Here is a 288,358-nt window from a genome sequence, read left to right as displayed (position 1 = left end):
AACACGAGTACTGTGCTTGCTTCCTGCTTTTAGTTTAGTCAAGGGGAAATACCTAAAGCCACTCTGTTTTAGAGCCTCAAAACTGACTTCTGCTAAGAAGTCCTTCTGCAGATGGTACGGACAAGTCCGGTTTCCTAAAGCCCTCTACTAACTTCAGGTGAGATGACTTATTTGGACTGGGACACATTTTATGAGGATGTTTGTATTAATATTAGTTCCATTCAAATGCAAAAGTCACTTGAGGAATATCCATAAAACTGGTTTTGGCAAAACCAGCACGCAAACAGGACCTCTCTCAACCAACATCTCCTAAGCCCATTAACTTCCCTGTGCCACACCCATCCTTCCACCTTAAACTCATCCCTCTCTTTGCCTAAGGTCCATGTCTCTCCCACCACCTGTTCTCTGGACCCCAACCCTCCTCCCCTCTCAAGGGCCAGCTCCTTAATGATCTACTCACTTCCTTCCTGCATCTTCAGCCATTGTCTACAGACCTCTCCCCTCGCCATCAGCACTGAAACCCATGCAACTCTAACCTACAGTCTAAACAAAACCCGCCACCCACCCCTCACTGCTCCACACCCATAGCTACTCCAGCTCCCTCCCCCTGACAGCCAAAACTGTCAAGAACTGGTCTATACTTGCTGTCTTTGTTTCCACACCTTCCACCTATTCCTCAAAGCCTCGTTATCTGTTTTCATTGAGAGCTCTGATTTCTATGTCATGGGGCTCAATCTAATGGATGCTTTTCAGTCCTTACATTACCTTGACCTTTCCAGAGCACGTGACACTGTTGAATGTTCTTTGTCTTGGAACTGTCTTTGGTGACTGCCTTCTCTTGGTTTTGTCCTCCTACCTGGCTCCAAGTTACTATTTCTCCAACCATCACGTAAAGTTGGTGCGAAGTCTATGTTTCGTTGCTCACACTTTCATCTTCTCATGCTACACACTGTCCCTGGGCCAGACTATGCACTCCTGTGGCTTTAATTAGCACATGCCGATGACCTCCACACATTCATCTCCAGGACCGATCTTTCTCCAGAGGTACAGACATACAGGCCACCCCCAAGGGCACATCTCACCATAAGGACCTCAAACTCAATGTGTGAAAAATGGAACTCATTATCCCCCTTGCCCCACAAACATATTCCTTCTCTTCTGCACCATTTTTTAGCGAATGGCGCCATCCACAGAGTTGCCTATCGAGTCATATGGGTCTGCTCCTGTCCCTTCACCCCACACCCATTAACGGTCAGGAGCCAGTGAGAGAGAATCACATCACCATTTAAGGTACACTGGTGTCCAAACAGAGCTACCTCGTCCCCCTGGCAGTTTTACCCTGGGCAGCCTATTTGGAGAAGAGAGGGCAACAACAATAGGAAAAACTCTTTTTTTCCTTAGCTAGAGAATGTCAAGAGGTAGATTAAAATAAAAAGCCAGAGTGGAGCTTTAGCCCCAACACAGCAGCTCTCTCCTGGCTGCTGCTGCTACGACTCTAAGGTCAAGTGTAGTCAAAGAGAAAACAGCACTGCCACTCTCCTGCTCCAACAACTGGGCGAGAATTAAAAAAAAAAAAAATCATGGTTTAGTTGCAAAAAGAATTCCAGATGCTTAAAAAACTAGAAAAATTGAATGTAAAAATTGTCCAGATATGTCATTGTCAAGGAAATAGAATGCTGAACTGGACATTTTTTATGAACATCTAGACCTGTGCTGTCTGATACATTACAACTGGCCATACATGACTAATTAATTAAAATCAAATAATAAAACTTTAAATTACATTCCTCAGTCACACTAACCACACTGCAAGTGCTCAGTAGCCACACATGGCTCGTGGCTACCACAGGGAACGGTGCCAAATTGGACATTTCCATTATTGCAGACAGTTCTAGTCTAGACAAACACAATTACAGAAATGAGAATGGCAGGTAAAAGAAAGAAAGGTAGGATATGGAGAGAGAGGAAAAGGCCAAGGGTGGATTTGCAGTGGAAAGAGCCGTGTCTTTGGCCTTTATGGTATAAGAGGAGGTCTGACAGATAAGCAGAAGGTCTCAGGGGACATTCAGGGAAAGGTTGGCCCTGAACTGCTGGGACGATGGTGTTCAGAGGAAACTGAGTGAGACTAGCCTCATTATTAGCATTCTCTGGTTCCTTCTCAGATCATACTACCTCCCTCCTCAAAGGCCTGGGCAGCAGTGGTCAGTGCTGGGGTCCAGACACTTGGAAGAGTTGGCATGGTTTTGAGTGCACTAATAATCTGCTAACAAGTATATGTAAAGCAACAGTTTGTACAAGATTTGCATTTTTATGCAGTAGGCACTTCCTATCATAACCAGATGAGTATGGACTTGCATCTGATATTCCCTTTTGAGTGGAGAGAGAGCAGCAGCCAGCATTGAGTCACCCACACCTACATTTCTCTAGAAAGATAATCTCCACGATGGCTGGAGTTCTGTTTAGTTTATGTCTAGTTTTTCCTAGCATTTAGAACAGTGCCTGGCACAGAGTAAGGATTCCATACATGTTTGTGACATGAAAATATGTTGGGCATCATTCATAAGCCTCAAGAAAGTTTGAAAATATCCAGCCTATAAAATAAAATATGTCTTTCTAGTATAACATTTCAGAATCCACGGCCTGTTTCCAAGCTACGCCAGACACATCTTCCCTTTTCTCCACCCCCTCGTTCTAGGCTGCAGAGCCTCTGGCCAATCTCCTTTCCTCCACAAAACCCCTGCACTCCTGTCCCTTTATGCCTCTGCTCATGCGGCCTCCCCCATCTGGGAATCTGTCCTTCCTTCATTCTACCCCCATCTCCCAATACACAAAACCCTACCCATCTTTTTAAGACTGTTCATCTCAATTACAGACATCTTCTCTTTCCTTCCTCAGGAATGTATTTGACACTGGTACCATTTTGTTCTGATGGAGACGAGGTTCTCTGCATGGCTGTCTCCTCCTGCACATGGTAAATCCTTTGCTCATTCCTCCTTTGTTTTCTCGGAGCCCAATTCAGTACTGCAGGACCTGCTGCTCAGTAAATCGTCAAACTGGATTGTTTAGCATTTTGTTTGGCCTTGGTTCATCACACAGTCTTAATACCATATTCTTCAAATACAAAAATGAATTATGATGATGATAGCTAACACTTATTGAGCGCTTACTATATGCACAGAGCTATGTAAATAGTTTATATAATCCTGAGACAGGGAGGGTAACTTGCCCAAAGCCACATGGATTTAGGTGGCGGGAAGGTATTCAAACTCATGCCTAACTCTTCTTTCCCTTGATGCACTGTTTCATCATCTGTAATAAATGTGCACTGCATTTATTTTCACTTTGCAGATATTTTAATTTTGATTCTCTGTATAAACTGTAAATGATTATTACCCACAAATAACTTTCAACCTGTGCCATATGTTTTCCTATTATTATGAACTCAAATTGTTTTGGAAGCATTTTAGTACCTAATATGGGCTACAACCTATTGATATCTGTCATTCTCCATGTCTACCATAACCAACTTTACCATCAAAGGGAAAATTAATGGTTTTCTACAAATAGATGATGCATCAGAATTATTTTTGAATCACACAAAGAATAAACTCCTCCTTTACTACAAAGACATATTCTCATGGGATTTTTATAATTGATGTGACTTAAAAGTTCCCTCACTACCTACACAGGTAATCAGAGAAGGGCATTACGCAGAGCAGGTTACTGTCACAACTAAGGGCAGGCACTCCTCCTTGAGGATGTGGGAATGGAAATGTGTATGATATGTTAGCTGCTCAACATTATCTCCTGCTTATGAAGCCAGGTGAAATATTGATGTTTACACACAAAACACTCTACTGACAACACAACTAAGCAGCATGGTATCAAAATAAACTTTAAGCAACTAATAATTAGAGTCAAAAAATTCAAAGGCAAGATTCAAAAGATTTATAAAGTAGAGAAACCTCTCTTCCAATAGGTAGTAAACTAAATGCATGGCTCTTTCCTGTCCTTCTTTATTCTCTCTGCTATAGACAAGCCCACGAAGAAGGCTTTGTGCATGTCTCAACTTCTCTCCATTGTACGGCATAGTAAGAAGCTTTGCCTTAGTCCTAAAATTGCATTTAACAGATCTATTACTTTGATAGATTGGATTTTAGGAATATTGTTCTCGATGCTAGAATATAGCCTTTATCTGTTTATTGTTTCCAATTATCGGTTGAGATTACACTTTGTGTTGTGGATATATCATATACTAGATTTGCATATGTGTTCAGTTGCTATATGCTTGTTTTTAAAACTCAATCATCAAAATCACATACAATCTGGCTATTTTCCTTACTGCAAATGGCTACTTTGGTTTATATCAATGATGTCTCTGGGGATTTTAAATGTAAGTATAGACTTAACTTTTCATTCAAAAATCACTTTTTTGCCAACCCTGTCCTCACACCTCCAAGACCAGGAAATGTTCCAAGATTTCTAGAAAATATGTTTACTTATTCTTCAAATGTACTTGGAAGGAGATCAAAGCATGGAAAAATAAAAGCAGATGAATGGGATTTGTGGGATAAAAGAGATATACTCAATTCATTTAGTTGTCAGTTCCAAGACAGAAAGAGAGAAAAAAGAAAGGAAGGAAGGAAGGCAGGAAGTCTGGCAGGCAGGCTCAAAACCGTGAGGCAATAATTTTAATGTTTTTCAAACTATGCCTTAATTAATTACATCTATCAAGTTATAGAATTAGCTCTTTTAAAAATATATGTCTATAAATATTGCTTCCTCTTTGGTGGTACAATGAAAAAATTTTCTAAAAGGAATATATTTAATATAGACATTGAGATTTTATAAAGATAAGAACTACCAGAAGTTATAGTTTATATATCCAACTGGATGGTCACTGATTCACTAAAAATACAGGTGATGTTAGGTTGCTTCACCCAAAGGTCTACTGAGAGAATATTTGATCATGATAAAGTACAAATTCCTTCCATGTAGGCATCATGGAGAGTATCTGCAGGCACTAGGAAGTCCTACACGTTAGTATGAAGCTGCCTACTGGTTTTCCTAATTAAAAAACAAAAATTAAGATTATCCATTACTTCAGCCAAAACAGGGAGAATAAAATTGTGTAATAGAAAATTATTTTTATTTAGGTTTAAACAATCTAAAATGTGTATTTTCCTCTCAGAATCCATAAGACAATTTCAAATGGCAATTAAGTACTGCTTAGGAGATGGAGGAGGAGAAAAGTAAACACCAGTAAAATACAATTAGTTCCCATTTCAATGACCAAGTATGTGCAACGTGCTTCATACATGTTATGGCCAATACAGTCAGTGTGTCTTTTATAATTCTAAGGACATCACGGATAACACAAGTGAATATTCTAAAGTAATAACACTCTGCACCTCAGTTTCCTTACCTGTAAAATGGATCAGTAGCAGCAGTTACTTTTATTGCGTGGTTATAAAGACCGAATAAAATTCAGTCTAGCGAAAGCACTTGGTATTTTTTTTATGACGTTCATACAGCAGTGAAGAGTGTGGAGCTCCTTCTCCCTGGCACCAAGGCCCCAGTCTCTCTCCACTGCACCACACACATTCTGAGCACGGGGAATGGAAGCCTAACAGCTCCTGAAGACATTTTAAAACTCCAAAATACTTTCACACAGTTCTAATACATAAAGGCCAAATAGTAAATTTTGAGCTGCCACTTGGAATTCTAATGAAAATATAGAATAGTATTTCTCACCCTAAACCTGAAGTCAGAGCAAACTCTTGCTTCCAACGCGAGGCAGGTATATTGGTAGTATGAGAGATAACCCTGTAATCTGGCATCATTATTAAAAATTAAAATACCCAAATAAAAAATTATTATCATTCCATGGGGGAAGGTGCTAAATTCTATAAAACAATAATTAAATCATCATTTAAAGACTTTCCATGAGCCAGGGATCTCCACGGCATACAGAACAATGGCAGGAAGCCAAACAGAACCAGTATGTGGTGCCTGTCTATGGCGGACCTCATGTCAGAGACCCACTGAAGAGTAATCTCAGCACAGATTCAACTACAAAACAAGCAAAAGAAATTCTTACTCCAAATCCAAGGCAGTTACAGGCAAAATGACTAGAATATCATTAGCAACAAGGTCGAGGGACAGGAGGTAAAATGAAATGGGTGGTCAAAATTTCCTTGTAACTGGACAGGTAAGCATATCTCATTGATTTGAATGCACACATTTGCACTTTTAAATATGGCTGACACCAGGGTGAAGGACAAGAGATGGAGAACTACAGTCAGTTTTGTCTGGCAGCCAGTGACACAGTTGCCACCCCATGCACAGCCAGGTACGTGGCTGCCCTTCCAGGTGGCACAGTTGCAGACCTGCAAGCCCGTGGCATTTCAGCCAGCAAACCATTTAATGGCCATCTGAGGAAAGAATGAGTTGCTGTCTTAAAACTTCCTGCAGACAATTTTGTGTGAGATCAAGAAAGTTCCAGCATCTAAGCATGTAGAGGGTTTGGATGAAATCCAGAGACCAGACCTCACCGAGGACCTATGAGGATAGCAGGGCACAGACAGATGGGAGTTAGAAAGTGATTCAGAGGAGGGTGCCTACAAAAATGTTGCGTGAGGACCTTACCTTTATTTAGCTTTGTTTTTATTTTTTGTGTGTGTGTTTGAGTGGTAAATTATAAATATCTATGCATAAGTAAGTCTAAGATAGCTCTGTCAATAAGTTGAAACTAAAAATCTTAATGGGAAAAATATTGTGAACTTTGAATGTAGTCAAACTGGTAGCATTCTCCTTTCTCAGTGGTGCTACTGGTGGTCTTTCCCTCAGAGGCATCTTAGACTAATGCAATATATTTGATATGAAATGCGAGGGTTTGAATATGTCCCCTTCAAAATACAGGTGTTGCCAGAGGATAGCACAAAGGGGTGGGGCTTTAAAAGGAGATTAGGCCATGAGGGCTGCTCCCTCAGGAATGGGAGTAAGGTCCTTAGAAAGGAGGCTTCAGGAAACATTCAGTCTCTTACCCTTCTGCTCCCTGCCATGTGAGGACACTGTGGACATTCTCCAAAAGATGAAGCCCTCATCAGACAACCCAACCTGATGGCTCCTTGATCTTGGACTTCCCAGCCTCCAGAAATGTGAGAAAATAAATAGCTGTTCTTTATAAATGACCCAGTCTCGGGCATTCCGTGACAGCAGCTGAGATGCCATCTTCGCCTGATCTCATCCCTGAGGCACCTCCTCGTTCTAACTCTTGTCAATCCACTCTCTCCTACTTCTTGATATACTGTCCTTGTAGTTGATTCTCCATTAAGTTTGGTCCCCATAAACCATAAATAAAGGTTAAGAGGACAGGTCTACAGTCACACTATTGAGATTCAAATCCCAGCTTTCTTGGTTACTCGCTGTGTGGCCCTGGGTAAATTACCAAAACCCACCTTTACCTCAGTTTCCTCCTCTGTAGAATGGGAATAATCTATAGAATGGGAACAATCTCATAGGGCTGTTATGAAAATTAAATGCGATAAGACATGTAAAATGCTTTCAATTGTCCCAGACACAGATTAAATGTCCTTTGAAGTGTTGGCAACTATATTTTTTAATCTTGTCTTGTAACTGATCCATGAATGTAAGTTTTTTCTAACATATCTTGAAAACAATTTTTATTCATGAGTCACAAAACTCTTGTTTCCATCCCTCCACTCTCTACCTGCCAATACTGCCCAGGTGGTACTTAGTGAGGATTTGTGTTCCTCCAACACGAGACTCTCTGTTGGTTGTCTTACATGGTGTTTTGTTAAGTTTCCACAAGAACCCTCTGAAGGGGTATTATTAACCTCGTTTTTCAGATGATGAAACAGACTGGAAAGGATTTAGTAACTCGCGTAAGCTCACAAAGCCAGGTGTGGGGAGCTGGGGTTTGTATCCAGGTTTTTGTGACTCCAAAACTTTAATGTTCTTCCTTCCCTTCCACATACCATACATAACAGAGAAAGAAAAGACAAGGCACAGAATCACTGCAGAGTTGCAAGGTCTCTCTTAGGGCAAGCAGGCCTATTTCTCAGCTGCTCTATGAGAGTCGAACTCAGGTCTGAACAACCCTGGCCTGTTCCTAAATATTCCACTCGTTTTTGCCTTCCTAGGGAAAAAATAATTATTTCTAGAGACAAAATCGTAACTCATAAATTTATATTAAATAGATCTAAAAGTGAGTGTGTCCAAAATGCAATCTAAGAGGGAAGTGAGGGTTTGTGTACAACAGACTATCAAAATTTCTTTGTTTTTTGTCTAACAGCATACTGCATGCTCACATATGTGATAAGTACATTAACTACAGCTGGATTTGCTTTAATTGTAGGAATAGATTGATACTTATTAGCTTTAATTGCACATACATGATGATATTCCTCTCACCAAAAGAAAATCTTAATTCAAAGTGTGTCATTTTAGTATTTTCATGTGCCTTCACAAATTACAATGTTTAAGACATCTCTGCAAAAGAAAACCTAATTGAGTAAATGAAAGTTTCTTTTATAAATTATTTTCATTTACGGTTTTATATGGAAAAAAAACAGGAAAGTTGGAAGAACTGAATAACAACAAAATTATACGCCAAAGTGAGGTTCTGCTACAGGGAAACTTGGTTTCCTGGGTTAGGGGGTGAAAGGCAGGCATCCTTCACACAGAAGGGCCTTGGGTCCCTGCGAATAGGAAATGCCCCAGGTAGAACCACTCACACAACCTCAGGTTTCAGTTTCTTCAGGCCTGTGAGAAAGTCCATCTTGTCCTTCATTCATTCAATAATACTGCTGAGCACCTACAACGTGTCCTATGACACACCGGGAACTGGGAAGTACCAAGTGAGGAACAGCCCCAGTGGGGACAAACCGGACGTGCGCATGGCCCGGTGGAGGTCATCAAAAAGAAGAAAACGTGAAGTTACTTACAGATACCATCTGTTTCTCAAGCCTTCCACAGGGCGTGTTTGGCAATGCTGCTCCCCGAACACTTTTACAGATGGGGGAGCGAAGGTGTCAAAGGAAGTGACTTAGACAGCTCTGCTCACCAGGAAAACCAGACCCTCGATTCAGGACTTCTGATTTATGGCAAGGATTTCTTTAAAAAATTGCATGGATATTCTTCACTCAAAATAGCCATTTTTGTAATGCTGCTATGTAGATTAATTAACTTCCAAAATGAAGTTGAAGCTAAATTGATTAAGCCAAGGGGATATAAAACAATGCACACTGAATATATACTGTGACCTAACACAATCGGTGCTCATTATTCAACCAAGAAACAGACGAGATTCCACAGACATCCTGTTACTGGTACATGAATGTACTTTAAAGTAGAAAAGGTTGGCCAAAAAAGCGTCCATAACTACATGAATATACTCTGTCCTCAGGGTAACTCGGGTGGGGGGAAGTAAGTTTTTCATTTAAAATTATTCAAGATTCCTCTTTTAAATTAAAAAAAAAAAAATCCTCAGTGGGGCAACGGACGGCCTGGAATGAGACTAGAAGGTATTGATTATCCAGCTCCAGATGAAAGACTTTTTAAAAACTGCCTTATGTGACGTGATTCCATTAATGATATAAACCACACTATTCTTTAACAAACACTTATTTATGAGCTTTGTTGCGTGCATGGATTTCCCCACTTTTAAAAAATACATTTTAGTGCTGCCCACCAATAACAGGAACTTTTCTAAATATGCTTATCGGATCGAGGAGGACATAAGTATGAGCTTTTAAGGCTGAAAGGTCAGCTTGTCATAGCACGATGCAAGCCCCCGCAGAGCTGCCTGGAGCTTTAGTTTACGAACACAGTGCTAAGGCTACACCTTGAAAACAGTGGATCAAGGTTCAAACTTAGTCCAACCTAAAAAGGTCTTTTTTGAAGATGCCACAGAACCATTTAGGTATAACTTCCAAGATCTCACATCAGACAACAGCCAGGAGTAAAGGATCTACTGGCAGAACCATCTGCCACCAACCCGGGGTGTCGTCATGGGTGTGCCACGAAGTCCTGGCTCCTCAGTGTCTTAACTACACAATTTCTGAATCAGACTAAGTCATCCTTAGGGTCCCTTTTCAGGTCTAAAATTCAAATTTTTACATGTTCCTCCTAATACTTACCCTACCTGTTTCTTACTTTAAACTTCCTTTCCTCTTATCCTGTATTCAGTGGGCATACAGAAACAGTCATTCATCATCATCAAAGCACAGCACATGCTGATATTTACATAAAACTCAAAACACTATTATAAAACTTCTTCAAATTAATGTTTTGGGGCTAGTTACTGTGCTAAGAATGTACAACAATTATTGCATTTGCCCAAGGTCCCAAAGCCAGAAAGTAGTAAGGCTGGGATTCGAATCCAGGACTCTGGGTCTAATGACCACTGACCTTCTGCCTATCTGTGGCTAAATCACAACACGCTCAGATGATGGAGCCACAGCAGGATCACATATGGACAAACTCCACACGTGACCTGCCTACCAGCTAGTACCCCCACCCCAGACACTGTAGCGAGCCACTGTCACCAGCACATATCACACAAGAGAAGGCCACAACATATTCATATATAACAACCATACAAAATAAAAGGATCCAAGCACGTACAGTGGATTTATTTGAATTTTGCATGCAGTGTGGGGAAGCCTGCTTTTTCCTTTCTTTCCAGTTAGAACTCTGATTTCCCACGCTGACCATAATGGTATAGTACCATAAACATTTACATATCATCAGTTTAAACAACCTACAATCTCTACCACATTCATCAAAATGTGAAGGATTACAAAAGACGCCAAGGCGGAACCGCTGTGAAAGCCATAACATTTATTGAAGAGCAGACATATGTTTGCAAATCACAGTGCTGCGTGGGCATACATTACAAGGTTCGGAATGCTGTTCCAATTAGGCTTTTCCTAGGACCTTCTCATGTAGTCCCTTTTAAAAAAATAACGGAAAGGAAAAATAAAGTGTCAATTGCAATTACGTTTACAAAACCAAAATCCAGCTCTCAGTCAGAAGGAATCTGTGCTTGGCTATTTAGATATACACATGTGTATCTAAAAGTTCTGTATGGACATTGTCAAGTTTAGGGAACAGGGCAACAACTGCAACAAACAACAGAATTTCTAACATTTGTCTTAGTCAATATAGCACTTTGCGCCAGAGATATTTAAGACAGCGTTTCATTTTCTTGGAATAATAAGGGAAAATTCATCTATTTAAGGGCATGTTAAAGTAGAGAAGGTTGTACAAAATATATCCACAAAATACATTTCCCATCTTATATATAATGTCTAGAAGTTGACTTATTTCCTTTTGGTCCAGTGGAAGAAATTTTGGCAAAATTGTAAAAAAAAAAAAAAAAAAATTCTGCCCAGCTCTTAACGTAGAATCTAACCTTTTATTTTCCTCTAAAAAGCTATCTTTTAATGGCAACAATAAAAAATAAAACTTCATTTCCAGGAATTTAAACAACTTTAAAGAAAATATTCATATCTATTTTGATAAATAACAAAGAAAAGTTATGTTGTTCATTTTTCTGAACTACCTACTTTTTTTTCGCTTTTGCCTTTTATGGAAATATATAAAATAGTGATTAATGATCATGGATTAGAAAGTTATTTGATTTTATCTCACTGGAGATTAATAATGGGAAGCTGAAGAGGATTTTTAATCAAATAATCTGATCGTGTAAAATACCTGATATAGGAATACGTAATTGATGACTACTGAGAGAGCTAATAAGAGTAAAATTATAACATTCTAAAAGAGAAAGTCTAACTGATTTGCTTTGCTCTGCACAACTTATTTTACTTAATAACGTAGCTATGTGTGCATCTATACAGCTTTAATTCCAAGCAGAGGTTGTCGGCTGATCTCTTCAAAGAATTTCCCTATAGTTGGCACTTGGTCGGAACTGAGAATTGGCAATTTAGAGTCAGGCTCTCACTTACTTCTCTCATATATCCCTGAATACAATATTCTACTCTTTATCTCTCATTGACTTCAAAATTCAGGAATCTTCTATTTGCCTGAACATATTTTGATACCTAATTAAATATGACCTGTAAGAATCTGTATAAATAAAACATTTTGTCCAAGAACTTCACTTCCGTTAACCTTTCTGTTTGTTATTCTTCAACCTCCATGCAAGGGACCTATTTATAATACTCAGGCTCTTAAAAGAGAAAAATTCAGACACGTTCATCTCAGTTTTCAGGCAGGTGCTTCCCAGTCCCTGGCACATCTGGTTTCTCTTCATAGAGAAGAAGTTTGCCGATCCACCATCGTCTGCTTCGTGTCTTGGCTGGATTCATCCCAGAAGAAGCTATTGGGGAAAGGCCCATTTGTACTCGTAATTTGTAAATCACAGTCATAAAATCGGAGGAAAATGGACGTATGCCACTCACTCACACACCAAATTTATAAGTGTGAAGCTATCATAAAAAAATAAAAGAAAGGTAACAAAATACCTTCATAAGTGCCTATGTTATTATTTTCCCAGGCTTGAAAAGTTCTGGCCTTTATGAAGTTGCTCATTGTCTTTTATTAATGAAATCACATCCTTTTCATTCAACCAATCAATATTTACTGAACTCCCACTATAAGCAGGCACTGCAGCCTTTTCCCAGCCTTTCTAAAATAAAGAAAAGGGGCTTTATTCAGTGGGTTGAAGGCAACAATAAGGGCATGTCAATTTATGCTTGCGTTTTCTAGCCAGTGTTAAAGTAATCTAAGAAAGGAAGGCAGAGGGGCAGTCAGCACCTGCTACACGCCAAGCACTGGACACAAGAACCATGTGTGGGGTCTAAGTTGTACAACAATTAAGCCTCTTAAGAACTGTAGGAGCTATTTATTGTTCCCATTTTATGGACAAGGAAAAAGAAGCTTTAACGAGTTTCATAATTGTTCAAGATCATTTCCCCTAGCTATACCACAGCGTGCGTCCTTAACAGATTCACCACAGGGTAATTCTAGAATAAACTACTAGGATAACTCTAGAATTTGAACTACACGAGTAAACCCCAAAGTCAATACTCAATGTTTGTTGTTGTCATTGTTTACTGCACACCACCAAGATGTTGTAAATATCTCTGACCTGAGAAACTGCTTGAGTTCTCTAGATTGAGAAACCACTATCCTTTGTTGCCATAAATTTAGTTTTTTCCCCAAGATTTTTGGTTCAGCTCCCACTTTGTAAGGAAGGAGCCCTTAAAACTCTACCTTCCTTATGCCAAGAAATATTTTATGTGAATAAGATCTTTTTTCACTCCCAAAAGTTTGTTTTAAGATGAAATAAAGAAAATTTTGCCTCGATATTATGATGTAAAAGTCCGTAATTAATTTCTCTTGATGTTCTAGGAAAAACAAATCAAGATAATCTCCTAGTTTTAATAACATATTTGTTTCTTAGTTAATTACTATTCCTTTAAAGTCAAAAATTAAGAATATCATTACTGTTTAGATAAAAGGAAAAACCACTGAAAAATTACTCTTCATAAGAGTAACTATCACCAGATACAATTCATGGTAAGAATAATTCCTTTTTCTTATATTCTATCTTTCTCACTTCATCTTGATTTAATGCAAAGGAATTAATGAGCTTCCTTCAATACTTCTCTGTTTAAAGTTCTTTTCCTCTAGCTTTCACTGAAAGTCTTTAAAATCCATTGGCTTTTTCACTGTTCTAGATTGTGACTCTTAATTTAGGTAGAACATTGCTATCTTCAAATTCCAATAGTAGACATAAATAGAAAATTTAAATGTGACAAAAGAATGGAAGGTAGATATTACTCAAATAGAAAATAAAATTTGAAATGACCAAAGAACCTGTTTTTTATTGCAATAGGTCGCATCATAATGCCCATAATGAAAATAACAGATTTTTCAGAAACGGGGTCCTTTCTAGCAACAGTTCAACAAATGCATGCAAATGTACATCTGTGAAATAAATCTGCCACAGATGCTACACCTGGAAATGAGGTCTCAAACAGGAGGCCATTTGTTATCACAATAAATCACATCTGTAATCTATATAGACTCCTCCACCCCTTAAAAAAATCTAGCTCAGAAATTTTAAAGACTCTAGTTCATTTGAAAAAATGTTGAAAGGTTGATTGGACTATAATCCTTATGAAACTACAAACTATGCATAGGTTAAAAGACAACTTATATGTGATTTGAGAACTTACTTTCCTTACATTAGTATTTAAGAGTGAGACTGAGTTTACTTAGTACCTAAATTAATCTATAAAAGTAGATAAACTATTTAAACCTTAGATGTTTAAAACAGTATTATGTTAAAATTGCCCTTGGAGACCTACTACCCTTCTTAACTATCTATTCCTAGGGACCAGCATGCACCAGAAAAAAGTGAATGTCAATTTCTTTTCCATTGAGAGTTTCCTAGTTTTGTTCATGTTGCAATGCTGATGTGAACTTACATCTTCTATGGACTTCTATGTAGTGAAGGAAGATTCTCAGGGGCTCAGGGGCTCTCAAGAGAGCTTGTTGCATATCTGGATCTTTTTCCATGGCCTCCTTTCAACTAAGTTTTCGGTCTCATCAACATGGCTGCATTTTCTCAGCAGAAAATAAAACTACCAACATTAAAACGCAAGAACAATAAGAATTTTAAAAAATGCCAGATTCATCTTAATTTCCTCCCTGCACACCTCAATCACCTCTCCTTTCTGGCTACAGTTATATAGGGATCCTCACACCTGCTGCCACTCCCCACCTCTGTACCCCACCCCCCAGAGGCCTGAAGTCAGAAGCCCGGGAAGGAGGTGGCATAAAGTTTTGCAACCAGAAGGCACTACAGGCTGGGCCATGGCAGTCTCCACGGAGTGAGCAAAACTAGCGAGCAAGTAAAACAGCTGGCTCTTGCTCAACACACGTCAGAGCAAGGCACTCTTATCAGTCCTAACACTAAACCTCAACCAGATTCAATTTAAAAAGAAAAGTTAGAAGAAATTTTCTTCCCTTGCTGATGTTCCTTAATTCATCAGCTTTATGAGTGTAGCTATTTATGAAGTAATTATGTAAAGCACCTTAAAATAAGAACTCCTTCACCAATTTATATAAAATTACATAAAATATCTTATGAAAACATGGTCCTATATGAAATGAAATAAAATGTATGCTAAGATATAAAAGTAAAGCTACTATCCTCAAGTTAAAAGCTCACTCAGAAATAATACAATTACTAGTTAATTCCAGAAACCTCCTTTTTTGTTATATGATACTTCAAATAAGTTATTGCTTGAATGCCTTAGCCAACATCATCTATTTTCATCAAGAATGGAGGGGAGAATCCGAGATATGCATAAGACTGTATCTCATCATGGTGTCTTCTTAAAAATGAACTCAGTACTTCTTTGTGTGTGATATTTCACTGCCTTGTTTCTAGCTATTATAAATCAGTTACCCAGTTTACTAAGTTGATTATTCCAGAATTTTTCCAAGCAAAAAGTTAGGCTGATGAGTATTTCCAGGGTCATCATCCATTTCCCTTTTTGAAAGAAGGTTCTAAATATGCCCTTTTCCAGTCTTCAGGCACCTCATCAGTCCTCCACGAGTTCTCAAAAATGATATCTAGCGGTTCTGTGATGACTTCGGCCAATTCATTAAGTACTCTAGGATGCCAGCCATTGGGACCTGTGGATTTGAACATATCTGGGTTATTGAAGTTCTCCTTTACCCATTCTTCCCCTATTCTGTCATAGATTCCTGCTCCTATTTTTAAGTCATGTTTGTCCCTTTCTAGATACCAAATAGACTTTTGAAAAACAGCTTTAAGCATCTCTGCTCATTATCCATCCATTTTCTCTTTCAAGTTAGTAAATGAAGAGTGTATTTTATTCTTGTCAAGCCTATATTTTGTTTAAAAAGGTCTACTTCATTTTCCTTTTATGTTCCGTGTAAGAAAAGGAAAGTTTAAAAAAAAGATTGGATAAAATTATACCTTGTAATACTTTGCATTCCTCGCTCACATTACTCCATACTACACTCTAGCAACCTTGGTACTAGAGCAACCAGCAACACACTGTGAGACGTTAAGAAGGCTACCTATCTCATGCTGGAAGGGTATGTATCTATTCAACTTACAGCTGCAAGTGCTAATTCAAAATGCATCTTCCAAAGTAAAAAAGATTCCCGGTCATACTGAAGCATCATCATTTATATGCATAAACAGTACCTTTTTCACACAGGCATTTACAAAGCATAGTTGGACATGAGGTGGAACGAGATTAATAAGGAATTCATACGAAGCAGCAACCGAGTGGAATTCATTTGTTGCATGGTCATCAGCATCGAGGCTTCAGTTCTCTGGTTTATATGACACTAATTATCTCCAAGCTCTGATAGGTGTTGACAGTTTTAACCCCTTCATTGTCACAATGATCCCTCTGAAACTGAAAGGCGGCGGCGGCAGATGACAGTGCACTGCCCATCTGTCACCAACATACTGTGTGCCGAGGGTCCCTTGCAGATCCAGAATGGAAAAAGGAGAGGGAGAAAAGGAGAGTGAAAAGGAAGAAGGAGGATTCCTGAGTCTTTCCTGGGATTTTTGTGCTGCTTGGATTCAACTGTTTGAGTTGTTTGTTTTTTTTAATTGGGAAAAGCTTTTGGAAAAAGTTGAATTGATTTTTTTCATTTTTGTTTTTCTAGCTTCCATCTCTCCAAACTCCACCCAGTTTTATCCGTTGAAGTTTTATAAGTGACAAAAAAATAAAAATCCTATTGCAGACATCATTAAGACTCTTAAAAAAAACAATGCTGCACATTTCTCTAGGGTACAGCAATTTGTTTTAACACAAGCCATTTTCACCCCCGCACAAACAGCCACCTGCTGATGGCAATATGTTAGTTAATATGTCATTATTAATTAGTTTGGGCGACACCATCAGGCAATCGCATCTAAATGGATGGAAAGTATTACTATTCATGTTCATGAAGTTTCTTTCTCTAGAGAACCAAGCGAGTTTCAGGTCTCCTTTTTCTTTTGTTGTTATAGTATTGTACTATTAATTAGTATATTCAGATAGTCACCCAAATAAACCCATATCTTAGCCAATGCCTCTATGAAACATCATCTTCTATTATCAACTTTGGAGAAGTAATGTTCAATTTATCTGGACAAACTAAGTTGCTGGGTTTTGGGGGGCAGCGTGGAGAGGGGAGTGAGGGGAAGCTCTGTAGAGAAGAGAAGTTACCTCTTAATATCAAGAAGGTAAAATTGGTTTTTAATGCTCTACTAAGTGAATAAATGAAAGGCATTAATACCAAAATTTATATTTACTACAGACTGCAAGATAACTAGTTATTTGTACCCAGAAGAAAGTCCCCAAAGAGCCTTAGTATATTATAGCACTGGAATCACTAAGAGGGCAGTACGGCCGGCACTAGGAAAAGAAAAAGGCCAAAAAAGGAGGCAGGTGCAACTCGAGGACGTTCTCATTAAAACAAAAGACTCTTCCATCTGCCCCACGTGAGACAGAGTTCTGCCTAATGCAGAGACATGGTCTCGCCTATCTTCAAAGGTCACTGTGCTCTAGGAACACACAAAAATAAAGCAAATGCCTTTGGACAGGTTATCATCTAGCAAGCACTGACACCTCCACATTAAACTCATCTAAAGATGCGGGCCATGAAGTCATCTCACAAATCCAGCGTCAAGCTAACAGCCTCCGCAACCTCTCGTGCCTCTGGTTCCACAAAAACAAATCACATTCATTAAACAAGCCCAGCCTTGCAATTTGCTGGTTTTCATTCTTTAGGGGAGGGGGTGGGAGGCAGACAAACAGGATTTCCACACTGGGTCATGGAGAGTTTCAAGATGCGAGAGCAGGCGCCGAGAACAGTAATTAGCTGGGCACATGTTGCTTCATGACCACAGGAGACGTCAGCGGTTTCCGTTCCTGACGCTCCTTCTTGCTCTGCTGGCTGATCCCATTGTGACATCCCACAGCCTGGGCCTGATAGATCCCACTCTTCAAGTGGAACAGAAATGAACAGTTTTAAAATTCTGACAAGCTCCAAGGAGATAACGGCTGAAAATAACTCTTACAGGCAAACGTGCATTTCAGAGCTGCTCCCGTACCACACATTTCTCATATTTCATTTTTCCCCTAAATTATCTGGCACATTCCTACAAAGAAAAAAAAAGCTCTTTCTTCACTCCACACCACACACATGAACAGAAAAATCCTCCTCCTTGGTTATATACAGTACTAGGTTGACTTAAAAATCATGAGAAAAATTGCCTCAGATCGGTCCCTTCTCAGAATTCATGAAAGCCAACCTCCGGAAGAATAAATACCAACTTATATTTTTAATTCTTAATATCCAGAAGTTTTTCAATTTTTAAAGACAAGGTTCATTAAAGACAATAATGATAATTGCCAACAGTTTGTGATAATGTGCCAATTATTATGCCCCTATTTCTAGGAAAATATTGCTAGAAGGTCTATACCTGGGTTGGTCTATTACTCCGACTTTGAGACCACTCGCAATCAGAGAGATCTTACATCGGGCCACCCTAAACCTCATTCTTGGGCTGAACTATGACTTGCTCAGTTTCATTTGTTCTAGGATTTTATGTAGCTGGGGGCGCCTCTCGTGTCACAGAGATTTGGCAGTCAAAGTTAGAATTCCAATCTGAGAAACGGGGTGGGGGGGAAGCAGAAAAGTTATTCAATGAATAAAGAAACTATTATCTTGTGGTTAACAATTAAGATTCATGAGATTACTTTTTTTCCTCAGTTGATTACTCTGATTTTTAACTGACTTCAAGTCTGTTACTCTTCTTAGCTTGTGATTTTCCCCTAATTAAAGGCAATCAGAGTTATATGCAGCCTAAACCATTTAGAAGTTATTTCTCTGTTGTGACACTGTCCTAAAGGATGTAGTTCAATTGCAGATGTAGAACCAGTTGACACAAATTGCCCATATTTGGTTCCTGGAATAAAAAAAAAAAAATACAACTGGCAACTATATACTAATAGATTGTGCAATTTCCATACAATCTGGGGGACAACTGTCTAACAGAAAAAAACTAAGGATGATGCTATAGATGTCAACTTCTGTCCTCCTGGATGAGCAAAGGGCACAAAGCTGAACTTCTGGGCACCTGTGACACACACAGGGTTTTGTTTTTTTTGCCTCATGACACACTTAAGCTAAGTTTTTCAACATTCAGCCATATCACCCTGGCTATTATCATGGGACCAAGAAAGGGGGGAGTTTGCTTGGAGAGAGGGACTTAAATACAACCTCATTGTAATTATAAACTTCTCTAAGGGCAAAAATCCCATATTTTACTTTTCATTATATTTAATGTCAATCACTGCTAGTGCTGGTGGATTTGAATCATTAGTGCTATAATTTTTACAAAATTTTCTCACTAAACTAAGATCTATTGGAAAATTTTAGTCTAGAAAGTCAGATGGAGGTCTATTTTCCTTTGCCTATACAGAAAAAAATGATCAATATGTATTCACCAAGCCCACCTGTCTTTTTTTTTTTTTTTTTTTTTTTTTTGAGACAGAGTCTTGCTCTGTTGCCCAGGCTACAGCCAGAGTGCTGTGGTGTCAGCCTAGCTCACAGCAACCTCAAACTCCTGGGCTCAAGCGATCCTCTTGCCTCAGCCTCCCAAGTAGCTGGGACTACAGGCATGAGCCGCCCAGTTAATTTTTTTTATATTTTTAGTAGAGACAGGGTCTCACTCTTGCCAAGGCTAGTCTTGAACTCCTGACCTCAAGCCATCCTTCCACCTCAGCCTCCCAGAGTGTTAGGAGTACAGGCGTGAGCCACCACATCCTGGTCATCTGTGTCTTTATGGTTATCTTTGCTCTAAAGGGTCTCCTCCCCAGCTTTTGCACTGGGGAAGGCCCAGGCCAGCTCCCAGACCCCCAAGGGGTCCCCAAGGGCTAGAGGATGCAATGTTATGCTATACAAATAGCCGGCCTATACACATGTCCTGGCAGGGCCTGTTCCAACTAGGGGAGTCTTCTAGAATAGATTTCCTAGGACTCTATAGACTAGAAAAATGTTTAGACTATTTCAGAATGATCTACATAATGATCTACACAGTGATCTACACATATTTTCTTTTTTGACTTTAGAAACACATACCCAAATGCTGTCCAATTATAAACTGCTCTGTTCAACTATCCTGTCTGTCTTTGTTGTGGTATGTCCTTGGTAAGTGCTGATGTAGTATTCTAGTTTCTGGAACAAATTAAGAGAATTATCATAAACAGCACACTCCAGACCCACACGGGTTCTCAACTTCACTCAGGAATTCTCTGCGTCTTTTCAGGCAAATGGAAAGTGCCCTGTAGAGGCTGGCTGGAAATTTTCCTATCCACTTTTTCTTCAGAAAACTCTCAGGAACAAATTCAAAGGTTAAAAAACAAAAGCCTCTTTGTTTATGCAATCCTCAGGGCATTAACCGATTTTGTAATTTTCCCAACTGAATAGCTATGCAAATCCCCCACTTTCGTAAAAGCACTTTGTTGTACTCATCACTGACTCCTGGGAACATGCTAACCTCCCACACAGTGTGGTCTGCACGCGGTATCCCGTGCTCCCGGAGACTGCGGGTTCAGAGGCCTCCTCACTGCCCGGAACAGAGCCATGTCCTACCTCAGTCGGGAATGTAACTGCTCAGCGTCTGTACTGCACTTTCAATAATTTTATGCTTATCAGCTGGTTATAACAAGAAGCGGTGCTAGGTTACCACTCTTCCAAGAAGTTTAACAGCGCAGTTAGGGAGATAAAGTGGTCGTTGGAGGGGTCAGTGATTTTAAGAACAGAGAGGGAGCTTGGGCATATTTACAGACCGAGTAGAAGGATTCCACGGAGAGAGACTAAATGCCAGAAACAAAGGGATTATCTCGGACCCTAATTATTACTTGAGTCAGGAGTAGATACCCAGGGTAGGGATAGTCTTAGAGGGGAGAGGGGTGATTCCTAGTCGGCAACAGAGGGAAGGAAGACCAGATAGGTAAAGAGGCCCACACATCTGGGGGCGAAGGAGAGAAGGAGGAGGGAGCTGTGTGCAATGGACAACTACTTCTCAGTCATGACTACACAGATGCACCATGAGACGGCCAAGGCCAAAGTTTTAAGGAGAGGGGGTAAAATCCAGAGTAGCCACAGAGAGAACTGATAGGAAATCTGTTTGACAGCTGCGGGAGGGCAGGTTTAGACTGGACTGCATGGACAGGATAGGACAGTGATAAGGGCCTTTAGACTTACTCTCTGATAGAGAGAAACTCTAAAGGTCCCTGTCACTCCAAATACCACCCAAAATGTGATCAAGACACAGGCATATAAATGCATATAAATGCCTGTGTTGGGCAACACAAGCCCAGAACGGAGACAACCATGAATGCTGGAGTGTGCTGGATACCAGTGCTTGTCCTCTAGTGCGGCTCTTTAACAGACAGGTGGTGGGTTTGGGGGTGAAACGCTTCTGTGACGTCTGGCTCTCACCACTCTCCTGGTCCCGGCTGCTCACTTGGGGTTCTCCCTCTCCCTCTCCCTCTGTCTGTCTCTCATCCACTTACTCCAGTAAAATCATCTATTATTATAAACTAATGGTCTTTGAAATCACCATTAACATTAATCTGCTATTACTCTGATTAACACCAATATAATTGCCATTAACAATATGCTTATAGTGCATACTGCGATTATTATTACCTGGCTGTCCCAGCAACAGGAGCAAACAACTGCTTAATACTTACTGAGTGAACTCTGTCTGCAGCAGGCGCTGTGCTAAGGATGCATACTTTTACCTAATTGCCTTTAATTCTTACCACAGCCAATCTCATGGTGTCCTGCACCCCACTTTATAAAGGAAGAATAGGAGGTTTTAAAGTGTAGACCACCTGCCAGGGTCAAACTGCTAATCAGTGGTGGAGCAGTTCTGTCAAACAGCAAAACCCACTTTATCAAAACTACTTCTGCACTCTGCAATCATTTTGGATTGGGAACCTGTAGTGGTTGAATAGTGTGTCCCCCCCAAAATTCACAACCACCCGGAACCTCAGAATGTGGTCTTATTTGGAAATAGTGTCTTTGCAGATGTAATTGGTTAAGGATCTTGAGATGAAATCATCCTGGATTTAGGGTGGGCCCTGAACCCAAGCCCTGGTGTCCCTATAAGAGGAGAAGACAGAGAGACACACAGAGAAGAAGGCCATGTGAAGACGGAAGCAGAGATTGGAGAGGTGCAGCCACAAGCCAAGGAATGCCGGGAGCCACCAGAAGCTGGAAGGGACAAGGAAGGACTCTCCCCTAGAGCCTTTGGAGGGAGCATGGCCTTGCTGACACTTGATTTCAGACTTCTGGTCTTAAGAATTGTGAGAAAACACATTTCTGTTGTTTTAAACCACCCACTTTGTGGTATTTTATAACAGCGGCCCTAGGAAACTAAGACAGAACCTTTTCCAAAAAGTACATAATTTCTCAAATACTCTTAGAAATATTTTAATCACTTCATTGTTTTTTTGGCAGTACATGCACATATGATTTTAGGCAAAAGGTTATTTTATTTTTATTCAGAATATAAAATATGCATAATGTTTACTTAGATATTATATTTAATGTCATAATGAAAAATTTGACTTCTTCCTACTCAATAAATGATGCAAACTGTTTAAATTAATTATGTGTGAAAAAAACATGATTTACAAAAATGTTAAAACCATATACTCTATTTATATGTGTATTCCATGTATATTAAAATGCAGATTGAGATTTAACTATTTACTACAGCATCAAAAACAGAAACTAATCAACATACGGAACTATAGTTTTTATTTTGCTTAGAATGTCCATTCGTCTATTTATTATTTACTTGAATATTTGTGATTTGCTTTAAATTGCAAGACAAGAAAGAAGGTTTCAGTGGCTATTTTCAAGCATTGCTCCACAAACAACACACAACAGTTGCAGATATAATTTATTTCTGATAAATTAAAATTGAATATAATTGCCAATATTTTTGTTTTGATATCTATTATTGAAGAATGAAGAGTTTAATGTGTGATGTAAGCATATTTGAGCTCTATGAGGCTTTTATGTTAAGGGAGAAAATATTTAAATAATTGTCATTGATATATTTAAAGATATGTAATGAAACAGTCACTACTCCCAACCTGGAAAACCTTTTTGAATTTGCTGACAGTTCAGAAAACTCTAGTTGGGAAACACTGCGATATTCTATACCAGCAGTTCTCCAACATTTTGGTCCTAAAAAGCCATTTACATTCTTCAAAAATGTCAAGGATACCAAAGAGCTTTTGTTTATATGGGGATATTTACTACATTTGAAATTGTAATAAATACTTAAAATATGTATTTAATTCATTCAAAAATAACACTAGTAAATGTATTATATGTTAACATAAATAACATATTTCTATGAAAATAAATATATATTTATTAATTATAAATTAAGAAGAGTGGCATTATTTTACATTTTTGCATAACTCTTTTTATCTGGCCCGACAGGCTACTGGACTGCTCACCTCTCCTCCATATTTGATTTGTGGCAATATGGTTTTCAGTTGAAGTATATAAAGAAAATCTGGCCTCATACACATGTGTCATTGGAAAAGGGATGAGTATTTGAATAGTCTTCAGATAAATAATGCTAAATATTCTTTTTGATACATGCCAAAACTTGAAAAGAGGTGTTTTCTTAAAAGTTGCAGTGTGAAATCTGAAACCGTACCAATGAACTTTTTGTACTGTCTACTACATTAAAATCATTGGTCTATCTTCTACTTTTAATGAATTTTTTCCCATACATGATTTTATAACATCATGTATTGGTCATATGGAAAAAAATCAGTTCCTGGGTTGTGCAGCTCTTCCAAATGTTGACACACATATTATTATTCAATATTAAAAAAAATCACATTTTTTAATATCTCCACCCAAAGTAGCCTGACCAAAAAATCTTCAGATACTAGGAAACTGTCAAGCTCACCAGGGCAGATACAAGTTTCCTAAAATTCTAACTTTCATTTGAACATTCAAATTTTATCATTAACAACAAATACTGTCAATTGTTTTTCTTGCAATATTAGGTTCACTTTAATTATTTTTAAGAAATCTGCCATATATCCAAGTCTAAATAACCATGGTTCGTCCCTCAATTGTCCTTCCAAGTGAAAATGGTGTTACACAGAAAAAGCAGCTAGTTCAGCCAGCAACTCAAACAAGAACCTAAGTGGTTTACAAGGAGACAAGCTTCAAACACGCTTTTATTTGCAACACAAGTGCTTTGGGAGTACCTCCCATTTTGTCACACAGAATATTCAAAATCATGTACACAAAGGTTGAGATTTAATAAACTTATGAATTTCTACTGTTCATCAAGCTATTTGAGGGAAAAGGGCTTTTTTTTTTTTTTTTTTTTGGTTTGGGTGTGTGTGTGGGTAAAGAATACAGTAAGTACTAACAGATTGGCATTAGTGTGCTAGCATTTTTATCCACCATTGTATTGTGCTACCAGTATAAATGTCCTCAAGGTGAAAAAGGCAAATAATGTCATGGTATCATTATGAAGCAATTACCCCCTCACAGACCCCCTGAAAGGGTCTTGGGGACCCCCAGGAGTCTGTAGACCACACTTTGAAAACCACTGCTCTATACCACTTCTAGACACAAGAGTCAAAATAGATGTCCAAAAATCAGCATCAACAAGTGTCAGACCTTATGTTTACCATGGAGTACTACTCAGTCATAAAAAAAAATGGTGAACTAATATTAACACCTGTTGTATTAACCTGGACGGAACTGGAGGCCATTCTTCTAAGTGAAGTATCACAAGAATGGAAAAACAAACACCATATGTAATCACCATTAAATTGGAACTAATCGATCAGTACTAATGTGCACATATGGAAATAACATTCATTGGAAATCAAGCAGGTGCGAGGGGGAGAAGGATGGAGGAATGGGTAAATTCACACCTAATGGGTACAATGCAGACTACCTGGAGGATGGGCACACTTACAACTTTGACTCAAACGGTACAAAAGCAATTTATGTAACCAAAACATTTGTAACCCCATATTATTATGAAATTTAAAAAAAAGTATCAGACCAAGTCATCAGTCTGAAATATAATTCTGCCCTTGCAAATGATTGCTCCTACCTAACAACTGCTCCACAATTTACCCTTCTGCCTCTCAACTGGCTCAGCCTCAAGGCACTACAAAGTCTGGAACCTTCTTGCCATGAAGGTGAGATGACCTTTCTCTCCTGTCTGGTGAGAAAGGTTACAAAGATGGCTTGTCTGCCTGGAAATAAATGCTTCTCTGAGGGACTGCTTGCCAGCCTTGACAATAACAAGAGCTTTTGGAGCAACTGGCAGTTCTGAGCACAGCCAACCCGTTGCACAAAACAACCCGCAGTCTCCAGACGTCCAGGCTCAGTTCCCCAAACACTGAAGCACACGGTCTCCACTGGGACTGGACTTCACCTGCCAAATTGGATGGGCAGGGAAGCAACCACCATCACTCTCATCAGCCATTCCGTCCAAGGCATATGTGCATGTTTCGTGGCAGCCAGAGGGAAGGGCTCTCCAGGGAGTCTGTGCTGTTTTCCATTCCTTCACCTTGTCTCCAATTTTGGCAGGGAACAAGAGGGCCATTTTCAGATGTCTCAAGAAAACAACACACTCTGCTGTGGGCTTCAAGTTAGACCACTGGCTAACTGCTTTAAAGGAACTGCTTGTATAACGTCATTTGAATAACCCTTAAGATGCTAACCTTGTCCAAATGAACTTTGAGGAAGTGTAAATCGGTTACCTGAAGCAGCAAACATGTAAATAGGACAGAGCTCAGTCATGCCCTGGAGACCTTACCCATGCACACTTGCTGTTAGGAAGGAATAATTTTTAGGAGAAGATCTGGGAGCAAATCTCAGATCGAAGGGCCTCTAGGCTACAGTCCAAGGTCATTATGTCATAGTGGGCCCAGGGTGGCTGTGTGTGTGTGTGTGTGTGTGTGTGTGAGAGAGAGAGAGAGAGAGAGAGACAGAGAGAGAGAGAGAGAGTGACAAGTTTTGGGATTTGGGATGAGGGGTGGAGAACACTTGGGGCAACCTGAAACCAAAGCAGCCAGCCTCCAGGCATTCCTCAGCCGTCATTCCGTCATTCCCACAAGGAAGACATGAAATCCCCCGGAAGGAGCAAGTCTGGGCAAGTAATCTGCTCAGATTCTGGATTCAAACCCCAGCTCTGCCACATCTTGGGTGAGCGGCTCCGGGTACGTTACCTAACCTAACCTAATCACTTTCTGCTTCTGTTCTCCATTCATAAAATGGGAACAATAGTAGTACCTGTATCTCAGAGGGCTGCTGTGAAGATTAAATGAGCTGATATCTGTAAGATTGTTAGGAACAATATCTGGCACACTGTAAGCCTATGTAACCACCTGGATGTTTTCCCAGTACCTGTCCTATACAAAGACACGGAATTATATATCTTGGTTCCACCACAGAGTGATGTAAATCCACCCCTAAGGAGGCAGAGACACTTAGGCACATCTTCAGAACAAAAATATAATAGATGCGTGGCAGCATTATTAAGTCAGTCATCCACAAATGTTATTAGAATAAATCATGAATAATGTGTATGCTTTAAGCATTGTTTTGCCATTAACTTTAAAAATTTTCATTTAGCTTGGTGAAGCATGCCCTATAGAACATAACTACCATAGCAGTAGTTCTCAGCTTGTTCAAGAAAAATACCTCTTTAATTGTTTTAAAAGTAGACGCTCCCTCCACCACCACCACTGTTGCCCCACTGCCAGGCATACTGGTGTGTGCACACATGTGCACAAACACACACAGACCACACACACACACACACACACACACACACACAGAGTAATCCTACTACTATGCTCTTCTTCCTTTCCTACCGCCCTTTGATTGAGAAAAATTATTGCTTTAAAAGTGTGCAAGAATACCTTCAAATATATTTGTACAAAACAAATTATTTATGTAGTAGCTCCTTGGCAGTAGTTGGTACCCAAATAGGTTCCAGAACTCTTGTATTAATTCCTCAAGGATCTGTGTGCCTTGGATTAGGAGCCACTTCCCCAGAGGAATGTAATCTTCAGAAGTTAAAATTGGATGCTTAAAGAAATTTAATTACATTAAAATAAAAATTAGTTAACTGAGTAAAAGTCAAACCCCAGAATCCCAACTTTAAATACAACACGGAAAGATCGCTCCATGCTTACGTGGTTAGGGTACTACAGGGGGACTTTATAGCAGTATCTCCAAAAGCTAAAAGCCAAAATTTTTGTGTCTTGTATCAGAATAGCTGGATTTCCTCTCTGCATGATCTTCCACAGTTGGTCTTAAAGTATTTCATTGTTTACTCCTTTGGGAATCTGACCCACTGCAGCAAAGACGTTAAACAGCGAAGAACACAGAACATTCCATGTAGTTTCTACAGGAACCATGATTTCAGAGATAAAATAGAAAGGACCCAAATTTCCTGGAACTAATACTGAGCCATGAAAGCAACCCTGAGCAAAAATGCAGAAAGAAGCTCACTGGGTTGGATATTTTTCAGAAAATTTAAACTAGGATAATGAGGATTTTAGAACCTCCCTTCTGCTGATGGGAGCTTCCTCTGCATGCACTGAACACAATCCCCAATACTAACTTTTGTCCTTTAGATACATATTTTAAATATATATATACATGATTAAATCATATTTAAGAACAAGTTCTCCATTTCTTTTCTTCTGTGCTTTTCATTCCCTTTGATATCAAATATAAAATAACCTTTCACATTATTGCATTTTACTATCACTTTAAAGGAGTTGTTTTTATTTTAGGATATAATGTGCAAAATCATGCTATTTAACACAACACTATATTCACAGATCATGCAAGTTAAATAAAGACACCTTGCTGATTTCTTAATATAGATTCTGCTAAGATTAGTTATGCATCTGCCACCTTAACATTCAGATTGGGGGTTGGAAAAAAAAGAGGCTTAGTTAAAAATCACACTTGCATGGTAAGTGCTTAGAATTTCATGGTTCATTTAAGAGCATCACAATCAAGAATTTAATTATGTTTAAAAAGAATAGTATCTTCTTCACAGCCAAAATTAGATCCCCCTTCACTTCTCTCCCCCACCGCACAAAGTGGATCATTTTCCTTCACCTCTATGGACTTGTTTTTTGACCTATGAAATAAAGAGGTCAGCTAGAAGATTTTAAGATATCCTTCAGTTCTGTTATTCTGTGACTTCGTGATTTCTAGGGAATAGACTGACAAGGAGACAGAGAGGGACCGGAGCCAAAGCACTGTGGAAATCCGGCCAATTCACTTCCCAAGCAAAACAGTATTTCCCATGGTACCAAACAACTGTCCCACAGGGCGCTGTCAGGGGACTGGTGACTCAGAATCGAAGGGCAACAAGATGCTGTAGAATGACAGTTCTGCCAAAACCTCATCTAAACATTTGCCTAACAACATGCTTGCTATTCAACACATCACTGGACCTCAAAAAACATATACGCCTCCCAACCAAGGCCTGTTTCCCATGGCATCAGGATGGACTGAGAACTAATGATGGGAGATGAAAATGGGGGTGGGGGCTTATTCTGGAATCAGCAAATCTAACAATAACTTCCAGTAACAAAGTGTTTATGCTTTGCAAGTTACTATAAATGTGCAGTCCTCTACTATGGAATTATTTAGATAATGTTCAGACTGGATCAATTAAATGAAAGTCTAACTGGTGATGAGTCATGTTCCCCCAGCAAACAGAGCCTGAGAAGAAGGCTCCCATGTAGGTGGTTTATTTGGGAATGGGATCCCACAGAGCAAAAGGAAGGGGAGAGTGGAACAAAGGAGGGAAAGTCAACACATGACGCATTTTGACCACTGGGTGATGTGCTGCTGGATTATGCAAGACCTTCCCAGGAGCCTTAGGAAATGCATCTCAGAACTGTGCGTGGAAGAGAACAAAGAGGCAAATATTTATCCAACATCTTTCATTACCCATCTCTTAAGGTTTGCCTCATGGGTGTTAATTTCCCTGCACTTCCTGTTCACTCCCACAGGAGTGCATGACAAAGTCAGAGGAGCTTCTGGACAGGAAGCAGGAAGCACAGGCCCAAACCAATGCGCTGTCCAGTTGCACCCACATGATGCTAGTTGAAGCCTGTGCAGAACTGTTTGCTCAGCAGTGTCTGGAATAAGAATTAAGGATAGTTGATATAAATTGGTACACACAAGTATCAGACCATGTGTATCAGGCAGGATGGGCCAGTTACGCTGCAGTAACAAATGACCCCACAATTTCAAGGGCTTACAACAGCAAAGTTTTTTTTTTTTTTTTTTTTTTCACTCATGTTACAAATCCAAAGTGGGTCAGCTATGGTTCTCTGCCATTTTCTTTACTCCAGGACCAAGTTTTACAAAATAGTCTCTATCAGGAACGTTGCCCATCATTGTGACACAGGGAAGAGATTTAGTTTTGAACCATGCACACTTTTATAAAGCTTCTTTCTGGACAAGATCCACCTCACTTCTACTCAACTTTCATTATCCCAAGCATGTCATAGTTCACAGAGTTGAGACACATAATACTCCTGCAGGGAGGGGCAATGCAAGAAAGGTGATTTAGGGAGCAGAAATATAATCTGTCACACTATGCCCTCATTTTCATGGGGAGAAAGCCAATGGTAGGAGGAACAATTCGCCTTAGGGAAGCCTGTGCAAATCCCTTCATATTAATAGCACCATCTTTTCTTTGAGCACATGGCCACCCAATATTCAGAAATATTAAGTCCCAATCAAAGAAAGCATATCATTTCCAGTAGATCTTTTTCCAATGGAAAACAAAATAAGGCATGGAGGTGAAGCATTAGAAATCATCTAATTCGTATATTATAAATTTATTCATTTGTATAAATGTTGAGATGGGGTTAGTTCTCAGAAATCACAAGTGAGGTTAAGAAATCACTAAGTAAGTTAATGACAGAGCTGGGACTAGGACTTCTCTGTATTTCCCATTCCAGGGTAAAGTTGATAGGAAACATTATAGTCATAATTCTCTATTGTATGCTCTATTGCCATGCAGAGAATAAACAATTAGGCATGCAAATAACACAGGTGATTTCAAATTCTGCCATGTTCTGTAAAGACCATCAGAGAGTGACATGATAGTGAGAGGTGGGTTTCCAGTTTGTAAATGATGGTCTCTCTGAACAGGCAACATGTACAGAAATTATTAAACCACTTATGTAAAATAGCACGTGGCTTTTAATAACAGTTAGTGACCTTATACTCTGAGACATTGTTTCCCTGTCAGGTCTCTGAATGGATTCTACCCTTGGTGCTTTGTCTGCACGTCCCACTCCCCACTAAATCTCTCCCTTCTAATTGCCCATTACCATACTTTTTCTTGTACTTACTGAATGAAATTTTATGAATACTGTTCTTAATTTTAAAATCAAGCAAGTAAACCATTTGATATGCTCATTACCTAAATTAAGTTGCTTTTTAAGTATTTTCTGTGTATCAAGAACCCTTGGAAAGAAAATTCCTCCTCTCTCCCCACCAACTCCAGTTGCCTCCTCTTCCCCTGCCCACATCTGATTCTTGTTGCAGAAAGATTTCTTATCTTCAACTCTGTGTTTGGGCAAAAATACAGGTTCCATGAAACACAAATGTCCTTCCTAAGCTACCCTGGGCAGAACATGTGTGGCAAACAGAATGCTAAGAATGATCCCCCTCCAGTGATTCTTGCCCTTATTTAATCCTCTCCCTTTTGCGTGTGGGTGGAACCTGTGACTATATGATGAGATGGCACTCCCATGATTAGGTTACAATATAGGACAAAAGAGAGATTATTCGGGTGGGCATGATCTAATACCATGAGCCCTTTAAAGGCATGGGAAATACGAAGCTTGAGAAGAATTCCATTCTCCATTGCTGGTTTGAGATGGAGGGAGAGATGGATGCCACATGAAAAGGATTGAGGGCAACCTCAGGACACAGAGAGCGGCCCATGGCTAAGTCAGCAAACGAAACAGGGACCTCACATCTGCAGCTGCAAGGGCCTGGATTCTTCCAACAATCTAAATGAGTTTGGAAGTGGATTCTCCCGCAGAACCTCCAGATAAGAGCCTCAGCCAGCTGATACGTCAATTTTGGTTTATAAGACCATGAGCAGAGAATGCAGTCAAGCTGGAGCTTGCCTGGAATTTTGACCTACAGGACTACAAGATAATAAATGGGTGTCATTTTTAGCTGCAAAGTTTGTGGTAATTTGTTATGCAGCAAGAGAAAACTAATACAACATGTAACTAGATTTATCAACTGAGGTGTGCTGTTAAATAGCTAAATAATGACTCTTTCCCACCTTCAGAATGTGCGCCATCAATCCTCACAAAAAGAAGAGAATTCCCCGAGGGACAGAGGCAGGAGGTCAGTGATGGAAAGGCAGGACCCAACGTGAGGCAGACAAATGGGAAATGCCAGCCTTGCCGAGCAGAGATGCTATGCGCAGGTGAGGCATCCACTGCCCTAGGGGAAGACGCAGAACAACGAAGCTAAACCACAAGGTACCAGCCATAAGTGTTAAGAATCTCAGTACAACCAACTGATTTTCTTTTTAATTCTCAGTACACAGGGCAGAAGGGAGTGGGGAGTTCATGAAATTGTTTAAAAGATATCATGCCTTTATGACATTTTTCTGACTGTAAATTCACATGATGACATGCAGAGAGCTCAGAAGCATTTACATACTGTGGCAGGCAAAACACTGTGTGTTCATCTAATACCATTTTATCCTCCTCTTCCTCAGTGCAAAGGCAGGCTTTAGTTCCAGGCTCCCTTACAAGTAGGTTGGGGCCATTTGATGGAGTTCTTGTCAATGGGATAGAAGCAGAAACAACACGAGTCATTTCTAGGTCTCACTCTTAAAAAACATCCTAAGCCAATCATCTCTTGTTCCTGATGAGACCATGTGTTAAGATAGAGGGAGCTTGGGTCCCTGAGTCACTAAATGGAAGAAAAAGCCTCCACAGATCCACACCAGACTTTGCAGAAGCCAGAAATAAGTATTTGTTATGTTAAAGTGTTGAGTTTGGGGGTGGGGAAGAGGAGCAGATATTTTCTTATTAAAGCATAGCCTAACTTATCCTAAATAACACACATATTTTTTATATATTTCTCATTTGATTTATTTAACAGCTTTATAGGCAGTCTCTTTTGCTTAGATTTTTTTTTATTTATTTAGCCTAACTCCCAAGCATTGCACAGGAATTTGAATATCAAATTTAATTAATGTTACAAGATATTCCTATTCTGACACACCTAGATATTTACATTTGATGATTTCTGTCTTACTTAAAACTACAGTGAGGAGCATACAAATCCTGATTTATACACATATGTGTGTCTATGTTTTAAATATATATATATTTGTACTTGTGTGTGCATGTGTATAAATATATATGTAGATATGTAAATTTATACATAGTTACTAATGGGAATAACGACAAACTGCCTCCTGTAATACCAAATTAAAGTCTACCTTATCCTTAACTTTATTTCCCTCCTGTACTGCCCTATCTCAAAATTAGGTAAAAGGCCTGCCTCTCTGATCTTTTCAGCCTAATTTAAGGAACATCAACCTGGAAAAAAGACAAGTTAGAGTGAAAATTAGCATTTGTTTACCATGGAGAAGGACTCACAGTGAGAAGTTAAAATTATTTTCATGAACATTCAGAAAAGGTGTTAATTATTTATAAACCAGGAGGCAAAAGTAAATAAACTGGACTGTTTAATCCAATCACCAATTTTCCATTTACTTGAAATGAATTTCAAAAGACCTAAGAAGAGACAAAGGGCTAATACTTATTCTTTAATATACAAGATTATAATTAACCTAACGTCTGTTTCAAATTTACTATTATCTATTAAAGGATAAATAATTTTACAACCCTCTAATGTAGCTCTTAAGCTTTAAATCACTGACCATAACTAATAAGGAGCTTAATAGCAAGAATACCCTAAATAGAGCCACAAACCACACTTTCACTGAGCATAAATCATCATCATTTTTAATGCAAAGGCAACAGCAAATCTCTGTAATTACTGGGTGCATTTTGAATCATTTTTATTATTACTGCACTGGCCCCATTAAAAATCCAAAACACTGAACTGCACGGAATATAAAACTGAAATTATGATACACTACAAACTCTAATTGAAATCCATAAATTTTCTACTGGTATTCAGAATTTATTTTGTTGCCAAAGAATTTCAGCTATGCAGAATTAACTTTGAAAGTGTTCGCTTTGTCTAGAGCAGTAAGCGAGAGCATTTTATACTGCCAAATTAGGGAAGTCGATTCTGGCACAAAATGATGTGAATTGTTTCTTATTCACTCAGGATTTTACATTTCTAAAGAAAATAGTAATCTGCAAAAAACAGAATTAAAAAATCAAATAGAATATACCATCCATGAAAGGATATAAAGTAGGACATCACTTCCCATGCCAGTGGGAAACTTACTCTCACCCGTCATAGGTGACTACAACAGACCCTGCAACATCAGCATCAATCTCCTTACTAAAAATGACACAGGTAAGTCACTAAATTTGCAAAAGGGTAACAAGGACACTATGACGACACTCTTATTTGTGTGCATATAAGAAACAAATCCAGGATGAGCCCCCAAGCCAGTCTGGGGACTGGCCATACACTAAACATAACTTTCTGTGTGAGTTTAATGATTAATAACTTAATAACCACCTCTTAAAAATCCTTAATCTTCCTGTAATAAATACTTCAGATAACTGTGTGTCAAGCTGTTTTGCTACGTATATGAATTTATATAAATGTTTCTCTGGGTAAAACTGCTGATTATGTGAGAAAATCTGAGATAGTGTATCCTTTAGAATTTCAGATAAATACTGGAATTCACATGAATAAATGTAAACATATTATTTACTATTTACATCATACAGCTGATCATGCAATGTAATTCATTTTATTAAAATCAATTTTTTTATTTTGGCTCTCATTAACTTGTCTGTTGTCCACAACGGAGAATACAGCCCTCCAAAACCAACAATTTTCTTATAATAATGTTGTGCCACCATAGGGAGTCTTTTATAAATTATATGCATTATAATTTTCTATTCACAGTACACTGGCATCTTAAGGGCCTTAATCTCCTTTGAGTATTTTAATTTTAAGCATACTTTTCCTATTGCCTTTCAAAGAGAGGCTCTTGCTCTCCCTTGAACATTCCTTTCCCACATTACATGTCTGCTTCTATTTTACACCCTCCTGGAATGCCCCCGCGCCCCCTCCCAGCTCATATCTAGACCCCACTAAACTCCCAAATCACTTCATCCTGAAGAATTCATTCTCCCTATTCTGAACTCTTGGTTCGTTTATAACCACCCGGATTTCTCACCTTTGCTCCCTTCAGCTGTCACTTAACTTACTCATTTCGTATTTCACAGATTGATCTTTTCAACTACAAGTTTACCCATAGCGACCATTTCTTAGTGCCATGGCAGTAAAGAAACTTGTGCATAATTCTAAATACTTAACACTCGCATAATTTCAGAACAAGGTATCCTTTCTCAAGTTACATACACCTGCTCGTCCTGTTTCCCGTCACGGCGGATCAAGGTGAAAACGAGAACCCCACGTGGGAACTTCGCGTCCGCAAGCTCTGCCTCGACATCTGTGTGGGGAGGGCGGAAACAGACTGACCCGGGGAAGCCAAGGCGTCGGAGCAGCTCATAGTCCAGACCCCTGTGTTCTCCTAAGCTAGATACACCGCCAGCTCCTTTGGCATGAGGAGAAATGAGAAGATTGCAGTCCACTGCACAGTCAGAGGGGCCAAGGCAGAAGAAATCCTGGAGAAAGCTCTAAAGGTGTGGGAGTATGAATTAAGAAAAAATAGGCCAGGCGCGGTGGCTCACGCCTGTAATCCTAGCACTCTGGGAGGCCGAGGTGGGCGGATCGTTTGAGCTCAGGAGTTCGAGACCAGCCTGAGCAAGAGCGAGACCCCACCTCTACTAAAAATAGAAAGAAATTATATGGACAGCTAAAAATATATATAGAAAAAATTAGCCGGGCATGGTGGTGCATGCCTGTAGTCCCAGCTACTCGGGAGGCTGAGGCAGTAGAATTGCTTGAGCTCAGGAGTTTGAGGTTGCTGTGAGCTAGGCTGACGCCACGGCACTCACTCTAGCCTGGGCAACAGAGTGAGACTCTGTCTCAAAAAAAAAAAAAAAAAAGAAAGAAAAAATAACTTCTCAGATACTGGCAACTTTGGTTTTGGGATTCAGGGACACATTGATCTGGATATCAAATATGAATGACCAAAGCATTGGTATCTACTGCCGGGACGTCTATGTGTGCTGGGTAGACCAGGTTTCAGCATCGCAGACAAGAAGCACAGGACAGGCTATGTTAGGGCCAAACACAGAATCAGCAAAGAGGGGGCCACGTGCAGTTTCCAGCAGAAGAATGATGAGATCATCCTTCCTGGCAAATAAATTCCTATTTCCATCCAAAAGGCCAATAAAGAAGTTTTCAGGGAAATGTAAAAAAAGAAAAAAAAAGTTATGTATACCTAAACATTGTACATTCTAGTAATTATACCCAATTTGGTTCCAAGCAAGTCAAACATACAAACACCAATATAATGATTCTGATAGTAAATTTTTTAAAAAATTAAAATTTTCTCACTTCTATGTAAGTTCAACTAAGTTCTACGACTCTGACCTAGCTCTTGCTAGAACTTTCTCCAGCAACGGGAGCATATCTACCATGATTCTCTCATTTTAAATTGTAAAAACGTTTCTGGATATCAGAATGTGTGTGTGTTTAGGCAAATTAATATAAGCAAGGACAAAACCACTTGTCTTTCAGTAGAGAAAAAGAATTCTGCTGTTAGAAGGAACATGACTTTAAATCCTGATTTTGTCATTCTGTGATCTTGGGCCTGGCATTGGTTCGGTGGTTTAAAAAAAATAAGAGGGGGGAGTGGGGTCAGAAGAACATCAACCAGTGGTTTTCGAGCCACGCTCCGTAGAGCTGCCCAGCCCGCCCCCGGGAGCTGGGGCCTGTTCCCTGCCCCAGGCATTCATTCAGACAAGCTACTTCTAACTCTGTTTGAGGGATGGGGATTTCTCATGAGATTTTGCTTCAAAAAGGATTCTACAAGAAAAAAAGAACCTAGTCCTTCCACCTGTGACTTGGCATGTCACTAGAAATACTCTCATTTTAAACAGCACAAAACTTAGGCTGGAAAGGTAAAAGGCTCACCACCCTCAGGCCCAAAACCAAACCAGCTAATGGCACAGCAGGGATCTGAACTCCATATTCCACTTGCAGTCCTGCCCCTGCATTCTAGGTGCCAAAGGCCATGTCTACCCTATGGCAGGAGGTGACTTGCCCATGTAGCCCTCCGCCTGGGCTAGACCGAGGGTCTACACTGGGGTTTGCAGTGGTTCATTTAAGTGTCAACTTGGCTTGACTGTGGTGCCTAGGTTTTTTTTTTCCAAACACCAGTCTGGATGTTGCTGTGAAGTATTTTTTGATGAGATTAACATTTTTTAATCAGTAGGTTTTGAGTAAAGCTGATTATCCTGCACAATGTCAGTAAGCCTCATCCAGTCAGCTGAAGGCCTAAAGACGGCCTCAGGAGGGTGACTGCAACACGGCCTCAGGAGGGTGACTGCAACACCATCTTTCTTGGATCCCTGGATCTGCAGCTGCCAGTCTGATCTGCAAATTTCAGACCTTCCAGCCCCTACAATCCTGTGAGCCACTTCCGCAATGTAAGAGAGAGAAGGGGGAGAGGTGGGGCTGGGGGGAGAGACAGAGGCACACACACATCCTATTGCTTCTGTTTCTCTAACACAGGGGTCCTCCTGCTGTCAGACTGGAGGTGACTCTCTTCCTGTTATCTTCTGCCACCACTGAAGGTCTTGCAAACCCTGTTGTCTACCTGCCAATCTCAGCCTGAAAGCTTGTTTGGCTCTTTAAATGCTCCCTTTGCCTGATCAAAGGCTGGTCTACCAAGAAGTTGAAGCCCCAGGGCCTACTGCCTGAGTTTTTCCCAGGCCCTTTATCTAATTTTGTATTCTCTTTCTTGAAAGAATCCCCTTGAATTTTATGAGCTTCATGCCCCATAAGCCATGGATCTGCACCTGGGCCCAGTGCATTGGTCTGGGCCCCTACGTCAACTGGCGGCACCACCAGGCACCTTCCTGCCCAAGGCCCAGCCTAATTCCTGGGCAGGCCGGGGCCGCACCGCTGTCATTCTGCCACACAGGGTGCGCGACACAGGAAGTAAAATACTAACACTCCTTCAACTCGCAGCTCAAAAGAACTTTAACTACCCAAAATCCTTGAAATAACTATAATAAAAATCCTCCCTCAATGGTGTGGTACTAAACTGTCTCACAACTGGCTCTCCAGGAGGAAATGCTATGCACACAGACACATTCACAACCATATTGTAAATGTAGTAAACATTGTACTTATATAAAGCCTAAGCAGCACACAAATTTTTAGTACAAAAAGTAAACTCTATAATATCCCTTATTGTAAATCCCATGTATCCATTTGAGTCTCACAGAATGTTTTTTGTTAATTTTGATGAATATAGGAAGCCAACCTACAGGTGCAATAACGAGTAACAGGTTCTGACATGAATGTTGGCTGACATGTTTGTTTGCATTGATGAGCAAAAGGAAAATGGAAGAAAGTGTCCTTCTAGGGAGACTCCATTCAGGGCAACACTCAGTGGGTGCCAGGCCTTGGGGCTGGCGAGATGGGTAAGGCATGGGCCTGCCCTCACATCTTATAGAAATAAGAAGGCTTAAAACTGCAATTATCCTGATAATAATCTAAGATTAAAATTAAGTACTGCAATTTCAGGTAGGATATTTTAAATGCTTACCCAAGTTCAGTTCTACAATTTACATAATCATAACTGATTATTAAAACTTTAGTGTAATTTCACAAGTGGACTGGGCTTTGTTCACATAAACAAGATTAAAGCATTTTTCTAAAACATCAGAACAAAAATTAATTGAGTGTTTTAGAACCTAAAGAACCTCTTTATCTCTAAAATACAAAAAAAATTAAACCATTATTTTTATTTATTTTTTAATACAATAGAACATAAGACAATTTTTATTATATGAATTATATTCTTAACTCTACACGAGGTACAGTACAAAAATCTCTATTCAATGGTATCATGCACAAAATAACAAAACCCTAACAATTGCTTATTATTATAAAGATGAGGGAAAGATTTACCAAGCATCACTTTCTTCAAAAGAACATATTCTTCTTATGCAAAATAGCACTTCTGTTCTTGTAAAAGTCTTTAAACTACTATTTTTAAATCCTCAAAAGTTTAAATGTCCTGGGATAACTGAAACACATATTCTGGTTTTGTCATATAGACTTCTCAAGCAAGAAAAGATCTACAGTAGGGGGAAAAAGGCATATGTTTTATAAACAGAACACTATTTAATGTGCTTTAGTCAAGACAGTAGTTTACAATTTTAAATAAGGCTAATTCTAGATGAAAGTAGGTCAAGTTCAGAGGTTAACTTGGATTAACTTGGATCTGTGTTTCATGATTTTGTAGTTCTCAAAATAACAGATTAAGACATCAAATAATAGAAATTGCAAAGAAGGCTGATTATGCAAAACGCCCAGGGCTCAGAACCTAGAACGTGATTTTTCTCTGTTTGAAAACCATTGGCCTGGCCCGCATCTCACTAATTCCTCACATTATCCTCAACTCCACCCCACGCCACTTTGCGCCCTTGCTCTCTCCCTTTCAGGTGGTGATTCTTAGCCTTTACAGGAACTCCCCTGGCTGCAAGGTTTACCTGTTACGGGTAGTTCTGCTTATTAATTACACAAACCTCAACAACGACCACAAAGACACAAAGCAAAACCACAAGCCAGTTGTGGCTGAGGGAGGAGGCAGGGATTGGGGCAGGATGGCTTGTCTCCAAGATGCCAGGGAAAGGAAGAAGCCGGTTGGCCCCAGAGGGCACCGCGGGCTGCTTCACTTTGTGCTCCTCCGCAGACAGGAAATGAGAACTGACATGCCCCATCACCGGGAAGAAAGCTGTCTGCACCTGTCTCCCTCATGCTGCGGACAGACCACGCTCCTCCAAGGGAATTCCAACAAGGAGAGGGACCGTGCACGTGTACCTGTGCACGTGTACCTGGCGGTAAGTTACCGTACTACCAAAAATCATTCCTCCTCCACTGTTAATGTGTTTCCTGTCCACGTCACCTTCCATTTATACTTCAAATCTGAGGTTAATTATTACTGAACAGAATCTCAAACATAGACAAAAAAAATATTTCCCTTTCTGCAGCAAAACCTCACAATATGTTTGATAGTTCTGTCTGCAGTTTTTTAAGCAGAGCCTAAATATCAGAAAAGTATCTTCACCATATATGGTTAAGATTTATCTGCTTTAAAAAAAAAGACCACCATAAGAAAAAGTGCTGAAGAATCCCAACTGTATATGATATTTTTTTTTTAAACCCCAAAATACGAGAGATTTTATTTGTTGTTTTTTTTTTATTTTATTTTATTTTATTTCATCTTGTTATGGGGGATACAGAATTTCAGGTTACATACGTTGCTCCTGTTCCGCCTTTCCCCCCAAGCCAGAGCTCCAGACGTGTCTGTTCCCCAGGTCGTGCGCATTGCACCCATCATGTAGGTATATGATATTTTAAAATGTCCTCTCAACCTATTTCTAAAACTAAGAAATCTTTCTCACTAACTTTATTCTTTTAAATACACAATACTAATCATAGGTGTCTCAGTTACCATATGCATTGTATAAACTGGGAAAACCCTGAAAGTATTATTTTAATGACAATATTCAAAAATAGCCTTATAATACAAAATATTTGTAAGTGCCCTACTCATTTTTATTGGGTATTTCAAAATGTTCTAAAATTAGTATAGTACCAGCAAAGTAAGTGGTATGAAAAGTATCAATTATAAACTGACTGATTTGGTCTGAAGTGGAGATGAAGTGAGTAGAAAGTAAAAAAAGAAAATCCAAGGAAATCATTACTGATAAGTTTATTAAGCATTTTCAACAAGTGCTGTACTTCCTTTACACAAACCTTCTGGAAAGCTTTCCTATGAGGTTGTCTATAATGAAGCAATGATGGTATCAGATCACCCTGTATATATCCTAACAACACAAAGATATAGCTTATTTGCATATGTATCTCCCAAGACAAAGTTTATACCATTAACAGAATACAGTGTTCAATTCTAGAAGACAAATATACCTAAATTACACTTAAATTGGTATTCATCAAATTGTATTAAGGCAAATGAAAGTATTCTTGAGTAATATTGGAGTATAGACAAGAATAAAAATTACACTTTATTTGATGAGGTTAGAAGAATAATATTTATAATATTTTTAAAACATGACTGCCAACGTAAGAAATTTTTTTTGAATTATGTAAATATAACTACAAAGATGAATATTTCACTAACTGCTATTGCTAACTTGCTTGTGCATAGATCTACCATTTTCATCTTTAACAAGAGCTCACACTGATTACATGATAGATTAGCTAACTTCCTAAGTGCTTACTATGTACCAAGCACTGCACTAAGTACTTTACATACATTTTCTCATTTAATCTTCAGAACAGTCCTAGGCGGCCGGAAACATTATTTATTATCTTTGACTTATGGATAGGGAAACCATGGCAGGGAAAGCTTAAGCAATCTGTCTGAGGTCACACAGATCAAAAGTGATGAAGCCAGGTCCATCTGAATTAGAAGCCTAAGATTTCATCAATGGTACCATTTAGCCCTTGGTTAGTTGGTTATTCTCTCATAAGTGTCATGCAAATACGCTATGGATTTATGTTCAGCCTTTGCTAGCTTACTTAAATCCATTGTAATACTGACTGCCCCTGGATTTGGTAGAAACTGAACTCTTCAAAAGAGATCACTTTCACTAGGCAACACTCTACTTTCATCAGCTGCTGGGCAATGCACCACACTGTCTTAGAGTCCAGCTCAAATTCCAACCACACGTGATGGGGATTGACTTAACTCCTGACAAAGTAACTTCCTAAATCAGGTGGTATAGCATGACTGTCACTCAGTGCTGTGGGTGGAACTGGAACTGCCCAAATTAATACGTTGAAGCCTTAACTCCCAGTACCCCAGAATGTGACTGTATTTGGAGACAGGGCTTTTAAGGAGGTGATTACAGTAAGATGAGGTCGCATGGATGGGTCCCAATACAGTATAACCAGTAACCCTATGAAAAGAGGAGAGTAGAACCCAGACAAAATACAGCCAGAGGGACGACCACGTGAGGACACAGCGAGAAGGCAGCCGTCTGTGAGCCAAGGAGAGAGGCTTCAGAAGAAATCAGACCTGTCAACACTTTGACCTTGGACTCCCAGTCTCCAGAACAGTGAGAAAAGTTCTGTTGTTTAAGCCACCCAGCCCGTGGTGCCTTTGATGGATGAAAATAAGAAAATTAATTGAATACCATTGGAGCAACGTAGCAAAGTGTTTCAAACCACAGTTTCAAAATGGAGGGTAAGGTAGGACACACCAAAGGGGGTACCTGTGGGTAACGAGATTAGGAACTCCCGAGGAGAGAATGGGAAAGAAATGTTAAAATGGTAAAAGTATGAAGGAGCTTCGTAAAATAAATAGGGTTAGGTAACTCTCCAGGTCAAATGTATCTGACAGGTCCCCCACTCCTGGCATAAATTCTAAACTCGTCAGCACCACAGGGAAGCCCCTCCACAACCCAGCCCAAGCCTACGCTTCCTCCTACACCACACGGCCCTGTCCCCATCCCACCAGCACCCAAAGTGGACCACTCCCCAATCTCGTACTTTCTTTACTCCGAGATTTTGCTTGTGCTGTTTCACACACTCATTCACTCAACAAGTATTTACAGCAAAAGTTTCTAAAATGGACAAGATCCCTGTGGAATTCGCAGTCTAGTTCCCTCAGCTCCCAGCCCAGTCCGTCCTGAGGCTCTGCCTAAGGAAATCTTACCTATCCTTCACATTCCAGTTTCTCTGGAAAGATCCTCCAAAGCCCCGCTGAAAATGAACAGTTCCCTCCTCGGCACTCCCATAAAACTCTGTTTCTGTTTCCTTTTGGCATTCATGTCATGCTGAAATGTTATGTTTACTTACTTACCTATGTACTCATGGGTGTTATGGATGGATGGAGTTGTGGGTGTATCTTTCTCTAGATTATAAATTCCATTAGGCCACCTTTGAATTCCTCCCATAACACCTAACAGTGCTTCGCACATTCTTGGTGTTCAATTAATAGTTTCTGAATGTAAATAATAATAGCAATTAATAAGAATTAATATGCTAAGGTGCAATACTGAACAAAAATATGAAACTCACCAAATCTAAGCCTAAAAAAATCTAGTCTTTTTCCCTGCAAAAGACCGTTCCCCTTCCCTCTGCACATGCTCATGCTTTTTAGCTGAATTGCAATGAGCAGTTCATCCCGTCTGAGCTCTGCCCCAGGAAGTCATCTCTAGCAGGCCATTCGAAGAGTGTGGTGTGTAGGTGACACTGACTAAGTGTCAAAAGGCAGCCAGGTGTGGTCTCTGTGGTATATCCAAGGATAACGGCCAGAAGGTTGGACCTGTACCTGCTGCTCATTGGAACTTAAGATGGGTTTAGAGATTGATGCCTCCACCATAAAACCAGCTTGCTCTCCAGAAGGCATGCTGGCTTTCTCAGTTGTGTTTTTCTTCCTGTATGTGAACATATCAACAAACTGATTCTGCTAAAAAAGCAGAATTTGTCAAGCACATTCAGGGACATTGGCAGTACCCAGTGCTGCCCTAACACAGGCTGGCAAAGGCTTCTGTCTTCATCAGACTTTGAGACACACAGGTGTCTGTCGATTTTGCTCACACAGAAATCAACCGCCGCGGCTCACGCCTTAATTAGAATCTGAACGACTCTCTTTAGAAGGTTAACGGCTGTGGTTTAAGTTTGATCTTTCCATAACCTCTAACAAGTCACAAATGGGAAAAGTTAGATTCATAGCCTTTCTAATCTCTAGCTACCAATACTTTGGATGGCAATGAATAAGAGTTTACTAAAAGATCAAATATTATTCCCACAGATATCAATCCTTTATAAGACTTTTTTTCCTCTTGTATTAGTGTGCCACAAACTCCAGGCAGGCCAGATTCATGACATACTTGCCTCCAACACACATCTCTTCAGGGTCAGCACCACCAACCCCTCCTCCCTGAAAATCTGCCTCCCAGGCACATCAGGTGCCTATTCCATGGACCACACAACAGGCCCCCACGATACGTATTGTACTGACCACAGTCCATGCAGACCCAGCCACAGTAAGTTCTGGAGGGCACAGACTGAGTCTATTCTTTCTTAAAAAACAACAAAAATCTCTAGGACATATCCACTCCCTATCCCACATCTATTTTCCACCAACAGAGAAACAGTTGCTAAATCTTAGAAAGCAATGTTTTTAGGCAAAATCCGACAGTGATGAGGACCATGGGCTATGGGGTCAGTACACATGGTTTTCAAAATAATTTTCTAATTGTGTGATTTTGTGTAAGTTACTAAAGCTCTTTAAGTCTCATTTTCCTCATGCATAAAACAAGAATGGCAAAAAGAACGTCTTAGAGGGTTGTCATGAGGATTGCATGAAATAGCATGGTAAATCACTCTTCACAAATTATAATAATGATAAATACAAACCTATCACAATTGTTATGATTTGGCTATTTACTTATATATCTGAAGAGATCACCAGCAGCCACAGGAAGCTTTTCCTAATTTGTGCACGTCACATTAAAAAAGTGAATCTAGGTGGGAATGGAAAATAATATTTTAGATTTGTAAACCCCATGAGGGAAGTGAGAGAGGCATTCAGGCAAGCAGAGCAGTCCCCTCCAGATGTGAAAAGGAAAACCAAACATATCCATAACTAATTAACATACGGTCGAATGAAGAAGAAGTCTAATTATCACAATTAATGAAATCAAAGCACAGTGAAAAGGTTTTCAGAATAAAGCTTCAGTTCACTCTTCCAGGAGCTCTTGCTTTTACAATTTGCCAGCTTTCAAAGAAACACCGTCACTTTTCTGCTTTCCCCACAAATCATTGTTAATATCATTTAGCATGAGCATCCAAACACTGCGATGTTGTGGGAGGGGGATCAAAAATATCACACTTCCTATCAGAGAGCAGGTCTAATGTGGCTAAGCAGGTCAAGAGTGTGATTGCCATAATCTTTTAATAAGCAATCAATTAAGAGCAGAAGATTCAGTTCAACACCATTTTCAAGGTAAGTATATCAATATAAGGAATTATACTGACAGAGAAAAATACACTGGCCCAAATTACTATGCCAAAAATTGGCATAAAATCTCTGTCTTAAAATGAGACTGCAATAAAATTCAAAGTTAATGTCACCCACCTAAGCCCACTCTCTACCACCTCTCTATAATGAAGTAGGTCTCAAAAGAGTAAATTACTTTGCATACCCTCTGGCTCAACTCTAATCTATAATGGATGCAATATGCATATCTTGAATTTTTTCCTACTATACAAGCCTAAGCAAGCCAGAGTTATGGTGGGTTTGTGTGATCCCAGATGGCAACTAATCCCATCCTTTCTTCAGATGCCTAAAATGACAGTGACTAGAGCGCCAACTTTGGATGTAATTAACGACCTATCAAATCATCATCAGTTTCTTTCACATTTAGGTGGAGCTACTTTGCACTTCAACCTGAACCTGTTGGAAGGAAGTCTTAAGACTTGTTCTGTGGTTTTGTTATGTAAAATATTTTCTCTTCATAAAGCTCATCTGTAGCTTTATTACTTTTTGGCCATGAAAATATTGCTACTACTTAATACAGTACTATTTTTGTCAATCAAGAGCTTCCCCAGGGAGTGCTTCATACTATAGCAGCTTTCCATTCTGTGTTGATACATGGTTACTTTAAAGTGGCCATATCTTTACCGCATGATTGACGGCGAGCTTGGAAAGCGTTAGGCGCACCATTTCCGCCAACTCAGCGGAGTTTAGCACCTGATTGACATACTTTATCCAGAAACATACTTTCCAATACCCCCTTTTCTAATCCTTGCTTCAATGACTTTAAAAAAAAAAAAAATCTATTTGACCTTTCAATGAACATTTAAACATAAACCAAGGACTTTTTATAATAATGTATCATATAGGATTTTCCCATTTTATCTTTGTTACACATTGAGCTATTGTTTCTATGAAAAGCCAAAGATTTAAATTAAAATGAATGTCACCTCACATTGCTTTTATAAGGGTTTTCAACTTGACATGGCATCTAGCAAGCAGCCCCTAACTATATACTGCACTAAAAGGTCCGGGGTGGGCTGGGGGCAGGAAGGGAGCAGATTACTGGGGGAGGAGGGAGAAGGAAGTGGAAGAGTGGAGGATGAAGGAGAAGAGTAAAATACCAGAATCTGGGAGGAATTTCCTGAACTACACTGAGGAAAGAAAAGCTTGCCTTTGCTGTGAAAACAGCGAAATCGATAGGGATTCAAGAGAACCCCTTGTCCCCTCACAGTCTCTGACCCCTGGTTCAATAACAAAAGGTCTGTGCAAGCCAGAAAATCAAACCTTTACCCACAACTATGTGGCTGTTGCCTTTGAAGCAATGAGGGTCCGTCCCTACACCCCACTACTATTGCTGCCTCTTGCACTTGTCTAGACAGAGACTGAAACTCCCAAAAAACTATTGGCAGGAAGCCAGTTGTAATGATGTCATGACAATAACTGTGGAAGTGGTTACACAACCAAAGGTAAATGTCAAATATTATTCATGAAAGAAAAAAAACATAATGTGAAAGAATACAATAATAATCTGGAAGGAAGATGATAATAAATTCCTCATCTCACACTTAGGTTGCTTCAGAAGACATCATTTCATTTTTTGCTCCATCTCAGCTATGTAAGAATGGTATAAGATTTTGAAATCTATTAATATAATACATCACAACATTAGGCCCAGTTTAAAAAAAGACCAGATTATTTTTAAGTTGCCAAAGATATTTCATAGAACTAAATATTTATTCCCAATAAAATTTCCTACAAAACTAGGAAAAGAAGAATGCTTTCTTAACATCATGAAGACTATAATAAACTGACAGCCAGTGACAGAATAACAGCAAAATATTTGTAGTATTTCCCTTAAAATTTAGAATATGACAAGAACACCTAATTGTCATTATTATTTAACACCGCTATATAAATTCTAGCCAATGCAATAACACCAGAACAAAAGAAATAAGAGCTATAATTCCTATAAAGTATGAGATAAAATTATTGTGAATATATAATTATGTATAATATTAGAACTTTTCATATACCAAAATATATTTCAGATTAGAAAGTTAAATGTAAAAATCAAACCGGAAACATTAATAGGAGATACAGGTAAATAATAACTGATTTTGGACTAGAGAAGGAATTTATAAGGACAAAGGCAATCATAAAAAGATTGATGAAAGAAAGAAAAGAAAGGAAGGAAGGAAAAGAAAAGAAAGAAAAGAAAAGAAAAGAAAAGAAAGACAAACCTAAAAAGCAAAAGACAAACTGAACAAAGTATTTTCAATGATTACGACAGGCAGAAAAGTCATTGTTCTTGTTATTTAAAGAACTTTTTGCTGTTGTTACATGAATACCTTTCATAATGCTTGTCAGGGCTTAACAAACTTTTTTAAATTATGAAAAAACACGTCTCAACATAATAGCAAGGCCATGAACAGCTTTAAGATATGGTCTTCATATTGACAATAATTTCACAATCATAAAGTTACACAAATTACTATAAATTTCAGACATGTTTTGAGTAACTGCTATGTGTCAGGTATTATCTGAGGCCTTTTATGCACTGCTTCACTGATTCCTCACAATAGCCTTAAGAAGTAATATTATATCCATTTTATAGATGAGGTGCTTCATGTTCACAAAGACTAAATAACTTGTCCAAGTAAACAGTAAAGAAACAACTCACACTCAATTCTGAGTCTATACCCTCTATATTCCTCCATTTTGAAAGAAATCACTAAAAAATTACTAAGGTAGAATATATAAAATTTTTAAATTTCTGGACATCCAAAAACCCCATCAAATTCTAAGGTAAAACACATTCTTATGTTTGGGAGAAATGTTTGCAACCTCTCAGAAATAATGGCAATTTTTCTTAACACATAAAAAGCTCTTGCGATACAACTGGAAGCGATCTAAGACTAGTAGAAAAAATAAGCAAGCACCATGAACAGGCACTACATAATTATAACATAAAAAGCCACAAACATAAAACTATATAACCCGGCAATCTAAGAAATGTAATTCAAAGAATGATGAAATGTCATTTCTCATATGTGACATTTTCAAATAATAAAAAAATTGTAGTAATCATTAATAACATGGGTTAGAATTCAGCCCAATAAGGAAATGCTTAAATTAATTATGGTATTAATCTAAGACAAAATATATCTTAGTATTAAAATCATTTTTCCCAGGGAGGGAGAATAGGGAACGTTCGTTAAAGGTTATGAAGTTGCACTTAGACAGCATGACTAAGTTCTGGGAATCTATCATACAGCATGGTGACTATACTTAATAATATACTGTAAACTTGAAAATTGCTAAGAGATTAAATCCTAAATGTTCTCATCACAAAAACATAAATATGTGATGTGACAGATAAGTTAATTAGGTCAATTTAATCATTTCACAATGTGTGTGTGTGTATATATATATCTATATATATCAAAATATCACATTCAACATTGTAAATATATATACTTTTTATTTGTCAATTATATCTTAATAAAGCTAGGGAAAATAATTTTTTAAATCACACATGCTAACATAGAATAGCACTACCCTTATCCATATAGAGCATGATACCAGTTTTGTGCATCTGTACCAAATAGGTATTATTACACACAAATGATTTTTAAAGAAGTATAGTATAATGTTAGAAATTGTAATACAGGCCATTTTAAATTACTTATTAATCTGCTTCACTGTTCTCCAAATTTTCTCAATTCAGTGTGTTTGCTTTTCAACAGAAATATGTATTTTAAATTTTGTTATAAACATAATGATTTATTCTTTATCATTAAGAATACTTTAAATCTGTAAAGTTCTTTTAGAATTTACAAAGCAACCTCATATGTATTATACCACTTAATTCATACAAAAACTCTGTGAGATAGATATTGGTGCCAATTTATAGAAGAAAATACTTTTCAAACTAAAATTATCACATTTCTTTGTATTTTGCAAGCACAAGTCAAGAGGGAAAGTTTTGCCCCAGTTGTAAGTACTAAGGGAGGCCTTAAAAACAAAACTTTTCCTTATGAACATGTCCTACCCACAATTTTAAACAAATGCCAGTGATAAAACTCTTTTCCCTGAAAAATCTTTTGTTGGCCTAATTTCTAATTGCTGCAGCTACTGTTGAGTTTTAACAGCCTGTATATAAGCTACAAATGAGCATCTTTCATTATTTGTCTCTTAATAAGCATTGTATTTTACACGGGAGTTAATTCAGAGGCTCCTAATCTGCAGCCTTGTTTATAAGAGTCCTTTTGGAGAGTAAGTTTGCAAAGCTGCCATGTCTACCTCATAGTACTACATATTCCTGAGTTAAACAGGCAATTTGAAAAAAGCCATGATAGCACCATGATTTGTAAAAACCAACCAACAAAATTTGAATTACTTCAATTCATTCATTGCTATGTAACCACTTGGAGTTTTTGTTGTGTTGAAACCTTAAAACCATGCAATAGGGTATGAACTGCAAGGTATACTTTAGTAAGTACAAATTCTATTTCATAGATGAAATATTTTTACTAAATTTGAATACTTCAAAATCAAAATGTATTCTTTCATTTAATTTTAATTGCTTTAAAACTAGAGAAGTAGTCAAGAAAATAATAATTACTGTGTATTATTATATGACTTACTTAAAATAATTTTGTTATATAGAGGTGGGGTGTTAAAAATGATATATTCCAGATATCAAATACGATAGGTACTCTTCTAGTCTTATTATGAAGTTATATATTATATTGTAGGGGGAAAGATCTTAAAATTTGTCAAATCTGCTCATTATGATTTTCATAAATAAAGAATATATACCAATCGTTTTTTTGTATCTCACTGACATGTTCCAAATGAAGTAGGTCTCATTTTATTTGTATTTATAACTTCATGGAAATGTAACAGTAAGATTTTAGAGAGCATCAGACCATTTATTTCAATTAGAAGCAGTAATGAAATCTCTTTAAACTATTAGATGTCACTTAGTCTTTATGTAAGACAGATTGTATGCCTAATGCTTTTGGCGTGATCCACAGCTACGGACCCCTTTTAATAGTGATTGTAGTGACTGAAAATGAGGATTCCTTTCCTCCTCCTCCCAAGGCCTCCCCAAGTCCAAGTCAGTGGTTGATCTGAAATAGCATTTTTTCATAAAACTTAGAAAATAACTAATAAAAACCTTTCAACTCCATACTAGTAGTCATTACAACCTTTGCTATAGCCAAGGACTCGATGTTGTTTCCAGCTGTTCACAAACTATGACCCTGAGAAGCTACGTGCTATCATGGTTCCTGGGGGACTTTCCATCACCATGGACAACATTTTTCCAAACCCCTCAGGATATTCCTTGTTTATTTCAAGCACCAACCCTGATCAAGTCCGTGTCATCCTACTCACCTTACTTCAGGAAAATCCATTTCAGAACACAATTCTGGTACACCAGAACCTGGGCACTTAAACATAATCTGAAAAGAACTGCATTTTTGTCCATGTATATTTTTTATTTCTATCTTACTGTTCACAGTATGCCTTTGATGATTACCTAGGTGCAGACAGATGAGGTACATGAGGGCAGCCTTGATATTGCTACCTGTGCCTTTAGCATTTTTTTTTCCCCCACTCAGGAGTGTGCAGGAAAGAATGAGTACAACTCTGATTCCTTCAAGACTTGCTACAGCAGTGCAGAGGGGAAAGCTTTCTAGGACCGGCAAATGAAAAGCCCTAAGAACACCATTACACTATCCGAACCCTGATTCACCCATCGAGTGCTGTACAGTTTACTGGTATTCGTGCACGGTTTACCTCATTCCTCCACTTTCAGGCCACAGGTACCTTTACACTAACACTTACCTGTTGGGAGAGACCACAAGGGGTGCCTTGCTCTTTGCAAATACATGGGAAATTGACTTTTGTGTTTTGAAAAGCCTTTGGGGCGAATTTCCATATTTATAAATACAAATACCCACTAAGAGCATATTTTTAAGGGTTTAAAAGTAGGAAAAGGAGTATAAATATCATAAAATCTAAAAAACCGTTTATAAGTCATACCAAAAAATAAAACCCTCATTATTCTATCAGATTCCATTTTCCATTTCACACTTTACTAAATGTCATTACTCTTAATTGCCTGATTTGATTCCAAATTACTTCAGGTGTTTACCCCAAACCAGATCCACCTGGTAAGAATGCAGGCTTGCCACCACTGAAGACACTCCAAAGAGTGTTCTGCAGGCATCAGAGTTTTTGGAAATCTTTTGAATAGTAGCAACACTGTAATATTCCAAGTGACTATTTTCAAGATTACAATCTAACTTCAAATATCTAAATTCTGAAATGTTTATTTTTTAAAATCGTTTCCATCATTTGTATCCTCTTCTACATAGAAATGCCTGGGCATTACTTGTTTAATACTAAAAGTCTACCACTGATTTATTACCAAACACCCCTATTGCAAGGAATGAGATCTGGGCCAGCAGGCTCTTCTATACACAGCTGACACATGACCACTATGATGGAGGCTGAGATAGCCAAGCCATAGGAGCTAACACAAGTGAGTACTTATCATGAGCCAGGCTATTCATCTGGCAAATGCTTTTTTTTCCTCAACACCTATTAGTAAAGACCTCCAAAAGCAGTTTGCTCTCAACTAGCAGGGCCAGCAACATACCTTCACTGTCCTGCCTTAGGGGTAATCAGCTCTCCAGCCCTAGGTCATAATTGATTCAGCAGGAGGAGCCTTGATCACTTTTTCTTCTACAAAACATCACCGTTTTCTACTACGTTGATGACATTACGCTGCTTGGACCTAGAGATCAAGATGAAGCAACTAGTCCAGACTTATTAATGAGACACTTGTATATCAGCAAGTGGGAAATAGATCCAACAAAAGGCAGGGGCTTTCTACCTCAGTGAAATTTTCAGGTTCCAGTGGTTTGCTCTTGCTTCTTGCTTACAGACCTAGGACTGTGAACTCTGCAATCTGGTGCTGAGCCTGCGCTCTTAACCACTGCACTATCGTGCCAGCAGGAAGGAGTGCTACGAATGCACCGTACTATTCTTCCCCGAATGAATTCCACGGGCTGCCACAACTCCCCGAAACCACACTTTCTTAGTTTGGGAGATGGGTGCCGACTCTGCTCTCAGCACCTTGCTATTGAGGGCAGGTATCGAGCATACAAAGAGTAGGTGACTGCTTAGTGTATGACTTGAGGAATGCCTGCGATACCTACCAATATCTGGTATTTCACAAAGATCGATTTATTTTATATATGGGGCCAGCCTTCAAGCCCGGCCTGGACTTGCACGACCCTAAGGAGCACCTCCCTAAATTCTGTGCCCTGGATGCCTCACTTGCCTCACCCCAGTCTTCATTTTACATGTTCTGCAGGAGTTGCATTTTAATTCCCAGTTCTTTTTCGAGAGCACTTAAGGACTAAACATATTTTGATTTTAAATTTCATCATTAATTACCTTCCTCAAGTTTTAACCAAAGTTGATCTTTTTAAAAAAACAAATTTGAAATAAACACAAGTGCAACATTCTTCAACCCTTGACGTTTGTATAAATAACATTCCACTTTGACATGGTTGCAACTATTACCCTCAGGCACTGGGTTGGGCCTTCCACCTAAAAGCAGGGACCAAGTCTGTTTCATTCCCTGCAATCTCAATCCTGCGGCCTGGCACATGGCAGGTGTTCAGTATTTGTGAAACAGAAGGATGGTCAGTTGGGTAGATGAGGGACGGACAGAAGTAGGGATGGGCGGGTGGCTGAGGGTCCACTTATGGAAGCCCCACAGGCAGTAACCTGCAAGGAGCTTAAAAAGCAGCAGCCCGGCCACCAGCCCAGCCCTTGTCTCCTCCCTCACCCTCCTCTTTCCACCGTGTTCCCATCCGGGACTGAAAACAGAAGCCTAGAAGGATCTAGGCTGAGGATACTTGAGGACATTGATTGAGCTGGAGCAAACTGAAGTTTGCCAGCTTCCAATCTGTCCCTGGTAATGTCACAAAGGCAGGAGTTCTTGAAAGGAGGACTATTTATTATCACTTTAGCTTTTGCCAAGACCCAAGGCAAAACTCCAAAGGACACAAACACATCTTTGCCAATCTCTCTCTTTCCTTTCTAAATACTTTTCCCTGGCCCCAGACACAAAAGCCTTCCTGCGACCTCTGTCTTTCCAAATTCCTTCATCTCAGGCCATCTCTCCAGAAGAGCCACAAATAGCCTCATTACCATGAGAGTCTTGTTACTTAATTAAACTCACACTAAGGTGTGAATGAAGATTATCACTCCTGCAGCAATATTAAATACTATTATACTAACTCTAACAATTTTAATTGGCAGACGTGGCAAGGAGCAACTTTTCAGTGAAAAAGTCTAGAAGCCTCCCTAGCCCCCAATACTGACTGTAGGTCCTACTTTTTTCTTTGGCAAGTCTGCTAGAAAATAAAATACCTTTGCAGCCCCATACACTTCACACCTGCTACAACCCCACAAGCATTGTCAGACTTCATGGGACTCAACAAAACACCACGCATAACCTTTAACCTGCAGCATAAATAGATGAATGGTACCTTAGATGCTTAGACTGAGGCATAGTCATAAACATCAGATCATAATAGCTACCATTTGTATATTAACACAACATTCTCCTCAAACCTCTAATCAATCCTTCCACCTCCCCCATCACTGGTACCACCTGGTCTTTGGTGTGACCCCTGGAAATTTCCTGATCTCCTGATCCCGCCCCCTGTACACTCTGCCATGGGGCAAGCGCTGGCCCTTCCCTCCCAGCACCCTGGGCACTGTCCCCTTCCACCTCCTGGGGGACCTTGATCTCTTGGGTTGTCCCTCCCCACCTCCCTTTCTCTAGCTCCAGCCACCAACACAGACACACTCCAGTTTCTCTCATCCTTCAACACAAATAAACCCACAAAACCCTTCCATTGACTCGGTCTCCCCTCTTCCTCTAGCTGCAGCCTGAGTCCTATCTTCTTAAACTTCCTTTAAAAGTTGGGCATGCTCTCCCTGGACCCACTCTCGCTGCTCCCTTCCCCTAAACCTGCTATGGCAAAGGTCCTGCACGGCGTGGCTGCCACCCCCATGGGTGTGACTCTGTTCCTGTCCTGCTTGGCCATTATCTGACCTCACTCCTCCTTGAAACATCCCGGCTTCCAGTGGCTTCCAGATCACCACTCCTCCCTCTCTGCTCACCCTTTTCACCTCCTCAGAGCTTCGTCTCTGAAACTGGTGTGTCCCCCAGGGTTCTCTCCTTAGTCCCTTCCCCTCTACGGCTCATTCACACTCACAGCTGACGCCCCTCGAATCCGTACCTTTCATCCCAGGACCTCTCCCCTGCTCCACAGCTCTGCTTCCCACTGCCAGCCTAGCGGTGACGTCTGGCAATTCCACAGGCATCTGACTCTATGTTTAAACCTGAAGGCAACAGCTTTATCCCCCAAACTTGTTGTCCTTCTGGGTCTCCGATGTCAGGTGACAGCATCACAATCCTAAACCAGAAGTTTGCATGTCGTCTCCATCTCTCTCCCCTCCCACCCTGTCATCCAAACAACCATCGAGTTCAACTCCATCTCCTTGCTCCTTTCCCAGTGTCATGCACAGTCCAGGCCACTAGCATCTCTTTCCTGACACTGCAACAACCTCCTAATTGTTTGCCCTGCCTCTGCTCAGGATCCGTCAATAGCTCCCTTCTGCTCTTGAGCTACACTCCAAACTCCTTAACATGATTTCAAGGCCACCCAGAACCAGCCACTGCCTGTCTCTCCATCTCTTGCCGCTTCCTCCAAGCACTGAGTGCTTCAGCCAGACAGAATTCCTTTGCATCCCTCTTGCCCGCTAAACTTCCTTTTCTGGCCCTTGCACACTCTGTTCTCTCTGCCTCAAACACTCTTCCCCTTAAGACTCTGCTCCTCTTCAGGATAAATCCTCTCAACCTTCAGTTCTCAGATCTCATACCAGCTCTGGAAAGCGTGCCATGGTTCCAGTTCCCTGCAAACTAGGGTGAATGCACCATTACTTCCCTGCTAGACTCTAAGTTCCCTGAGGGCAGAGCTTCTGCATCCTGCCAACCACAGTAACCTGGACCCCCGCAGAAGGCATGGCATAGAGCATCTTGGTAAGAAATTATATTATCCCCATTTCACAAAGGTGGAAATCCCAGCAGTTTGAAAAGCTACACACAGGACAGAAGAGGGACTCTTCCAACATCATCTGATTTCATGCTGTTTCCAAGCTCCCGGTTTTCCAAAGCTATAGACCTTTTTTGGAAAACAAAGAGGAACTCATTTTTGACTTACATTTTAATTCACTTATCTCTCTAAACCAGAAAACCTTAACTGTTATTAGAATAAATCCTACAATCCTTTCAGGTGATTCTTGGGAAAATGCCTCAACTTACTTTCCTCTGTAAAAGACTCACTATTCCTGCCTTGATCACCTTTGGCATAATCCACTTTTAAGCCATGTAATATCCTCCCCAAAGTACAAAATCACAGGCATCAATGATGCAAATGATTGCAGAGGAGCTTGTCCTGCTCCACCCAGCAAAATTCCAAATGCACATAATGAATACTGCACATTCTGATTATGACAGAGCCAGGAATCTGGAGAAATCAGAGCGTGCATCACATTTTAAAGAAAAAGTCCTAGCACTGTTCATGAATAAATGAGCTGCATCAGAAAACAAATTCTTACATAATTTAAAATCCAAAACTTAAGAGGCAATGCACATATAAGCAGCAAATTCAGAATGACCAGCGTGATCTGGTACCACACACTTGTATGCTCAGTTTCCTATACATTAATTGTATTTTCACTCCTATTTCAGTGTGTGTTATTCTTTTTCACCACAAAGTTTTTTTTGGTCCCCAGCTGGAGCAACCATGAAGGAGGTCATGAAAACACTTCTGCTCCCATTTTATTCTTCCATCAGTTCAAAGAGAATTAAATATGTATAGCAAGTAAGTAGGATCATATCTTTATAATCAAATATTATTGTTATGGGATCTATATAAAAGTAAAATTGACTACAATAATTCTTCACATGGAGAGTAAGTAGTATTGCAATCCAAGTTGATATTTTCTCATATAAATTGTACTTATGCAAAGGCACTACCATAATCACTCACTGATCTAGGCAGGAGCACACAGTTCAAAGCCTACACTCAGATATTTCATGCCCTTAAAATCCTTTTCCAGCTTCTATGTTTGATATTCAGCCTTGTACTTTTTGCTTTTCAAGAATCAAACAAAATCTGTCACTTCATGCACACCCCTCTTACCTCCAGTGCAGTGTCCCCGCCCTCCCAGCCCCTAACACAGCACTTTTCCTGAAGACCAAGGAAGCCCTAGTAAGTTACCTTGCTCTCTGCATCCGTTTCTGGCCAGGACTTAAGCTGCGCTCTCACCATGTGCGCAGGTACTCACATTCTCTCACCCAAACCCACCTTACTTCCTGGGATGTTAATAACAAACATCTAACTGGCTTTCATCTCCTTTGACCTGCTGTGTCCAGGACCAAGTCTCTATGCTGACAGCCGAGCGCCTCTATCCACACAAGACAGACCTGCGACTTAACCGCCTGGGAAGGTGGTGTTCTCCTCTCCTTTCTGGCTTTGGGCACACATCCGTAGCACAGTCAGAGTGGGTAACCAGAACATGAGTTTAATTTGAGGCAAACTGTCTTTCTAACCTGCCCTCTTTATATCCTCCTTATAAAATGAATCTATATGCTCAGGCAGGTTATCTGAATTGCCTATCTTACCTGCGAGATGACAGATGCATAATGGTAAAGCCCTTATTTCCATCAATCCTAGATATTGTCATCTACTTTTTACAAAGCTTTCCCTCGAACTTCCTTAAATCCAAGCATTATGATCATTACTTGAGACTATAAAACGATACTATGAGGGCCCAAGTTGCTCATACAACATTTAGATTATCCATGTTTCTGGTTCAGGTATTGTGTTTACGGCCAGCTGAGTAGCTTTGCCATCATCATCTTCCTGGGCTTCTCTAAGTCTTGATTTTCAAACTGAGATGCTCATAGTCCTGTGTAGCTCCAGCCATCCTGAGGGTCACCTGTGCTGTCTGTTTCTCTGTCATGCCAGGACCCTCTACTCCACAGCTGCAGAAACCCACACTGAACAGACTCAGAGCTAGAGGCAGAGCTCTGGTGGGAACTAACACCTGCTGCTACTTAATTAAGCAAAGCCCACTCCACCTTTCAGAACTTCCAGGTCCCTCCCTCAGGCTCCCTCTGCAGAGAAGTCCTACCTAGGTCACTTCCACGTGCTCTGTCCTCCTCTCCCAAATGCGGGTCCACTCAGACTTTCTAGAAGTCACAGCTGTACCTACTTCATCTCGTCTGGATTATTAATAAACCAAACTGGTGACAGCACGGACCCCCGAAGCACACCGAGGTGGCCCTATTATTTCCAATGTCCCTGACACCTTATCACCTCCGGTATACTTAAGTTTGGGGACTTGTCTCAAGTGCACAGACCCGTGTTTCCTTAACTTTCTCCCCAAGAATGTCCATGTTAACGGTACAAGATTCAGTTTCACGGAATTGAGAGCGAGAGGGCATGAATTCCCACTCTTTAACGAGTTTCTTGCGAGTTTCTCAAAACTCAAAAAGGAAAAGAAAGAGAAAAAAAAAAAAAGGTCAAAAAAAGTGTAGGCATTAACCAATTTTCCGGTACCCTGCAGACCCAAACACTACTACAGAAGGCATTAGGAACTTTCCTTTGCTATCAGAAGAAGCACCGCGAGTTCAATTCCTAACAGGTGAGCACGCAGACTATGCAGAGGGTTGGTCCTAGTTTAGCCTTAACGGCTGGGTGTGGGATCTTGTCTTAACCACCAGGAAGAAAGGAAGAAAGACCTAATAAAGAAAGAAAATAGAAAAGAGTCCCAGACACCCAAAGCATCCTGGCCTCCCCGTTGTCACGTGGAACGGGCTAACAAGCCTTGGCAGAAGCGGCTGAGCCGCGTCCCCTCCCGCCGCGCGCCCCCGGCCGCCCAGGCGGCGCCCCCTTACCTTGCGGGAGTACGGGGGCTTGCTCAGGTGGATGCCGTCCCGGACGAGCTTATCCCTTATCATGATCTTCAGCTTCAGTTTGGGGTAGCTCACCAGCTCTCTGCTGCGGGGGGCGGTGGTCTGGCCGCGGGGGTCCCCACGGGTGCCGTGGGCCGGGCCGCCGCACGGCTCCCCCCGGCGGCCAGTGGGGACGGCTTCCGCGAGCGGCCCGGGGGGCGCTGGCTGCGGCTGCGGCTCCAGCGTGAAGTAGAGGCCGGCGGCGGCGGCGTCCTGCTCCCGCAGCCGGCGCACGGCTTCTAGGATGCGGCGGCGGTGCGCGGGCGCCAGCACCCCGATGGCGTCCAGGTCCGGGTCCCCGATCTGCTTGCACACCTCCAGGTCATCGTAGCCGTTATCCACGAAGGACTCCGCGTACTGCGGGAGCTGCAGCGCTTTGAGCCACTCGTAAACTATGTTGGTGCACATGGTGGGACTGGGCACCCCGCCGGCGCACACCCTCCCGGCGCCCAAACGGCACGGCCGGCACCAGTTCCTGGAACTTTTAATCCTCTCCTCCAAGAGGAAAGAGAAATCGCAGCAAAGTTTTCCTTTCAAAGGAAAGGCTCGGGCCGGAGACCGAGAGCCATCCAGAGCAGGCAGAGGAAGGGAGAAGTGAGCAAGCAGCAGAGTGAATTCCCCAAGCAGCCGCGGAGCTCGCAGGCACTGGCGGCTGGGCGAGCCGCTCCGCTCGGCTCCGCGCCGCCCCTGGATGCGCCGCCGCCGCGGGGAGGGGCGCGGGGCGGGCGCGGGAGGGGGCGGAGGCGGGCGGGGCCCGGGCACCCCCCTCGGACCCGCGCGGGGTCAGCGCCGCGCCGCGCCGCCCCGGAGTTTCCCCAGCCCGAACCGTCCCGGGGCCGCGCGCCGCATGTCGCTATCCGGCCGCTGCCGCTGGCGTCTGCACACGCGTCCCTCGCCGGAGAGGCGACTCCTCCGCTCAGACCCGCGGCAGCCGGGCGCGCCTCGTCTTCGCGAGTGCAGTCACTGTCGTCCTCCTAGAGGGGAGCCTGTAAGCTGCCGGGCCCACCGGCAGGCCTGGATCGCTTTTCACATTTCTTTTAAATCCTACTCCTCTAGCCCATGGAAGTCACTGCGCTCACTTCTTCCCGAGCCTGCGCGCCCAAGGGCCGCCCAAGGGCACATCCCCGCCGCCCCGCCGCGCTGGGCGAGGCTTCGAGGCAGAGTGTCCCTTCTGCCTTCCCGATCCGCCTTGAATCCCCCTTCCTCGGATCCCCTGCGCAGCCCAGAGTCCGGCGGTCTGGCTTCTTCCGTGGGCGCCCGCTCAGTGCCCGGAGCCGCGGCGCTTTGCCCCGGCGGGTGGGCGCGAGGTGGGGACCGCCCGCGTCCAGCTGGCGTGCGCGTGGCCCCTCCTCGCTGCAGCGGGGCTCGCGGGGCGTCGGGAGAGGCTGCTATTCTGCTTGGCTCGCCCTTCCTAGACTCCTGGGTCTGCGAAAGTTTGCGATGGGTTGTAGTTTCTCCTCGGTCGGCGCGTCCCGCCGGGTCCCCCACCCTGCTTTCTGCCCGGCCCCGAACTCCTGCCTGCACTATGCTTTCTCTCCTGGCTCCCCACCCTTGTATTCTGCCCGCGCGCCCTGGGCGGCTGTGCCCCCGGGGACACTGCGAGGCGTTCAGTCCTGGAGCCCGGGAATCAGAGCAGACCCTCTCTCCTCCCGCCCCGGGATCGCCTGGGAATCGATACAGCTCCAAGCAGCTCCCGTTAGAGGGGACGCTCGGACATCTCCGCCCATCAGCACTTTCACTCTAGGGAGTAAGAAAATCAACCGAGTTTCCCCATTGGGCCAAACCGCCTGGGAATGGGGACCCGAGCGGCAGGTGGAACAGACAGAACGCCTCGACCGCATTTCCCTGTGTCTGTCCTCATGGGGAAGGAAAGGACCATGGGGACGGGCATACTGTCTCCTCTTTTCTCAGAGGAGCGATTCAGCTTCGTACCTGAGATGTTTCAGGACCTGACCTGACCCTTTTTCTGAAGAAGTCCTCGGGGGAGTGCCAGCCTCTTGCCTGACCTTGGTAGGTGGCCATTCGGTGATTTCAGAGTCCTTTCCCAACCTACGCGTTGGGCCTTTGGGCGGGGAGGTGAGGGGGCGTCTTTCCCTAAATCAAAAGAGCTTAACCCCCTCTTGGGATCCGAACCCCTTAAAGAATTGATCGGTTTGGTCCTTTTGCCCAGGATAATACCCGACGTAGACGCACACAAAATATTCCCTGTAGTTGCAGGGGATTCTGGTTTTCCCAAGACCTGGGACTCAGGAATGTCGAATTAAGAACAGCTGCTAAAAACGACCGTATGCTTGGGGAGGAAGGGAAGAGACCTATGCGAAGACCAGTGGGGCTGTGTGTGGCCCCAGCCCTGCGTCACCCAGGCCGCCCCTTCCGGAGCCCGAGTGCGGGTCGCAGACCCTGCTAGGTGGCGACGCGTCTGGGCGCTGGGTCGCTGGAAGCGCCCAACCCACCCCTCCCCGCGCCGTCGCCGCCTCTACCTCGCCAAAGCAGGCTCGCAGTGCCCCCTCGCGTCCGCGCGGGCGTTGTCCACGTCCCCAAGCTGTATTCAGAGGAAGGAAGTGATGGCGTTGCATTAGTTCCATACTCTCTTTAAAGTACAAATGTTTACGTCACGTTCATCTTTATATCCCAGCACTCTCTCATAAGGACCTTGGATTTTTAAAGGGAAAATATTCCAGCAGTTTGAATGATGCTAAGAAGCAGAAGTTATCAGCAAATATTTATTGGGAAATTACTCTATGCCAGGCGTCTATACATATATCGGTACATATATGGTAAGTAGCAGGATTATCCAATATCCTACAGGTGAAGAAATTGAGGCATCGAAACTAATTTGCCCAAGATGACTGCTCACGATGGAGCTCGGGGTTATAACGCTGGGGGTAAATCCGGCACCAGCCTTCTCACTACTAACCAACTAACCTGACCCTCCCCACTGCTAACCAATTAACCCCACCCTCCCCACTACTAACAAACTAACCCCACCCTTCCCACTACTAACCAACTAATCTCGCAAGCTTCAGCTCATGTAACATGCAGGAAAAATTAGGGCTGGTTCTGAGAGACCAGTCTTTAAAAAAAAAAAAAAAAAAAAAAAAAAAAAACTGGAAAACTTAAAACTTCAGACTTGTATTGTCCTGTTTTTTTCTTTCCCAAGTTGTGTGAAAAGCCCGATAGTACTACTTAGCAGTTCTTTGCTGCCTTACATACAGCCTTTTCCCCTCTGGGAACTTAGACACTCATCTTGTCTCAATCTTCAGTGAAGGCTGTGAGTATTTTGATTTCCATTTTATAATCAGGGCAGCTGGTTTGGGGGAAGATGATGACTTGCCCAGGGTCAAACAGTAAATCAGGACAGAGACAAGAGCACACCTGCCTTGTCAAAGAGCCTCCCTGACTGGCAGCAGCACTATCCAATTAGGAAATAAAGCACCCTGGTCCTCTCTTTGGAAGGGAAGCCTTTTATAAATTAATCATTTGTTAATAACTCATAAATACTACATAAAACCTACTCACTTTTGACCTCTAGAAGAAACCTGCTATCTGGAGACTTCACTAGTTCTGAGCTAAAGAGACTTTTTTTTTTTTTCTCCAGGTTTCCCTTCTACTTCTCTTATACGCTTCTCCTACACTTGCTCAATTCTTCTTTGTGTAAACCCTTGAGGCTTGTACCTTTCTACTATTTGCCTTAGCATAGGGAACCTCTTTATAGATTTCATTCTAGAGGCTACTACATGTAATCTCAAATGCAGAAGTTGTGCAGTCTAAATGTGTCTACGTCCTATAGAGGCCCTTGGCTATAGTCCAAAGTAAAACTGGCAAGAACAATGATTGGCTAATTTTACAATTTGGAACTGTACCTTTTAGAGCTAGAAAAAAGACCCTGTGAGATCATCTCCAGCATTCAAACACATGGAAGAAGTCCAGGCTCAGAAAGATCAAGTTTCTTACCTAAGGTCACACAGCTAATTTGTGATGGAACTGGGACAAGAACCCAGATCTGTGGCCTTACGTTGCTCTTTGCAATACTGCATTACCTCATTTTTGCTGTAAGCACCTGACTACTGTCAAAATCATTCATTTACTCATCAAATGTTTATTAAGTAGGCACTTCAGTGCCAGACACTAAAGCAAAAAGAGAAGAGTTTTTCTTCCTTAATTGGAACTGGAGAGATTTCAGCGTTTTAAATATGTAGAGAATAAACATAGTTTTTTATATGATAGTTCACAAATTGTGAAGATTACAAAGGTACAAAGGGGGTGATTTCGTCTATTTTTAGTATTAGTGAAATTCTGTGAATCATAACATTAGCCAAAATTTGAAATCAAACTACATTTGACATCCAGAGAAAAATGTACTTAAACAAAACAGTGGCTATTATGCTCCTAGTCACAGCCTTAGACCACCACATTAATTTATTCAGCATACATTGTCAAATAACTATGATTCTACAAGTTAATTTTGAGTGGTTTTGCTTTATTAGAGTTTTTTTCTTTACATAAAAAATTTTGAAAATGTTTATCATGCTGATTATTTAATATATTTGGGGCCAGACTTTATTTTGCCCCAGTGAAAACCATTGCCCTTTGCCTAATGAAAATTAACAAGAAAATAGGTTGTGCACAAAGTTTCTTTTTAGGCAGCATTTTAGAACTGTTTTGCAATGGTAATCATTATGGCAAAATGCCTGTTGATACTCTGTGTCATTAATTAATGATAATTATATTCAGGTCTTAAATCCTAAATATCAAAAAACAGCTCTTCTACTTTGCTCAGTAACTCAATTTAAGGATCTAGAGTGCAAAATAATTTGTTATGAGATTTTCTTGGTGCCCCATTAGGTTTCATATACAATTTTATTTAGAAGATAAATGTTCGCACCTAGCATGTGTTAAAAATTAAATTCCATTAACATCTATTAAATGTCAGTCCCCAGGGTGTCTAGCCTTGTAAAAGTCAAAGATATATAATATTAATCTTAAAATGCAAAATATGTCTTGCCTGGGCTTCAACTATGAGCTAAAAAGCATCTAGAAGTAATGGATGCCATGGGGAGAAATGAGAATAATGGGCTTGAGTGATGTAACAGGCAATCTTTCTCCAGTGGCTGGGAGTGAGGCGTTGGGTTGGCAACTTAATTGAGGGCAGGCTGGGTGGGGGTGTCTGTTAATATGTCTGAGCTGTATACATTAGACTTGTGTGTGACAACACACATATGAAAGAAGGAAAGACAAGGAACAGTAGGGAGTAGCAGCAGGATTCCATTAGATTATTCATTGCTGTTATAACAGGCCTTTCTTTCTTCAAAGAAGGAACAATGGGGAAAAATGCATGTTCAAGAAGTCATAGACTTAGAGGTCACTAACAGAAAGACAGCCAAGCTAGAGACTGTATTAGTGATAGAGAAATAAAATTAAATCCATTTTAAACACTTCTTATTCTCTCGTCCCTGGTAATCCCCCCAAAATTTTATATTTTAAAATGCACTCGAGAAGGAAAGGATGAATCCAGTGTCTCTGAAGGCAAAAGTGACAGATGCAGTGTTTTGTTAGACAACGACCGGCAGCTCTTGGGAATACCTTCTTCTTTTCTGTTCTAACTCAGCAGGTTAGCTTAGCACCTAACATTAGGTTATATAACCTTATTGTATTGATAGATGCTATTTCAGACAAGTGCAAGTTATTTATATAAGTACTACAAGGAAATCATTCAATTTTTGACCAGTTATCCAAATTCAATAAACAACAGTTGTTCCCATCTGATGTTCTCTTCCCATACAGGAGTTAGGACAGTGATTCCGTGGGATCTACTTCCTAAGACCTACTTGGCTTCTGATGACTGAGAGGTCGTTGGTCCCTCTTCAGGGAAAGTAATTTTATGTATTTGTTTTAAAATCTTTAGTTCTTCTTATCTGGTTTAAACTTGCTATTGAAATAGATACTTTATTACTCTTGACCCCTTAACTTATAAGAAACCTGCTCATAATTAGAGCTCTTATGGACACGTGAGATCTTGCCCCCTTTCCAGCTTTGGAACAGGCAGGATGGAGTACATCCCAGTTTTGAAACTATCCCTGACCTTGGAGGCCACTTTTTACATATGTATGAAATGTTAGATCCTATTTACAGACATATAAAGACAAGACCTAGGTGGTGCATAGGATCCTTACATCAGCAAAGCCCAGTTCCTAAAAGTATGGTTGGCAAATCCAGAAATAGGACATGTTTTGAATATATCTTCAAAACTTTTGAGCTTAACACTTTGAGCAAAGCCAAATTTCAGACTCTTCCTTGGGATCATTCAGCTGTCTTGTCTGAGTCAGCCCAGCCCACAGCTTGGACCAGGGACAGGGTCTTCGCATCATGCTCTCAGCCAGCATGCCGTGGCCTCAGAGAACTTTCTGTGGTCACGGGCAAGGAAAGAGGGTTTTCAGGGAGCTTCCTAGAAAAATAATATAGATGGCATATCCCTTATACTTTACAACAGGATGAATTCCAGATGTATCAGAAATTTAAAGACTAAGATGAAACGGTATACTTAATTAAAAGAAAACATGGATATGTTCCTCTATAATCTGGGATTGGGGAAATCTTTCCTAATTCTGAAGGCAGCAGTGCTTAAAAAAAATGTTGATATTTTTGATCACATAAATCTGATAAACCTTTGCATGGAAAAAAAAAAGCTCTATTAGCAAAATAAAAAGACAAAGGATACTTTGACCTTGTGGGAAAAAAGTTTAGAGCCTATAGAGCAATCAAAGTTTGATATAGCTGATACCGAGAAAGCACCTAAAAATAAAGAAGGAAAAAGCCAACAGGCCTCTGGAAAAATGAGTTCCCAGGAAAAAAAAACAAATGGATCTTCCTTTGAAATGATTCTCTACTCCCCTCAAAGTAAGAAAAATGCACATTCAAACTAATAATGTTAATATACTGAGAGACCTTCTCTTCCCTATCAGATGAGCAAAAATCCTTAAGTTGAGCAACAAATTCTGTTGGCAAGGCTGAAGAGAAACAAGAATTCTCATAGACAGAGGGTAAAAATAAAGACAAAATGGTGTAACCTCTTTGTTGGTCTGACTTAGGAAAGTAGAGTCCACATTATTTAATTTAATAGAAACAAAATTGTTAACCAGGTATCCAAGAATCTAAAGGGCAAAATAAACCCTGAGGTATCCCGCATGTAGTAACTTCAAGAAGTAGCTATTATCCTTAAAGACTGGGGGGACAAAAGAAGAAGGTTGGGATTGTAAGAATTAGAAACTGGGAGAAGCACCCCTGCTGAGCTGGGACCCATAATTCTGAGAAGGGAGTCCTGCCTGCTTGGTGAGCAGAAAGACCCCCATCAGACCTGGAGGAAGGAACACCAGCTGGGCCTATAGGAACCTCAGGAGGACCTTGCAGAGCAAAGACTCAGACTTCTGAGGAGGGACTGCTGACTGGCTGGTGTGGATACCTCAGAGTGAGTTCTAGAAGTGTGGAAAACTGGGAACTGTAACCTACTCCTACTTAGAAAACTGTGACCAGCCATGGTGATGCTGACAGAAAGAGGAAACAAAGCAGAAAGCAGCTAGTCCCTGGATCCTTCTTTTTCTGGCCCTTCCGTCTACTTCTCGCATGCTTTTGGCAATACTTAACAGGGTAAAGCAGAAATGTGTGCACAGTCCTAGCCCGAGCTTGAAGTAGAGGGTAAAACAGTAAATACAGAAATGAGAAAAAATAACTGAATACAGAACAATGCCTATGGAGGGGCTTTGGCAATATACAACAAATTTCAAGTGCATTTTCCCTTGAACTTGTACAATCCCACGTCTAGAACTCTATCCCGAAGATCACTAGCAAAAATTTAAAAGGTAAAAGTATGCACAAGACTATTCATCACAGCACTCTTTGTAATAACTAAATTTTGGAGCCAACCCACACGTCCATTAATAAGGGAGTGATGGAATAAGCTGTGGTACATCACCACAATGAAGTACTTGACAACTGTTAAAAGGATTGAAGACTATTTCTGTACACTGGAATGAAGTGATCTTCAGGGTATGTCACTACAGTTGGCCCTTGAACAACATGAGCTTGAACCTCATGGATCTATTTATACATGGATTCTCTTCCACCTCTGAGACAGCAGGACCAACCCTCCTTTTCTCCTCCTCCTCTGCCTATCAGCTTGAAGATGACAAGGATAAAGACCTTTATGATGATCCACTTCTACTTAATGAATAGTAAATATATTTTCCTTATGCTTTTCTTAATAATATTTCCTTTTTTCTAGATTACTTTACTATAACAATATAGTATATATTGCATATATAAAAATGTGTTAACTGACTGTTTATGTTATTAGTAAGGCTTCTGGTGAACAGTAGGCTATTGGTAGTTAAATTTCTGGAAATTCAAAAGACTTGCTCAGATTTTTGACTGCAACGTGGGGTTGGCACCTCTTACTCCCATGTTGTTCAAGGGTCAACTGTATGTGGGGGGGAAGCAAGGTGGAGAAAAGTACGTATTAGTATGCTACTCTTTATATAAAATGGAGGAGGTATGAATGTATATCTGTTAATATAAAACAATGGAAGGAGAAACATACAATTTGAGAAATGATTACCTAAAGAAGGATGGATGGAATACAGTAGAGGGGATGAGGATAGGACCTAGACATCTTTGGTTTTTTTTTTTTTTTTTTTTTTTCTCTCCTTTTTTATTTTTTTCAATTTAATTTTACAGAATCAAAGAGTCTAACAGTATATCTTGTTAGATACAGTATGTCCTCATAATGTATACATTATTTCTTGTACAATGATATGAAATAATATGGGAAATATTCATGATAAATTATTAAGTGAACAGTGCAAGTTAAAAACAATAGTTTCATATTTTTTTCCCCACCCCCCCTTTCCCGAGTCAGCACCTTCAAGTGTTACCACTCCCCAAACGGTGCGCAATGCACTCATTGTGTAGGCATACCCCCATCCCCTCCCCCACCCCCCACCTCAGTCTGATATCCAATTGGTGTCGTTCCCAGATTTGTATTTAGGTGATGATCAGGGAAACCAATTTTCTGGTGAGTACATGTGATGCTTGTTTTTCCATTCTTGGGATACTTCACTTAATATAATGGGTTCCAACTCTCTCCAGGAGAACCATAGAGATGTCGTATCTTCATCATTCCTTATAGCTGAGTAATATTCCATGGTATACATATACCACAGTTTACTAATCCAATCATGTATTGATGGGCATTTGGGTTGTTTCCACATCTTTGCTATTGTGAATTGTGCTGCTATAAATATTTGGGTACACGTGCCTTTGTTACAGAATGACCTTTTTTCCTTTGGGTATATGCCCAGTAATGGGATTGCTGGGTCAAATGGCAGGTCTACTTGAATCTGTTTAAGATACCTCCATAATGCTTTCCACAGGGGTTGCACTAGTTTGCAGTCCCACCAGCAGTGTATTAGTGTTCCTGTCTCTCCACACCCACGCCAACATGTGTTGTTTTGGGTTTTTTTGATAAAGGCCATTCTCACTGGGGTTAAGTGATATCTCATTGTGGTTTTGATTTGCATTTCCCTGATGATTAGAGATGTTGAACACTTTTTCATATGTTTGTTAGCCATTTTTATATCTTCTTTTGAAAAATTTCTATTCATGTCCTTTGCCCACTTTTTGATAGGGTTGCTTGATTTTTTCTTGCTGATTTTCCTGAGTTCTAAATAGATTCTTGTTATCAGTCCTTTATCTGATGTGTAGTATGCAAAAATTTTTTCCCATTCTGTAGGTGGTCTGTTTATTCTCTGGACTGTTTCTTTGGCTGTGCAGAAGCTTTTTAATTTAATCATGTCCCATTCATTTATTTTTGTTGCTGCTGTGATTGCCTTGGGGGTCTTCTTCATAAATTCTTTGCCTAGGCCAATGTCTGTAAGAGTCTTTCCTACATTTTCTTCTACAATTCTGATTGTATCACGCCTAAGGTTTAAGTCTGTTATCCACCGTGATTTGATTTTTGTGAGAGGTGAAAGCTGTGGGTCCTGTTTCAGTCTTCTACAAGTGGCTAACCAATTCTCCCAGCACCATTTGTTGAATAGGAATTCTTGTCCCCAGAGTATATTCTTTCCCGCTTTGTCAAAAATTAGGTGACTATATGAGGATGGTTCTATATTTGGACATCTTTGAATATATTTTGTTTCATACATTTGACTGTGGAATCATGAAAACATTTTACACATTCAGAAAACAAAATGAAATTTAAAAAAGCAAACTCCCCAAATTAGGAGTAAAATACAAAAAAAATGAACCTGCTTGTCTTGTAGTGGCATAACCACACTGAGAGGGGCTATTCTAAGAAATGTTAAAAAAATAATAATTTGACCATACATGCCTGATGGAATTACCCTATGGAAAAAAGAACAGCAATGAATCGTAAACTGTTTTCAGTAATGAGACTGTGGATGGTAGCATTGGGATTATTATACTGCAATTGTTACATTATAATATGGTATAAATCAAATGAATAATTGTTAGTGTTGTTGAGATCCAAGATTTTCGGCATAATTGAAAGGAGATACAGTTGTAAGATCAATGGGTTTAAATAAAAAGTCTGTTATCTTAAATTTTAATTTGAAATATCAGTATGACCTCATAATGTATTTTTATCTTTTTAAAGAAAACCCATAATTTCCAGCTCTGTCTATGAAAAGATTTAGAAACAATGATTGACCCAATAGTAATAAGATCTCTAGCACCCAAATTGTGTTCTCTAAAACCATTTCCCACTAAAAGGAACTAGGGCTCCTTGAAAAAATTCCCCGATTCTAGGTTTGGAATCCTGTTTGTAGACAACAGCAGGAAATGAACAGATGAGCCTGGAAAATTTTTTCATATCAGAAAGCAAGAAATCTATCAAAGACAGCCAGGGCCATGCCAAAAGGACTCAGCAAACAACCTGAATGAGTTCCCAGCAGGCAAAGGTGTAATAATTTGAGCATTACCAATAGAAGTAGTAATTTAATTGGTTTGGAACCCATCAAATATGTTTAAACTCATAAGTTCATGTAATATTTTAATAAAACCTTAATAGGTGACCTTTAGAGAACATTAGAGAACTACTTCATTATTGTGAATACTGATACATAAAGGAATGTCTCAAATACTTTTTCTGTTTTTCTTATATGATCTGTACCACGGGACACAAAATCATTGATGAGAAGGAGTTTCTTTATAAACGTATTCCAGCTAAGTAAATTATGGTATCACTAATGCGACTCCTAATGGAGTTGATCTAAGCCAGCAGATTTCTAAGTATAGACTGCTGAAGACCCCTAGGACTCTTCCAGGGAGATCACAAGTTCAATATTGTTTGCATGGCAATGCTAAGACATTATTGACCTTTTTCACTGTGTTAACATTGACATTGATGGTACAGAAGCAATGGTGGGGGCAAAACAGCTGGTGCCCCAGCACAAATCAAGGCAGTGGCACCAACCATGCTACTAGTAGCTGTTATGTTCTTTACTACCACGCACTGCAGGGAAAAAAGACAGGGGCACTTAAGAATTTCCTTCATGGAGCAGTAAAAATTATTAATTGTATTAAATCTTGCCCTTTGAGTACTTTAAAACAATATTCCATGTAATAAGACAGGGCATGCGTATAAGGCACTTGGGCTGCACTGTGGCCCGTGATGGCCGCCTCTTCAAAGACCACTTTTGTGATTGTTTGAGTTGCCAGATGAATTACCCACTTTCTTCAGGAAAAATCATTTTCCCTTTAAGAAATGACTGACAGAAAAGATATAGTTATACAGAGTTGGTTATTTGGCAGGTATTTTCTTGAAAATGAGTGAAATACATCTGACATTTCAAGTAAGCAACTAACAGTATTATTTCTTGCTAATGGTTAAGATTCAAGCTTTCAAATAAAAATTTGAATCTTGGAAAACTTGTATTTGTTACCATGAGTTTGGCAGCTTCCTGATACTTACAGGCTTTTCTAATAACACCAGTGGTTATTAATAAATGTGGGGGTTTTTTGATATTGAATAATGAAATAGGTCCTCCTTTGTAAGATCACACATATCAGTTTTTTCAAATGATGTCACAAAATCATGCATAGGTAAGAGATCATTAAAAGAGGAAGATAAACCAATGGATTTGTAATGTAACAGGAAAGTTAATATTGACATGGTTTCAGGCTTTACACTGCAACTAACCTTTACTAAACTACCATTTGTCTAATCTTGGTAAAGAAGACTATCTATAATTATCTGAAAAGGTCGTTAATTAAAATAATCCTTCCACTTCCAATTATACATCTTTGCGAGGCTGAATTTCTTCAGATACTTCAACTAAAGCAACATATTGCAACAGACTGAAAGAGACACAGAAAGGAGAATCTGGCTGTCTTCTATTAAGCTAGACAGTAAAGAGATTTGGAAAAATGTAAAACGCTGTTCCCTTCTTACAAATTTTTTACTTTGGAAAATAGAGTGATTTCAGATTAAAAAAATATGTTACTTAGGTTGACTTGTAAGGGCTTGTTGTTATTTGAAACAAATAATTATTTTAAAGTTTTCTCATTTTTAATTCTTAATATAATAAATATCCACAGATAAAATCCACATAAACAAAAGCTTTGCAGGACACTTAGTAACTTTTAAGAATACGGATACACTCATAAAACAAAAAGTTTGATAGTTACTGATCTAAGTACTATTATCAATGGCTGTCAGTATCACAAAAATAGAGAAGTTTGGACATTATTTCTTTCTAGTGGAAGTAGACAACACCACCTATGAAGTAGTCCTGCTAAAACTGTGTTGAGCCTGAATCTGATCAAAGCTCTATCTATACCTAACTACCAATTTATAAGAAATACAACAATGAACATGTGGGAGACGCAATCAGCAAAATACAGACTAAGGGAAACTGTGCAGACAAAAATGACGTGGTTTATTCAACAAAAATGGGGGGCAGGAGAGCAGGAGGAATTGAGAGAGAGAGAGAGAGAGATACTTCCACAAGAGACATAATAAACGTCAGATCAGCCAATTTTAAAATGTGCAACTTTTCTGGAACCTGATTCACACAAACATTGTTAAAAATTGCTATTAGAAAATGAAAAAATGTGAACATTGACTAGAAATTTGTCAATATTTAAGAAATTATTTTTAATTTTTAGTTGTGATATGCTATTTTAGCGCTGTGCATTTTCTTTTTTTTAATGTAGAGTTTTTTTATATTATAGATTACAGATGAAATTTTTACCCATGAAATAATATAATGCCTGGGACAGAAAAGGAGGGAGTTTGGGCGTGGGCGTGGGGAGAAAGCAAGAGTTCTCCTGCAGACACAGAGCCTCATGTGGCATGGTCCAGGCGAGTCTGCAGCTAGGGGAGAGGGGTCTCAGAGACACAAGCCTGGTCCATTTCAGCATGTAGTTGATATTTAAAGTCATGGGACAAAATGATTAGATTGAACAAGGGCAAGGCTAAAGCTTGGGGCTCTCAGGAAGGAACTCTGAGGAGCCACAGGAGGGAAGGAAAAGGAACAGCCAGTGAGGAAGGGAGCTGGAATCTGGGAATCCAGCTGTTTCAACAAGGCAATGGCCAGCTGTGCCCCATGCTGCTGTGAGGTCTAGAGAGATGATGGCTGAAACTGACTTTCAATCGGGCACCACAGAGGTCAGTTTCTGGCTATGTCAGGAGCAGTCCCAGCTGGAGCGGGCTCAAGAGAGACTGAGGAGAGGATGTGGAGATGGCAATGAGCCATTGCTTCAACGAGTCATGAGTAAGGGACCCGAGAAGTGGGGTAAAGGCTGGAGAGGGGTGCGTGGTAAAGGAAGGGTCTCATTAATGGCGGGAGAAGTCACTGCATATGGATCTGCAGAAGGGAAGGACCCAGGAGAGAAGGGAAGGTAGGTAGATGATGCAGGAACGAAGTCGTCAGGAGGTGGGAGGGGATGGAGCCCAGTGCACGAGCGGAGTGCCTGGCCTTGGGTAGGAACCCAGAGGGTCCATCCTGCATGTAACAGCTGGGAAGGTGGCGTCTGTGGGCACAGCTGCAGCTGAGTTAGCAGATTTGGTGATGGAAGGATGTGGAAGTTCTATTCTGACTGACAGCCCAAAGGCAAGGTGACCTGCATGGAGAAGAGGAGGACCAGGGCGCTGGGAGATGGTGCAGAAACAGTCATCCTACAGAGTGGAACAGTAAACGGGCTAGACAAATGGCACAGGGATGCCAGGAATCTGAGGGTCACACTTGAGATTATGGTCATAAACTTGAAGGAGACCAGACAGCAGGATTGCACGTTCTCCTTTAGCTGATCGAGATGCTCCAGTGCTGGTGCAGAGCCAGTGGAGGGTTCACGGTTACCAAACCTTGACTCAGAAAAAAGCACAGAGTAACATGCAAGACAGGATGTACATATAGGAAATGAAAAAACAGACAATCATACAAACCGACAGTCTTTTCTGTTATCCAGCATAGAGCAAAGAAAAAATTGTCTAATTAATATTCTGACTAATACAAACTTCATAGTATAGGATTATAACTTTTTAAAAAATTAGCATGATAAAGAACCTACTGGAACCATCCGGGCAACCGTCCTGATGGTCGTGAAGACCATTGATACCTGGAGGCTTGGAGCACCATTGACTGCACCAGTGAAAGGAGCACCAGCATTGATGGGAGAAAGACGAGGACAGATTGGCTACACTGACAGAATTCCAGAGAACCCAACTCACATTCTAATCAAAATCACCTTAATGTAACCTGCCACTCTGAAAATACTATAGGAAAGGAAATCACAGGACTAAAAAATCTTTTCTCCAGGGCCTGACATCAGTGATATAGATGGGCAAAGACTATTTACAAGTCACTGGCTGTGGGCACAGAGAGACATAAATTTTAGATACAAAAGAAATAAAAGAAATGAGCACAAAAGCTATATGAAAGGAAGAATTTCTTTTTTAAGTTTTATTGCATTAATTTTATTCTATTCCTGGAAATAACAGAAAATGACTTAAGGCCATTTTTTTTCTTTCCAGAAAATTCCAAAAGATTATGATTTGATTGCTAAAAGGAAGGTGGGAATAACTTACAAAAATCACCATGAAAGATTTATAAAATATAAAAGCTATAAAGTAGACTTTTTCTGAAGCGGTAGAAATTTAAGATCTTTGAAAAAAACTACGTTCTCCAGCAAGTTCTATGAGATTAATGCAGAAAAAGTTTAAATTTTTTTGACAAAAACCTTAGGGTGTGCATGAAAATGGAAATTCAACAAAGAAGATACCCGATGACAAATAAGACTACGAGGATAAATTATGTAACCTTGCGGGAACTTATGTTCACATGTCTTCTAGTTTCTTGTGGAATTTCTAGGTAAGGGTAGGTTTCTTTGGAGCAAATGATGTCGATGTAAGCATGTGGTGGAAAGATATAGGATTATCCCTTTCTTTAAAATGCACATAGCTCATTTAAGAAATTACAAACATCTCCTACACTCTCAAAGGAACTCTTATACGATATGAGGAGCTAAGGGAATTAGCTAATGGTTTGGTTTTTTTGAAGCCTTGCACAGTGTGATCTACAACCGAAATATTTTAACATGACTTCTTTCAGTAAAATTCCATTTTTTCATGAAACTATTAATATTACATTCTGAATTTCTTCTTTATATAGGTATTTCAAGTCTTCTATCAAGTTAGGACAAAAAAAAGTACAAAATTGTTTCTATAGATAAAAGAGAAACAAATGTTGTACATTTCTTAAAATCAATACAAACTAATAGGCTCTATTGAAGACATCAGTGAAATAAAATTTTCAGAGTCAACGGCCTCTTCCTGGTCTCCTCTGACCCTACTGCCTTGCCGTCATGACACTGTTCTCTTCTGTTATCCATCCTCCCTTGGCCTTGGTGACACCCTACTGATTCCCCTCTTGCAGGTAAACCTTTCTGAGCCTCTCCTCTGGCCCGACTTTAGCAAAGGACCATCCTTTGCTTACTGAGAAACAAACCGTTTTCCAGCGTTCTCTCAATATACTTCTTCCTCCCCATGCAATTCACTGATTCACTAGTAATGACTCAAAAGCTACAGCTGCAACCCGGTCCCCAAACTCTCTCTTTTTGCTGTAGATCCAAGGTTTTAGTCTTCCTGAAGAACAAATATACATGAATGTCTCACTATTAATTAAAGTGATATTTAATTCCATCTGCTCAAAATATAATCATCTTTCCTTCCAAACTGATTCTTCAATCCTCTGTTCCCTCCTTATGAGAGTCAACAGCTATGTGTTGAGCACACTGTGAAAGGCCCTACAGATATAAAAGTGAGTACACTCTGTCGCTGCCCTTGAGGACTTGCTGTACAATGGGAAGCACAGACACCTAAACACTGATGGTAACACAGTGAACAAGCGCTTGGCTGGTTATAAGAATGAGTGGCCGTGGGCACCTCGCCAGCTGCATGCTAAGCACATATGTAGTGATGAGATCTGATGTGTGGTTTCAGACACTGATGACTATGGGATGAAGAACGTGATGGAAAATGCCAAACATTACCTTGCCAAGTACAATGTCACATGTAATACCTATCCTATGTACTGGGATTAGGTAGATAGATAGAAGATTAATTGATAGATAGATGGATAGGTACATGGATGATAGATGGTAGAAAGATGAAAACTGCAAACATTCCTGGGAGGTATGGTACAGACTGGTTCAAAGATTCAGCAATTCTCCTCCAGTATGTATGTGTTTGTGTGTGTGTGTGTGTGTGTGTGTGTGTATACACACGTATATATCCCAAAGGTCTATAAGGATGTTCACTGCAATGTCACCTGTGATGATAAGGCCTGGGGGAAACCTGTCATTCATCATGGGGAGGCTGGACAGGGGAAGATGTGGGGTCACACAGCATGAGGTGGCATCTAACAGTTACAGCGTGACAGAAAGAGCCCCAAGGAAGGGGGCAGGGATGCAGCCCTCTCGCACAGCATGGAAGGCACAGATGAGGGTTGGGAGAAGAGAGAGGAAACCTTCAACTTGGCATCTCATGTGGGCTTAGGACAGAAGGAAGGGAGAGATGGAGAGATGCTATGCTCCTAATTTACCCTACAACTTGAAGGGGATTTGTTAAGACATGAGGTAGATAAAGGATTACTAGGGAGGATAAAGAATAGAAAAATTATTAAAAAAAAAAAAAAAAAAGAGATAGACGAGGTAGAGCTAAGCCTGTGGGCTAGATCTTTATTGCCTGTGGCTGAGAATGACTTGGGAGGGCTAAAATGTATCCTCCCCTACTACGCCTGATATGATCCTGTTTATCGTTCCAGACTCTGGGAAGGCCTCTCTAGTAACCCCACCCTCCTCACGGTGTTTTAAAATGGGATCCCCTCCCCCCACCTTCTGCCCCCACCCCCATCAGAGCACCTGCCACACAGGACTGGGGTCTTCAGGGAGATGGTGTACAATATGGTTAAGTATCTGAACCTTTCGTTACACTGTGTTACAGCAAATCTTTATAGTTGCATGGCCTTGGGCAAGTTATTGAACTTCTCTAAGGCACAGGATTTCCTCTATAAAATGAGATGACACTTACAGTACCTACTTCATAGAGCTGCTGGGGGAATTAAATTAGATAATTCAGCTAAAGTACTTAGAATGGTATTTGGCACATAATAAAACCTCTGTAAATGTTGACAAATATTATTATTAAGCTTCTTGAGAAACAAACTAGACATTTATAGCTTTGTATACACAGCGCCAAGTCAAGTTCATTTAATATCTGTTGAGTAAGATGAAGCTTATTTGTGTATTTTCCTCAAAGGTCTATAGGTTTTGCAATTATTTTCATCACAGTCTAGTTAAGTTGTAGGAACTAATGAGGCCTTGAGGAAAAGTTACACAGTGGGCCATGTGCCTTCTTTCCAAGTCCCTTGCCTTGTTTTCTGTACCATGTGAGTCCAGTGTCCTGTCCTGAACGTTATTCCCCATTCTCACACATTTCTGCAATGGGTATAATTTTATTATTTTATAAGTCAGTAACTAGCAATATTTTGCAATTAATTCAAATGCTTATAGTGCCATATCAGCTACCAACTCGTGGCTTACATTAACACTTCTCTCTGTGTGAGCATGGGCAACTGTGGCAGGGACGGCCAGACTTCTATAAAGGGACAGATAGTAAAGGTTTTAGGCTTTGTGTTCTACATAAATATCTGAACACACTCAGCTGGTGATTCCACAAAGGCAAGGGTCCAAAATGCATTTCCCCTTTGAAATAGAAATGTCAGTCTGCATACATGTGTATCGTATACTTCACACAAATGTGTCTGATGCAAATGCAGTGGAAATATGTTTACATGTTTCTATGATCCAAAGTCGGCCTTCTTTTGAGGAGCTAGGGGAGGATTTATCGGGGAACCACCATGAAAATCAAGGTCTTTGAAGGCCCTTGCACATTTGAGACTTCCCTTCACAGAGCATGAGGCTGTGACCACCTTTGCCTTATGACAGAGCTAACTTCATTAGTTTTGTAGTGGAACTATGTGGGCTGATATTCACCAAACAGAATATAGTGAAATTGGTATGAACAGGGAGGACTAGGGAACAGGCAAGACAGAACAAGAGAGTTCCTTTTCCTCTTTGCCCCCAAATGGTGGCAATAGAAAAAAAAAAAAATTGAGATATACCAAAAAGGAATTTGAAAATGTGAGCTTTAGAGGGATAAATGAAGCCTGTTCTATCAGTCTTCTAAAGGCTACTGAAGTCTTCTAAGCATCATCGTCAAACCTCCTTGAAATTTTTTAAACATGAAAGTTTGTGGTTCTCTCTGCTGAATTTAACAAGTTCTTCAAGCAGTGGGAAGATGAAAGTGGTAAGGGAATGTGGATTTCGGAATGTGCATTGTATTCTTTGTGGAGTGGTGTAGAACTATTGGTCCTTTGGTGATTCTTAGTTCTAATAGAGACTTGAATGAGAAAGGTCAAGTTTGAATGCCAGCAGTTTCTTGACAGCAAAATGAAAATAGACATGGTAAAAATAACGCTTCTCTGACAAAGAAATACAGATTTGCAAACTTTTACAAAGTAAAGTAGCTTCAGTTCTGCCATGTTTAAAAACACAGAATAGGCTGAAAGCATCACCAGAGATGGTAAGGAAAATGGAATAGAAGTGTTAGTTTTCTTATACAAAAAGTTTAAAAACAGCAATTATACCAAGACTTCATGGAGAAAAGGTACGTGTACTGTAAAGTAGCTAAAGTTAATAAAATGTACACCAGAAAAAATTAACGTTATCATTTATTAGATAATTTCTTTTTTCTAATTATCAAACTAATCCAGACAGGAAGGAACAAAAATCTTAACAGTGATTGCCTTTGGATGGTTAAGGTCATGAGTGAATTTTAATTTCTGCTTTGTACTTTACTGTATTTTTCCTTTTTTTGCAATTACCATGTATTTATGAGCAGACACGAACAATAGTAAACAAATAAATATTCCTTTCTTAGGATTCATATTATCTCTGGCATGACTTTCTCCAGGAAAGCTTCCTAACTACACCCAACTCCTCTGAAATGGGGTCAGGGACTATAATAGGATCGGACTCCATTTTTGATGTCTGCTGACAGCTTTTAAGCCTCACCCATTCCTCTTCCCCTGGTGTGCCACAAGCTGATATGACAGCCTGGATGCTCCCTCCCTTGGCTCCAAGGGGAGATTCAAACCCAGCCCATATCCACAGTAAAAACCCAGAGCCAGTCTCCTTTCCCTGCATCCTCAAGCCATTCTGGGGCTGCCTGAGGGGCCTGCCGTGCTCTCATCAGAGACCTCAATTACGTAAGTACTAAAGCTTTCCATACCCTCTTGGGGTGTATGTGGCATCATCAGTCTTGACATCTGAGCCAAAATTTGGGTGGGGGTCTGCTTTTGCAGAGTAGCTACAACAGGAAACCTTCCCCTCACCCTCTTATCTTGTATTTCCATAATACCATGTAGTCGTCTCTATCTCGGCACTCACTAAGCTGTATATTATCTACTTTTGTGTCTGTATGTCCCACTAACTACGACCTACTTGAGAACAGGGGCTATTTATCATGCCTGTTTATTCTTTTTCCAGCAGTCCCAGGAATGTAGAAGGTATTCGTAAACACACAACAGTTAGGAATTGCTCCATAAATTTCAAAACCCTGCAACACCCATTCCTTCATTTTTCTAAATCAGATCAAATCAGATCTGCTCACTCTCATGAGCCAGAGATGGCAGGAAGGATAAAACTTTTTTCAGGGGTGCTCTCCCCTCCTTTGTGATACAAGAACCTCTGGCTTCTGCACACCAGGAAAGCCTTCAGTTAACCCTGGCTGCATTTCCTTGTCCAGTCCCTTGGGGGCCATCTGAAGGTGTGGGCTGCCTGCTGGTGCTATCTCTAATGTCACGCTCTGCCTCAGCGTGCACAAGCCCCAGCTAAACACAAAAACTCCAAGCGGGGTTCCCCACCTCTTCATGGCATTCCAAAGGGTTGCAAGTCTTCCCCACTGGTAGAATCTGCCACCAGGCAAACATGTTCCCCATCCCTCCTCCTCTACCCCTCATTTTCTTTGCCATACTCCATCTGTTGTGGACTGAATGTTTGTTTCCCTCCCCAAATTTATGTTGAAGCCCAAACCCCAGTTCCGTGATTTACAAAGGAAACGCTACGCGAGCACACAGCGCGATGGGTGCCATCTACAGGCCAAGAGAAGGGGCCTCAGAACGAAATCTACCTTCCGGCACCTTGAGCTTGGACTTTTCAGTCTCCAGAAATACTGAGAAACAAATTTCTTTGTGTAAGCCACCAATGTGGGATATTTTGTTATGGCAGCCTGAGCAGACTTTCTTTTGTCAAGAAAACCCAAAACTCAAAGTCCTGGCTTGCCTTCTTGGTCAGCAATTAATTTGCAATAATTCCTATTACAAATAATTGTTTAATGAATAAGAGAAAAATTAACTTTTAAAATTTTTTAACCCAATCTAAAATTCTTCTTTTAGTATTGGTGTGGTAGAGGGGAAAGCTAGATAAGTTACTGTGATAAGTGGTATCTTTTCATACAGTTTTTGCCATCTTTTAAAAATACATTTGTAGGGATTCCTTTATGTTTAATTTTTTTAAAGCTTTATTTAGTATGATTTACATCCAATGACACTCATCCATTTAAATTGTATAGTTCTATGAATTTCATGGCACATAAATAAGCCTGTAGCCAGCACCACAATTAAGATATAGAACATTCCCATCACCCCAAAATGTTCTTCCTTCCCCTTTGCAATCAATTCCCACTCCCATCTCAGCCCCAGGCAACCACTGATGTGCTTTCTATCATGATTCTGTCATTTCTAGAATTCCATATAAATGGGATCACAAAATATGTGGTCTTTTGTGCCTGGCTTCTTTCACCCAGCAAAAGGCTTTTAAGATTCATCCATGTTGTTGTGTCTGTAATTAGTATCTTTGGATTGAGTCATATTCCAAAGGGTTATTTCTAGTTCTTGGCTTTTATGCGTACTGCTGCTATGAACATTTAAGTGCAAATCTCTGTGCTGATTAATGCTATACTTTCATTTCTCATGGGTAAACACCCAGGAGAGAAATTGCTGAGCCATATGATAAGTATTCATATAACAAACTACCAAAATGTTTTCTAAAGTGACTGAATGACTTTGCATTCCAGCCAGTGATGTAGGAGTTTGATTTGCTACACATCCTCCTCACCACTCGTCATTGTCAGTCCCCTTTAATTTGAGCCAAATGTGTTAATTTCAAATGGAAGTGTACTGGTATCTCAGTGTGGTTTTAAGTTGCATTTCCCTAATGACTAATGACGTTGACCATCTTTTCCTGTGCTTATATCTTTTTTGGTGAAGTGTCAAATTTTTGCCCATTTTATCAAGTTGTTTTACTATGGAGTAACAAGTGTTCTTATAAAATCTGGATACATGTTCTTTATCAGATATACACTTTGCAAATATTTTTTCTCAGTATCTGGTTTGCCTTTTCATTTTCTGTACATTGTTTTTTGAAGGATAAGAATTTTGTCCAATTTATCAATTTGTTCTTTGGAGGGTCACATTTTTGTGTCTTGTGATGATTAATTTTATGTGCCAACTTGACTGGGCTAAGGGATGCCCAGATAGCTGTTAAAGCATTATTTCTGGGTGTGTGTGAAGGTGTTTCTGGAAGAGATTCGCATTTGAATCAGTAAACTGTGTAAAGGAGATCACCCCACTAATGTGGGTGGGAAGGAATGATCCAATCCATTGAGGGTCCAAATAGAACAAAAAAGTGAGAAAGGGCAAATTCTCTCTCTCTTTCTGAGCTGGGACATCCATCTTCTCCTGCCCTTGAACGTCATAATTTTTGGTTCTCAACTTTTCAGATTCCAGGACTTACACAAAAGTTGTTGTTGTTTTTTTTTTTTCCTTTAAATATGTGGATATCCAATTTTTCCAATACCATTTATTGAACAGATTATCTTTTCCCTATTGAATTACTGTAATGTTTTTGTGGAGAATCAATTTGCCATATAGGTGCGAGTCAATTTCTGAACTATCTATTCTGTTCCATTAATCTATATGTCTATATCTAGGCCATTACTAAACAGTTTAGATTATTGTTATTTTATGGAAAGTCTAGACATCAGATAGACTTCTGATTTCTCCTTCTTCTAAGTTATTATAGCTATTCTAGATCCTTTGCAATTCCATGTAAATGTTTAAATGAGCTTGTCAGTCTCTACAAATAATAATAATGACGATGATGTCTGACGGATTGCATTGAATCTACAGCTCAAATTAGGGAACACTGACATTTTAACATAATTGAGTCTTTCAGTCCATGAGCAGCACATACTTTTCCATTTATTTAGATTTTCTTTCATCTTCATTATCAATGTCTTTGTAGTCTTCAATGTATAGTTATCACAAACTTTTGTAAAAGTTTATCCCTAAGTATTTCATATTTGTCCAGCTATTTTAAATGTTTTTTTTTTTTTAAATTTTAACTTGTAATAATTCAGTGCCATTTTAAAGAAATACAATTGATTTTTTTCACATTGACCTTGTATCCTGTGACCTTGCTAACCTCATTTGCCAGTTGAAGTAGGGATTTTTTTTGGTAGGTTTCCTAGAAGTTTTACATAGATGATCGTGTTACCTGATAATAAATAAAGCTTTACTTTTTCTTTTGCAAAGTTTGTGTCTTTTTGTTGTTGTTGTTGTTTTGTTTTGTTTTTGTTTAATGGTATTATTGCTTTGGGTAGGACATCCAGTACAAGATTGAACATAAGTGGTGAAAGCAGATATTTTTGCCTTGCTGCCACAGGAGAAGAGACAACTTCTTAGTCCCTCTTTCTGCTTTGGGAAGTCCAGCAGAGCCCCAGATCTCCAACTCTGAATCTAGGCTTGGTTTGCTTTGTGGATTCCTCTTCCACTTCCCACCTTATAAATATAGGCATTTCTGAATTGCATGCCCACTGCCCTTTCTCCACCCCTTGGACAATCATGATGACTGTACCCTATGCATAGCTTTTAACATGTTTAGGGGACCTCAGAATCACTGCCCTGGCCCAACCTTCCATCATCTCCTGCCAAGATGACTGCAGTAGCTTCACTTCTGCCCTTGTTACTCTACTGTCGATACCCATCCAGCAGCCAGTGACCCTGTTAAGATTTAAGTCAGGCCATGTCTCCTCTGTGCTGGATGCCCTCCATCCTTGCTCACCCTTTTCTCTCAGAGTGTAAGTCAATGACCTCACAACCATCTGTTAATATAAAGCCCTGAAAGATGCCACCACTCCTACAGCTCCACCAACGTTCCCATGTCTTTACTCATGGCCAAGAACCGGCACATTGTAGGTGTTTAATGAATGTTTTTGGAGTGAAGAAATGATAAACCATGGTAGATGTTCTTAAATAGATCAGTAAAGACATATTTGGTGGAGAAATCCATAAGGCACTTGTAGACCTAGCAAGCTTGTGTTAAAGAGTTTGCACATTTTTTATAATTCTTGGTAAAGAAAACATTTTCATTAAGAGCATAATGAGCCATGTTACTCCAATTATTTGGAAACTCATACAAAGTAGAATTCAAAGACACTTATTTATTAGTATTTTTAAAGGCCTCTATTTAAGTTATCTGGCTCTCTTCCTCTATTCTTGTATACTATTTTATTTTGACACATCTGGTGCCTATTGTGTTTACAGATTTATGGCAGAATGATTATAGCAACTTCAAAGAACTTTGCAGTAAAATGAAAATTGGTCTCATTTTTACTAGCTCTTTGTAACACTTTTCTAATTTATCTCTGTCACTTCGTTGTTCAGAGTTTAGTGTGCCCCACTGCACGCTCCTCTGCCTGGAACTGTACCTGTACCGTTCAGATAAACTGGAAAAGAATAAAGTGCTAATGTGTGGGCTCCAGAGCATGGTTGCATTTAGGTTTTAGCATAAACTTAGAATATTAACAAAGACAAAATAGCAGATTCAATTATAGATGTGGAAAGCCTCAGAGACACTAGAAGGAAGGGAAGACAAAGAAACATTCAGTCTTAAAATAATAACAGTATTAGTATTTCACTGTACAAAGCACTTTTGAGAACTTTATCTTTCAGAAGCCTCATTCACTATAAGCCTTGAAATAAGCATTTTTATCCCTTTAAAGATGTGGGAACTTAGTACTCACAGAGGCTGTGAGTCATTTATAGCCACCTAACTATTCAATGACAAAGGATTACCAACCCCACATCCTACCACTCTAAATCGTATGCTGTTTTCACTGCATTAGGTTAACATACTAATGGATCCTTAATCAAAAATTATTAAAGCATCTGAAATAAACTGATTTCTAAAAGCAGTCCAAAGGCATCTGTGTAAAGAAATGGCATAAAACCTTGCATAGAGTAGAACTTTTATGATAATTTTCACTAAAGGGAAGAGGTTGAGATGCAGAAAGAAAACCAATGGTCAGTGTCAAAATTAAATGAAATGTCAAAATAAAGCAGAAACTACAGATATCACAGAAACAAAGATAGTAGCAGCAGAGATAAATGTTCTCTCCATGTTCTGTCAGCATTTCTGTGGTCCCACTGTGAAGCGAGAGTTCTACTGAGCTGAAGAATTTCCTGAACACTCAAAAAACGATTGCTGTTCTTATTAAAGGCATTTGAAGGAGTATAAAGTTAGATGATGCTCTTTATGTGGTTCGTTATTAAACAGTCTTAATAACACTACAATCTACTGTATTATTTCTTTATAGTAGTCTCATAAAATATTTCAGAATGTATTTTTTACATTATAAAGATTTTTGCCTGATTTTGTGCTCTCACACTAGAGGTCAAAGCTCAGAAAAATAATGGACACATGTTATAAATTTGAACATAACAAGAATTCAGAAATGAAGCCAGTCCTTTGATGATGTGGAGAATATTTCACTCATGAATTGTATGTCTTGTGAATTTTTTAAAATACAAGAAAATAAATATCTTATAAAAAATAAAGTAGCAGATCCTGCTGTTGTAGTAAGTTATATAACCAATATAACATCTTTCTTCTTTAATATGTCAGGGGAAAAACAGTTCTAGAAGATGATAATGAAAATTAAATTAAATATAAAACCATTGTATTGTTTGCAAGACCATTAATAATAGAAATGAGTTTATGAGATATATGAAAGAGGAACTGGGATTATTTCAAATTTTTCAAAGCAGAGTGTATCATAAATGAATTATATGCAAGGATAAATTACACATTTGTATTCTAGGCATCTATTTTGTCACCAACTTGACTAGATTGTAATTCTGAGTTTTCAGCTGGACAACCTGCAAGATGTCAGAATTACTACACTTAAGATATTAAAAGAAGCATTTCTTAAACATTCGGTTCACACACTCCACTTACCACAAGGCATTTTATTTTATCATGATTCATACACCTAATGCAATTTTTGTAAATGTGTGTGAATCAGTTGATTGAGTTGTGTATTCATATGTAATGCTTGAAGCTCCAGTAAATTTTATTTTTTAATATTCAACATGATAAACTACATTTTGGAATAAATGTTCTTATCTTAAAATGGTGAATATAGAAAATCAAATTATTATAGACATATGCCTTTTCTGGCTACACTGTGCTTTCATCCATAAATAAAAATTCTCTTTTTCCTAATCAAACTATAATATATTTAGCAGATAATTATCATTAGGAAGAAGATCTCCACATATTCAATGGAGCTTTTGACACATTCACTTGCTTAAAAAGAAAATACTTTTCTTAAACTTATATTAAGAGACATACATACTTACATTGAAAATCTAGAAAATAGATGACCAAGAAGAAAATAGTACTTATTTATAATCTTATCAACCATGGATAATGCTATTAACATTTTGGTACATTTTCTTCCCAGTTTTATATGTACATATAAAATTTTTTCCACTAGTATAAATAGACATACAATTAACATCTTTGTACATTCCTCTTTGTTCATATGTCTGATTATTTTCTTAGGTTAATTTCCTAAAAACGAAATTACATTGTGAAAGTGGTTGATACATATTGCTAAAATTACTGTCTATGATGATTCTACCAAATTACTCGTCTGCCAAAGGTGCATATGTCTTACCTAGTTCTGAGCAATATAACTAATCTTTTTCATATTTTAAAATTAGCATATCAATGTTTATATTTTCATCTCTTTGATCATTAGAAAAGTTACATTTTAATATTATTTAGTAATGATTTGTATTTTTTCTTGTAAACTATATCTATTTTCCTCCTGGGACTAATATTTTCTGAGTGGTTTATTTATTTATGATATAGTACCTCAGTGTGCCTTTTAATTTTACTTGTAATTTTTATTAAATGGAAAATTTAACATTTATGTAGTCAAATAATTTGTTCTCTTTCTTTGTTTTAAGGTTAGGAAGTCATTTCCCCAATTGAAGATAAGCTAACTAGGTAAAGAAATGTCTTATAGCTTTTATATATTTTTTTAATACTTAAGTCTTTAATTCATCTTAAATTTGGTTACAGTATTTTGTTAAGTGAGAATATAAATAAAAAAATAACCAGTCAGTTTCTTAGCTCGTCGATGGAATAATCAATCTCTCTTTCTCCACCAGTTTGGGATACCAACATTCTCAACTTTTGGAGTCTGTTTCTCTACTTTGTTTTCTGTTCTGTTCATTAGCTTATCTGTTCTTAGGCCAATACAACATTGATTTAATTTCCATAATCTTTTAATCTGCTTAGAATCTGTCTTCCTTTTCAAATAAAATTTTTTAACCAAGCCTAGATAGTCTTCCCAGTGCACATTATGTTAAGAGTTCTTTTTAAAATATAACATTTTGAATACAATAGCCTTAAATCAGTCTTCTACTTCAGGAATAGAGTGTGTGTGTGTCTATCTCACTTTTTCTTTTAGTCACTTTCAGTAACATTTTTGTACTTTCCTTCATATGGCTCCCCCGAATTTCTGGAGTGGGTTGACTGTACCCTCTTGAAGTCTTTCTCTGTTGTCTGCAAAATTGACCTTTCTTCCTAAAATATTAAACCTCTAACCTTAATTATCCCCCTATTTTAAACTCATTTCATTCATTTGTTTGTTTCCTTCAATCATTAGCATATGGAAAGGAGTTACTTTCAATTGTAGCAATCATATCATATAACAATTTTGATCTTTCCAGCTCATACTATTGTTTCACTGCACTCATCTTAAGTAGAATCTGTGTTTTATAAGCCTCAAACACTAAGGCTCAGAAATAAGATAGGTGCCCTCCCTGCTTCCCTTAATTTCTTACAAAAATAGATATAATTAGCTGAGAACCACCCCATGTGCCATAAATTACTAACCTACCTGCCTCCCCTTCTATTTCAGTGGGAGAAGCTCATGCCCTGAACTCCACCAGCCTCTCCACCAGAGTGATGGAGGTCCTCGCCTCGGTGGTCTACATGATTTTGCTTCTGCAGTTTCCCTTTCTCTTTCTTGTATGTTTCCCTATCTCAATGAAATTATTGTCATCTGCATACAAATTTGTCTAATGTTTCCCTTCTTAAAAATACTTCCTTGACTCTATGACCTGCTCTGGGCACATCACTATTTTTCATTATTCTTTACAGCAGAATTTGCAAAGTTATTAATCTAGTCTCCACTTCCTCATCTCCCCTGAGCCCCTCTCCATCAAACATCTTTTCTGTCCACTCTCTTGAAAGGTTACCAGCGACTTCCACGTTGTCCAATCCAAAGGGCTCTTCTCTATTCTCTCTGCAGGAGGGAGTCAATCATTCAACCCTCTGAAAATACTTCTTCTCTTGGTTTCTGCATCACTGAACCATCCCGAGAAACACACAGCAGGATGTATATCATTTTCTAAATCTGGAGGAAGAGGGTTGGAATTTAAGACATTTAAGCCACAGGCCCCCAAAGTGACCACGTGGTGTAGGATTGGAGCACGTCACCATTATCAGAGTGTGAAGAAGTCTCCTATGTCTCGTTCTCACATTTTGAGGGTTGTGCCAGTTCTTGAGTAGCTCTGTGACCTGGGGCATGGCCCTGCCAGCAAGAAGGAGTCCTCAGGGCCTGATGTGCCAGGTATTTGGAGGCAGGGTAAAAAATGTAGATAAGCCACTTTCCTTCCAGACACCCTCATATTGGTTGAGAATAAATAGGCTCTGCTAAAACCACCTTGGAAAAATGGACTATCAAACTTTTACTTTTGTCAAAAGCTTCATTACCACTAAACATGGCAAAACAGGTCTTTTAAGGCATTATATACAAATGGCAATCTTACAAGTAAGTGTTGAATGGAGTCATAGACTTTGTCCAGAATGTCCTTTAGGCATTGACCATAATTCAGGTTCAAAATCCTTTTTGGAACCCATGTAGCCTTAGACCATCATTTTATACTGTTTGTATTAGACCCTGTTATTGCAGTAATATATCCTAGAAGCAAACTAATTAAGTGCCTTTTGATTGGAATGAAGTGAGGAGTGTTAAAGAGGCTAGATTCTAATTTGCTTTTAAAGTTAATGGAGTCACAGACTGGTGGGAAGTAAAGGTGTTGAAGGAGAAACTTAGCAGGGACAGAGAGTAAAAAGACACCCCCCCCAAATTAGGCTACTTTCTTTGTCAGAGAGGAACCCTTGTTAATTATGAAATACTCATAAATCTGCCTTAACTTAAGTGTCCAAGAGCTGAGGATAATGGAATGAAAAACAATTTAAATCACATTGTATAGCAAGCAACTGAATAATGTATTTTTGTACCATCCCAGTGCATTTCATTACATCAAGGCCACAGATTTGCTCCTGCAACTTCAAGTAGCAGAAGAAAAACACACTTGGGTTATATTGTTCTATATGATTCATGGGTTCTTAGCAGTAAATACAGCGTTTGCTTCAAGACGATTTTTCCCTTACAATGCCTGCTACCGATTTATGGTTTGTTTTTTGAAGGGCTTTGAAAGTGTTGAATCTGCTAAAAAATATAGTTATCTCAGAATGTTATCAGAAATTTTCGAATTTTTATGATTAACAACTCTTAAAGAAATCTAAACCATTATCTTAAAAAGAAAAAAAAAAGTTAGTGGTAGTTAGGAAATATTTTCAAGGGCATGACATTGCTATTTTACCTCTTCTGGGTGCTATTAAAATCCATGTGGAGGAAAAAAAAAACTTTCACTTTGGCATATTTGTTTTATTTTTATGGTATTTTTAAGTGGAGTTACAATAGTCATTCATCAGGCGCACAGGCCCCAGTATAAGAACTCCCACTATCTGGGAGAAAATGAATGACTCACTCAGGTCAGGGAAGAGCTATACTTTTGAGTAGAACTAAATCGTCCTTGCTCATGTACAGTAACTCCCTGAATGTGATTAATAACAATCAAAGATTCTATGTAATTAAAAATGGTTACATCCAAGAGTCACAGACATTTATAGCCAGAAAGGTCCACAGAGGCCATTAAGTCCAACCTCCTCATTTTTCACACATGAAGTTACTAGGACACAGGGAGGATTAAAGACTTACCAAAGGTCACACTGCTGGTCCTGGGATCAGATCCCATCCCTTCTTCCTTCAACTGGAGTAAAATTAAAGAGACCTTACTGAGGTTCCATGACAGGCAACACCGTAGATTAAATGGTCAGAAGAAAAGAAAATTGCTGTAAAAAAATGTAAAAGTGTTTTACAATGCATGATTGAGCTAGCAGAAAAGTAAAAATAATAAGAAGGGCAAAAATGGTAAGAAAGTACAAATTCAGAGCAGCATCCTGGAGCTGTGTTTGTATTTGCCAATCCCTGGGATCCACCATCCTGGGATGGAAGGAGCCACATACAAAATCTGGAGCTTGAGTCACTGAGGATTTGGACAACTGATCCCCACATAAAGCTGAAACTTACAAAAGATGATAACCCCACTAACAGGGTAAAATAGAAAAATATTACCCCATGAAGGGAGGGAGTTAATAAACTTATCCTTATTTCAAATTTGGCTCTGAGTGGCAGGAGGAAGACAAGATTCCTTGGAAGATTCCCCAATAAGAAACTAGCACTCGGGGGTTGGTGGTGAGGTTTTGAAACAGGAATGCACCCTTCCTGTATGGTAAGTCCCCTTCTAGAACTTCGTTCCAAGTGACCATGGGTCGGCAGTGTTTCCAAGGATCTGGCCAAAGCAAACTCACTCTCTGAACACCTTCAAACTCAGCCTCACACCAGTCCTACAGTTAAAGTTCTAAGAAACTAAACAAAGGCTGAAGGAAACCTTGGCCTTTGAGGTTATATTTCTATAAGAGAGCAAGCAGGAAAAACATTCCTACGGAGACTTCAGATATTGAAATAATCAGAAGAAGAATAAGCTCTGTATCTGATGGGTCTGAATCTGATCTTTTTTTTTTTTTTCCTAAATAGACTTTTCAAAATTTTTTTCTTATTTTTTATGGAGACAGGGTCTTGCTACATTACCCAGGCTGGTCTTAAACTCCTGGCCTCAAGAGATCCTCCCACCTTCTAAGCTACAATAACTTCAGAAAACAAAAGCAAAAAGAAAAATTTAGGAATAGATCTAGCAAAACATACAAAATCTATATTTTGTATGCACTACAAAACCCTGAGAAAACATGAGCAGAAGATTTTATTTCACCAAAGAAGAGATACAAATAGCCAATAAGCATATGAAAAGATCTTCAACCTCAATGGTGATTAGGGACATGCAAAATAAAATCAAAATGAGATACCATCACACACCTGCTAGGATTGCTAAATTTTAAAAATAACTGGCAATACCAAGTGCCAATGAGAATGTGGTCAACTGGACCTCTCATACCTTGCTGAGAGTCATGCAAATTTTAGAGTCACTTTGGACAATAGTTTGGCAGGTGTCTTAGTTTGGGATGCTATAACAAATATATTATAGACTGGGTGGCTTAAACAATGAACATTTATTTCTCATGGTTCTGGAGGCTGGAAAGTTCAGGATCAAGGTGTTGGCAGATCCACTGTCTGGTTAGGGCCTACTTCTTGATGTGCATGCAGATAGCTGTCTTCTCTTTGTATCTTCACGTGGTGCCTTGTAACAGCACTCCTCCCATTTATGAAAGCTGCACCCTCATGGCCTAATCACCACCCAAAGGCCCCACCTCCAAACACCCTCACATGGGGGATTAAAATTTCAACATATGAATTTTGGGGAGACACAAACCTTATTAGTTAGGGTTCCCTAGAGAAACAGACCACAGTCAAGTTGACATATAAAATTAACCAACACATAAACATTTAGTCCATAGCAACAGGTTTTTACAAAATTAAAAATACACCTATTATATAACACAAAAATCCTGTCAACTGTTGGAAAGCACTGTCTAGAATACAAATACAAATATCCAATCAAACAGCCAGATACTCCCTAGTGAAAAAAAAATATCCAAAGAGAAAATGTGCTTCATTCTCAGATGTGTAATCACTAGGCTGACTTCCCAACTTAATTAAGTCATTTTCCCTCCAGAGATGATTATATGCTACACTGATGACATGTATTGGGAATTATTGATTATTGTGTTTTTCTTTGTAAATTATCCCATCAAATCTCTATCTCATGTCTGTATGCTTGCCTGATGATTTGTGGGTCAACTGATTAAACCATTTCTGAAAATGAAAATTTGAGAACTGAAAATTGAGAATTTAAGGTTTGGAAGACAGAGGCTGACAGCCAGCTATACTGCATTAAACCACTATTCTCCGAGGTCATATGGGATGCCTGCAATCTTTAATCCATTGAACCCCACAAGAAAGCCTTCAGATTTTGAAGGAAAATGGCTAAATCAAATAAATCAGTGTCAACAAATGTTTGAGTAAATATCTATAAAATATAAAATTGTATCAACTATTCACCTGCACTTAAAACTCAGCATTTGTGAAAATACAAGTTACACACAACATGAGATGTGGGGTCAGGCCTCCTTGGAGGAGTGCCTAGGCCCCATAGAGATTGCTCTGTTTGGTACTGTGGATAATATTAAAAAGGACTTTTCCTTAATTACTTATCTTTCCTGGGCTTCAGTTTCCTCATCTGCCTGTTGGATCTGAATGGTCATCCCACTGAGGTTCCTCCAGCTGCAGTAAGTTAAATGAATGGTCCAACATCTCAGTCACCTATTTTAGGAAGTTTGAATTTCAGCGCCATGATTTCCAAGCTCTCTGAGAACTCTGTGGTGGTAGCACTGTGTGGCCTGGTGGCCTTGGCTCCCGAGACAGCATTTCTCAGACTTTGACTTGAGAATCAGCCAGGGCCTTCTTTAAAATGCAGATGTTATAGCTCCTCTCCTAGATATTTTGATTTGGTAAATCTTGAATTGAGCCCAAGAATTGCACTTTAAGCAAACAGTCCAGGTAATTGTGATGCAGGTGATCTCTTTGAGATCACTAGGATATCAAAGTTCATAACACCATAAATTGGTAGCATTAATGTAAGTTAAGTTCTGCTAACACTAAGACATCAAGGTTAATAATATCATAAATTGGCTGCATTAATGTAGATGACTAAAGATCCACTATATCACTACATTGTGTCCTTTGTTTTGGAGAAAAACAATCAAGACAAACTTTTATGCAAGGAATTTTGAGTGTACTTCTTTAGAAAAGGAGTTTCAGAGGAAGAGTTTGGACAGAGGAAAGGGTTTTCTCTTTAAACAAGTTTTCTCAGGTTATTTAATTTTTTTTATGAGAGCTTCTCAAAACTATAAAATGTGCATCCTCGGCTGAAATTTCCTAAACTGAGCCTACTGCTCTATTTGATGAGGTCCAGAGGCACCTCCCTTTTATTACCATGGAGATGAGATGAAAAGCAGTAATAGCCATGAAAATGCCGAAAGAAAATGATATGATTCAAAGGGAAAAAGAAACTTCAGGAATTAGGGAGAAGATAATGGGTAGTAATTTGAGTGCAATTCGTAGATTAAAGGAGATTCCCATTGCATGTGTCAAAGTGGACCCGCTCATTGAGAATTCAGGTGTTATAATTTATGCCAGGATGAAGCATGAGGACCCAATGGTGACATTGTCAGAATTGGGTGCAAGTCCAGCTCTGACCTTTCCAGACTGTGTAATCTGGGAAAGCTGCTCAACCTGTCTGACCTTCGTGTTTTTCAGCCCTGAGATAGCATAATAGCAACCCGTATCACGGTTTTGTTGTAAAAATTAAGTGAGATGACACAGGCAAAAATCTGTTGTAAAATGAAAGGCTTATTAAAATTAGAGAATCATCACTTTTATGAAGTAATTCATTGTTTACCCTGGAAAAATTAATTAAATTATATATCCTTATAACTATGGCAAAAAGAGCACTGAAACTTGAAATCATAAGTTCTGGAAACCGATGGGGGGTTATGCTCTACCTAAATCTAAGACTTTTAGGCAGCAAACAATAGGCGAGAAATCTCAAAAAATGGGCTTTTGTTGTTAGCTGGGAAAAAGAATTGAAAACTCTTTTCTTGGAAGCAATAGTAATAGCAGTCCAAAAAGAAGTTGCACTTATTATATAACTAAATAAGTGCCCAAAGTTTCTGAAAAGCAATCAAACAAAGCCATGCATTCTGACACTACTGAGCGAAAGAAGCGTGGGTATAATTTAGTGAGTTTCCTAGGTGAGCCAACATCCCAGTCACCTTTCTCAGAAAGTCTGAACCTCAGTACAGAGATTTCCAAGTGCTTATTCTGGAGAAAAAAATTTCTATTTGACCTCAGAATGTTTTCATTATGTGACGCTTTTTATAGCTGTCATTGAATGTACTGTCTGGTCAGCACTTTTATTATAGAGAGAAAGGCTTTTGGTCTAAGATTCATTCAGAAAGTCTTGACAATTCACCAAAGTATTAATTGTAAGGAGAAATAAACATTCGAGTAGTACAGAGCCAAATTTCAATATTGACATAAGAGGATGCAAAGTTGGTCAGACCCAGTGAAAAAATTAGAGGAGTCATGAGTGGAAAATGCGGGTGTGTAGGAGGGTGAGCTTGGGGAAGAGGGTGGTGAGAGATAGGTTTCCACAAGCCACACTGTGTCCTGGCATAATTAGTAACTGAACCCCTCTCAGAAACATCCTTAATTGTGCAATAAGTTATGGGTCACTTTAGTGATGAGTCAAATTGGAAATGTGAGTTTACTCTGCCTGATATGATCAATTCAACTGCTGAATTTTCCTTATCCCAACTGTGGTCCCTTTCAATCCTGGTCCCTGACCCTTTATGACTCTTTCAAGGAGGTCTTTTTCTTCTGTGACATCAGCCTTCAACACTGCCCCAAAGCAACCTCATAATAGTTTAGACATCGTAAGAACCCACAGCCAACTTTTAGTAGCATTCAAGTTCCAAGTACATAGCAGGACGTCAGCAGGACCAACGTAGCCAAGACACACCAGTGTACTCTGTAGCATCCACAAGACACAACTCCAAACCTTAACAAAATGATCTGTTAATCTGGATTAGGATTCCTTGTGTTTTGTTTTGTTTGTTTGTTTGTTTGTTTGTTTTTAACGAAGTAGCTTAGAGCCACTTCTCTAGCCCTGTGCAGGATGAGGAGGGTTAGAAGGGCGCTGGGATCTTCTGCTTCCCATTTTTACCAGGGAAACCTCATTCATATTTGTCTTGTGTTGGGCATTGAGTATAGGGTTTTATAATGGAAATAAAGTGTTCCTGTGCTTTTAAAAAATTGCCACTGCCCGATTGAAAGTTACCTCTGTTAGATGGAGTTGAGGCACTTGATGCTCTTCTGACAGCCCCTACCCTCTTACTGCCAGTGAAGCCAGACCAAGAGACAGTCCCCGTGTAAAGTTAGCACTGAATAACGCTAAGGTCATTTCTCTGATATTTCTCTGTTTGGGAGACTGTCATAATAGGTTCCTGGTACTTATAATCTTGGTAATGATGCTTTTAGGTCTCTGCTCATGTAATTGCCTCTTTCTAATCATAATAATTCATAAAATGGCTGGATGAGGACATAGGTTTACTTGGACCTTAGATCTTTCCTCAAGAAATGTTAGTTGAGTTCTGTGGGTGATCCCTCAATCACATAAGAGTTTTCAGGTGTTCAGTTTTTTGGTGTAACAGGATTACATTTGAACTTTATATTTTGGAAAACAATTGCTTGTTATGTGTTAAATCTTTTTCCAAGTACTTTGCATATATTAACTAATTCAGTCCTCTACCTATGAGGTAGGCAGTATTGTTATTCTTATTTTTTAAAAAAAAATAAATCAGAAACTGAGCTATACAGAGTTTAGGCAGCTTGCCAGAGGTCACACTACTAGTTAGTAGAGGAGTTGAGATTATGTCCAGCCAGTATAACTCCAAAGGCTGAGCTCTTAACCACTGCCTTGTGCTGCCTCTATGGAGAAGATACCTCGTGCAATGTAAAGGCTATTTACAAACCCTGTAACATTCCCCTCTTTCCTCCTTTGTAACACAGCCTCAGTTGTCTTGGACGTTTCCCTACATCTCATGCATTCAGCTTCCTCTGAGAAGGTTGACTCTGTCTTCTGCAAAGGACCTAATTGGTCTAAGAATAATCCATCTCCCATTATAGTGCTCAGTTCAGAAATAGGCATTACCCATTGAGATGTGATGTGGTATTTGCTAAGACTAGGAAAGTTCTTTCTCTTCTGGAGAGAGCCTATTGGAGTCCCTGGTGTGGTTGTGAATAGATGTGAACCCTGGAAATGTGCAGTCATCCGGATTCTAACTCCAGAAGCAAATCTGTACATGGAGGTGGACAAGGGCAAAGAAATTGTGGAGAAATGGAACTGGAGCTACTGGGTTCCATCCACCCCTGCGGTGTAACCCAATCCTGGGTGTCTAATTATGTGATCCAATTCATTTCCTTCTTCATCAAGACATCAAGTCAATCCTTGGCTGTTTTAGGAGATGACTTGTGCACAAGGGGCTTGTCATTCTAGGTTGGTAATGAGTGCTCTTGGGTTTGTTTGGCTCTTGGTTATGATGGCGTGAACAGCAATGGTACATTGGTGTGGGCCCAGTCGTCAGGATGCAGCACGTGGCAGGAGCCTCCTGCTGTAGTTCCAAATCATCTGCAGCACATTCCCCCTTCGTAAAGATACCATTTTAAGGATATTCATGGTGGAAACTGTCAACAATTCATTGTGATCTATACTTACTTGTGGAAAATTTCTAACATTCCAAGAGGTGGTAGGGGGCAATTTATAATTTTATGGTACAAAAATTATATTTGTAGTCATGAAGAACTATTTAAAGTGCATTTTGTCAGTGAATTTATGTCTAAAGCCCTACATGTATATGCAAAGTGCTTCAAATCTCTTGAAGAGCTCCTTGCTTTGGATAATACATGCTATAGAGCGAGCCTTTTCCTTTCAATGAAGTAATTCACATTTGAACAGTTTCACTGTAGCAAAAAAGAGTTTGTTTTGAATTATTTTAAGAGGAAGATGATATTTATGATAAAATGTGGACTATTGGAATAACAGATGATAATTTGATGAATAAAAGTTTTCAAAAAATAGCATGTTCCATATTTATTAACACATTCAATAGTCTATTTTAATTCATACAGTAAATGTTGATGCAGAGAAATTTTTGTAGGCATAATTAACTTACGGACTACTGAATTCTAATAGAGTTCAGTAAGTTAATTCAGTAAGAGGTGAAATAGTTAATGCGGTAAGAGGTAGAAGAGTGTTCCTAAAATTTACTTGTTTCTTGATTGGTGTATTAATTTGCTAGGGCTGCCATAACAAAGTACCACAGGCAGGGTGGCTTAAACAACAGAAATTAATTTTCTCAAAGTTCTGGAGGCCAGAAGTTCAAGATCAAGTCTCAGAAGGTTTGTTTGTTCTGAGCGGTCCCTCCTTGGATCGCAGATGGGTGTCTTCTCTCTTCACGTGGTCTTCCCTCTGTGCTTGTCTATGTCATAATGTCCTCTTCTTATAAGGACATCAGTCATATTGGGTTAGGGCCCACTCTGATGACCTTATTTAACTTTAATTACTTCTGTAAAGACCCCATATCCAAGTATAGTCACATTCTGAGATACCGAAGGTCAGGACTTCGACATGTGCATTTTGAGAAGGACAAATTTAGGCCATAACAATTGGCAGCAAAAATGTTATAGCAAAATTTTAAAAATTCAATACGCTACAATCTAATTTAAGCATGAGCTCTGAGTGAAGTGGTTTGTCAGCAATAAACTGTCCTCAGGAAGTGAGGAGCTTTTTTTTTTCTATTTTTTTTTTTTTAACACCTGTGCTGTAAGATCGTTCTACTTCTTTTAATGGTTATTTTGGGTTGACAAATTCTATCAAATGGTTTGATTTTATTAAAACCATGTGGCAAATAGAGATCACACCAGGGGAAAATAAGATACCATTTTAATTAACAATTTTCATTTCTACTAATTATAGGGCCATCAGTGTCATTCTAATTCAAATTAACAGTCCCTCCTCACTAATAATTCTTAACAGTCCTGAAACCATGGGGCTGTGCCTGTGCTTTTGAGCTGCTTCTGCTCTCAGAGCCTCATCTGCCGTGCGCAGGGTAGATGTGGGGGGTGTGCTGGAGTTTACATGGGGGGGATACATCCCAGGAACCCCCACAGGGCAGGAGTCCCACAGCAGAAACAAGTGGAATGCCAGTCACGTTTTTGAAGTTTGCAAATACATCTGACGAATCTGAATGTCTTTAGAATCAGTAGCACTAATCCTTTTTATCACTCACCTTGATTAAGAAAGAGTTTTAGAGCCCCTGACCACATGCAAAAATATATTTTTATTTATAAGTGTATAAATATCACAAAAACAGGAAATTTAAAAACAAATGCAAGCAGTTAATCTGCTACTCTCCTGCTGCCCCTCTTCGTTCTGTCGTGCACATGTGTCGGGGAGCTGTTGCCCCATTTTGGAGACCATTGACTTGGATGCCTGATGACGACATTGGTAAGTAGCACCTATGGATACACACCTGGAAGGGACATAAAAGTCATTTTGGGGAGGGTGAGGTGAAAGTGAAGGTTTTCTCACAGTCCATCTGGCTTTCTCCAGATCCAGTATTCCACAGATTGATAGAAAAAATGTTCCCTGGTCACTAATGCTATTAACAGACGCCTCCTAAAACAATGTGACCCTACTTCCTGGCTGTTGCCTCCTGTCACACCTGCCATTTCTCTCGAGGACGCTGCTCTGTAGTCTCCTACAAAGACAGGCTTGGAAGGAGCTTTCTCCAAAGTCTGAAGGCAGGAAGAACAATTTTCATGGTCTTCCAACTTGGGAAAAATCTCTTGTTGAAATCTTACAGTTTCTCAGAGGCCAGTAAGACCAATGTCAACAGGTGGGCACCTGGCTCTGCCGCTCACCCCAGGTTTACAGACTGGTTTGTACATTGTCGTCATGATCTGTGTGGTGACAGACCCAGCAGGTAGTCTCTCTTTAATAATTACCTTGTGTTGCTTTTTTGTTATCAGTAGGGGAAATGGCACGGACTTTAGTCTGTCCTCATAGATAGGTGCTGGCCTTCTCTGTGGCGGTACAGATTTTGATAATTTGCGGACAAAGAAGCTGTACACATTAATTGCAATATATATTTGTGTGCATAGGTACACATATACAGTTTACCCTTGAACAACATTATTTGAACTGTGTGGGTCCACACATACATGGATTTTCCTCTGCCTCTGCCACCCCTAAAACAGCAAGACCAACCCCCCCCCCTCCTCCTCAGCCTACTCAATGTGAAAACAAAGATGAAGAATTTTATGGTGATCCACTTCCACTTAATGAGTAGTAAATAATGTTTTCTTTTCCTTATGATTTTCTTAATAACATTTTCTTTTCTCTAGCTTACTTTATTGTAGGAATACAGTATAATACATATAATATACAAAATGTTTTAATGGACTGTTGATGTTGTCCCATCATTCAGAAATAATCAAAGTCAATATTTGATGAACATTATTCTAGATATTTCTCTCTGCATATATGCAGATAAAATGAAGGATAGATGGAGCAAAAAATAATTTTATAAAAACATAGAATTATATAATGCATGTTATTTGTAATTAGAAAATACTAAATTAAATTTTGCATAAGCTTAATGGAGAAAAAGAAATGGAAAGGATTTCTGAAATTCATTTCATTACGGGCAGTAAGCATGGCTGCCCTTTGTTGCATAGGGAGGCAGTGTTTCTGTCTCCCAAGGCTATTTGCTGTACCAACATCCCTGAAAAGATAGTTCGAGAACAAAGGCAGACGAAGCCACTGCTTGCTAGAAGCTTGAGAGACACATGGGAAATTGTGTCCCAATGATAGGGTTTATAGCATTTACTTTTTGCAAAATAATGGTAACAGTGATATTAAATAAGACATCAAGAGGAACAAGAAGCACTAACTTTCTAGACTAAACAACCACTCCCCTAAAAATACACATGCAACTTGGTAGCCTCTATTCCTCATAGCAGTTGTCAGTAACTTTAAGCTATTTAAATCAGCTTAAGGATATTGCTTAACATTATTACTTTTATTTTTAAGCTATTTTATCCTCTTTATATTTTGATATGTTTGCTTTATTTTAGTTTTTCATTTTAGAATTTTGTCTTATTTTTAAATCCCTTATTTTAATGGAAAGTTTGTGTTAAGAGAACAGTCCCCAAATAAAGTCTATGTATCTTTTCTCCCAGTCCCTCTGTTAGCTCTGCTGAGACCCTTTCAGATTCCAAAATAAATCTTCCAATTTCATTCTGAATTTTTCTGTTGACCTTAAAGAAGTCTCCGTGGGAAAGAGTCCCAGTGTCAAACCCAAGTCACTGTTCCCGCAAAGCCCCAATAGAGCAGCAAGCCCAGCCGCAAGAGCCTGAAAGCTATTACAACTGAGTGGCTAATTCAGTCCCACAGAGGATGAGAAAGGAGGAGTGTGTCTTAGTATATTTTGCATTGCTATAACAGAATATCAGAGACTGAGTAATTTATACTGAACAGAAATTTACTGGCTCACAGTTCTGGAGGCTGGGATCTGGCCAGGGCATTCCTGACGAGTCATCGCTGTTAGATCCGGTTCCCCTTGGCCCCAGAAACAGAGAGGCAGAGTCATTGAGGCTGCAAAAAGGCAAAGGAGTTTATTGGCTAGCCCGACCTAGGGTCCAAATTCCAGAGCACCAACGCAGTGGCCTCTCCACGAACTAGGACCCCACCCTGGGGTAAAGGTTAAGCTTTTATACTTTTCTGTATGTTAGTCTGCACACGACACGTTAGTCTGCACACGGCACGTTAGTCTGCACACGGCACGTTAGTCTGCACACGACACACTAGTCTGCTCTTCATCCCCGTTTAGTTTATTTGTCCTTTTTTTAGAAGTGGCTGATGGCGTTGGCTCCTGGTTTGTTGACTCTAAGCTTCGAGCTTTTCGCACTGGCGCCAGTTGTAGTTAACGTCATCCAGGGGAAGAGGAGGGTCTCTGACGGGGGAGGGGGGGCTGTTGTTGCATACCTTCTAGTTTTTGGTTACAAGCGATACTGGGAACACACGCCCTGCACAAGCCGTTCATGCGCTGATCATGTCTTGCTCTTCTTATCTACTTGGTCGGAGGGCCCCTGGACTCTCCAGCCCTTTATCAGGAAGTAACTTGAGGTTACCTCCCCGCGGCCTTGTTTTCCTTTACTTTAGTGAAGCCTGCCCTGGTTCCACTTACGCTAAGCACCAAGCCAGCAAGCCATATATACAGAAGCAGAACTAGGCTTCTCACATCCAGGAAGCCTAGCCTATCATGGAGTTACCTTTGCTCTTATCCCTGTTTTTCATTCTGATTAACTATATTTATCAAACAACTAAAAGCAAGCATAGTCACAGAAGCCAATAGCATCAGTTAGAATCAAAGAGAGCACACATTTTCCTACTATCAATTCCTGTTCTTCAATCACGTGGCAGAAGGGCAAAGAGAGGCTGAGGGACAGCAAGCAAGAGGGGCGAACCCACTCCCTCCATGAGGAACCCACTCCTGCCATAATGACATTTGTCCATTCTTGGGGACAGACTCTAGTAACCTAAACACTTCTTAAAGGTCCCACCCCCCAATATTGTCATAAGGGCAGTTAATTTCCACATGACTTCTGGAGAGGACAATCATTCCAACCACAGCAGAGCGTGAGGAGGAGCCCATGGACAGCATGCAGACTCCACTCTGCTGACCACAGAGCCACCGTTCCTAGCAAGGGTACAGGATTTCCTTAGATGTGTGGGAACATAAAGCACATTGAAAATCTTTGCTGTGGTCCTTGGGGAACTTTTGAGAAGATTTTAAGGATGGACTACCACAGCTAGATTTGTTTGAAAGATACTGGGTCACTTTGGCTGTGATATACAGGATGGCCTAGAGATAAAAATGAGAAATTAGCAACCTGTTGTAAGTCACCAGGTGCAGGGTCTGAGGCAAAGCAGAGCTTTGGGGAAGGAGACGAGGAGGTGAATTGTAGGGATATGTGGGAAGTAACCTGTCAGGTAGGAATCTGGGAACTCAACACTGCAAATAAGATTCTATGACTCTAAGAAAATGTGTTGCTCAAAAGCCAAGAGCTAGATTGAAGTTCCAGTCTGAACTAACCTAGTTATTAAAGGAACACAGTTTCTGCCAGATAATCTCTTGCCTTGGGAAGGAGGATTACAAGGACTGAGAGATTTGACCCAGCCAAATTTCCTGATTACAAATGTTCTTTACAACTCATGATTCTAGTGCATTAGAAGAGATTAAAATCCTGGTGCCTTTTAAATCACTAAATCAGAGTATTATTTTGAGGAGGCGGAAAAAAGAGTATACAAAAGGGCAGGATATGGGTTGCAGGTGAGCACACCTTCCCGAAAAAAAATTTAAGAATACATCTTTTTTGGGAAAAATCAGTTTTCAGGGATAATTTTAATTTTTTTCTGGCAGAAATTTATCCAAGAAGCAGTGAATTGACTGAGGAGCAACAGTATAACCTAATACGTAAAGACACACGTCCACATCTGAGGTCCTTCTTTTAAACATTATCCTTTTTGCTGGTGTAATAAGTTTGCTAAATTTCACTGCACCCCAAACTTTTGCAGTCTTGAAATATACAACAGAACATTTATTATTGACTCTACTTCCGGCTTCCATTTATTTATAGTTTTGTTTTAAACAAAGACTATGAATTGGTGTAAGTCAAGCCCTCACGTCCGGTTCCACAGTGTGCACAAGCGTGCTGACAGCCTAGATCTTGCTGTGAACTGCAAGGGCTCAAAATTTGGCATGTCTATGGTGATTCAAACATGGCCATCTGTCATTAGTTACCAACAAATTAGGCAGGAGGACGAAAGTTTGAACTAATTTCTCCTAAAGACGGATGGTAAGTGTCCACGGCAGAAGCATTCTCAAGCCTGTCCTGCAATTCCAGGGGCCCTCAAGCCTGGCTACACATCGGGAGACCTATTTAAAAGTCAAATGCTGCAGATTTGGTTGGGAGTCAGATATCTGAATGTTTTTTGGAAACTACTGCTGTAATAAATGAATGTGCTAATTATTTTACCCTGCTAAGGAGATAAGCCCACGTTTAGTTTTCAACATCTATCATAGATGACACATGACAAGTGTGTCGTGGACCAGAGAAAAAAGCTTAAATAATTTCCCTGAGGTCATAAATATTATTATCGGGCAATTATTGGGCAAACATTAAAGCCTAACTTGGAATTCACAGTCTCTGAATTTCTAGCCTGTGCTATGAGTAAGATCTGCTGTCAACCCTCATCCCAGCCTGATATAGTCAAGTGGAATGAGGGTAAAAGAAAAACAAAAGCCTCCCGGATGTTTGTGTTTTTGAGTCTTCTTTGATAAGTTTCAGGATGCAGGCTTACAGTCCTGCACGTGATGGGAGTCATTCTTAAATTTGGAGTCATATTGCAAATAATGAAACTGTGAATTAAAAATAATTACAGAAAAAATAGAGGCCTAAAGTCTGAACAGACACCACAGCTTAATGATAAAGCAGGAAAGGTAACAGAAAAGTACACAACTGAAGTCCAATGACTGGACACAATTACTAGTCCAGAAACAAGATGGTAATAGTTATGTCAAGAAGAATGACATAAAAGAAGAGAATTCACAAGTTATGCAAACTCAATTCAATCTGAAAGAAAGGATTAGCATCTTCTATGTGCTGCTAATATGAATAACCAACACACTAAACTCTTGGCTGTAGGATATACATTTACATACACACATACAGAAAAGAATCTGGACTGAACTGTGTTAAGATTAGTGCAAAACTACTTTTAATTTTCTGGGCTGGGTGCAGTGGCTCGTGTCTATAATCTAGGACTCTGGGAGCCTGAGGTGGGAGGATTGCTTGAGCTCAGGAGTTCAAGACCAGCCTGAGCAAGAGCAAGACTATCTCTACAGAAAATAGAAAAATTAGCCCAGCATGGTGGCATGCGCCTCTAATCCCAGCTACTCGGGAGGATAAGGCTGTTATGGAAAGCTCGGCGCTTGTCCTTGGGGCCACATCAGAAGAATGAGGACAAGTCATTTGAGGAGAAGGAAAAAGAAGTTTATTAATTTGCTGGCAAATGAGGAAAAATGGCAGGCTCCCGTCTCAAAGTACCAAATTTTCCCATAATAAACAAAAATAGAGAGTTTTTAAAGGGAGGGCATTCAGCTTCAGGCAATTGCTGTTCACCTGCAGTTGATGATTCTGATCCCTTCCATCTCCAGGAAAGACAATCTCATGAACTCCCCCCATTTCAGGCCATGCCTTCTGTTACAAGGCAGGAGGATCATTTGAGCTCAGGAGTTTGAGGTTGCAGTGAGCTATGATGAAGCCACAGCACTCTACCTGGGACAACAGAGTGAGACTCTGTCTCTAAAATAAATAAATAAATAGAATTTCTTTAATTATGAAATAAACGTAAAATTATAAAAGTGTTTTTTTGAAGTCAAGTGGCAAGGGGAACGGAGCTGGCAGAGCTGACCCTTGATTTGGGGGCTTGGAGATTTGGGCTCCTGATCAGGTTCATAAAGGTAAATGCATTTGAGCTGGCCTTGGAAAAGGAGAAGGATTGGAAAAGCGCAAGGTGTTGTGGGAGGGGAGGAGGTGTTGTGGAAACCACAAGGGGGTTTCTGTTGAGGTCCAGATGCTCATCACACAAAGATCCAATTATTGAGACAATGAGGATTGCCAAGGAAGAAAGGAGTTTTTAGTGTGATAGAGGTCTTACTGGGAGAATGGGAGAAGCAGTCTTGAAAACATCTCTTGGATTGGCCTTGGGGCAGGTCAAGGGGGATGGTGAGTCCTGGCATCAGGAAGTCTGCCCTGGGGCCTTAAGAATCTCAGCTTCGTTGTCTTACAGAAAATGCATCATTTCTGGGAAACAACTCAAAAGGTCAAGTAGTTAGTTGAGGGAGAGGATTATAAAAAGCATATGAGGGTGCTTGAAATTTGTTCATGGAACCATTTACAAAGGGACAGGCATGGAAAGTTGGGGGGTTGCTGAAGGGATAAGCTGGGGATGTGTCATGCTATGCTAGAAAGACGTTTTAATGCTCTTCTGAGCATCGTGGGCCAAACATAAGCAGCACAAAGTTTAAACTATAAGGAATAATCCGTGACTTCAAGGAGTTTGCCTTTCTTTGTAAAGACACACCATGAAGTGCCATGTGTGGTTTGTATCCCACTGTGAGTGGAAGCTGCATTCATCCTCAGATTCAGACATGCTTAGGCATGTTTGGAGGATTAATGGTTGGCTCTTTCAGGGGTCCCTGTGAGGAGATTAAGGTACTTTGTAAGAAATAACTCATCCCAAGTGAAGAATCAGTCACAGCCTAAAAATTCAGGGTCGAGGGTCAAGGTACACAATAGTCTGTCACACGGAGTGTACCTGAAGCTCACAGCTGGCTCCCAGGGAGAGGGCCTGGTGCAGAGGATGGAAATGAGCCAATGGGAGTGACAGCTGAGGACTGTCTTATCCAAACTCTGAGAAGTGCTGAGTCAGAGGTGCCAGAGCAGATGGGTCAGGCATGGCACAGGTGGCACTGGGAACGCAGACAGTCCGGCGCCCCTGACATCTTGATGACAGCTTCCCGAGCCTTGCCCAGACAGCCTCAGCATAAATGTCTTCAGAGGACACATGGGAGGAGAGGACATGGCCAGGTTCAGCAGTGGCTGAGCGTATACGCACACAGGGACATCCCAGGTACCCCCTAAACAGATACATGGAGCATTTTTTAAAGGGAGGTTAGAAGTCCTGCATTTGCAAGGAAGGACAAAAACAGACGGAATTGTGTTTTTCTCACCCCGGTGTTCACCTGACTTGCCAGGACCTGCTGGCTTGGGTGACGCGATAAGTAGCTGCTGCAGGAAGCAGAGGAAGAAGGAGGTGAAGAGCCCCAGTGGGCAGGTGTTATGAAGAAGGTAGCTTTGAAGAATAAGCAGAAATTTGGATTAGAGGAAGGTACAAAGGAGCATATTCAAAACAAGAATAATCTAACCCAGTGGTTCTCAAAGTGTGGTCCCTGGACCAGCAGCAGAGGGATCACGTGGGAACTTGTTAGAACTGTGGACTATTGGACCCTGCCCCAACTCTACTGAATTAGAAGCTGGGAATGGCACCCAACAGCCTGTGTTTTAACAGGCCCTCCAGGTGATTCTGATATGGGCTAAAATTTGAGAAGCACCTGCCTAACTTAAGGCCTTTATTACCAGATATTGAGCTGTGGTTTGACCTACCAGAATCACCTGAAAACTTTAAAAGGCGGATTCCTGAAGCACACCACAGAGCAACTATAGCTCTTAATGTTAGAGCTGATCATCTTAGAAACATAGAAAAAGATTACCCAGATGATTCTGTTATGCATTGAAGTTCCTCCTTAGTCTTTTTGTTCTCTTCAGGTCTTCACTTGATTAGACGAGGCCCACCCACACTGGGGAGGGCAATCTTCCTTCCCCAGTCTACTGATTCAGATGTCAGTCTCATCCAAATCACCCTCACAGACTCACCCAAAATAGTGGTTGACCAAATATCTAGACACCCCATGATCCAGTGATAAGGACACATAAAATTAGCCATCAGAGGGGCATCTGGCCTAAGCCACTGTATATTTTTGGGAGACAAGTGATAATATAGAAACTTGTGTCAAGAAAGCCATTGAAGTAGTTAACAAACAAAACAAAACAAACTCAGAAGTTAGCCTGAATGCAATTGTACTTTATTCACATTATTTAAAAATACACTATTAGTTATAAAATAAAGCTTGCATTTCAAGGGGCAGAGGCAAATGTGAATTGCACTATTTGACAAGAATTCTATTGGACCATCGTTTTAATAGGGGCAAAGAACAGTTTGTGCGTTTTGCTTTTCTGGCAGCTCCGTTAGAAGGAAGCCCAGCCATCAGCAGCGGGAATGCAGGCAGTCAGCAGAACCGCGTCTCAGCTGAGAGATTGGAGGGCTCCACGGCTTATAATAGATGTAGGAGGCAAGAGGAGGCACAGTCAGACCCTAAAATGCTTCTAATAAAGGAAATATTTTTAAAGGAATAGATGTGATCCCTGAAGATAAATGCAGATTGTGTACTTTCATGGAAAGAGGATTATAGAAACATTTGTCTTTGTTTGTTATTTGGACCTCGTGAAATACTTTTCATTATCATTTAGTACCAAAAAAAAGTTTTGGTGCCCGTATGTGCATGAAGTACATTCAAGTAAAATAATATTTAGCTTTATGGGATGGTTAAAGAGTTTAAGAATTCTTCTCCTCCCCCAAAGATATACAAATTTATAAAATTATAAAAATTTTCTAAATTTACAGATTTGAAAATTGGATTTTTTTCTACATATATTAGAAACAAAGTACTAGAAAAGATCATCAGAATTATTATATAGCTGAAGAAATTAAGTTCACAAGAGGTAACCTGAACTGCCACAGTCATCTAAGGAACCAGTGTATGAGAAACAACCTTGGTGTTTGATTCTCACCACTTTTTTTCTTCCAACTGTATCTATTTTTTTTTTTTTTTTTTTTTTTAGGAGAAGAAAAGAGTTTATTTATTTGCCAGCAAATGAGGAGTATGGAGACTCCTGTCTTAAAATGCCATTGTCCTAATCATAAACAGAAATACAGAGCTTTCAAAGGAAGGTTTTCCATTCTAGGCTACTGTTGCTCACCTACAGTTGATGATTCTGATCATCCCATCTCCATGGAAGACGATCCTGTGACCTCCACCCAGGTTGTCTGCCCAAACACTTCCTTGAACCATCTCCTGTAGCTCAAAGAACAAAGGACACTCCCCCCTTGCCCCTCCCTACCACTGGCCTGAGGCAGGGATACAGGTTTTAGTTCTCCAAAAGGAGTGGGGGAGGTTTTAAAGAGACAGAAAACATTTTTTACTGTTTTTCTGGTTATTGCCGCTGTTACATATTCCCCACTGTCAATTTTACCTTCCATATCTATGGAAGGAGGGCAACATAGTCATCAAGCTACTTCCTGCCGAACTGGGGCGATGTTTTCGATGGTAGGTACAGATTACCAGGTGAAAAGGGGCATAAGCAGCAACTACAACCCTGAGGATTGACAAGATAAAATGGACTGTCACCTTGCACACGATGTCCAATACAGGGCTGGGTTAGAAAAGAAACATGGGACCTCTGAATGCAGAGCTATTAGTTGCACCCTGTAGGTGATCCAAGAGACCAGCTTCTGCAAATTCAGACATCATATACCAATATTCTTGCACTGAACAAGGTTTAGGATTACAAATCCAGCAGCAAGACAGATCAGCAGAAGAGGCAATAGCCTAGGGAAATCCTCACTAAGGAGTTGTCTCTCCATCCTATTGACAGAATGAATAACCAAAGAAAGATTAGTGAAAATATCAACACTTTCTTTGTTTCTTTTTTCTTAAACAGATACTTTTGATCACCTAAATTTTGGCCCCTCCACTGAGGGCTTTGGTCCTCTGCTTTCATAGGACTCCTCTTTACTTTGGTTACAGGGATTGCTTTTGTTATGCTTGAGTCAGGGTTACAAACGTGCTCATCACTTGGATAGTGTTCATTGTATGCACTAGGTAGGTTTTTGCCTATCCTCTCCTCACCCCGCCCCCACTTGATTTCCACTGAGGTTTACTCCCATCTGTGCATACGAGTGCTCATCAGTTAGTTCCAATTTAATAGCAAATACATTTGGTGTTTGTTTTTCTGTTCTTGGAAAACTGGATAATGGTCTCCAGTTTCATCTAAATTGTTGCAAAAGGCCTTAATTCATCCTTCTACATGACTGAATAGTATTCCATAGTATACATGTAACACATTTTGTTAATCCACTCATGAATTGATGGGCACTTGGGTTGATTCTACATCTTTGAAATTGTGAATTGTTCTGTGATGAACATTTGAGTACAGGTGTCTTTTTGATAAAATGACTTCTTTTTCTTTGGGTAAATACCCAGTAGTGGGATTGCTGGATCGAATGGTAGGTCTACTTTTAGTTCTTTGAGGAATCTCCATACTGTTTTCCACAGAGTTTGTACTAGTTTGCAGTCCAACCAACAGTGTAGAAGTGTTCCTTTCTCTCTGCATCCACGCCAGCATCTATTGTTTTTTAACTTTTTAATAAAAGCCTAACAGGGCTAAGGTGATATCCTATTGTGGTTTTAATTTGCATTTCCCTGATGATTAGTGACATTGAGCATTTTTTCAAATGTTTATTGGCCATTTGTCTATTTTCTTTTGAAAAGCTTTTGTTCATGTCTTCAGCCCACTTTTTAAGGGGGTTCTTTGATTTTTTCTTGCTGATTTGCTTGACTTCTTTGTAGATTCTGGTTATTAGCCCTTTATCAGATGTATAGATTGTGAATATTTTCTCTCATTCTGTAGGTTGTCTATTTGTTCTGTTGATTATTTCCTTAGCTGTGCAGAAGCCTTTTCATTTAATCAAGTTCCTTTTTTTCATTTTTGTTGTTGCTGTGATTGCCATTGGGGTCTTAGTCATAAATTCTTTGCCTAGACTGATGTCCAGAAGAGTTTTTCCTACATTTTAATCTAGAATTCTTATGGTTTCATGACTTACATTTAAGTCTTTTATCCATGTTGAATTAATTTTTCTGAGTGATGAGAGATATGGATCCTCTTTCTTTCTTTTGCATGTGTCCATCAATTTTCCCAGCACCATTTATTGAATAGGGCTTCTTTTTCCCAGTGTACATTGTTGTCTGCTTTGTTAAAGATCAACTGGCTATATGTGGATGGTTTTATATATGGGTTCTCTGTTCTGTTCCATTGGTCCATGTCTCTATTTTTGTGCCAATATCACACTGATTCAGTTACTATGGCCTTATAGTATAGTTTGAAGTCTGGTAATGTGATGCTTCCAGATTTGTTCTTTTTGCTTACGATTGCTTTGGCTATTCGAGATTTTATCAGGTTCCAAACAAAGCTTAGAATTCTTTTTTCTAGATCTGTGAAGTATGATGTTGGTATTTTGATGGGGATTGCATTGAATCTGCAAATCACTTTGGGTAGTATGGGAATTTTAACAATGTTGATTCCACCAATCCATGTGCATGATATGGTTTTCCATTTGTTTGTGTCATCTGTGATTTCTTTCCTCAGTGTTTCATAGCTCTCTGTAGAAATCTCTCACCTCCTTGGTTAAGTATATTCCTGGGTATTTTATTTTTTTTGTAGCTATTGTGAATGGTATTGAGTCTTTGATTTGACACTCAGCTTGACTGTTATTGGTGTATAGGATTTGTGTACTACTGATTTGTGTACATTGATTTTGTACCCTGAGAATTTGCTGAATTTATCAGTTCTAAAAGTCTCTGGTGGAGTCTTTGGGCTTCTCTAGATATAAGATCATATCATCAACAAAAAGTGATAATTGGACCTCCTCTTTCCTAGTTTGGATACATTTTATTTCTTTCTCTTGCCTGATTTCTTTGGCTAGGACTTCCAGCAGGGAAAAGTTGAAAGCATTCCCACTAAGAACTGGAACAAGACTCTAGACTTCTGATTCTAGTTCCAGCAGTCTTTTAGTTACCTCTGAAAATAGGGAAAAAAATAAGTTGCCCTTGGGGACAGATTTAGTTCTAGTTTAGATTTTTCTTAATGGTAACATGGCACTGATTTTTTTCAATAAGATCTGAATAAAGCCTTTAATTTTTGCATGACCAATGATAATTTTTTAAATGTTTGAATTGAATTAGGGTGATAAGACTGTTGATAATACACTAAGATACATAAACCATGTGGACTGCCTGGTTAAATTTTGTCATTGATTACTGAGGAATTAGCAATCACTTGCTCCTTTATCATGAACCTAAGGTGATAATGATGGTTATTGGCAAGGACACTTCAATTAGAAACGAAAGTGTCAAATTCATTTTAGCTATATGGCAACATGATGTACTTTCTTCCCTCAATTTTTGTCCATCTTAATTTCATTTAGTTTTGTAAAATCACAAAGTAATCATTCTTATTGCAAGTGTCACAACATAAATAATAATCGTGCCCAATCTGGAATATAACCTCTCACGACATTCTCCATGCTTATAAAGATATAAACATGTGCACGTGTGTGTTTGTATTTACCCAGAGAAAATCATACTATGTTCATCATCCTATAGCTTGCTTGTTTATTTATTTGAGAATTTTTCATGGGCAATGCTACAAGTTAATCTTAGACATAGAGCTTTTTCTTCAGTCTAGTTTCTTTGTAAACACACATATTTTAGAGAAATGGAACAGTATCTCATGTGTGTGTGCTTTTCAAGTTCTGCCTTTTTTTCCCCTCTTTGTTTGTCCCCCTACTGACTTTAAGCACAAGGCCTCCCAGGCTGTATTAATAAATTGTTGTGTCTCTTTCTACTTTTATTCAGTTTATGTAATATGTATTTCACCCTGTATTACATCAAATCTGAGATGATTTTGCTTTTTACATTTTAATATCTCTGAAATGATATCTTACAATCTGAGATTCAATGAAAATTGGTACGCACATGTACATTTGGGAGCTTTTTCCTTCATTCTTTGCTTTACAAAAACAAGATCATGTTTGCATACTTTTCTGCATTTTACTTTCTCTTTTACTTTGTGGAAATCTCTCCAAGACAACTGATATCACTGTGTTCCGAATTATAATATTCAACATTCCTCTAGTGATGGACTGCTATCTTTTTCCTAAGTTGTTTTTTTCCCCCTGCAACAAAAATGCTGCAATAAACATTCTTGTTTCCATATCCTACGTACTGGTGCTTTTATTTCCCTGAGATAGATTCCAAGGAGTTGTATTTCTGGCTTGAAGGGTGTTATACTTTTCATTTTGATAGTGTTATCAGGTTACTTTACATAATGGTTGTAGCAATTCACTCCTGTTCTGGTTATTCATTGCTACATAACAAACAGCTCTATAACTTAGTGGCTAAAAACAACAGCAATCAATCAAGGACTTTACTAATGAGTCTGCAACTGGAACAGAATTCAGTGGGGGATAGTTTGTTTTGGGCTCCATATGGTGTCTGGGCCCACAGCTGGGATGGCTTGGAAGGCTGAGGGCTGGCCAGGCAGCGCTCTCTCTGTCCATGTGTGCTCAGGACCTCTTCCCATGCCACCTCCAAAACAGGGGTCTCGCCACTGTGGCAGTCGCAGAACTCTGGTGGAAGCTGCCAGGCTTTATATCACCTAGCCTTGGAAATCCCAGGCAGTCACTTCCTCCATTTTCTACTTGTCAGGCGAGTCACTCAAAGCTGGCAGAGATTGAGCAGATCGACCACAAATCCCACTGACAATGAACAGAGAAAGTTCTCATTTCCTGAATCTTTCCGGCCTGGATGGCCCTTTAAAACTCTTTAAAAGTGTGGTCCACTTGACAAGGAAAAACTGGCAATTCATTGTTACTTTTTATGTCTCCCTGAGTGAAGGGGAAGAGGAACATCTTTCTACAAGGTTATTGGCCACCTAAATCACCCTTCTATGAAATGCCTGTTCATATTTTGCTTGTTTTGGTTATAATTTTCTTCACAATTAGTAGGAGCTTCTTTTGTCTTTTTAAACAGTTTTATCGAGATGTACTCAATACTGAGATGTGAGCATACCATACTACTCGCCCATTTAAAGAGTACAATTCAGGGCACAGGGGCTCATGCCTGTCGTCCCAGCTACTCAGGAGGCTGAGGCAGGAGGATCGCTTGTGCGCTGGAGTTCCAGGCTGCAGTGAGTTACGATTTCACCATTGCACTCTAGCTGGGGTGACAGAGTGAGACCTTGTCCTTAAAAAAAAAAAAAAGAAAAGAAAAGAAAAAAAGAATTAAAAAGAGTACAATTCAATGGCTTTTAGTATATTCGAAGAGTTGTATATCTATCACCACTAGCAAGTTTAGACCATTTTCTTTACTCCATAAAGAAAATCCATTTCCCCTAATCGTCATCCTCCGACCCCTATTCCCCAGCTCTAGACAACTGCTGATCTGGGAGGACAGCATAAAAATTTTCTCTGTATTTTATTACAGTGATTGAGTTTCATGAGTTTATTTTGACAAATGGTTTCTTTAAACTACCTCATCTTAATGTAAAATATCTTCTTGTTCTTACTCTTTTTTCTTGTCTTCCATAAAAATTCAAACATATTCCAAAGTAGAAAGAAGGTAGAATGGTGAACCTATGTGCACACAATACCAAATAGTAGCCACATGTACATTACAAATGTTACTTTTCAACTTATCATGTGTTGTAAATACTTTTCTCTATATATTTTTAAATTTTTCACTTTGTTTTATGCCATATAATACTTTTGTGTGTATGGAGAGATACATATGTCTGTATATTCTTTAATGGTTTTAATTTCCTTTGTTGCTTAGGAAAATCTCAACCACCCCACAATAATTGTACAGATATTTAACATTTTCTTCTAATATATTTATTTATGTTTATTGTTTTTAATTTGACCCCAAACCATCTGGAAATTACACTTTTGTTTTATTTTGTATAGCTTTTTTTTTTTTTTTTTTTAAATAGTGCTGACATGCTTTGAAGCTATTGTGAAAAAACAAACCCAGAAAGAACTGTGGACCCAGCTCATTTATTTGACACTTATTTAGTTTGTGTCTGGGACTTTCCAGCTACTGGAGATACAGGGCTAAACAAGGCCGGTAAGGTGCCTGCTCCTACAGCTGACCTCCTAGCGGGAGAAAGACAGACACACACATTAACAAAAGCAGCAGAAACGAGCTTGGCATTTTCATGGCGATGAAGGGTGACTCAAGCGTAGCGAGGGAGAAGCAAAATGGCGAGAGTTTAGACCAGGGAAGGTGTAGGTGGGGACAGGACTGTGGGGAGTCCTGCAGGCACGGTCAGAAGGTGGCTTTTATTTTAAGCATTATGGGAACCCGTTAGAGGCTGTAAGCAGAAAGTAACATGGTTTGATTTACATTTTTAAATGTCATGTCGACCACTACAGAGAGCGTACGGTAGAAAGGCAAGAGTGGAGGCAGGAGACAGAGTTGTAGGGGCGGATGGCAGAGGCGTGGACGACGTGGCCTGCGCAGAGGGGGAGAGGAGTGGACAGTGGCGGAGGAGCTCTGGAGGTGGAGGTGACAGCGTGTGCTAGGATGTGCACGTGGGGGAAAGTGGGAAGTAGAGGGAGGTGGCTGTGTTTGTGCCATTTACTGAGACGGAGAACCCCGGGGGACTATGAGGTTTGTGTGGAGAAGGAAATCACAAGTTCTGGGCTTCTAAAGTTTTTTCCTTAATGAAGTCAAATTCACATAACGTAAAATAAAACGAACTATTTTAGAGTGAACAATGTAGTGGCATTTAGTACACCTGCAATGTTGTGTGGCCACTACCTCTATCTGATTCCAAAGCAGAGAAGTTCTGTTTTGAGCATGTTGACTCTGTGAAGTCAGATGGAAACCTCCATAAGGGATCCTGTCATTTAGGAGAGATCTTGGCCGAAGAGGTAAATTTTGAATTCATGGTGTTCAAATGACCAAATGAGATTAGCAAGGGGGAAGTGTAAACAGAGGTGTCCTGCAGCTGGGCAACTGGTATGGGAGGAGTTAACAAAGAAGACAAACAAACAAACAAAAAAAACCTAGTGCAGAAGGAGGTCATGCTTCAGAAACCAAGAGAAGGCTGGTGAGCAGAGAAGACCCACCTGGATTTGACACCATGGAGGTCATCAGTAACCTTGGTCAGAGCAGTTTTAGGAAAGCAGAAGTGGGACTTGGGCAAGCTTAGAGAAATAAGGAGTGAAGTAAGTGTGAGTCCAGGTAACTCCGATCATTTTGCTCTGAAAAGGTGTTGTATGTAACTGGGGAGGTGTGGCCTGGAGTCGAAGGAGAACCTTTTAAATACAGGAGATGCTACAGTGTATTTTTGTGCTGAGGACATGAGCCCAGAAGGGAAAGGTGAGGTGATGCAGGAAGGAGAGGGAACGATGGGAGGCCAAGTCCTTGAGGCGGTGGGGGAGATGGAGTCCAGTGCCCAAGCAGGGAGGGTGGCCCCTTCAGAGCCTGGACACTCCCACTGAGAGAGGGGATGGCAGAGGAGATGGGTCAGATGCACCCAGTGGAAAGATGAGGGAGTTCTCATCTAATTGTGATTTTGATTTTTCAAGGCAGTAAAGAGAGTTACGAAAGTTAAGAAGGATGTCTACTTTTTCTCCAGGCCCTTGGGGACTTGGGATAGGAAAACAAGTAGCTTCTACTTAGAGAGTTGCAGCAAGCAGTGTCGTTGGGGCACGGTTCGAGCAGCTGGGTGAAGGACGTGAACCACTTGAGGAGTAGAGAAATATGTTAACGATTGTGAGTTTTAGAGGACACAGAGGAAGGGATTGGAGATGTGTGTGCACAGTGTGAGAGCCTATGGAAGGAATGGGGAGCAAGTGTGCGGATAGACTCCTGGTGATGACAGAGACGCAGTGGCCCAGGAGCAAGGGGATGGCTGGAGGGACAGATGAGTCCTGAGAGTGTCTTCGGAAGACAGACCATTGGTTCAGCTCCCTCCAGGGGCTTTCGCTCCAGATGTGAAATCACCTCCTGTTGGGGGAGCGGCCTTCCTGCCATTCACAAAGCGGTGACACCCTTCTCAGGACGTGGCCTCTGGGAGCTCACAGTACAAGCCATGCAACCGCCCTGGGTTTCTGGGTTCCTCAAATATAAAGAGGTGGAATGATCTCTCAGGTCCTTTCCATTTCCAGAATTCTGGATTCTAAGAAATTGTTTGCTAAGGGATCACCCCTGTGCAGTTTGAAATACTTCTTTTTGAGGAATACCAACAGAATTCAAACATGTCAACGCATCTGGATACATTCAGTTAAAATTCAATTTTGTTAATGTTTTGGAGGCAGTGTTGTGTGATGAAAAGATCACCACAGGAGTTTGGGAATCATATAGGTCATTGGCATTGCTGGTAAACTCAGGGGCAGAATTCTGGTCTTCATACTCAGGCCCATGTGCTTGGTATTTGAAATGAGCTCTGTATAAATGCACTGAAATGAAATACTAGGCAAATTGACTTCACTAATGCTTAACCAATAATCACACATTGCATTTTCGTCATCAAGAAAACAGTAAAGTTTCTGATAGACTAACCATTATTAAGATTATGTAATAGATTTTTATAATCTATAATAATCTAGATACTCTTCACAGAATGGATTCATTGCTCTATTTATCAAGAGGAGCTTTTGTTAGGAGAAACACAGCATATATTGATTAGTGGGTTTTAGGCACAAATTTACAAAGAGAAGTCCTGGCTTGCTCATCCAGTCTGACTAGTTCAAAAATATGCATTAAACAAAAAAGAGAATATAAATTTATATGAGGAATTAATGCAAAATGCACTAAAAATCCAAAGTAGTATTTAGGTAGTCTAGACTTCTTCTCACTTGCATGTATACATCATGGCATAGCATTTATAAATACATTTGTGACGGTCCCAACAGATATAAAAAAGGATGGGCCTTATTGTGGGTCTTACTCTCTGGCCCAAGGGTTCAAATGTCAGAGGGTGAGAGGGGTGAGGATGAGGCCAGAAAGGAAGGGAGCTCACAAGGAGGGTTTGCCCCCTTGGGAGTGTTTTGGAAAGTTGTGGGGACTTATTTTTGTTCTAGTGTGTAACCTCAGCATTTATATATTGAAATATATTTTTTAAAATTATAAAATTGCTTTCATCTTATACTTCTGGTGTATTAGTTTATACATCATATTGATTTTTAAAAAGTTAAATGCATAGGCAAGTATATTATTTCTGAATTCCATGGCAGCGTAGTAAAGGAGGCATCCAAAATATCTGTGATGCAAAGAAACTGCTTCTAGGGCATCGCTCTACAGCAGGGTTCTCAGTAAGTGTGATCTGCAGACCAGCATGATCAGTACCAGCTGGGAACTCGTTAAAAATACCAATCCTCAGGGCCCATTCCATGTTTACTGAATTGGAAACTCAGGGGATGTGGTCCAGCCATCTGTGTTTTAACAGGCGTTGTGTACCCAGGAGATTCTGATGTTCAAGTTTGAGCACCTTTTAGACTAACGGTATCTGTAGTCACATTATTGTTAATGGAACACAGAGGGTTACACTTTCTGAAATGTCGTCTTCTAACTTCTGCATTTCGGCAATGCTATGATTTCTTGGAATCTTTGATCTTGAAAGCTGAATCACTGCCCGGTTAAACACCCTAGTGATGCAGCTAGGACTAGACTCAGGGCTGCTAGCACCGTGCTTCCTATCCTACCACATTCCTCCAGCGCTTCCGTGCCTTTCGATTCTCTTCAGTTCTTCCACCATATACTGATTTTTTTCCTTTATCTGCTGAGATTTTCGGAGGCTACAAGGAGTAGGGATGGCATTATTGTATTTATAAAAATTATTTACAAATCTACCCAATGTTTAGGAGGGCCCCTGAGGCACATAAGGAATTGTAATATTTCCCCACTAAGGGGGCAAAGAAAGGTATTTGGTTAAAATAAAACTTACTAAAGAGATTTGAGGTGCAAGGCATGGGGGACAGAGTCCAAACTGAAATGGAGGGAGCAGAGAGAAGTGGGAAAGAAGGATTCAGAGTTGAACTCAGGGAGAGAAGCTGAGGGGTCTCTCTCCTGTGTGGATGGAGACACACACACACACACACACACACACGCTCAAGAACTTCATCTTGATACTTAAATGAGTCCTCAGACATTTTTCCTTTGCCAGTTACAAAATATGGTCGTGGCTGAAACTTTGTTTTTACTGATTAAATATGTACCTTTTATGTTGTTTTTGAAAGCAGTTATAAAAGAATCTATGGTGTTTTGTTTTTCAAAATAGTATAAAATCACATAAAGGGACCCAAACTAAAGGTTAGAATATTTCCGTAAGTTTTGAATGAATTGAGTATACACTAAAGTATTGATATTAAAAATATGAATAAAATTACAAAAATAAAGTGACATAGAGAAGTCTTTTCTTTTTTAAAAGATGTTTTAGTCTAAACAATAAGCCTTTGGAAAGCTTTCCTTAGGATACCTATAACAAGACAATTTTGTACAAAAACTGAAAAAAAATATGACAGAGCAAACATAGTATCTTTAAAGTAATGGAAGAAAATCAGGATCTTCTTAAAAATGCCTATGAACAGTTCCAATGACAAGTACATTTATATCTAAAGCAGTGGATAGCACTGGACCATTTACACAGGACACAAAGTAATGTTGTTTAAAAAGGCAAGACCAGAGATGTGAAGATCATCTTCAGTTTTTAAAATTTTATTACTTTATTCCTATATTTTCTAAATCCTAAATACTAAATTTTTTAATAAACCAGATCACTCTATCAAATGATAATATATCACTTTATATAAATTACTTAAGATACTGTCTCTTCCATGTCTAAGAATGTTCAATAACTTTCTAGATAAAAAGTACCTATCCTGAAAATTAACCTTTGCAAAGCCTGCAGTTTTTCCCTTGTAAAATTCTACTATAAGCACTTCTTGTTAAAGGCTCATACAGTAAGGTGAGACATGACTGCCACCATGTGGAACAAAAATGCACCATAAGTATATACTTCAAATAAGCCTTCAATGTAGTAAGAGAACTACCGAATTCTTTATTTTAAAATGCAATGGAAACAATGATAAATAAGTACTGTTTGGTCTTCTTTGAGTTTACATTAGTCTAGATTCATTAATGCAATGTTCATTTTTGGTACAAATAGTTGGACACTGACACTGACAATGTCAACTAGCAAAATGCCGATTATGAAAACTATCTGTAGCCTTGCTACTCAAAGTACGTTCCAAGCTCAGCAGGATCTATATATTAGCTTGGAGCTTGTTCGAGATGTAAAATCAGGCCCCACCTCACAGGCACTGAACCGGAGTCTGTATTTGAACAGGATCCACAGGCGATTTCCGAACACACTAAAGGCTGAGAAGTTCACATCTAGATCTAGTTCCTATGCCTTGATTCCAGCCCCATCTCCTTTACACTCCACCCACCCAACACAGGGGTAGGTGACTTTCACCCAAAATTCCAGGTAGTTAAGAAAAATATAGTTTTTACTTGAATTACCTGATTAACTTGACCTTCTCTTTATAAATGTGGAAATCTATTTTATCAATTATTTTCTTAAACTACTGGGTTAGTTCCACAATTCAGAAAAACACTGAAACAAATTTTTCAGAAAAAAGGGCTGGTTTAGTTTCAGGAGAGAGTAGAGTATTTTATTTTGCCCAATCAGAGCCCTTCAGCATAAAGAGACATTCATATACATATATATGAACATTTTCCAGAAACATTAATTTATAATACATTTTTTTAAAATACCAGCTTAACGGTATTTATTTACAAAAATATTTCATTACCTAATTTTAAACCTTTTGCTGTGATGACAGTTTGTAAAGTACAGGAATGCAAAATAACTACAAAGTTTAACACATTTTTCGTGTTTGCAATAATGCTTTTTTTAAGATGAAACAATACACAGATTTTTTTTTAAAACTGTATTTCAAAATGCATATTCCAGTAATTACCTATGAGATAGTTACTGGGACTGAGCAAGATATTTTTTTTTAAAAAGTGCAGCAACTGAAAAACACCCGCATGTACAGTTTAAGGTATACACAAGCTAGAGCTCTATACCACGCATGCTTGCCCCTGCAGTGGACAATGTTAGAAAAACTTAATCTTGCTCTTTTTCATATTGTCTTTTGGTAATGTATTTACAATGAACCAATAGTATAACCAGAAAGCAAAATGTTTTCCTGGTTCTAACTATCATGTTGAGCAGAGGTCACACCTAAAATATCACGGTACTGTTTATTTACAAAAAAAAATTTAAAAATGAAAACATGATTTACCCTCTTTGCATTGCTTTCCACTGATATGTTGAGTCTGTTTTTCAACTCCATACATTGTCTTCAGTTGAAGTAAACAGAAATTGAAGACAACACAAAACAAATAGCAAAAGTATAAAAAAAAAACCAAACTATGAAATAAATAGGATTCCATTGCCATTAACCTATATCCATTTTAAATGCCTGAGTCAAACAACCTACAATAAATTAATACTGATTTATTTACATCTCATACACTATAAAATTTTAATTTAAACTATGAGCCTCATTGTAAAATACTGGCAAAACTGACATTCATGATTTTTCTGATGTAAAGAATAAAATAAAGAGAGCACTTACAAGTAGCCCCAGACTACTGTACTCAATTTGTAAATGAATTGTGCCTAATAATTTAAGTGTATTAGTAACTGAAGAAAATAATGTTATAACCCTGGTAATTGGGAAGTTATTAAAATCATTTAATTCAGCTGAGAAAGGTAAGCTAAAGATTTCCCCTTTATGTGTTTTTTGTTTGTTTGTTTTTGGTTGCAACAACTGTTTTCTGTCCACAGACCTTTATTAAAACTTCTGAGGCAGTAGTAAGATCATTAGTATTCACAAGAAAAATAATCCCCATAGCACTTTACAAGAAATTGATCAGAGTGATGAAAAGTGCAATTAACAAAAGCTGTAAACAGTATCTTCACATTCATTTTCAAATGAACAAAAAAATCTGTGGGCATAAATTTCAATCCAAAAGAACAAACACCCTAAAAGGGAAAAGAAAAAAAAAAGGACATTTAAGATATAGGAGTGTTTTTTTTTTTTCAAAGTAAATACAGATTAAAAATTCTAAGAATATTAAGTATCAAACTAATAAGGAACAAATTCTATAAACTACAAAATAAAAACCTTCATTGACAAAAATACATAAACTCTGTTTTCATTTTTGGAAATTTATTTTTAAAAAAGGTAGAAGAAAATACCTGGAAAACTATTTTAAATATATATATATCTATATTTTAAAACAATAGTTAAGGTAGGCATCCAACAGCAAGCTGTAGCTACTGAGAAAGATCTTGCAATTATGGTTGTGGGCATTTTCCCCCCAAATAAAATTAATATTTGAAAATGCTAAATAGAGGGTTTTTTTTAAACCATAGTAATGGCATCTTTCCTGTCATGTGTGAAGATTTTCAAATGATGTATGATTTCTTTAAAATTAACTGTATCTCGATATGAGATACCAATATTTCTTATTATAAGCGTAAAACATAATTTTTTGTATGGATAATATACATACTTTTTAAGTACTTTGACTTAAACTTAACAAGTTCACCATTTTTAAAATTAAAGAGTACATTTATAAAAATTCCATTTTAAAACTAAAAGTATATTCTCTAGCAGTATGTATAAATATAACATGTTACTGTATGATCTTAAAACAAATCTGAAAGTGTTGCAATAATTAAGACCAAGAACACTGAAACATACAGCAAATTATTTTACTATTTTTTAAATCTTTGAAAACTATATAAAACCCTATTGAAGGTTTTAAAACTGATCAGTTTGTTTAAGGTGCAGGTAGCAGCATATTCATGATTTTGGCATGTTTTATACATATGTATCACTTGATTTAAACTGAGAAATGTGGATTAAATGATAATAAAAAGTTTTCATTACCTAAAAAAGTGCAGAAAAAATTCAAGTTTAAAGTTCAGTGCTCTTTATTTTGCAGAAACAAATAAAGTCCCAAAAGTTAAAATGTAAAATAAATCTTTGCCACAAAAAATTTACCTTTGGATATAGCTTTTCTAATGTCACATGAGAAATGCCTTAAGGAAAACATATATGGAATATAGAACCCAGGGTAAAAACTTTGAACTCCGTGGTGTCTTCCACATATTCTTCCTTTTCTCAGCTGTCTCCCCAGCACCCCTGTAACCTAAAAGTATGTAACACTTTCAGACTTGTTTAAAACACTCACATACCCACATAAATTAATTTCAGAGGAACCTACAATTAAGTTCTAAGCAAAAGAAATTCTTCTTTCTTTACTTTAAACTACTACACTTAATTAAATTGTAATATACTTACAGACAAGTAGCAGCATTTTTCACATCCATAAAAAATCAAATTAAGAAGTTAGTAATAGCTCAGTTGAATCTATAACAACTTTTTGGAAACACTTTGTACAATTGAAATGCAAATGAAAATTGTTAAGATGATGCAAAACTTCAAATGGACGTAATCTACTGAATTTGTCAGAATATAAGATTTCAAATAACTTTCTAAGCAAATACATATGGATTTTAGTTTGAAAAGTGAAATGAACTGGATATATGGTACATACAGAAAAACTACTTCCTACTGACAAATTGCTAATCAATGAATACTTCAATGATTTTAGAGGCAAGGACAAATGTAGTAAAACAATGTTGAAGATATGGAGAGAGCACATGAAAATCTTTCATTTTTCTGATATTTTCTATGTTAACCTTTTTTTTTTTTTTTTGGTTAGTTTTCCTGAAATCGTGGCTTGCTGGTGACTATTACTTTCTGCATTTAAAAAGAAAAAAAAATAGAGATGTTATCTCAAATTACAATAAATTCCCTGGGTTAGTTATTACTGCAGACTGTCTCTTATCTACAGACTGAATCAAGTATAACTCTAAGAAGCTTATTTCCTATACTCAAACATACTTCAAGCTTTTTAATCCTAACTGAGTCCCTAGTTTGTTGTGCATAATTTGTAGATTAATTTAAAAATTAAATAACTCAAAACATCAATTTAAGATTTTCTTATAAAATCCTCAAAATCCATCTCAGGTCAATGTAGCTACTTCTCTATTTGAAAATAATTACAAGAGTGGTTCATTTTATATACAACAGGAAAAATGACAGTAAAAACTGAAGTTAATATACAAATAACACAAAGTAACACAGCAAATTAAATAACTGTGGCTCATATGACCTTCACATCGATAGGGAATCAACCAGTATATTAATTTACTTAATGCTTCTCAACTTCTTCAAATCCATAACTGTTGATTTTATCGATGACATTCACAAAACTGTACCTTTTAAAAAGGACCTAATACTTCCTGTGACATATCATGGAACAACAGGTTTACTGAATAATAGATAATACAAATTAAGCAATTCATAAACTGTTGAATGCTCATCAGACAGCTGACATTAACTAAACAGAAATATGTTATCATCAATACTTTCTATAAATTCAAAAACTGTTGAAAATGATCGTATTTTTAAAATATTTCTTTTGGCTTGATCAATTATCTCCATCACATATATTTAGTCCCTACTGAATGATATTTAAAGTAAACTTTGATGTAAACTTTTGTATCCAGTAGTGCACATTATAAAATGTAAACATAAAAGCTTTATTAATGAAGAGTAAGGAGGAAAAATGGCATAACAGACTGCACGAAAAAGTTAAGATGTCCTACATATACCTTTAATGATCATATGGAAGGGAAAAACAACCATCATGTTTGCTATCAATTTGTGCTCTGATTATCTCCTAATGAAAAAAGAAAATGATTTAAAACAATTTTTTATAGAAGACAATATTTAAATTTCATTAACATTAATTTTAATGCTTCTACTTTGCTCCTACTTCGTTGCTTTAACAATAATTGATGATAATCTCAGATTAGCCACCTTATGAGACTGCTTATTTCCACATCTACAGAGTGGTTTCTTTCCTGTCCGTAATGCTGTTCTATGAATCAATCATTCATAAGTCCATTGCTGGTCTCAATTTGCATTATGCTCCAATACAGAAATAATTTAGTTATCAAAGTGTATGTATTTTCCTTTCTTTTTGGCTTTTTAAAACCTTGAAAGGATATGTACACAGATTTATAGTATATTTCTACAGAAAATGTTTTGTAGGTCATCAGACTAGACTCTTACATAGATAATTATTGACAACAGATGCTTGTAATTTTCCATGCGATAGCATGTGCACTAAGATTTAATTGACTCATCACCTGAGTGTATTAGGACTGTTAGCAAATAAAGGGCATTTTAAAAAGGGAGCTGAGCATTTTACTGAAATAATGAAAGTTTTTTTTTTTTTGCAATTTTAATTAAATAATGCAAAGGTACATTTGGTTAAACATTTTATAAAAGTTCAAGCAAAATTAAAAACTTAGCCAATTTTAACATTTCTACAAATTTAACCAGTAACTATTTTGATCAAATCCACCTTTAGCTGAATTAATGAGAACAAGGACAAGGAACATTGAAGTATTCTCCTCACCACAATGGAGGTTTTTCTCACTTTCCACACTGCATAGCCACTACATGGAAACTCCCAGAATGATGAGCAATTCAGTCATGCTCTACACTTTTCTTTTCAATGAAAAGTGATGTATTGTCTTGTTTTGCTTTTGACAAAATATGAACTAAACACAAGTATATAATAACAAGAATCCAAGAGTAGCCCATACACAAGTCAACTATGTGTATGTTTTTTTTTTTTTTTTAATTTAAAGCCCACCGTTTCAGCTTATCTGTCTAAAGATATGGTAACAAACAGTTTGTTTCTTTTTTCACTAATGATGCCGATGATCAGTCAGTTTAAGAGAGGGAAAGTCCAAGACAGCTGTTTATGATCCAGTCCAATGACATAAAATATAACTATTTCAGCATCAGGACTTCTGACTTACTGCCTCTCCCCTAAACAGGTCAAACACTGACGGCAGATACAACGGCACACAATCTTTTGGCATATGAAGGTTTAACACAGGAATGATCCAGGATTAGTCCCTGCCATATCTCTTCAACATCCCCCTTTGTTTCTTCATCTGTCACGTGTGACCTGCTTGGTTCCCAGACTGTCAACTCACAGCTGGCACACACCATCTCCTCCAGTTCGAGTGTGTGAACACTCCTCAGTTAAAGCCACATGACTGAGGTAAAACAGAGCATGATTGTGCTAGGAAAGAACAGTATTCAGCGATGAACATCCCTTTAATGTTAACTTTCCTAAATAAATCAATGTAATAAAAAAGGAAAACATTTTTCCTTCTGGCTGAAGTTGAACTTAATGGATTCTGGTTGTCAGAACTGGTACCACTTCTTATCTTTGTATTTCAACATCATCTAAAGGGAAAAAAACAACAAAACCATATTTTGAAAATGTCAGAACAATATTTGTAAGTTGTAACTGGTTTCTATATGTTTTCCAAAACATTCTAACATTCTGAAACATTCTGTAGTATTAATATATTGCTTACTTCAAATAAATCAATAAGAAGAGTTCTATTTAGAGAAAAAAGACCATAACCATTAAGAATTAACCTAGAATTTCCTCAAATTTTGTAGCAGTGTGACATAATTTGGTGACCTAAACTAATAACATACAAATAAGGTAATTTTCAGTTTTCTAATATGAACTAAAAATAATGCTTAACAAACTGGTGGGTGAAAGGTTGAAAATCCTTCTGCTACTGCCATCTCAAATTTACTGAGCATCTACTCGAAGCCAGGCACTGTATGACACACCTTCCCTGCTTGATATTATTTGATCCTCATGACAATTCTTGGGTTAAGCATTGTTTTTCTCCTCAATTTACAATGAAGACACTGAGGCTTCTAGACTTATCCAACATAACACAATGGTGAAACTGTAATTTGAGCCCACGCAGTCTGATTCAAGAACGTATGATTGTAACCACCTTGATATACTGTCCTCCTTTGACTCTCAAATATGGCTCAAGAACACTGGTTGAAAGGAAAACTGTAAGTTTGAGATTGAGCTCTTTGCTAAATATTTAGAGTGTAGATATAATCTGAAATTGACTAAAGCACTATATGCCTTAGAGATCACACAATCAAGTGCAAAGTTATGACAACAAAAATCCTGACCTAGATTGAAATCCACTGTACAGCTGAGGTGCCTAGATAGTACAAGTACTCACAAAGGATCTCTGAATCTCTTGGAAGCCCTGGGCAAGTATTTCTCAGGTAAAGTTACCTCTTTCATACATTTTAGGTTTCAGAATTCTTGAGCAAGGGAGAGATGAGTTTTGAAAGAAAAAGTTAAGAGCGCTATCACTACAGATTGGGTGTTCAAGTATAAAAGCAATGTTGATATGGTTTTTCAGAAAACAAACTCAAAATGTCTTCAAGGGCTAGGCTAGGAATGAAATGTGTGAAATAACCCAGTGCAAAGCATCAAGAAGTGGAAGACTTGTGTGTCAAAATGAAAAATGTGTGGTTTACCTAAAGGCTTTTAAATTCAGCTTTGTAAGAGCCTATGTTGGTCAACAAAACATATTTTTAAGAGGGCCAGTTAGGGATCCCTACTTTATAGCATCTATTTCTGAGCTCCATCATGACCTCCTAGGTCTATCAAGATGAACTCATTGCAAAATGCATCTCGCTGCCCCTCCATACTCATTGTTCTACAAGACAGACTTAGTATTGTTTATTTAAATAAAACTGTTTGTTAATTTTAGTTATTTAGATATACCTGGAAGAATCAAGGAGGCAAATTATTTCCTTCTCTAGGACAAAGTGTAATAGACTCTGAGGCATTAAGGAAAATCAGCATTGTTATTTCATTCCTTAAGAAATAGTTACAAATCTGGCTTTGTTTACAAAGAGCCTGAAAGTGAGCAGGTTCCTTCAAAATTTATAATCTTCAGTAAGAGATCAAAGGCTATTGAGACACATTCTGTAATGGTTCCCTCTGGTGGCAAAACTCAGGAATTTGCAATTGTACAAAGGATATATGAAAATACATGCATGTAAAAATACAATAGCTATAAACATACAATAACTTTCATACTTGCTTTACTTGGGGTTTCTTGTTTAAATATCTGTTTGATAGACATACCTCATGAGCATGTTTAGAAAACGAATCTGCACTTGATAACATAGCTGCAGTTCTTTCTTCCAGGTCGCCAAGTTTCTGCCCTCTTTCATCCAGTGCCAACCTGGCTCGTGCTAATTCACCGACGACTCCAGATGCTGCCCCCTTCACACCTTCAATACCACCAGGGCCAGGGATGTGCTGTGCAAGGCTCCTTGAGGCCTTTCCCGAGGACGATTCTCCGACTGAACGGATTGGATAATGAGAGTAACTCAAAAAATGAAAATTTTATGTAAAATACCTACTACATGAATAGCATTAAAATATAATTTTTAAATTCGGTGACAATATAATTGAACTATTACAAATTTCACTTTATAATTTAATATGTTCTCCTTTTATTATGGTTTTAGTAGTTTTTAGATACTTTTTTGAACATACAAAAACACAACACACATTAATAAATATTCTACTTTATACTAGTTCCGAAGAGCAGGACTTGTGCAAAAAAGGGGTTGGTAATTGTTGCAATGAATAATGAATATACTGATACCAATTTACATAATGGAAAAAATTGCTCCGATGTGTGCAAAAAAACTAAAGATAAATTAAAGATATGTAGCTTCAAGTATATAGATTTAAATATACAGGTTTGATTTAGTTTATTCCTCCCTTTCTCTTACTTTAAAAAAATACCATGCTAAGGCTCAGAAGCAAAGAAAACTGAAGAATTTATTCAGAATTCTATTTCTGTCTCCCAGAGTTGTAGATATGCTACATTCCTTTCTTTTCTCTCTCTCCATTTACCTTGTCACTTACCACACAGATCCAGTTTTCCTTCAAAAGACCTTAGGAATTCATTGGTTCCTTTCCCTTTCTTATATAGACTCTGATTACGTAACACGTGGATCACTGCAAAAGTCTTAAATTCTTTAAAGGCTGATCCTCTTCCCTCAGCATATTTTTCTTTCTTTCTTCTTTTTTAACCTTTGGCCAATCACATTTCTACTCAGAAACCTTCCCAACAGAGTACAACAGGTGGGACTCTGAAATCACTTTTAATATCCCTTGCTAGATATTGACTGTTATATCAAGTATTAATTGCAAAACTTTTAATTGACAATTAGTCTAACTGTGGATGGCTTCTGATTTTGTTTTTAATTCTGTGGACTGTGTTTAAACAATTCAAAAGTATGTTCCTGATTTTGATACCCTAAGTGCACATTGTCACTTTATTGAATATGTACAACAGTCCCATGAAGGTTATAAAGCATACCCTGTGCAGCTTCAGGTGCTAGCATTAAATTTGGTCTGTTATTACACACATAAAAAAATATACCTGTTAATACTTTCCATTCCCACTCTTCTCAGTCCTTGGCAATCACTAATCTCTGTCTCTATACATTTGTCTATTCTGAATATTTCATTGAAATGAATTCATACAATATGTGGCTCTTCATAGCTGGCTTCTTCCACTAATAATGTTGTCAAGGTTCATCAATATTGGAGCATATATCAGTACTTTATACCTTTTTATGGCTAAATAATATATAATTTTATGGGTAAATTACATTTTGCTTACTCATTCATCAGTTGATGGACATTTGGGTTATTTCCATTTTTTGGCTTTTATGAATGCTACTATTGAATATTTGTATAAGTTTTTGTGCGAATATATGTTTTGAATTTTCTTGGGTATATGTCTGGGAGAGGAACTACTGTATCATATGGTAACTATGTTTAACTTTTTAAGGAACCGCCAGACAGTTTTCCAAAGACGTTGCCCCATTTTATATTTGGTGTATGAGGGTTCCAATTTCTCCACATCCTCGACAGTCTTTGTTATTGTGCATGTTTTACAGCAGCAGTCCCCAACCTTTTTGGCACCAGGGACCTGTTTTATGGAAGCCATTTTTCCATGGATTGGGGGTGAGGGAGTGAAGGGATGGGGTGTCATGGGCATTGGGGGGTGGTGGCACAGAGCTCAGGCAGTGATGTGTGGCCCATTTTCTAACAGGAGGTCATGACTGGTATCAGGCCGCAGCCCAGGGTTTGGGGACCACAGTTTTACAGCCATCCTAGTATGTGTGAAGTGGTATCATCTTGTGGTTTTGATCTGCATTGCCCTAAGGACAAATGATGTTGACCATGTTTCCATGTGTTTATCAGTCATTTGTATATTTTCTTTGGAGAAATATCTATGCAAATCTTTTGCCCATTTAAAAACTGGGCTATTTGTCTTTTTATTATTGAGTTGAAAGAGTTCTTTATATTCTGGATACTAGACCTTATCAGATATCAGATGTATGATTTGCAAATATTTTATTCCATTTTTGGATCACCTTTTACTTTCTTCATAGTGTTCTTTGAAGGAAAAAGTTTATAATTTTGATGAATTCCAATTTATCTCTTTTCTTTCCTTTGGTTGCTTCTGATTTAAGCTGTCACATCTGAAAAGCTACTGCCTAAGAGTTTTGTTTTGTGTATAGAACTGTAGATTAAATTTCATCTTCTGTCAATATATAGACCATCCTTCCATCTTTGGCTGTTGAGAAGTTAGGTATCAGCTTGTAGCTTGTTAAAAGATATCTATCATTTTTCTCAAGCCACCTTAAAGATTTTCTCTTTGTCTTTGGTGTACTGTATTTTCACATGGCACATCTAATTGAGAATTTAAAAAAACACATCCTTGGAATTCATTAGACTGCTTAACTTTGTAAATCAGTATTGTGTATCCTTACACTTAAGCTATAGCCCTTGGGGGTCCTTGCAAAGAGGAGGAGCTATTCAGGGTCCCCACCCTCACAAGGCCTGGGACCCCATCTTGTTGAACACAGCGCAGCTGAGTATCTCAGCCTCTTTCTCCAGATTAGCAAAGCACTGCAGCCCAAGTTGCCATGCTCACCACCCTGGGCTCCCCTCCCTCCCCATGGACACTGTCTATCCTGAAAACTCCTTACTAGATTATTAGTTCTTGGATGTTTTTATGATTTTTTTAAAATATGCTTTTTTAGTTTTATATAACTTTATAAATTTTCCTCAGTAAGTATGTTTTCCCAAATTATCAGTCCTTATTGACTTGAAGAATAGTCTTCATTTTTTTAAAAAATTTAATTGAAACTATGAAAAAATCATTAGGGTAAGTTTTTAGAATGAAATTGCACTGCATTGCTACTTACTGCTATTAAATGTTACAGTTTTTCTACTTAGTCAAACAAACATGAAACAACAATTATACAATACTTTAGCAAAAAAAAAAGAAAAAATTCAAGGAGAGATACAAGCATCCATTTGAAAAAAAAGGTCAAGCATTCAGTGATTCATTAGTTCATTCAATAATTTTGCTGATTTGTGTCAATTATGTGGAAGGTAGTAAATGAACTAGATTTTGCTATTTTAAATACCCTTTAGATATGAGAATAGTTTTGGAGGTTTCCTAAGATAGATTAAATGTTTAAGTAAAAGCTTTTTCAAAGTTAAGTATATCAATTAAAAGCAATCATTGCATTAAAATGACAATGAACATCCCACATAATGAAAATAAAGCAAGTACTTTCTAAATTATTCATTTAAAGTTGTGAATATTACTTTTTAGCCACCTAAAGCTATTCTGATTTTGGTTTCCACAGTAAAATATTTCCCTGATTTGGGATACAAAGATCAAAAATAATTTTATGTATTTCCTTAAAACATGAATATGTTAATTATTGTAACAAAGAGGAAAAAGTGGACATAATTTACACATGCAAGAAAAATTTATATGGTTTGAATGTTTCTGTTTTACAGATGTATCATCCAAATTAAAGAAATCAACTTACATAGTTCTTCTCTGTCAAGAGATTGGGCACCACCTCCAAATAAGCCTTTAAAGAATCCCCTGTTTGGTGCTTCAGGTGTTTCTACAGGAGTGAAGAGTTCACCCAACATTTCCTTTAAAATCAAAACAAATTATAATTGTTAAAGTCTCAGGGAAACTAAACTATAATTCACAAAATCATCATTGTAAACTCTTTAATGTAAGCTTAGAACATTACCTGTTGAGATTCACAAATAATTATTGAGCACATTTCAAATGATCAGATACAGTACATATTATAGTAACTTATTCAAACAGTGAGTTTCTAAGACTAAATTCACTGAGACTAACTGGCTACTTGCTCCTTTTGCTGAATTACTTTCTTTGCATTACAGGCAAAGATGGTATTTCTGCTAAGGCTGTGAGGAGATACTATTCTTCAAGACAAAATTTTTCACATAACTTATTACTAAGAATTGATAATTGGATTAATAACTAGGTTTTACCTTAGAAAGAAGAAAATTTTCTACTAGCAAGTTTAAAAGTCCAATGTGATAATGATGTTATACAGTTCTGGAATTAAAACCTTTAGCTGAGTCAGAAAATTAGTAATTTAGACATATTAACTTCTTTTTGGATAAACATATGCTAGGAAGAGAATTATGCCAACATACACTTGGAATTTCAGACATCTTGCAGGAAGATGAAAAGGCTTCCTTCTATATTGTCAGATTTTTCTGACATTACTGTCAATAATCTTTGAAATGCAGAAATGGTAAAAGTCAGTCAGAAGATTGCTGACATGTTATTGATTTTATTCATAATACATAAAGAGGAAGGAATAGTTTGTATATTTACAAGGCAGCTTTGGGAAGCTATAAAAATGAATTAAAAATACACTGAGGCTTTGGGATTACACTTCTGTCCATTAAAGAGAAATAGTTATGATATAAGAGCAAGTACACTATTGGCTCCAGGTAGGAGTTCTGCTGTACTTTGGCATTACATTATTATATTAAATAGTTGGGACCGCAAGTATGTATTTTTCAGGGTTTCTTCTTTAGGGCTGGGCTAAGAAAGTTGATAAAGGAAGTCCGAAGGTTTTACCCTTCAGACAAATCCATATTAATGTTGTCTCTCTAACCAGATTGTAAATGGGAGGAGACAATTATTAACACCACACAACACAGTTTTATTTATAACAATGAAGTACTTGGAAGCCCTTACATTTTTATTTTCTTTCCTCTGGATTTCTACAAAATGGAGTAAACCTAGAATGAAAAACTTCCTAAACTCAATAAATCAAACTTGTTAAAACCCACCATAGAATATATGGATACCTATTACTACATTGATATTTATATTAGACTCTATAACAAAGGAAATTTTAAGCATATTTCTAATCTTTTTAATATATTTCACTGTATTTCACTGTAACCTAAACTGTATCTATTACATTAATATAATAATAACGACAACCACAATGGCAACACAGCTACTATTTGAGTATCTTTGATGCTAAATCAAAATAATAATGTGACATATAAATAGTGACAGTTTAAAGATATGTTCTTTTAAAACTTTACCTCACCTTAGAATTATGTTTTTTATTTCTTAATTTATTTGGTGTTTAGTGAGCTTACATTTTTACAAAGATAAAGAAGAAATATAAAAAACCAGAGATTGTTATAAAGAGACACTGTATTCCACGTGGCATATAGAATGAGTATAAACTTTGGAACCAGATGGACCTGTGTTTGCTACTCACTTCTGCCTTTTACTAGGAGAGAAATATTAGGCAAATTAATCGCTCAGGAAATGGTTTCTTCAAATTTAAAAATGGGATAGTGATACCTGCCTCTTAGGAACATTACTAGGCTTAAAGATAATGAACATATAAAGTCCCAGGAGTAGACATTAATGCTATATGCATAAAAACAGAAAAACCTTCTATCACATAATTAGAGATGAAGCAATTGTTTTTCACTTTCTTTTAGCTTTTTTTTAATATGATGAATTACACTGATTGATTTTTAAGTATTAATTCAGCCTTGCTTTCCTGGAATAAATCTCACTTGGTCAGAATGTATTATCCTTTTGCTATATTATTGAATTCAATTTGCTAAAATTTTGTTTACAATTTTTGCATTTGTATTTGTAAGGAATATTGGTCTATATGTAGTTTTCTTTTCTCTCTCTCTTTTTTTTTTGCTCTGTTGCCTGGGCTGGAGTACAGCGGCATCATCATAGCTCATAGCAACCTCAAACTCCTGAGCTCAAGTGATCCTTCTGCCTCAGTCTCCTGAGTAGCTGGGACTACAAGCATGTACCACCATGCCTGGCTAATTTTTAAATTTTTTGTAAGGAAGGGGTCTTGGTATGTTGCTAAAGCTGGTCTTGAATTTCTGGCCTTGAGTGATCCACCAACTTTGGCCTCCCAAAGTGCTGGGATTGCAGGCATGAACTACTGTGCTCGCCAGTTTTCTTTTCTTATAGTGACTTTGTCTAGTTTTGGTATTAGGTTAATGCTTGCTTCACAGAATAAGTTGAAAAGCACTCCCTTGTTTCAAGTTTTGGAAAAGTTTGTGTAGAACCAGTATTATTTCTTCCTGAAATGTTGACAGAGTTTAACAGAGAAGCCATCCAAATCTCGAATGTCCTTAATCCAAGGTTTCTAACCTCAATTTTGATTTAACAGATATAGGACTATTCAGGTTATCTATTTTTTTCTTGAGTAAGCTTGGTAATTTGTGTCTTTCTAGGACTTTGTTCATTTCATCTAAGTTTCTGAATTTATTGGCATAAAGTTGTCATAATATTCCCTTATCTATTTCATATCTGTAGAATATATAGTAATGATACTTCACTCATTCTTGATATTGGTAATTTGTTACTTCTCTCTTCATATGGCTTGAGATCAATTTTATTGATCTTCTCAAATAACTAGCTTTTGGTTTCATTAATGTTTTTCCACTGTTTCCTTGTTTTCTGTTTCATTGATTTCCACTTGGATATTTATTTTCTTCCTTCTGTTTCTTTGGATTTAATTTGCTCTTGTTTTTCAGTTTCTTAAGGTGGAAGCTGAGGTCGTTGCTTTGAGACCTCCTTCTTTTCTAACATAAGCATTTTAGTGCTATAAATTTTAGTGCTATAAATTTTCTAAGTTTAAACACTCAGTTATTTTCTGTTGCTATGCTTTCAAGTTCACTTATCTTTTCTTCTGCAATGTCTAGTTATCTGTTAAAATGCCATTCAGCATATTTTTCATTTCAAATTCTAGTTTCTCATCTCTAGATGAACCTACAAATGTTACCTTGTAAAGCAATAGGGTCAGTGTAGATGTGGTTCAATATCTTGCCCTGGGAAAATTCTTCTGGATTATCTTGTTGGGTTGTAATACAATTACAAATGTCCTTTTTAGAGAGAAAGGCAGAGGAAGATTTGACACACACAAAGGAGAAGGAGGCAATGTGGCCACAAAGCAGAGATTGGATTGGTATAGCTAAAAATCAAGGAATGCCTGCAGCTGCTAGAAGCTGGGAGAGGCAAAGAATGATTCTCTTTTAGAGCTCCAGAGGGAGCAAGACCCTGCCAGCACCTTGATTTTGGCTCAGAGAAACTGAGTTTTGGACTCTGGCTTCCAGTAGTGTGAACAAATAAATTTATCCTGTTTTTGGTCACCAAGTTGTGGTAATTTGTTATAGCAGCCCAGGAAACTAATATACTCATGAGTTAGAGTTTTTCCAGTCTGCCTGTTGGGAACAGGCACTATTCCTGGCCCCAGCACCAGGCACACTGTTCCTGCTAATCCTCTATTCCTTTCAGATGGTCCTCTCTGGTCAGAGTTTAGTTACATGCATGCGCTGAACAGCAGCCTACTGAATACTCTTGGCTTGGGGAACTCTGTAGATTTCCAGGGTTCTCTCTCTTTGTAGTTCTTTCCTCTCTAATTTACTTGGTGTCCTGGACTCTTGGTCCTGCCTTCTCAACTTGGGAAGTCTGCCAGGCTTGGTCTCAGTACTTCTCTCTGTGCCCAATCCTGAAAATTGTATTAAGGCATTAAAGTTGAGATACCTCTTTTGTTTTCTGTCAGGGATTACTTTCCTTCATTGTCTGATGTCCAGTAATTTGAAAATCATTGTTTCATGAGTTTTATCTGTTTTTTTTTTTTTTTTTTAGGTAGTTTCAGGCAGGAGGTCCCTATTATTCCATCTTGCCTGGAAACTACATTAATGTTTGTAAGCATCTTCTTTATTATCTCGTTGCGTTGTAATACAATTGCATTTGGCTAAATTTAAATGAATGCACAATGTAAAAGGGCAATCAGGAAGCAAAAGAATAGTGTTTATAAAGTTCATAGTAGTCTTCATTCAATAATTTTTTTACCAAGGCATTATTTCAGATAAATAAAATGTCAATATTGCTCAAAAAAGATACTTTATCACAAACTCCTTGAAAAGAGTCCATTTTTCATTTATTTCTGTATCATGAAGGCACATAGCAGACAGTTATTAAAATAGAGCTTACTACTAAAAGGTCACTTCATTTAAACATAAATAAGTAAAGTTTACCATGGCTCCTATTGACTTTTATTAAAAAATAGTTAAAACACTGACCAAAGGGTAGAATAAATTGATCCCAGAAAAGTGATGAAGTTTAGATTTTTGAATAGTTGAATTCCGACCACATTTCAGATTGAAATGAATTAAGAATAGTTTCAATTGTCCATATTATTTCTCAATATACCATATTACTAATGAAATGCTAAAAGGAAAACTTTAAGGTTTATCCTTCCCATAAAAAGCAAAATTTTAATTCAGAAACTGAGGTATCTTTGAAAAATAACTTTCACCCAAATGTCAATGGAATTTAAATGTAAAATGTCAGTTATGTAATTCTGTTTTACTCTCTAGGTTTACAACAATATCATTCAGAACTAAGTTTATAGGATAGTATAGCTTACTGGAATAACAAGAACAATATTTGACATTTATTAAGTATACTCTGTACCAGGCACTATGCTAAGTACTTTATATGTACTGTCTATAACCTCTGAGATAGATATTATTTTTATCCTATTTTTAAAGATGATAATCAGAGACATTAAGTAACTTGTCTAAGGTCACATTAATTATCTAGCAAGGCTGGACTTGAATTCAGTCTTCTCGATTCCAAAGCTCATGTTCTAAAAATACTAAGCCACAAATGCAAAGTAACAAATGAGCAAAAAAGAGTTAATTGAAGAAACTTTCATTGTAAAGTCCCTTTAGATAGTAATTTCCTCTAAATATCAAATACCAATCAATATTTTAGCCCAATATTTTTTAAGAGCACTTTTATTTTAGAATGTGAAGCTAAACTGATTATTTCTAAATAATCACATAAGGCGCTCAAATACTAAAAAAAGATATAGTTCTGTACTTAAAGAATTTGTTTACAGTCTCTCAAAAAAGATCAATAAAAATACTTGGAAGAAAACTACCAAATATTCTTTTTTCTTATATGTGTAAATTTCCTTGTGGATATAGTATATGAGAGACGGGATCACATAATTTGCCCTAAAATAGATACAATTATTTTTACATTAATGATGTGTGTGTGTGTGTGTGTGTGTGTGTATAACATAGATATTCATTCTATGTGAAGAGTGAGTATAAAATTGATGTAACATTTTGTATTTCTTTGCTTTCACTGGAAAGACAAATATTGGTCAGTAAGATGAAGTCAGTCTTATAACAAAAGTCTGATGAAGGTATTTTAATCATGGGAGTCTCAAAGCATGCGCTCTGAAAGTCTAATTAAAAGGTTTTGGATTTTACCATGTGGGCTCATTTGTATACTCCATGATAAATAAGGGACTGGCAGTAAAAGGGCCCCTAGAGAATATTTCACCTTTGAAGAAATTATAGTAATATTTTTGTTATTTACCTGAAGATTTTCACAGGTCTCTTGACTATAAGTCAGTCTCTGGATTTCTGTAGGTGAAACAAGATATAATGCTTGTCCATTGTTGGTGAAGCAGAACGTTCTGGCTATCCGCATATTGGTAAGGGGCAAGTAATACACATCCAATAGAGGCCTTAAACTTGGCAAACTTAAGAAAGAAAATAAAAATTTGTTAATAATAAAGTATGTTTTAGTCTTGAACCAATTATTACAGAATTTAAAAATGGCAGAGACTTTGTAAATCTTATGATTTAGTTTGTATACTTGAGTGGGAGATAATGTATTTCTCATATACCTGTTCACTATTAACTGAAAATAAATTCTCAGTGTATAAGACTATAAATAAAAAAGTATTTCCTTCAAACAATATAATTCTGTAATATAATTTGAGAAACAAAAAATGCTGTATCTGTGTTTAAAAAAATGCCTCTTACCTAAATGTCATAATGTGTCCATTGGCACAGAAACAGGCAAGGCAGATACCGTTACTCAACGTTACAATATCCCCACGAAGCACAAATGAGGTCTCTGTAATGTTTTGCTTATAAGCACAGTTCTGGGTTGGCAGTGAGATTACTTTTGCTTGCTTTTCAGAACATATCACTGCATACTGGTTTTCACTAATTTCCTGAGAAGAGGAGGGGGATACCGAGACAGGTCGCCGTTTTTTCAATTTCTCCTTTTCATCTTTTTCTTCAGGAACATTGTGCTCTTTCCAGGGTTCGTATGCAGGTGGCATTAAGCAGCCCGTGGTATCCAGAAATGCCATTCTCAAGATTGCACCTTTTAACCTCAATATTGTACCTAAAAATAGAAGTCTGATAAATAACTGAAATATTTTAATCCACAGAGTAAATATGTTCATTCCAACTTTGACATAGATAATACACACTCAAAAATATGTTGGATGCTTACTGAACTGAAATTGCACACTGGCTCACTGACAGGATTCAAACTCAAGCATGGTATTTATGAGTCTGGAAAAAGGTATCAAGGTTACATACCCCTAATAAACTAATGCCACTAACTGATCATTCACAATTTAATTAAATATGATGATTTCTGTAAACACATACCTAACCGTTAGATGAATAAACAACTGATATGCTGGGGGATCTGGAACTATGTCTCCTCTCACACCCAGCAAGGGCACTACCAAGAAGGACGAGAGCAAGTGGATGGCATCTGGAGCTGTGCTGTCCAGTGCAGGGCTACTGGCCACATGCGGCTGCAGAGCATTGGACATGTGCCTTGCCCAAAGTGTTGTGGACAAATGTAGTGTATGCTAAGAGTACAACACGTACATATTTGAAGACTTTAGTACTCCTCAAAATTAAATGTAAAATATCTCAATAATTTTGAAATAATAATTACATGCCAAAATGGTATTTTGGATGCAATGTGATAAATAAAATGCTATTAAAATTAATTTCACCTTTTTTACTTTTTTAAATGTAGCTACTTGAAAATTTAAATTATATATGAAGTGTGCACTGAAAAGAAATATTCTTTTTATTTTCTTTGCGTTTGTATGTTTTATCTACATAGGGTTGCCAGATAAAATAAAGAATGTGTAGTTGAATTCAAATTTCAGATAAATAATGAACACCTTTTAGCGTAAGTATGTCCCAAACACTACTATTACTTATATTAAAAAAGTATATATATATATATTTTTGAGACAGAGTCTTGCTCTGTGGCCTGGGCTAGAGTGCCGTGGAGTCAGGCTAGCTCACAGCAACCTCAAACTCCTGGGCTCAAGCGATCCTTCTGCCTCAGCCTCCCGAGTAGCTGAGACTACAGGCATGTGCCATCATGCCCGGCTAATTTTTTCTATATATTTTTAGTTGTCCAGCTAATTTCTTTCTATTTTTTAGTAGAGATGGGGTCTCTTGCTCAGGCTGGTCTTGAACTCCTGACCTTGAGTGATCCTCCAGCCTCGGCCTCCCAGAGTGCTGGGATTACAGGCATGAGCCACCATGCCTGGCCTAAAAAAGTATCTTTTATCTGAAATTACTCCTATATTTTATTTGTTAAAACTAGCAACCCCAGTCTACAGTCTGGGTTTGACAAGTAGATAATTTAACTGAGTATTTTAAGCAGTTTGGTAGATAAATAAGAAACAAATGACAGTTATAATCTTACAGTTTTAATCACTATCTCAAAACATATTCTAAAGCTAGCCTTTTTTTCATGATCTGTTATTTTTTATTCTGGTCCACCTGAAGAGTCTCTCTGGCTTTAAAGTTTTGATGAGGTCAGCTGATTTATCCAAGCTAATTTGGGAACTGTTCATAGTACTTATATAGTTATAGTATGTGGATTTTTAAAAATTGACCCAAAATAACATTTAAATGTGTGTTTGTCCTATTGGTGACTGGATTTTAGCATGTTTCCCAGTAGAATAGTGGCAACTCTCTTAAAAAACAATAGTGGACAAAGTAGACTATTTCAGATTTTTAAGCATAGAATCCCATCTGCTTGAAAATACTCTTTTCTCACAGTTTCCATACAGATAACATGACAGACGTGTCATTCATATATTTTTAAATAGGCATTTATTAAAAACAAATCTCAAATATCCTACCATTGAGAAGGAACTAAAAGGTTCCTTTCTATCTATGAAAATTATTTTTATATCAAAGTAACTTTATAACTAACTTGATTTTATTTCAAGCTAGATAATGTATTAAATACTTTATAGTTAATAGTAAATTATCTATAGTTAATCCCTCTCCTTTACTTTTGTTTATTGGAAACAATATTTTCCTTATTACAAACTCGCATGTTATTTGTAGAAAATTTAGAAACTAGAAATCAGTAAAAAGAGAAAAAAAAAATTACCCCAATCTGACTAACCAATGATAATTCCTGTTAACATTTTGATTTTCATCTTTCTAGCTTTTTTATTCCTATACACATTATTTGTTTCTTACTAAGAAGTGAAATCAGTAAGAATATCATCAAGTATCACATTTTCCTTAACAACTAGGTGTGCAGTATATACTCAAGTATTTATTGAGTTGAATTAATAAATCAAACTGCTTATTTAATGTGAAAATGGCTCAGAAATAAAATCATAATTACATTTAAATTATAAATTCTAAGAGTTGTAAAAGTCTATTATGCAAACAAGAGATATATTAATGAGCAAAATCATGGTTGTTTCTATCTAGATGAGCATATATTAGCAGTAATAAAAACCAGAGTTCTGTTATTTCTAGTCCTAACAGACTCTACAAACATTTGATAGATTCTACAAACATTTGATAAAATCAAATATCATTTTCAATATATGAGGACTATACGTTTTTTGAAAATTTGCTATTGTCACCTTATCCTAATACTTCAAAGAAGAAAAATAATCTCAGATTTCACACTTACAGATCAAAAATAACCCAATGTAGAATGTCCAAAAATGTAATTTTCTGTTTTTCTTCTAAATATTAATATATGTAGGTACTATTCTTTTGCTTGTAGAATATAATATTTTGAGGTATTAGGAATGTGTTATAACAATCATTTTCTTTCATTTTTTATGTGGTAATTATTTTATACATGGTCCTAGAGTTGCAAAAATTGTAAAATCTGAATGGCTATATAAATAAGCAATATTCTGAAATCTTGTCTTATGTATTGCTTATGTATTTAAAGCATAAGGCTGTCACTATCCCCATATACTTTACATTTTCGAGTTCTCAGATCATGTGAAGAATGACAAGCAAAGGCTCCTACTAAATCACAGTAAATCACATCTGTAATGTAACTCTAAGTGCGGCACCAGAGCAGAACATACATACCACTTGGAGACACAATTACTGGCTGAAGAAGTCTTTGTTCTCCCCCTGGGGGAAGGTTCAGTGCGATGACAAGCACTGTTCCTAGCGTTGTTCCAACCCATAGACAAGGGGAAGGGGATAAGTCTGCCTTTCGAGTAAAAGTTTCACAGAAATGAAGAGCAGAGATCGCCTCTCGGGATTCTTTGTCAATGCTGGTTACACTCGAACTCCGTGATCGGCTGAAGGAATTATCTTTTACATCTGAAATGGTTTAAGGTGTTGCAAGATTGCTCAAGTTATAAAATATCATATCTGGTTTTTGTATAAATTTGGTCAAACAGTTAATCTGCAAAAAGACACAATCTACAGCATATTTAATTTTCCTTTTAGTTGATCCTTGAACAACATGGGTTTGAACTGCGTGGGTCCATTTATACATGGATTTTCTTCTGCCTCTGCCACCCCTGAGACCCTCCTCCGCCTCCTCCACAGTCTACTGAATGTGAAGATGACAAGGATGAAGACCTTCATGATGATCCACTTCCACTTAATGAATAGTTAATAATGTTTTTTCTTCCTTACGATTTTCTTAATAACATTTTCTTTTCTCTAGCTTACTTTATTGTAAGAATACAGTATTTAATATATATAACATAAAATATGTGTTAACAGACTGTTTATGTTATCTGTAAGGCTTCCAGTCAACAGTAGGCTATTTGTAGTTAAGTTTTGGGGGATTCAAAAATTCTATGTGGATCTTCCCCTATATGGGGGGGTCGACACCCTTAATCCCCTCATTGTGTAAGAATCAACTGTAATTGAAAATTTACTTATATGCTAATAAATTTTCTCTTTTGCTTAAAAACGAAATACAAACGATCAAATCCACACTTGTCAGAACTGAGCTGGGTGCATCCCAATAAATTTTTGAATGTGTGACCCTTTTAGTATTCAGGCTGCTTTTCTAATCTTAGCCCTTATCACCTTGGTTCTCATGGTGCTGTTCCTTCCTTTGGTAATACAATTCCCGATTAGGCAGAGCTAGACAAGTGTGGATTTTTTCAATTTTCTACATTTAAAAAATGCATTTAGAAGTACTCTGATTCTACCTTCAAATTTACCAAATGATGGACCTTTTATTTTTTAAAATCTGCCCATATGAAAGCCTTTAATTAAGAAAAATTTAGTTTTCATTTTTCTTAAATGCCAATTTAACTGTAATCAACATTCAATGCAAGGCATTTTCATCAAAATGTATAACTGGCATCTGGCTCATGCTTGTCACTAGATATATTCCCTTTATCCAGCTATGTCTGTAAGCACGGGGATATTTTAAAACTAAATCTCTCATCTTCAGCTACCTTCTTTGTGGCCAATCCTAAGCCTCTCTCAAGTCCGAAACTTTTTTCTCTAAAATGCTTATTGGACATTTTTTCCTGTTATATCTCACTATGTAAAATAAAAACACATCATTCTCTCCAAACCACTAAATTCTTCTAATGGCACTATTTATGACACCCTTGTTCTTGCAGGGAGCAACACTGAGGACGAGTCAGTTTTGATTCTTCCCTTTAAGTTTACCTATACACCTGATGGGATGCCAAGCCCTTGGTATTTTATTACAATGTTTTGTTTCCTTTCTGTTACCAATCTATTTCCATTACCCTAACTTCAGGCTCTCATCATTATTTCCTTAGACAATTCCCAACTTATCTCCCCAACTTCAGTCTCTTACTGTAAATTTTATAAGTTATGCTTTTAATTCTGTCGCCTTGATTTAAAAATTTCTCAGTGGCTCCTCTTTATCTATTTAATCATGCTCATAATCTTACTCAAGTTTTTAAGACTGTTCATAAATTATATTTAACCTCCCCTCCTGGTCCTAACTTCCAAAGCTGCCCTGCTTCATTCCATTGTGGGAAACAAGTTGAGCCATTTGATTTTCTCCAGATATAACCTGCACTTACCTACCTTTAGGCTTTTGCTTGTGATTTTCTGATTGGTGCCCCTGCATCAGTCCTTTCTCTACCTATCAGGATTCTGCTTATTTTCCATCTCAGGTATTGTCATCTTTCTAAAGTTTTTGCTGATTCCTACAATCATATGTAGTTTCTCTCCCCTTTGAATCAATATAGCTTTGTGTAAGTGTATTATGGAACTTACACTAGATTTGTTCTGTAGTCATTTCTAACTTGTTTCATGCCCCACTCTAAAGTGACTGCAAGCACCTTGAATGCAAGGACTGTGTCAGTTTGATATCCTGTAAAAATTTAGTACAGTGCCTTGCATGTAAAAGATATTCAATAAAAACTTGCTAAAGACAGATCTATAGTTAAGAATATCTACCAATCTGTTTCTGCTGCACCATTAGGATATGTTAAAATTTCCAGTAGCTCCTATAGCTCACAGCTAATAAATGATTCCTCAAATCATATGCTTTCAATGCTACTGTGAAAGAAATGACTCTTCATGTCATGAAAGACTAAAAATATGTTAAAGTCTCCTAAGCTGTATTTATTAAATAAAAAAAGTATAACCAGATCCTAGTTATACCCCCAAAAAGCTTTTTGCAATCAAATTTAGATTCATAGATTAAAGATACTCCCCCAAATAATAATAGGCAACATAATTTTCATTATAGCTAGCCTCTGAAAATAAAATTATTAGTTATAACAAAGGCATGGATCATTTCTAACTGTAGTTTCTAAAAATATCTTTTTTTTTTTGCCTGAGATTGCATCTCCCGTTACAGATTACGAAATAGCAGAAAAGAACTTCTTACTGTACATGAAATAACTTTCCATAATTAATACTTCATTACTGGATGAGTTTGTAATATGATATTGATTACAAATATTTATTAACTCTTCATAGTTTCCAAAGTTATTTTAGTAAAATAATAAAAATTTTAAATTTATTTTCCAATGACAAATGCATTTGTTACTTAAATAAAGCATATACATATAAGATAACTGGACATTATATTTTCAGTTGTGACCAAGTAGTAACAATAGAAAACAATGATACAAGAAAATTTAATGATATAAATTTCTTTCTCTTTTCCTTTTTTTCGAGACAGGGTCTTGCTCTGTAGTCTAGGCTGGACTGCAGTGGCACAATCATAGCTCATTGTAACCTTGAACTCGTGGGTTCAAGCAATCCTTCTGCCTCAGCTTCCTGAGTAGCTGGGACTACAGATGCATGCCACCACGCCTGGATAATTTTTAAAATTTTTTGTAGAGATGCGATCTCACTATGTTGCCCAGGATGGTCTCAAACTTCTGGCCTCAAGTGATCTTCCTGCCTTGGCCTCCCAGAGTGCTGGGATTATAGGCATGAGCCACTGTTCCTCGCTGGTAATGTAAATTTTAATGTAAATTAACCTATGGAAAAACTCTTACTGATAACTATTAAAATTAAAACAGGTAATTCACAACAACCTATACTTTAAAATGTTAATCAGAGACCAAATAAAAAGTGTTTTAATTTAATGGGTTAATTTAACTATATAAAATTCATAAACTATAATTGGATTTTTATTATATGACTTATCTAAAAAATTAGATTACCAAAGAAACTCCTAAGGCTAGATGAATATAGAAAAATGGACTGAATAAGAATCCAGTTTGAAATTGACAGATAGGCTGCTTATTTTATTATCTGCCTACAACTGTTTGAAAAAGTCAGAATTTTCAGCAATTTATGTGTTATACCGTCCCCTTACTCCTAGTTGGTTAGGCACTGTGGGTCTCTTGTGGATTGATTTCTAGAAATTGGACAAGCTAAACAAATAGGATAGAATGTTTAATTTTAGTAGCTCTAGTAATAAGAGCAGAAAGGAAAATAGTTATCACTAAGCAAGGCCTACCATGTGCCAGGCACTATCATAATACTTTACATTTATCATTTTATTGAATCCACATAACTATCTGGAAAAGTTTTATCATTACAATTTAACAAATAATAGAGGCCCAGAGAGGTTAAACGACTTGCCTTAATGACAAAGCTAGTAAACGGTAGAGTCAGGATTTGTACTCATGTCTAAGTCTAAAACTTTCTGTTAGGCAACTCCAGACAGCTATTATCACCAGTAACATAGACTTGGAAGGCTATAGTTATTACTGAGCATTAAAGTTCAGATTTTAGATGTCAGAAAAGTACTAGAATATGCGATCTTTCTGGCAGATCTAAATTCAGATAAAATTGCCATTAATATCTCCATCCAGCTCCCATACAATGATGTTATAAAATCATTGCTTTCATGCTACTCTCTGGATATCTAGAACATTCTATTTGCATGTATCACTCTATTCCCCCCACACAGCCCTATGCAACAAAATTCTGTATATTCAAATCAAAACATAATGCCAAGAGATGAATTTGCTCCGGGTAAAAATTAGCACAAGAAACTAATTCACATCAAGTTATATAATAGGTTGATGTTTGTCTCCTATGGGTGACACTTGAAAAGTAAAAACGGAAGTATAACAGTATCACCCACGGTTCTTCACGTGGGTCATGGGATCCAGGATGGCGAAGCTATAGTATAAGTGCAGTGCTGCACAATTTCCCATAAGCAAAAATGAATTCTATTCACAGAAGCTTCCAGAGTTGCAGGACAATCCAAAAACCTCAGTTGCTTTAGCAACATCTGGCAATTTGAAAATCTCAATATAGTTGGGGATTTTTCCAACTATAGCCTGCCTGACCAGTGTATAACAAAATAGCAGCCAAGAATTGCCACCAAAAAGTATTTCAGTAGCACAAAGACTTGAAGGAAATTACTTAAGCAATGTATGTATTAATCATAAATTACAGTTGGCTTAGGGCATTAAAATACACGGGCATGCTAGCTAAACTGTAAACTGAATAAAGACAACATGTAAAAGCATGGAATATACTCTTTGATTAAATTACTTATATGTTTTATAAATGTGAGTATTCTTTTAAGAAATAATTGGTTACAATATTTTTACAGTTTTCAAATTACTTCTAAATGTGTTTACTCAGATTTTTAAGATACTAAAAGATACAAAACCAGTTTAATTAGTGGTATTTAATGTTATTAAAATCATGGGCTTCTTTGAGACTCTGTTGAAAACTCCAGATCCTCTCCTAGGGAAAGAATGCACAATGTAAGCCTCAGACATATCTGGGTTCAAATTATGTCTTGCATTTTTTTAGTGAGGGGAACTATGCCCTTCTCAAAATGTATGCTATTCTACATTCTATGGTTAAGTCTTGTTCTTTTACGCTAGTGATATTTTAGAGTTCTACTAAGTTGTTTTTCCCATGAATGGAACTTTCTACTGATGACAGTGGAATACATTATATGCCTACTCTTTCATAATCACATGCTTTCTATCAATATAACTGAGCTAAGACTATAATTTGGAAATGCTAAAATTTGTATTTTTAAATGGACTAACACCTAAGTTTGTAGTGTACATAAAAAAGTAAAAAAATCTAGAGAATAAATAGTGGGAGGGTAAGCGGGGTGGACAAATGCAAGAGACAAAATCTAGTTATCTCTAAGATGGGGTGGGTGAAATCATTCTTAAGCAGTTAAACTTCTTATTCAGTTAAAGGTGATACAAATTTCTGAAATAAAAAATAAGTTTAAGAAAATATACTGTTTTATATATTACAAAAAGTCTTATTTATCTTTACTGACATGTCATGTCATTTATCCCTACTCAGGAGCTGTGTTGGAGCTGGATATAAAGCAAAATGAATGAGTGAATACATTCATCCCGCTTTCCTAATAAATGAGTGGCACAGAAAGTGCTGTGGAAGAAAGTTCCCAACTTATTATCACCTGAAGTCAGTAATGATTCTTGATATGAGAGATTCACTGTAATATATAAAACTAGTAATTTATTTTTAAAATATTAAATTCATATGAAAATAATTTTATAAATCATAAAATTTCAAATTTCAGATGGTTAAATGGGATATAACAACTTTTAATAAAAATTAATCTGAAGTTGCACACATTTAATTTTATACTAAATTCTGTTTAAAGTGTCAGAGGGTTGAGAAAATATATTATTTTGGTTTGCTTGAATTTGTATTATAATTGACTTTATAATTTACAGATAGCATTCTAAAGGCTATTCCAAAAGATGTTTAATCTTTAAATAGCTTAGTCATTTTAAATTTGATTTCTGATGAAGATCTAGCTTATCGTAATTTATATCTTCTGATTTCCTTATTTGTCTTCCATTATAGGGAGTTTAATTACATTGAATATCTACTTATTTATTTATTTTACTTACCTAAATCAGGCTTTAGGTCAGTAGGCAAGCTTAACTTCCTTGACATCTTTGCTGAAAAATAAAACGCATTTTTAAAATTCTGAAGAATATTTGATTCATACTTATTAACATCAACTGATTTACAAGATAGAAGTGAATATTTTTAGTACTAAATCTAGATGATAGGGTAATTAAATATAAGTAATATTAAAGGTGAAAGTACACCTTACTTTCAACTTTTTTAAAAGTTTGTACTTACTTGATATAATATCTTTTTGTACTTGAAGCTCTCACTTCAAGGAAGCCTTTTAAATTCTAACTTAATTATTTCTTAGGCTCACAGGAAAGGGTTAGGCTTTTCTAAGAGAAGAAAAGTCATTGCTCAGAATAAAGGTGTTATAGATAAGGACAGTAGAAGCAGAAGACCAAGTTTGGGTAAGTGACATAAAATCTTTCCAGCTCATCATTTTCATAGCTATTGGGCTTATTATTTTTAAAAGTAATTTCTAGATTATAGGACAAACCTGTATCTATGATCAAAGTATTTGATTACATCATAGAAATATCTGACTCAACAATTACTTGTTATAACACTTCCATTTATGTTATAGTGAAAAAAATCATAAATAATATAAAATTATAGTATTTACATAAAATATAAACTACAGGTATTTTTATGTAGTATTAGAGAAATAAAAAAGCTGACGTATAAAATTACTGGAATTCACTTTCCACTCTCAAAATCAGTTATTACCTTAATGTAGCAAGTGATTTAAAGTTAGGAGTTGTTCAGCTGTATCTATTATGTTAGTGGTAGTGTATGCGTAACACAATAGTGCTTCCTATGCAAAATTCTGAAAAAGCATTTGTTAATACATGAAAGTGTATATTGGGTTAAACTTTGGACTGTTAGGAGATATTTAAAGCACAGACCCTGCTAGTCCATAAGGGCGCCATGTAAACAAAGAGAAATCCAGTCATAGTACATAACTTCCACATCTAAAAAAATGACAAATCCAGTGTTAGGAAAGAGGCATTAGGCAGACTGGAGAGAGTCATTTTCACTGACTTAACTTGAATTAAAAGATAAAATATAACACAAAATAAAATAGATAAAATCTGCAGTTAGTTGCCTCACATACATGATTGCTATTGTGTTTGATATCCAGTACCCTTAAAATTGGAAGATATTACACCCCTAAAACAGGTCTCAAAAAGGCAGTATTAAACACTTTGAAATAATTCAGAGGTTTACATCAAATATCATAGGTATAATATACATAGATTGATAGGTGATATCTTTATAATGGGCATGATATCTGAAGTAAAAAATCAATCTGGTATAGTCTAAAGATATTCATGGAATCAGATGAGATGGATGCTGCCCCTGTAGACCCCATTACTCTAATTTGATCAAGTTATTCTAAGTCTTTGGGACTTGTGCTTTTCGAATTTGACCTGTCACACCAGTCACCTGGAGATGTTAAAATACACATTCTGATTCTGTACTGCCGGACTAAGGCTCAAGAAACATGCTCCCAGTAGACACTGATGTTGCTGGTCTGTGGGCCACACTTTGAGTACCACCATCTTTAGACTATCAGCAACTTCAGGGTAGTAACCAAGACAAATCCATAAATCCCAGTATGTATATATAGTTAAGCCACAAAAAGCATTTCTTAAACAAGCTTTAATATCTAACTTGTAAAATGTGGAAGTGTAAAGTATAGTGGTTAGGATTTGGTTCAGAATCAGGCAAGACCTGGGTTCAAATCTACTTCAACCAATTACTAGATGTGTAACCTTAGGCCAATCACTGCCTGTCTGAATTTCAAATTTCCAGATAGATAGTTGTGAGTATTCGCTAAGATGATGTAAGCAAAGAACTGAGCACAATAACACCTGGCACATAGCATGATTTAATAAATGTTATTTATTATTATTAATAAAATGAGAATATGTTTTTTTGTAAACTGTAAAACACTATACAGATGAGCTATTACTATACTTGCAAATAACCTAATGTTCCTTGACTCTAATTCTATGGCAATATTCTAAGTAACTAAAACAAGAAAACAAAAAAAAACTTTAGGACAAATATATAGAATGGCATACACCACTATAGCTCAAACTTTCAAGTTCATTTCAAAAACTAAATTCAATATATAGCTAAATATAACAAAGAAGAGAAATAACCTGACTACTTTAAAGAAACAAGTTTATCCCTCTTTAAGTTAATCACTTAAAATATGCTAAATATTTTACCAGTTAGAAATATATCTGAGGTTTTCATTCAGTAACCATGTGTTTCTGCCAAAAAATTTTTCTTGCACAAAATTTCCTTCTGAATTTTGTAAGTGTATGCTTTTGGTCCTCCTTAGGATTTCTATTAGAAATAAATTTATATAACCTCACATATTCTTAAAGATTTAAGTTAATCTCATAGAATAAAAGTTTTTGTCTAGCACTATATTAAACTTCTTTAATATGTAAAAGTACTGAATATAATGAACCAGCTTTTAAATAATTCTTCATTTTGCCTAATTTCAACATTTTATTAGTACTGAGAGGTTAAAACCACCGATAAAGTGACTACGATTGTTTGAAGACAGTAATTTTACTATAAATGCCACAAAAATTTTAATTATGTAGTCTAATAATTATTTCCTCCTGAGATACTTTGCAATTGGATATCCACAACCTGGCCATCAACTTAACCATAGTGTTCAAGTGACAGATATTTAAGCCATACTACTTAATTATATTTGGATATAATTTTAAGCAAATGTCCTTGAATATAGAACTTGAAATGACAAATAACATTAGAAGGGTTAAACTTTATTATTTAGTATTAATTCTAGCTATCAAGTAATATTTAAAATACAGAACTAAGAATTTCCCTAAGCAGAGAAAAATTTTTTTACATGTGAAGGTACAGACTGGGAACAGAAGGATATTTATTCATATATTAAATATTTATTGGGCACAAGCCAGCAATGTGCCAGAGGCAAGATACACTTCCTGGCCCCCAAGAACTCACAGTCAACGAGAGGAAACAACTCCAATGCCATATAGTGAGTACTACTCACACAGGCAAGCACAAGGTGCTGACTAAAATACACTGGATTTACACCTATCTCAGTCTGGAAAACATATCTAAGACTGTGGGATGTAGAGGCAAAGTCAACAAGAGACTTTGTACATTTTCACAAGGCAAAATATTCCCCATTTTGTTGTTGTTGACAATGTATTTTCTTTTGATATAAAACTTTACATTCAAATGCAGAAATCTTAAACGTATATTCACTGAGTTTTGACAATATATACCCCTCTGTAACTCAAATCCTTAGTAAAATATATAGCATTACTATTCACCCCATAAAGGTTACATACATATGCTCCTTCCCAATCAATCTCTGCCCCATCCCCAGAAATAACCATCACTCTGATGCTTTTTCACCATAGATCAGTTTTGCCTGTTCTATAACTTTGTATCAATGAAATCACAACATGAACTCTTGTGTAAGGTGTCTTTCACTTAGGATAATGTTTTATAGCTTCTTATCAAAAATATTTTAAAGCTTACATTGTTTTTTCAATGCACAGAATGAGAATGAAAAAATAAAGATACTCTATTAAAAGATTCACAGGAAATATCAAACTTATATTTTCTTACTGATCCCTATACACTTTTTGCATTTTTATCTTTAAGTTTTTTTGAATTATGTGTTCTTTATAGCATATTTGGAAAAAAAATAGAGAAATAGAAAAAAAATGTTGTAATGCCCATAGTCAGAAGCAACATTTTTGCCTACTACTTTTCAAAATCCATTTTTCTTTATACAGTTTAGACCAACTATAATATACAAATATGTATCCTGCTCTTTTTCACTATTAAGACAAGCATTTTCTTACTCATTAACTGTTACTGTATTTTAATGGCTCCATATTTATATGGATGAACACATAAGACATTTCGCTGTTTTTTCCAGTTTTTCAATATACACATAAAAATATGGTACATAAATATTTGCATACATTTTGTATTATTTCCTTAGGATAGAGTTCTACAGGGGAAAATTAATGCCAGTACAACTCTCCCAATCCCTGAGGTGTTCTAAAATGTCTTTAAGTAGTATTTTTTTTAAAGGGCATATTTCACAAACTTCTGTTCAGATGAAAACAAAGAAAAACATACATAACTTTGGCAAAATGTCAAAGTTCTAGCTCACAACCTTGTCCCCTCAAAACTGAAGAAACTGATCCAATTTTTTATTTTATCGAGCGTAGCTGAAATCTGAAGCCAGACTGATTATTCCCTCCCTCTGAATGTTAACTTGTCTATTTTGCATGGATACTTTTGGTGGGGCAGGAGCAGGGAACAAGAGGACAGAGGAGACGACAGGAGAGGAAGGGAGAGAAAGGATTTAAATCCTAGGATGTGTCTGTAATGAGTTTCTTTAACTTGAATGAAGAGGCTGCTATCTCAATGCTTGCTAACTGCAGAACTGCACAGTGTCTAGCAAGGATCTGTCTTGAGTAGCACTGCTGACTTGAGGTATGATCACCTACCTGTATCTGATTTCTACTGAAACTGAATGTTCACGTTTTTCTTTGATTTCATAGGTACTTTTGCGTGAAGCTGAGAAAACCGTAGGCAGCAATTAGCCAAACACAATGTCATTTCTGACATTTAGACTAAATTTTTAAAACTGTTTTTGTAAAAATAACTCATTCTCATTATAACGAATTCAAACATTACCTAAAAGTACGTGTTAAAAAATCATCCAACATCCTACCAACCAGAAATAACTATTAAGATTAGCTGAACATCCTTTTGATATTTTTCTTTGTATAAACAGATAGATGACCACAGATAAATATTTGCAGAAAAATGTGACACTATATGCTTAAATACAATAAATACTTTTCCTTAAATTTAACTACAGTGAAACAAAAAGAATTGCTATATTTTAAACATTTTCTTTACTACAAGATGTATCATTTCTTAAAAGGTCTATAGATAAGAAAATGCATAATGAAAAACATTCAGTGAAATCATTTTTACAACTATTAATATGTTTAATATTAGACAATAAAGATTGGCTTTCAGCTATGAAAAAGTAGCCCTCTCACTTCAACGAACATCCCTTCTTCCCGATTTTCATTAGCTATAATATTTTTCACATTTGCAAGTTTTAAAACACACTGCATATTATAATCATAATTTGCACATAGGTTTAGTGTTGGTTTTATGTTTAAGTGGATTTAAAGCTCAACATCGCCTTTCTACCATGGCTTCTCCGCTTGTTGGGTTATTTTGCTTCAATAGTTAATTGCATACATTTCATCATGAGGTGTTTTTTAAATTGGTGTTATATTCCTTGGCTTCTTGCATGGCTAGAAATGTCTGCCTATTGTCTTCATACTTGAAAATTGTTTACCCATTTACCTCTATTGTGTATCTGTTTTCTCTCTCATTGATATTTGCTTCTTGGTATTTCATTTCTTCTATTAACTTGGGGTTTAATTTGCTCTTCTTCTAACTTACGATGAAAACCTGAGATCATTGGGTTAAAGTGGTTCTTTTTTCTAATATAAACATTTAAAGTATGCATTTCTCAGGACCTGGTTTGAATCCCCACAGACTTCTTCCTTCCTCTCTAGTACCCTGCTGCTCCACAAACTGCAGTCACTTTGGTAGCCCAGAACTCCAACCTCTGCCTCCTTAGCTTAGTGAAACTGCAGCTCCATTTGGTCTCTACCCATCTTGTGCTGCAACAGCAAAAGTCTGCTGTAGTGGAAAGCTGGGGAAATTGTGGGGCTCACCTCATGTTTTTCCATTTTCTCAAGGATAACAGCTCTGGAATGCCTGTTGTTCACTGCCTGGAAATAATAAGCTATCTTTTCACCCATTTTATAGCTGTTTTCTGGCGGAGGCTAAGTCCCAAATCTAAGATCTAAAGTTGAATTTTAGGCTAAAAGTTTGTATCTTTCCATTTTTGAGTTCTGGGGAATATACTTGCTTTTGGGTCTCTGTAGTCAACCTCCTTCATAGCAGGTCTAGAAGAGGCAGATCCACCTCTGGAGAACCTCTGTCTAGTCAGTTCTTGTGGCTTGTAACCCTGTACTCTTGTGTAACTTTGTGATGAGGGGGTTGCAGACTTTGTCCAGAAATTTTATGACATTCATATTATTACATCTCAGGAGTCTCAGAAGCACTTGCCAACCGATTTACCCTGCCAGCTGATTCTATTGCAATTATCAGGAAACTTCTGCTGGTGCCTTGAAGTTATTTATCTTCTATTGTGGCCTTCAAACTGAAGCATGTGATTTGAATGAGTTCTTGAAAGACATTATCCGTTTTTTCTTCAACTGTGTATTCTTCAACCCTTGCCTATGACACTCAATATCTTCCTTAGAAATCTTTTGTCACTGGAGATTATAAACTAGCTCTTTTTCTATGCTTTTGTCCATGGCAGAAATAATGGGAATGACAGCAAAGAGGTTTCTTCAGTCTGAGGAAAACTGATATCAGAGAAATGCCTAAGCAGGTTGTTAAGCTGGGTCTTTGTTCTCTCCCCTTATAAACCTGAATGGAGACATCAAGCTGGCTAGTTGAGTAAAGAGCTGCATTTGCTTGATAGAAATAAAGAAATTATATATGATCACAACAATTATGTCTGCAATGCAAGTTTCAATACCAAGGAAAGATGTATGATGTCTAAGAGAAGCAAGTCTCCAGGCAAGGGAACTACTTGGAAGAATATACCATAAATGAGTTTAATCATGGTTGATGCTTTTTAGTCCTCTGCAGCTGGAGAAATTTCGTAAGTTTTCTCAACTGTGGAGATTCTTACTGCTTCTTTGAAATTAAACAGACATTTTGTAATTTTCCTTTAGTTTTTCTACCCCATGTCTGTATCTTATTTTTCTAAAGAAGGTTTCTTGAAAGAAAGAAAAAGAACTATAACTTTACTTTTTAGAATGTGACATTTATAGTAAAAAATGGCTTAACAAAATAAAAGGTAAAAGGGCTTATAATTATGACAATATGATGAAGTTGTCATAAAAGCAAATTATTTTTTATCTACTGAGAGAGGTTCAATAATTAGGATAAAAAGACAATATCACTTCTCTCACCACATGCAGTGATTCAACACTACTCTTTAAAAAGGGATAATGTTGAAATGTATTTATGTTAAATAAAACAATTGGGATAGTGAGACTAAAACTCAGACTGCAAGATATGGCAAAGAATCTAAGGGGAAAAGTGGGACCAAGAACTAGAAACTCTCACCATTTATCACACATATTTTACTAGCCATTAGAACTAATAAATTTTTTTTTTTTTTTTTCCTTGAGACAGAGTCTCGCTTTGTTGCCTGGGATAGAGTGCGTGCCATGGCATCAGCCTAGCTCACAGCAACCTCAAATTCCTGGGCTCAAGCAATCCTTCTGCCTCAGCCTCCCTAGTAGCTGGGACTACAGACATGTGCCACCATGCCCGGCTATTTTTTTCTATATATATTTTTAGTTGGCCAGATAATTTCTATTTTTTTTTTTTTTTTTTTTTTTTAGTAGAGACGGGGTCTCGCTCTTGCTCAGGCTGGTCTCGAACTCCTGACCTCGAGTGATCCACCTGCCTTGGCCTCCCAGAGTGCTAGGATTACAGGCGTGAGCCACCGCGCTCGGCCAGAACTAATAATTTTAATGTCTATCTTCCATGCTAGAAAATAAATTCTATGAGAATTCTAAGAAATTCTAAGAAACAGAATTTATCTTATAAAACATTGTGTCTTATGTATGTGCCCAGCATTTAACGTGTGTGCTCAATAAACATGGCAATGAATAAATGAATGAACAAAAACTTGGTGGAACTGTAAATCTATAGAAAGAAGCTAAATTTCTTCACAAATGAAATAAAGAGAAAAAGAGGGCAAAGTGAATATGGGTCTGTTAATCAAAAAGATGGTTTGGCTATAACAAGTTTTCATTTTTGAACTTCCAGAGCTTTTGTCTTCAATTATTTTTTTCCCGTCCTTATTTGCTTTGCAAGCGCTCGTAAAACTTAAGGTCTAATATAACACCGTAATTAAACCCTTTGCAATATCTCAAAGACAATTTTCCACAGAATAAAAGGTATTATATAAACATTACATAGTAAGTTATGGGATGAATTGTGTCTCCTCCCAATTTATATGTAAACATAAATTTACATATAACCTCCCAGTTCTTCAGAATGTGACTGTATTTGGGCACAGGGCCTTCAAAGAAATGATTAAGTTAAAAAGAGGTCTTATGCTGGGCCCTAATCCAATCTGACTTGGTGTTCCTGTAAGAGGAGGAAATTTGGGTAAACAGAGAGACACCAAGCGCATATGCATGCACAGAAGAAAGACCACCTGTGAATACAGTGAGAAGGCAGCTGTCTGCAAGCCAAGGAGAAAGGAGTTAGAAGAAACCAAACCTGCTGAGACCTTGATCTTGGACTTCTAACCTCCAGAACTGTAAGAAAATAAATTTCTGTTGCTTCAACCACCCAGTCTCAGGTATTTTGTGATGGCAGCCCTAACAAACCAGCAAAATAAATAATGACAGAACATAAATTTCCACATTTATAGTCCTACTCAAAGAATTGTTAACAAAGGTATTATTTTAGTAATGTAACCTTTTTTTTTTTTTTTTTTTTTTTTAAGAGATGGGGTCTCACTCCGTTAACCAAGCTAGAGTGCAGTGGTATAAGCATAACTTACTGTAACCTCAAACTTTTGGGCTCAAGTGATCCTCCTGGCTCAGCCTCCTCCATAGCTAGGAATACAGGTGCATGCATCACCATGCCCAGCTAATTTATTATATTTTTTATTTTTTGTAGAGACAGGGTCTTGCTATGTTGCCCAGGCTGGTCTTGAACTCCTGGACTCAAGGGATCCTCCCTCCTTGGTCTCCCAAAGTGCTAGGATTACAGATGTGAGCCACCGTGCCTGGTATAGTAATGTAACTTTAATTCAGACTAATTTTCTTTATGTTAGGAAGCAAACTAAGTTATTTCTAGAAAGATAACTGCACATTCTTTTAGTGTAAGAAAAAGACAGTTCTATAGAGAGATAAGTGCACACACAAAGTACTGGAATATGAAACACAAATAGACTTTCAAGCATATTTTATTAGGAAATTTGACAGAAAATTCATTCAAAAATAAAATTTAAATTTAAATACACAATATGCCAATACCCTTCAGATTTTAGTCATCCTAAAAAAGAAAACGAATTCATTAGAGGAACTCAGACTTGTGTAACAGTTTTAATGTATCTACCTATAAAATTTAGCTCTTGACAAATTAAGGGTAATAATTTTCTCTCAAGGTAGAAAATATTAAAGTTACCTGAAAAAAATGGTATCATTGCACACTTTACTCATCTCCTGTTTCAAGATGAGTTTCTATTCTTTCAACGGCCATATTGTGGATTGAACATAAAGGTAAACTTTTATAGATTCAACAGACACTTTTTGGGTTGAATATAAGGTAGAAATATCAGCACGATTTTGAGTTTTACAATAAATTAAATAATTTAAAAACTTAAAATACTACTTGATACATACTTTTTTATTCATAAGACAACAAATTCTAAATGGATCTCTATGAATTTATTTTTTAACTTGTACATATAAAGAATTGGGAAGACAACACAAGAAAAAGCAACCACATGAGAAATAAAAAGTAGATGCTTGAGTATGCAGCATGAACAAGCTATAGTAAGACAAGAGTCAAGACACCTGGATTACAGTCCCGTCCAGGTCATTATAATGGGGTATTACTTTGAATATGCCACTTTACTTCTCTAAGGCTCAATTTCTTTTCTTGAAAAATAAAGGGTTTAGAATTGCTTTAAAATTGTGATTTAATGAGTCTGTGATTTAGAATAAAATGACAAGGAGTAGATTTTCGTTGTGTTCGAACATTTTCATTTAAAAAAGGAATTATTGAGACTTGTGTAAGAGAACTAAGGAAGACAGCACTTGGACTAATGAACATTATCTTCATTTAAACTGACTTCAAAAATTACTCCAGTTTTTGCTAAGAAAGAAAGTTAACCATTACCTAAATAATTATGCTAACTCAGAATTTGAGAGATAAAAAGGACCTTGGAGGTATACTCTTCCTTATATTGATAAATGTCATTTGAAAAGATGTCTGGTGTAGTATCTAGAACTTAGGAGGTACCCAACAAGTGGAGCTATTATTTCTATTTGTTTTGGCATAGCACTCATTTAATAAGTCACTATAACTTTTGAGTCATTATTTTTTTATCTTTAGGATTGTTTTCCCCACACAGCTTCCTGTACTCAGATAATCTATGTTCAGCATAAAACAGAATCATAATAAAATAGAATTAATACTCTTTAGAAAAGGTCAATCATGTAGTTTCAAATTTATCACACAATGCTAGCATGTGGATATTTTATTCATATGGATATCATAAAAATTTGATTCTTTGTTAACAAAGATACACATTTTAGGACTATTTTTATATAAACTTCAAATAACAAAAGCTTTGCAAAATTTTCATAAAATATAATGAGCAAATAAAAAAATAACTGCTTATTTTCTAAGTGATTTATGGAAACTGCTAACAGTATAGAAAAATTATTGATTTTGAAAATGTTGGTTATTAATATTTAACAAAAATTTATCATACAGTATACACAAGCCAAATTACTATACGTATATTACATGCATGTAGCTTTCTTTGTGGATGCTGCAATTGCATTATATTCTGCTATGTTTTTGCTGTTAAACTCACAAGACTGAAGTTGTTTCTTTTTTTTTTTTCGCTGCACTCAGCGTTTTTTTTTTTTTTTTTTTTTTTTAATTTCAGGAGATTATGGGGGTAGAAACATTTTGGTTACAAGTAATGACTTTGCCCCACCCAAGCCAGGGCTAGAGGCGTGCCCCTCCCCCATACAGTGCACAGTACATCCATTAGTTGTGAGTTTACAGCCTCCTCTCCTCTACCTGAGGACACCGGAAGTTATTTCTTTATAGGCTGCTCTTCTTATGCATGAACAAGAAAGTCATTGTTAGGATTATTCACCCAATTTAGTTGTCAATCAGGAAATAAACTATGAAGCTAGGCTTTGGGTAGATGGGCTAGGGTACTTCACAGTTTGCTCTAGTTATCTTTCCCTTGAATTTGGTCTTTTAGGAAAGTAGACTTTCAGGCACTGTGTATTATGCATACATGTATACCAAGATGGCATCCGTGATCTGGTGCTAAAACAGAACTTAACATGAGCCATCTTTTTTCCAAGTTACAAAGTCGATAGAACAAGGCCACAACCAGATTATCTAGTTATTAATCAGGAAATGGATTTGTTTTTGAATCCTTGGAGCCTAGGTAAATTATATTAAAAGGTAATTCAGCACAGTGTTTAAGAGGACAGAGAGTGGAGCTGGGCTACGTGGGTATAAATCCTGCTCTGTCATTTGCTAGGGGTGTAATCAAGGGATGTATTACTTATACTCAGCTTCCTCATACGTAAAACAGGAAATTGATAGTAACTAGCTCACTGAGATTATTGAATGGATTAAATAAGAAAAATTAGTTATAAAGGGCTGGCACAATGTCAGAAAAATTATAAAGACTAAGTACATTTAAAAAAAATTATCATCATCTCAGCTATCTCAGCTGTACTGTCGGACAGTTAAAAAAAAAAAAAAAAGGGCTGATTTGCCATGCTTGGGTTAACTGTTAAAGGGTGAATGGCATCTTGTACCACTCACCCACAACACACACACACACACACACACACACACACACACACACACTCTGACACCAGCAGCAGTTACTCTCAAAGAATAGTTAAAACAACTTAGGGACAAAGTTTCAGAGCCCAGCTATTCAGTCAACCTTCCACTCCAGGTGGTTCTTAGCAGGGCCAATCTTGGAGGTTCTAGGCTTGATTCTTTTATGAGGCCACTGCATAACTACCTAAAGCTGAAGCCATAAATGCTTGTAGATTGAGGTGGCAAGAGCTTCAGGATACATCATAGCAAGTATGGGATGGGATGATGAGGTACACAGTGAGTTCAGAATGCTCAAGGAGTCCTAGCACTTTTGACACCACAGCTTCACACAGAAAACACCACACTTGACAGAGAGGTCCCTTAGGAGGTCTATGAGTTTTCTTCCAACGTTTCATGGACATTTTTTGTTTGTCAATAGCATTTTTAAGCTAATTCTTATTACAAAACTAGATACTAACATAGGGAGATAAACTACCGTTCTGTTTTTTCAACTACAAAAACCATAGTCTAAAATGGGTCAGTCTCCCTTTGAAAGAAGAAAATCTAAGCCATTAACTTTCCTTCTATATACCCAAATCTTGTGACTAAAAAAGCACACTGAAAGATTCCAACTGAAAACAAACACGATTACATATAAAATCAGGAATATATCAATGGTTCTCGAAGGTTAAAAATAACTATGCAAAACTGTGTACCAACATAATTTTGAAAAGCTGAATAAAGTTAACATATTTCCAAAAACATATAACTATAGAAACTGTCATGACATAAAGTAAAACCCATCAATAACATAAAAAGATAGCAATAATGTTTTATCAAAGAAATATCCTTCCAATAACATTATCAGCCCTAATAAATTTCTTAATGAAGTCTTTCAATTAGTCAAGTTTGAATATTCCATGTTACAGTCTATTTAAACACAAGAAAAAAACGAGAAGCTAGTCAATACATTTCATAAAGCAAATATAACCCCAGGACTAAACATCAAACAGAGAAATTATTCTAAAAAATTTAATTATGTATAAAGTCCCCTTCATGCCAGGTAAAATTCCTAGGTCATTTAATTCTAAAAGTTGTTCAGTAAAATGTATGTAGGAAAGACCTTTCTGACTTTTCACACTATATGACAGCTTAAAGGAACTGCTAACATAATATTAAGATAGAATGTACTATAAAGGAAATTGGTTGAAAAGTATTATGCCATAGTGCTAGTACGTAATTAGAGTGATTTAACTATTACCAACAGATTCACTAAAAATCCATAAATAAAGAGATAAATAATTGATTCTCTATAAATGAAGAGCCCTTTGCCCAAGAATAAACCACCTTATTTAAAAAATGACCAGAGGGGCTATAGTCAACCACCAATAATATGACTAAACAGGGTTCAATTTACAAAATGCAGACAACATAGATGTTACTTGTAAGAATTTTTGGAAATTTAATCATATATTAAACTTTATCAGTTGAGGTAAAGCTATTCCAGCTACCTATAAATTCATCTAATTTAATTGAATTTAAGGAATAATATGGTTGGGGCTTTGGGGAAAAATAAATCACTGTACAATAAAAAATTTAAATTTATTCTCTTTCTAAAACAATGTTTTTGAAGTCTTTAAAAGGCTTTGGAGAACGTTCAAATTTTTGTGGCCATAAAGCCCCAATTGATTATGCTCCCAGAGTTTGGATTGTACATTTTGTTCCCCAATTCTAAACTTTGAGAACCTTAGACAGAATAATTCATTTCCAGGTATATCTACAGAAACAATCAGAAGGAGTAATATATTTTTAACTTTTGGTGGGGAAAGGGGGAATCCTAGAAAATTCCCATTTAACCCAAGGATGGTACAGACTACAGAATAAAGGAGTCAATCTTTTAGAAAACCATTTCCTTGAAAAATAGGTTCTTGAAAATGTGAAGCAGATGGAGTAAAAGTAGAAAAAAATACAAATACAACTATAAATAAACAAAACTATTTCAAAACTTAACTTCAGAGTATAAATTTGTGCTATTTATGGTATAAATTGAACCCTGCTTTATTTTAAAATAAAGCAACAATAAAATTAACAGAACAATTCATACTGTAAGTCAGAGAAAGAAATGCAACCCAATTTAACAGATTTTTAATAATTATTGCCCCAATGAGTTTAGAAAAGATACAGCCCAAGAGATTATTGTTTAGCAAAAGAATAAATTAATATATACAAAATGCAATGCATTGGGATAATTTTCTGTTGTTGGGTTAGCATTGCATATAGCAAGGATTAGAAACAAAATAGAAATTTCTATTTCGTACCTATGTCACTGGCTACCATCTTGGAAAACTTTCTGCTTTTGGTCTTCACTGAAAATAATATTTTGATATAAAATGTCAAAATCTATTCAAAGTAAACTAAATAAATTAAACATAAATAAAAGAAAATACTTTAAAATAAAGATACTATACCCTTTTCTATAAAATTATTCATTTTTTGTTCATCATCTGAATTGTGTGGTGATGAAGAACCTACACAAATGAAGACAATGGAAGGAATAGGCACACAGTCAGTCACAAACGCTGAGTCATAATAAGACAAAAGTGCAAAGAAAAATCTGGTAACCTCTAAAGCAAGTTCTCACATTACTGAGCATAAGGAGGGGCCATGTATACAGACAGGTAATAACAATTCTTGCAATACTACATTACAGCAATCACCACTGCAATATCTTCCATGGTAGATTCTAGTATATGTAAATATTAACTCTACAATCATTTTTCCTTACATAACAACAATTTGGTAAAATCTTGGTATATATTATATGCCAGAGAACATATAAAGAAAAATATAAGTAGCAATTTACTATTTCTTAAAATTTAGAAATTCTTGATATCAGTTAACTGAATAAGGGTTCTCTAGCAGAATCAAGATACAGTACTAGTATTTTGGTATTTTACAGTTAGACTGACAGTTTAAAACCATGTATCTATTCTACTATATAAATGTACAATAGGGATCTTTAAAATAGTGAAGATAATACTTATATTTTTAAATATGTTCAAATTTTTACTTATATGTACTGAGGCAAGAAATATTTACCTTTGGCTGTGACTCCTAATGTTGTTATATAATCTTACCTATCATTTCTATAATTAAGATTTTATTTGTCCTTTTTCCTTAAAAATGTTTCTAATTTTTCATAGTATTTAATTTGTAACATAAGCTTTTATTATAAATGCAATTCTAAATTGTATTATGACTGATAACTTTTAGAGACCTATTCTTTGTAAGCTCATCTCAAATGATATATCATCAATTAAATTTTCAACAATCTCCCCAGCTGTAAATCACTTGCTCTCCTTTGAATTCTCATAACACTTTATCTATATATTTCTCAGAGGATGTTAATCACTTAATACTTTATTATTTTCAATTTATGTACATATGACCTTCCCCATTGAATGAACTTCTAAAAGCAGGGCCCACATTTGATTCATTTTTGTATCTCCTTTGTGATCAGAGCAGTGCTTTACATGTAGGCATCTCTAAGTATTTTCTGAATGCATAAAGCTTTTCTGCTAGAAGCAAATACCTAGAACATCATAGGAAGTAAATAAAAAAGTTCCTTTCTGTGTTTTAAAAAAATCCCAATATAAGTACTGAATCTTAATGAATTAGGTCAAAATTTGACAGCCCATACACTCCTCACAAAAAAATTTTACTTTCTTTCTTTGGCCAAGTGGCCAACATCCTCTGACCAAGCAAAACCTGCCAATGTTGGCAGGACCCAATTACTTCTATACTGGTCTTAAAAGATCGCTCTTTAAAAATCCATGTTATTTTTGCTAAATAGCATTTACAGATCCCCATCAAAAAACATTATCACACAGGTAACACTGAGCTTAGTAACATTCCCAGGAACAGAAATAGGTACAGTTGTTTTTCATATAAATATAATTCAGATTTAAAGAATATAATGGCTATATGTTATATATTTTAAAATATCACTGTCATCTGTGATACTAAATAGCCACATAAATGTAAGAAAATGTCTTATTAATACTAGTTTTAGTTAACATAATTCATATAAGAGCAATAGCATAATGACATATCTATACATGACAATAAAATTGTAAAAATGACGGTATTTTCAAAATAAAAGTAGTCAACATAGGCTGTAAATATAAATAAAACAAGCAGATTTACTTTTCTCCTAACTGAAAATGCCTACTAGTGATTATTGTAACTTCTGTGATAGCTGATGAAAAAGCTCCAAAACAGTTTTCAGCATATCCTATTTTAATATATTTACTAAGTTTCTACAATTAAATAAACATAGATAATATCTATAGCTTATTGTTTCTTCTAGGTAAGGCTCACAGCAATTCTTGAAGGCACCATTTATATCATAGTATGTGTGGCCCTGGGTTTTCTTTAGTTTGAAATAACTAACAAATATTTTCTTTTTAATCATTTCAACATTTTATATATACAAATGTATGTGTATATATATTTTAATGCAGTACTAAAAAAAATTCCACCATTACTAAAGTGCTCAGTGAATCAAGTGAGTTCTTTGAAATAAAGATCAAATGGAGACCATCCCCTTCATTTGTTCAAGATGTGTATGTCCAGTAGGTAGAATTAACTGTCTAAAAGGGAGACCACTGGTTTATTTAAAAATAAATGGAAAGATTACACTACATTCATTAAGTGTATTTTCTCATGATGATTTCTGAGGACAGTTTTGATATTTATTAGCTAAACAGCTGAGATCACAAATCTTGATTATGAGATTTAAAAGTTTTTCAAAAAAGTGTCTCTTTAGTTATGATGAAGGCATATGACTATTTTACATTTCTACATTGGTCCTCCTCTTAGCATTTATGAGACTCATTTTAACTCCTAACTTACTTTTACACATTTCTTCTTTTCCCATAAATACCAACCTACTTTATATTAACTGTACTAGTTTTAATTATCTATAATGCATCGCTTAACTATTTTATTTATATCTTATCTCATTGTGGAAAGTATTTGAGGTTGGCAATTTCATCACTAATTTACGTTTTTGAAAACATGATCCCCGTGTGGCTCTTTTGATTTACCTCAAACTCATCCATTATTCTTTTTTGACTATCTAGTCATTCTTTTATTTCTTTATTAAAATGCTAAAAAGTCACATACATGTTAAGAGTAAGGTAATTAATCCCTGATAGATGGCAAAAATTATTAACTTCTTTTAAATGGACCAGTAGAGAAAGACACATAAGAGCTATAAGAGTATAGTAACAAACGATAGCTTTCCAGAATCTCATTATAGGTTCTGTTGCATTGCTCTCAGTAGTTATGCATGACTGACACCTATCTCTATTATTTGAAACATGTTTCAGACACAACTACTGACTACTAAAGTTTGACTTTTTTTAAAGCAGTCTTTCCTGATATGTAGGAATGGATAAAATTCCTCAGAGAATTCTTGTATTTTTCAGAGCATAACCAAAGACTAAGTAAAGAGTTCTATATCTAAAGGTAAGAATAAATGATTCATTGATGATTTTTTCAGGTCACAATTTTCACTTTGCACTTCAAATGCACTGAGATAGAAACAATAAAATATCTCGTGTCATACAAATTAAAAACTATTCTGTCTTTTCCTATGGACCAAAAAGCAAAATATATTTGAAAATGCCAAACCATGGTTGAAATTCTCTGGTTTGAGGAAGAGAGAATTTGGAGGGTTTTTACCTTTCTGCACTTTTTATATTTATATATTTAGATTTAAAAATACTTAGAAACTTTTCTATAATTACCTCTTGTTTGGTTATTTTAAATTGCTACATGTATCCACCTTTTGAAAGACTGGCTTGGGAATAAAAAGGGGTATTAATTTATTTTATTTGGCTGAATATTTTTTTTTAATAGAAATGGGGTCTCACTATATTGCATAGGCTGATCTCAATCTCCCAGTCTCAAGCAATCCTAACGTCTTAGCCTCCCAAAGTGCTGAGATTACAGGTGTGAGCCACTGTGCCTAGCCTTGACTGAATCTTATTAAAAGACTTTCAATGGTCATTTAACATATTTAAATGTAATATATTGTAGGTTACCTGTCCAAATTATCTACCCTGGCTTACATCCTTAACATATTGACAACTGCATTTATGTGGCCTTTGGGGAAGGTGAGATCAAAACTGTATTTTATGTAGTTAGAGGAAGAGTAATAATTAAAATATATTATAATTCTAAATTCCAAATTCAGAAATAACTAGTCCTATGAGATAAAAAACAGTTACTCACTTCATATGATTCATCCAAACTTAATTCCACCAATGTTAAAACTTAATATTAGGTAACTAATTATGTTAGTGATTCCTATGGCTCTACGTTTTATCCATTTAATGAGTAAATTTAAAATATAAATAGTGAAAAAAAAAGAAAATATAAGGATACATTTTAACCTTAAGAAACGATCAACTCGTACAAACATCAGGAAAATGCAATTATAAAAAGATAACACTACAAAAGCTTTCACAGTCTTAGAAGTAACAAAATGCTAAACCAAAATATGAGTAAAACAAATTACTATTCTCAATACTTCCCATTCTTACTATTGTTTCTGATATAATAGAACCAGCTATGGAAGGATTAAAACTGTCTAGGAACAGTGTTACTTATGCTAAAAACAATCTTTCCAGTAGAAAGCTGATGAAAATTTCCAGCCAGAATGATTTAATAAATATGGTAGTTAAAATTATGAAGTCAACTTTATTAAAAGATTAGCTAAGTTTTAATACACTAAAATAAAATAATAAATTCAGGATCTTCTTAATTTTAAGGGGTCTCCAAAGATAATAAAAATAATGTTCCTTTGAAATATTAATATACATATAAGTCACATAAAGACCCATATATAAACAAGGAAAGAGAACTGCTTTAATACAGCTATAAATATATCAGAAATTACTTTCATCAAAACCAAAAGTAGACATAACTATTCTAATATTATTCTAATTGTCTATGTTAATAGATTATAAGTGTTAAAAATCCTTCATAAAATTTCTGTGTATATTATTCAAGGACTAGAGAAAAGCAGATTATATCATCAACTTTTCTTTGATTATACCCAATTCTAATAGATGATGCCAGGAATGCCTAGAGTAAAGAAAAGATTGTAGATGACTAAAACATTCAATTCAATGGTAAGGAGTAAAATATATTTTCCCTAAAGAAAGTATAAATACTAGAAAGTTAAGTAAACAATTATATGACTCTTAACAGGTAAAAGCTTTGGACTTTTATTTACCATAAGCTGCATTTCTTTTCACTTAATAAGAATGTGAACAATACAGTTATGATTTTAAGAATAAATATATGACACAAAAGATTTTGTTCATTTTAAATGCTGATCTATAAAAAAAGTACATTGATATGCTGGGCTTTTGTACCATCACAATTATTCATGAAATAAAAAACATTACCAGAAGTTGGAGATTTGCAGCGATCTTCTGGGACTACAGTCCCTTCACTAATATCACACAGACCTGCTAAAAAACAAAAACAAAAAACAAATCACACCACAAATCTATATAAGTGCAGTTTTGTCTTCTATTTATAGTACATATGTAATTGCTGTCCATTTAAGAGAATCTAGAACATTAATAGACTGTTGGTACTGATATTATGCTCATTAGGTTTGAGACAGGAACATGGGAACATTTTGAAACCACCTCAAACTAATACAGTGGTTATCTGTTAAACAAATAAAAACATAAGCTATGATAAAATACAAAGTAAACAGTTAGTATAAATATTAATTTTCCTGGTGATTGAAATGAAAAAATTCCTGAAAATTATTTAAAAATCATAAATAAACAAAAATATATCAGGGCAACAAACAAGGAGCCACGTGGCTAAGACTCAGAAGTCACATAGAGGTACAGGATGTGCACATATGACCAGTGTCTGCTTTTCCATTATTTTGGTAAAAGACTTGATGTCACATCCCCTACAGTCACTGAGAAAGCTTTTACAATAGAATAACATTTCCGAGAACACTGAATGCTGAAATTGGCTTTATAAGAAGTGCTTTCTATTTTGAACTACATATTATTTGTCCTCATAAGATAGGAAAGGTTCTTGAATGAGAATCAGTACGTTTTTTTAAAAATCTTCATCAAAACCCTAGTTTATATAGTTCTAAGATGATAGACGTGTAATTACAGGTGTATATCTAATCTTTGACTAAATATTCATTTACACGAACTCTTTATTGACAGAACACTAAGACAGCAGATCTCTAAATAGTAGTGATAATATACTCTAGTATTATAACGTGCCTAGTACTGAATAAAAATAATAAACTTTGAAATTTTAACCTCTTGGTATTTTTGTCAACTGCTACTAAACAGTACTGCACTAGGGGAAACTCTTTTGAGATTTGAGTTGAAGGTCCTTATGATGTAAAAATTACTGACTCTTAAAAGGTACTATGTGATATAGTTCTCATTTTTAAAATGGCCCAGGAAGAAGCATTTAGGAAAATGAATTAAAAAATATGGATAGAGAGATTTGATTTAGGTATTAAATTTATTATGATGACCATTAAATGAGCTAAATATCCCTACAATGTCTTCTATGTCACTCAGGGTAAAAGTCAAAGTTCAACCCTACATGGTAAGTTGATGTACATGATCCTCTGGTGCATGATACCTTGTTACCTCTCTGACTTTCTTTCCTTCTTCCACCTACTTGCTCACCACCTTCACTCTCTGTCCTCCAGCCACACTGACTCCTCCTCACTCCTTGAACTCACCAGGTATATTGCCTTAGAGTGATGTAGTCTTGTTGTTCTCTAGCTTGAAATGTTCTTTCCCCACACATCCTCATGGATAAAAGGTTTCTCACTTGCTTTAAATCTAAAGTCATCTTGACACTTTATTTCAAATTTAACATCCCCATAAGTGATATTTCAAATCCTCCTTCCTTTAATTACCTTTCCCCTTGGCACTATTAATGTAATTTATTAATGTAATTTACTATATATTATATATCTTTATAATTGTGTGTCTCTTACTATATATTACATATCTTTTAAATTGTATATCTTTTCCAGTGGAACATGAGTTTCATGAGGTCAGAGATTTTCGTGTTTTGTTATCTATAATGGGGCACACCACATGGTAGGTGCTCAATAAATATTTGTTGAACGATTGAGTGAAATACATGTGAAAGAATTTCATAGCATATAATCTAATCCATCTTCTCTGTTACTGCCAGAATCCCTTCAACAAATACTCCTAGCAATATAGTTATCTAGGCTCTGCTCAAATGTATCTCAACCCAATTAGCTGCTGATCATAACCAACATTTACTGAGAGCTTACTATGTGCCAGATACTGTTCTAAGTGCCTAACTCATTTAACCCTCACAGAAGCAAATGAGATAGACACTATTATGCCTATTTTACAAAAAAAGAAATAGCTCTGTTTTAAGTATCTTAAAAAAACCTAATTACTTCTGGACACAGTCTAGTTCATTGCCACTGTTACAGAGATTTTCCTGGTGGTATTAGGTCAAAATTAGCTTTTTTAAAAAACAATTTGCTTTAAAAATAAGAAGAAAATACAATGTAAACATAGAAGTATAATTTTAAATCTTCTACACCTCTCACATTAGTGTATTCAGCAATTTTGTCCCATTATTGGCACACATTAAGTTGTGGTCAATAGGAATTGCATGCCAACAATGTTCCAGTCACAAGATTAGGTATGTTGCATATGTCACCTCACTTAATGATTACACTAACTGTATGAGGGTGTAATCATCTCTATTTTATAAATGAGGACACTGAGCCTCAAAGAAGTATCTTTTCTAGCATCACATACTTAAAAAAAAGAGCTGAGGCTGAAAGTGGTGGCTCATGCCTGTAATCCTAGCACTTTGGCAGGTGGGAGGAATGTTTGAGGCCAGGAATTCGAGACCAGCCCAGGCAAAATAGCAAGACTCCGTCTCTACAAAAAAACTAAAAAAATGAGCAGGCATGGAGGCATCCATAGTCCCAGCCATTCAGGAGGCTGAGGCAGGAGGATCACTTGAGCCCTGGAGTTTGAAGCTGCAGTAAGCTATTATTACACCACTAGTCTGGGCAACATGGCAAGACTGTCTCAAAAAAAGACAAAAAAGAAAAATCCGAGGGCTGAGATTTAAACTCAGATCTGCCTAAACTAACAAAATCTGCAAGTGTTTCTTTCCCATGAACTACTCTTGAGCTGGTTTTCTCTGTTCTGTATGTATACAATCAATCTTTGTAACCTAGACACAGGACTTAACATTTATTGCTGAGAAATTCCATTTCTTTGGTTTAAATTTACTATTTCTACCTATGAGCACCTTTTTGAGTCTATTCTGCCATCAAATGCAGTAAGTAGTTACCCCTTAAATATAGCAACAATTTTGATAAGCCTACCATCTCTTTCAAATGTCCAGATAGGAAGCTTAATTTACTATTTAAAATACTCAACAAAACACAATCATATGTTACTCAATATACTATATGCCTTAACTGAAGCACACTACAATCAAGGTTAGTATTAGGTCACAAATTGACCTCGTAGGTACCATGGTTTAACCTGGGGGGCTGGCAAATGTTTTCTGTAAAGATTCACATAAGTAAACAGTGTAGGCTTTTTGAGCCAAAATCTCTGTGGCAACTACTCAGCTCTTATGTAGCACAAAAGCAGCCACAGACAGCACATTAACAAATAAGCATGGCACTGCTCCAATTAAACTGTACTTAAAAAAGCATGCAGTGGGCAGTTTGGGCCTGCAAATAGTAGTTTGCTGATTCTTGGGTTAAATCAATCTCACAATCTTCAAATTGAACCAGGTATTTAAGTTACTTCTACCTGGTTCACGGAAGTTATCACTGGAATTGTTTACCAAACACCTCCTTAACTTCAGGAAACACTATGTTAACAGGCTGCCATAAGTCTTCAATGTAGTTAACAGATTTAAAAAATAACACCGATTTTGCTACAACTTACTTTTAGTAAACTTTTGCTGACTTCTATTTTCTGCATGCACACAAAATGTGCATATAGAGTTACACAGCAAGTCTTTCTAGAGTTCTGACTAATGTGTACCTCAAATTAACTGATTTTTAAAATATTTGACCTTCACCAATTGAGGGTACCTTTTAAATTCACAAACTCTCTTGACAATTTTTTATTATTGCTTAATATTCCTTATTTGCATAAAGTAGCTTGGTTTTTAATTCCTCTTAATTAGTTTTCATATTTTCCAAAGAGGAAAGATGATTCTTCTTAATGGGAAGTTGAGAAGTGAAGTTATTTTAGGTCTTTTGTTTTTCAACTAACATTTAAAAACTTCCCCAAATTGGGGTCCTAATTTTCTCCTTAACCATATTTTCACTGTAACCAAACATTGTTTTATTTCTATTATTTTTGACACAGTACTTATTGATCCGTTCTTGACTGTGTCCCTTATTTCTTATATATGGCATTTTTTTCTTTTTTATTATAGACATACACACAGAAATTTTCAACCAGTACTACTTGGCTCCACAGCTACTTTTCCTTTTCTATCTTACTGAAAATACTGAAGACTTGAAAGCAATTGCCATTGTAGCAAAAAAGTTCATTTTTAGTTTCCTACCCATAACTCTCAGAAAAATCTTTCCTAAAGCCTAACAAACTAGAGTTTGCCTGTAATTTCCTTCTTTATCATTATCAACTTCCAAGAGTAAGCAACACTTTTCCCCATGTGTCTATCACTTCCAAATCACTAATTAGATCTTATTTGGGCTTTAGAATTATATTCAGAATAGGAATTTCCTTTGTTGTGTCCTTCACTGTATGAATGACAGTTCACTTTTGGTAGAATTAGACTGCTAGCAGATAAAGAGGCAGCTGAACTACTTCATCACTGTTCATCCCTGTGACAGTTTCATCACTTTTATTGTAACAACACAGTCCATATTTTAGTCAACAATACATTGTATTGTAATATAGCTATAACATATTTACACTTAGCCTAAACAGTAATGTTTTATCTTATAAAATAAATTTGTGAATGAACTAGACTCTTTTTTTTTTTTTTGTTGAGACAGAGTCTCACTTTGTTGCCCAGGTTAGAGTGAGTGCCGTGGCGTCAGCTTAGCTCACAGCAACCTCAGACTCCTCAGCTTAAGCGATCCTACTGCCTCAGCCTCCCGAGCAGCTGGGACTACAGGCATGCGCCACTATGCCCGGCTAATTTTTTCTATATAGATTTTTAGTTGTCCATATAATGTCTTTCTATTTTTAGTAGAGACGGGGTCTCGCTCTTGCTCAGGCTGGTCTCGAACTCCTGACCTCGAGCGATCCACCCGCCTCGGCCTCCCAGAGTGCTAGGATTACAGGCGTGAGCCACCACGCCCGGCCTAAACTAGACTCTTCATGAAATTATATTAGTATCAGCAACTATTAGTAACAAAAAAATTTCTCCATTCAAACTTATCTATTAAAAAAACTGAAGAGTAATTTCATGATATTTGGGGCACAGCTCAAGAACATATAAATACACACTGTAGCAAGATTATCATTTTTACATCAATACGATTTAAAAATTTTAGTATCAATTATTCTACATTTAATTTTATTTTAAAAATAAGTATCTCTTGGGGCACAAATATTCTTAAGATGTTATTTTAAAGCATATTTTAAAATAAGTTTAATTTTATTTAAAACATAATCTTAAATATTGGTAAAGTGAGATATAATAACAATAGGTAAATATATTTAAACTAATAAAAACTCAAATAGTTCTCCTGTACCTGAACATCTAATTCTTCAATATAAATGAAGCAAATAATACTATAAATATGGAGTTTACTAGAAAATAAACTAGGATGCAGTGAAACTTAAGAAAAAGTATTTTTAAAATCATACGGTAAAATTGATCCCTATCCTTGGATAAATTTAGGTACTTAATTTCTAGTAATTTTAAGTAAACTAATACAAGGCATAAAGGAAAAAAAGTGATTAATTTTAGGACTAGTAAAATTTTTACCACGTTTTTTTAAAAATTGTTTAAAGGTTTCATCTTCTAAAAAACCTTTTTCTCTGTCATGATAATGTTCTAACTTTCTAACACTATTAGTATCTTTGCTGTATAAAGAAATGAGATTGGGACACAAGCATTTAAATGGCTGTTTTATATACATAGTATAAGGTGAATGTAAGTAAAAAGTATATAGTGTTTTAGATATAGAATGTTTTACTAAGCTCTTTTAAAAATAAGTGGGGAAACGGCAATGATTTTACAGAAAGAATAAACCTACCAAGACATAAATGACTTACTTAAAAAAGAAGAACGAAGTTTTTTCACAGACTCAGAATATAAACTAGGAAGGCCGCACATGCAAGCAGTCACAACCAGCATACCTTAGTGAAGCAATGAAAAGGGGAAGGAAAAAAAAAAAAGGAGACAAAGATACTAGAATGGTATGATTGGGACAATAATCTCTGCTGAAGATATTACATGACAAAATGATCACACAAACACAAACAGAAAAAAACTTTGAAAAGAAAAAATCAATTATCAAGCCAAAGCAACAGAAAAGTCTATATTCCCTCATCTTTTTTTGTTTTTGTTTTTTGCTTTTCTCATGAATTGTAAAATTGGTAGCATTTGCTAATAATGTATTGAAAGCAACTGAAAAATGAATTTCAGAAAGAATTTTAAAGCAGAAAGATTGAGTCTGGAAGTACAGAACAGAGCTTCCCAGTGTTCCAGTGCACAGCGGTATTCTACAAGTAAGTATGCTCCAAATAGGGCTGCCCTCAAGCCCTGGTCCAGCTGGGCAAAGCCCTGGGGAAACTGGAACGCTCGGGTCACTCACTTCTGGAAGCTTCATTAGTGTGCCCCATGTGCCATACATATATCAAATGCTATTTTCTGTTGTGTCATGAAGTTTAAAAAAAAAAAAAAAAGGCAAAGAAGTATTTGTACAGATAGCTAACTATACATGTCTATACATGTGTTTCATGAGCTATTAGTGTTAAAATGTCTAAAATTAAGACTAATTACCTAGCAAACACAAAAGTAAGAATGCTATAAAAAGAATTCTAAATGAATCTGGGCTTGCACTCAGTCAAAGCTTTCTGAGAATGCTGTACTTCCCTACAATTCAAATTCACTTTTTCATCTGCATTTTCTTTAACATGGGAATAATTCCTTTCAATTAAACATTAATAATTGAAACAATTATTGGTTTCTAGGGACAAAACAATAAAAAGGGGCAAAAACTTTGAAATAAACTTTTGTTCCATAATAATGAGAAAAATATTCCTGTCATAATTTAGTTGAAAAGTTTGACCCTGTGGTTCTTTCTCAATGTTAAATAAAATCCTAGGATATCAAAAACAGATGCAAAAAATAACAATACAAAAGAAAAAAAAAAGACTCATACCTTTTGCTAGTTCTTGACAGTTTATATATACAGACTGAATTAGGCAAGCTATTTACCTAACTGAAGTACTTATATTCACAGTTGTAAGTCAGCATGTATAGGAATCCTAAAGCCCAGGATTTTGTTTTCTTTTTTCTTTTTACCTCCTGAAGGTTGTCGAGATTTACGAGGAGATCGGGGTTCTCTCCGATAAGGATCATTAGAGCCATATAATTCAATAGTGCCCAGGTTGAGCAGCACGGCTTTCTGGAGGTAGTCAACCATAGCAATGCCATTACAATTGCCAAAAACCACCCTGGGAATCGGAAAAGAGCAAACATTTTAGCACAAATAATTACAAAAAAATGTATTGTTGTCTATAAAGTTGAAGAAAGAGGCATGATGGGCCTTTCAGAAAATTCTTCTTTGAAATAAAAGAAAACCACGATCATAGGAATACAGGTTACATATGCCCTCTCACAGAACTGTTTAGATCATCTGCAGATATTAATTATCATCATTAAATCAATTATCAATATCATTTATAAAAAATATTTGGCAAAGGAGTTGAAATTTGACAAGAGATACAAATTTCAATGTAACATTTTTTTCTGCCTTGAGGGCATTTTGAGCCTTTCAGGGAATACATTCCTTTCCACTAAGAAAGTAGGAGATTATATACCAGGGAAAGTTTTGGCAACCCCTACAATTAAAAATAAAAAGTAGGAAGCATAGTCTTGGAGGCCTCCCTTTGGGGTGTTTGAAATACATTCTCAATTATGAGTCAGGAACTATTAAATCAATCAACTATGAATAAAGGAATGTTATTCTTTTAAGATCTAAGCCAGGAGTTGAAAACTGACATATATAGAGATGCTATGTAAGTAAGTAAAAGAGGTCATGCAAGAACTGTGATGATTTGAAGAGTGTAGGATGCATCTGAAGAGGAAAAACTTCAACTCAGTTCCAGCTGACTACTGCCATGCAGGAATGCAGACGTGCCAATAATCAGATTTTTCAGTTGAAGTTTTAAATATACATTTACACATTATATAATCTTGGTAACTAATTCAAATTGTAAAAATATACAGAAAGGGCTAAACTGCAATTATGAGGCCTGTGACTGATTTGCAACTTCCTTTGAAACTTCCTATTGCTTCTTTTTCTCATTCCCTGCTTGTTTTCTTTATGATTGTGGGTGATAAAATATTTACAAGGAGGTTTGTGTACTTACATTGTGGGGCAGAAATAAACGATATGAGAGAAGACTATTGCCATTGTTAGTGTGATCTACAGTTTCCACAGGGCACTAATTCCAGCACCCCACAGACACCAAAATCTGTGGATACTCGAGTCCCTGATATAAAACCTACAAATATGCTCCCATATACTTTAAATCATCTCTAGATTATTTATAATACCTAACACAGTGTTAATGCTATGTGAATAGTTTGTTACACTATATTTTTTTAAATTTATATTTTTTAATTGTTGTATTGTTATTTTTTATTGTTTTTCCCCCTCAATATTTTCAATCCACAGTTGGCTAAATGCGTAGATATGGAACCCGCAAACGCAGACGGCTACCTGTATAAGACATAGAGAAGGTGGTGCAAGCTACCAGGAAGAAAAACGATGAATGAGACCCCAGGGATAGCACCAAGGAAACAGACAGTGAACTATACATGATAAACAGTTCTGGGACTGAACAGTTAGTTAGTAAGCAGTTTCTTAAACTGCAATGTTGATTTCTGAAACAAAATAACAGCAAAATGCTTTATAAGTCTATCATATTTTAATAAAAAGTATGTGTAAGTAACACTATTATTTGAAGGCATAAGTTGACATATAAAACAAATATACCTGCAGTATAGATGGATATGTTGCTAAATTACTGCTATGCTTTCACAATTTATATATGTTAATTCTGGAAGTAGAAAGAACAAACTATATAGCTACAGTTCAACCTTTACAAAATCTATTTATAACACAATCTTCTGGGCTCATATTGTTGTACCTTCATTATACTGAATATTAATAAGAAAATTATTTCTGGGCGTATATCCAGGAGAGGATATACTGACTTTAAAACTTTATCTCAAATAATTCATTGGTCCCTGAGATATTCAATTTTATATCAGAAGGCATTGTACACATACTCAGAGTAAGTTATTCAGGACAAAATTATGTTCCAAATAAACATACCGAATTTGGTCTCAAATTAAAGTTATACACCATTATTTTAGGTGATGATAAAACAAACACTATCCTTTCTATTTTTAAAAATAAAATGACGTATAGAGTACTAAGAAAGGATGAGAAAAATAAAACTTATACTCACAGTCCATAGGAAGAATTGACTGCCAGGCTGGTTATTTGTTGTGGTGGTTCTCCACCCACCCACACCAACTGAATAACTAGTTCTGTCTGATAACCTGGAGACTGTTTAAGTGGTGAGTTTTTAACTCTGAAATAAAGAAAAACATGTTACCTTTTAACCCATTTTCAAATTATCTTATTAGCCTATGTAATTATAAAGTCATATATAAATTGCCATATAAAAATAACTTTTTATGTGAGATTATACTAGATATTTAAAACTATAAAAATCAGAATCTTATCAATAAACATATAATCTAGTTAGAGAGGCTAAACAGGTGTGTAAATAAAAATAAGAAATCATATGCAAACTCCACATATAAAAATGGGGAGGATGGCAGAGGAGAAGGAGAGAAGGTGAGAAGTGGGGAGAAAGGAGGGGGAGGGATGAAAGAAGGGCAGTGAGAGACGGGGGTGAAAGCTGAGGAGCAGCAGCAGTCTAGGAGTTAAAAAGAGGAAAAAAAAAAGTCAAGTTAGTAAAAAGCATAAATTAGAAAAGCAGATTTAAAACTTATAATAAAAACATGATTTTGCTAAATGAAAACAGGCCTCAAACATACAAGTTAAAGAATGAGTTACAAACAAATGTTAGCAATTTATTTTTTGTGACTACTTTTATTAGAAAACAAATCTTCTTTGACTTTGAGGTAACAGTATCTTTGATTGTACATACTCGTTCCCCAATAATTGCTGAATAGTGCTAAAAAAAAATACTGCTCTTGCAAAACATATTCCAACAAGAAGCAGCAAAAAACTCATAATCAAGGATTAATAAGTTTGGTCACAGTGGAAGGTGTGTATAGAAAAAGTGAGAAAACAGTATAACAAGATAGGCCAGGGCCAGACTTTAGAGGGTCTTTAAGGCCTGGCCACAAAGGTTTGATGACAGTAGGAAGAATTCCGGGCTCTGGGAAAGCTGGAGTGTGAGTCCTGGCTCTGTCACTCACCAGCTGTCTTTTCATCTGAAAAGTGGGAATGTTACTATATAATTACATACAATATGAGGAAACTCTGTGTGCCTATGAAAGTAGTCTGTAGATGGTCAAATTATACAAAAGTAATACATTTTCATTATTAAAGAATTAAAACCAATGAAGGTTTATAAGAAATATTTGGGGAAGATTAATTTGGCAGATGTTATGTAAGATGAAGTAGAATACGGAGGCCAAATAGGAAGTTCCTGTGATTCTGACGTAAAACAAGAAAAAGGCAGATTTGAAACACATTATGGAGTAAGAATGGACAGGGCTCTAAGTTTCAGGAAGGCCGTAACCTTGCAGCTACTTTTAATAATCTGTGGCAAAAGTGGTACTCAATTATTTACTGAATGAATGAATGAGCTGGAGGCTGATTAGAAGTACGGTAGAAGAGGAAGAGTAGAGTGATTCTACAGTCTAAAAGAAAGAAAAAGAAAGGAGGGAAAGGAAGGAAAAGAAGGAAAGGAAGAAAGAAAAACAGATGGATGGCAGGATGCAGAGGTAGTTTTAGGGGACCATGTGGTGGATGGTAGTCTGAGGATGGCAGTCTGATGGGACCTGAGGTGATGGAACTACTCAGCAGGAGGTAGTTAAATGCATTCCCAAACCTCACGAATAGTAAGTTCATGCTAAACTTACACTGATTAAACTTGTCATAAGCATGTTAGCAATGAGTCAGGAGGGGCTCATAACACTGGGAGATTTTCTGACACAATACCTATTATATTTGTAATGGGAAATTTCAAGTGGATTTGAAAGATACATTTTTTTAAAAATGTGAACAATTTATATTTTTGTGTGTGACTACTTTTATTATTAAGAAATCTGATGTGACTTTAAGTTAAGAATGTATTTGATTGCATAAACTCTTTCCCCAACAACTGCTCTAGCAAAACATATGTAAAGTCTGGTTACACTTCAACAATTCTTAAGGCTTCTGCCTTGAAGTGACAGTGCATGAAAGAAGGAGAGCAGGAACACTACTCAGTGTTCACTCTCCTAACACCAAACTCAGAGGTTAGAACACTTCTGAATCACTAGTTGGTACTTCTAGTGAGAAAGACCATGACAGCTGAACTTTGAATGATACATTTGCTAGCAGATTGTCCAGACTTCAGGGTAAATGTGAATCATTGAGGGTACACCTAATACGGAGTCACTTCTGGTGCTATAGTCACGTCTGGCTGTGCAAACTGCTGTCTGAGGCTGTTACCTCTATCAGATATAAAATGCTGCTTCCAAAAAAGAACTGTCATTTAAAACAGTAACAGTCTCAAGATATAATGATTTTATAAAATTGTATTATAATACATGAGGTTAGCATAACTCAAAACAAAGTAACTTGACTACACATTCCTTGAAATATGCTCAAAGGTCCAAAAGACAACTGTAATGCTATATTTTATTGTTCATCTAGTAGTTTATTGTTAGTGATAATTTTAGTACTCTAATTTTGGAATTAATTTTGTTAATGGATAATTAAAGGAAAAATTCCAGTTAATCGAATTATAGGAGAAGAATGTTTTGGGAAAGAGGTTAAAAAATTAATTAGTGACATTATAGAGTAGCGGTCCCTAACCTTTTTGGCACTGGGGAGCAGCTTCACGGAAGACAATTTTTCCATGGACTGGGGGTGGGGAGGATGGTTTCAGGATGATTCAAGCACATTATATTTATTGTGCAGTCAAACCTCTCTGCTAATGATAATCTGTATCTGCAGCCGCTCCCCAGCGCTAGCATCACTGCCTCAGCTCCACCTCAGATCATCAGGCATTAGATTCTCATAAGGAGCACTCGACCTACATCCCTCGCATGTGCAGTTTACAGTAGGGTTTGCACTCCTGTGAGAATCTAATGCTTCTGCTGATCTGACAGACGGTGGAGCTTATGCAGTGATACCAGTGATGGGGAGCAGCTGTAGATTCAGATGAAGCTTCCCTTGCTAGCCAGCAGCAGCTCGCCTCCTGCTGTGCAGGCTAGTTCCTAGCAGGCCACAGACTGGTACTAGTTTGCCTTTGGGGGATTGGGGACTGCAGTTAAAAAGTAGTGTGAAAATTCAATGAGAAGTATAAGAGTTTTAGTTACTGTTTTTTTTTTTTTTAAAAGGCTTTTTTTTTGGTAGCTCTTGTTACCACATAGTCTATTATAACAACACAGTGCTTATTAAAAACAGTGCTACATACATTTCTAGAAATCATATTTTAGTATGTTACTCTATTCTCCACTGAAAGGACCCAGGGCTTCTTGGAGTAGCTGATTCTATGTGAGAGGACGAGCAGACTTCAAGGAACGTCTAGAACATCTTCTTGACAGAAACCAAGGATGTTCAAAAAAGTTCTGAGGTAGTGTTAAGAATTCTCAAACACCAACTTAAAAGAAGTTTCCTCTAGCAAACTGTGACAAAAATCACATCAAGTTAATCAAATTCAATAAATTAAAACAAATTGACTGTTTTTTTAAAAAAAATTGGGAGTCCATAATGATATTCAAAAGGACAAAAAAGAACATCACCATCAAATCAGTCATATTAATTTTTTTAGGTTTAAGAAAAAATTTGTTTATATGTAATTGTGCGTACATTCCCATGATAGGTAAGGTATATTCATACATAAAAGTTAACAGTTAATGCTAACAACAAAAAAGGACTCTCCTCACAAAAAAATTTAATGGATTGGCCTATAAGATTTTGTGGCTAACAGAACTCCCCTCAAAAAGCATTTTTAAAATAGCAATAAAAAGCATTCCTGCATTAAGTGATACCCTACTAAATAATTATAAAAGATTAATAGTGTGCCAAAACATACCATCACAATATGAAATGCCCTCCCAATAAGATGGCCGGCCATACCATGATCTTAGGTCCATGAACAGTAAAGAAAACTCATAGTTGCAGAATTAAGTCAATATTGACTTTTAAAAGGATTTGGATATTTGGATATTGCAGATCTGTTTTGGTTTTCTGGCTGGTAGTTTTAAAAGTTACTCCTGGTTGTTACTTTAATTATTCTCCATGTTCTTTCAGTCAGTAAAAAAACTGGAAAAAGACCTTTCCAAGAACAGAGGACAAGGTCTCACCTATTAGGTCTGCCTTTAACTTTAACCTAGAATGCCAAGGTAAGTGGTCTTGTCATTTTGGTTCAAATAGTACTATTGCTCCTGTCAGTACTATTTCCTCTGACCTATGCCATCCTGAGAAAGCAATGCAGTGATGATACTTAATCTTCAGGTAGGAAAATAAAATAATTTAATGTTTTACACTGCTGGATCTCTGGCCACAAGCCCAAGAACATTTGGAGGCGTAAGAAATTATAAAGTACAAATTAAAGTATCCTAATTTTGTTGAAGATAATAATGTATATTTATATGGAATTATGTTGTTAAAATGTCACTTCAGTAGTTGATTAAAACCGCTAAAGAAATACAGAAATATGTTACAAAATATGTTCAAAAGACAAATTGTACTTTATATGCTTACAAAGATTAAATTTAACAAATAGCTTGGAAAAACATATTTAAATCAGAAGAAAGGGCATTCATGGAAACTTAACAAATTTAAGTTTAAAGTAAAGTAGTACCAAATCAGTATCTAAGAGAGAAAAATGTAGAATTCTGTATTCCCAAGTCTCATTCTAGCTAAACATGTGCTAAACAGTAGCTAAAAGGAGGTGTGTGTGTGTGTGTGTGTGTGTGTGTTAGTATAGGAGGGAGGGAGGTAGGAAGAGAGAGAGAAGAAAAGAGAGAAACTTGAGACCTTCCTGAGAAATATAGCTGCTTAACCTCAATATTGCTTAGATCAGAGTTTCTTATCCTTGGCACTACTGACATTTTGAGCTGGGTAATTCATTGTTGTGGGTGCTGTCCTGCACATTGTAGGGTATCTAGCATCATCCCTGGTCTCTACTCCCTAAATGTCAATAGCATCCCACTTCCCCCTGATGTGACTATGATTACTGTCTCCAGACATTGTCAAATGTCCTTGGGGGAGCAAAATTTCTCCGGTTGAGAACCATTGGCTTAGAATACACGACCCTAAATTTTTGTAAACATGTAAAGAATGTTTTAAAAATCTGTACTTTTTAAATGATTGTGATATAAAAATATCTCTTTGCCTTATCTTTGGTGTGAATGCATTCTTGATCATAGACATTCGTCATGGCAAGTGTTAAATTACCCACCAATAGAACAGATTTGAGCAGATCTAAAGCAAAATAAGGCAAAGCCTGGTTCTTTTAATAAATGCAAATTCTCTCTCTTACTTACCACTTTCCCTACCTCAAACCTACTACAGTTTGGCTTTTGTCCGCCATTGTTCTACTGAATCTCTTTGACCTCTTCCAGACCACGTTTCAGTCATTATCCTGATTGACTTCTCTAGAAATATAATACTTTTAATCACATAGTCTTCATGTAATTCTTCAATGATTTTAACTCTTTACTCATTGTTTTATTTTTCTGCCTATATCTTAAAAAAAATTAACCACTTAATAATATAAATTGGACAGAAAAAAGAAAACCTTATCCAATTTATCCCTGTATAAAAGCAAGATTTATCCCTGTATTTAAATTTGGAATGCTGTAATAAAAGCTTTTAAATAAAGATACCATGGTGCTAGAAAAAATTCAGAAAAAGGTAAGGAAATGATTATGAAATGGTTGAGTCTTAAAGACTGAAAAAGACCAGAATTTTCAGAGTGGTAGAAAGCAATCTTCAAATAAATCCAATCTACATATAAATCCAGACTTAATGGATTTAGAAGATTGAGTGATATATACTGGAAAGATCCATGCTGCCTTACTGAATGTTTAGAGATTAAACTGTAGTATTTAAGGATAAAAATCATAAGATGTAATCGTATTCTTGATGATGCCATAGAAAAATGAGTGGGATTAACCACAGCAAAACAAAGGAAGAGCCACTCTTATGCTGTTTTGCTCCATCATAGCACAGTGTTACTGTAGCTTTGCTAATACCTACAATTTATCTAAATTAAAAGAAAATATCCAAAACAACTCTGTAATTTTTTATAACTTACTTTAAGCAAGGTACATTATCACGAAGCCCATCAGATGAACTGCTACTGGTAGATGGATGAGACTGAGGAGGAACGGGCTGAGGATTGGAACCCCCCACGGGTGTTGGCAAAGGTGGTGGCTGCTCAGCCTCTGGAGATTCCACGTCGTTTATCTCATATAACAATCGCACTTCAAGCATCTATCATAAAAGTAAGGCAGTTTACCTACTCCTAATAATCACTATTCATTACAATTTACACTCGTTCACACACAAACCTCAGTGGAAAGAATATAAAGGTAAAAATTTAGCAAGATTTCTATAGATAAGGATTTCACAGGGAAGAAAATGTTTCTGACTCAGCTTTTTAAAAATGCATGCATGCATGTGTGGGAGTACACATGCACACACGCATAATTTTAGAATTTATGCCACTTCTGTTAATATCAAATTAGAGTACACTCATATTCATGTTCACTTTTCTTAAATGAAACATACAATGTTCTTATGGATTTAAATATTAAGTAAAAAGACATGCAAAAAATATGCTAGTTTTCACAAGCGAGAAATGGAAATGTACATACCGAGGTGTTTTAAAAAATTCTATACAAACTGACTGCAGACAGTCTTCTAAACAATCCACAAATTTAAAAATGTCAGACACTTGACACTGAAAATAATTGAGAGACTATTACCGGAATGACTTCTGTAATCACTTCCTGTTTGCTGAATCGATAAATAATGACATGTGCTGAAACTCCAGCTATGCACAGCATTCTACTTTCTGGACACCAGGAGATGATCTGAATGGCATATGGATCTTCATCTACGATGTCCGTGTTTGGCCTGTCATCTTTATTTCTTGACTTTTCGAATACTTTGGATGTTTTTAGTTTATATAATACTTGTAGAGTTACTGGAAAAAATATGTTAGACATTTTAATACAAAAGAGACCAAACATAAGGTAATTTTTAATCAGTCATACTAGGTACAGAAAATAGCCTATATTTATCTAAACCATATTTTCATTTCTCTGTCTACATTATAGTAGTCCATCCTACATTTAGGTACTTTATGCATTGTTCTCATTGACCAAAAAAAGCTGTACTCATTGTATTCATTAAAAAATAACCACGATCACAGATTTATGTAACCTGAAAAAAATGAGTAACAAAAAGATTTTAGGGAAAAAACATATAAATACAACGAAAATAATAAAGGACACATTTTGCTCCCTAAAACAATTTTTTACATATTTTTTCTAGAAAAAAGTACAGTATCAATATTATGAAACACTCCTACCCTAACATAATGTGTCCTGAGTTAACTGGATTCCCACTGAATACTTGCCATGTATGTTTTGCAAACATTAATCATTAAAGGCATTCTTTCCCTTTTTGCTACTATGTAACCACCAGATATATTGTGCACAGACAACACAAACTTTAGAGGTATAAGTTTAGAGTCAGACATTAAAATTATTCTAGAAATTTCTGTTGATTGGAATACATTCCTGCTTCTCCTATCTTTGAGTCAGGAAGAGGTTTGAAGAAATTTTGAAGAAAAAAATTTGAATATTTTGTTGAGAATTATTCTTGATTTACTAATATCCTTAAGACTATTTTTATTCTATTAAAAATTCTAAACTCATATACTTGATAAAGCAAGCATTAAATTTATAGCCCCTAAATTTCAAATTAAATGTTGGTTATGCAATATTATAAAACAGGATATATAAAAGAAATGACTGTGTAAGATATAACAAATAATAAATAATCAAAATACTTACTTGCAGAAGCATCCCAGAACTTAATTGACCCATCAGCATGTCTATGGAAAGGAAGTTAAAATGTGATGAATAGAAGAAAATTACAGTCTTTCCTTATTTAAATGTATATTGTTATTTAAAAAGACAGTCCACCAAAATGAGTAAAAAGGTAAAATATCAGGGTAAATTGGTAGGTTCTTGACTGTAACTTATTTCTTGTTACATTACAACATAAAGGAAAGCTCTACCTGCCTAAAATTAAAATTCATGTAGTCTTAACCAATTATATTTAGCTGTTATTGATTTATGTGGTGAAAACAGACTTTTACTTACCCTGTAATAATTATTTCTGGGTAACTTTGAGCACCCAAGACCCAATTACCTCCATTGATGGGCCACTCCTATAAAAAAAGATCATTATATAAAGCAACTTGCAAGCATACTGTATACATTCATACATAACGTAAATCTAACCTACATATAAATCCTAAAAACACTGATGAATTTAGAAGATTGAGCAACATAACAAAATAGTGAACAACATATTTTGCTTCCAAAAATGATTTTCTATAGAAAAGGTATCAATATTATCAAACACTCCAAAGTAATAAATACAAAACACTAAAATGCAACATTAAACACTGAAGCTCATGTTCAATACCTTTTTGCTGTAACCTTGACGTTTCTGTCTAGCTCCAACTGAATAAAGTGCAGGAATAAGGTCCGCAGGACAATCAGCAAAGTATTCGCAACATGTAACAGGGGACTCATGTATACTCAAAGGATAGGGATTTTCAAATATAGGATATCTTTAACAACAGGAAAAAGGAGAATATTCATTAATTTAATGAATTATAATGTATGATTAATACAAATATGAAAACTTAAAAATATACATTCTACCATAGAGATTAAATTGATTTAATTTATGTAAATAGGCAAAAAACCCACAACTGAGGTCTTTTATAATAAAAGATGTGCAATTAGAAAAGTAAACAGAAGGCTGTAGTTGCAACTATATACCATGTGCCATACCCTAGACTAAGTGCTTAAAATAAATTATTTATCTCATTTACTTCCTTCCCCAAACTTATGCTGAAGGCATTTTACAAAGGCTTGGATAGAATGATGTGTCAAAGGCATGCCAGCTAGCAGGTAGTAAAAACAGAATTTAAACTGTTCTCTTAACCATTAAATTATCAATATTGGATACTTCATCCTTACATCAGCAGGGCTAATACAAAGTTTCAACTCTTATCTCTCCATCAGTATGATATGTAGTCCAATATTTAATCCAGAATATTCTCCTGTTTTAGTAATAACTTAAAATAAAACTTCACCATAAATGTTTTCTAGATATAAAATTATCTTATTAAATAAAGCAAAAAATGCTTTTAAACATCATGAAATTAAAGTAGAATCCAATCAAAATATATATTTCTTTTCTGGTTTTAAAGTTCTTAGAATCAGAACAGCTACTTAAAAACTTCCAGAAAACAAAAAACTGGCTTAAAAAATCTAAAAAGTGCAAAGTGGCTGGCTAATCTGCAAAAATTACATCAGTCTACTGCTGAAAATAAGTTTCAAAAATAGATGAGAGAAAAATCTTTTACAGACTGCAAAATGAACCCAACTATTACTACCTTCTTCTGCAACCAGAAGATAAAGCATAAACAACATGCATTAATAAAATGGCAAGCAACTTTTTTCTCTTTATAACACAGGTATTTCCTTAGTTCAATGATTCCATTATTACTATACATTTAATTGACACTTTTGCTCAATAAAATGCCTAGTCACAGGTTACTTGCATAGTATGTTCTTTGACTTAAATATATCTCAGTACAGATCACATGTGAAAAGTCTCAATTATTTGAAAAACTTGCCTAAGGGGAAAAAAGAAAATCATATTAAGAATAAATTATTCTAGGACTATTAAATAGAAATAGTATTTTCAAATGGTCTTGCTATTTTAGAAAAGAAAAAACCCCTCACAATAGATTATTATAAGTAGCTGGTGCTAAGCTGCAGTGTATTAGGATTGCTTAAAGATCAGGTCAATAATATTTTTCACCTACTTCAGGGTTTCCCAATTTCAGTACTATTCACATTTTGGACCAGGTAACTCCTTAATGTGGGGGACTGTCCTGTGAGTTCTGGATGTTTTGCTGCATCTCTGGCTTTTACCCACTAGATGCCAGCAGCAATACCCTCAGCCACAATGAAAATGTCTCCACAGACATTGCCAAATATCCCCTGGGGGGCAAATCACCCTTGATTGAGAAACACTGAAATACTGAATGGGTAAATGCAATTAAAACCATGCTTAATGATTATTTCTCAGGAGACACAAATAAATACTACAATGTGCTTACAATTCAAAGAATTTATAAGTAAACATGTTATCATCTATGATAGGAAAAGCAGAATATGGCAAATATCATGAAAAGTCACAAAGAAACTATGGTAGCGATTTACAGATCTGATGGATGTATCTGGTAAAGAGAGGACAGGAAAGGCTTAAAAAAGAAAAGAAAGCTGACTTTGAAAGTTATGTGGATTTTTAATAGCAGCGAAACAAGTGCAGTGTTTTAGCTATCGGGAATTATATAACAGAAGACATGGAAGTGTGAAGTCTGTTGAACACACAGTTCAGTGCTCCCAGGGAATAAGCCTGTGAGAAAATAGTGAGAGTGTAGGATGGAAAGGACCCTGAATTCTGCCGTTTGGAGTGGCAGGCTGAGAAGGTGTTCTTAAATCAAAAAATAATAGCAAACCAAGGTTTAAAGAGGACAGTAACAAAATTGGTGCCCCATGTAAAACTGATCTGACAATGGTATGCACAATACATTGTAATAGTGAACAGAGGTACAGAAACTAAAAGAGCTTATTTGTAAATCATGAGGAGATCAATTTTGGATATGCTGATTCCTTGGTCCCAGGATTCCAAGTGTCAGGTTGAAACATATAAAATTTCAAACATACAACAAATTTTCACTTAAAAATGTAAATTCTATGAGATTCAACATTATAGAGAAATTTGAGAGATAATTAGAAATGTGGGCCTGGAGCTCTAAAAAGAGGTCAAGGTTATGGACATAAAGGTAGGATTTACAGAGAAATGAAATAGCCAATCTTATGCTAAAGGGTTCTTTTTTCAACCATATACTGATAGAATTGTTCACCAAATTTTCTTACCCATTTTGTGCAAGGTCAATAAGTACTAAATCCTTTTCTAGAAGAACAACCACAGCATATGGTTCTTGAAAATCTAAAATAGGAAAATAATGCATGAACAATAGTTTTAAAAATGTAAGCAGACAGAAAACTGGATAATAAACATTTCTTGCTTGGTTTTATTTTGTTTTATTTTTCTTGAGTATTTAACATTCTGATCCTATGATACTTCATGCATGTAATTTAAAGCTAGTATATTTTAGATGAGATAAATCTATTTAATAACTCATTCAAAATTATTTCACTTTTGTAAAAATGAGTAAAACAAAAAGCTCACAGTAACTTCTATGGTATTGGAAATTCCAAGCTGGACATATATAACAAAACCAAAATTTAAGTCTAAATACCACAAGAACAATTATCACTATTTGATCACATAGGAACACAACAGAATTCTATTATAATACTTTGATATCTTTATTGGATGTTTTATATGTGCCTATTAATGCCTTACATCTTTACACCTCAATAAGTTTGAAGGGAAGTAAGAAAGATTCAGACTTAAATTCTTCTTGAATCATATATGCTAGCTGTGATGGCTAATTCTGCGTGTCAACTTGTCGATGCTATGCTGCCCCCAGCTGTTTGATCAAACACCTGTCTAGAAGTTGCTGTGAAGGTATTTTTCAGGTGTAATTTTAACATTTAAATAAGTAGACTTTACGTGGATTATCCTCTGAATGAGTGGACCTCATCCATTCAGATGAAGGCTTTTAAGGCACTGAGTAAGGTTTCCCAATGAAGAAGTAATTCTGCCTCAAGAGTGCAACATAGAAACCATGCTTGAGATTTCAACACCCAGATTTCAGACTCAAGACAGCCACGTCAACTCTTACTTGAATTTCCAGCCTGCTAGCCCGCTTTATAGATTTCAGACTTGCCAGCCCCCACAACTGTGTGAACTAATTCCTTAAAATCAATCAATCTCTGTCTCCTACAGGTTCTGCTTCTCTGGATAACTCTAACTAATATACTATTTTATAGAATTTTAAAATGTTTCTTAATATGGATAGTGTTGTTTATCCTTCAAAGGCACTTACTACTAACATATAATACTAAATGATAGTTAATTAAAAAACTACTGAAATAAAATTTGCGAGGTTATGAATACAGCATCTCTTCCCCAGAACTAGCACAGTAGGATAAGAAAACTACTTAGACAAACATATAGGCCTTTGTTTTGAATATCAGGTATCTATAGAGAATGAGTTTTAAAGTTGCAAAACTTACCATTTGGATATGGTGTTTCACATAGTGTTAGAAAATCAACAATTGAATAGTCCATTTCTAGCACAGCAGTACTTTTCCCATGCATCACTGTTAAGCAAGGTCTTCTTCCTACAGTATCATATGACAAACCTCCTGATAAAATAATAAAAGGTTCCCTGGAAATAAAATACATAGTTGGGATTATAGATAGCATAGTGAAGGCTATCTTCTTGCTGCATTATAATTTTTTTATTTAGTGAAACAACAAAATCTTAAATTTTAACAGTTTTATACATTATATATTGACTACTCCCAAGTGGAATCTTTAATTGGATTAGGTAAGACCCGGATGAATTTCTGAAAATTAACCTGTAATATAAATGAACATTGACCATGTTTAATTCTCATACCTTCCCTTGGTCCCTAAAACTTTCTTTCACCCCCATATAAAACTGTCATAAAATTCTCTGAGGGTTTCTGCTAAGTATCTTGAATGTACTTCCTCAACTTCCAGTCCTAACTAGTCCTCAACACAAGTTCCCAGACAGAATCTTAAGGCCTTGAGGCATCCACTGCATGTAAGGAATTAACTTCCCAGGGATGCATCAAGAATTGTACTAACCACAAATCACCCTTGAGAGAAATGACAAAAGAGTCATTCAAATCATTTCCTGTAGGGCTTAATTTTCTGCTGAAACCTTGGCTGATACACTCTTCACACAGCTCCCATACTGTCATTTATCGGCTGTCAGCCTGACAATTCTAATTAGTCCTACAATTCTGTTAATCTAATTTTCCTACTCTCACTATTAGTAATTATTAAATCTAAATGATTTACCTAATTTTTAAAAACTGTATTCTAAAATTCTTTTTCATATATTACAGTCTTAGTGTATTTCTGTATCTTTGACTTTCCATTTGTTGGTGGTGAAGTTATTTATGGTACATCATACAGATGATCTTCAATATTCTCTATGTTATTTCCTTAAATCTCTTCAATTATAATTTCTCTTAGATTGTTTTTTAATGCTTAGTCTAAGGCCATTATGTCTATCTTCCTCTTCACTCATTATTCATGATGTTACCTCCTTCTTTTCCATTTACCAAATGTTTTAAGTCTTCACATCTATAAGCAGCGTGTAATAATATCTAATGGTTAAAAGTGCTAGTTCTGGAGCTAAATCACCTGCAATTAAATCTTAGCTCTGGCTTTACTTTCTGTGTGATCTTGGATAAGGTGCTTAACTTCTCTGTGCATAGTCTCCACATATATAAAATGGAGGTAAAGTGATAAGTATCTAATCTCAGACAATTCTTAAATTGGATAGTGCCTGGCCCACAGTACACCCTTAGTAAGTGTTAACTTATTACTGCCAGTATCACCAAGTCATCCTTATCACCCATTGTGAAAATTTCCCTTTAATTGTGTGTGGGAAAAAAACCATGGAACTGCTAAACATATTTACTTTTATCTAAAACAAGAATAAACTTCCCTAAAATTTAACAGGTATGAAATTTATAAGTGAATATAAATAATATGGCAAATAACTAAATTGTTTATAATACTTAAACATTTTATATACTTAAAACATATAAAATGTGTATATATATAATATTTTTGTAAAACTACACCCTTGTGTATGCTTTATTTTTTTTCAAAAGCACTTATCACTAAGAATTTATTTATTTTGTCTATTGTTTTTCATATCAAAATGTATGCTCCATGAGGGCAGGCGTTTTGTGCATTTTGTTCATTGCTGTATATAAAACAGTACCTGGAACAGCACCTGCCACATAGTAGGTACTAATTAAATATTTTTTCAAATGAGTAAATAAATGAATAGAAATGTGTGTTGCACTAACCATTCTCTAGCTTACTATCATTTAGATTTAGCTAAATTCCAGTACAGAGCTTAACATTTTATTATGAATAGAACCACACCCATACATTCATCCTTTCAAATGTCAGCACACTTTGATTATTCTGATTGGGGTCAGAAAAGTATCTTTAATTTTCTTCCACTTTTTATCACATACAATGAATAAATAGAATATATCCCCTCTCTTCTAAACCTTGGAATACAATATTCAACTGAATAAAAAATACCAGAAATAGGGATGAGGAGACCAACAGGGAACTATTAATAATACTTGTTAAATTTTTACAGAGTGGGAGACCAGGGCCAGGTATTCCATACGTAGTATTTCAAGAACAGTTGATAAGTGTGTTTTTATATATAACCCTTTAAGAAAAAAACAAACAAAAAAAACCCAGTGTTATTAATGTCAGAACCATGAACAGAGAGATGACAGTTGAGTTACTTTACAGAATAAAATGTCCAAAACGCAACCATGGAGATCAAACTATGTAGGTGACCAGTGTATACAGTCTTAGCACTACAGGAATTGGGTTAGTTTTCTTGGAAGGCAAATAATTTTTTGTTCCATGGCTTTTTAAGCTGACTGTACTTCTTTTCTGAATTAAGGAAGCAAAAAAATAAATTAGAAAAAAGGAAACAGTTTGAAAGGAATGCCAACTGACCTATCGCCAAGGTAATTTTCTTTTTTGTAAGAGTAAAACCTTGCCAAATCCAGCAATAAATGCTCTTATTCTTAAATATATTTTTTATTTTTGCTATTTTATGGGCTGTTTCTTTACAATTGTCTGTCTCATTGCCAAGCAAGAACAACCCAACCTATTGGCCCCTATAGGTTGTAGTTTTTTTCATTATAATGCCCCAAAATTTAAACGGTAGATATTAATGAATATTTTCCAAGAAGAAATTGGCCCAAAATACAATGGTAGAATCAAGTTAAATATTTTAGCCCTACAAAACAACAATTATAAAGATTCAAAATTTTTCTTGGTGTTTGGAATTTTATTAAAAGTTCTAGGGATCTAGATTACTTCTAGGTAATACACAAATTACGGAGGTGGAGAATATTTAATTTTCTTTTTTTTAAATAAAAAAGGAAGCCTTTTTAATGTGATGGGAAGGTCTACAGGTAATATAACTTTTATTCTATTACTTTAAGAAGAATTTTAGTAGAATCCCTTTTAATGATATTGTGCGTTAACCAAGACTCTCATTTTGGAAGACATCCAGGTTAGGGAGATGTCAGTTTGGAAGTTTTATGATTTGATTGGATTTTTCACGAGGCCAGACACTTCATGGAGTGTATATACTTTTTGTCAATGATTAACCTCTCCAGGTCTGCCTTGACCTCCAGGTCTGGCTGAAGCTATGTTTTCATATGAAGGCCTCTACTTAAAATAGCCACCTGTATCCAAAAAGCCATTTGTATAACTCATTTGCTTAACCTATTCATTCACTCAACTATCTTTGAGCACCTGTGTTCCTGTGAATAACAAGTCTAGTATAGGTAGACAATTGATACATTGTAATAAGTCCCTATGAAGAAAATAAAACAAGCAAGAGTGGTAGGCTGACCCGAGGGGTTGCAGTAAGACAGCACAGTCAGGACAGGCCCCAAAAGTGATGGTAGATGAGCTTGGACCAGATGAACAGGAGCCAGGCGCTCAAAGAGCTCGGGTCTGGGGAGAAGAGGTCCACTCCAGGCAGCAGGAGTAGCCATTGCAAAGACTCCAAGTCAGAAATGAGTGGAGTGCACCCAAGAAACTAAAAGGCCAGTGGGGCTGTGGCACCGCGAGTAAGGCAGCGCACAGTAATGGATGGAAAGGACTCCCAATCTTGTAAACATACCCTGTTTAGTCTATTAGGCTCTCTAGAATCTGTCTCCTTTTCAGCTCCACAATTACTTTAGTTCTGGCCTTTATCACCTGTGGCTTATGTCATTAAAACAGCATTTGGACAAGTTGTTCACTGACTGAGATATACTTGCCCTCATTTTCTGTTTGGCTAATTCCTGTTTTTCCTTCAAAATTCAATCCAATCATTATCTCCTCAGAAACACCTTTCCTGAACCATCCACTCAGAGTTAGGGGAAACTGCTGCATACCTCTACTCTGCATTTACCACACTGAGCTGCCATAGTTTATCTACTTTCCCTCTGTTTATTTTACCTCTGTGTCGCTAAACTCTAACTAGGTACCCCCAAAGTGTGTGTCAAAGACACATTTTAAATACCACTAAACCTGCAGCTGAACTGATCACCGCCTCAGCAGACTTAATGCATTGGAAATGCTGGAGCATGGGGCCCAGCATCTCAGGCGATTCTAGTGCATGGCCAGATTTGGGAAATGCTGCCTAAAGCTGTTTGAAATCTAACTGTTGTGCCATTCTGATACTCTCCCTGCATAATTAGCACTTCTACCATGTTATTCACTATCTCTACATATTTTAAAAATGGGGATTTAAGTTCTAACTAGACAATATGCTATTGTCTATATTACTAATTGCATTACTAATCTTACCAAATTGTCAACAATTTTTTTGAAATGGAAATATATATTTCTATTTTAGAGCGAACACTTAACTATTTATTTGGTGAGTAGAATTAGCTCTTGAAAGCCACCTGGTAACTAACACCTAAACTGTATCACTTTAATCCCAGTGCTTAGCACAAAGTTCAAAGACATTCAGATTTACTAAATGAATGAACAAATAATGATTTTTACAAGACCCCATATCAAATTCCTAAACTTCTTAGTTCAAATTTCAAATGTAAATTATTAATATCTAAACTGAATAGTCTAATGTAAATGTATGCTCTCATACTTTATATCAAATTATTTTCATGAAAAATAAAATTTAAAAGTTTAGATTTATTTTGCTGATAGCATGTCAGGTAGAATATGTTCATGTGCATAAATGGTTAGAATGAAAAACAACCTTGTGAAGCACACTAAAAATGTATGAATAAATTCTTTCTACTAGGACAATGGTTTCAAAAATTTGACTTTATATCTTCTTTCTGGTTATGTAAAAGAAAAAAATCTGACTTCAATATAAAGGCTGAGAAGAAAAAATATATAAAATTTAAAATATCAGGAGATGAATCAGAAGCACTTGTCTAATCATATGATGTTAGTCTCGAACAGTGTTTTTCAAACTCTGTGGTCAGGAACTTCTTTTAATTTTTAATTTGTTACAAATCTATGCTTTTGTAAAGCAAACACACAAAACTGCATGTATCTGTAAATGTTTCAGCAACATCAAACGGCATTAAAGTTTCTACATTCTTACCCTTGATTTTTATACTTAGTCTCAGACCAGTTAGCAGACAGGAACCATTCAGAGGTCATACTTTGAGCAGCACTAGTCTAGTATGCACAAAGTTGAGACTTCTAATAATATTACTTGACTTACCCTATCACTATCGGGTGGCAGGGGAGAATGTAAGGATATTATCAAGGATCTCACTACAAGGCCCCATCCCCCTCACACTCTCTGAAACGACAAAACTCCACAGATGGGTGTGTCTGGGTAGGGAGGCCAATCCCCAAAACTACTTTTTGACAAAAATAGGAAACTAATGCTAAGTCATGACAAGTTTTCTTCAGGGTCCTTTTTGAACTAAAACGGGAAATGAGAGGGTAGAATAATAATAAATCATTATGATAATTAAGTATAGTATGGAATATACAAAAAAAGCACGCTGGGTGAGAGCTCAAGCTTTGAAAGCAGACATCTGTGTTCAAATCCCACCTCTATTACTTGGTATTTATGAAGACTGAACTTTTTAATCTTTGGTTTTCTCTTCAGTAAAATCTATCTACCTCATAAGATTATTGTGAGGATTAAATGATATAATATACAAATTGTTTAGTACAGTGCTCAGTATAAAATACGTTCTCAGAATGTACCTGTTATTTTACTAGCATGATGATGATGATATTCTAGTGTCTAAAGGTTCAGATTTGTAACTTTGTCAGTTTTAAAAGGACCACCTGGAATTAGGCTAGCCATCTTCAAACCATGTTTCCTAGTGACCAACCCCAATATTCCCTCATTAATACAGATAAAGATTTGGGCTTGGGAAAAAAATAAAGGAACAAAATATAGTTAGACAAGTTCCTATTCATTTAAAGACCAATTTAAAATAATAATATAGCTTTGGTAGAGTGGATTCATATAGTACAGTATTTGAATACAATGTTAGGATTTTAATATAATTTTATGTTAAATGTTTTGTCTATATAATTTTTGTTATGCTAAATTAAGTTGTTATATCAATTGGATCTAATTTATATCCTTTTAGGTATCAAAAATGTTAAATCCATAAACATTTCCTTTTGTACAGCTCTTCTAAATTGCTGTGTAATATACAATAGCAATGTTCAGAGTGTGGGCTGTGGACCCCTAGGGTTTCCCTGCACCCTTTCAAAATGTTTGTGAAGCAAAACCATTTTCATTATGATATTAAGACATTACTTGCCTTTTCACTGTGTTAATATCTGAGCAAAAGTAACAGTAGGTGGATAAAACATCTTGGCATCTCAGCATTAATCAAAGCAGTAGCTAGCACCTGACCACTCACTGTAATCTTCATTGCCACAAATTAAAAAGGTCCCCCCCCACATTTTTGAATGTCCTTGATGAAGCAATAAAATGACTAATTTCAAATCTTGATCCTTGACATGTCTTTTTAATATGTGCTGACAAAATCAGAAGTATGCTAAAGCAATTCTGTATGCATAGACAGCTATGTCTAGAAAAGCATTTGTGCAATCATTTGAGTGAATCAAGTGAACCAGCTGCTATTATTTTTCCTTAAAAGAATGACAAACTATCACTATTTAGGCTTGGATAATTGACAGAGATATTCTCCAAAATGCATTAAATCTGTCATTTTAAGAAAAACAACTGACATTATTTGCTTACAGTGATAAAATTTAGCCTTTTAGGTAAAAATCAGAATTTTGGAAAACTATAATAATATCTGCTATGTTGAGCTTGACAGTTTCCCAATACTTAAAGACTTTCCTAATGAGACTGATGGTGATATTAACAATTTGTTTTTATATTAGATAATGAAATGTGTCAACATTCATTGACAGTACAGATAAATCAATGGATTTTGATGAAACAAAGTATAAAAATTTTATTGATATGGATTCAGATTTCACACTATAACTACTCTTTAAGAAACTATCACCAAGTTTTGGTATAGTATCAAAGAATATTTACAATTATTTTAGAAGTCTAACTATCTGTATAAGGCTGGATTTTCTTCATAGACTTCAATTAAAACAACAGGTCAGAAAAGACTAAATGTAGAAGTAGATCTGAGAATCCAGCCATAGTCTATTATACTAGACTTTAAAGTGATTTGCAAAAGTAAAACACATCAACTGTCTCATTATTTTTTGGGTTTAAGAAATAAAGTTATTTAAAATTATGTTGCTTACATTAACATTCAAAGAATTTCTATTATTATTTTTAAGGTAAATTAATAAATATCACATAATTCTAAACTTTATATCTAATGTGGTAAATATAAAACCCATATAAATAAAAGCTCTTTGGAGTTCTCAATAATTAAGAATGTAAGGGGTCCTGAAATCAATTTGAGGACTGCTGGTATGCAACTAAAATCAGATACACACAAAAGAAAATCTGCAATAATGACAGGTTTCATTTTAATAAAAGTTATAATAATTATAGTTATTGAAAAATTCTATAATAGGGTATTATAATTATTAATAATAAAGATAATGCTTGTGGTCTTAAGTTTATTAAAAGGGATTCTATTAGTACCATGCAAAGAAATAAAATGGCATCCTTCTCTAAATTGTCATTTCCTGAAACCACTAATGTAGTGACAAATATTTCTGGATACCCTCATGATTTCTTTGCACACTGCCTACATTTTAGTTTTCCTTAATGATTGGAGAATTTGGGTTATTTATCATTAGCCCTCTAACATCTGAGATCCTCATTTAAAAGTCTGACTCACAAGCCACAGTTGGAAATAAGGGTAAAGGGAGAATCCATGAATTTTTAAGTCATCTCAATTATGGAAGGGAAAAAAGATCTCAGAAAACCTTCTCCACTTTGGAAGCAGAAACTTGCTTAACTGCCTCTATAAACTGAAAATTTCACAAACATTCATAACTTTTGAGGAATTATGGTACTTTTTGTAACCAATAAAGCCTGATAGTCATAACAAAAGCTACTATGACGAAGCTGTCATGTCTATGGCAACACAGTTTTTCTCTGCCTGTGCTTTGCAGAACAAAGTGTTTAAGTTAAAATAGAAAGGAAAACAAATATTAAGCATCAAAATGATAACTCAATGAGATAAAGACAAAGAGTTTGGTAGACCTATCCAAACTATACCAATTCCACAAAAATTATGCTTTGGGATTTCTATTTATTATGGTCTTAAAATGCAGATTCATTGGGATGCATGAGATTTATAAGGCTACAACAGCAATTCATATCACTCTTATTATTTTGGGTTTTCTCTAGTATCAATACAATAAGAGAACTTAATTATGTATCAATTGAGCATTGTTTAATAAAAGAAATCTAAAATCTTTAATGTAGACTTTGCATGAGGAATTAAATTAAATGGACTATCTAGAGGTTCACATTGTTACAAGTATGATTTCAAAGCTCACCTATGAGAGAATATTTCATAGTTTTCAAAATCATTTACTGTAGACAACATTTTACATGAACTTGATCCCTGCTGTCTAGAAAGACAAAATCTGCATTATATAAGCTGATATCAAATGTATGATAAACAGCCAAGTAAAAGTAATAGAACAATCAGTGAACCACCATTAAAATACTCAGTCTATGTATAGATCAAAAGTGAAAGCATTTTAGGGATGGAAAAATATAGATTAGGATGGCTAATGATGAGAAACCTATCCTTTGGTTAGTTTGAACAATCTATAAAGTTTTAATGATGTTCCAGAGAAGCAATTTAGATCACGAAGGCATAGGTATAAAAGAGGAGAGCGTGGGAAAGTTCAGAACGAAATTCAGTAGTAGGAAAAGTAGTATGAATAAATCAGAGGCAGTATAAGCAGGAAATATCTGAATAGCTTAACAAATAACATAATTTTCAAAGCTACCTTTGAAATGAAACCATCTCCTTTTTATAAAATAGTACCTATTAAAATCTGTACAAGGTTTTAAACTCTACTTTAGGATTTCAGAAACGGAAGAATTATTACCAAGAGAATATCAACCACTAACATACTAATTTTGTTAAATTCATGGTTTCTAGATACAGGGGCACAAGCAAGTATATGAATTATTTTTGGTGTCTGTCAAAATATAAATACTTAGCTGAATGACTACTTGCAAAAAATAAAATTGGCAAGGTTTTATAAATCATTGCTGCTTTGTGTACCAGTAGAAACAAATTAACCTGAACCCCAATTATCACAGCAGATTGCCTTTCCAGTAAGAGCAGTCATTTAGAGGTTCACATTGTAGTTACAGTATTTAAGGTAATTCTAAAGCATAAATGCTGATTCTTAAGGTACTAAATTGACAAAATAAAACAAAAAATCATCCTATACTGCTGAGATTATTGGTGAAATTGTTATATTTTATACTCAGTTCTTTAAAGTATATAAAGATACTTTTGAAAAGCAATAGGGCAATTTGTCAAGAGCCATAGAAACCTTTTTCCCTCAAAATTTCACCATTGGAAATTGACCTTAAAGAAATAATTTAATAGAAGATTTTCACTACTGTACTATCTATAACATCAAAAAAGAAAATATGTTCACTCCTATATTTTTATCTATAATACAAAAAACCTGATTAACTATAATATCAAAAAAGCTTAATGTTCAACTAAAGGGAAGGATGAGTGTTTGAGTAAACTACACAACTCTTAAATTATTAAAATAGCAAACTGATATGCTCTAAAAATATAATAAGTAAAAATTGATATATATCTGAAAACTCAGGGAAAGTGAACAAATAGAAAAAATGTTTAGAATGGTAGAATTACAGAAAATATGCTTCTGTCCCCAGAATTTTATTTAATGTCATACTTATGATTTTTTATAACCTATCTCCCCCAAACTCCTCAGAAAATAAACTAATCATCAGTGGTTAAAAATGAGATTCATATAATATATAATTAATATGATTAATATAATTATGACTAATTATATACTTTAAAAAAAGAATGCATTTTCCCCTGAAATACCGTGAAAATAATTTGCCAATTTCAAATGTCAGTTCCATATCTGTCACTAAATTCTGTATTAAAGTTTTGCTAAAATATAGTTTATGCTGAAGAATTTTCTGCTCCCTGGGCCATTAAAGACTAACTATACAGATTAAGTTAGAATATTAATATGATTCGTCCATTCAACAAGCATTTACAAAGTGGTTACTTTGTGCCAGTTTCATTAGAAAGGAAGTGCAGTGTGATTAAGTGTACAGACTCAATTAAACCTGGGCTCTGCCACTTAGTAGTTGTATGACCTTTGGCAAATCACTCAATTTCTCTGATTTAGTTTCCTAATCTCTAAAACAGGGATAATAATAATACCTACCTCATAGGGTTGCTGGTAAGATTAAATAAATTAATGTATAAAGCACTTAAATAGAGTCTGGCACATAGTAAGTGCAGCGTAAGTATTAACAGATATAGTTAAAAAAGAACACTCTACAGGCAGGAAGGAAAAACTTCTACAAGAGTATAAGAGTAAACCTGTGTTCTGGGAGAAACAACAACTATGACCGCAGAGGAGTTCGCTTGTAAGTTTCAGAGAGTTAGGATTCTCTCATCTGAAACAAGGCCCTGGTGGCAGTGGAGAAAACTAGTGGTAGCAAGTTTGCGAGTGATACTAAAATAGACTTTTAGATTTTTCAGAACCAGATTATCACAAATGTATCCTGGGTTTTTATTACAATCTGTGCTTTTTAAACTTTTTATATGAGTAATTCACCTACCGCTTTTAGTCCGTATATAAAATTAAAATTTCAGAAATCATCTTACCTTCTAAACCAATTAAAAACAAATATCAGCACCATGGGGTAAACAAACACAAAAACCTAACTATTCCTTAAAGATAAACTTACAGGTATCATAGGCATGTATGTACATACCTGTCTGGAATCAACAAAAATATAGCCTGTTGCCTAATTTTGTATGCCCTGCAAACTAAGAATGGCTTTTACATTTTTAAATACTTGAAAAAATCATATAAATGATATTTCATGACACATGAAAATTATACAAAATTCAAATTTCAGTGTCCATAAATAGTTTCACTGGAACACAGCTGCATTCATTCATTTCTGTATTGAGTATGGCTGCTTTGAGGCTACAAAGGTAGAGTTGAGTAGCTGCAACAGAGAGCATGTGGCTTGCAAAAGCTAAAATATTTGCTACATGGCTCTTTTCAAAAGTTTACCATAGTATATGTTTGCCATAATATGTGCAATGATGAAAAGGAGTAAATTAATGTCTTAGATGTGATTCTCCAAATGTGACTAGACTGCCATATTTAACCGTAATAATACTTTTATTTTACTTTTTCTTTTCTATCTTTAAATGACACACAATAACCATACATATTCATGGATCAATTTGATTTTTTGATGAATACACACATTGTATAATGATCAAATCAGATTAATTAGCATATACATCACCTCAAACATTTATCATTTCTTTTGTGGTGGGAACATACAAAATGTTTTCTTCTAGATATTTTGATATATATTAAATAATACCTTATTGTTGAATATAGTCACCCTATTGTGCAGTAGAACCCCAGAACTCATTCTTCCTTTCTAACTTGTCACTTTGTACCCACTGACAATCCTCTCCCCATTATCCCCTCCTTCTGTTCTCCCCAGCCTCTGGCAACTGCTGTTCTATTCACTACTTCTATGAGATCAACTTTGTTAGATTCCACATCTGAGTGAGAACATGTGGCATTTGTTTTTCAGTGTCTGGCTTATTTCACTTAACATAATGTTCTTCAGGTTCATCCATATTGTTACAAATGACAAGATTTCATTATTTTTTATGGCTGATTAGTATTCTACTATGTATATATAACACATTTTCTTTAACCATTTGTCCATTGTTGGGACACTTAGGTTGATCCTGTATCTTGGTTATCATGAATAGTGCTGCAATAAACATGGCAGTGTAAATATCTCTTTGACATACTGAATTCATTTCCTTCAGATATATATACCCAGTAGTGGGATTGCTGGATTATACAGTACTTGTATTTTAATTGATTAACATCCATACTGCTTTTCATAATGTCTGTACTAATTTACATTCCCACCAACAGTGTACAAGAGGGTTCCCTTTTCTCCACATCCTCACCAATACTTACCTTTTGTCTTTTTTGATAATTGCCATTATAACTGCAGTGAGGTGATATCTTATTGTAGTTTTGATTTGTATTTCCCTGATTAGTGATGCTGAGCATTTTTTAATATACTTTTTGGCATCTGTATGTCTTCCTTTGAGAAATGTCTATTACAACCTTTCGTCCATTTTTTAAACAGATCGTTTGTTTTGTTGCTATTGAGTTCAGTATTTTATGTATTCTGGATATTAACTCCTTGTCAGATGTATAGTTTATAAATATTTTCTCACATTCTGTAGGTTGTCTCTTCACTCTGTTGATTGTTTCCTTTGCTGTGCAGAAGCTTTTTAGTTTGATGTAATCCCATTTGTCTATTTTGGCTTTTGCTGCCTGTGCTTTTAAGGCCTTATGCAAAAAATCTTTGCCCAGATCAATGTCAAGAAGCATTTCCCATGTGTTCTTCCAGTAGTTCATGGTTTCAGGTCTTACATTTAAGTCTAATCCATTTTGAGGTGAATTTTGTATATGGAGAAAGATTAGGGTCCAGTTTCATTCTCCTGCATGTGGATAGCCAATTTTCTCAGCACCATTTACTGAAGAGCATGTCCTTTCCCTAATGTGTGTTCTTGGCATCTTTGTTTAAAATCAGTTGGCTGTACACGCATAGATTTATTTCTGGGTTCTCTATTCTGTTCCATTCGTATGTGTCTCCGTTTTTATGCTGTTTTGGCTAGCTTTGTAGCATATTTTGAAGTTAGGTAGCATGATGTCTCTAGTTGTTTTCTTTACTTTTCTTTTTTTTTTTTTTTTTTTGCTTAAATAGTGCTTTGGCTATTCAGAGACTTTTGTGGGTCCATGTACATTTTATATATATTTTTTCTATTCCTGTGAAGAATGTCATTGATACACTAACAGGAATTACACTAAATCTGTAGACTGCTTTGGGTAATACAGACATTTTAACAATATTAATTCTCCCAATCCATGAAAAAACCATATCTTTCCATTTATTTGTGTTTTCTTCAATATTTTTCATCAATGTTTTATAGTTTTCAGTGTCTTGATCTTTCACTTCCTGTCAGCTAGAATGTTCTATGAATGTTCGTTAGGTCCATTTGGTCTAGAGTGCAGCTTAAATCTGTTCTTTGTTGATTTTCTGTCTAAATGAACATTCTTCCATCCATTACTGAAAGTACAGTGTTGAATTCCCCTACTATTATTACATCACAGTGTATCTTTCACTTCAGATCTAATATTTGCTTTAGATATTTGGGTCTTCAAGTGTTGTGTGCATATTTATTTATAATTGTCATATCCTCATGCTGAATCAATCCCTTTATTATTATATAATGACCTTCTTCTTCTCTTTTTACAGTTTTCAACTTAAAATCTATCTTACCTGATATAAGTGTAGCTGTTCCTGCTTATTTCTGTTTTCTATTTGCATGGAATATCTTTTTCCATCCCTTCACTTCCAGTCTATGGATATTCTTTTAGGTGAAATGAGTCTAATTTTAGGCAACATATAGTTAAATATTGTTATCTACATCTTTTAATTGGGGAATTTATTAATAATCAACTTATACTCAAGGTAATTATTGATAGGTAAGGACTTACTCATGTCATTTGTTAGCTGTTTTCTGGTTGTTTTGTAGATCCTGTTTCTTTCTTCCTCTCTTCTTGTTTAGCTTTTGGCTTTGATGGTTTTCTGTGGTGCTAAGCGTTGATTCCTTTCACTTTCACATTTGTGTATTTGCTGCAATTTCTTTCTTTGTGGTTATCATGGGCTAACATAAAGAATCCTGTAGTTAGACTATTTTAAGGTGATAACAATTTAGTTAGTTGGATAAAAATATTCTAGATACTTACCCTCCTCCCAAAATTAAATTTTTGTTGCCTTAATTTGTATCTTTAGATATCATACATTCCTTAACAACTAATTGTAGCTGTGGTTATTTTTGGCCATTTTGAGTTTTAACCTTCATTCCAGAGGTCTGAAAGATTTACATAGCACATTATACTACTAGAGTATTCTATGTTTGATTATAAATTTACCTCTACTAGTGAGTTTTATACTTTCACAAGTTTTCATGACAGTAATTATCTGCCTTTTGCTTCCAGCTGTGGCACTCTCTTAATCATTTCTTCAAAGGCCAGTCTAGTAGTGATGAATCTCTTAGCCTTTCCTTGTCTAAAAAGGACTTTATTTCTCCTTCTTTTCTGAAGGATAGTTTAGCTGAGTATAGTATTCTTGGATGGGTAATTTCTTTTTTTCTTTTAGTACTTTGAATACATCATCCATTGTCTACTGACCGCATTTCTGCTGAGAAATCTGCTGACAGTCTAACGTAGATTCCCTTACATGTAACTCAATACTTTTTTCTTCTTGCTTTCAGAATTCTCTTTTTGACTTTGACTTCTGACAGTTTGATTATAATGTATCTTGGAGAGGACTTTTTTAAATTGAATCTATTTGGGGACCCTTGAATTTTCTGGATCTGGATATCAGTATCTCTCCCAAGACTTGGGAAGTCTATTATTTTGCTAAATATGCTCTCTGTGCCTTCCTCCATCTCTTCTCCCTCTGTAAATAACATATTTGTTCACTTAATGGTGTCCCATAAGTCCTATAAACATTCTTCATTTCTTTTATTCTTACTTCATTTTTTTCCTCTGAGTTATTTCAGAAGACCTATGTTCAAGTTCAGAAATTCTTTCTTCTGTTGTTGAAATTCTCCATTATATTTTTCATTTCACTTACTAAGTTCTTGAGTACTAAGATTTCTGTTTGGTGTTCTTTTATAATATCTCTTTGCTGAACTTTTCATTCAGATTATAATTTCTTTTCTGATTTCGCTGAATTGTTTATCTGTATTCTCCTGTATCTTGTTGAGTTTCCCTTTAAAAAATAAATCTTTATTTTGAATTCCTATTCAGGCATTTTGTAAATTTCCTCTTCTTTGGGGTCTGTTACTAGAGAATTATGATGGTCCATTAAGGCAGTCACATTTCCTAGCTTTCATGTTTTTTGTGTCCCTATAATGAAATCTGAAAATTTAGTGGAATGGTCGCCTCTTCTAATTTTATGGAGTAGCTTTTGTAAGGGGAGACTTATTCTTGTAGGTGGGTTCTAGGGTGTAAGCTGGGTAGGGTGCATTGGTTTTGGTTCTGGATGGGTGTAGCAGTATAATCTCTATGCAGTTTCTTCAGCTGTAACCCATGTCAATGATGTCTCTGAGTGCCTCAATGGCCTAGGCTGCAAGAGTTGGTGGTGGCAGTGGTGGTGGCATGGCATTGCTGTAGGTGGATTTGCCAAGCTGGTTCTCAGGCTGATTTGGGAGTGAGCTCACTGCATGGGCTCCAGTGCCAGATTCACAACTATTCCTGGTCCCAGGCTCTGAGCAGTTGGGGTCATGGTGCTGCAGTCACCTGTGTGAGCACAGATGAATGACAGTGGAGCCTCAGCACTGGAGAGACACAGTAGTTACTGGCCCTCAGAGCAGAGGGCACTCCAACACTGTCTCTAGTTTCAAGACGGTGTCTTAGGTCACAAAGTGGTAGGGTTGTACAACATGAGCTCCTCTGAAGCAATGTGGCCACGGGAATTCCACGAAGCTCCCAAACTAGGCTCAGGGGTTATGAGGTCTATAGGTGTCTGCAGTCATCAAAGAGGCTGCTGGTGGCCTCCTGCTTACTTTTTCCCCACAAAGGGAAGTCCCTCTTCACTCTAAGTTGGTCCCAAAAGGGGAGACAAGGCAGCAGAGGCAGAGTGTTTCACTGCCCCTTTATGCTGTCATTCTGGGTTTCTCTGCTCCACAGGGATTTCACCACTCCCTTGTACTCCAGCACTCTCCTTTGGATCCTCTAGTCAATTTAAGCTGTTTGTTCATTATTTTGGTCCTTTCTTATGGGGATAATGAGCACTAGGCACCTCTAGGCAGCCATCTTGCTCAGCGATCCAATATTTGCTTTTAGGTTCCATAATGAAGAGATGCTTTCCCCAAAGCTAGTGATTTTTTTGAATGGTGGTCATTTCTGAAGAAAAACTAACTCTTCTAATGCTCTGTAACACAAAACCCTAAAGAGTTCATCTGAGTAACTGTTCACAAATTCAAACCCATCTGAAGTTGCTTCTTGTTCAAAATTTGGCCCCACCTACACCTTCTTAAGTAGTCCACCAGTGAAAAGAAAGGTACAGAAGTACAGATGAAAAGGAACTAGAATTTATCAAACACTTAATCATGTGCCAGACACATTATAGTATTTCATTTAGCTTTTCATGAAGAATTTCATGGAGTAGAAATTACTGTTTCTATTTTACTGAGATAAGGAAAAAGGTTCTGTGAGGTTAAGCAACTTGCTGAAATTAACAGTAAGTGGCAGACCACAGTCTGACAATCCACAGCCTCAATCACTTCCACTAAATCATGGGCTTTAAAATATTTTCATCACACGGAAAGAAGTACATTAAGAAATGCATTGTTGGATGATTTCAATGTTGTGAACATCATAGAGAGTACTTACACAAACCAACAAGGTACAGCCTACTACACACTTAGGCTATATAGTATAGCCTATTGCTCCTAGGGTACACACCTGTACAAGATGTTACTATACTGAACACTGTAGGCAACTGTAAAACAATGCCAAGTGTTTGTGTATCTAAACACATCTAGACATAGAAAACGTATAGAATAAATATGGTATTATAATTTTATAGGACCATCATTGTATATGTGGTCTATTATTGTCCTAAACATCATTGTGCAGTTCATGCACCTATAAATGCCTACAAAAGAGCAAAACATTTCAAATTTTTATTTCTAATTCTATGAAAGGAAAAGTATGGCTGCCATCTTGAAGAAACCTGAAACTCATATTGACATTATGCAGGAATGAAAACTGGAATAGGTGGAACACAAGGGTAAAAAAATCTTCCCTGGATTTTTGCCTTTGTTTCCAATCGATATTAGTTAAAATGAATAGAGAGGAATTCTGAATACAATTAGCACTGTTAGTTTAAATGTTTAAACACTTCACTTTATGTTTTTATTCCTGATGTCCTTCCTTTTTTTCTTTTTTTACTACCATGCTTTTCCTATCTTAATTCCTTTTCCATAGGAAAAATGTGACAAAAATCAATTTGTGGCAGGGTGTTTCCTAATAAAAAATAGTTTCTTAACCATTTATAAAATTTATTACGTACCAGGCACTGTTTAAAATGTTTTGCATGTATGATCATCTCAATTAATTCATCACAACTACCTTTTGACCTACTAACATCTATGTCATAACTGAGGACCCACAAAGAAGTCAAATAACTCCCCATGCCAAAAGTCACACAATGAGGGATGCCATAGTCAATTAAACAGAAGCTATATCCCTTGGAGTTCACTTAATCTACTGTCTGAACACAACGTATCTGTAGGATCTCAAGAAAAGATATAGAGGATGAAGGAAAAAATAATAGCAATCTTATTAATTTTTTTTCTAGCTTAGTGTCTTTTCCCAATTGAGAATAGAGCCAAGTTGAAGTAGACTGGACGAAGAGATTCAAAAGGAATGTGGGCCAGTTCTAATTACCAGTGGCTACAAACTGGTATATAAAAAACACACCAGTAGCTCTAAACGTTAGAGTACATCAGAATCTCCTGCAAGTCTAGTTAAAACACAGATTCAGAGGCTCCACCGTCAAAGTTTATGATTTGATGGGTCATTGGTAGAATCTGAGAATTTGTATTTCTAATAAATACAGGGACCACATTTGAGAACCACTGCATTATAAATTCAGTCTCTTACATAAAGTAAATAACTTCACATACTTTTCTCCTGGGGAACTAGAACATAAATAAAAGATTCCTTTGGAGCTTAATGAGATGTGGAAATTTCAAAGAAAAATGTTAAGGTTTTTCCTGTATTATATTTTTAAATGTAACATTTGATACATAAAAAATATATAAAATATATAAATTGTAAAAACCATCTAATTCTCATACCTAATTCATATAGTGACAATGTCTTCAAATATAACTGGCAAATCTCCTTTAATATTAAACATATATATTTTTATAATAGCCAAATATTCTTATGAGATTTGATCTCTGAAGAATATATATATAACTTTCATAAGTAACACATATAGTATAAATAGGTTAAATTTTAAATCTTTTTTTCTTAATTGCTTATTGTACAATTATCACTAGTGAATATACACTATTGTTACTGAAGACTAATGTAAAGAATATATGAAGTTTGACAGGAAAGATAATTCAAACTTTCCAAGACATATAGTAAAACTACTAAAGATAGAAAGAACACAAAGAAATATTTTATTCTGAATTTACCAACTTTCCTTCTTTGGTTAGATAAAGAAAGCATAAAATTTAAGACTGAGCTAGATCATTCTAAAGTAGGCATTGAAAATCAACAATAAAATAGCCTTCCATGCTATTCAATTAATTATATACAATGAAGTAAAATCTTACCCAGATCTAGTCGTTTTGAATTCCACCTTGAGGATAGGTTTGCATGGTTCTGGCTTCTTCCCATCCTTTAACTGCTTTCCTAAAATATATTTTCCTGTATTAAATTCTAAAATTCTAAGTTACTCTAAATTCTTACATAATTTATAAATGAAAGTGAATATAATGAAATCCACCATGAAACATTTTAAAGTGACTTTAAAGTATTTAATACAAAATAAGATTTCTTAAATGATCAAGCAAAGTTTCTCTTTGAAATTCAGTGCTGAAAAGCAAATAAAATGAATAACTTAGTAACATTTATGTGATAAAATCCCACTAGGAGAAACTAATTGTCTTTCCAATGTTCTTATTTACAGATAAGCAAAATAGAATTTCAATTTGCTAAGTGAGTTCAAGTTTTAAAATAGCAAGATTTGAGAAAAATAAATTTATGTCACATTTTCACCCAAGTGTGACAGGCTGTAAAATTAAACCCTATGTTAATAAGTTCATTTATATTTATTCTCCTAAATTAAAATTAATCCATTGTAATGTCCAAGAGACTCCTAAAATACGCCAACCTCTATAAAATGTGTCAAAGACTCATTTTATCAAAATATTTTAATTATTTCAAAAATGTCTGTTGATTTCAGTTATCTATTTCTACATGTTCATTGTAGAAACTATAGAAAACTCAAAAAATATAAAGAAAATAAAACATCCATTTTCCATCTTTTAGAGATCAATCACTCTAAACATTATATTTCTCCTGACAAATCACTGAAGACGCCCCCATCCCCATACTTCTTATCCTCTATCACAGCTTTATTTTTTCTCCATTGCACTTATCATATTCTAGTATACTTTACATTTTACTTCTTTGTTTGTTGTTTGCTTAACTGAAATGAATGTAAATCCTAAGAAAGCAAATTTTTTAGTGTGCATGTTTTCTGTTGTTATATCCCTGGTGACAAAGTATATCAGGGTAAAACTGCATTCCAGAAAGGTTGTGCCAATTTATATTTTTACCAGCAGTGCAAGAAAGTATTTTGTCAGACCCCTCCCCAACAATGATTTTTTTTTTTTTTTTTTGCTGATTTGCTAAATGGAAATGGTGACATTTTAATTTGTATTGTTTTGATCCCTAACTGGTTATGTGTTTTTCTTCTTTTAAAAATGATTTGTTGTCCCTTGCCAATGCTTCTATGTTATTTATCTTCTTTGTGCTCAAAATTGAATTTTATATTCAAAGCTCATTAACATTGTATCACCATGTATGTTACAAATACTTTCCCTACTGTCACTTTTCCTTGACGTCTTACAAATTTTTAAAAACTATACAGAAGTGCACATTTAAATAATCAAGTCTATCAGTCTTATGATGTTCTCAGTTAAGGAAACATGAAATCCTAAAACACCAATTCTTCCAAAAGTTAATTGGTAAATTTAATGTAGTTAGAATCCCAACAGCTTTTCTTGAACTTGGACAAAATGACCTTAAAGTTCTAATGGTGGACTAAATGCCTGCAAATAGCTAAGGAAACTACCAAAGGAGATCGACTTCCCAAACAAGAGTGAGGACCTCAGTAAACTTATGAAAATATTAGTCTAGCAACTAAAGTTAACCATTACAGAACTCTGACATTAACCAAAGCCACGAAACAAGATGAAGATCATCTACCTCATAGAAACTACTGAACTTCAGTAAAATGGGGGATGGGGAAAAAGAACTGGGGACTGTGACATATTCTCTCACTCTGCAGCCCAGTGTCAAGGTAGCCATGAAAATGCAGTAGCAACAGTCAACAGAGAGGACTGAAGTTTTTTAGAGCTCTGTTAAAATTACTTTTTCAGGAGCACAATCAAATATTTTATCCTAACTTACAGCTCCCTGGAAAACTCTATTCCCAAAGTATTGTTGCTATTTCATTTGACACAGACCTCAAATAAGGGAGACAAAAATCCCTACCCTCAAGGCATTCCAGAAATAATTACAATCTGTTGGCAATAGTATAGTAGTCTAATAGGGCTGCAGTTTCAGTTGAGGCAAATAGAGCTTGAGCAGGAATTTAATCTTGGAAAACTAGATACATTCCAGAGGATGTACAGAGCTGCACATGTGTACAAGGCTGTGTGAATGCCTAAGAAAGACTCAGGAAAGAAAGAAGAAGATCCTAGCTGCTCATCTCTGGCTGACTTTGATCTGTGCAAAATAGGAAGTTAAAAAAAAAAAGTAAAATGGTAAAAAGCAAAATGAGCTATAACATCTATTACTGGCAAGGACATTAGAAAAGGGATACTCATACGTGGCTGATAGAAATCTGAAGGATATAGCCTTTTTTTGGAAAAACAGGTCGAGATCATTTATTACAAGTAAAATAAAACAAAACTCTTCAATTTTTAGGAGTAGCAATTATACTCCTAAGCATTTATTCCATAGAAACAAAAGGACCCATTCCTATGGAATATGTACAAGAATGGTTAATTGCAGTATAATTTGTAGCGATTAAGAACTGAAAACAAAGTGAATGTCCATTAATTTGGAATAGCTGAATAAACTGCAATTCAAACAATTGGCTATTAATTACACGGCCGTTAAGATGAAGGAATCAGAGCTATACCAGAAAACTGATGGAATTTTCCTAAAGTACAGTGGACTAAGAAAACAAGATGCAAAAAAAAGACTAATATAATCCTAATTTTTGTAAAATCATGACCAGAAAATAAACCCCTCATGCTTATCTATGTATGTATGTATGTGTTAATAATACGATTTTAGAAATATGTATATTTTAGAAGAACATCTGTAAGATTTTTGATGTATCTGGTAGGGTAGGAAGGGGTATTGGGCTGCTAACGTGGGGGAAGGTTGAGGGAGAAGGAACTAGTATGATAATAATCCCAATTACGTAAAATGACATGTGTGTGCTTAGAAAGTTCTTTCCCACACCAAAATCACATAAATTTTTGTTGTTTCTCAGAATTGTTTTATAGTTTCATTTATTATGTATTTAATTATTCTCTGATGTATATTTTGGTATAGGGAAGGCATTTTTCTCCTAATAATAAGTTATCAATCATGAGTGCTATTTTTATAGCTTTATTGAGTTATAACTGCCAGACAACAAAGTGTAATATTTAAAGTGTACGATTTGATGAGTTTTGACATATGTATATACCTGCCAGCACTATTTATTGAACAATCATTCTATCCCCACTGATATGAAATGTCACTGATAGCATATTAAATTTTTATAAATACACATCTGTAAACTGGTAATGGAGCATCTAATCTTGTCTTAATTCAAGGTCCTAGGTCATCATCCCTCTCCCCTCCTTATGAAGAAATGACAGTGTATGGAATCTTGAATCTCTGGCAGCCCAATTTATAAGAACCAAGGAGTGGTTAGGATTGAACTGACGAGGTGACTGGAAAGGCCTGCTGGAGGAAAAGGAATGGATTGCTGTGGTGAGAGAGAGAATTGAGGAGGAAAAGAAAAACAGTATGGAAAAAGGGAGGCTTAAATCTGAAAGTAGTCCCTTGTGCTGTACAAGGAACAAATGAACAATTTCAACCTCTATTCCAATCTGTTCAGAGATGTATGACCTTTCAGTAAAGAATTTAAATATTTACTTTAAAGAAGGCCAGCAGGCCTTTATCCTCCTCCTACCATGCAAAGCTCTAGTAGAAGTGACAGACTGATATAATTTGGGATTACAGACTCACACTTTACATTTATTTTTTAAATTATTTTGTTTTATGAAGTAAAACAATTATGCAAACGTAACACCTTTATTTCGGTATTCACCACCAATTTTTCAGCAGCTGGAATAATTTTTTGAAAAGGACACTGATGGTATATTTACTGAACCCTTGCAAGTCTGGGTTTGTATATTTGATATAAAACCTGGCTAGGTGAAAAATCTTAACTTTCTTCTTGCTCAATAGTCTTTTGATATTGCTCTATTGTGCTCTATTAATAGCATTCAAACTAAAGCCAGTCTGATTTTTATTCCTTAAGCTAACTTTTTTCTTGCCCCCTGAGAGGATGCTAATAGTTTCATTATCTCTGTAAATCAAAAATGTTAGTTTTTACAGTGATCATTCTTTATTAATTTTGTTTAGAAACCAGTGAGTCCTTGTGATCTGCATATTTACATATTTTTCCAACTCAGGTGTTTTAAATAATATCATTGATTACTGGTTCTGGTTCAGAAAGGTTAATTTATTCATCTATAATCCTAGACTAACCATTTTCTAAATCAAATCAAGTAATAAGGCACTAGTTATGATTTTATAAAGCACATATAAATTAAACAACATTTACCAGTTTGATGGTGAGTACATGTAGTGCTTGTTTTTCCATTCTAGTAGAATGGGCTCCAGCTCTACCCAGGATAATACAAGAGGTGCTAGATCACCATTGTTTTTTGTGGCTGAGTAGAATTCCATGGTATATGTATACCACATTTTATTAATCCACTCACATATTGATGGGCACTTGGGTTGTTTCCACATCTTTGTAATTGTGAATTGTGCTGCTGTAAACTTTATGGTGCAGATGCCTGTTTTATAGAATGTCTTTTTTTCCTTTGGGTAAATGCCCAGTAATGGGATTGGTGGATCAAATGGTAGTTCTACTTGTAGCTCTTTGAGATATCTCTATACTACTTGCCACAGTGATTTTACTAGTTTGCAGTCCCACCAGTAGTGTATGAGTATTCCTATCTCTTGGCATCCATGTCAGCATTTGTTATTTTGGGACTTTTTGATAAAAGCCAATCTCACTGGAGTTAAATGATATCTCACTGTGGTTTTGATTTGCATTTCCCTGATGATTAGAGATGTTGAGCATTTTTTAATGTATTTGTTGGCCATTAGTCTGTCTTCTCTTGAAAAGTTTTCTGTTCATGTCCTTTGCCCACTTTTTAATGGGGTTGTTTGATTTTTTTTCTTGCTGATTTTTCTGAGTTCTATATAGATTCTAATTATCAGCCCTTTATCGGATGGCAAGCACCACATGTATTCGCCATCAAATTGGAATTAACTGATCAACACTTATGTGCACATAAAGTAGTAACATTCATTGGGTGTTGGGCAGGTGGGAGGAGGGAGGAGGGGATGGGTATTCACACCCAATGCGCACTGTCTGGGGGACAGACAGGCTTGAAGCTCTGACTCGGGTGGGGCAAAGGCAAAATATGTAACCTGAACATTTGTACCCCTGTATTATGTTGAAATAAAACAAGAAAGAACCATTAAAATGTGAAACTAAAATAAAATAAAACAAATATATACTCTAACAACCAACCAAAAAATTAAAGAACATTTAGAGGATTTCACCACTAGGTGTTATTTTACCTCTTAAGTGCTTTGCCACCAGAGGAGCAAAATTATGTATTCTTTTAACTGCGAATTACTTCGACTAGTCATTGAAAATGTCTGGGTAATTATAAACCTGACTTAATAAATGACATAAACCTCCATGACACGTCTGATTTCTTCTTGTCTTTTACTATGTCCTGCCTCCACACCCGCCAAACCACTCAGCCACAATGAAGTGGCCTAAGTCCTATTGATTCCAATTCTGAAATTTCATTTGTGCATGTTCATTTCTTCCTATTTCTTCTGTGAAATCTTCATTATTTATCATTTATTAATGCCCTCTTCTGCCTCTAGTCCATCTGATATTCAACCATTACAGTAATATTATTTAGATGTAAACTTTCTTTCTCATTATAAACTCATGTACTAGGTCTCCATAATGAAGTTCAAATTTTTTTAACATACTTTGATGTATAATCTTTTCTCTGTACATGGTTCTGTTTTCATTGCCTGCTACTTGCCCAAAGCAATTTTAAACTGTGGTCATATTAAACTATTAGCGATTTTCCAACAACACCCCAGTTTTATGTCTTTGTGTCTTTGTATCTTCTAAGATAACCTTGCCCTGTTCTTTGCTACCTTGTAACACCCCTCTCATCCTATAAAACCAAGCTTTATAAGACCTGAATTTGTGAAATATTTCTACACCCATGACCCAAAACCAGTTACTTCTTTGTTTCTATATCATTCACTTATCAAAATGTATTATAGTTATCAGTTTATAGGCCATTTTTATTCACTTGACTTTGAGCTCTACAAGGGCAATATATCTCCAGCATTTAATTTCTGGTACACAGGAGGTGCTCGAAAAATGTCTGCTCAATGAATAAATGTTCAATACAAAAATGAATGAAGATCACTGACAAAAACAATTGCTTTCTAAATTTTTAGTTTTTCCAGTTAGAATGTAGAACACATTTTCTAACTGATACTGTTGTTGTGCTATAGTTATGTTCTCAGTCTAGAGCCACTATCCAATATGGTAGCCACCAGTCACAGTGGCTGTTGGGCACTTGAAATGTGGCTAGTCCAAGTTAAGATGTGCTTTGAGTATAAAATACACACTAGATTTCAAAGACTTAGTACAAAAAAAGAATATGAAATATCTCAATTTTATATGTTGATTCCATGATGAAATGATAATATTTTGCATATTAGGGGTTAAATAAAATTTACTATTAAAATTAATTTTACCTGTTTCTTTCTACTGTTTTTAATATGGTTACCAGTAAACTTAAAATTAGACATGCAGGCCAAGTATGGTGGCTAACACCTGTAATACCAGCATTTTGGGAGGCTAAGGTAGGAGGATCACTTGAGGCCAGGAATCCAAGACCAGCCTGGGCAACATAGCAAGACCCCATCTCTACAAAAAAATTTAAAAATGTGGTGGCGACAGCTCTAGTCCTAGCTACTCAGGATGCTGAGGTAGGAGGATCTGTTGGACCCAGGAATTCAAGGTTACAGTGAGCTATGATGGCACCACTGCACTCTAGCCTAGATGACAGAATGAGACCCTGTCTCTAAGAAATTAAAAATAAAAATGAATTACATATGCAGCTTACATTACCTTTCTATTAGACAGTGATGTTCTAGAAATAAAATGACAAACTGAAAAACCACAAAGTTAGTATTAATAAAACTAGTCTGAAAAGAGGAGGAGGGCTGTTGCTTCCTTTTCCTTCCTTAATGCATATAGAGATAGAGTTGACTTACAGCTAGACTGGGACCCCTGAATATCTGGATTTTGACTGTTGGTCACGATAAGGACAGCAGGATTTATGATGTGTGGTTCAAGGCTCAAAACTCCCCTGGTAATCCCTAGTAAAGAAGCTTTACTGATGGTTGGCAACTGGCTCCATTTGGCAAGACTGGCTTAAGGACCCCTCTGAGTGTTTCTCTTTCAGCTCTTCAGAAGCCAGATTGTGGTGCTTGAGGCTGGAGAGTCAGCACAATTCTTGTGTGCAAATAAGTGCCCACGGGGAGCCTGCATATGGGATGTTGCAGAATACCTGCCTGCAATCTCTTTCTCCTGCTGTATCATATCCTTTGCCTTTAAATAAAAGCCTTATTGGAGTGTGCTCTGTGGAGTCTGGTAAGTCCTTTCAAATATATAAACTGGAGAAACATTTGTAATGAATTATGTATAGAACTGAGGTATGGTTTTATTATTTATTTCATGTTTCATGCTTCAGGTAAATCTTAAAAGAAGATTAACAGACTTCTTTGTATGTCTCATTCTTAATACATTATACTGACTTTTACCTATGTGAGTTTTGATTTTATCTTTCCTCTAGCGACCCTTAATAGAATAAAAGTTCCCCAATCTTGGTTTACTCCTTGATAAGTAGATTGATTGCACTGAAGAATAAGCTCTAGAAACTAAATTTAAAATCTCATTTCCTACAGTGAAATTCCATGGATTTTGACCATCTAACATCCCCATTTTCTTAGGGAACCATCTGATTCTGGTAAAGCTGACAAATCACTGAAAAATCTCACTCTGCGACACATCACCTCCCAATCCAGGGCTACAGAGGGGATTCTGTGGGGTTCTGGCCAAGCAAAGTATATAACCAAGATGACTACAAGGGTACAAATGTGAGTGATGCCAAGACTTATCAAAGTTATGCCCTCCTAAATAATGAAAACCTATCTGCATGGGAGAGAAATAGGCCAAAAGAGAAAAGCAAAGCTTATCTCTAGACTTACTGTACAGAAATATAGAACCTATGGTCCACCAAAATTAAACAACTGTGCAGAATAAATATGGAGAGCCAGATCCTGCTTAATTTCCACATATTCACAAAACTTAACGACTTAAAAATCACCTGTTCAATCCTGCCATTTTACAAATAATAAAACTAAATCCCATACAATAGACATTATCTCCACAAGGTGTTTCACTTGTAGCAAAGTTGGAATTAGATTTCAGGTTGTCTTGATTGCCAGGGAAATGTTCTTTGATATTTGTAAAAACTAGACTAAGGGGAACTATGCTTTTTTGTTTGTTTTTGGTAGTCAAAAATCACCTGTTGAGTCTTGAAGTGAAGAAAAATACTCAAGTTTAATTCAGCATTTCCAAAACTTCTTTGACCAGGCATACTTTTTCTACCAAACAATTCATCAACATAAGAAAAATTAGTATTTGGGAATATGCTTTGGGGAATCACTAATCTAGTCTACCAAGTAAATAACAATTTCTATATTTACATTTACTAGAATCAAATATGAATAGCACATCATAATTTACAGGTAATTTCACTTACATTTTGTTTATTTGATCCATGGCCTAGAACAGTGCCTATGAAATAGTAGAACCAATAAATATTTGTTGAATGAATAAATAAATGTGATCCTCACAACAGCCACATGAAAAGACTAGATTAAGTTTCATTATTATTTGTATTTATAGATGAGAATACTAGGTTCAGAAATGTTAACTGACTTCCCAAAAGTCAAAGAGCCAGAAACTATGGAATCAGGGCTTAACCACAAGTCTCCTGGCTTTAAAATTCCATGTTTGATCGATGTAATATTACGCGGAACAGACTCTACGAGGATATATTCACCTATTTTTAATACTAAACATCCTAACATTAAACATCATAGTTAAGTACTGGTAGGAGTTTTAAAGTACAATCAGTTCCTGGCTACCAAAGTAATACTATAAATGTTTTTCAAGGCTGAGATACCTGAATAACCATCTTTAAATGGTAAAGATACCATTTAAACCATTAGATGGGTTTAAATAAGAAAAAAATGAAAAGTAAAAAATTTTAAAAGTCTAGTACATTTAAAGTAATATATTATAATTGTTTGACTAGCGATTAAGAGCAAGAGACCACAATAGAAAGTGGTAATGAGAAAAAAGAACTATATTTCCATCCATCAAAATTTCAGTATATAATATACTGAAAGTCATATACCACAAATATGGTATCTTTGGAATAAATGGTATCTTGTTATGGTATACAGAACATATTTTGATGCTTTAATACATAAAAATGCACTCAGCTTTGCCACTGACTTCAGCTGTCAAGTCAACATAAATGTAGCTGTGGGAGGTGACCTTACCACTTGATAGTTCTTATTGCCAGGAAGTAAGCAGGAAACATTACCATGCTTGAAAAGAATTCAGATTTTCTAAATATGAATTGTTTATATACAAGAAAATGAAAGTATTTTATATAAAATAAAATTCTGACCATCTACATTTAGACTGCTATATTGTACAACAAATGGCATCGTACTTTTTAATAATTGCCACAGAAAAAATCTACTATACTTACATTTTGTTTGGATTCTGATTTTGAGAGAATATATTAAATCAAATACTCTGTCTTATTTGTTTAAAAATAATTCTGCCTCATGACTTTTTATTGCTAAGATACTAAAACACTGTAGAAACTGACTTATACCACTTCCTAAAATCTGCTCTCAAAGACCTAAGTTTTTAGTGTTATGAAAAAAAAAAGATTAAATAGAACATTTAATCATTTGGCAATCATCACAGCAATAATTAATTCAGCCAAGAAATATCAACAGATGCCCAAACTAAATGGGAAAAGTTTGATGAAGAACAGTATGTTCACTGAGTCTCCAAAGAGCCTTCAAATCAAAATACTTACTTATTATAAAAACAAATTTTAAAAATACTTATTAATTTCAAAGGGAAAAAGAATAACTTTATAATGGAGAGACCTAGCAGACAGAACCTTAAGGTATCAGGGTATGAGATATCACTAGTATAGGACAAATCAAAAACAAGGTATACTTAAGAGGATGCAAAAAGAATGTATCAATCCTTTTGAGATATTCCTGCCAAAAATGTGCAAACTAAATCTAATCAGGAAAAAAACATGAGACAAAACCATTTTGAGGTACATTCTATAAAATAACTGACCTATAATCTTCACAATTTATTAGATATGAAAGTCAAGAAAAGGCTCAGGAACTGTTCCAGTTTCAAGGAGATTGAAGAAACATGACAACCAAATCTCATCCATATACAGACTCCTGATAAAAGGCAAAACTTGGTGATAGAGGAAAATGTCATTATTTAAAAAACAAAACAAACAAACAAAAAAAACAGTAGAACATTCAGGAGTGATTGGGCACCATGTTGACAACATACTCTTAAATAGTTCAAAAGAAAAAAATACCCTTTGTACTATGTGTAAGGCTGGTGGCGGGCACCCCTCACCTCCCTAATGGAAAAAGAAGAGGCCCACGAGACCTGCCAAGAACAACGCCTGCAAGGCCCAGCTAAGTTAAAGAATAGCCACACCTGGATAGTTACCCTGATAAGGGCCTCGGTTCCTGGAGTCCACACATACCACCAGCCACTCTTAGTTCTCAATACCCGCCCTAAAACTGCAACAAAGAAATTTCTCACTCTTCATGCCAAAATCTTCCCACTGAAGAGACCCTCATCCCCCAGCCCTAAAAACATATATAAACCCACTCAGACTTCGGGGCAATGCGACATCTCGGGTCTCTCTCTCTTTCCCGGCACCCGAGAACCTCGCTCAGGCCACCCTCTCTTGGGACCCATTACCCTCACCCAGGAGAACTCCAACAAAGCCTCTTTACTTATCCCTTTCAACTCTGCTGTCTTTCTTTCTCTGGCACCGGCTAATCCAAAAAACTTTACACTATGTTCTTCCAAAGAAGATAAAAACAGATAAACTTCAAGCTGTAAAACCATATATTTCTATCACCTTTCATACTAGTTTCATTTTCTTCTTGATTTGAAATGAAAGATTTTTGAACTAATCACCCCTTTTTGCAAGGTTTTCTGGATTCATAGGTTGGGAGATTTTAAGATTTATGGGAATTTTTAAGGAGTGTCATCATGACCAGGGACCTAGGCACTAATGGAAGGAAGAAAGAAAACATAAAGAAAAATTGGAAGCTATTATCATAAGAAATATCCTCTAGATGCACTCATAAATAGACCAGTAGGAAATTTAAAATAGGCGCTTTTCCAGAAGATGACTGCTATTACAAAGCAGTAGTAAAGTATGTCACAATATGCAATTTCAAGAATTGTCATTCTTCCCAGAAAGCAAACAAGCCTAAAAACCCATATTGCCACAGATAAATAAAACTAGTTTTTTACTATTTAATTTCCATATTGCAATAATTCAAAATGTATGAATTTTTAAAAAGAGGATATTCATATTTAAAGCAAACAATAAAATATTAGCAATAGCTACAAGGATTTCTTCAATATACTATCAATTTATAGATCAGTTCCTTTAATACGATTTCCTTAAACTTGTCAGAAAGGATTCTCTTGGGACAAGGTTGGAAAATGCATGTAATTAAAGAAATGCAAATTCTAAAACCAAAAGAAGGCCTTCATAATCTGTTTTGAATAAAAACCCTAATAAAAATATCTTGTAAGTTTTGTAAATACTATTTATGCAGAAAAAGAGTTAATATAGCAAGACTGCGACTGCTATCCTTAGAAAGATCTGCTTGAGGGCTGGCACTTGGTTGGTGTCTAGGAACTTGGCTTTCAAGAAAAATCCCACCATTCCCTGACCAAGAAGGGTATCTCACTGTGTCTAAACTGTTTGTACAAAGACTGTGGTTTGTGCTGAACCCTTATTTCCCTTTTGGGAGTCTGGAATTTTGGAACATACTAAAGCAAAGGGTGTCTACATGACTGACTCATGCAAAAACTCTGGGCTCTCAGGCTCAGTTGAGCTTCCCTGCTAGACAATATTTCACACATGTGGTAACAATTCATTGCTAAAGGAATTAAGCTCATCCTGGTGACTCCATGAAGTGAGAACTCTTAGAAACTGGTTTCCTCCAGACTTCACTCTGTGTCCTTTCCCTTTGCAGATTTTGCTTTACATCGTTTTGCAGTAATAAATCACGGCAGTGAATAGTACTACTGTATGCTGAGTCTTGTGAGTCTTCCTACTAAATCATCAAACCTGGGGTGATCTTGAGGACTCTTGACACAATACTTTAATATATTATTAATAAAATTACTTTCTATCAAGTTCAAGTATTTCAAGTACGCTGTTATATATACATTAACTGGCAAAAGATAACATTAAGATGACAAAAGCTTAAAGTCCTGGATCACTCACAAAACTATTTGCTTTTGGGACTACTGGAGAAATTATATTCAGAAGACAATATAACATTCATTTTTCTCAAAGTTCAAATTTGCAATTTCTGTAAATATCCTTAATTTGAGATTTTATTACCTGGTTGTTAGATATTTCTATACATGAAAATATTTTTAATTCCCTCAAAATGAAAGGAAACCCAACCTTATTCTCAAAACCAAACAAATCCAAATGCAAACTCAAAATAGTTTACCATCCACTATAATTTAGGTGGTGCTTAAAATCAATGCATTCTTACCATGTGGAGTGATTGTCTGTACAGGCTTAGTAGGGGATCTCACATTCCATATAGTCAAGGTGCCATCTGAATGACTGCAAATAAATTGTTTTCCTTCATGATGCCAAGCAACAGAGTGGATAGCCTGTAGAAGAAAGGTGAACGATTCCATTTTTCAAATTTATTTAAATATCTATTCAGAAATGTTTTTGGAATTAATTTCTATTTTAAATGTTTTTAAATTTCCTGAACTGAAGTCAAAATGTAAACTTCACATTCCCATGAGAATTTAGCCCTCTTGCAATATAAATGATATTTTATTTCATATTGGCACTGTTTTAATTCTTTTTACTTAACTTTATTCCTTAAGCCAGCATAAGGAAGCTATGACAGTGACATATATCTATTGACAAGTTCAGGAAAATAAAATGCATTCTTACAGTTTTTTAGAATGAACTATACCTAAATATAAATTGGCAAGTTATTATAACCAATATTCCATTGGAAAAACTAGTTGCATTGAGAGATTAGAACAATGTTTTTTAAGGTAACTGTAATTATAAGAGACAAAATGTAAATTTGGAATTCAGATCAATAAAAGGCTGGGCATGGTGGCTCATGCCTGTAGTCGTAACACTTTGGGAGGCCAAGGCAGAAGGATTGCTTGAGGCCAGGAGTTCAAGACCAGCCTTAGCAAGAGCAAGGCCCTGCTTCTACAAAAAATAGAAAAATTAGCTGGGCATGGTAGTGTACCCCTGTGGTCCCAGCTACTTAGGAGGCTGAGTCAGAAGAATGGCTTGAGCCCAAAAGTTTGAGGTTGCAGTGAGCTACGATGACACCACCTCTAGCCCAGGCAACAGAGTGAGACCCTATCTCAAAAATAAAAAAATTTTTTAAAAAGATCAATAAAAATACCACAGGTTGAGCTTCCAAGACATCTCTCATAGTAATTTTTAATCTGAGGAAGCCCTCTTCTGACCAGAAATCTATTTTATACTTCTGAACCACTTAAAGCAAAACTATCTGGAAAATATATTTATATGACCAAAGTATTAATATGTTAACCCCTCAATTTTTTTGCTCTAATATTATTTAATATTTTTGTCTATAAATTTTTTTTTAAAATCACTTTTCCAGGTACCCTCTGGATTACTTCTTTTCAACTCAAGCTGATATATTTTTCATGCTTAATGGTCAACTGACTTTAAAAGCTGCCTGCTGCCTTACTGGAATGTGATAACTGCAGAACTTGACACAAAAATCACGTAACTGAAACTTAAGAGTTCTGCTATGCACAAAATCAACATTTTCTATCATCTCGTTCAAGGCCCATTTATTTGGGTTCTGCGTATACTTATAAATTTAAGCTATTATAAGACATTTTAATATCATAAATCAGATCAAAACATTAAATGATGAAAGATACACAAATCAGCTGTTCTTCTAAATACCAATATTTAACATAACGTTTTTCATTCAAAACATTCAAAATGTACTCCTCAACTTATGATGGGTTTACATCCTGATAAACCCACCATAAGTCAAAAATATCTTAAGTTGAAAATGTGTTTAATGCTTGTAATACGGAAGCATTAGAGACTCAGATGATCTCTGATTTATGATGATTTGATTTATGAATTTTTGACCTTATGATTGATTATCAGGATGTAACCTCATGGTCAGTCAAGTTCCTTAGGACTTACACTGGTGTTACGGTTTCTACTGAATATATGTCACTTTTGCATATGTTCTACCACAGAAGGGAGACAACAGTAATACTATATAATAAAGAAAGATAATTACTAAATCATACATTTTGTAAGGTAGTTGACAAAAATTACACATTAGATGTTAAATGATTTATAACTTTTTACCTCTCTCTCTAAAGATTTTAAGCAAATATAAACTGAAAACACTAACATTTCCATTAAAAATAAAACTCAACCTGACTTACAATGGTTTGACTTATAACTTTTCAACTTTAAAATGGTGGAAAAATGATATGCATTCAGTAGAAACCATAATACCAACGTAAGTCCTAAGGAGCTTGATTCACCATGGGGTTACATCCTGACAACCAATTGTAAAGTCAAAAAATCATAAATCAAATCATCATAAATCAGAGATCATCTGTGTCTCTAAAATAATTCCAGTCAAAAATCTTAAAATAAGGTGATTCTAAAATACGCATATACCATTTCAAAAACTCAATCTTAATATAAGCAATCCCTTAGTAGCCTTTATAGGTAAAATTATTTCTGCAAAATAATAGTGCTAAAAAGCTATAAAAAAAGCTATTTAGATGTCTGTGCTTTTTTAAAATCAATAAGGGAAAATACAAGAGGTCTAGAGTGCTGTCTGGAACTTATAAATAAAAACAAGGAGGAACAAGATGAATTTAGGTTAGACAAAAAAGTGAAGAGAGGAGGAGGGGTGTTGATACTGCTATTGGCATAATCCACAAAGAAACAGTATATGCAATTCTAAAAGATCCTTAAAAAATGCAGTATCTGACAAAAATTCAAAATTATAAAAAAGTTCATGAGACAGTCAATGAATTAAAAATCTGACATTAGTATTTTCATCTTTGATAAAATTAAAGGAAAAGAAAAGGCACTGTCTACCGTGACATATTTTTTAAAAGGAGTAATATCTAATTATTAGGCTTTGGCAAAAGCAATACATATGATGCTTTGTGCTATTCTTATCAAACAAGAGGACACCTTGAAGAATAATTTTCTAGAAAGATAGAACAAGTTAGCTGCTTATCTATCAAACTTTATACTCACTAACCCAAAATACCATGGAAACTGAATAAATTCTCTACCTACTGGTTTTGAAAACTAATCAGTATTATTAAAATCACTTCACAGTAAAAGCTATATATAAGTCCTAGTCCAGCTGCTCTTACATTAGACAAATAGTAATTAACATTTTTAACACACACCAAAAATAATTTCTTTTCTCCTAAAAAATATGATTTAACATTCTATTCAAAATTTCCAATGTAATTATCTATAATTGCTAAAACCCTTAGAAAAATTTCAACAAAAATGATAAAAGAAAATTTATAATATAGACTTCAGCCTTTTCAATATTAGTTCTACCTTAGAAGGGAAACAACAGTAATATCATATAATGAAACAAGATTAATTGCTAAATCATATATTTTGTAAGGTAGCTGATAAAAATTACATATTAGACATTAAATGATTTATAATTTTTCCCTCTCTCTCTAAAGATTTTAAGCAGATATAAACTGAAATCACTAATATTTCCATTAAAAATAAAACTCAAGTGAAACTTTCTTAGATATTTTGAAAATGTGACCATATTATTCTTTTTCTTTTTTTTTTTTGAGACAGAGTCTCACTGTGTTGCCTGGGCTAGAGTGCCATGGCATCAGCCTAGCTCACAGCAACCTCAAACTCCTGGGCTCAAGTGATCCTCCTGCCTCAGCCTCCCAAGTAGCTGGGACTACAGGCATGCGCCACCATGCCCGGCTAATTTTTCTATACATTTTTAGCTGTCCATTTAATGTCTTCCTATTTTTTAGTAGAGCTCAGGCTGGTCTCAAACTCCTGAGCTCAAATGATCCACCCGCCTCGGCCTCCCAGAGTGCTAGGATTACAGGCATGAGCCACCATGCCCAGCCCATATTATTCATTCTTTTAAGTATTGTTTTTACCTTTGCAGGGAATGTGAGTGTGTGTGTCTGTTTGTGTGTGTGTGAAGAAAATAAGCTTTCTTAAAAGCATCCCAGTCTAAAAATAGAAGAACATCTTTAAAGGAACAAATACTTCCATTAATATCTGTAGTACAAAAAATAATTTATTTAAAGCTGCTATTGATTCCAATGCTATAAGTTGCAAACATATTTCAACATGCTTTCTAAAAAGGTTTCCAATGGTCTTGAGATACAAATGTATGCACAGAGCCAGCAAAGCACAAACTATTTTTTATTTATACTTTACTACCAATATTTCTGTTCCTTCTCAATCTACCAGGAAAAACCAACATAAAACCAAAATACAAAAGCCATTTATAAATAACCTTAGGCATATGACAAATAATAATCATTACAATAAAGAAGTTTTTAAGTATTAATTTATGGTCTTAAAATATCAATAGTATTTTTTGTGCCAATACTGATTACTATAAAAATAATACTAATATTTTAATACCAGTTATAGCCTAAAAAACAACAGAATTTCCATTAAAGAGATAACCAGGGGAGAGCAGAGTCTGTCCATTAGAGAAGTATTAACTATGGTTACAAAGCAACAAAAGCTCAAGGGCACAAAGATGAACTTTTGTTCCCATTACTCCCACCCATCTAAATCACCCTCAAGAAACAAAATAAGCAATTAAAGCTGTAACAAGTCGAACTTGGTAAAAACTGTATTGAGACTCAAACATACATTTTAATATGAACCAAGAACAATGATAGAATAGCATGAACTCATGGAAATACAGCCAGAAATTTTACTCAGTTTACTTTAGAACAAGTCAGTTTAGAAGCTACATCTTATACCCACAGTGCTGTTATTTAAAACACATGACTTAGTCATTATGTATATCAATATTTGTTAATAGTAAGTTTTATGACTTTAGCATCTCTGTTCATGAAGGATACTGGTCTGCAGTTTTCTTGTAATTTTTTTCTGGTTTTGGTATCAGAGTAACACTAGCTTCATAAAATGAGTTGGGAAATGTGTTCTCTGCTAGTTTTGGAAGAGTCTGGGTACAACAAGTATTATTTGGTAAAATGCACCAGTAAGCCTTCTGAGCCTGGAGTTTTCTTGATGGGAAATACTTTCATTACAAATTCAATTTCTTCAGTAATTACAGAACTACTTAGGTTAAAAGCATTTCTTCTAGAGTAAGCTTTGGTTCTTTCAAGAAAGTTGGCATCTTTCAAGGAAATTGTTCATTTCATCTAAGTTGCTGAATTTATTGGCAGTAAGCTGTACATTTTTCCTTAGCAGTCCCTCTGTATTTCTGTAGAAATTGAAATGATATATCTTCTTTCTCATGCCCAGAATGGGTAATTTGTGTCTTTTTTTTCTCATCACTCTGACCACATGTTTACCAATCTTATTCATCTTCATAAAAAAAATCTAGCTTTAATTTTATCAGTTTTCTCTACTGCTTTTCTGTTTCATTGATTTCTTTATTATTTCAGTTCTTCAGCTTACTCTGTATTTAATCTTCTCTTTTCCTTCTAGTTTCTTGTGTTGGAAGCTGGGGTCACTGATTTTGGACTGTTCTTCTTTTCTAATACAAAGCATTTGATGCTACAGTGGATACTTTAGCTGCATCCCACAAAACTTAGTATGTCGTTTTATTTTTTCAGTTCAAAATATTTTCTAATTTTCATTGTGTTTCCTTCTTTGACCTATGGGTTATTCAGAAGTATGTTGCCTCACTTTGAAATATCTGAAGATTTTCCATCTACCTTTTTATAACTGATTTCTAATTTATTTATACTATAGTGAAAGAATATATTTTGTATGGGTTTAATCTTATAAAATTTATTGAGATTGATTTTATGGCACTAAATGTGATCTGTCTTGAAGTTCCATGTATACTTCAAAAAATGTATGTTCTGTTGTTGAGGGGGAAGCACTCTGCTCTCCGCTTTGTTGATATTAATAAAGTCATTTCAGCTTTCTTTTGATTACTGCTAATATGACTTTTTTATCTATTCTTTTTTCTAACACATCTGTCTTTAAAAAAGTGGGTTTCGGCCGGGCGCGGTGGCTCACGCCTGTAATCCTAGCACTCTGGGAGGCCGAGGCGGGTGGATCGCTCAAGGTCAGGAGTTCGAGACCAGCCTGAGCAAGAGCGAGACCCTGTCTCTACTAAAAATAGAAAGAAACTATATGGACAACTAAAATATATATAGAAAAAATTAGCCGGGCATGGTGGCACATGCCTGTAGTCCCAGCTACTCGGGAGGCTGAGGCAGTAGGATCGCTTGAGCCCAGGAGTTTGAGGTTGCTGTGAGCTAGGCTGACGCCACGGCACTCACTCTAGCCCGGGCAACAAAGTGAGACTCTGTCTCAAAAAAAAAAAAAAAAAAAAAAAAAAAAAAGTGGGTTTCTTATAGATAGTATGTATTTACATTTTGCTCTTTTCTGCAATATGACAATCTCTACCTTTAATTAGCATATTTAAACCATTAATATGATTATTGATACAGTTGGATTTAATTCTATCATCTTGCCATTTGTTCACTATTTCACCCATCTGCTCTTTGTTTCCCTTTTCCTCCTCGTCCTGCATTCATCTGGACTGATATTTTTTTAATTTCATTGTATTTCCTCTTTGGCTTAATTTTTTGGGTTGCTGTTGTTGTTTTGGTGTTTCTTTTAGGATCTGCAATACATATCTTTATGTTATCGTAGTCTGCATTCACATAATATTACACCACTTCACATACAGTACAATAATCTAATGAGTATTCTGTCTTCAAACCTTTGTACTATTAATGTCCACATGTCATAAACCCTAGAATGCATTTTTATTGTTGGTTTGAATACTTACTGATCTCTTAAAGCAATATAAAAATAAGAAGGCTTTTACATCTACCACATATTTTCCATTTCTGGTATCTTTCATTCCTTGAATAGATCCAAATTTCTATCTCATATCATTTGCCTTCTGCATGAAGGACTTCTTTTAACATATATTGTAGTGAAGCAATTGATAAATTCTTTCAGTTTTTAATATCCCTAAAGTCTTTATTTTGCCTTTGTTTTGGAAAAGATATATTCGCTGGGTATAAAGTTTTAGGTTGACAAATTTATTTTTCAGTTATTATAAGGTTTTGTTTGACTTTGTTCTGGCTTACATTGTTTCTACTACAAAAATAAAATCTGCTATCACTTTTCTTTGCTCTTCTATATTTAGTGTGTTTTTTTGTTCCTCTGGTTTTCATAAGATCTCCTCTATCACTAGTTTTTAGCAGGTGAAAATTGTGCCTTTGTGTAGTTTTCTTCATGTTCTTCTGCCTAGAGTTCATTGATTGAACTTCTAGAATCTCTGGTTTACTCATATACTTTTCATCAAAAGGAAGAACTCTTAGCCATTATTTCTTCAATATATTTTCTGTCCACCCTTCCCATTCTATTAATACGATTCAAAATACAGATATCAGTCTGCATGAAGTTGTACCACGGCTTACTGATACTCTGTTCATTGTTTTCCCAGTCTTTCATATTAAGTAGCTTATAATGTTATGTCCTCAAATCCCTTAATCTTTTCTTCTACAGTATCAAATCCTTTGGTGATCCCATTCAGAGTACTTTTCATCTTAGACATTTTATTTTTCATCTCTAGAAACTCTACTTGTGTGGTTTTTAAGTCTTTCATGTCTTTCATCAATATGTTCATGGTTTAATATACCTTGTTGAGCATATAGAGTATATTTGATAATATTTGCTTTAATATTCTTTTTTTTTTTTTTTTTTTTTTGTTGTTGTTGAGACAGAGTCTCACTTTGTTGCCCAGGCTAGAGTGAGTGCCGTGGCGTCAGCTTAGCTCACAGCAACCTCAGACTCCTCGGCTTAAGCGATCCTACTGCCTCAGCCTCCCGAGTAGCTGGGACTACAGGCATGCGCCACTATGCCCGGCTAATTTTTTCTGTATAGATTTTTAGTTGTCCATATAATGTCTTTCTATTTTTAGTAGAGACGGGGTCTCGCTCAGGCTGGTCTCGAACTCCTGACCTTGAGCGATCCACCCGCCTCGGCCTCCCAGAGTGCTAGGATTACAGGCGTGAGCCACCGCGCCCGGCCCTGCTTTAATATTCTTGATACTAATTCTATCCTCTTGGCCATTTCTGAGTCTGTTTCTATTTGCATTTTCTCCTCAACATAGGTCATATTTTCTAGCTTTTTGCATACCTCATAAATTTATATTTAGATAACAGACATTGTGAAATTTATATAGGGGTATTATTATATTCTTTTTAATGTTTTTGAATGTTTTTTCTGGGATATAGTTATGTACTAAGAAATAGTTTGGTCCTTTCAAAGTTTGCTTTAAGCTTTGTCAGTCTGGACTAGGCTAGCCTTTAGTGTAGGGCTAGTTTAGTTCCACTACTGAGGCAATATCTCTCTGAATACTCTTCTTTGTATCATGTGCATTATAAAGTTTCTCTACTCTTTTCAAAATGTGAACTATTCTCAGTCCTATGTGTGTTATAGAAATGGTTCTCCTTTTCAGTGAATCTTTTCCAACTTTCGCACCCATGCACTAATCTATATTCAAATGAAGACTTGGGGTAGGGGGCCTTCTGTAGTCTTCTCAAACACTCCTTGTAGGCAGCTCTTTGCTCTTTAGCACATTGCCTTATAAGCTGCAGATACCTTGGATTCCCCAGTTTCCCAATTATGTCTCTTCAAGTGAGAGAGACTGCCTGGCTTCTACCTAGGTTCCCCCTTCACTTACTGAGACCTAGAAAATCTCTCCAAGCCAATAGCTAAAGTGATTGAAGGGCTCACCTTGTTTGTTTCCCCTCTCTAAGGAATCCTTTTCTGTACTACCTGCTGTCAAACTGCTGGAAACTGTGGTTTCATATAATGTGTCCAGTTTCTTTGTTTAAGGCGAGAAGGTACACGGAGTTCCTGTGACTTCATAATGGCTCAAGCCAAGATCACTATTTAAAATTATAAAAAGCAAAACCAAAAAAATAAATTTTTAAAATTTGCTTTCATTTTAAGATAGAAAATAGATCTACAGGCCAAAACTTCCAGAAAAAAGACAGAAATTCTTTATTCAAAACATGTTTGTTTGTTGTTTTTTAATTTGAAGATCATGACTAGTGAGCAGCAAAAAGTATATAGCTATATAAATAAAGGATGTTCCCTCAGTCATGCTTACAAAGACAATATCCAAACATTTGAAAAGTATTCAAAGTACTGCTATAATTACTCAATGTACTCTGCTGTAACTGAATACATAAATATGAAGAAATGATGTATTTTATCTTAAAAACAAACAAGAAAAACCACTTACACATTTTCTAGCTATAGCTCTAGTCACTGAATTGGAAACCATGAACACTTCTGGTACCCCAATTACGGTCACTACATACCATGTCACACTGAAAGAAGCCACAGTTTCACAGAAAAATATCTTATTCTAAGTTTGGATCAGAAATATACAAGATACATATTTTGTTATACCAGATAGCAAGGAAGCTATCCAAGACAATTACAGTTATCACCAAAGGTTTCAAGAGCCAACTGGATGAGGTTCACTGACCAAAGATGGGATAATTGGAAAAGCAATAAAGATAGGAACTTCGATGCACTGAAGCACATGAAACATGTTTAAATCATTGGAGAACATAATGAAACCAAAAATAAAAATTGTTTGCACTGAAACTACTAGAAAACAGCTCCTTAGAGTGAATACTAAAATAAAGAGAAGGAAGCATCTATTCCGCCTTTGCTATATGAATTGTACTACTGTATAAACAAATAGAAGTACTAGATTCTCTTTACTAAAGTGTCCTAGCAAATAAATAAAGAAGAAATGATAGAATTAGAATATATCCCATTTTGCAATCACTACACAATAACAGTTCTAGGCCTTGAGCACCACTGGCTGCCAACATTAGAAACAGACACACACATTAAGGTTCCATCAGATAGAAGAGCATCAGTATTACCTATGAAGTAGTCTTGCTAGCAATGAAAAATGAATATGAATTTGATTAAACCTCAGTGAAATATTCAATTTATAGGAAATCTAAAGGCAAAAAAAAAAAAAAGATGTTAAAGACAATGGGGATGCAGTCAGAAAAATTCAGCATTTGGGAGATTCTATCTTCAACAAATAAGTGACAAAAAAGAATGAGAAAGGTAAGAAAGGGAAGTGAAGAAGAAAAGAGGAGACCTACAAATTAAAAGAGAATTAAAAGACTTATCAATCAATTACCATCAAACCTTATTTGGATCTTAAAGCTCACAAACTATGCTTTGAATGAGAGAAATCACAACAGCTTTTATTAGCAAAGATAATGTCATTACCTCATCATATGTGTATCTGTAGTCGGCTTTCTTTGATTTGAGGTCCCATAAGACTACTGTTCCAGATTCAAAGCCAATCAAAAGCTGTAATAAAAAAAAAAAAATCCATGTTACCTAGGAATTGTATCAATTATAAAACATTTATTTGTTGATAATAAAGATAACTATTAATATTATTCATATGCTCTCAGGATAAATTATATAAACTGTAATTAAACATCTGCACTGCTGAGTAGTAGTCATATAGATCTACAGGCCTCAACCCCCGGGCCAGGGCCCAGTACCAGTGTATAGCCTGTTTAGGAACCGGGCGGTGCGTCACTGTGTGCAGTCCACTTCCCATTTGGAAAAATTGTCTTCCATGAAGCATAGGTACTGGGCCACACAGCATGAGGTGAGCAGCAGGCAACGGAGTGAAGCTTCATCTGTATTTACAGCCACTCCCTACTGCCTACATCACCACCTGAGCTCCGCCTCCCCACCTCCTTCACCCACCTCTGGTGGAAAATTTGTCTTCCATGAAACCGGTCCCAGGTGCAAAAAAGGTTGGGGACTGCTGATATAATTGACAAATGAGAACACTGCATTGCATATTTGTATGCCTTTGATAATTAGGGACTCAACATAGACAACTGATTTTTGAAAAAGAAAACAGTACCATTTTGAAGTCCTAATATAAAATATTTTAATAAATTACTAATAAAAATTAACATTTGTATGTGCTTTAGAGTTTGGAAACTTTCCAAATTCTACATATTATCAGGCAATCTCATCTACTCCACCTATGTATTGATTAGTTTTATATCACATCCAGCCTAGATCCCTCCCATAAGACTCAGACACGTAATTCCAGTGGCCACATCTCCACTTATCTACACAAGAACCTCAAAATAAATGTGCCCAAAAATGAATCAATTATATTCTTCTCTACTCTGTTTCTCTGATACTTCCTGTCATAGTTTCTCTCTCACCATTCCTTATCACAACATTTATTCAGTTGCTCAGGCCAGAAAATTAGGAGTCATCCTTAACTCTAGTCTCTCCTCCAACAGGTAAAATCAGCAAGTAAATTTAAAATTACATTCTATTATCTAATTTACTTCATTCTATCTCCTGCACCTCTCTCCTGGTTCAAGACACAAAGATCTGTTTTCTGGTCTCTCCGATTCCAGTCTTCCTCCTCTTTTAGACACATTTCATATTATAGCTAGAATAACAGTTCTAAAATGCAAACCTGATAGGGTAATAAATGCTTCTATTTAAAACTTTTTAATGTCTTGCCATTATTTTTAGGATAAAGTCTAAACTCAGTAATATGACCTGCAAGATCTGTCATGGGCTGACCTCTGTTTACCTCTTCAGCTTCATCCCTTACCATATCTCTGCTACCCACATTCCAGTGTATTCTTAAGTTTATGCTCTCTTTTACCTTTGAGCCTTTACACATGCTACTTCCCTACCTGGGCCACTCCATTTGAATGGACCATTTTACTCTTTGCCTGACTAGTCCTACTAGTCTTGCAGATGTCATTTTAGCTATTGTTTCCTCTCCCTGACCTACCAAATGTAAATTAATGCCCTTCCCGTGTGCTCCAATAACATTCTGTACATTTTTAAACCGAAGAGTCACCACACAATATAATAATGGCCTTTACCATATGTAAATTCTTTTGCAGATCATAATACTGGTGTATTTGGGCAAGGATTAGTTTTATCTTGTTCATCACAATACTTCTGACATACAACACAGGGACTGACATCTTATAAATACTTAAAAAATATTTTATGAATGAATACATTCCAGAATGGAATGCATGATCCTCCCTCACAGACTATGTGCACTGCCCATCCAAACTCAGTTCCCCCGACACACACTCCAGTATTTTCCAAATCTCAGTATTTCTCTGCTTGAAATCTCCTCCCCTTTCTTTCACTGAGCAATCTTCTATTCATTTTATAAGCCTAAATTCAGTGTTGCTTCCTTGGTTAAGTCTACCCATTTCCTCCAGACACAATAAAGTGCTCCTTCTCTTATGCTACTACATACATTTTCATCTGTATAGCTCTAATATCTAATGTACTGCCTAACACATAGTAGACACTCAATAATTACTTGTTTAATGAATATAAACATGATTAGTAGATAGTCTATACCTACTCATGTAATCTGGGAATATGAACAAAGTTGGGGATAGACCCAGTAATTTTAACAAAATAGCCATTTAGTGGAGTTCAGATTATAAGGTATAGTTGGAGGGGCTAGTTATTTTTTTTAAAAAAAAATTTTACTTAGTATAGCTATATAGATTTTTATTTCTATATGAAAATCAAAGAAAAACAAGTAAGAATGTTTTCTCATTTAATATTCACCCATAGGAAAAAAATTCCAGTTGAAAATACTATTAATAAAAACATGAAGCAAACACATTCATGGAAAAAAATATTTGCCTAGTTTGTGCACAGCAGAGAAGTAAAAAAAAAAAAAAAAAATAGATGTTCATTTACGTAACTTTTTAAATTCACATTAACAATACAGGATAATCAAAATACTCTCTGAAGCTCATTCATTAGTTTAGAACTTCCTTTTTTTTTTTTCCTTTTCTAGTGGAGGGGCTAGTTTTTAAAGCTAACAAAATAGGTTTTCCCATCTTGGTAGGGAGTATAGTAAATTTTCCTAACCCAAACTCTTCTTTCCTATGCAATCTGAGATACATAAATCTTCTGAGAAAAACTGGTATTTGTTTCCTTTCCTTTTTCCCCGTCTTTCCAAATATCTTGGACATGTAATATGGCATTTTCACATGGAGGAAGTGAGCAATTTCAGGAATAAGGAAAGAGAAGCAAAAGAATATAATGTAAGAGTTGATATACCGTGTAATCAGCACTGCACTGCTTGGGACATAGGTAACCAGAGTTCTAGGCTTAAATCTGTCACTTTGTAGCCACGGAGCTTTAGGAAAATAATTTTATCTATCTGGATCTTAATAACCTAAGAGAGTTATAGTGAACTTCAGCCTCACGAGCTAGTTTTAACATCTTAAGAATGTTAGAAATATGTACCAACAGGTTTGATTTTAATGCCCATAATCTTCTGGCTTTTTAATTTCTTTCTCAATAAAAGCAAGAGAATTATAAATAAATATTAAAAAATAGAAAACTAAATTAAATATATAGTACTTAAACTTGTAAAATTCCTTCAATGCCTATTCCTACTGGAATATTTTATAACTCACAGAGATATTAATTGCTCTATGTACTATTGACTAATTTCCTAATTTTTATCTTATAAAAAGCACTGAATATGAACATAGTTCTCTACAGCATCAATAACTGATCTACATCTAGAGAAAAAATGTAGCATAATGGAGAGTACTCCTGGATTGAAATCAGAGAAATCAATGTTCAAATCCAAGCTCCACCAATATCTAGCTCTGTACCTCTGGAACATATAATGCCACCAAGTCTCTGCTGCATCATCTATAAAGATGGGAAAATTTCTAACTTACAACTTGAAGGGAGATCCCAATGAAATAGCACATATAAAGTGGCCAGCACAGTGCCTGACTTATAGAACTCAATAAATGACAAATATTACTATTGTAAGTAATTTTACACTAACGCCTAACTTTCCTTAGCCAAGACCACCACTTAATGTGGTGGCATTGACCTGTAAGGTTAGCTTTGAATAAACTTGCCCTATCACCACATATCGTTTTTCAGTGACAAAATGTCACAGGGATCTTTGGAATCTGGAGAGAGTCTACAAGAAATCAAAGATTAGATTATATAATTTATTTTAGCAAAATATTTTTTAAATGTTTGATGAGATTAATTCTTAGAACTAAGGAGAATAATATAATGCAAGGTTTCAACGAAAATACTGAGGATAAAAAGTTATATTAATATACAATTTATTCATTACATAAATCAAGTATATATTGAGTAGTTACTATTTTTATTGTATGTTGGATACTATGGAAAATACAAACTTATATAAATACTACCTTTGCGTTCAAGGACTCTTTCAAGTTCAAGGGAGCTGAAATATGCACACATTTCTAATACAAGGCAATATGTGATAAATACCATAAAATTGCATAACTAAAGTACTAATGAATATGGACATAAGAGAAAGCATTTTCTGTCAGGAATATCAGGGAAGACATCACAAAAGATATATATTCAATCTGGGCCTTAAAATGAGGGTATGAATTCAGCAGAGAGAGAACGTTGGGAGAGAATTCCAATCAGAAGGACTCACAAAAACAAAAACATAGAGGCAGCAAAGAGCTGTCCATATTTGGGAAGCTGTAACTATTTGCTTCAGCATAGCATTTAGGTAAAAATATTCTGAAAGATAAAGAAACCTAGAGCTACATTTTAAGGAAAATTTATTTTGCTTTTTAGATACTAAAGAGCCACTGAAAGCCTTTGAACAGGAGAACACATTAAAATGGTACTCTAGGAAGACTAACCTGGAAATGATTCAAGAATGAGTTGTAATGTCTTGAACTTCATTGGTCATTATGAGAAAAGAGACATTACAAAGTAAGGATTAAATGAAGAATTAAAATGACTTAGCGACTGATTCAAGGTAAAAAGGAAGTTTTCAACTCTGCCACCATGCCTCCCACCCAAAGGCTTGGCTTTTAAACAAGTATCTTACATAAAAAGAATATAAAATGAAGATCTAGTTTACTCTATACTTGCTTTATGATTACATGCTAACTCCAGACAGTCCAGTATCCTTTAGTTTTCCCAGTGGCAAACTAAGAGAACAATGTTAATCAATTTAGAGGCTTGACCTCTCCCACAGCTGAGGAAGGAAACACCTGGTTAAACTTCTGTACAAAATCCAGAGGCTTCACCGAACTGATTTCTGACAGCAATAAACTTCCTGGTATTTACTTAGGTTACCATCATAAAATTATATAGGTAGAAAGATATTATTAAATAGAACTACCTACTTGAAAGATTGGTTTGAATTAGTAAACAAAGATTCATAGAAAAAAATTTAATTATTTTTAAATGTATTAATTAACTAAATTAACAATAGCTAGAGACTGTATGAACCAATTTCAGAGTATTAAAAATTAAAAGAACATTTTAAAAAATATCTACATTATCAATTAGAGCTATTTATGAAGAAAAACTTAGGGGACATGAGATATAAAGACAACTCTAACATAAGGCAATTTGGGATAAGTGCTACAAAAATTGCATAATAAAGTGTTGAAAAGAATTGAAAATGAAAAGAAAACTTTTTGTCAAGATTATCAGAAAATCAGGAAAAATATTCCGAATAAGCCAAATATAAATAACATATAATTGCATTTATTAATTTTGAATTATGCTTTAGGATACTTTTGTCTTTTAAAATCATAAATGATTCTAATTCCTTCACTGTTACTCATACTGAATAACAAACATTAAGTGTATATGATATACAACCTTTATTAGCAATCTCAGTTTTACAGGATAAGTGTGGTCCTGGAATAGTTTGCTTATTATACAAAAATTCATGCATTAAAATAATGAATGTATTTTTTTAGGAAAAAATTCTACCTTTCCCTCATCCATTGGATTATCACTTATATGGACAACAGGTCCTGGGTGAGATTTAGATGACCTAAAAAAGAAAATGTTAATAAGTTTTCTCAATTAAAAATTTCGATATGGCTACATATTCATTACAATAAGAATAAATGAATAGAAAATAGAGACATATTTACAAAGAAAGAATTGCAGCAAGTGATCAATAACAGATACATAGTTGTTAATATGGAACAAAATAGGAATCAGGAATAAAATGGTAATTCATGTGTCAACATGTCGGCAAAATTTACAGTTAAGTACACTTTCTGTATAGGAAAGAATCTACAATTTAGTCAATGATTTCAGCACAGAAAATCTATCCTCAAGTAAAATTCTCAAAGTAAATATTTTTAAACAATGCAGCATCTAAAATCTTACTCTCTTATTGTACCCAATTCTAGCCTCCAATTGGGACATCCCATTTAGTTCCATAGTTAATACCAGAAATAGGAAAAATTCTGTTATATTTTTAAAAATCAACAAAGTATTGCTACCTATACCTGCTCAGAGAAAAAGAAGTTAATATGGTTAAGAATATGGCTGAACTGATGCCCATACATAATCATATCCCTAATTCAGAAACTCCTAAGTTTGAGAGACCACTTCACTTCATGAGAGCCATCTGTTAAACTATGTAGTCACCTGAACCAGGCCTACCCACTAGAAGTTGTAATCAACTCAAAATAAGAGACCATGAAAACCCACACTACTACCAAGAGACAGATATATGATAATAATGTCCCCTGCCACAGGAAGAAAAACCAGGATTAATATACTATTACAACTACACTAAGACATTACTTACTTAAAAGATATACTACAAAATTATCCTTATCTCAAAAAGATGTAAATACTGTGGAATGCAATGATACAAGACCATTTTTTAAAAAACAAAAACAAAAAGAAACAATGAGAAGAGTCTTGCCAATATCCTTAAACTTTGATTTTTATGTCCCAGGAATGTAAAAAAAATTTGTAGAAAAAGATAAGGCATGCAAAATTTAAGACAGAGTGAAAAGTTGACATTAAAGATCCTCAGGGACCTATAGCTCAACCTATAGCTTTTCTTGTTAAAATTAGTAAATGAAAACAATCATTTCAAAATTAAGTAAAATCAACCTTAAAATTAATTCTACAATATGTTAACTTCAGCAAACATTTGCCTTATATTTGTTGATTATTAAAACACATCAAATAAACTAATCAGCATTTTCAAACATTGGTAGCAACCCATTTGTGGGTCATGTTAGAAATAAAAATAATTATAAAATAAAAAACCAGAAAAATTTAGAGTGTTTTTCATCTAGTAAGAAGAATGATTATTTCATTAAACTTGTGTTTCATATATATGCCTATATAATGCGTATATATATATCTACATTTGTATATATGTTTGTATATATCTATATTTACATTTGTAAATTTATGTATATATAATTTGTAAAATTTAAATTTACAAACTGCCATGTCAATCGGATAATACTTACAAAAAGCTAATAAATCTATATTTAATATCAAGAATGTCTGACACATATTTAATTCCATATGGAGTTAGTGACTGGCTACCATATGATGATATTATCATATATGGTACTGATTCTTTCAGATACGAAATATCTGCTCAAACTCACAGTTCAATGGCTTTATTCCACATAATGACGTAGCCTGAGAGTGTGAAGGACTCCACATTGACAATATGTATATTACCTCGTTCAGTGCCCACATAGAGCCACTTACTCTGGAAAGGCAGATGGCAAAATGTAACCCTGCAAGAGAAAATATATTCAAAAAGAAAATCTGAAAAATGTTTGATAAATTTTACTGACTGCATTAGAGGGTTAATCATAATATATGTAATTCAGGAAAAGCAAAAATGATATACAATCATCAGATTTATCTTCTCATTGTGATTAATATTTAATTATGCTTATTAAATTTATACATCAGCATAAGGTCTTACAGTAAATAGATAGCATGGCATGATAGAAACAAGATGAGTTTTGGAAGTTAGAATGTGTTTCAAATCTGGGTATGTCATCCAGTAACTGTATAACCTTGGGCACATCACCCCTGGGTACTCCTATACTTCTCAGGAGTCACTAAACTCACTAATTTATCTCAGTACCTCTGCTTACTATTCCTTCCTGGCAAAATGCTCCTCCTTCTCATATTTTTCTTCTGTTCAACATTCACTTCAAATACCACTCTCATTCAAACTGATATCCCAATACTTTGTATCTCTGTTATGCCTGCCTTACACGATAGTTAGGGTCCATCTTCCATACTAACTTGTAAGCCTCTAGAAGGACAGAGAACCCTTATACTCAGCCTTAGATAATATTTCTGAACTATTTCTTCCTATGCCCTCATGATATCGGAAGACTTCATTAAGAAATTATAGGCCGGGTGTGGTGGCTCCTGCCTGTAATCCTAACACTCTGGGAGGCCAAGGCAGGAGGATCACTTAAGGTCAGGAGTTTAAGACCAGCCTGAGCAAGAGAGAGATCCCCTCTCTACCAAAAATAGAAAAATTAGTCCGGGCTTCATGACATGTGCCTGTAGTCCCAGCTAGTCAGGAGGCTGAGGGAGGAGGATCACTTGAGCTCAAGAGTTTGAGGTTGCAGTGAGCTATAATGATGCCACTGCACTCTACGCAGGGTGACAAAGAGAGAACTCTGTCTCAAAAAAAAGAAAAATAGAAAAAAGAAATTATAGTAATCCACATGCATTTACTAAAATTTATTATTATTCCAATGGTTTCAGATATTTGATTTCAAGGTAAAGAATGGATACTATCTTCCCCTTTTTGGAAACACTTATTTTTAGTGAAAAAATTTGAATTGGTTTTTTTTCCTTAATATCTTTCAGCCAAAGTTGGTTGAATCCAGGGATGTGGAACCCCTGCACAGGAATGGCCAATTGTACAGAAATTCCTGTTCAAAACAAGGGAAATTGAAAGATAAAAAGAAGTTAGTGGTCCATAACAGTTTTGAAATTAAGTTTGGCAAATGGTGAATTTTTCTTAACCAGGTTTCAAGCCTGGCAATAATTTTCTCTGGTTCTAAGCTTCACCCTCTTAATCACTGTTCCTTTTTCATGAAAGGTACCAAGCCTATATAGCTGAGTACTTTTATCAGCCTGCTGTCTCCTTTTATTTTGTACTGTGTCCCTTTACTAACCTGGCAATGTTTCTACTGATACAATTTTCTCAAGAAATTTGCAGTTCTTAAGTAAATTTCATTGCGTTTCACTCCATTAGACAAAAGTCACACTCACAAATCTTTTGGGGATAATTTCTTCTCTATCTTGGCTCCTGCTGAACTACCTGTGGAATTATACTTTTAAACTTCCTAGAGGCTCTCTGGTTTAGTTGAGGTGATCTTAAAAGAGGTCTTTGTGTGACTGAATACTCTATCCTTTGGGTCTTTTTATTTATTTTTTTATTTTTTGAGACAGGGTCTCACTCTGTTGCCCAAGCTACAGTGCTGTGGCGTAGCCTAGCTCACAGCAACCTCAAACTCCTGGGCTCAAGCAATCCTTCTGTCTCAGCCTCCCAAGTAGCTGGGACCACAGGCATGCGCCACCATGCCGGGCTATATCCTTTGGGTCTTTAAAAATATTTTAGTAAAAACTTACATAAGCAAACCCTCACATTTTTCTTCTATGCCTCACTTTCAGAAGCAATTTCTCTTTGCCAGATGCATCAGGGTAGGAATTTCCCAAACCATCAAGTCTTGGTTCCTTCAATAATTCTTCCCTCGATTTATCTCTCTTCTCTTGCATTTTATTACAAAGAAACAACAAAACAAAATCAGGTTGCACCTTCAACACTTTCCTTGGAAATCTCCTCAGTTTAATATTCAAGCTAATCTCCTATGCACTATGCAAGAGACAATTCTGTCTAGCATTCCGCCATTATATAACCACTTTCTCCAGTTTCCTGTAACATGTTCCTCACATCCTTCTGAGCTCTCATTGGTAGCAATCTCAAGTATACAGTTCTACAAACAGCCTGTTCTGGGAAATACAGGCTTTTCTATGATGCTCCTCAAAATCCTTCCAGCCTCTACCAACTAACTGCCTGGCTGCAAAGTGACTTCCACATTTTTAGTTATGTGTTACAGTGGTATCCCACTTCCACCTACCAAAATCTGTATTAGCTTTTTATTGCTGTCTGACAAAGTACCACAAACTTAGTGACTTAAAACAATACCCATTTATTATTTCATAGTTTCTGTAGGTTACATGTCCAGGCACTGCATAACTGGGTTCTCTCCTCAAGAACTTACAAGGCTAAAATCCAGGTATCAGCAAAGCTGCATTCTTACATCCCTTTCTGGAAGAGCTGGGAAAGAATCTGCTCCCAAGCTCATTCAGGTTACTAGCTGAATACAACTTCTCATGGACTGAGTCTGTGTCTCTCCATGCCATCTCAGAGAGTATGCTCACAGAGGCCACCTGTATTCCTACGTGGCCACCATCTCAGAGAGTATGCTCACAGAGGCCACCTGTATTCCTACGTGGCCATCTCCATCTTCAAGGCCAGCAGGGGAGAATCTCCTTTCCATTGACTCCTTTGCATGCTCTGAACCTTTTGCCAGGAAGAATCTAGTCTCTTTTAAAGGCTCACCTGATTAAGTTATGCCTACTGAGAATAATTCCCTATTTTAAGGTCAACTAATTTGGGAACTTAATTACATCTGCAAAATGCCTTCATCTAGATAAGCATTTGTTTAAATAATGAGGAGTATGTATGTGTACACCAGAGGGCAGATATCTTGAGACCTAACTTAGAATTCTGCCTAACACAGGTATAAATTTAGCAGTTGAACGTTTGGGTCATTCATGGTGTATGTGAATACTGCCAAAATATTTTCCAAAGTGATTGTGACATTTAAAACTCCCATGAGTAGGTTATGAGAAGTTTCAGTTTCCTCACAATCTAGGCAATCTTTTAGGCATTCTGATTGTAGAATTGTAGAATTAGTTTGCATTTTACTGATGACTGACTTTCGTCTTCTTAAAAAAAAAGCAAAACTAAAAAAGACTGGGTTAATTATTGTGTCATGTTTTAATAAAAATCTCTAAAATTGGCATTCGTTCATATTGTAATATGTGCCTGGGTCTCTGCTTTAATGTAAGCTACTCAAGAATTTTATTCATCTTTGTTATCCCAACACCTAGCATAATCTCTGGCACAGAGTAAACACTCAATATTTGGTGAACTGAACTTAATTCAGATTCTAAATTTTTTTTTCATTTCCAACTTTGAAGCGCTACTCTCACTCTACATTCCTCCTAGGCCAAACAACAATGGTACAGGAGTCAGTCCATTCAGTAGTCTAAGACATCATTTGTCTGGGCCAATATTGCATTAATACAGTTAGAAAAATTCTATATGCCCTAATCATATCTACCATTAAACTACTTAGCATTTTGTCCTAAATTTTTTTTAAAAAGTGTTTTCATTTATTCATTCTTTTATTATTATTTTTTACAAGACTTAGCTCTAATCATTCTTATGTTTACCTTTGGTTATATAATCTTTTCTTCTATATAATCTTTTTATATATTTTTATATAATCTTTTTATATAACATTGTAAGGCCCTTGTGAAACCAGATCAGTCTCTCTGAGAATCTCTCCCTGTTTCCTTGTCAGAATTTCTTAGTCATTATGGATAATTTTATTCTAGGAAGTTATCCAAAACTTCCTGAACATCTTTCCTTTTACATTTTCAAGGTCATCAAATTGTAACTGTCTTTCCTCTGAGTATGAAAAGAATTTTCTTTCTTTCTTCATTTCAAATGTTGACTGAATATGTGGCTCTGTATACCCAGAATTCCCAAGATGATTCATCACTTCCATATTACCAACCAATTCTCTTTGTAGGTCAGAATTAGATCCAGAGTAGCAGATCTGCTATCTGCCTTTCTAGCAGGGTTGGATATCATTTCATTCTTGTGTTCTAGTCATCAATTTCATCCCACTAAGTCATTTCTAGTGCTTGCATACTTTTCATTAAGCTGCTTTCAAAGAAAAGTATTTTGACAATATCATGCAATTACCACAGAAACTGTAATTCTAGTTCTTTAATTTGTTCCAATATTATGATTACATTTTTTCTTATTTAATACATGCAGTGAGTTAATTCCAAATCTTTGTAAGACCTATATAGATTCGGGGGTGGGGGTGGGGAGGGCCTGGTATTTATCCCAACACACTTACAGCTAAGTTCGTGCCTTGTTCACGTGCACACTGAGTGAATTATAAGCTTTATAACTATGCAAAGCAAAATATTTATGTAATATAATAAGAGTAAAATGTGAAAAATGAGGTTTTGTTTCTACATTAACTTATTTATGCTACTAGGAAATCAGATGCTAGGGCAGCAGCCAGTTCCTGCAATACATTATAAGCACCAAATCACTCATGTTAGTATCTGAATGGATCATTTCATTTCTCAAGTAATTTTTTTTCCTTAAGAGGTCTGTAGACATGAATGCTCCATTGATATTTATCACAGAATTTTGATTATTAATGTTTTCCATGTAATATTGTATTTTCCTTTCACCATTTTAGAATGCATGCATACTTATTTTATTCTCAAAACTTAATAGATTCATCATCAAATGAAATAGCCATATGTGAACTACAAATCAGAGTATTAGAATAAAGGGAAAACATATCTTTAAAAATATTAATAATAATTTCAATGTTATGACTGCTATTCAGGTATTTAACATGCCTATGGGAAAAATATCCATTTTATAAAATTTCAATAAGCGAAATTTTTCTTGACCCCTGAGAATAAATAACATTTATGTGAAAGTGTTACATAAACAGTAAGTCACTATATAAATTGAGATATAAATATCAGACAATAATATTGGGTACTAAATAGGAAAAGCCACACACATAGTTTAGTCCTCAGTCTTAAAATGCTTCATATATTATTATTGTAAAACTTATGTAAAAGTTTAATATGGCTGAAAATACTGGTCATAGTAACTCATGGTGATGAAAAAAGACTAGCAGATAGTTTTAATTGTTTATCAACCCATGACTTCCTCCTAATTTAAATATATTTACAGGAAAAAATATTAATGAAACAGATTTTTATAAATTTTCCATATTTTTCCCTACCTTTCCTAGTTTTACAAGTAAAAATGAAAATAACATAAAAGTAAAACATAGTAATTTAAATATTAAGTTAACTCAAATCCATTGTAGAATGAGGGGAAACTAGGCTATTGCTTACTGTACTTCAATGTCAACAATAAAAATACACAGTGTAGTAGTCATTACAACTATTCACAAATATTCCAGTTTTCTTCCTTCCTGGGTGTACAACTGAAATTAGGAATGGCCACGTGACGTGCTCTGGCCATTAGAGGAGCAGAAGAGATGTATATCACTTCCAGGCAGAAGCTTTAGGAGCTAATACGTGTTTTACCCCATTCTCTTTCTACCTCATCGGTGGTGACTGGTAATATTTTATTTTACTTTTTCTTTTCTTTCCAAGAAATGTATTAGAAGTAGAGATTGGCAATTTTTTAAAGACTGACTGTTCCTCAGCCAGGATTCCAGAGTAAAGTCGACAACAAAAAGGAACAGTGTTCCCAGGAAACCCACAAAAGACACATGGTGTAAGGAAAAATAAATTGTGTAAAGTCATTGACATTTTGAGAGTATTTGTCACCACAGCATAGCTCAGACTGTCCTGACTAATACAAAATGTAAACACTGAATGTAAAGCAGTGGTATAAGGAAAAGAAGGCTGGACTCCTACAAAGGAAGGGTGAAAGAATGGGAGGAGAATGACAAGATCCCACCCCTTCTCCTGCCTGGGGAAGCTACTCCGACAGAAGGCTTCCACAAGGGTACAGACTGCAGTGCGTTATGAAAAGTTCTGAATGCCACAGAGCTCAGGCTCAGGGGCAGAACGGGTACCGCTGCTGGGAGCAGGTTCCCAGAGCTGGTGGAGAGCCTCCATTCTGCCATCCCCTCTGCACCTGCAGGATAGTGCTGAGAAAAACTAGGCTCCTCCCAAACACCACTTCTATCCTTTCAGCCACTTGAGGAAATCTTCAGTCTTGAGAAAATACGACAAGGTTCATCCATGAGGCACCAGGGCCCATTCCTTGGCATTTTAAGTTCAACGGCTGCCATACAAGTTTGTAGCCGTCCTAGAGGATTTCATCCAGGGAAGTTATTCAAAGACCAGGTACTCCTGCTACAGTTCCTTATTTACTGTTGCCCTAATGAAAGCCAAAGGGTAGCTGAACTTTGAACACGCATATATGTGTATATATATATATATATATGTATATATATATATATATGTATATATATATATATGTATATATATATATATATATGTATATATATATATATGTATATATATATGGTATAACCTATCGCTCCTGGGCTACAAACTTATGCAGCATGTTACTGTACTGAATACTTTAGGCAACTGTAACACAATGGCAAGTATTTGTTTATCTAAATATATCTAAACATAGAAAAGGTACAGTAAAAATACAGTATAAAAGATAAAAAATGGTACACCTGTACATGATACTTGCCAGGAATGGAGCTTGCAGGACTGGAAGTTACTTTGGATGAGTCAGTGAATGAGTAGTGAGCAAATGTGAAGGCCTAGGACATTACTGGACACTACTGTAGACTTTATAAACACTGTACACTTACGCTACACTGAATTTATTAAAAATTTTTTCTTTCTTCACTAATAAATTAACCTTAGCTTACTGAAAATTTTTTACTTTATAAACTTTTTAAATTTTTTAATTTTTTGACTCTTTTGTAATAACACATACCTTAAAACACAAACACATTGTATAGCCATATGAACATACTTCTTCCTCTTTTTATATCCTTATTCTATAAGTTTTTTCTATTTTAATTTTCTTTTTTTTTTTTTTTTACTTTTTAAGCTTTTTTGTTAAAAACTAAGACACATTAGCCTAGGACCTACACAAGAGTGGGATTATCAATATTCTCTGTCTTCCACCTCCACATCTTTTCCCACTGAAAAGTCTTCAGGGAAAATAACACACACGTAACTGTCATCTCCTATGATAACAATGACTACTTCTGGATTACTTCCTAAAGGACCTGCCTGAGTCTGCTTTACGGTTAACTTTTTTTTTTTAATAAGTAGTAGAAATAAACTCCAAAACATCAGCAAAAAGTATAGTAAATACATAAACCAGTAGCACAGTCATTTATTATCATTATCAAGTATTATGTACTATACATAATTGTATATGCTATACGTTTATACAAATGGCAGCACAGCAGGTTTGTTTATAGCAGCATTACCACAAACAAGTGGGTAATGCATTGCACTAAGATGCTACAACATTCCGACGGCTACGATAGCACTATAATCCTATCAGACCACCATCATGTATCTGGTCCATCACTGAAACATTGTTATGCACTGCAAGCCTATATATGACATTCTGGAGAGAGTGAAAGCTATAGAGACAGTAACAAATCAGTGATTATCAAGGGTTTGAGGTGAGAGGAAGAAGGATAAACAGATTAAGCATAGGGGCTTTTTAGGGCAGTGAAATATTCTATTCGATACTGTAATAGTAGATACTTGACATAAGACATTTGTCAAAACTCATAGAACCCATGATACAAAGAGTGAACCTTAATATAAATTATGGACTTTAATTCATAATATATTGATATTGGTTCATAAATTGTAACAAATGTACCACAATAATGCAAGATGTTAATATCAGGGAAAATTATGAGTGCACGTGTGTCAGGCGGGGATGGGGGTGAGTTGGGGGAGTGGTAGTGAATGAGGTATGTGGAAACTTTCTGCACTTTCTGCTCAATAATTCTGTTAAGTCCAAAACTTAAAAGACTTTATAAAAATAAAGTCTATTAATTTTTAAAAATGTGCATCTTAAAATCAAAGAAATGTGATATAGTCTCCTTTCTTGAGGAATTATAATACAGTAAGAGTTAGAAAGAGAGAAATGGATCTAACAGGACAACTACAAACTTCAAGATATTCCATTTTCTGTTTAACAATCAAGTGATATCGACCCTGCCGAGAGCCTCTCCTGTTGCACTTGATAATTTTTGCCACTTTAATGACCTAGATAGCTGACCCCTGAAAAATACGTTGAAATAATAAACTAGAGTATGTGCCTTCACAATGCTGACAAGAATATATGTTATGGGGCATTTCAGTAACCAGATGCTGTAAATAACCATTAAACTTTTCTAACTCTGTGGTCTTTGTGTTCCTTTCCTAGAAAACAGCTATCAGCTCTCAAGGTAACATCGAGGAACTGAAACTTTCCAGACCTACTGCCACAGACTCCATGATGCCAAGACCCTCCATTCTTCATAGGCATTTGACATCTGTATTAGCCTACCTGCTGATCCCATGACCCATACCCCATACCTCTGCAGAGCTTACACACAATCCCTGCTGCAGCATGGAGCCACATTCACTACCCATCTATAAAAACCTCCATCCCCAGTTAGTGAGAAAGGCAGATTTGAGAATTATCTCCCATCTTCTAGCTGATGTCACCTGCAACGAAGCCCTTCCTCCCCCAATACTTGTAGCAAATGGCTTTCTGTGCAAAAAGCCCTTGTGATTTGGTAGCACAAATACTAAATACTTACTATGTTAAAAAATGTCACTAATTATCTTTTCGTTATGAATCAGATGTGGTATTTATTTCTTCTTACATCTTCCAACTCTTCAGTATCTTTGTTGCTATTTATTCTTTGCTGTATTCCGAGTATCATTTCCTCCAACTCACATTTCTCACTTATTCTATGAAACATCATGAGGATCATTCTAAGGTAGTGTAAGTTAAGGCCCTAGCTCAAAGGTTTCCTTCCTTCACTTCAAGGCCACACTTCTTACCTCTACCACAAAAGCTCTCACATTGCTTTCTTTCCAACTTTAGTGCCAAGAGGTTTTAATCATAAGTTTAGACTTTAAAGAAGTAAAAATTAACTTAAAAAAAGTCACTACTCAAGAAAACAATTCAATTTTTCTTCATAAATTTAAAATAAAGAGTCAGGTGTTTCCCTTCTGGTTTTCCTGTAAGATTAGAAATTCAAATACATTTTTCAAAATATTAAAAAAAAAAGATTGTGCCTTTAATTCCAACTACATAAATATAATATACATACATACATATACACATACACATATATATATATAAAATAAAAAAAATATGTCTCACAAGCTATTGGGGAGAGGGACTATATCCTCACTCATATTTCATGCCAAAATAAGTTCCCTATAAATCAATGATTTAAGTATAAAGAAAAGAAACCTTAAGAGTACTAGAACCTATAGAGGGCAATGTTTAATAAAACTGGCATGAAAAAGTCCTTTCTAATGAAAGCCTCAAATTCATAAGTCATATTAGAAGAGATTTCTTTGACCAAGCTGTTCCACTTCTACAAACTTATCTTATATATATATAATTGTATACGTGGACGAAGATATATATGTAACATCACAATAGAGCAAAATGAATAGCAGACTGGAAATGATATAAATGTTCTTTGATGAAGACTGACTGTATAAATTATGGCACTCACAAAAGAATATTATACAGTTATGAAAATGACTAAGGAAGATTTAAATGTTATGAGACAATCTAATCAGTTATGTTGTTAAGTGAAAATAAGTTACTGGAACTCTATGTAATGGCTTCCCTTTTATGCAAAAAAAAAAGAAAACTGGATAGGGATATTTTTCTTTTATACAGACTGTAAACTAAAAAGACACAAAAGAAATTTATGTGGTTGCCTCTGGAGAGAAATATGAGTCTGGAAAGGAAGGAATCTTGCTTTTACTGTATGTCTTTAGGAGTCTGTGAATTATTTTTTATATTATGCATAAAGGCCATCACAAAAAAAAAAACAAAGAATAAAATGCAAAGAAAATGTATCAAAATACAATAGTACATAACCTATATGTATGATAACTGAGAAAATTCTTACCTTTCTCTGCAAAATTTAAGCGAATGTAGTATCGCAGGTCTCTTTTGACGTAAATTCCATAAGTGTAAGGTGTCATCAGCCAAGGCACTCACAAGAGCTCCCTTAAAAATAAAGTATAATACATTTTATATATAATGTCATTTACAAACATTAATCCTATTAAATAGCTGTGAAAAATATCTCCTTCCCAAATGTCAACACTTTCTACCAGTAGATTTAGTTCTAAGAAACATTTACCTCACCCAAATTCAAAATAGCTGCTGTAAAAAATATATTATATGTATATACGTAAATTAAAATATGTTTTAACTTCTTCAGCAATTTAAAGTATAATTTAGTATCTTATAAATCAGAAGTATACTAGGATCTAGTAGGACAGTATGGTTAAACTCCAGCTATTTAAAATTAGAGGTCAGACTATAAGTTACCTGGTAACTACTATAAATACTTTCTTAACATAGCAAAATATGATATGAAGTAATCTCCTCATTTCACTAGCTCAAGAAAAATCATGAGCAAAGTACTACACCTAGATCGTAATTCTACTGCTAGAATGGTACAGAAAATAAAGACGGCATTTGGCACCCTGTAACTTCAATGTCCAAGGAGTTGAAAAGTCTAATTTAGAAAGTTAAAACATATGGTACTATTAAATATTACTATTTATGTGGAAGAAAATGGCTGGCACTATGTGACAATCATCCAGTTGGCTCAGTCTCATGCCAGATCCAACACATCAGAATTTCCGGATTGCTATGGTTTAGATGCGGTCTGTACCCACCAAAACTCATGTTGAAATTTCATTGTCAGTGTAATGGTGTTGAGAGGTGGTGAAACCTTTAAGTGACATTTAGGTCATGAGTTGATCCACCCACACAAAGGGTTTTATGCAGTGTCCAGAGAGGACGGAGTTCTCTCTCGCAGGCAGGACTGAACTAGTCCTCACAAGAGTGCTTGCTATGAAGTGAGGTCACCCCTCGTGTTTGCTCACCTTGCATGCACCTGCTTTCCCCTCTGCTCCTCCATCATGCTATGGCACAGGAGGAGGCCTGTACCAGAAGACAGCCTGATTCAGTCACCTGATCTTGAACCTCGCAACCTTCAGAATCATAAGCTAAATAAATCTTTCTTCTTTTACAAATGACCCAGTCTCAGGTATTGAGTTATAGCAACAGAAAGTAGACTAAGATATAGAGCAAGGATCTATGCAGGTGTATATTTTTTTTAATTTTCAGAAGTGATTGTGATATGTGAATAAGATGGAATCTCTAGACTAAGGGTTGATTAAGACATCGGAATGTTTTTTCTCAAAGGAGTCAAATACCCTGCATCCACAATGAAAAAATAGGAGATGTAACATGAAGAATTTGTATGAATTTCAAAAAAGATTTGTAATTCCAATCCTTTAGATTATGTAAACTCTAAAAATCTTCCCCTTTTTAAAAAAGTTTCTGATCTATCCAGGAGGATTAAAAGAGCTGTCAAAGCAAGATTTACATGAAATGATCTCTCAAAGTTCTTTCCACCTTCAAAATTCTATGAGGTCTTCTCTATTGCATAACTCCTGTTGCTACAACATGGCAACTGGAAAGTAGAAACACATAGAGTCCACATACTTTCCTTTTCACTAGAAAACATTCTTTTATCCCTAACACTTTGAAGTACAGAAACTCAAAGGATTCAGGGCATCAAAGATTTGTACTATTATTTCTTATTTTCATTGTATTAATAGTATATCAGGCCATGTCATCTTCTTTCTCAAAATGTTTGCCCCATCTTAAAATCTCAAGGAAGAAGAGAAGATGTAGAGCCAAAATGGCAATAATAGCTGACCTCCTCTTATGGTGGCTCCTTCACTATACATTATTATAGTTTTCTAAGACTGAAAGCAAATAGGTACTCTCAATTGTTAAATTTTCATTTGCTAAACATTTTTTAAAATAGTAATACAATTTTTATGTATTTAAAATGTGACATTTAAGCACATCAAAAAAAATGGCCATCTCAAAGAAGTCTATGAAAAATCTTATTTAAAAGAATACTGTAATATGAATAAAATAGCATATATTTAAGATTTCTAAAATTTAGGTATAATTAATTGGCAATGTGATTTATACTGGCTCATGTGTTGCTTTAAAAAATAATCTTAACACAAGCATAAAGATTGAGAACTATTAATAGTAGTTTCCAGGTTTAGGACTGAGGACGGGCAGAAGTTCAATTAAAAGTGATTCCCTTATTGCTAAGGGAACTTCTTTATTCCTGAAGGAATTCTCTTATAGTGATGGAACTGATCTGTATCTTAATTGTGGTGGTAATTACATGAATCTATAGATGTTCCATAAAGCTACACAAACGCACACACACAATGAGTATATGTAGAAACTGGTGAATCTAAATAAGGTCTGTAGTCCAGTTAATATATTGTTTTTATGTCATTCTCCTGGTTTGATGTCATATTATTGTTATATAAAATGTTACTATTGGGAGAAGCTAGAAGAGTACATAGACTCCCTATGTAACTATTCTGAAACTTAGCCGTAAGTCTAATTATTCCATAGTAAATATTCTTAAAAAGAGGAAAAATAATCTTGAGTCCTCATATATGGATTCAACAACTTTCTACATTGTGATTTTTTTAGAATTTTAACATCTTAAAATGCCTAATATACTGTTCTACACAGAATATTGAAGTTTTTTAAAAAAAAAACTTCCTCTGACCCTGAAAAACCTACAGGACTGCAAATTACCTGGATCATAGTTTTACTTAATTTTTTTATATTATCATCTGTAACTTTTTATATCCAGAATACTTCTCCTAAATCTCCTGATGAGAATAAAACATTGATCAAAAGCCATAGGTATTGAGAAATTTATTTTCTCTCATATAAATTTAAGAATTTATTCCATGGATCCTAAGGATTTAGGGGCAAAGGAATGTCCAAAAACTATCCTTATATCTAAGGAAATCAGAGCCTTTTCTGGAGTAATTTCTCTTTCTTCTTTCTATGACCAGCTTTCCATGTCACTACTTGCAGTAAACATCTATTCTCAGAGCTGCTCATAACTTTCTTCAAATCTGCAAGCATAGTGTTTCCTGTGCTGATAAAATGATGTTTTTCTCTAGCTCCTTCTAATAGACTCTTATCAAAACGAAAGGCATCATCAATTACTTAAACCAACAAGTAATACAACTTGAGTGTTACTTAAGAACTCCAGGCAGTAACCACTTTCTAATGAATGCTGGTTTCCTGTTTATACTTCAAAGCAATTCTTTATAGAAGTATATTCCATGATTTATAATAAGCTCAATCTTTTAAAATATTTTAATACAAATTTTTATACATGTTCAATATCCCTTAAACAATACTTAAATGCAGCACCTTGTACCAAAAATATTTACCTTATATCATTCTATTTCCAACACTGTTTTGAGAAAACATTTTACATTATTTATGTAACTGTCCATGATGGTGCCTTAAAATGAATTACTACTATCTCTGATCCACAAGGAATTACTTTTTGTTCAAATATTTAAAGAAAATATGAATGTACACAAGAAATCTGAAAGACAATGGTGGCCCTATTTCAGATATAAGTAGGAGAAATTAAAACAATTCACTGACCTCATTAATCAGGAACTGGAGCTGGATTACGGCAGCTCCACTGTCATGCTGGCAATAACATTCTACTCCTGGACGACCAAATCTGCCATTAGCTACATTAAGGAGTTTATGATGTGTGTGAAATTTTTTTATTTTAGAAATTGATAAGTTATATAATAAGCCAATAAATATTCCAATGACCTAATATTCAATACAGGCTATTTACTGAGGTTGAGATTTAGAAATAGGTTTATTATATATCAATCTAATCAGTTTCTGTTGCTAATCGGAAGTCTGAGTCTAAAAGAAGAAAACTGTTCCTTCTAGAAAAAAAATGAAGTACTAAAATCAGCAATACATGAAAAACAACATAATATATTGTTAACATACTTTACTTTGGCCCAAACTGTTTTCTTCTTAAAATGACAAAAGGAAGAGAAAAGGTAGTTAGTTGATCTGGAAAGCATCCAACTTTGCCCAAATCATCAAACAAACCTGAAAAGTAGGCAAACGGCATATTGGAATAACGCTTTTAGAAACAATAATCTTTTTACTGTCATTTTTCATTCCTGCAGAGTCCTTTGAAATAGGCTAAAAATCTGAGGAAGCACATGACTATGATTCTAACTGAAACATGATGTATCACCAAAGAATCAATCTTTTACAACAGGCATGGATACAGATTAATATGAATTTGCATATAATCATGGTAAACATTTATATAATATTTCTATGTGTCATGCATTATTGTAAACATGTTATTTCTATCAAATCATTTAATTCTCACAACCCATGAAATATGTTATTTTCCCCCATTTTAACAGATAAGGAAACTAAAGTATAGGGAAATTAAGTTACTTGTCCCAAATCACAAAACTATAAAGTTGCAGAGATGGAATATGAATAAGCTTCTGGCTCCAACATCTACACTCTAAATTAATAAAGTATGCTGAGTTAAAACACACACACACACACACACACACACAAACAAAAAAAAACACACACACTTAGAGAAATCACTATGTGCCAGGCACTATTATATGCATTTTACCTTCATAAACTTGAAATAAGACAGTCATTTTAACATGGTACTATACTAATCTAATTTTCATTAATAAATATTAATATAAAGTAAAATGCCAAATATAAAAATAAGATTTGATGGGATTTAATAAAAGTATAGCTCTCTGTATACAAATACACATTCAGGTGTAGACTATTTCTACATTCTATTAATACATTTCACAGAGTTCTTAATGAAAAAATAATTGTACCAGAGATTAAACTCCTATTTGCTATGTATTTTTTCCTTTGGATTTCTATAAATTTTTCTAGGTGATATTTATTTTTGATAGATTTTGTTTCTATTTTATTAATAGCAATTAATTTTATATTATTTATAAACCAATAGATTGAGCACATTTAGTTCATAGTACCTTAAACATCTAGAATTATTGTTAGTTGTATTAGTAGTGATAGTAGTGGTATTTTTACTACACCAGCTGCTCAACTGCAACTACAGGAAACTAGATTTCAAATTGCTAGTACTGACACTGTGCAAATCAGACCCTGATAGGCCAAAAACAGAAATATCTACATCTCTATTCACCCATTTCTTTTTTCATATGACACCCTATGCCTTGCCCTTCTTTAGTATAGTAAGTCTAATTCTAATCTTTCTAGCTAAATTCTTCTTTCTGGCACCAATTAGCATATAATTCCCATTTTACATGAATGAATTAAGGAAAATCTCTCTTTTGTGACCAGATCAAGATAAATAACAAAGTTAATAAAAAAAATTGAACTATTGTAGAAAATAATAAAAATTATAATTAACTTATATAATATTTTATCACAAAACATACATAACTTTGCTAATCTTTTGATATTAGCCAAAGACATTTTCTTTCAGTATGGATCTATTAACTAGAGTTCAGAGTTATTTTTGTTTAGTAAAACATATTAAATAGCTATACCCATCCAGGTATAAGATTTCCAGTTTAACTTTTTAAATGGAACTTTAAAGATACCAGCAATGCAATGTGAGTGCAGCATGCATGTAGAATCTTATTTTTTCTTTTTCAGGCTACAGTTATTCACACCAAATCAGATGGGAAATTTTAAGTGACTGACCTTCATAAACTCTTCCCAAAGAATTCCTCTTAGATTTTAATTTAAAAACAACTCTTTTTGCACTCATGTTTCATCATTTTATATAATATTAAGGTGAATTAAACAGAGTATCAAATATAACAGGCAAAAACAGATTTGGGAATACACAAAACTGATTGTTGGTAAGCAAAGAATAAGCAAACTGCTCTACTAATTTGGACCTTCTAAGAAGTAGCCTACTGATCATAAAATTTCAGTTTGCCATGGGCATCAATCAATATTTTATCCATGGAGAATGAAAAGTATCTATAAATCCAGGAAGTCAGTTACATGAAAGAGAAGTTTTACTCTTATGCTATATATGGCACTATTCTAGATAAAAATATGCTTTTTTATGATGTAATATAGTTACTAAACTTCTAGCTAAAATAATTACATCTTCTTAACATAACAATAAGAATCACTTACTGAGTATCTACTTAAAGTTTCAGGCACTGTGCCTTAAATACATAATTGCACATAACATCACAGTAACTCTGAAAGGTAGTTATTATTGATATTTTACAGGTGATAATTCTGAGGTTCAGAGAAATGATTTTTCTCAGTTACTGACTTTGTTAACTTTTCCTTTAAATAGTGTATAGTACTGTGTAGCTGAAGCCAGTCCCAAAGGGTCCTACCACCAAAACAACCCTATGGATTTGAAAAAAAAAAAATCATAATAAATTCCTTTATCGTAACAAAAAGTTTAAAATTAAATTTTAAAGAATATTGTTTACATATAATCATGCGATAGTAGCATGGAAAAAGCAGAAATTTCAGAGCAAACAGTTCTCAATCCTGGTAAAATATAAGAATTCCAGCCCTCCTGCAAAATTACTAAACCCAAGTTGGCAGAGGAGATGCTTGGGTAGGTTGGTAGTTTGTTACTTATTTATTTATTGTGCTACAGGAATATCTGAGGCACAGTGAGAACTGAAGACCTCTATGTTCAAGTCAGTTCATATGCCAGTTCTGTCATTATCTGCTGTGACCAGAAGAGAATTAGCCTACCTCTTAACTGTCTAACCTATAAAATGGAAATGAGACCTATTTAGTCTAGCTTGAAAAACTGCAGTGAGAATTAAACCATATAGAGTGTACTCACCAAACAGTAGTCTTTATCATCATTTAATACAATGTAATCACTGCATTAGCTAAACCTAAATGTTACCTAACAGTAACTATAACATTATAATGTAAGAAAATGTCAATATTAAATATATAGATCACAAAACAGCAATAGATCATACACATTCATATCCCTTCACACCTGTAATAATTATTATTTCTTATATATATTTTTCTTCCTAATACTGACATTACTGAGTTAATATTTTTCTTAGAAAATGGTCAAACACTGTAACAAATATCTGCTTGGTAAATTATTCCCATTTATGATAGCTAGTTCACAACTACCTGAAGAAACAAAACATCTGAAATTAAAATGACAAAACCATTCTAAAAAAAAATAACCAAAAGAAGACTACACATTTAATCCTTAAATTTAATCTTTAAATTAAGAAATATTCATTTATTAATCTGATAATGTGCTTTACATTTGTTTGAATCAATTATAAGGGAAAGCTGAATATTTATAAATCTTTTTCTTGGTGTTGCTATATCTTTGCTTGTAACTCTGAATTCTAATGCATTCTTTTGAAAATGGTGCAATCTTCCTGTCTCAGATACCTTTCTATTCTCAATTTTTCTACTGCTTACCTATCAAGAGCGATGCTATGTACCTAATCCTACTAGTCATCTTCATTTCTGGAGCAAAACCAGTTAATTTATCTGACCTATGATATATACCAAATACTTCCTGGCTACTCATGGTCCTTGTCCAGATAAACATCATTATGACTGGCACATTCATAAAGAGAAGATGCAGAAGGCAAAGTTAAAAAGGATTGGGAGCAGAATGCAAGGCTAGGTAGTTTAGACATGATCCTCTATGTAAGCAATAGGCAAAAAGAAATAATTAACAGAAAAAAAAAACATAGTAAAACTAGCAATTAATGAAGAATCAGGAAGAGATGTCAATGAGTAGAAACAAAAAACAGAACCAGTAAAACCTTTTATTAATAGTACAGTCTAATTCCAGTCTAATTTCAAAACCCAAAATATAAATTACCAATTCTTACAATACACACACACACACACAAGGCATATTAAGAGATAATTTTCACATGTAAATGTCACTTCCTGGCTTATTATGTCATCTTAATACAGAAGAATGAATACAGAAGAGAAATATTTATAATCATCATTTCACAACTGAGTATTTAATAAAGTCAGACTGGTCTAATACCATAAAACTGGACCAAATGTAACTGTTAGTAGTGGTAAACATCTTACCAACTAATTGGTAAACAATATGCCAATTAAAAAACAATACCCTAGATTCACTTTTCACATTAGTTCCAGGTATTATATTAAATATTAATTTTAATAATAAAGTAATATGGCCCAGCAGGATAAGGAAAAAAATTGGAATTCTGTATTCTAATTTTGAGACAACTTCCTTACAAATGTCTTCATTTGTAAAATGATCAGCCAACAAACTTTTTAGAGCTTATAGCTATGTGAGAAGAACAGTACTTGGCAAAGTTAAATAGGAAATAGAAATGAATAAACAATCTTATCTTCAAAAAGCTCATGGGATAAACATAATACATGGCATTAACAGAAAAGGGAAAAAAACACATGATAATCTCAATGGTTGTAGAAAAAAACTTTGACAAAATCCAACACCCTGCATAATTCACAATTGCAATGGTGAGGAAACAACCCAAGTGCCCATCAATACATGAGTGGATTAATAAAATGTGGTATACATATACCATGAAGTACAACTCAACCACAAAAAACAATGGTGATCTAGCACCTCTTGTATTATCCTGGATAGAGCTGGAGTCCATTCTAAGTGAAGTGTCACAAGAATGGGAAAACAAGCACATGTACTCACCATCAAATTGGTATTAATTGGTCAACATTTATGTGCATATATAATGGTAACATTCATTGGGTGTCAGGCAGGTGGGAGGGGTGGAGGGGATAGGTATATTCACACCTAATGGGTATGGTGCACACCATCTGGGGGATGGACACGCTTGAAGCTCAGACTCGGGTGGGGCAAAGGCAATATATGTAATCTAAACATTTGTACCCCCATAATATGCTGACATAAAAAAAATTCCAACACCCTTTCATGATAAAACACTCAGCTCAACAAAACTAGAAATAGAAAGGAACTTCCTCAACATGACAAAGTGCATCTATGAAAAAACTCACAGCTAATATCATACTCAATGGTGAAGGACTGAATGCTTTCCCATTAAGATCAGAAAAAAGGTTGTTCACTCTTGCTACCTCTATTCAACACTGTACAGAATGTTCTAACCAGGGGAAATAGGCAAGAAAAAGAAACAGAAAGTATACAGATTAGAAAGGAAGAAGTAAAACTATCTCTATTCACAGATGACATAATCTTGTACATAGAAAATTCTGAGGAATCCACTAAAAACTATTAGAATGAATAAATAAGTTCAGCAAGACTGCATAACACAAGATCAATACACAAATATCAGTCATATTTCTATACACTGGCAATGAACAATCTGAAAATGAAATTAAGAAAATAATTCCATTTATAATAACATCACAAGAAATAAAATACTAAGAAATAAATTTATCCAAAGAAATATAAGACTTAAACACTGAAAACTATAAAATATTGCTTAAAGAAAACCTAAATAAACTGAAAGACATTCTGTATTTGTGAAACAAAGACACTATTATTAAGATGACAATAATCACCAAACTGATCTAGGAAACCAATACAATCTCTTCAGAATCCCAGTTGTTTGCAGAAATTGACAAACTGATCCTAAAATTCATGTAGAAATGCAAGGCACCCAAGAATAACCAAAATAATCTTGACAAATAAGAAAAAATTAGAGGATCCAAATTTCCTGATTTCAAAAACTAACTAAAATATTACAGTAATCAAGACATTGTGGTATTGGCACAAGGCCGGATCTATAGCTCGGTGGAGTGAACTGAGAGTCTAGAAATAATGCCTTACATTTATCATCAACTGGGTTTTGACAAAGATGTAAAGACAATTCAATGGAGAACAAACAGTCTTTTCAACAAATGGTGTTGAGAAAACTGAATATCCATGTGAAAAAGAAAAAATCTGCACCCTTATCTCACATATATATAAATACTAGCTCAAAATGGAACAGAGATCTAAATGTAAGTGCTACAACTATAAAACTCTTCAAGAAAACAGATCATCATGACCTTGGATTATTTCTTAGACATAACAAAAAAGCCCAAGCCATACGTGAAAAAAAACTCCAATAAATCTGACTTCATCAAAATTAAAAATGTTTGTGCTTCACAGGACACCACCAAAAAAGTGAAAAGGCAATCCACAGAATAGGATAAAACATGTCTGATGAGTTTACTAGAAAAAAAATGAAAATACATAAAATTTTCTGTGATGACTAAAACAACCTATCTGTGCTGTAGTTTTCTCATCTGTGAAACGTCACCTGACTTCACTCATCAGTGTGAGGATCACCTGGCAAGTTTAAGACTAGACGTTTTAACCTCATAATTAGACACCATGGTCTTTATATTGCTAGCTCTCATTCCCAGTGATAAGCTGCCAGGAAGGGAAAATATTATAACTCAAACCTGGAACTCCAGTTCCTTTCCAAATATTTCACACATCACAGTCTCACAACCCTGCCTCCAAAGGCAGTGGCAGAGCAAAAAGGAAGCGTATTTCCTTGTGGTTACATCACAGATCTCAAGATGTTATGATTGCTTTAAAATGACATCCTCTCTACACACAGTAATGAACATGTTTATTATCTACCATCTGCCTCACTAAGAATACTGCTGCCCATCCTGTCAAACATTTAGACCAGTATTTCTCAATTTTGGCTCTACACAACAAGCACCCATGAACATTTAAAAAACAAAAAATTACGTTCTTTTGAAAAACTGTTCATGTCTTTTGCCCAGTTTTTAATAGTTTTATTTAATTGCTGATTTGAGTTCTTTGTAGATTCTGGATATTAGCCCTTTATCAGATGTACAATTTGTGAATATTTTCTCCCATTCTGTAGGTTCTCTACTCTGTTGATTATTTCCTTTTCTTTGCAGAAGCTTCTTAATTTAATTAAGTCCTCTTTATTTTTGTTGTTGCTGTACTTGCCTTTGGGGTCTTAGTCATGCATTCTTTGCCTAGACCAATGTCTAGAAGAGTTTTTCTTACATTTTCTTCTAGAATTTGTATGGTTTCATGCCTTACATTTAAATCTATTAACCACCTTGAATTAATTTTTGTATATGGCCAGAGAAAGAAGCTAGACGGTCAACAAACATATGTAAGAAATGCTCAACACCACTAATCATCAGGAAAATGCCAATTAAAACCACAGTAAGATATCACCTTACCCCTGGTCAGAATGGCCATTATTAAGAAGCCAAAAAATAATAGATGTTGGCATGGATGCAAAGAGAAAGGAACATTTATACAATGTTGGTGGGACTGCAAATTAGTACAACCTCCACAGCAAACAGTATGGAGATTCTTCAAAGAACTAAATGTAGACTTACCATTTGATTCAGCAATCCCACTACAGGGTATTTACCCAAAGGAAAAGAAGTCATTTTATCAAAAGGACACTTGCACTCAAATGTTTATGGTAACACAATTCACAATAGCAAAGATGTAAAATCAACCTAAGTGCCCATCAATTCATGAGTGACTTAAGAAAATGTGGTTTATATGTACCATGGGGTACTACTGAGCCATAAAAAGGAATGAAATGTCTTTTGTAGCAACTTGGATAGAACTGCAGACCATTATCCTAAGTGAAGTATCTCAGGAGTGGAAAAATAAACACGACATGTACTCTCTAATAATGGGGAGCTAATCAATGGGCACACATGGGCACAAAGAAATGTAAAGGTCATTGAAAATCAAGAATGGGGGAGGGGAGGGGGGAGGAATAAAGCCTACCTATCTCGGGTACAATGAACACTATTGGGGTGATGCGCACACTAAAAGCCCCAACTTAAGCATTATAGTAATAAAAGGTATCCATGTAACAAAAACATTTGTACTCCCTTAATATTTTGAAATAAATAAAAATGTAAAAAATAAAAAATTATAGATGTCATGCCCCATGCCAGACTCACTGAATCAGAATTTCTAGAGAAGAAATTCAAGCATGCTTGAGCATTGATGGTATGTTTTGTATTTTTCAGCTCCACAAACTATTCTAATATATAGCCAAGGTTAAGAAACATTGGAAAACCTTCTGGGCATTTATTTACATACATATGATCCATTATATAATTTCTCAGATTTCCTTTCTTTAAATCAAATAAACATGAATTCCCTATTTTCTCATAGTTCAGTCTTATTTTCCAAACTTTTAATAATTCCCTACTTTTATCTGAACTAGCTTCTAATTGACTTAATTGAAATGTGCTCAAAACAACAGTTTAATAAGTCTTTACCAAAGATTAATATAACAAAGACCACTTCATTTGTATATTATGACCTATGAACGGATATGCAATAGGTCATACTTTGTCGAATAACTATTTACACTTTTAGATTAGAATGCCTCTATTACACAGTTTCACCTAGTTCATAAATATCAATTTTAAAACCTCTTTTTTGAAGATCATGTATTCTTTCACCTATAAAAATTATATAGATTTCTGGTTTCTGATCCAGCATATAAAGAGCTTGGAAGTCATTATTTCGTCTGAACAAGAAGCAAAAAGCTGAACAAACGGGAAAATCAACAACTCATCTTAGATATGTAAGAGAAGTGAGGTCACATGACAACCCACTGCCCCCAAAATGTAAAGAAAGACACGCAAATACAGAGAATCACAACTCACTGAAGCAGTAACCCATAAGCAGAACCACTGTGGGGTAAAGAAACAAACACCATAACTGACAAATAGCTGGAGACTCAGAGTAGACAAGTCTAAAATTCAAAAACTCCAGGGAGATCCAGTCACAGGGACATCCCCACACTTATTCTAAGTTTTACCTCTAGGAGATTGACCAGGTTCTCACAGCAAATATTGGAGAAAAATCCCTTCCTGCTACCAGCAGAGGGGAGAAGAAAAGCAACTATTTAGTATTTTTAAATATGCCAATTTTACCACAGCCTAACCTGTGGGATTTTATCAGAGGCTACTAACTATCCTGAGGGAAGGAAAATGCCCAACTCCAGTGAGCCCAAGGCTTCCAAGTGTAGGAATTAAAATACGCAACTCCAGCCTACTCTGGCCATGCCATCCTATCCCACCTAAAAGACGGTAAAGGTTGCGAGGAGGAAGGGCTAAGAAGCACTTGTAAAGTTCTCAGTGGAGGAGCACAGACTCACTAAAAGACTGAGACCTAACGAAAGGACCGCAGCACACTTCCCCTCACTCCATACCTTACCACTGCATTACTAAAGGCCAATTTATAGCAATTCCTTTTACTTGGTATATCATGTCCAGATATCAAGAAAAAAATATAAAGCATTAAAAAAGCAAAAAACAGAGCTTCAAGAAACAAAGTAAGTATCAAAACCAGACTTAGAAATGGCATGAATGTTAGAATTAAGCTGAGATGGATAAAGAAGACAGTATCAAAGAACAGACAGGCAATGTAAACAGAGATGAAAATTCTAAAGAAAGAATGAAAAAAATGCTAGAGACAAAAAAAGCTGTAAGAGAAATCAAGAATGTCTTTGCTGAACTCAGTTCCGGCCCAGAAAACAATTTCTGAGCTTGAGGATATCTCAACAAAAACTTCCAAAACTGAAGAGAAAAAAGATTGAAAAAAAAGAATAGAATATCCAAGAACTGTCAGAGAACTACAAAAGGTAAAACTTAAGTGTAATGGGCAAACCGGAGGAGAAAAGACCACAGAAAGAAATATTTAAGCCAATAACTGAGAATGTCCCCAAACAAATGTCAGACACCAAACCACAAATCCGGTGAGCTCAGACAACATAAGCAGAATAAATGCCAAAAGAACTACACCAAGGTATACTATATTCAAATTGCAGAAAATCAAAGATAAAGAAAAAATCCTGAAAGAAGCCAGAGGCAAAAAACACCTTACCTACAGAGGAGCAATGATAAAATCTGATTTCTTATCAGAAATCATGGAACAAGAAGTGAGAGAAATAAAGTACAGAGAAAAAAATCCACAAACTGAAATTCTATACACTGTGAAATTAACCTTCAAAAGCGAAGAAGTACCAGGCACAGTGGCTCACACCTGTAATTCCAGCTACTTGGGAGGCTGAGGCTGGAGGATTGCTTGAGCCCAGCAGTTCAAGGCTGCAGTGAGCTATGATTCTTCCACTGTACTCCAGGATGACTCACAGGAGGAGAAAGAGGAAGAAGAGGACAAGGAAGAGGAAGAAGAAAGGAAGAAGAAAGAAAGAAGGAAAAAGAAAGAAGAAAGAAAGAAGGAAGCAGGAAGAAGAAGAAAGCGAAGTAGTAATAAAAATTTGCTCAAACAAAAATAGATGGAATTTGTTGCCAATTGCAAAAAATGTTTTAAAACAAGTTTTTTAAAATAAAATGATGTAGATCAGAAACTCAGAGCTGCATGAAGAATGGAAGAGCATCAGAGAAGGAGTAAACAAAGGTAAAATAAAAACTTTTATATTTCTTACTCTTAATTGATCTAACAGATAATACTTTCTTCAAAATAATAGCAACAATGTATCCAATTATGTTTGCTTATGCACATATATACACACACACTTGTGTAGACTTACATATAAGTAAAATGAATGACAACAATGATATAAGTGATGAGGGAAAAGAATTAGGAATTTTTTGTTATCATAAGGTACCCGTACTACCTGTGAAGCAGTACAGTGTTCTTTGAATGGACTTGGATTAATTGTAAATGTATATTGCAAATTCTAGGGCAACCACTAAAAAAAGCTAAAAAAAAAAAAAAAGTATAACTGATATGTTAAGAAAGGAGAGAAAATGGAACCAGATAAAATGCCCAATTAAAACCACAATAGGCATAAAAAGAGTGAGAGACAAAAACAGAAGCAAAAAACAAGGGCAAAAATAGAAAACGGTAACAAATATGATAGCTATTAATCTAACTATATCAATAATCACTTTTAACAGCATGGTTTAAATGTGCCAATTAAAAGACAGATATTGTTAGAATAGATCAAAAACCAAATCCCAGATATATTATTAATATGCTGTCTACAAGGAACCCACTTTAAATAGACAGGCAGTCCTCGGGTTACTGATGACCCGACTTACTGCGTTCCATACTTATGAACTGGCTCCCATGGCTTCCCAAAATGATCATTTATAATTATGTAATTAACAATATGGAAACTAGTTTCTTCCACACATGTGAACAAACACACATGGTGTAAGTGGTTTGTTGGTGCAGCATCTTTATATAGCCGTTAGTCTCACTGTTTATATGGTCGCTTATACATAGCATCACTTACGTCCAGGTGAGCCTGCAGTGAAGAGAAAGGTGAATACAATGAAAATGAAAGTAGCATTCAGAGAAAGGCCAGATGCCATCATTCACTGGGAAAGCATTAGGCTTCAGTTGCCCGACTATCAGAACAATTACAAAGGATAAAGTTAGAATAATGCAACATGTGAAAGGCAGTCCTCCAATGAAAGCATCAATTATTACTAAGCAGTGCAGTGGATTAATTATTGAAATGGAAAGGTTATTACTGATTTGGTTAGAAGATCAAAATAAACATAGTATTTCTATGAGCATAGCATTAATGTAACATTAGGTGAATATTAACCTTTAATATTCTTTTTTGAAATTTCTATCTCCTATCTAAACTTTTTGTATGAGTTCATTTTTATGTTCTGTTTGACTTAAAAGAGCATAATAGTTTTTGTAACTTATTATTACAGTACAGGGGTATTATTATTATCATTATTACAGTAAAACACTGTATTATTATTCTTGCCACATATGAGCCATTATAGTATTTTAATTATTATAACATAATACAAATATATATGTGCTGTTTATCAGTGATTCATTTTATATACAAATTCAACCCGAAGACATTCTCAGGAGTGTATCTCGTCTATAACCCAGGGAACACCCGTAGATTAAAAGTATTTAATAGATGGAGAAAGATATACTATGCTATCACTAATCAAAAGAAAGCAGAGTAGCTATATTATTGATATATCAGAAAAGCAGATTTGAGAGCAATGAAAGTTATCAGAGATACTAATTTCAGACAAAGCAAATTTCAGACCAAGGAAAGCTATCAGAGACAAAGAGGGGCATTGCATAAGGATAAAGGAGTCAATTCCCCAAGAAGATATAATAATCCTTAACGTGTATGCACCTAATAAGAGTGTCAAAATACATGAGACAAAAACTGATAGAACTACAAGAAGAAATAGATGAATCTACTATTAAAGCTGGAGACTTCAACGCCCCTCTAACAGAAACTGACAGATCCAGCAGACAGAAAACCAGTACCAACAGAGTTGAACTTAACAACACCATCTACCAACTAGATACAATGGACATTTATAGACTACTTCCTAACAGAATAGGCATTCTTCTCAAAAACATGGAATGGTGACCTGGAACGTTAACCAAGATGGACCACATTCTGGGGTCATAAAATACACCTTAACAAATTTAACAGGATATAAATCATATGATGTCAGCTCCTAGACCTCAGTGGAAATAAACTGGAAATCAATGACAAAAAAGACAGCTAGAAAATTCCAAAATATGTTGAGATTAAACAACACAATTCTAATAATACATGGGTCCAAGAAGATATGTCAAGAGAAATTTAAAAATATTTTGAACTAAATGAAAATGAAATCAACTTATCAAAATTTGTGGGAAACAGAGTAGTACTTAGAGGGAAATTTATAACATTGAATGCATATATTAGAAAAAAGACTTAAAATTTATCACTTCCTCTTTAAGAAACTACAAATGAAGAGGAATTAAATCCAAAGTAAGCAAAAGAAAAGAAATAATAAAAATCAGAGCAGAAATCAATAAAACTGCAAACAGGACATCAAAAGAAAAAAAAACTAAAAGCTGGTTCTTTCTAAAAAAATCAATAAAATCAATAAGCTTCTAGACAGGCTAACTAAGGAAAAAAGTGAGAGAACACAAATTACTAACATCAGAAATGAAAAAGGGACATTGCTATAACTTCCAGGGACATTAAAAGGATAAAGGAACATTAAAAACAAATCTATGCCTACAATTTGATAAGACAGATGAAATGGACCAACTCCTTGAAAGACATAGTTGGCCAAACTCTCACCAGAGGAAATAATCTAAATAGGCATATATCTATTAAAGAAATTAAATCAATTAATAATCTTCTAAACCATAAAGTATGAGGCCCAGATGGGTTCACTGGTGGATTATACCAGGTTTCTAAAATCTTTCAGAAGACAGAAGCAGAGAAAATACTTCCTAACCCATTCTATGAGGCCGCCATTACCCTAATACCAAAACCAGACAAAGACATTACAAGAACAAAAAGATAAAACCAGTAACTCTCATGAATACAGATGCAAAAAACCTCAATAAAATTTTACCAAATTAACTCCAACAAAGAAAAAAAAAAGAATTATACAGCATGACCAAATGGGATTTATCCCAGCTATGCAAGGCTGGTTCAACATTTGGAAAATCAATTATATAATCCATCACATTAATAAGATAAAGAGAATCAAGAAAAAAAAAAACTCCTTATTTATAGCAATGTGGCAGGATGCAAAGAAAAGTTATTCGCTTTCCTATATACCAGAAATAAACCAGTGGAATTTGAAATTAAAAACATAATATTACTTACTAATATTAGTACTCCAAAAAATGAAACAAAATATGCACCAGATATATATGAGGAAAAGTGCAAAACTCTGATGATGTCGAAAAAGAACTAAATAAATAAAGAGGTATTCCACATTCACGGACAGGAAAACTCAGTATTGTCAGTTCTTCCCAACTTGATCTACAGATTCAGTGCAATCCCAATCAAAATCCCAGCAAGCTATTGTGTGAATATTGACAAAATTATTCTAAAGTTGTTACGGAGAGGCAGAAGACCCAGAAGAGCCAACACAATATTGAATGTGAAGACCAAAGGTGGGTGGACTGACACTACCCAACCTCAAGACTTACTATAAAGCTACAGTAATCAAGACAGTGTAGTACTGGTGAAAGAACAAATAGATCAATGAAACAGAATAGAGGGTACAGAAACAGGCCCACATAAATATAGTCTACTGATGTTTAATAAAGGAGCAAAGGTAAAAAAAACAAAACAAAACAAAAAGACAAAAGATCCTCTTTTCAACAAATGGTGTTAGAACAATCAACATGCAAAAAAATATATCTAGACAACAGACCCCACATCCTTCACAAAAATTAACTCAGAATGGATCATATACCAAAATGTAAGATCCAAAACTATAAAACTCTTAGAAGATACCATGGGACAAAACCTAGGTGACCTAGAATTTAGTGATGGCTTTTTAGATAAGACCCCAAAGACATAATCCCTGAAAGAAAGAACTGATCAAGTGAACCTCATTAAAATTAAAAATTTCTATTTTGTGAAAGACACTGTCAAATGAATGGAAAGACACGCTACAGACTAGGAGAAAATATTTCAAAAGACATCTGATAAAGGACTGTTAACACAAAATACACAAAGAATTCTTAGTCTTCAACAATAAGAATACAAACAACACGATTAAAAAATGGGCCAAAGACCTTGACATCTCACCTAAGAAGATACAGAGGTACCAAATAACCATATGAAAAGATGCTCTACGTCATATATAATCAGGGAAATACAAACTAAAACGAGATACCACTACACACCTATAAGAGTGGCCAAAATCCATAATAGTAAACACTACCAAATGCTAGAGAGGATGTGGAGCAAAAGCTCTCATTCATTGCTGGATGGAACACAAAATTGTACAGCTACTTGGGAAGACAGTTTGGAAGTTTCTTACAAAATTAAACATATTCTCACCAGTAAATGTGCTCCCTGGTATTTACCCAAAGAAACTGAAAACTTAAGTTCATATAAAAACCTGCACACAGATGTTTACAGCAGCTTTATTCACAATTGCCAAAACTTGGAAGCAACCAAGATGTCCTTCAAATAGTTAATGAATAAATTGTGGCACATTCAGACAATGCAATATTATTCAGCACTAAAAAGAAATGAGCTACCAAGCCATGAAAAGACATGGAGAAAACTTAAATGCATATTACTAAGTGAAAGAAGCCAAACTGAAGAGGATTTGTAAGTTTACCATTCCAACTACTGGACATTCTGGAAAGGCAAAACTATGGAGAGAGTATGAAGATCAGTGGTTGACAGGGTTTGGGGGGAGAGAGAGATAAATAGGCAGAGCACAGGGAATTTTTAGAACAGTGAATTTATTTTTTGATATTAGGTTGGTGCAAAAGTAACTGCAGTTTTAGCATTGTTGAAATTTGCTGTTTGATATTAGAATACATTCTTAAATAAATGTGGTTATGTTATACATCATTTTAATGCGCATTTCTCGCTTTATGTTTTTTTCTTAATGACTTATTACCTGCTGTTTATTTTATATTTGTTTTAGACTATGGAGAGAAATAATGTTAGACAAAAAGCAAATTCGAGTGATTTTCTTATTTGAGTTCAAAATGGGTCATAAAGCAGCAGAGACGATTCACATCAACACCACATTTGGCCCAGGAACTGCTAATGAACTGACAGTACAGTGGTGATTAAAGAAGTTTTGCAAAGGAAATGAGAGCCTTGAAGATGAGGAGCGCAGTGGCCAGCAATTGGAAGTTGACAATGACCAATTGAGAGCAATCATGGAAGCTGATCCTCTTACAACTACACGAGAAGTTGCTGAAGAACTCAACCTCGACTATTCTACAGTCGTTCAGCATTTGAAGCAAACTGAAAGGGTGAAAAAGCTCGATAGTTGGGTGCCTCATGAGCTGACCACAAATCAAGAAAAAAATCATCATTTTGAAGTGTCATCTTCTCTTCTTGTATGCAACAACAACAAACCATTTCTCGATTGGATTGTGATGTGCCACGAAAAGTGCATTGTATACAACAACCGGCAATGACCAGTTCAGTGGTTTGACTGAGAAGCAGCTCCAAAGCACTTCCCAAAGCCAAACTTGACCAAAAAAAGGTCATGGTCACTGTTTGGTGGTCGGCTGCCGGTCTGATACACTACAGCTTTCTGTATTCCCAGCGAAACCATTACATCTGAGAAGTACGCTCAACAAATGGATGAGATGCACTGAAAACCGCAATGCCTGCAGCCGGCATTGGTCAACAATAAGGGCCCAATTCTTCTCCACAACAACATTCTACCCCACGTTGCACAACCAATGCTTCAAAAGTTGAATGAATTGGGCTATGAAGTTTTACCTCATCTGCCATATTCACCTGACTTCTTGCTAACTGACTACTACTTCTTTAAGCATCTCAACAACTTTTTGCAGGGAAACACTTCCACAACCAGCAGGATGCAGAAAATGCTTTCCAAGAGTTCATGGAAACCCAAAGCACGGATATTTGCACTATAGGAATAAACAAACTTATTTCTCGTTGGCAAAAATGTGTTGATTATAATGGTTCCTATTTTGATTAATAAAGATGTGTTTGAGTCTAGTTATAATGATTTAAAATGATGGTCCAAAACTGCAATTACTTTTGCACCAACCTAATAACAGTAGTGTATACATGTTATTATACATTTGTCAAAATTAATAGAATGTACACCACCAAGAATGAACCCCAACAGAAACAAATGACTTTGCATGAAAATTATGTATCAATGTAGGTTCATCAATATAACAAATGTACCACTCTGGTAGAGGGAGTTGATAATTAGGGAGGGTATGAATGTGTGAGGACAGGGAATATATGTGAGATCTCTGTACCTTCTAGTCATTTTTGCAGTGAACCTAAAACTGTTGTAAAAAAAATAAAGCCTATTTAAAAAAAATAATATTCTAAAAAATGAAGATAGCCACATCCTCACGATAATAAGGGTGAGCATACTTAATTTTTACTGCTGACTCATAATTCTAATATTCTGCTAATAAGTAATTAAAGTGAAACTATAACATGAACTATTTCTGCAGTGAAAATTTAACAAAATGCTAAAAATAAGCACAAAAGAGTAATAGATCAACCTTTAAAACTTCCATCAAGACAATTGTAACATTTTACAATAAATGTCCAATAGTATCTGAAAAATGAGGTCAGTCAACTGCTTTCTTTTAATGGGAATTAGAAAAGCACCAAAACAAAAAAGTAACTGCAGCATCTAGACTAATAATGTAATGATAGTATTAACTGGGTTGAAATAGGCCTCTAGTTACCCCCTTCCACTATTATTTTGAGTGGTTTTTATTATTTATAAACAATAATAAGTGGTTAAAAGTGGTTAGAGTGGTTAAAAATACTCATTATTCACTAAAAACTCACTATTTGGAGTTAGACTTGTCTCTGAAGAGGTCAAAATTAATTATATTTATTATCACAGGCAATTCTTTAGAATGGCTTTTGATTATATATAAATATACTTTTAAATAAACCACTTGCTATGTCTACTATGAAATGTAGTCACAGATAATAGTGGTCTGGATTAAATGAACAAGAATGTATATTCTCACATATAAGTAAAAATAATCTTTTATCCCAGCATCCATTCTCAGATCCCTAATGGCTAAGTTCTTTTCTCAAGTATGGCAAAGTGAATTTTAAAAGAAAAATACAACACATTATGAAAAATATAGTACAAAGACTGAACAGATGGAAAAATCTGTTTCAACACTTTTCTCCTTTTCAAAAGAAAAAAGAAGCAAATACACAAAAGGAAAGCAATTTAGCAGAAAGTACTGCGATAGCTGATGCCACCAGATTTATGGTCACCTTTGGCAGAGTACTGCTGTGAAAAAGCAGAGGTACTGCTATTACAAGAAAAGATTATGCACTTTCAAGAAAGGGTAGGATTAATCACTCTTCAACAGACAACCTCAGCAGGAAAAGCTTGAAAAGTTCTATATTTGAATGGGAAACAGGACCAAAAACTGTTAAAAAAAATCCCCAATTAAAAAAATACTATTTAACAATAACTACCATATATTAATAATTTCTAAGACTAGTCATATATTTTGCAAATACTATCATGTATAAAGCAAACATTATCTTTCAAATGAAGATTAATATAAAACAGAAATAATCAGCTTTTTAATTTAAAAACTTTGAGATTAATGTTCATGTTAAAATCATAGCTCAAAAAAAATAAATATGCTCAGCATGTTACCATTTCAATTATCTGTCATTCACATAAACTTCCAAGAAGATTAATACATTGGAGAAACTGAATCAAGTAGAAATTAGCCTTATTTACTGAATAAAATTATATCTATATTTACTGCTACTGGAAAATAATGTAAACAGTGGCCAACCATAAAAATTTTTACAAAAAGTGGATATAATTACAGTTTCCAATTAAAGTACCATATATATTCTTTCCCAGAAGACACATGTAACATATCTGATTCTAAAGAAGGTAACCAAGCATCTGAATTTTCTTCTAGGAACCTTATGAATTTTTTAAAATACATTATTCATTTTTCAGATGGTTTTCCTCCACAGTTATTTTTGACCACAGTTTGCACACGTCTAAGAAGTCAAAATATTTTATTAAAATGCTTATATTCATTTTATCTTTAAAGGTATCAATCTAGATATATCTATACATATATGATATTAATGAAAATATTAAGAAGCTACAATGCAATATATTTTTAATTAAAATTAGGAAGTAAAGGTCTCAAACAAGATGAATTCTTCAATAATAGAACTGATCACTGAACTACCCCCAAAAGATGTCTAATTAAGCACTTTTATTATATTAAAGAGAGACAATACCTCTTTCACAGGATCAAAAAACACTTATGAAAATAACCTAGTATATAGTTACTATGTATCATTAAGAATTACTTATTCTTTTTTTAAAATCTTTTTTTATTTGTGACTAAAAGGTTAAACTTCAACTGGTCTACCAATGTAATTTATGAAACTTAAATATAAAAATGACAGTAGTAACTCCTTACTGAACATTCCTCTCCTCACTTCAAAAGCAAGTCTGCCTGATAAATTAAAGGAGAAATAGGCAAACTTTGGCCTGTGGGCAAAATCCAGTCCACTGTCTGATTTTGTAAATAAAGTTTTATTGAAGCACACATGCACTCATTCCTTTACATATTGTCTATGGTTGTTTCTGTGCTATATATGGCAGAGTTGAGTAGCTTCCACAGAGACTATAAAGCCTAAAATGATTTACTACCTAGCCTTTTACAGAAAATGTCTGTTGCCTCCTAAAGATTTAGATCTTTTTTACTTTAAATGTGGGTGCACACACATACTCATCTTCTATATGATCCTTATTAGAGAACATAAAGTTGATCATTTAGGAAACAGTATGTTCTCTCTGACCTGATTTTATAATTTATACACTGACTAGGGTCTAATTTCTGAACTCTTGATAAAGCAGAGGATACTGATTTTGCTGATTTGCATTACTTTGGACTGCGCTGCATCTTCTCATATGCTGTAATGTTCTTGACAGTTTGTTTTAAAAGAAAATGCTGGCCAGGCATAGTGGCTCACTCCTGTAATCCCAGCACTGTGACAGGTTGAGGCGGCAGGATCCCTTGAGGCCAGGAGTTTGAGACCAGCCTGGGCAACATAGAAAAATATTTAAAAAATTAGCCAGGTGTGCTGGTGTGTGCTGTAGTACCGGACACGTGGGAGACTGAGGCAGGAGGATCACTCCAGCCCAGTAGTTCAAGGCTACAGTGAGCTATCATTGCACCACAGAAAGAAAGTCCAAAGAAAAAGAATGTTACAGCTATCATTTCCGAAAGGTCTATTTTTAGGCATTTAATATCTATATGATATTACTTATAAAGAATGGTAATGTAGAAATTCAGTTTTTAGATGCTGAACTAAGAAAAAGGTGGCTAAATGGGTTGGAGGTGAGGATGGAATCAAACCAAAAAATATGTCACAAAGACAAAGACACTGAGCTTTAAACATAAGAACTATTTGAACAGAGAAAAGAATTTTCCAGAATTAAGGAATCACTAAACACATGGCACATGTGGAAACTAAGTAGTAAGCAGGAAACCCTGTCAACAATTCTTTCCCCTCTCCACTCCCCTCAGCTTACACATCTATCCATAGGCAAAGAAAAAAGAAAAAAGTTACATGGTAAACAGCTGGTGTCCAAAATTTCTTTAAAATGAAATATGAGGAAAATGAGATAGTAAAGCAATTGGCATTGCTGAATTACTGCTACATATTTAAATTATTCAGAAATATTAAAAATGATGATACAGATATAGAGAAGACCACTAAACAGGCTTTTATTGCTGCAACTAAGAATTAGAAATGTATTCAAATTAAAGTAAAAAATAATTATATTATATAGAATTCTGAATGTCTTTACAGGAAGAAGTCTGAGTAATCAAACAAGAGAGTACCATTTTTCTCCTTAGAATAACTTATGTTGCATGTGACTAAGGAAAGAGAGATGTATCAAGTATCTTTTGGCAGTCTTTTATGATTATAGTTTTATGAATTCTTAGTTTATCTCATAAAAATCAAGTCAACAATCACTTTGTTTTGCTTCCCAAAACATTTTGTTAGTACTAGATTGTATTTAAAATCTATCTTAATAAAAGATATTCAAATATAAAAGCAGCATATAATGAAATGTCCCTTTCTTCATATCATTCTGTTATATTCTTAAACAGATGAAAATCTGTTCGTGCCAAACCAAAAACCTATTTCTTTAATCTGCAGTACCAAAATACTAAGTATATCTTCTGATGATGCTGATGTGGCAAATCAGGTCAGGAAGTTCTCATTTAAACACTGAAAAACAAATCAATACTGGTACTCTAATCATTAATTTTCTTCCTGCTAAAAATGTGTCTCTTCTAATTTATGAAATTAAAGCCAAATTAATATAACCAAAGCTTATCTTTTATTTAGTGACACTTAACCCTATTGCACAGTTATTTACATGAATACTCCCAGTTATTACTATTCCAAATTACTATACAAATACCAAATTTAGCACGCCAATTATATACCAGCAATTCAAGGAAGACAGTCTGTATATTAAATCTCTTGTATAAAAATTATTAAGATCATGCGATTAGGAACTCAGTATTATTGTTTAAGTAAATTCATTTTAATTTTACATCTCAACCATTAACACCCAAGAAAGGAAGAAAAACTTTGTTAATGGTATTAAAAACTGCCCAAGTTTCCTATGTCATATGAGACATTACCTATTCTACAAAGAAAATGCTACAACCCATCATCTTACTATTCAATGTGAGTTGCTATTTCAAGGAAAAACATTTGTGTTAGTTTATTCACATGCTCTTTTGTAAACAAAGTTTTACACCTGTGCATCTACAGACCTGGATTATAAATGCAGTCAGTGGATACAAAGCAAAGGAAGTCACAACAGGATGGAGTCTAATACTTCATCCCCTTTAACAGGTACTTGCAACAGTAGATCAGAAAATCACTTGAGAGACACAGCCCAAAGAACTCTCAAATCCTCCACAGAAAAAGAAATTCTAAGACCCTAAAGCTGGCAGGACTCTTGGAAATCATGCATTCCAATTTCCTCATTTTATAGGAAAGGAAACTGAAACACAGAGATTCTAGTTCACTTACACAAGATTAGTCTGAAAATTAGAACACCTTCTAATAATAAGGTAATTGGTAATAAGGTAAAAAACTTCTAATGATAAGGTAATTTGTCCAAAATTCCTTTATTTTTTTCATTTAGGATGGTAAAGTCATGATTTCAAATGAATTATACTGAAAAACAAAGAGAATATCAAAAAGAAATAAGAACCCATCTTACTTAAATCAGAAAGGCTTACAAAGCACAGATTGATATTCTTAATAGTTTACATATCCTTTTCAGTTCCATACAGTTTCTATCACATTCTGTTTCCCTCCACAAATCCACTGCAAAATAATCTGCTTCCAGGCAGATTCCGTTTCTGGTTATTTCTGAAGTAAATGTGCCTATTCCTCCTGCTGCAGTAGTCCATGCTGAGAATCACAACTTACAGCTGAGACAGTACTCATTCTTCCTTTAAAGTCAAGTCCTCTTTAATGAAGCACTAAGAGTTGAGAAGTAAAAGTATGTCAAGATCCTTGTTTCTCCTATGTGGCTAGAACTTCAAATGACCATAACTCCTCTATGAACAAAGAGGATGGAGAGGGAGAAAAGTGGCTAAGAACAAAAAGGATGGAGGGGGTAAAAATCTGCCTAATTCTAGCTAAACTAATTATTTCACTTTTATCTATTTTAAACAAAGATCATTTCCAAATCTTTTTTCAGTAGTATAATTAGGTTTTCTAAAATAAAATTAATAATCAGCAAGTCAAAACATTCTAATGCTATCTTACAAGTACAATATAGAAAGTTATTAAACAATTATTTAGTACCTAATATGTGTGTGAAACTTCCACATATATTATTATATCTAAATAGCAATTCTGCAAACTTGTGGTTAAGAAGAACATGACCATTTTAAAGACAAACTCAAAGAGAAAAATAACATTAAATACTTTTCAACATCTTTTCTTCAAAGACTGCATCAGCTACAAAAATAAATCAAATGAAGGCTTTCCTACACAGTGCCTGGCACCTCGTTGTCTCAGAAAGTATTTAGTGACATAAATGAATAAAGAACCTGAAAATTAAAGCCCCAGAAACACTCTCATATTAATAATAATAACAATCATATATTGAACATTCATCAAAACATCCCTCTGCTATCTTTAAAGCTACATACATAGAGTAGTACATTTAAACCTGACGATAACCTCAGAGTTAGGTGGGGTTATTATTCCTATTTAACTGATGAAGAACTAAGGCCAAGTGCAGTGGTTCTCAAGCAGGAGCACCTGGAAGTGTGTGGGAGAGTTTGGGTTGCCACAGTGACAGGGAAAGCAACACTGGCATTTAGTAGGTGGGAGCCAGGAATATTAAATATCCTGCAATGTGGTAGAAAAACCCACAGAATTATCCTGCCCCAAATGCTACTACTATTGAGAAACACTGACAGAATAAATGGACAAAGCCAATCTGCTAATAATGACTTTAAATATAAATCCAATAACAAAAATCAGAAAATCACCAAGAACCAGCCCAAAAGGAAATCAAACATAAAAGTGTATCAAATTGTCATGCTAAAATAAGTCTAGGCTACCTTCTCAAAATGGCAATATGATAAAAGATGACATAATTTCAAATTCAGCATTTCTCTGCCGCCTCTTTACCAAGTTTTCCATTTATCTAACTGCCTCAGTGCTCTACTTGTAAAACTTCACCATCTTTAGTTATTCCCTAAGATTTTATACAAGCAAGTCCTTCTCCAATTCCCATGCTGCCATGCCTGTTTAGAGTCCACTTTACTACCTAGATAAATAGTTACCTGTGAGGTTTCACTACTCTTTTCATCTATGACAGCACTGCCCCAATAATCATGCTAAACAATCACTTTAGTCCTATCAGCATTTCCTTATATAACTGCAATTCTTGACTGAATAATATGCAGATACCTCAGGTTAACATTCAAGACCCTCGACCAACTGGCTCCTTATTTCTCCCTCTAACTCAATTATTCCAAACAGTCTCTTTAGTTTTCCTCCAAACTACCATGATAAATTCCCTTTTCCATACTTTTCCCTATACTGTTTTTCTTACCTAAAATAACTTTGCCTCTCCTTTCTCCCTGCCATTCTGAATCCTATCTACCAACACGTAGAAATGTTCATCAAATGCAATGAATTAACATGTAATTTGACTTTGCATTTGTAAAGCCCTAAAATAATTCTCTAATTTCAAATATATTTACCTAGTTCCACTCCACTGGTTAGGACTAGAAATTTGTTAAACAATATATACCTACTTGAAATCACAGAATTGTTTGTTGAAGAAATCATCTAATAGCACTTTCATTTTTATAGTAAGAAAAAAACCAATTCTAAAGGACACATAATTATTACAATTCTTAGTGAAAAGACAAGAACCAGAATTCAGGCCAGAATTTATAATCTAATGTTGTCTGACACTTGATAAGAGCTTCTCAAATGAACTTAAAGTTAAAAAAAAATCATTTTATAAACCTGTATCCAGCAACATTACACTTCAATCTAAAAGAAAGTTCATGCCACATCAAAATAGAGACTGCCTATTACACTGTATTTTCCACAAGTCAAAAAGACAATAAATGAGGTTCTTTGATAATAATTTGACAATTATTTTAAACAACCTCAAATGCTTATACAAATTCAGTAAATTTGAATTCCATTTTTCTTAGTCTCTAAAATATTCATATAGAAAATGACTCACTGTAATTAGATAAAATTTTACCTTAAAAATAAGATCAGGGTATCCCATGATTACCTTAGAGTATGAAGTAATTTCAAATCAGAAGTCTAGATAAAAACAACAGGTATTATTAAAAATACCTCATTCTTCAGTCAGAACCCTTTCTTCCTTTTACTTATCCACATGGGTATCTCTTCTCAGCCTTTTGGCTAAGATCAAGTGTACTTATCCATATGGGAATAGATAATGGATCATTTTATCCCAATAGTTCTGATCTCTACATGACTCATAAGAATCAAATTGTACATATTTCTACATAGCGGAAAAGAGAAGAATTAAGATAACTCAATCACATCACTGCTATATGACTTGCTATTCCAACCTCATCTTCTCTCCAGAAGGCTGAGCATTAAATATATTTATAATGATATCATCGGTCATTTCCTATACATTAATGCAGTAAATACATTAAATTTATTTTGCCTCATTATTGGTTAGGTATTGTTTAAGGATTCATATTCTCGCTAACCTTTGCTTACAAATATTAGATATCACATACAACTTTATCTAGTTTTTTTGTTTTTAACTCAAGGTAGATAGATCAACTTGGTATAGTCCTCCAACATTTAGAAAGATTTCTGTTAGTCAAATTAGATATGCATTGGAATTCTAATGGCCTGATCCCACTTCTGAAAACATTTACGTTTTGCTCTGCAGTTAAATGAAGGAAAAGATTTTATCTAGGAGTATATTTCTGCTCTTACGATACCTTTTAGTACAAATGTATTATAGATTATAAGAGTCTATAATACGAGGAAATAAAGAAAAGGATCAAAAGAAGCCAACTACAATACGAAAAAAATACCAAAGAGCAAGGTCAATATACACACTTGTAATAAATCTGCATGTTAAACCAATATGGAGCTTTAAAATTAGAATCTATAAATTTAGGTGTCTAGCTTCAAAAATAACAAAGAGAAATGTGTTATCTTAAACCACATATGTGGAAAATGAGATAAAAATAAAAAGGTCTTAGTCATTTTCTATAAATCAGAGCCATAATAAATAAAGCTCATAAGCTCATCTGCTACTTAAATCTAACAGAAGGAATGACTAGGTGGTATTACTGGTAGGCAAGCCAATTTATCACTCTGGAATGTTTATACAAAGCTCATAAAAAGGGAAAAGAGAAAGAGATTTGGTAAATAGTTTTTCCAGACTTCATTCTAAATATAGTAAAGGGATTCTAAAAAATATTTTAGAATTGAAAACTATAATTACAGATTGACTTTCATTCATATAACATTTAATTATAAAATATATACACACTAAAAGTCATACACAAGTGATAATTTTGGCCACCTGGTCCTTGATTTTAATTGGCAATTAGCATTAGGCCTAACATTTTAACTATATCTTTTGTGTCAATTTGTTAATTACTCAAATGCATTAGGATTAAAACTGTTGTCTAAGAATAATACTTGGTTTTATAAAATCAGCCTTGCTGGTGGTACTTATTTATAATTAAATTACAAAAGGGCTGGATTGGCTGTTTAAAAGAAAAAAAAGTTACATACCAAGAGATTGTTGTGACCACACTGGGAAAATAATAAAAATTGAATGCATTTAACAGAAAAGCAAAATAATCAAAAAAATAACTGATTTAATTCAAATTTACTTTTTTCTTCTAGTCCAGTTATGAAATTCTTTTCTTAGGAAAAAAAATCTGCTTTCAGTTCCAAAGAGTCCATCAGATCCAACAATGCACTAGTCTTGTCACTACACAGAGTTTTTGCTGAACACTCAGCACCCACACTAACAAAATAACTTCATTTCCATCTTCTCAAGACTAAAATAGGAACCTAAACTAGACGGTTTTGATCACTGGGTTCAGAAATAAAAATATCTAAACAACTGAAGCCAAAATATATATGTTCTAGTCTCAACTATCTAGATATTTGGGCAAGAGCAGTTTAGGCATACTGGCTCAGAAATTAACAGATTCAGATCTAGGCTGGTCAGATTTTACCATTTAAATAGGTATGACTGCATTACTAGTATTTACTATGTATGCTAGACTTTACTTAGTAACACAGTTCAATAGTCCATCTGAAAACTTTTATTAGCATTTTGAAGATATCACCTAAATCACAATGAAACTTGAGGCTTATCTTGATACCATACAGAACTTTTTTGGAATAAAGATTTTAAAAGGTAAGTAAAATGTTCGGCACATGTTTAACTCAAATGCCGGTTTCCTTCTTCCTCAGGAGCCAGACAAATCTAGAGTGTAAAGGGGTTAAAGCTCCTCCCTCACCTCATTTTTTTTTGACAATAGTAATGTCTATTGAGATTATCTAGTGATTTTTTTTTTCTATTTATTACCAACACATTACCTCAATAATATGTAGGAGGCAGGTATCCTACAGATGAACAGAGTATTTTCTTTTTAAAATCTTATGTTTACGTTAAAAAATAAGAATATTTAGGTTAAGTTTGGTTAAATGTCGCTGTAAAAGCAAACACAAATTTTATTTCAATTTAAAAAGAGAAAGTGAGTAGTCTCCACTGTTCAAACTAAAAAAAAAGATCTTGAAAAAAAATCTTTTGAAGTATTTGAAAAAAATGCTTATGACAAAACTACTATAGTTCATGCATAACCAGGAAAAGTAATTCTTTCTATACTAATAATGTACAGATACCCTAATAGTTTCTACTAAACAAATGTAGACTATAAAAGAAAAAAAATGTATCAAGGAAGTACATTAATCCCTATGCATTTTTTGAAGAAAATCTCTAAAACTTCTAAAAAATATTAACCTTCAAAACTATTTATAGAAAATTAATTGGCTACATTTGTCTTCTGCTAATCATTTTTCTAGATGGACATGCCAGAAACAACCAAATTCAAACTCAAATCCAACCTCTAATTCATTAGAATAATAAATAGGTCATAAGCTCAACATCTAGCATAGTATTTTAAAAAGCAACTAAAATGTGCACTGTAGTACTATCTCTAAACCTCATCCTTACCATACCCCATTTAACAGATCACTGGTATAAGTAGATATATTTTCACTTAGGAACTTCTATCTCCTTACAAGGAAAGCAGTCATTATAGCAAAACTTTGGACTTCTATTTGGATATATGCTTAGCTGCTTAAACCAAGCTGAGAAACATCACAGCAATATATAACCTGAATATACGTATAATCTAGGGAAAAGCCAACACCACATGATTTCTCATAATATACACCTGATCACACCATTTCTTTGGAATTAAGCAGCAAAATAAAAATGCCTTTCAAACTTATCAGCAATATAGGACTGGGGAGAACAAAGTAAAAGTTAAAAAATAAAATTAAAGAAAGGATACAGCCTTAAAGCACCAGTCTGAGTTCCCACTGCCAGGATCTTCTGTACAGGATCAAAGGCCAGGGCTGAAGGTTGATAGGGAAATCCATGGCGAACAGTCTAGGGATGGGCAAGAGACAACACAGCAACCGAGGCAGTAAGTGAAATTTAAAAATAGAAAAGTCAATAGAGCCATTAGAATTTAGAACCAGCTATCACCGATGCAAAACACTATACATGCACTTACTGCTTAAAAAAAAAAGGTGAAATCTACACTAACAAAGTTATTCATATAGAACAAAAACAAAAATCTATCCCAGTGACACACTTTAATTTCTCTTTTTCCATAATACTGGTATTCCACAGAAGAAAATTCCTTATTAATATTCTACGCTATTACATCTGACATCAAATGACTAAAGTTTGCAGTGGTTCAAAATTCTGTAAATCCATTAAAAAATGCAATTCATGCTTTATGTGGGGAGTAATGGCTTCATCATTACTTTATTTGGATGCTAAATGCAAGAACTTCTAAGAAAAAGCTGTCATACAATTACTTCAGTCAAGGATTCAGTAAAGCAATTATCAAACCTCTATCCTAACATTTTGCACTTACAACAGAATGAAAACAATTACAACATATAGTTTTGCAATTTACTACTGAGGCCATGATCATTTTAGGGAATCAGGACAAAAAAATATATGCGCACGCTTTTAAAAAACTCTGACATAAAAACACATGGCTATCTATAAGGAAGGTATGTATTAATACCACGACAAATTTGTGTTTCTCAATGAGCAGCTGGTGAATTAATTCGCTGCATCATTCTTTCTGAATTACAGAACACTAGGCAATTACTGTGTCATTAATAGGAAAAAATCTTAGTACTAACTTTTTGACCAAATACAATGATAAAAGAACGCTGCGATTTCATATTGTAAGCCACTCATAACACATTTTAAGGGAAAAGTGATGAGCAAAGATCTGGTAGAACAGGTTTGGCTTTTAGATAAACAGTATTCATTACACACTGTTTCCAAAGGAAACTTCAAAGTTGGTGAATTATATTAAAATGCTTGAATATAAAAGCTTCCAGATCATTGCTGGTAATGTCAGAATACAAATTAAAGGTCAGATATTACGTTTGAAGCAACCTTGAAGTGACTGCTGCATGTGAAAAGGGAAGTGAGAAAAATCAAGGGAAAAGAGTAAGATATAAATCTCCAAAATAACCCATCAAAGAAACGTTCCCTAGAGGAGGAGCGAGCCCTTTACTGCTATAGATTATTATTGGAGCTCTCTTCCCCTGCACTCCCCAGTAAAGCCCGAGTTGCCCATTAAAACGACCCCAATTTTTCAATGACGGCGTCGCGGGACTGCGCGCTCCGTTCACCTTGCAGAGCTGAAAGTGCTCGGACTGGAGCGTTTCCTGGATCTCCGGCTCACGGTTCCCAGTCGGTGGCTGCTGCTGCTGCTGCTGCGAGGTCGAGGACGAGCCGGCGGTCAGGCCGTCCAGCACCTTCCTGATGTTGAATTTCCTCATGGTCTCGGCGGGGATCCCCCGCAGCCCGGGAACAGAGGCACAGGGGGTCCCCGGGCAGGGGAGACGAGCCGGGGCCAAAGGCAGCTTCGACCGAGGACACAGAGTAGTGGGAGTGTGAGGGGAAGGTGGCAGCTGGGGGGGAAGCAAAAGATAATCCGAACAGGAAATGCTGCGAAGACGAGAGAGTGGCGGCCACAGGAACACCGGGCGGCGACCCCTCTTCCTCTGAGGCTGCCGCTGCTCGCCGCTGCTGCTGTGGCGCCGCTTCAGCCGTCGCCGCCTCCTCGCTCCGCGGCCCGGCGGCGGCAGCAGCAGTGGCGGCAGCGCCCGAGCCGGCTCAGCCCAGCCTCACCTGGCCGCGGGCGGACTCTGCGCCGCGCCGCCGCCCCGGCTCGCCCCCGCCGCCGCCACGTCCATGGCCCGCGGCCCCGCCGCTGCTCTCCCGCCCCGACCCCGCAGTCCCTCGGCGCGTCCTCCCACTCCCGCTCCTTCTCCTGCCGGGGGTTGCCGGCTCCCCCTCCGCGGCCGCCGCTGGGCCTCCCCGCCGCTCAGCGCCGCTGCCCGCCCGGCATCGCACGCAGGGCGCCCGGGGTGGGTCCCGCGCTCTCCGCCTCGCTCCGCCGCCGCCGGACCAGCCCGCCCTCGCTCCTTCAGAGCCCCGGCTGCCTTCCTCAGGAGCCGCGGCAGCCGCCGGCTCTCCCCGCCCAGCCGCTCCCCCTCGCCTGACAGGGCGCCTCAGCACACGGCACCAACGCCCGCCCCGAGCAGCGGCGGCAGCCGCGGGTACTGCACCGGCCGCGGCGGTGGCGGCAGCTGGGCCTCCGCGGAGCAGGGCTGTGGGGAGTGCGCATGCGCACCGCTGCCTTTTCCCCCCCTCCCCCCCCCCACCGCTCCCCCACCGCTCCCCCACCAGCGCCCAAGCCCGAGCGAAGCTGGGGTTTAATTTATCTTCTGCGAAAATCCCAGACGCTGGCTAAATTTCTCCCACCCCAATCGCACTGCCAGAGTATGCAGCTGCTTCTCCCGCAGCTGGCATAGTAAAAATGTTGACGACTAACAGGCAGCAGGAAACCTTTATTGCAAATTCGGTCATTACAACGGGGGTTTATGCTTTCGCCGGTTAAGCACCGGCGAAAGTATAAACACGCTCGCGGCCGCTGGCTGCAATATTATCGTTGTTGCTTTATTGATGGACTTTGTTTTGGATTGATTTGGGTTTGGGTTTTGAAAAAGAGCGTCTAGGCAACAATGTCAGTGGCAAGAGGATGACTGACTGAGGAGGGCACTAGAAAAGGAGAGAAACCTAGACGAGAAAAAGCGGATTCTTTCCCGGAGCTTTCCTGTTGGTGGAAAGGGTCTGGCCGTCGCAGGTAGCTGCTGGAATGGAAGAGGCTGCCAAAAGGGAACCGCTCCAGGGCTGGGTGTCTGCCCTGGCCAGTGACACACCACCCCAATCCCGTCGGCGCGCGCGGGGGGTGAGTGGGGACGGGGGCGAGGTCGCGGGGGGCAGTGAACACCGCGCTGCCACTCGTTTTCAGAGCCCTAAATCCGCCCTAATGCTGATGATCCACTCAGTAATCCCCGGTGGCTTCTCCACTCTCGAGAGGGCAAAGGAGGGTGGGATGAAGTTTTTGCTCAGACCTTTCCGCTGCTCACTGGTCCAATCTCGCGGGGATGCTTGGACACAAAGGTCCGGCTCAAGTTTGAAAAGGTGGAGGGAGATTCAGGCGGGGGGTGAGAGGGGAATCCTGCCGAGGGCGCGCTCGCCCAGGCCAGGTGGATGGGAGGCAGAGGTACGTGATTGGGAAAGGTGCGGAAGATGGGAAAAACTCGAGGGAGGAGGGAAGCGCGTAAAGACCAATTTCAACTCGAGGTGGGGGCGGGGAGTACAATCTCCGGGTTACTGACTCCCCACCCCCTCTGGTCCTGCGAAAAACCACAGAAGAACTACAAAGGGTTTTTTTAGTTCTGAACCGAAATCAGAAGCACCCGCCCTCCTCTTTGTGATTGGCAGCCTCCTGCCCCTCCAGAGAAATTCTCGTCGCAGTATTGGTTGTTGTCACCGGCCTTCAAAGGACAAAGTCGGCAAACCGACGACGACCTGGGCTCGTGGGTTTCGGGAAATGTAGTTCACCACGCAGCTTCCGCATGCCAGGACGACGTCTCACCCTTGGAACCCTATAAAATTTTGTTTTGCGGTTTACAATTTATTAAATTAGGCAGTTAATTCACTGGGTGCAACGAACAGTAAAACAGATTTGAGGACTTTATTAGGCTATTCCCAAGTGCCTCTGAACTCTTTCTTTACGAATTTAGTTCTCTGAAACACATTTTGTTGAATGTCAGGAGTTGTGCTAGGTACTGAAGACACAAAAATGCAATTCTTGCTTTCAACCAGCTCGCCACAGTCTAGGACGACCTTAATGTAAATAAGTAATTGTAAAACAACGTGCTGAGTTCAGTGATGGAATAATGTTAGGAAGAAGACTGCAGACAATCACTTAACTGGCCAGGGAAGGTCTGGAAATGGTGACACCATAGACTGCCTGATGAGTTGGAGTTGACCAACAGAGCAGGAGGCAGAAGTGCACTGGGAGGCAGTGGGGAGGAGAATGTTAGGATTACCCGGAGAGCTTTTTAAAAATACAGATGACTCCATGGGGAAAATTACAAAACAGAGAGATCACATTCCCACAGGATTTTATGATCTGCCTTTACATCTAGGTTTAAAATAAATCTATTGAATAATTTGCCATCATTGAATTATGAAACTTTTTGGAGAAGGGACAACTTCTTGTTGAGAGGCCTTGTGGTGTAGTGGAAAAATCCTCAGCTTTACTGTCTGCCAGACATGAATATCAATCCAGGCCCTGGCAACATGTGCAATCTTGGGAAAAATTCCTTAATTTTCCTAAGGGTCAGATTCCTCATGTGTAAAATGAGATTAATACTACCTTCTCCCTAGGGTTTTATGAGCATAAATTGGAGGGGGAAGAAAAGAATATGAAAAGCTTGTACTACATTACTTATAATAGCACTCTGTAGCTACTCAAAAACATCAGTTTCCTATTCCACTATCAGTGTCCTTGAGGTAAAAAAGACTTCAAAAGACTATCAATTTAAGCAAATTCCCTAATTTTGACTTTTGAATTTTTGTTTTGATTTCCATACTTTCTCTCTCCCATCAGATTATGAACTCATTCTGGCATTCTCAAAACTTCAGTACCGGGAGGATACCTGGAATTTAAGATGAATGTAGGTTAGCTTTATGAACTTGCAATCCATCCTCTCTAAGCTCAGAGACACTGGGACATTTCCAGAAATCCATTCAGTCAAAACCACCAATGTCTCAAAATAACTGCCTTTATATAGCAAAAATAAATTAATGGATCTTCAAACTCATGATATTTCTTGTAAGTCAATTGCAATTGATCAATTCATCTTTAAAATTAGAACTGAAAATTTAAGAATTTAATTTAAAATTAACTGAAATTTTTAAGTTTAAAACAAAATGAATAAAAAATTAATAATTTGTATTATTTATTTTAAAATGTAGCACAAAGCACAGACTTTTACCCATAATGATCTCTCAGGAAAGTTTTCTTTTGTTTTGTTTCTTTGAGACAGGGTCTTGCTCTGTCAGCCAGGCTAGAGTGCAATGATGCCATCATAGCTCAGAGCAACTCCAAACTCCTGAGCGCAAGCAATCTTCCTGCTTCAACCTCACAAGTAGCTGGGACTTTACAGGTGGATGCCACTGCGCCCAGCTAATTTTTCTATTTTTTGTGGAGACGGGATCTCAGTTTTGCTCAAGCTGGTCTTGAACACTTGGCCTCAAGGGATCCTCCTGCCTTGGCCTCCCAAAGTACTAGGATTACAGGTGTGAGCCACCGCACCCAGCCTGTTTTGTTTCATTTTAATAAATGAATAAGTGTGTTGATTTCAAGCAATTCAATCGCTTTTTGCATTTGGATTGATTTGGGCAAACTTCTCCCAAATGGAATTCTTTCTTACCTGCTTATTGAAGAATGAACCAGGACATGATAATGTAATAGCATACCACTGACAAATTATATATATGAATACGTATGTGTGTGTATAGATACATATACACACACACATATATATAACATTTAGCTGAGTCAGGGCAGCACCAAACACACTTAATTAATACAATGAAAATTAAAAGATACATTATTAAAAAGGGAAACCACATGTGGAAAAAGAAAGGCAGCCCACTAAATTGTCAGGCATAGAAGGTTGAAGGCTAAGAATTCATAACATTTCTAAATCTGCTATTCCTTATTATCTGGTGTAAAGGTTACCAGACTAATGAAGGCTCTGGTACTGGTCTCACAGGGGCAGCTGGATGCTGCTTGAGATAAAGACAGTAGAAAACTGAAAATCAATATTCTAATTAGAAGTTATTTATTGGTGAAATCTCTTTGGAAGGTAGACTAAGTCTACCTCACCTGCTAGCATTCATCTTTATTTCAGTTTATTGAGTCCCAAAGGATGTGTGCATGACAATAATTGATTCACTACACCATTTAGCAGAATATTGAATTTAAATTATTCGTAAATTGCAGCAGAGATGTTAATTAGTTGGTTTGCCTAGTTCAAGCCCCTTTTTCTGAATGGGTTCCCAAGCCCCTGCTGAATGATGGGTCTGGGCAGGTCGAGCATATAAAGTGTGATTCTAAGGGAATTGGCAGGTCACATTTTTTTTTTTAATTAAACACTACTCACCACACAAAGTAGTGCCCCTTTTCTGGAAAATAGGTCAGTAACTAAGTGCCAGCATACTAACAGAAGCCTGACCACTTTTTCCCCTCAGCGTCGCCTGATAGGCGCCCAGTGAGACAATGTTAATTGAGGCTGACTGATGTGTCAGGGCCTTCCATCTGAAGCTCTGGGGCGTGGCACAGAGCTGTGTCACCTCTCTTAGCCACCTGACTGTAGAACATTCAGATGCTAACTCTTTTCTTTCTGGTCAACCCTAAGGAAATAAAGAAGGATCAAAACGAAAGCCTTAATGTAAGGAGAGTGGGAGCAATCCTCTCTCCAAGGATCCATCAGAGCCAAGAAAATAGTACTAACAATGAAAACATGCAGAGGATACTAATTAACTCTCAAAGGTTTTATACAGAAGGTGGGAAAGCTTAGCCTCAATCCATGGGATAAAGTTCCTCAAAACAGGACCAGGCATCTAGCTTTAAACTCAGAATTGGTTCTTTGACTGTGTTTTTGGCAAACACTACGCACTTTGTCCAGACAGTGTGCCTGCAGACCTAAAATTGGAATATCTGCTTCCACCCTCCCAGTCAAACATTTTCCACTTTTGGGTAAATTTCCAGCCTCCTGACTACCCTGTGGCCTCATAGTCAGCTGCTCCTTTTATTCCACTCTATTAATCTATTTGCACACTTTCCTAGTCCCAATTCTACCTTCAGTAGCCACCATACTGGTTCTATGACCAATGGCACAAACTAAGTTCCTTTGGGCATGTGATGTTTAATATAAAAGCTCTATTAAATAACCTACCAACATGTTAGTAAACCAAAAGTTTAGTAAAATGAATGTAAATTATATTGACTACACCCCCAACAAAACTGGGTCTTTTTATTCTCAACACACACACACACACACACACACACACACACACCCCTCCCTAACTCCCAAAGCCTTAGAAAACAATTTAGATATTTTCTGAATGTTTTCAAGGTTACTTTTGAAGGAAGATAAAACACTTAGCATAGAAAAACATCCCTGGAATTCTCGTCACCCTTATCAATCTCCCCACCCAATTCTACCCCAACCTGTGGCAGTTTTTCAAATAGCCCCTGTCCCTTTCCCCTCAAAAATCCCAGCCTTTGATGGATGGCATACTCACTCTCTCCAAATTCCCCCTCAACTCTTAGATTTTTCTGCTCTATATACTTTCTTATGTAGTCCCATCTATTCCCTTCTCTCTGGTACTCAGCAAATAGCCTCAGCTAATCAGAAAGGGAAAAAAAGATGAATTGCCCAGAAGCACAAAGAATATTCTTCACAAGGGAGGGGCAAGGAATGTGACTGCTTACACATTAGTACTTTGGTTCCAGTTTGTTCCTGGCCCTTAAATGCACCCAGAGAGAAAATAATCATGATGTCAGGGACACAAAATGACTAAAGTCTATAAAGCAAGGGAGAAATGGAAGAGTACAGAACTGGTACAATTTCCAGTGGATCAAGTATAGAGGGTGAAGAATCTGAATCCTAGTGTTTAGGTTTATCTGCCAGCAGGTGATCATTAGTATTCCTTTGCACAAACATCTGCTGTATAGCTACTGTGGGACAGGTACTTTGCGGGATGTTGTGGGGAATACAGACATGATCCAACTTGGTTGTGGCACTCAATAAGATGGCAATATAGTGGCACGGAAGCAAAATCCCTAAAAGGAAGGACAAACCCAATTTCTAAAGCACCTTTTAATTCTCCTGAGGCTTATGACTGTGTGTCATTTCGTTCTCTGTATATTAACACTCTCCCGATAGGTATGTCCTTATCATCACAGCACTGTGTCCAAGAGGATGACCCTCTGTGGGGTTGGGAGATGGGGAGAGTGGAGGCAGGGAGCTGGGATCCCTCAATTCCCTGTTATTCATCCAAAACCTCCAACTACCCCCACTGTGTTTCATCCAGACTAGCATGACCCAAATATTTCTACCAAGGCTTAATCTAGTTCAACAGGCCCCCAATACAACTTCCCTTCCTTGGTTTCCTCATAACTGTAATGAGGGTGTAACCTCATGGTGTGGCTTCATAATTGGGGTAAGTGGAGGTTTTCATATTCGTATACAAATTAGGATGAGTTCCTATTTTCCCTTCAACATGGAGTGCTGAGCCTCTTTGGAATTTTGTAGTGACAAAATGAGCAATGATCCTTTCAGCCCAGAGCTGTAGGAAGAAAAAGAGGAACACTTCAGGCTTTTCTGTGCTCCACATTAGTTTTCAGCAGTTGGGGATGACTGCACTTTTGAGAAGCTGGTGAAAACAAAGTCGTTTGAGACTATTAGTCAACCAAAAAACTTTTGCTTAGGGCCAATAGATTTGTGCAGGTAAAGGCAACACTAAAAGAGATTTTAGTGACATCGTGGGTCACATCTACCGATGAATAACATTCTCTGTTCCTGTGCTGTTTCATATGATTCATATTTAGTTTTCAGTCATGAAGTTTCTTTCCTCTGATTTAATATAGGGTTTTTTCAGTGTCCTATAAAAGCATCCAAACTTAGTAACCTGTAGTTTGCCTAAAATGCAGTCCATGTCATTGATGCATAAATTCCTCAGCAGTGGCTGCCTTTTACTCTGCTCTTAAACTAGAAATGTGCTGCTTATTCGTGATGAAGGAGTTTGTTAAATTCAGGAAATGGAGGAGGAAGTTTCATGAGAGCATTATCATAGTCCACCAGTCTAGTGGTTTCCTGAAAGAGGCATCTCACCGCAGTTGAAATGTAGAGGAGAGGTACCCACCTGGTGACAATCTTGGTGTCAATGTGCAATGTACTTGGGTAATTCTGCTGTGGCTTTAACTATTCACATATGTTCACTCTTTCGTATTTCTATTTCTTATGTCATAGCATAAGAGTGAGGGCTCTGAACGCTAAGGCAGGCATGCCTAGATCCTGTCACTAGCTAAGTAGAGTCAGACAAGTCACTTAACATTTAAGTTTTCATTTCTTCATGTTTAAAATGGGAGTACAAATGCCTACCTATGGAGAGTGTGGTAAGATTAGAGACAGTATGAAGTTGGTAGCACAAAAATTGTCACGTGTTGAAATTAAATGGTAGCTAATAAAATCATTCTCTTCAATGTCTACAGACATGCTCCAGGTGACTTATTGTGTTCTCATGACTTAAATATCTAAACATTGATGACTCCCAAATTTCTATGTCCATTTCAAACCTCTCCCCTAAACTCCAGATTTGATGTGTACAAACCTTTGATTTGTATAAGACACTTATACCCAAAAGGTATCTAAAATTGAATGTCCAAACTCAATTGTTCACTTTCAACTGCAAGCTATACCTTACACTTCCAACAATCTTCCTTGTGTCTGTTAATGGTGATTCTAGCCTCCCAGATGTTCAGGCCCACACCAGTAAACTTTGATCACCTGCCCCACCTTTCCCCCATCACACACACGCTCCTTTATTTTATGTCCATTGGCAAATCCTATCAGCTCTATCTTTACAATATATTCAGAGTTTAATGAATTCTCACATCTCCATCTTCATGCCTTAGTCCAAGCTAGAATCGTTTTCACCTGATCTGGATTATTGCATATATACCAAACTAACCTCCTCTCATGTATTCTAAATAGAGTGATCAATTTTAAATGGAAGTCAGACTATGTCAGTCCTATACTCAATATCCTCTGGTGCTTTCTTATCTCCATCTAAGTAAAGATCAAAATTCTTTACAAGGGCCTATATAGGGCCTACAGATCCAGTCTCCACTTTCTGTCTGTCCTTATCTCCTCTCACTCACCCCAACATAGCCACAGTTGCTTTCTTGCTATTCCTTGAACACAGCAAGTACACATGTGCCTCAGGGCTTTGCATTTGTTGCCTCTACGTAAACCAGGGGTCAGCAAACTCTTTCTTTAATGTGCCACCTAGTAAAGATTTTCAGTTTTGTGTGCCCTATACAGCTTAAGTTGCAACTACGCAACAGTGCCAAAGTAACACAAAGATAGCCACAGACAATACATAAACAACTGAGCGTGGCCATGTTCCAGTAAAACTTTATTTACAAGAACAGGCTGTGGGCTGGATTTGGCCACTCCCTGGCCTATACTTCTCTTCCCCCAGAGAGTTGCATGTTCCATTCCACATTTTCTTCTTGTCCCTGCCAATTGTCACAAACTGACGTGACAAGGTGACATTGATGTTACCTCATTGAGGTAGACTTCCTTGACTTTTTCCCATAAAATAGGTATAATTTCATCTCCTCTTCCCAACATGCACACACAGCCACCTCCCATCTCCACCCCAATCTCCCTACCCTGCCTTAGTTTTCCCCTTAGCACTAACCACTACCTGAGCCACTATACATTTATGGGTAAGGAACTTTATTTTATTCTTTGCTGTGTCCTGGAGGCATAGGACAGTTCATTGAGGCAGAATGAATCAATAGACTCTGGGCTAGAGGTAGGAGTTCCTTCTGGCTTCAAAATAAGCCAACACAACTCCTTAGCTTGTCACTTAGTCCCTCTGTTTACGAAAGTCTCTTTGAAAAATGGGGAAAAATAAGACATGCTGTAGAGATCAAATCAAATCGTAAATGCCAAAAAAAAAAAAAACTATTGCAAAGTAATAGAAATGTAAGTTTTGTTTGTTAGTTGTTGTACCCTACTCTCTTTTAATCTTCAAATCAAGGAACTTTGAGTAAATCTTTCAGATTCTTTGATCTGAATAACTTAGACAAGTCCACGTTGTAAATAATCAAAGTAATTTCCTCTATATAATAAGTTCCTCTGCTTCAAACTTTATATATGGAGAAAAAAATTAAATCTGCAGGAATAATTTGAAGATTCAATGCACTTTGTTTCCCCTTTCCCCAAACATCCCTTACTAATCTAAATGTCTACTGTAGAGATCAGGCACAGGCCATCATTTGGGCCTCTATTTTATAATTTAAGAACGAAAGGTTATTAAATTTGAATTTAATTAAACCTAGAGTTGTATCATTGACCCACCTGTTTCTCTCAATAATTTGGTTAGCAAGCTATGATTTCTGTTATATTTAAAATGGAAAGATCATATGCCAGAATATTATTGTCTAATGTTTATGACTTCTAGTTTCTTGTGAATTATTTTAATATGCGTTCTTGTTAATTCTAAAGTTATCAAGTTTCAGAAAAGCACAAAGCTCTGCCCTGAAAACCCTCATCTTCTCCCACAGAAAGGCTTGGCATCTCCAGAGAGAGTGGAATGAGTGTTTCCTATGTCTGGAGAGTCAGGGTTCTATTGGCCAGGAAAGTACTTTAGGGGTCAAAGAACTTGGAATGAAGGAGTCGGGCTAACCAAAAATTGGAAGCCAAAATAATTCTGGCAGAGTAAAGCCCATTTTGCCTGCTGCCCTTGAGCATGAATTGTTATGTCCAATTAGCAAACATAGGATCTGGGATTTTCTTGGCTGCCATACAACTCAGATTGCTGCTTTAGTGGCAGCCAAATGATTATCCAGGAGCACATCAGGAAGAAGGACAGAGATCCCCAAAACAGTATAGTTGAAACATTGTCTTTAAAGTGGCAGACACAACGTTTATAGTATTCAAGTGAAACTTTCTCCCATTTCAAACACTAAAATTAATTTCTAACTCGGAGCCCACCATTCATTTTTTTTAATCTGCTGTAGAAAATTAGTCTTGTCACATCAGGTAAGCTAAGATATTTTTCAGCCATTTCCAGTTTTAACCTCAGTCATTTCAAGAAGTTGTTTTTGGTCCCCCTCATAATGCTGCCATGGTAGGGAAAGGGAATGGTGTTGACTTCTCAGCCTTGGTTTGACACGCCAGGTCCTCAGCACAGGTGATGAACCTCCGGCCTTCAAGGACAGAGAGATGCTCTTGGGAAGCTGACTCGGCTCCCTGCAGCTGACAGTTGGCTGAGATGTAGCCATGGACTCACAGCTCTCTAGTGGGGAGCGCCCATCCCATGGCCATGTAATATGACATCCCCTTGTCCAGTTGTAAGACACGAACTGGGGCCAAGGAGCCTTTCTGCAGGCCCCTCAACACTTACTGCAGTGCTATATTCTTACTTGACTGGATGGACCAACTGAGTAGGGTGGGAGATTTCTTCTCGGGGAAGCTGGTAGTTCCCTGGACCTCACCTAGAACAGGAGGCACAGGTTCACTACTCTTGGATCACCGACCTTAAAGGAGGCAAATGGAAAAAGATGAAACTTCAGGGATAGATAATATTATAGGCTGAGTGTTTGTGTCTCCCTTTCCCCACCCAGATGTATATGTTGAAATTCTAACCTCCAATATGAGGGTATTGGGAAGTGGAACCTTTGGGAGGAAACTAGCCCTTATGAATG

At 36.3% G+C, this 288,358-nt stretch overlaps 2 protein-coding genes and 1 pseudogene across 5 annotated transcripts; 1 reads left to right on the top strand and 2 right to left on the bottom strand.

The window, feature by feature from the left end:
• Positions 1-15,639: 15,639 nt before the first annotated feature.
• On the bottom strand, positions 15,640-58,052 carry SAMD5 (sterile alpha motif domain containing 5). Its single transcript, XM_069488940.1, has 2 exons — positions 57,588-58,052; positions 15,640-15,702 (listed from the first exon to the last, which is right to left on the bottom strand). Exons 1-2 carry the CDS (start codon positions 58,050-58,052, stop codon positions 15,640-15,642), a joined length of 528 nt encoding a protein of 175 aa, XP_069345041.1.
• On the top strand, positions 26,244-35,636 carry LOC138395596 (large ribosomal subunit protein uL5-like; annotated as a pseudogene).
• Positions 58,053-116,866: 58,814 nt separating the features above from the next.
• STXBP5 (syntaxin binding protein 5) lies at positions 116,867-277,523 on the bottom strand. 4 transcript variants are annotated; one of them, XM_069488927.1, is made up of 28 exons: positions 277,116-277,523; positions 275,744-275,841; positions 247,699-247,780; positions 244,073-244,173; positions 233,681-233,815; positions 232,020-232,083; positions 226,455-226,538; positions 216,433-216,556; positions 203,676-203,754; positions 184,974-185,128; positions 183,705-183,777; positions 181,168-181,315; positions 180,840-180,907; positions 180,528-180,568; positions 179,433-179,653; positions 178,760-178,938; positions 172,712-172,837; positions 170,535-170,686; positions 163,400-163,465; positions 158,387-158,446; positions 158,237-158,284; positions 144,152-144,202; positions 137,895-138,134; positions 134,529-134,898; positions 134,077-134,242; positions 128,171-128,282; positions 124,377-124,597; positions 116,867-122,638 (listed from the first exon to the last, which is right to left on the bottom strand). In XM_069488927.1, the coding sequence occupies exons 1-28, from the start codon at positions 277,263-277,265 to the stop codon at positions 122,597-122,599; spliced, it is 3,456 nt and encodes a 1,151-aa protein (XP_069345028.1). In that variant the 5' UTR covers positions 277,266-277,523; the 3' UTR covers positions 116,867-122,596. The 4 variants fall into 4 exon arrangements, with proteins under 4 accessions (XP_069345028.1, XP_069345029.1, XP_069345031.1 ...); XM_069488928.1 differs by lacking the exon at positions 158,237-158,284; XM_069488930.1 differs by lacking the exons at positions 158,237-158,284; positions 158,387-158,446.
• Between the last annotated feature and the right edge of the window lie 10,835 nt (positions 277,524-288,358).

This window comes from Eulemur rufifrons, chromosome 15 (assembly GCF_041146395.1).
Source record: "Eulemur rufifrons isolate Redbay chromosome 15, OSU_ERuf_1, whole genome shotgun sequence".
Lineage (NCBI taxonomy): Eukaryota > Metazoa > Chordata > Mammalia > Primates > Lemuridae > Eulemur > Eulemur rufifrons.
Note: the sequence above shows the minus strand (reverse complement) of the source record. Positions and strands in the feature narration are given on the sequence as shown.

Excerpts from the sequence above, each read along its gene's own strand:
- SAMD5 (XM_069488940.1), bottom strand. The coding sequence starts at position 58,052 with ATGTGCACCAACATAGTTTACGAGTGGCTCAAAGCGCTGCAGCTCCCG. Across the intron at positions 15,703-57,587 it reads AGCCCCCGTACTCCCGCAAG|GTCCCAATGGCTGGCATCCT; the intron begins GTAAGGGGGCGC and ends TCAAATCCACAG.
- STXBP5 (XM_069488927.1), bottom strand. The coding sequence starts at position 277,265 with ATGAGGAAATTCAACATCAGGAAGGTGCTGGACGGCCTGACCGCCGGC. Across the intron at positions 233,816-244,072 it reads CTTAAATTTTGCAGAGAAAG|GGTTACATTTTGCCATCTGC; the intron begins GTAAGAATTTTC and ends TTTCTCTTGCAG. Across the intron at positions 128,283-134,076 it reads AGACCTGTGAAAATCTTCAG|GAAATGTTGGGTGAACTCTT; the intron begins GTAAATAACAAA and ends TTGATTTTAAAG.